Source organism: Mobula hypostoma, chromosome 2, assembly GCF_963921235.1.
Source record: "Mobula hypostoma chromosome 2, sMobHyp1.1, whole genome shotgun sequence".
Classification (NCBI taxonomy): Eukaryota; Metazoa; Chordata; class Chondrichthyes; order Myliobatiformes; family Myliobatidae; genus Mobula; species Mobula hypostoma.
The window spans coordinates 79,468,528-79,701,566 of record NC_086098.1 but is presented as its reverse complement, the minus strand read 5'-3'; the positions used below and the strand labels follow the sequence as shown (position 1 = coordinate 79,701,566).

Here is a 233,039-nt window from a genome sequence, read left to right as displayed (position 1 = left end):
CATCTCCCCCATTTCACGCACATCCCCATCCTTCCGCCACCCCACTAAGAATAGGGTCCCCCTTGTTCTCACCTACCACCCCACCAGCCTCCGGGTCCAACATATAATTCTCCGTAACTTCCACCACCTCCAACGGGATCCCACCACTAAGCACATCTTTCCCTCCCCCCCCCCCCGCTTTCCGCAGGGAACACTCCCTACGCAACTCCCTTGTCCATTCGTCCCCCCCATTCCTCCCCACCGATCTCCCTCCTGGCACTTATCTTTGTAAGTGAAACACAAGTGCTACACATGCCCTTACACTTCCTCCCTCACTACCATTCAGGGCCCCAGACAGTCCTTCCAGGTGAGGCGACACTTCACCTGTGAGTTGGCTGGGGTGATATACTGCGTCTGGTGCTCCCGATGCGGCCTTCTATATATTGGCGAGACCTGACAGAGACTGGGAGATTGTTTCACTGAACACCTACACTCTGTCCGCCAGAGAAAGCAGGATCTCCCAGTGGCCACACATGTTAATTCCACGTCCCATTCCCATTCTGTTATGTCTATCCACAGCCTCCTCTACTGTAAAGATGAAGCCACACTCAGGTTGGAGGAACAACACTTTATATTCCGTCTGGGTAGCCTCCAACCTGATGGCATGAACATTGACTTCTCAAACTTCCGCTAATGCCCCACCTCCCCCTTGTACCCCATCCATTATTTATTTATTTATATACACATTCTTTGTCTCTCTCTCTCCTTTTTCTCCCCCTGTCCCTCTCACTATACCCCTTGCCCATCCTCTGGGTTTTCCCCCCCTCCCCCTTTTCTTTCTCCCTTGGCCTCCTGTCCCATGATCCTTTCATATCCCTTTTGCCAATCACCTGTCCAGCTCTTGGCTCCATCCCTCCCCCTCCTGTCTTCTCCTATCATTTTGGATCTCCCCCTCCCCCTCACTTTCAAATCTCTTACTAGCTCTTCCTTCAGTTAGTCCTGACGAAGGGTCTCGGCCCCAAATGTTGACTGTATCTCTTCCTAGAGATGCTGCCTGGCTGGCTGCATTCACCAGCAAACTTTTTGTGTGTTGCTACAAATTCCTGGTTTATTTTTAGTGCTTTTCTTGAACAGCAGAATAACATTGGCTATCCTCCAATCCTCTGGTACCTCACCTGTTGCTAAGGATGATTGAAATATCTTTGCTCGGGCCCCTGCACTACACTTGCCTCCCACATGGTCAGAGGGAACATCTTGTCAAGCCCTGGGGATTTAGCCACTCTAGTTTGGCTCAAGACTGCAAACACCATCTCCTCTGTAATCTGTATAAGGCCACAAAGTCAGTACTGCTTTGCCTCATTTCTATAGACTCTGTGTCCATCTCCTGAGTAAATACAGATGCAAAAAATTCACAAGCTTTTCCCATATCCTTTGAAAGTGAGTCGATAGATTATGCAATGAGTTTAATGCTGGAGTGAGTGAAGTTAACCATATCGGTTCAGAAACCTGACAGTTGAAAAGTCCTGAAAAAGGTGGTGTGGGACCTCAGATACCTGCACCTCCTTCCCAATGGCAGCAATGAGAAGGGAGCATGGCCCTCTCAGACAAGATTCAACTTTGTAGGTAATGATATTTCCTGTATTGGGTGAGTCCAGGACCAGAGGACACAAACTTAGAATAAAAGGACATCTCTTTTGAGCAGAGATGAGGAGAAATTTCTTTCACTAGAGGTGGTAAATTTGTTGATTTCATTGCCACAGACAGCTGTGGAGGCCAAACCTCTGGGTATATTTAAAGCAGAGGTTCATCATCAAAGACCCTCACCACCCAGGCCATGCTCTTTTCTCACTGTTGCCATCTGGTAGAGGTACAGGTGCCTCAGGACTCACACTACCAGGTTCAAGAACAGTTACTACCACTCAACCATCGGGCTCTTGAACAAAAAGGAATAACTACACTCATTTAAGGTCTCTTTTATCTTGTTATTCCATGCTCATTATTTATTGCTATTTCTTTATTATCTGCATTTGCACAGTTTGTGTACAGTTTACAGTTCCTAGTGGTAACAGTTTATAGATCCTGTTTACAGTTACTGTTCTGTAGATTTGCTAAGTATGTGGTGACATGTATGTAATCTGATAATAAATTTTACTTTGAAACTTGAACTAATAAGGGCATCAAAGTTTATGGGGAGAAGGCAGGAGAATGGGATTGAGAGGGAAAATAAATCAGCCATGATTGATTGGTGGAGCAAACTCAATGGCCCAATTCTGCTCCTGCACCTTATGGTCTAACTTATCCATGGAGCTCTTAAAGTCATTACCTTAGTCCAAGTTCCTTTTAATCCAGTGGATATATAAAGTGTTGCCCAGCCTCCATTTGGACACTTATTCTCTTCCCAAGTACCATTGGATGAGTACAAGACCTCCTGCCTGCTGTTGCCTAAAGTACACATCAGCTTGCCTTGCTTCCGATTATGAGGTTGGGAGGATCTTGAATGATTGCTCTGATGAATATCTTCTTCTGTTTCAAATACGCTTGCAGGAAATTTAGGTACAGGTTCCTAAGATTTTAAAGAGTGAATTACAACTTTAAAAATAAATGTAAATGGTAACAATAAAACAAGTTTCAGAATGTACTTGCAGAAGGAGATAACTACACTCAAAAACCACTTTATGAGGTACACTGTTTTCTCAAAATTATTTATTATTATTTTATTTTTTTTATACTATTTGCAGTTTTTCTTCTTTAATATATCAGATGTTTATCCTTGTGTGTAAATTTTCATTGATTCTATTGTATTTCTTTTTGTATCTACTGTGAGTGCCTGCAAGAAAATGATTTTCAGGGGTAGTATATGGTGATTTATATGTACTTGGAAAATAAGTTTACTTTGAATTTTGAACTTTATACTTTTAGGCTTCACTGGGCATTGGTCAGACCACATCTGGTGTATTGTGAGCAATTTTGGGCCCCGTGTCTAAGAAAAGACATGTTGACATTGGAGAGGCACAAGAGGAGGTTTACGAGAATGATCCTGGGAATGAAACAGTTAACATATGAGGAGTGTCTGATACTCTGGGCCAGTAATCAATGGAGTTTAGAAGAATGATGGGTGTTCTCATAGAAACCTATTGTATATTGAAAGACCTAGATAGAGTGGACATGGAGAGGGTGTTTCCCATTGTGGGAGAATCTAGGACGAGAGGGCACAGCCTCAGAATACAAGGATGTCCCTTTAGAACAGAGATGAGGAGGAGTTTCTTTCGCCAGAGGGAGGTAAATCTGTGTCATTCATTGCCACAGGCAGCTGTGGAAGCAAAGTCATTGTGTATACTTAAAGTGGAGGCTGATATGCGCAATACCAGATAATGAAATTTGCACCATTATGTTGCACTTGTGGTTAGTTTATGAGTTATTTCCATACATCCAATTCCTGTGAATTCTCCCATTAAAAAGGGCCAGGCCAGCACAAGTCTTAATCCTCTGGGCAAATGCCCCCCCCCCCCTCTCTCTCTCTGTCTGTCTCTCTCTCTGTTTCTCTCTCTCTGTCTCTCTCTCTCTCTCTCTTTCTCTCTCTGGCTATCCATCCCATAGGATGATGATGGTTAGTGGGGTTTGATATGTGCATCCTGGAGTGGCTGTACAGGCCGATCCTTGACAGGCACTGCTTGCCACATACTTGGCAGGTGGGGTCTGGAGGGACAGCAGGGGCAGAAGCTCTGTTGTGGCGCTTCCTGTGCCTTTCCTCTGTTGCCTCGTTGAGCTTGTTCTCAGCAGCGTCCACACCTTTTCTGATGGCGTCCTTCCAGTGTGAGCAATCTTGAGCCAGATCCTCCCATGTTGTTGGGGCAATGTCAGCTTTCTTGACGCTCCTGTGCAGAACATCCTTTGTACCGTAGTCGCTGGCCTCCTCGTTTTCGGGTACCTCTGGACAGTTGGCCATTCAAGATGTCCTTGGGCAGTCTTCCGTCAGGCATTCTGACAACATGTCCTGCCCAGCGCAGTTGGGCTGACATCACCAAGGTCAAATGCCTCTGCTGACATCACAGGGTTATGTTTTTTGTTATTCTACTGATAATCACCCAGAATGAATCTGAAAATAGCTGTCTTTTTTCAGGGTGAACAGAAACTGAACTATTTATTGGCAGCCCAGAATTAAAGTGAGGATAAACTTCTTTCAGCAGACAATGCATTTTTAACTCTGACTTGATGACGTGCCGGTAAAGCAGTGAAATGGAACAGGCAGTGTCTGTAGCCTCTGCAGGTCGTCTGAAAAACTGTCTCATCAGACCTGTTCTTTTGCTCTTCCACAGACACCATGCAGACCTTTTATTGTTCGATATTCAGAATCAGAATCAGGTCTGATCAAGCTGCCTGGATTGGAGAGTATCTCTTGTGATGTAAGGTTGAGGGAGCTCAGGCTTTTCACTTTGGAGCAAAGAAGGATGACAGGTGCCTTGATAGAGCTGTACAAGATGACACATAGATAGAGTTGACAGCCAAAGGCTTTTCTCCCAGAGCGGAAGTGGCTAATACGAGAGTGCATAATTATAGGGTGATTGGACAAAAGTATAGAGGCAAAGTCAGAGGTAGTTTGCCAGGTAGTAGAGGCAGATACATTAGAGACGTTTAAAAAAACTCTTAGGTAGGCAGGTGGATGAGAGGAAATGGAGGGCTGTGTGGGAGGGAAGGATTAGATTGATCTTAGAGTAGATTGGCACAACATTAAGGGTTGAAGGGCCTGTACTATGCTTTATTGTTCTATGTTACAAACATTCTGCCTTCACAATGTCCATTTCCATCCATTTGTGTACATTCCTGTACAGTACCTGTCTACCAGCTTCTTAAACACCTCTATTGCATTTTCCTCCACCACCGTCCCTGCTCGGGCATTCCAGGCACCCAACACCCTCTGACTAAAAGAATTTGTTCTACCAATCCCCTTGAACTTACCCCTTCTCACATGCCCTCTGGTGTTAGACATTTCAGCACTCGGAAAAATACTGGCTGTCAATGTATCTTTGGCTCTTGTGATCTTATAAACTTCAATCAGTTCTCCCCTCAGCCTCCACCACTCCAGAGAAAATAATCCAAGTTTGTCGAACCTCTCATTATAGCACATCCCTCTAACTGCATCCTGACAAACCTCTTCCGCACCTTTCCAAAGCCTCAACATCCTTCCTATAATGCGGTAACCAGAAGTTGAAACTGGGTGCTGCTGTAAAGCATTGCGTTAACCGCTCTGCTACAGACCAGGTAAAGATGCTTCCTGATCTGCTGAATTCCTCCAGCAGTTTGCGTTTCTTTTTCTGCAGATTCCAGAGACTGCAGTCTCTTGTATCTGCAAAATTCTAATGAACTGGATCAGAACGGTAAACATCTACCACGTTCCACACTGAAAGAAAGTAGCTGAGGTGTGGCAAAACACAAGCTAAAGAGATGGGTGTGATAACAATCTTATTAGGGTCAAAGGTTATGTGTACCAGAGTTTTAAGTGTCATTTTCAGATGTGAACTAGCCTGGTTCACTGGTTCATTGTGGTGAGACCAACGGTGGGGAAGCAGCATGGCCTCGGTTGTTGTGTGGACCAGGCCTTCATGCAGTGGGGTCACCTGTTGCAGCTGCCCAGGGAAGGAGATGCCTGAGGCAGTGTGGGAGAGAGCTGGAGTCCATGCTGGATTGGGGGCTGGCCCCTCCCATCAGTGCTGCCCTCCAGTGTTCACATGGTGGAAGACAAGCTGGATTGCGCTCATCTGAGGCTGACCCGGCTCGAGATGAAGTACTGCTGCGTGCTTGTTCTTGCAGAAACATGGCTCCACAACATCCCATGCACCTTCAATCTACAGGCCTTAGCACTCAGAAACGTGTGCTAATATTATTTTTTGTGACTGTGCATTTTTCTGCGATAGTAGCTGTACATTCTACATGCATTGTGTGCTGTGTGTGACTGCTGGCATTCTGTTTTGCATCTTGGCCCCGAAGGAATGCTGTTTCAGTTGGCTCTATTCATGTGTATGATTGAATGACAATTAAACTTGAACTTGAACTTGAAATCAGGTGATGCCTGATTGTGGTTGCAGATTAGCTAATCATTAATGTACAGTGCAAAAGCAGTGACCTTGTGATTTCCCACACTGTACTGAATCGCTCAATAAATATTTCTAATTACTATGCAAACATTCCTTACTTCCTCATAGTGATTCTCCATTTCTTCTGCTTCCTTTTCAGGGCTGGCTCTGTGACTAATCGACCTATCATGATTAGGAGAAGGTTTGAACTCTTGGCTGCTGGAAGGCAGTTGCTGCTTGGACCGGGCCGCACAGAACATGCGATTTAAATCCCAATCTGGAGCGGCTGAGTTTGTCCGAGATTTAGAATGGCTTCGTAAGGAATCCTACAGGGGAAGAAACAAAGATTGGACTTGATGTGGAGAAAAATAAATTTACCTTAAAATAAAATTAAAATAAAAACAACCAGTCTGATGCATCACATCACATGGCTCATGTGTCTGTGCAGCCAGGGTTTCGGTTTACATGTTATTTGTTGGCAGGCTGTCCTCATTTTCACTTGTTACTCATCAATCTCAAAACCAGTCATACAAGAAAGCTTAAAAGAAAGCCAATTGTTCACAATACCATTCTGACATTAAACACTGTTTAGCTATTGGAAAATTCAAAATTGCTGTCAATTGCTGCAGAAATGAAAAAGGAATATTAACACCAACATGGCTTCAGCGAGGTCTGATTTCACAATCTTTTACGTGGGAAAGGAGATCCGTTTAATCTCACAGGAGACATTTATTATGGTGATAATGTAGAGGAATATACTGTTAATAATATTTCATCGATTGGATTCCTTTATAGAGGAGCATATAAACACTTCTGATCAATAATTACTTCAGAGAAATACATAGCACTTCTGGCCAATATTCACTTCAGAATATGAAGATGATAACAGGCATAGATCTAGTGAACAGCCGGAGTCTTTTTCCCAGGACAGAAATGGCTATTACAAAAGAGCACAACTTTAAGGTGATTGGAGGAAAGTATAGGGGGATGTTAGAGGTAGATTTTTACACAGAGTATGGTGGGTTTGTGGAACATACTGGGTGGGGGAGTGTTAGAGACGGATATATTAGGAGCATTTTAAGAGTCTCAGATAGTACATAGATGGTAGAAAAATGGAGGGCTCTGTGGGAGGGAAGCATTAGATTGATCTTACTGTAGGTTAAAGTGTCAGCAGAACATCGTGGATTGAAGGGCCTGTATTGTGCTGTAATGTTCTGTGTTCTATATTCTAACATTAATAGAGGGATATATAGACATTTCTAACCAATATTCACTTTAGAATGGTCACCTTTGTGAACACAAGGGTATGTTTTGATGTACATGTGATATATAAACCTGAATCTGAATTACTGCTCAGTGCAAGTTAGTGGAAAAAAAGTACAAACTTTGTACTTTGAATATGAGGGGAAACTGTGGGGTTAGGTGGGTACAGGGGTAACTGGAATGATGGGATTGCTTCTCTCGGATCTAGCATGGAGAAATGGCTCATGTTGTAATTAAGTAACATGGCCAATTACATTTTTTAAATGTTTTTTATTTTTTATTTAGTACAAACAAACAAACAAAAACAAAAAAAATATAGCACATTCACAAAAACCACAACCATAACAAAATCAAATTAAATATTGAGCAGCAAAAGGGAGAAAAATATAAAGGCAAAAGTAAACCTACACAGCAGAGGTGCTCCACACCAAAAATCCTCTGTCCTCACCCCGTAAGAAAGTCCAATACAGGGCCCCATATCCTTTCAAAGATGTCCCCTCTGTCCTCATTACATAGTCTCAGTCTCTCCAAATGTAAAGTCTTTGCCAGTTCTCTCAGCCACAGATCATACGTAGGCACAGAGTCCATTTTCCACATTTGCAAGATTAACTTCTTAGCAATCACCATGCCAGACAATACAGCCATTTTTTCATACATTTTGGCTGAAGATAGGGAGCTTGTTGCTCCAAGGATGGCTATGAGCTGGTCTGGTTCCCACCGCTTCCCAAAAGCCTCAGAGAAACAGTGAAAAATATTTTTCCAGTATGCATAAAGCTTACAACATGACCAGAATGAATGTGACAAATTACTGTTCACAGATTTACATCTATTACAAACTGGTGAAACATCAGGGTAGAAACTGTGCAACTTTTCTTGTTTCTTGTAACACAAGAGATTCTGCAGATACCATGGATAAAATGCTGGAGGAACTCAGCAGGTCAGGTAGCCCTTTACCACTTTCAACTGTCTCCTCCCTCCTTGAAGAAATAACAAGCAGAATTGACAAAGGAGAATCGGGTGATATTGTGTACATGGATTTTCAGAAGGCCTTTGACAAGATGCCACAGGAGGCAGCGTAACAAACTAAGAGCCAATGGTATTATAGGAAAGATTATTGCATGAATAAAGCAGTGGCTGATTGGCAGAGGGGAAAGAGTGGGAATAAAGGGAGCCTTTTCTAGCTGGCTGCCAGTGATTAGTTGTGTTCCACAGGGGTCTATGTTGGGACCAATTCTTCTACATTATATGTCAATAGCTTGGATGATGAAATCGAAGGCTTTGTTGCAAAGTTTGCAGATGATATGAAGCTAGGTGGAGGGTCAGGTAGTTTTGAGAAAGTAGAGAGGCTGCAGGGGGACTTAGATTAGGAGAATGGACAAAGAAGTGTCAGATGGAATATAGTGTTGGGAAGTGTATGGTAATGCACTTTGGGAGAATAAATGAAAGGGTTGACTACTGTATTTTCTAAATGGAGAGAAAATACAAAAAAAAACTAAGGTGCAAAGGGACTTGGGAGTACCTGGGCAGGATTCCCCGAAGTTAATTTGCATGTTGAGTCTGTGGTGAGGAAGGCAAATGCAATGTTAGCATTCATTTCAGGAGGACTAGAATATAAAGGCAAGGATGTAATGTTGAGACTTTATAAAGCACCGGTAAGGCCTCACTTGGAGTATTGTAAGCAGATTTTGGGTCCTTTATCTCAGAAAGGATGTGCTGAAACTGGAGAGGTTCACAAAAATAATTCCAGGATAGAATGGCTTGTCATATGGAGAGTGTTTGATGGCTCTGAGCCTGTGTTCACTAGAAATCAGACTGAGAGGTGAAAGACCTTGATAGAGCAGATGTGGAGAGGATGTTTCCTATGGTGGGAGCGTCTAGGACCAGAGGACACAGCCTCAGAATAGAGGGGCATCCTTTTAGAATGGAGATGAGGAGGAATTTCTTTAGCCAGAGAGTGGTGAATCTGTGGAATTCTTCTGCCACAGGCGGCTGTGGAGGCCAAGTCGTTATGTGTATTTAAAGCACAGGTTGATACTGTAGACTCTTGATCAGTCAGGTCATGAAGGAATATGAGGAGAAGACGGGATATTGGGGCTGAAAGGAAAATTGGATCAGTCATGATGAAATGGCAGAGCAGACTCGATGGGCCAAATAGCCTCATTCTGCTTTTATACCTCATTGTCTTATGGTCTTAATACACAAGGTGCAATTGATGCCTCTAGTTGGAGTTCAGAAGGATGAGCATAGGATTGCCTTACAATGTTTGCATTACACAGTAGATATCAGACAGTGATGCAATCTAATGGTATAATAGATGTGGAAATCATAAAACTTAACTTAATGTGTATAAGATGATGAGAGGCATTGATCGTGTGGATAGTTGGAGGCTCTTTCCCAGGGCTGAAATGGCTAGCACGAGAGGGCACAGTTTTAAGGTGCTTGGAAGTAGGTACAGAGGAGGTGTCAGGGGTAAGTTTTTTTATGCAGAGAAAAGTGAGTGCGTGGAATGGGCTGCCGGTGACGGTGATGGAGGCAGATATGGTAGGGTTATTTAAGAGACTCCTGGACAGGTATATGGAGCTCAGAAAAATAGAGGGCTATGGGTAATCCTAAGTAATTTCCTCAGGTAAGGAAATATTTGGCACAACTTTGTGGGCCGAAGGGCCTGTATTGTGCTGTAAGGTTTTCTATGTTTCTATGTTAACTGCAGATACTGGAAATCTGAAATATGTTTGTAAAAACAGAATAGGCTCGAAATACTCAGCAGGTCAGGCAGCACTTGTGGGGAAAGAAATTGAGGTCAAGGCACTTCTTCAGTTCTAACAAAGAGTCTTCAACCTGAAACATTAACATAGAAACATAGAAAACCTACAGCACAATACAAGCCCTTCACCCCACAAAGTTGTGCCGAACATGTACTTACCTTAGAAATTACTAGGGTTACCCAAAGCCCTCTATTTTTCTGAACTCAATGTACCTATCCAAAAGTCTCTTAAAAGACTCTATCTAATCTGAGGAAAGACATCCTTGCCATAGAGGGAGTACAAAGAAGGTTCACCAGATTGATTCCTGGGATGGCAGGTCTTTCATATGAAGAAAGACTGGATGAACTGGGCTTGTACTCGTTGGAATTTAGAAGATTGAGGGGGGATCTGATTGAAACGTATAAGATCCTAAAGGGATTGGACAGGCTAGATGCGGGAAGATTGTTCCCGATGTTGGGGAGGTCCAGAACGAGGGGTCACAGTTTGAGGATAGAGGGGAAGCCTTTTAGGACCGAGGTTAGGAAAAACTTCTTCACACAGAGAGTGGTGAATCTGTGGAATTCTCTGCCACAGCAAACTGTTGAGGCCAGTTCATTAGCTATGTTTAAAAGGAAGTTAGATATGGCCCTTGTGGCTACAGGGGTCACGGGGTATGGAGGGAAGGCTGGGTTCTGAGTTGGATGATCAGCCATGATCATAATAAATGGCGGTGCAGGCTCGAAGGGCCGAATGGCCTACTCCTGCACCTATTTTCTATGTTTCTATGTTTCTATGTATCCACCTCCACCACCGTCGCCGGCAGCCCATTCCACACACTCACCACTCTCTGCGTAAAAAAACTTACCCCTGACATCTCATCTGTACCTAACTGTTCCTCTGTCAACTGTTTCAGATTGCTAGAACTGAAACATTGAAAAGAAAAATGGAGGGCTGTGTGGGAGAAAAGGGCTAGGCTGATCATAGAGTAGCTCAAAAGGTTGTCACACTTTTTGAGCTGAAGGACCTGTACTATGGTGTAGTGTTTCATAGTCTGTGCATGTTTACAGTGTCTTTCATCTGGTATAGGGTGAAGACAATTTGTTAGAACTGATGAAGGGTCTCGATGTCAAAGGTAACTGGCTTTCACTCTTCACAGATACTGAACGGCCTGCTGAGTGTTTCCAGCATTTTCTGTTCTCATTCATAAAGGGATTGGGCCTACATGTTGAAGGGCCTGACCTGGAGAACATTACTCCCAGAATCGTTGCATTGTTCCACAGAGCAGGTTAGGTACAAAATATGTCAAAATCCCACAAACGATGAGATAATTGACTGACTAATGTGTCCTGGTCACTTTGGCATGTAGGAAGGTAAATTGAATGTTGTAAGAAGACTTGAATAGACAAGTAAACATGATTTACCAGAATTGTACATGGCCCTGGTGAAAATGTATCTGAAATATTGTTCATGGGTCTGTTTTCTCGACCACTTGAGGAGGTGGGTTGAAGGGTCTTAATACATCAGCCTTGGCTCTAAGCCAACTTGTGATCAAAGTACCAAATGGCACTGTGGAAGTGTGCCAGTGCAATGCTATTACAGTTTGGGGTCCTCCAGAGTTCAGATTCCAGTTCTGTTACCCTCTGTAAGGAGAATGTACAATCTCCCCATGACCGCGTGGGTGTCCTCCGGGTTCTCCAGTTTCCTCCCAAAGTCCAAAGGTGTACCGATTAGTAGGTTAATTGGTCTTTGTAAATTGCCCTGTGATTATGCTACTGTTAAGTTGGTGAGTTGCTGCGCGGTACGACTCATTGGGCCGGACAGGACTGTTCCCCGCTGTATCTCTAAATAAAATAAATAAATTCCACCTTGTGATTAATTTTCTTTTAGGGATTTACAGGAAAAAAAAGAAAGACAATAGAATTTATGAAAGACAATAGACAAATAGGCACATGGATGTAAGAAAATGGTAGACTATGTGGGAAGCAAAGTGTTAGGTTGATCTTGGAAAAGTATCTGCTTTTATTTGTCACACGTACAGTAAAACGTAGTGAAATGTGTCATTTATGTTGTATCAAATCAACGAGGATTGTGATGAGCAGCGTGCAAGTGTCACCATGCTTCTGGCATCAACATGGCATGTCTGCCACCCTCAGCCTGCTGCCCCAGCACACAACAGCAAACATGATAGCACTGGCCACCACAGACTCGTAGAACATCCTCAGCTTCGTCCGACAGATGTTAAAGGACCTCAGTCTCCTCAGGAAATAGAGACAGCTCTGACCCTTCTTGTAGACAGCCTCAGTGTTCTTTGACCAGTCCAGTTTGTTGTCAATTCGTATCCCCAGGTATTTGTAATCCTCCACCATGTCCAGACTGACCCCCTGGATGGAAACAGGGGTCACCGGTACCTTAGCTCTCCTCAGGTCTACCACCAGCTCCTTAGTCTTTTTCACATTAAGCTGCAGATAATTCTGCTCACACCATGTGGCAAAGTTTCCTACCGTAGCTCTGTACTCAGCCTCATCTACCTTGCTGATGCATCCAACTATGGCAGAGTCATCCAAAAACTTCTGAAGATGACAAGACTCTGTGCAGTAGTTGAAGTCCGAGGTGTAAATGGTGAAGAGAAAGGGAGACAAAACAGTCCCCTGTGGAGCCCCAGTGCTGCTGATCACTCTGTCGGACACACAGTGTTGCAAGCACACGTACTGTGGTCTGCCAGTCAGGTAATCGATAATCCATGATACCAGGGAAGCATCCACCTGCATCGCTGTCAGCTTCTCCCCCAGCACAGCAGGGCGGATGGCATTGAACGCACTGGAGAAGTCAAAAAACATGACCCTCACAGTGCTCGCTGACTTGTCCAGGTGGGCGTAGACATGGTTCAGCAGGTAGACGATGGCATCAACTCCTAGTCGGGGCTGGTAGGCAAACTGGAGGGGATCTAAGTGTGGCCTGACCATAGGCTGGAGCAGCTCCAGAACAAGTCTCTCCAGGGTCTTCATGACGTGGAAGGTCAATGCCACTGGTCTGTAGTCATTGAGGCCGCTGGGGCGCGGCGTCTTCGGCACAGGGACGAGACAGGACGTCTTCCACAGTACAGGAACCCTCTGGAGACTCAGGTCAGCAAAACATTATGGGCTGAAAGGCCTGCAGTATGCTGTACTGTCCTATGTTCTATATGCCAGCTCATAGCCTATGGCCTACCAGACAGCAGTGATTCCTGCCAACGCTAATGCTTCTAAGGTCTGGACTACCTACAACACAGGAAGAAAACATCAATTCTACCTCTGCAAAATCCTCCAGACCTACTAGCAAGATCACTGTCCTCTCTGGGTTCAACATCCTCTGCATTGAGGCCTTAATTACAGCTTCATTGATCCTGTGTTGTATTCTGTAAAGTCAAATCAAGGTGGGACTTGCACTGAAGAATATTATAGAACAAAGAAGCCTAGTTGAAGCCCCTCCGTTGATTGGAGTTGACCACGGATGTTGTGTCTCAGCTGTCTACATGATACACAAGCCAGGGCAGTATGATATGAAGAGCAAGCTGTTGCTCATGCAACAGGCTGCCCCTCTCCACGCAGCTAACAAATCCAAAGGAACAGCATAGACTGATACAGTTTGGCACCAGCAGCATCGCAGGAGTTGCCAGTCAGCGTTGAACTAAACATAGGACTGCCTTAGAGAGTCCAGCTCCAGATATTTCCTCAGAGTTTACTCCTAAAGCCTTTTCTATGAGTGGGCATTCAGGGCAGTGGAGGTTTGCAATCAGAGTTTTCCTTCTCCTAGATGAGCTGCCACCTACGGCTGACAAGCCCCATCTGCCTGAAGCAACTGGTTTTAAGGTGCCAGTAACCTGTATTTGCCCCTTTTCCTGTCAGTAGAAAAGGTTCCGCTGGGCTTAGTGGCCACACATGGAGGCCAGGAGCTGGACTGGGTCATCAGAGGCTATTTGAGAGGCACACCATCAGGAGTTTTTAACAAGTAGTGAGAACTTAACCCCATTACCTCAATCCCCAGCTATGACAACCTGATGGAACCGGGGCCTAGTACATGTCACAAATAAAGCTAATCTATTACAATGGAAATCAGTGTGGATGCATCTGATTCTATATTAAGGAAGCATGTTTTTAAAGTTATCCACCTGCGGCACTGTCTGTGTGGAGTCTGCATGTTCACCCCGTGTTTCCCCCGAGTGCTTTGTCTTCCTCCAACATCCCAAAAGTGTGCAGGTTGGTAGGTTAATCGGCCACGGTAATTTGTGAGTGAGTTGTAGAATCTTGGAGGTGGTGATGAGAATGTGTGGAAGATAAAATGGAAACAGTATAGAACTAGCATAGATGGTCAATGGTCAGCATGCCCTCAATGGGCCAAATGGCCCTTTTCTGCACTGCATCTGCAGCAAGGATAAAGTGATATTGATTGAATTCTCTTGCAATTTATCTATCGTCACACCATTGAGGCTTGTTTGCTTTACACTGTAAAAACTTATTTCTGCTTCATTCATTGTTCTGCGTATGTATACACTATCCAAATGCTCTCAATGCCCTCTCACTATGCTCCCCCTCCTGTCTTCACCCACCTCCCCTTCTGCTCTCTTCTTCCCTCCACCTCCCTCCGCACTCTCTGACCCTTTCCTGTTCCCACCTTCCTCCCCACCCCCACCAATCCATCCCCTCTTCACCTTCACTCCCACCTCCATCCTCCCCTGGTAGGGAGGGCTGTGCCCGTGATATAGCTGGCTCAGTCTACAACCCTCTGCAGTCTCTTCTGATCACATCCTTGCTATAGCATGGCGATAGGAACTGCCATGGCTCAAAGGCAGCTCCTTCACCACTGTTGGAGCAAAGCGCCAGACTACACAGTGTTTTCTCATAGCACAAGCTCTCCAGCCGTGATAATATCTCTGTGTTATCATGTTTCAGACTAGACTTCGGGGAGTGGTCATGAATCATGTTAGATTTCTATTGAAACCTCAACTCTTCATTAAACTTGTCCTAACAACTCATGTTCTAAATATTATTTTTATTTTATGTTATTTGCATAACTTTCTTTATTTGTAAGTAAACTAACTGATAATTTAATAGTTAAACATTCTCTGAGGATCTGGATGCAATTTAGAAAACATTTTGATTTATTGAGATTTTCCCTTTCTAGTCCCTTTTATTCTAATTTTTTTAACCCTCCATGACTGATTTCGTTTTTAAAGAATGGGACAGGTTGGGTATTAAATGTTTTGGGGATCTGTTTGTTGGAGGAAATCTTTTTTCATTTGAGCAATTGTCAGCTAAATATAGTCTACCCAAAACTCAGTTTTTTAGATATCTACAAATTACAGACTTTCTAAAATCTCAATTATGTACATTTCCTATAAGCTCAGATAAGAACTTAGTAGATGTAATTTTTAATTTGACACCCTTTTATAATGGTTCAATATCTAATATTTATGGTATGTTACTGGAGACAAGGAATGCTCCTTTAGACAAAATTAAGAATCTCTGGTAACAAGACTTACAGACATCAATATCTGAGGAAGCTTGGAATGAAATTTTTTAACTGGATAACACATCATCACTATGTGCTCGCCTTTCCTTCGTACAGTTTAAGGTGGTACATAGAATCCATATGACTGAAGATAAGCTATCTCATTTTTATTCGGATATATCTCCCTACTCTGACAGATGCAATAATGGAGAAGCTTCATTAATTCATATGTTTTGGACTTGTCCATGTCTTGAAAAATATTGGAAGGAAGCTTTTCAAACTTTTTCTTTACTTTTCAAAGTCAATTTTAAGTCTAATCCTCTGATGGCCCTATTTGGTATTGTTGCTGAACAAGGTATCAAGTTGAAGACATCAGATTTACATAATTTGTCTTCTTTTGCACGTTAGTTGTTTGTCAGTCTTTGTTTATGACTACACTCAGTGGCCACTTTATTTGGTACTTCCTGTATCTAATAAGATGACCCTCAGTGTACAGTATGTTCATGGTCTTCTGCTGCTATAGCCCATCTACTTCATGGTTTGACATGATGTGCATTCAGAGATGCTCTCTGCACACCACTGTTGTAATGCATGTTTTTTTTTAAACTTACTGTTGGCTTCCTGTCAACTTCAATCAATCTGGCCTTTCTCCTCTGACCTCCTCATTAACAAAGCTTTCTTGCCCACAGAACTGGTGCTCAATGGATGTTTTTTTGTTTGGTTTTTTGCACCATTCTCTTTAAACTCTAGAGACAGCTGTGCATGTAAACCTCAGGTCAGCAGTTTATGAGATACTCAAGCACCCCAGCTGGCACCAATGGTCAAAGTCACTTAGATAACATATTGCCTATTCTGATTTTTGAGCTGCTTGACGATGTCTGAAAGCTTTTATGCATTGAGTTGCTGCCATGTGATTAGCTGCTTAGATATTTGCATTAACAAGCAATTTTACAAATGTACCCTAGTAAAGTGGTAGTGTCATTCTTCACAAATTCTATTGTATTTCTTTACTTTCCTGTAAATGCCTGCAAGAAAATGAATCTCAAGGTAGTAAATAGTGATGTATACGTACTTTTATAATAAATTTAGCTTGACTGACTTTGGCTGTGACTGACTGTTGGAGGTAAATAATTCGAAGGATCTGCCTACCACCTACAATCAGCTCACTATGTGAATACCATTGTACCTGCCTCAACCACTTGCTCCTTCTGTAAATCTTATCCCTGTGGAATTACAGATGAAGGACATATTAAATCATTCAGTTCATAGTAATCAATGTTCATAAAAGCCAGAAGAATCACAAGTAACCATACATCAAGGGAGAGGTTGACCAGTCTGGATCTTCATTCCTTAGAGGGTAGGAGAGTGAGGGGTAACATCACACAGGGAGTTTTACAAAATCATGAGTGGCATTGAAAAGGTGGAGGAGGTTAAGTCTTTTCCCCAAGGTAGAGAGATCCAAAATAGGGGTCATCAGGTTAGGGTGAGAGAGAAAGATTCAAAAGGGCATGAGGGGCTACTTTTTCACACAGAGGTTAGTGAGTTCAAGGAATGAGGAAGTGATTGAGGTAGGTACAATAGTATTTTTTAAGAGGGACTTGGACAGGTACATATTCATGTGGGGTTAGAGGGATATGGGCCAAATGCAGGAAATTGGGACTAGCTGGGTGGGCACAGTGGTTGGCATGGACTTGATGGACTGAAGGGCCTGTATCTGTGGTATATTGCTCTATAGCTCTACATAGAGTGGGCTGGCTGGTGGCGTAGTGGCATCAGTGCCGAACTTCGGAGCAAAGGCTCCTGAGTTCGAATCCAGCCGGCTCCCTTGCATGCTTTCCATCTGTGCTGGGTTGAGTGTTGAGCTAGCAACTTGCCCTCATAAAAACAAGAAAGCCCGCTAAAAAATACGCCATCATGACGGTGTCCCGATTACTCCACTCAGAGTTAAGGGCTTTCTTCTTTCTTCTTCTCTACAACTAAACAGTTTTCTACTGATTGGAATGTGTGGATGAGTGTGTGTCTACAAAAATTTACTGTACATTCCCAAACCAAAAGCTGTGGATGAACCAGGAGGTCTGTAGTCTGCTAAGGGCTAGCTCTGTGGCATTTAAGTCTGGCAATCCAGGGCTGTATAAGATAGCCAGATATGACTTGCAGAGGGCTATCTCAGGAGCCAAGAAATAATTCTGTGAGAGGTTAGAGGTGACATCAGATGCATATCAATTCTGGCAGTGATGCTTCACACCCAGACAAGCTCAATGCATTTTATGCTCACTTTGAAAGGGAGAATACAACTACAGCTATGAGGATCCCTGCAGCATCCAATGATCTGTGTGATCCCTGTCTTGGAGGCCAACATCAGGTTGCCTTTCAAGAAGGTGATCCTTGCAAGGAAGCAGGGCCCAACGGACTACCTTGGTAAGGCTCTGAAAACCTGTGCCAACCAAATGACAGGAGTATTCCAAGACATTTTCAATCTTTCACTGCTACAGTTCAAAATTCCCACCAGTTTCAAAAGGGCAACAATTGTACCAGCGGCCAAGAAGAGCGGTGTGAGTTGCCTCAACACGCAGCCTTTGATCACCTGGACAATGCAAATACCTATGTCAGGATGCTGTTTATTGACTGTTTAACACCATCATTCCTATGGTCCTGATCGAAAAGCTACAGAACCTGGGCTTCTGTACCTTTTTCAGTGACTGGATCCTCAACTTCCTAACTAGAAGACCACATTGGAAATTACATCTCCACCTCGATGACAATTAACACTGGTGCTCCACAGGGATGTGTGCTTAGCCAGCTGCTCTACTCTCTCTACATTCATGACTGTGTGGCTAGGCATAGCTCAAACAGCACCTATAAATTTGCTGATGATACAAGCATTGTTGGCAGAATTTCAGATGGTGACAAAAGGGCATACAGGAGCGAGATATACCAGTTAGTTGAGTGGTGCTACAGCAACAAGCTTGCACTCAGTGTCAGCAAGACCAAAGAGCTGATTGTGGTCTTCAGAAAAGGTAAGATGAGGAAACACACACCAATCCTCATAGAGGGATCAGGAGTGGAGAGAGTGAGCAATTTTAGGTTCCTGGGTGTCAAAATCTCTGAGGACCTAACTTGGACCCAACATATCGATGCAGCGAAAGAAGGCAAGACAGCGGCTACATTTCATTAGAAGTTTGAGGAGATTTGGTTTGTCAACTAAAACACTCAAAAACTTCTACAAATGTACCATGGAGAGCATTCTGACTGGCCATATCACTATCTTCTATGAGGAACTACTGCACAAGCTTGAAATAAGTTGCAGAAACTTATAAAATTAGTCAGCTCTATCACGGGTACCAGCCTCTGTAGTATCCAAGGCATCTTCAAGGAGGAAGGCCGTGTTCATCATTAGGGATCTCCTCCACCCAAGACATCCCCTCTTCATACTGTTACCACCAGGATAGGGGTATAGGAGCCTGAAGGCACAAACTTGGCAATTCAGGAACAGCTTCTTCCCTTCTGTCATATAATTTCTAAATGGACATTGAACCCATGAACACTACCTCACAACGTTTTTTATTTCTGTTATTTTGCACTACTTATTTTAACAGAACTATTATATATATATATATTTAATGTAACTCAGTTTCTGCTGGTGATATTGAATCTGATTCTAATTAATGTTAACGCTTCAGCTCCATAGAACTCTGGTTAAACCACACTTGGAGTATTGTGTTGAGTTCTGGTCACCTCGTTATGGGAAGAATGTGGAATTCTTAGAGATTTAGCAAGATGCTGTCCAGAGCATGTCTTACGAGGAAGGTTTGACTGAGTTGGCGCTTTTCTCTTAGAAGTGAAGTAAGATGAGACTTGATGATAGGAGGCACAGATAGAGTGGACAGGCAGTGTTTTTTTCCTAGGGCAGAAATGGTTAATACAAGAGGGATTATTTTAAGCTGTTTGGAGGAAGGAATAGGCAAGTGTAGGTTTTCAAAGGTAGGATTTTTTTACATAGAGATGGTGGTAGAAGTGGATGCAGAATCAGATTTAATATCATTGCCATACTTCATGGCATTTGTTTTGTGGCAGCAGTGTTTTGCAGTACATAATAATAAACTATAAATTACAATAAGTATATATATGTAAAAAAAAATTGAGTGAGTAATACAAAAAGAGAGGTAGTGTTCATGGGGTCATAGTTCATTCAGAAATCTGACAGCGAAGGGGAAGAAGCCATTCCTGAAATGTTGAGAGTCTGTCTTCAAGCTCCTATAACACCTTGATGGTAGCAATGAGCAGAGGGTATGTCCTGGATGATGGGAGCCCTTAATGATGGATGCCGCATTCTTAAAGCATTGCCTTTTGAAGGTGTCCTCGATGTTGGAGAGGCTGGTGGAGTTGGCTGAGTTTACAATTTTTTGCAGTGGCCCCTCCAACCGCAGCGATGCCACCAGTAGAATGCTCTCCATCTTACATCTGTAGAAATTTGGAGAGTCTTTGGTGACATATCAAGTCTCTTGGTACTCCTAATGAAATATAGCTGCTGTCGTTGTGCCTTCTTTGTAATTGCATCAAATTGTTGGGCCCAGGATAGATCTTCAGAAATATTGACACACAGGAACTTGAAACTGCTCACCTTTTCCTCTGCTGATCCCTTGAAGAGGACTGATGTATGGTCCCTTGACTCCCCCTTCCTGAAATCCCCAATCAATTCCTTTGACTTACAGATGATGTCTGCATTAGGGATATTTAAGAGGCTCTTAGGTAGGCACATGGATAATAGAAAAATGGAGGGCAATGTGGGAGGGAAGGGTTAGATTGATCTTCGAGTAGGTTAAAAGGTGGGCACAACATTGTGAGCTGAAGGGCCTGTAGCATGCGGTGCTGTGTGTTCTATGTTGTAATGTCATCCTGTTGTAGTTTTTGTGAGAGCCAGAAGTTGAGAACTTTAACAGCAGCACATGCTGCGTGTGCTGTGAAGCTTGGCTTTGATCCCTGTTCGAACTAGTCATACCAGTTACGGGCTGCCCTTCAGCTGAATTACAATCTTTGCATAATTCTCTGATTTAAAGGCAAACAATCCTCTATCGAAACTGTTGGAGGGCCTCTCCTTTCTGTTTTGACTGTTTGCTGCTGTTGATGTTTGGTGCAGCAAGAAGTATATAACTTCAACTACGTTGTATTTTAGAAAACTTCTTTTCAAATCTTTATGATCACTACAAAAGCAAAGACACTGGTGGGCACATTAGTGAGATTTAAACACCATCTGGTGTAAATGGATAAGAAAGATTCAGAGGGCTATGGACCAAACACAGACAGATAGGACTAACTTGCTGGGCAACGCAGTTAGCATGGGTGAGGGGTTGTTTCTGTGCTGTGGGATTCTGTGCTAAAGCTAAACATCTGGACTCATCGAGGAAAAGGCGGCGATGGTCAAAATCCTGCTAAATGGGATAGTATAGATAGCGGATGGTCAGGATGGACATAGTGGGCCAAATAGCCTCTTTCCAGGTCATATGATTCCATGATCATGCCCTTGCGACAAAACAGCACCTGAGCTGTGCCTAATATCTGAATAAATAAGAACTTGCATTATACCTCAGAACAGTTTTCAGTGTAGTTAGTGGTGTAACGTGGGAAACACCCTGTGGAATGTTCTCACAGATACCAGTCTGAAAATGATCACATTAACAATGGCCGAGACACTGAAGATAATATCCTTGATCTCCTTCAAAATAGCGCCACAGGATCCTTCACGCAGGTGGGGCCCCAGCACTTCTGCCCTGAGCTGGAAGTTCAAAATACAAAAGTATGTATACCATATACAACTTCAAGATTCATCTTCTTGCAGTCAACCACAAACAAAGAAACACAACAGTCCAGTCTTTTGGAATCTGTTCTCTTAAAGCTACAGGATCTAGTCCCACTCTGGATGCAGAAGTGAGAGTGGTACTAGTCAGGGCCACATAGTCAACTTCACTCACCATAACGGAATCTACCACCTACAGGCTCACTTTCCAGGACTCTCTACGAATAATATTCTCAGTATTATTTCAATTTGAGCAGTTTGGCTTCTTCAGCACATTGGTTGTTTATAAGTCTTCATTTAGGTGCAGTTTTTTTCAGGAAGTAGCATCCATTATCTAGAACCACCACCATCCAGCCATGCTCTCTTCTTGCTGCTACCACTGGGCAGGAGGTACAGGAGCCTTTTATCCCACAACAGCAGGTTCAGTAACAGTTATTACACTACAGCCATCTGGCTCCTGAACTGTTGTGGATAACTTCACTCACCTCAACTCGGAAATGATTCCACAGCCTATTGACTCACCTTCAAGTGCTCTATATGACTCGTTCTCAATATTATTTTTGTTTGCATAGTCTGTCTTCTTTTGCACATTTGTTTTCAGTCTTTGTCTGTTCATGTAGCTAAAGGTGTTAGGTGTCTCTTCTATCGATGCCTTTTATCATCTTTACACCTCTATCACGTCATTTTCCATCCTCCTTTGCTCAAAGGAAAAAGACTTGCTCAAACTTTTCTCATCAGACCTGCTCTCTAAGCCAGGCAGCATCCTGGGAAATCGGCACTGCACCTTCTCCAAAGCTTCCACTTCCTTCCTATAATGATGTTTTGAGGACAAGGATCTTATCTGCCATTTGGGAAGGTGCACTGGGGCCCTGAAGACAATAATGAACTTCACCTTCAACATCTGCCTTCACTGCAAGGCAACTCCTGAGCCAGTTGGAAGAATTTGATGTCCTCCTAGAAATCATAATGAACTCTGATCTTCAGAGGGCAGTGTGACCTTACAGAAGACCTCTGTTGTATGGACATTGAACGCAAGGCCACCATCCCATGTGATTCAGGAAATGACTCATGGATGGGTTAGAGGTGAATGCAAGTCTCACTGATTGCAAGTGCCACCTGCACAATGCAGCTCAGATACTGAGGTCAGAGAGGTTCCATAATTCTGCAGTAAAGCCAGCATGTTTTGTTTGTTTGTTTATTTAAAGATATAGCACAGTAGTAGACCCTTCCAGCCCAATGAGCCCACCCATATGACAAATTAACCTATTAACTGTACATTTTTGGAATGTGGGAGGAAACCCACACGGTCACGGGGAGAACATAAAAAATCCATACAGACTATTGAACCCAGGTTACTGGCGCTACACTATCGTGTAGACCCATAAAATGCGATTGACCTCATAATCTACCTCATCATGGCTTTGCACCTTATTGTCTGCACTGCACTTTCTCTGTAACATTTTAATCTGGTTCAGTACATGGACAAGAGGGGTATGAAGGGCTACCATCCAGGTGCTTGTCAATGGCCCAAAGCAGAATTGAACCTGGGTCCAGAGCACTGCAATAGTGTCACGCCAACTGCTAGCCTAATAAATTACTTCAGTGGTTTCAGTATTTCTTACCGCAAACCTGCACCTTATGTCTAACAAGATGCCCAATGCCCCACTTGGAGGAGATAGAGATTACAGAGTAACCATCAAGATACCAACAGAGGTTACGAATCTGGACATGAACCACCCTGGAAGCATTCAATTAGGACCAACTCACTGGCGCTTCTGAGTCCATCTTTAGCTGTTGTGCAGCCGCACATCCACAGGCTGAAGAGAAGTGTGCTTAGTGAGGCTGGACTAAAGTTACCTTGGGAATTCAGAAGCAATTGAAAGACTTTTAATTAGATATTCCCTTCCCTCTATGAAAAGAGCTGAAATTTGAATGCCCTTCCACACCTGGCCAATGAGAGGAAGGATGTAATGCTGAGGCTTTATAAGGCATTGGTCAGACAAACTTGTATTGTGAGCAGTTTTGGGCCCCTTATCTGAGGAAGGATGTGCTGGCAATGGAGCAGGTTGAGAGGAGATTCACAAGAATGAAAGACTTAACGTATGAAGAGCATTTGATGGCTCTGGGCCTGTACTGCGGGAGTTTAGAAGAGTGAGATGGGGGGGATCTTACTAAAACCTGTTGAATATTAGAAGACCTAGAGATAGAGTGGCCGTGGAGAGGATGTTTCCTATAGTGGGAGAATCTAGGACCAGATGACACAGACTCACCATGACTGCATGTGTTTCCTCTGGATATTCTGGCTTCCTTCCAAAGACAGACGGGTTAGTAGGTTAGCTGGTCACATGGTGTAATTGGTCAGTGTGGGCTCGTTGGGTCAGAAGGGCCTGTTACCATACTTACTTACAAATCTCAAAGTAAATAAATAAATGTTACAGTTGAATCTGCATACATACGCTGGGATTTAGCAAATTAATAAAAATTATTTCATGCTCATTGCATAAGCTCAGAACGAGAAGCTTACAAGACAGTTGCCGATTTGCAGACATCCCCAGCAGGCTAAGTGGCCACATGGTTGTAACTGGATGGTGTGGACCTGTTGGGCCAGAAAGGCCGGTTACCGTGCTGTCTCTCTAAAGAAGAACCCCTGCTTGCAACATACTTGCACCAAAATGTTTCATTAATTTTGCTCAAACAAGATGCATCCTGGCACTTAAAATACGTTTACAGTAAGTTCAAAGACATTTATTTGCAAGAAACTTTTCATTAGAATTGGGTGTGTTGTTCAAATACTTGAGACCTGGTAATCGTGGGTGGAGGTACTATTTATTTGCTATTTGTAAATTTTTATTATTATTTGTTAATTTATTTGTGGCAATATTACTTCGTGTGTTGTGTGTGAATTGTATGTACTGTGTTGTACATCATGATCTGGGGTAATGTTGCTTTGTTCGGTGGGTAGGTTGAATTGCAATAAACTTGAACTTGACAGCAAATTGTTCATGCATTGCCCTGAATGATATGCATCTTAGTTTGCAAGAACATGCTGTAAAGTTTGCAAAACTCCAGCAAGGGAATAACAGGACTTCTTAAATGGAGACATAAGAGACTGCAGATGCTAGGATCTGGAGCAACGAACAAGATACTGGAGGAACTCAGCAGTTCAGGTAGAATCTGAGGAGGGAAATGGAGATGACGTTTCAGGGCAAGAACTTTTCTCTGGATTGAATATCACAAATATTGGTTAGATTAACCAAAAGTCAACAATTATGTCATTGAGCTACGCACACATAAAATGCTGGAATAACTCAGCAGATCTGGCAGCATCTATGGCAGGAAAATGAACATCCAATGTTTCAGGCCGAGACCCTTCATCAGGACTGGAAAGGAGAGAGCAGAAGCCAGAGTAAGAAGGTTGAGGCAGGAGGAGGAGCACAAGCCGGCAGGTGATAGGGGAGGGGAAAGGTGGGCTGATGGGGGAGGGGGTGGGTGAAGTAAGAAGCTGAGAAGTTATAGGTGGAAGAGGTTAATGGTTGAAGAAGGAAACTGCTAGGAGAGTGGACCACGGAAGAAAGGGAAGGAGGTGATGGGCAGGTCGAAAAGGTGGGAGAGGGCAAGAAAAGGGCTGAGGGGGCTACAGGAATGAAGGAAGACAAAGGAGGGGGAAGGAAGGGAAACAGAGGGCAATGATTACTGGAAGTTAAAGAAATCAACGTTGATGCCAACAGGTTGAAGACTATGAAGACACAATAAGTGGTGCTGCTCATCCAACCTGCATCTGACCTCATCATGAATGTGTTACACAACATTTCCAACATCTGCAGAATCTCATGACTCAACTATGTAACTGAAATGCATAAACACGATTGACAATAATCATTTGTTTTTCAGTAGTCAATTAAGTATTAAGCAACCATCAAAACTACCAAAAGAATAAGTTCTTCAAAAATCAAACTGCAGAACCCATCAACATCGGCCACTAAATTAATAGTTCTACTATTAATTTACTGATCAGATGCCAAGATCCCAGAACATCTAAGGTAATTTTTTTTCCAAATTACAGCATGTGACATTGGGTGAGACTAGAACGTGAGGTCATGGGATAAGGATGAAAGGTGAAAGGTTTAGGGGGACCATGAGAGGGAACTTCATCGCTCAGAAAGTGGTGAGAGTGTGGATTGTGCTGCCAACAGAAGTAGTAGATGTGAATTCTCAACATTTAAGAAAAATTTGGATAAGTACATAGATGAGAGCGGTATGGAGGGCCTGGGTGCAGGTCGATGGGACAAGACAGAATAATAATTCAACATGGACCAAAGGGCCTGTTTCTGTGCAGTAGTGTCTACGACTCTATGGAAACAGTGACTTAGAAAAATTATTTTCAAAACATTTGCTTCCTTCACAGATATTTACAAAGTTGATGTTTATTAGCCAAAAATATTATTGACTGTTTTAACACCTAACGAATGCATTAAACCAGGTACCTCCACATTTTCCAAACTAAAGACCACAGTTAACAAAACAACAGAGTAGGAAATTTAATTAGTTAAATTCAGCACTGAGTGGCTGAGGTCCATAACAATCACTGTTTGGCAATGCCCATAAACCACTGAAGATTTATGTCCACAATCTACCTCAACAGAGGCCACAGCTACCTGTCACCATGACAGCAGAGATTTCTTAGTACCTGCAGAAAATAAATTAATTTGGAAAATAGCCTTCTTTCTTGAAAGACTAATGCCAAATTTTATACATCAGCGGTTAGGAATGGTCGGCAAAAAGCCTTAATTTATTGTAAAGACAAATTTTAAACTTTCCTGTGCAATATTTGATTAAAAATTATAAAATCACGGCAGGTTTCACATATGACAAAACCATTCACAATTACTAACAAAGTCCAGTTGAAAGGAGATGCAGTGTGTGTAGAGAGGGACATATGGAAGGGGTTACACTGATGAGAAGTAACCATATTGTGTGCAGCTCTGGTCACCAACCTCCAGGAAATATATCAGTAAGATAGGGTCATAAAACAGCTTTCGGCAATTGGCCTTCATAAATCAGGGTTCTAAGTACAGGAATTGGGATACAATGTTGACGTTGGTGAAGCCCAATTTGGAGTATTGTGTGCAGTTCTGGTCACCTACTTACCAGAAAGATATCATTAAGATTGAAAGAGTGCAGAGAAAGAGCATGTGAGGTTAGGACTTCATTCCCTGGAGCTTAGGAACATAAGGGGAGATTTGTAGGGGTATACAAAACTATGAGGGGTATAGATAGGATATTGTAAGTAGGTTTTTTTCCCGAGGTTGGGTGAGACTACAACCAGACTGTAGCGGGGTACCCTGGAGAGAAAATAGAAAGTAAGAAAGAGGTGACATCAGAGGTCGACAGGTGTTGGAAGGGGCTTTCAGCACACTGGCCTTCATCAGTGACGGCACTGAGGTCATGGGTTAAGGGTGAAACATGAAAGACCTCAGAACTTCTTCAGTCAGAGGGATATGAGAGTGTGGAACGTGTCGCTAGTGGATGTGGTAGATGCAGATTCGATTGTAACATTTAAGAGAAATTCCAATTAGTGCACGAATGGGACAGGTATGGAAGAATATGGCCCAGGTGCAGGTCAATGGGAACATGCAGAATTATGGTTTGGCACAGACCAGATGGGCCAAGGGACTGTTTCTGTGCTGTAGTGTTCTATGGCTCAATATATAGAGTGTTAATCGCACCATAATTGTTTGGCGAAGATACCATTTATTCAGCAGGATATGGCTTAGAAGTTACACAAGCCCCAGTACGTTTTTCTCTATCATCCCCTTATGAAAAGAAAACACTCTACCTGTCAGTTACAAGGCCAGCATGTGAGTTTGGTGTCCTTGCCATAATGATCAAATCAACTCAGAACAAAGGTAGGGGAGGGCAGTGGTAAGGAGACACAGGTAAGTCACTGAAGACGGTCTGTGGATGATTCAGGAAAGTTAGGACTGATTTTTACAACTAATAAAAACGTGTACCATAGCAGAACAATGTTCATAAACCTGCATTACCATTATTAAACTCGCTATACACAAAATGTAAAATTTACACAATCCAAGCTGCCAAACTGTATAAAAAGTATCAAATTTCACATAAAACTGTACAATTATTTTTCAGCAGGTCCAAGCACCCCCAAAAATATACCTTTTCTTAAAAAAAAGAGTTCACCCTGTGTTTAACAAAATTATGAGCAAGGATTTCTAAATTCTATACAGTAGTGCATCTACCTATATATATATATATATTTATATTTATATATACACATATATAAAAAAGATTTTTTTGGGGAAAAACATGATTACATTGTGCAGAATGCCTTTGGATCAATTGGTGCAATCACTGTGGGGAAGCAAGGCACTTTCTTCCAGGCTGTAGTTGGTGACATGAGACAAAAATCACATGGGGTTGGCTTGTGCAAACGGAAGGGAACAATTCCAAGGAAGGGTTTGTCACGACGGCTGAGAGAGTCAGGGAGACACACAAGGTGAGAGCTTGAGGTAAAACTCTATACAGAAGTGGTTAATCTTTGAGTGGCGTTATTGACCTCATTTTTGTTGGAGTCCAGTGCTTTAGCAGCATTCATCTCATTTCTCAAGTTCTCTGCCGTCTTTTTCAAGGTCTTCAATTCCCCAGGATGTGGAGTGGCTCTCCGTAGCAGGGTACCCTGGAAAGAAAGTAGAAAATAAGTAAGTAGTGGCATCACAGAACATTTGGCACACTGGCCTTCATCAGTGAGGGTACTGAACAGAGGTGTCGGGACATTACGCTGCAGTTGTGTAAGTCACTAGTGAGGCTACAAAGGTGGTCCTAAACCTGGCGGTGTGGCATCTGAGACTCCTGTACCCCCTTCCCAGTGACAGCAGCGAGAAGACAGCACTGCCTGGATGGTGGAGGGACCTCAATGATGGATGCTGCTTTCCTGCGAAAGCACTCCTTGTTGATGAGCTCAATGATGGGGAGGGCTTTTCCTGTGATGGACTGGGCTGTATCCACCGCCTTTTGTGGGCTTTTCCATTCTTGGGTATGGAAACATCTCCAAGTTAATTTTATGAGTTTGCCATGTTGGACAGGACTGTAGTCACATAGACTAGATTGGATAAGGATGACAAATTCCCTCCACTGGAGTACACCTTTAAACAATTTGGCTTTTACCATAGGAAGGCAGTTTATATGATCACATTACTAAAGCTATCCGTTTATCCAAATCACACGTGCTTAACCAAGTTCAAAATAGACAGCTGCCGAGGAAGGATCTGAATTCGGGTCTCTAAGAACCTGGTCTCTGGATTACTGACTCAGTAACATATTTGCCTCTCCACAACTGATCGCACAACGTAAGTGGGACAGCAATGTTGTCCATGCTGCTGACCAGTTGGTGTTAAAGAGGGGAGCTGGAATCGGAACCTTCCCTCATTGAGAGCATCCGTACTCAGAAGTCACATGTACCAAGATACAGTGAAAAGCTTGTCTTGTATACTGTTCATACAGATCAGATCATTACACGGTGCATTCATGTAGAACAAGGTAAAACATTAGCAGAATGTAGAATAAAGTGTAACAGCTACAGAGAAAGTACAGTGCAGGTAAACAATAAAGTGCAAGGTCATATCAAGGTAGATTGTGATGCCAAGAGTCCATCTCATTGTACTAGTGAAATATTTAATAGTCTTATATCAATGGGTTAGAGGCTGTCCGTGAGTGTGATGGTACATGTTTTCAGTTTTTGTATCTTATTGCCAAAGGGGGAAGGGAAAAGCAAGACTGTCCAAGCTGAGTGGGGTCTTTGTTTATGATTAACACACACAAAATGCTGGAGGAACTCAGCAGGTCAGGCAACATTTAGGGAAAGGAATAAACAGTCAACATTTCAAGACCCTTCATCAGGACTGGAAATGAAGGGAGAGAAAGCCAGAATAAGAAAGTGGTTATGACGGCTGCTTTACCCAGTCAGCAAGAAGTGTAGACAGAGACCATGGAGGGGAGGCTGCTTTCCATGATGTGCTGAGCTGTGTCCACAACTCTCTGCAGTTTCTTTCAGTCACAGGCAGAGCAATTGCCATACAAGCCATTATGCATGCAGATAGGATGCTTTCTGTGGTCCATCAATAAGAAGTCGACAGGAACATGCAAAATTTCTTTAGCCTCCTGAGGAAGTAGATGTGTTTGTGAGCTTTCTTAGCAATGGTGTCTTTGTGGTTGGACCAGGACAGACCACTGTTGATGTTCACTCCTCGCATCTTGAAATTTTCTTTCTTAACACAGTTGACGTAGACAGCAGCATGTGTACTGCCCCCCACCCCCCAAAGCCAATAACCAGCTCTTCTGTTTCCCACTTCCAACATCTCTGCAGATGCCAAAAAACTGGAAACAAAACAGAAAATGTTTGAAGTGCTCAGGGGATCAGGCAGCATCTGCGAAGAAAGAAATTACCTTTTCTTCATCTTCATCGTCATCCTGATCGTCTAGGAAGCGTATTGCACTGATTCGGTTCATGGCACGTTCATTCCACATTTCATCAGAAACGTCAGTTACCAGGCTCTCCAGAGCAGTACAGCGTGGCAAATTATCTGCAAATAAAAGTTTGCCACTGATGAACAGCTCAACAAATTAACATACAAAGGCTTACAAAGTATTCTCTCTGCACATATTAAAATTAATAGCTGTACTTTCAAAACAGGCAATTCTACATTCAAACATTTCAGACCGTGCTCTTACACAGTAGGAGGATGGTAGGGATCCTTAATGCTGCCTTCTTGAGGCATTGCCATTTGAAAGTATCCTTGAAGGCGGAGTGGGATGTGCCCACGATGCTGCTGGCTGAGTTTACAACCCTCTGTAGCTTTTACCGTTCCTGCGCAGTGGCCCCTCCGTAGCTGAAAGTGACGCAACAGTTTGAGTGCTCTCCATGGTACATCTGTAGAAATTTGCCAGTCTTTGGAAGTCATGTCGCACCTTTCCAAAGTCAGGTTTCCTCCAACTCCTAACTAAATACCCTCATCATAACTGCATCAATATTTAATTTAACTTAGAGAAACAGCACAGTAACAGGCCCTTCCAACCCAATTATACCTGTATGACCAATTATCCTACCAACCTGTACGTCTTCAAAGTGTGGGGAAAAACCAGAGCTCCCGGAGTAAACCTCTATGGTTATAGGGAGAATGTACAAACTCCATACGGTCGGTGGTGGGTATTGAACCCGGGTCACTGGTGTTGTAATAGCATTATGGTAACTGCTAGGTTATCATGTCACCCCACAATATGTTGGGCCCAGGACAGACCTTTAGGAATTTGAAGCTGCATCTATTATAATAATTGTACTTATTTAAATTTCCCTTGTATTACCTCAACACACTGAACTGAGGAAGAGATCTGTATGGATGGCATGCAAAACAAAGTTTTTCACTGCACAATAACAAACCAAGTTAATTTTATGTGGTACCTTTCACTACCCTTCAGGCTACGCTGAATAGCATTACTCCTGATGCATAGTTTACTAGTTTAACGTGGTCAAAGCAGCAGCAAGTTGTATGATCCCTTTAATGACCATTTGGTAATAACAAGTCAAACTATTTCAAACTCAATGTCAAAGTAAATTTAATATCCAAGTACTTATATGTTACCATATACTCACTTGAGCTTCACTTACAGGCAGTTACAGGAATATAAGGGAATACAATAGAATTTACAAAAAAAACCTATACATAAACAAAGATGGACAAGTAACAATGTGCAAAGAAGACACATAAAACAATATTGAGAACACGAGTTGTAGAGACCTTGAAAGTGAGTTTGTAGGTTGTTGCACACACAAGATGTGAGAGGAACTCAGCAGGCCAGTCAGCATCTATGGAAAAAATACAATCAATGTTTTGGTCCAAAACCCTTCAGCAGGGTTTCAGCCCGAAACGTCAACTGTACTTTGTTCCCCACAGATGCTGCCTGGCCTGCTGAGTTCCTCCAGCATTTTGTGTGTGTTGCTCAGATTTCCAGCATCTGCAGATTTTCTCCTGTAGGTTGTAGAATCGGTTCAGAGTTGTGGTGATTGGAGTTGGTTCAGGAGCCTGATGGTTGTAGAGTTATAACTGTTCCTGAACCTGGTGACGTGGGACTGAAGGCTTTTGTACCTCTTGTCTGATGGTAGTAGTGAGAAGTGAGCATCTGGAAGGTGGGGATCCTAGATGATGGATGCTGTTTTCTTGTGGCAGCACTCCTTGTAGACGTACTCAATGGTGGGGGTAGCTTTTCCTGTGATGAATTGGGATGTATCCACCATTTCATGGAGCAGTTTCTGTTTTTGGGCATTGTTGTTTCCATACCGGGCCATGATGCAACCCGTTAGGATACTCCTACTGTGCAAATATAGAAGCTTATCAAGTTTTAGGCGACATGCCAAATCTATGCAAACTTCTAAGCAAGTAGAGGTATTGTTGTGCTTTCTTTGTAATGGCACCGTCTGTACATGATGATCCCGGAACAGATCGCTGATATGATCGTGCCAATTAATTTTAATTTCTTGGCATTCTCCATCTCCCATCCCTTAATGAGGATTGGCTCATGGACTTCCAGCTTCTTCCTCCTGGAGTCAATTGTCAGCCTTTGATTCTACTGATGTTGAGTGAGAGGTTGTAGTTGTAGCATGATTCAACCAGATTTTCAATCTCCCTCCTATATGCTGATTCTTCATCACGTGGTCAAAGCAGCAGCAAATTGTGAGATCCCTCTAACAACGACGTGGTAATAACAAGTCAAATGATTTGAATGATGCCAGCTGGCTGATGGAGATTGTTGGGGACACTGGGGTTAATTCAGCTGCTCAAAATGGTACCATTTTACACCACAGAGTGCAGCAAGGACATTACAATCTCATTCAAAATGTGCCATCTCAACAGAGAAATAGGTGATTTTGTCCTCTTCCATGTCCATTTGTGGGAGCTTGCTGCAGTTTTCCTGTATCAACTATTGGCACTGCAGACTCAGGCTCCCAATTTGCCCACTATCACTCTAAATTTCCACGTCCTATTGTACCATAAGACTGTAAAATATAGGAGCAGAATTAGGCCATTTGGCCCATCAAGTCTGCTCTGCCATTTCATCATGGCTGGTCCATTTTCACTGCAGGGATTACTCTCGAAAAGTTCACATTGACCTGTAAAACTTTTTGTAATGACCTGACTCTGGAAAGGTGCGACATAACTTCCATTTTTTTCTTCTATGTAATACTCAAAGTTTATTATTTCATTTATTTTTTTTTCTCAATGGACAGGCAGATTTAAAAGCAAACATTAAAGAAAAAAACCTATCTGATAAACTTTTGATTTTTAAACAACAGGATCAGTTTCTGTTGAGAACTGACTATTCAGTATATCAAACTTGCACACACCAGCAATTCAACAAACATTGCGGATAGCTAGGAAGAGATTTAATCGCAATGTATAAAAATGCGGGTCTAGATGGAGTAAGTGAGAAGGAACTATTACCCTTAGCTGAAGAGGAATAGGCTTAAATAGTTTCCAGGACCTTTTTTTAAAATAAAATAAACTTTATTCATAATTTAAAATCCAGAAGAACAAACCATGCCTTTTTATTATTTACATTTATAGTAAATGCTTTCAGTACTGTTCTATTACATTCTTATATCCTAACAACACTGCTGCTACTCATGGGGTGATATCCCCTCCGTTGGTCAGGGTCAACCATGAATGCTGCATCCTAGCTGTCATACGCAAGCCAGGGCAGTATGATATGGAGAGCAAGCTGTTGCCTGTGTCATACTCCCACTTTGCACACAGCTGGTGAATCCAAAGGAACAGCAGAGACTGATACAGTTTGGCACCAGCAGCATCACAGGAGATCCCAGTCAGCACTGAACTCAACGCAAGACTGCCTTATGCACTCCAGCTCCGGAGATTCCCCTCAGGGTTTACTCCCAAAGCCTACCCCATGAGTGGATGTAGCTGCAAGGCAGCGGAGTTTACCTTCTCCTAGTGAACGGTCAACCACAGCTGACAAGCCCCATCTGCCTGAAGCAACTGGTTTTAAGGCGCCAGTAACTTGCCTTTGCCCCTTCTCCTGTCTGTAGAAATGGTTCCACCAGGCTAAGTAGCTGAGCCACACGTAAGGGCCAGGAGCCTGGTTGAAGTCTATTTGAGGCTCATGCTATTTGGAGCGTTCTTAGGCGGCGGGAGCTTATCCCCACTACCACCACTGGCTATGAAAAGCCTTAAGGAACCACTTCCTCGGCAGCTCTAACCCTGGTTAGGCAACATTTAAAATGCTGTGTCCAGTTCTGGTCGCCTCATTACAGCAAGGACGTGGAAGCTTCAGAAAGGGTACAGAGGAAATTTACCAGGATGCTGCCCGGGTTAGAAAGCATGTCTTATGAGGATAGACTGAGCAAGCTAGGAGCTTTCTCTTGAGAGCGAAGGGGGATGAGAGGTGACTTGAGAGAGGTGTAAAGATGATAAGAGGTATAGATAGAGTGGATAGCCAAATCTCTTTTCCCCCAGGGTGGAAATGGCTAAGACAAGGGGACATAATTCTAACATGATGGGAGATGTCAGAGGCAAGTTCTTTACGAGTGCAGTGGGTGGGTGGAACGTGCTGCCAGGCATGGTAATAGAGGCAGGTACATTAAGGACATTGAAGAAATTCTTAGATAGGCACATAAGTGTTAGAAAAATGGAAGGCTCTGTAGGAGGGAAGGGTTAGATCGATCTTAAGAGTAGGTTAAAAGGTCGGCACGACATCATGGGCCAGAGACAATAAGACATAAGAGCAGACTGGTCATTCAGCCCATCCTGGCTGATGGAATAGGAAAATTCCATTCTCCTGCCTTCTCCATGTAATCTATGACACCCTGACTAATCAAGAACCTATCAATCTTCAGATTAAATACACCCAATGACTTGGCCTCCACAACGATCTGTGGCAATGAATTCCACAGATTCACCACCCTCCAGATAAATTCCTCCTCATCTCTATCCTAAAGGATTGCCCCTTTATACTCTGAGGCTGTGCCCTTTGGTCCTAGACTCCCCCACAATGGGAAACATCCTCACCACGTCCACTCTATTTGAGTCCATCAATATTCGATAGGTTTCAATGAGATCGCCCTTCATTCTTCTAAACTCCAGTGAGTAAATGCCAAGAGCCATCAAACACTCCTCATATGTTAACCATATCATTCCCTGGACCATTCTTGTGAACCTCCTCAGGACTCTCTCCAATGCCAGCACATCTTTTTAGATTAACGGCCCAAAGCTGCTCACAATATTCCAAGTGTGGTCTGACCAATGCCTTATAAAGCCTCAGCGTTACATCCTTGCTTTTATACTGTATAATCGTCCCTCGAAATGAATGCTAACATTCTATTATCTCAGTAACGTTCATTGGAAGGGCCTGTGCTGTGCTGTAATGTTGAAACAAGTGAAAGGATGATGTTCCACACAGGAAACATGCCAGATTTAAAGAAAAAACAAATCAATCCGGAAAATTTCTGAGATTGTCACCAAAAACCCCTGTGACCTTCCACCCTTCCCTTACTGGTTACAGGTTCTTAACTTGGTAAAACTGATACAGTACCGTGGTTGTTATGTTCAGGAGGCAGCTGAGGAAGCAAAACGCAGGTCAAAACCTTCTCTCTTGTTCCTGCATCAATCTCCGTCTGGAAAGTTAGCAGCGGCTGGGACTGGTTCTCTGATAACCAAAGGGCCTTCAGTTTCAAAGTGATCAATGATAAAGGCAAGAACGTCAACCTGCAAAGGTCAAAAAGAAAACTCTTGTTACTCTTGCTACCTTCGGGCTGAAAGTACAGACGTCTTAGCTCCCATACTACCACAACATAGAACATAGACCAGTACAGCACAGGAACAGACCCTTCGGCCAATAATGTTGTGCCAAACCAATTAAATTTGTAAACAAAAGGACAACTAAACAAATCCCTTCTGCCTACACAATGTCCCTATTCTACAATTTTCCATACATTCATGTGCCTAGAGAAACACCTCTTAAAATTCCCTAATATACTTGCCTCTACCTCCATGCCAGGCGGTACATTCCAGGCAAAGACCACTCTCTATGTTAAAAAAAAAGACCTGCCCCTCACATCTGCTTTGAAATTACCCCCTCTCACCTTAAATGCACACCAGTTTCAGGAAAAGTTATTATTACTATTCAACCGTCAGGGTCCTGAACTGGCATGGGGAACTTCACTCAGCTCAACACTGAACTCATTCCACAACCTACAGACAAGAACTCTGCAACTCTTGTTCTCAATATTATTTAATTTTTGTTTGCACAAATTGTCCAATTTTCAACATTGGTCATTAGTCAGCATAAATTCTATTAATTTTCTTTGTTTTCCTGTAAGCAAGAAAATTAATCTCAAGGTAGTCCATGTAATGTAATAATAAATTTACTTTGAGGAAGAGAATGCTGCAGGGGATCCAGTTAAGCATCCATGCATAGGTAATTGTAGGGGAAAGAAAAGTGAAGGCTAATCACTCGTAAATATGGATGTGGATTGTCCTAATGTAGTTGCAGGGAAATGTAGACAAAGCCTAGCAGTCAAGACATGGAATACATCAGGGACAACACCCAAGGTTTCAGGAACTACATTTACTGTATTATTGTGTGCACCCATTGTTGTAATAGAAAATGGAATTAAATTTTATATATCAATAAGATTGAAAGGGTACAGAGCAAATTTACAAGGATATTGCTGAGACTGAGGCTTTATTCCCTGAACCATTGGAGAATGAGGGGATATTTATAGAAGTCGACAAAATTATGAGGGTAATAAAGTACTATGATAATATATACGGACTGTGATAATACATTTTTCTTTGACTTTGACTCAGAAGCAGATTTGACTTTGTAAATATTGACATGCTACTCAATAATTCTACTTTACTTAAAAAGGTTATCAAATTCAATGAAGCATGCAAGATTTTTTAATCATCTGTGGGTAATGAAGTTTATCCTTGAAAGGGTACAGTGACCAATTATTAGGTACACCTGCTTGCTATTGTACATATCTAATTGCCAATCATTTAACAGTAACTCAATGCATAAAAGCATACAGACATGGACAAGAGGTTCAGAATGGGGGAGAAAAGTGATCTTTGTCACTTTGACTGTGAAATGATTGTTGGTGGCAGACATGGTGGTCTGAGTATCACAGAAACTGCTGATCTCCTGGGATTCTTATGCACAACTCTGAAGTTTACAGAGAATGGTGCAAAAAAAAACCTCAAAAAAACATTCAGTGAGCAGCAGTTCTGTGGGGGGGGGGGAGAATGCCTTGTTAATGAGAGAGGTCAAAGAAGAATGGACAAACTGTTTCAAGCTGACATGAAGGCAATCGTAACTCAAATAACTACACATTACAATAGCGGTGTGCATAAGAACATCTCTGAACGCACAACACATCAAACCATGTAACGAATGGGCACCAGCAGCAGAAAACCACATCAGGTTCTACTCCTGTTCCTAATAAAGTGGCCACAAGGTGTATATTTGTAATAAATTATTCTGTGCTCATGCAAGGCAGGAGGGACTGCTGTCACACCACACAACTCTGATGGACAGTGGAGAGCAATCCAACTGATTGCATCACACACAAAACCCTGAAGAAGGGTCTTGGCCCGAAACGTCAACCATACTCTTTTCCATAGATGCTGCCGGGTCTGCTGAGTTCCTCCAGCATTTTGTGTGTGTTGCTTGGATTTCCAGCATCTGCGGATTTTCTTTTGCTTGTGATTGCAAAAGAGGCACCAATCTGCAGGATCAGGAGAGGCTGCAGAGGGCTGTGGACTCAGCTATCTCCCTCACAGGCACATCCCTCCCCACAATCAAGAGCATCTTCAAGAGGCAATTCCTCAAGAAATGGCATCCATCACTTAGGAACCTCAAACACGAGGAAATCTGCAGATGCTGGAAATTCAAGCAACACACATAAAAGTTGCTGGTGAACGCAGCAGGCCAGGCAGCATCTCTAGGAAGAGGTACAGTCGACGATTCAGGCCGAGACCCTTCGTCAGGACTAACTGAAAGAAGAGCTAATAAGAGATTTGAAAGTGGGAGGGAGAGTGGAGATCCAAAATGATAGGAGAAGACAGGAGGGGGAGGGATGGAGCCAAGAGCTGGACAGGTGATAGGCAAAAGGGATATGAGAGGATCATGGGACAGGAGGCCTAGGGAGAAAGAAAAGGGGGAGGGGGGAAGCCCAGAGGGTGGGCAAGGGGTATAGTGAGAGGGACAGAGGGAGGGAAAGGAGAGAGAGAAAAAGAATATGTGTATATAAATAGAACCATAGAACATTACAGCACAGAAACAGGCCTTTTAGCCCTTCTTGGCTGTGCCGAACCATTTTTCTGCCTCGTCCCACTGACCTGCACCTGGACCATATCCCTCCATACACCTCTCATCCATGTACCTGTCCAAGTTTTTCTTAAATGTTAAAAGTGAGCCCGCATTTACCACTTCATCTGGTAGCTCATTCCACACTCCCACCAGTCTCTGTGTGAAGAAGCCCCCCCTAATGTTCCCTTTATAAATAAATAACAGATGGGGTACAAGGGGAAGGTGGGCTGTTAGCGGAAGTTTGAGAAGTCAATGTTCATGCCATCAGGTTGGAGGCTACCCAGACGGAATATAAGGTATTGTTCCTCCAACCTGAGTGTGGCTTCATCTTTACAATAGGGAGGACATGGATAGACATATCAGAATGGGAATGGGACGTGGAATTAAAATGTGTGGCCACTGGGAGATCCTTCTTTCTCTGGTGGACAGAGCGTAGGTGTTCAGCAAAGCGGTCTCCCAGTCTGCGTCGGGTCTCGCCAATACATAGAAAGCCACATCGGGAGCACCGGACGCAGCATATCACCCCAGCCGACTCACAGGTGAAGTGTCGCCTCACCGGTGAAGTGTCGCCTCACCTGGAAGGACTGTCTGGGGCCCTGAATGGTAGTGAGGGAGGAAGTGTAAGGGCATGTGTAGCACTTGTTCCGCTTACAAGGATAAGTGCCGGGAGGGAGATCAGTGGGGAGGGATGGGGGGGTACGAATGGACAAGGGAGTCGCGTTGGAAGCGATCCCTGCGGAAAGCGGGGGTGGGGGGGAGGGAAAGGTGTGCTTAGTGGTGGGATCCCGTTGGAGGTGGCGGAAGTTACAGAGAATTATATGTTGGACCCGGAGGCTGGTGGGGTGGTAGGTGAGGACCAGGGGAACCCTATTCCTAGTGGGGTGGCGGAAGGACTGGGTGAGAGCAGATGTGCGTGAAATGGGGGAGATGCGTTTGAGAGCAGAGTTGATAGTGGAGGAAGGGAAGCCCCTTTCTTTAAAAAAGGAGGACATCTCCTTCGTCCTGGAATGAAAAGCCTCATCCTGAGAGCAGATGTGGTGGAGATGGAGAAAGTGTGAGAAGGGGTTGGCATTTTTGCAAGAGACAGGGTGAGAAGAGGAATGGTCCAGATAGCTGTGAGAGTCAGTAGGCTTATAGTAGACATCAGTAGATAAGCTGTCTCCAGAGATAGAGACAGAAAGATCTAGAAAGGGGAGGGAGGTGTCAGAAATGAACCAAGTAAACAGGACAGGGTGAAAGTTGGAGGCAAAGTTAATGAAGTCAACGAGCTCAGTATGCGTGTAGGAAGCAGCGCCAATGCAGTCGTCGATGTAGCGAAGGAAAAATGGGGGACAGATACCAGAATAGGTTTGGAACATAGCTTGTTCCACAAAGTCAACAAAAAGGCAGGTATAGCTGGGACCCATAGGGGTGCCCATGGCTACACCTTTAGTTTGGAGGAAGTGGGAGCAGCCAAAGGAGAAATTATTAAGAGTAAGGACTAATTCCTCCCCACCTGAGACATGCCCTCTTCTTGTTACTACCATCAAAGGGGAGGAGGTACAAGAGCTTGAAGAATGATTCAGAAATAGCTTCACCCCCCTGCAATCAGATTTCAGAATGGCCCATGAGTCTATGAACACTACCTCACTTGTCCTTTTTGTTTTGCAATTTAGAGTAATTTTATGCCTTTGCAGTATACTGCTGATGCAAAACAACAAATTCCATGTCATCTGTCAATGGTAATAAACCTGATTCTGATTCTCATCTGTGTTAACAGGCAAATTAGAAAAATGTCCCACGCTGTCCACACTGACTGGAGGTAGATGTCAAGCTGTGGCAAATTATAAACACGGGAGATTTTCAAGATGCTGACAATCCAGAGTAACACATAAAAATTGCTGGAGGAGCTCAGCAGATCAGGCAGCATCTAAGAATGCTGTCTGACTTGCTGAATTCATCCAGCATTTTGTACATGTTTAGTCATGGCATTTCTTGTTTCTGAATCTGAGAAGATTTGGAATGTCACCAAACACTAGCAAATTTCTACAGAAGCATTATGGGGAGCATTCTAATTGCTGCATCACTGTCTGGTACGGAGACACCAAAGCACAGCATTGGAAAAAGCTGTAGAAAGTTGTAAACTCAGCCAGCTCTAACATGGGCATTAGCTCCTCCACCACTGAGGACGTCTTCAATAGGCAATGCCCATCATGAAAGACCTTCACTGCCCAGTACAGGCACTGTTCGCATTACTACCATCTAGGAGGAGGTTCAGGAGACTGAAGACACACACTCAACATTTAGGAACATTTTCTAGCCCTCTGCCAACAGGTTTCTGAATGGACCATAAACTCATGAACACTCTCTTTGCACATCCTATTTTCGTTAGTTATTTTTAATTCATAGTTTTTTAGTGTATTGCACTGCACTTCTGCTTCAAAACAACCAATTTCGTGACATTTGCCAGTGATAGTAAACCAGATTCTGATTCTTCAATTCTTTGTGCGACTTTCCTCACTCTAACATTTATCAAAAGTACGTCACATTTGAGTCACTGAAAATCGCAATCTGCATTTCATTTGATCATCTTGCTAGGACATTTGTTTTTTACAGTATTTATTTATTTTTATTTAGAGATGCAACACAGTAACAGGCCCTTCCAGCCAAATGAGCTCGCACCACCCAGTTACACCCACATGACCAATTAACCTACTAACCCCTACATCTTTGGAATGTGGGAGGAAACCAGATCACCCAGAGGAAAACCATGTGGTCACGGAGAGAACGTACAAACTCCTTGCAGACAGCGCAATTGGGTCACTGATGCTGTTACACTTACCACTAAGCTCCTGTGCCATCTCACCACTGAATAACATCTCAGCCCGAAAACACTACTTTCATTTGCATGGACTGTCATTCTACAAAAACTGTTTCAAATTGTACAAATTTAAAAAGTCAGTAGAGTAATGGAGTAAGATGCAAACTGCTAGAGGACCTCAGAGTTCAATCATCATCCATGGAGGATAATGGACATTCAACATCTTGGGACCCAGAACATCAACTGTCCCATTTCCTCCACAGTCCTCTTATTCCCCAAATCCCAGCATCTGCGCTCTCTTGCATCTTCAGTCAGAAACATATTGTCTGTTCTTGAAGGATCGTTATTATATGCAGATAATGTCAAAGCCAAAATGTATACATCCCATTTTGTTTCCTGTAAAATTTAAACAGTATCCGAGGTTTTACTGAGGGATCTGGTCATTTTGATTGTTCAGCCTCAACGATAACTTCAGGAAATAAATGAAAATACATTAGGACAGATAAGTCCCTGGGGCCTGACAGAATATTCCCCAGGCTGCTCCACGAGGCGAGGGAAGAGATTGCTGAGCCTCTGGCTAGGATCTTTATGTTCCCATTGTCCACGGGAATGGTACCGGAGGATTGGAGGGAGGCGAATATTGTCCCCTTGTTCAAAAAAGGTCGTAGGGATAGTCTGGGTAATTATAGACCAGTGAGCCTTACGTCTGTGGTGGGAAAGCTGTTGGAAAATATTCTTAGAGATAGGATCTCTGGGCATTTAGAGAATCATGGTCTGATCAGGGACAGTTAGCATGGTTTTGTGAAGGACAGATCGTGTCTAACAACCCTGATAGAGTTCTTTGAGGTGGTGACCAGGCATATAGATGAGGGTAGTGCAGTGGACGTGATCTATATGGATTTTAGTAAGGCATTTGACAAGGTTCCACACGGTAGGCTTATTCAGAAAGTCAGAAGGCAAGGGATCCAGGGAAGTTTGGCCAGGTGGATTCAGAATTGGCTTGCCTGCGGAAGGCAGAGGGACATGGTAGAGGGAGTACATTCAGACTGGAGGATTGTGACTAGTGGTGTCCCACAAGGATCTGTTCTGGGACCTCTACTTTTCGTGATTTTTATTAACGACCTGGATGTTGGGGTAGAAGGGTGGGTTGGCAAGTTTGCAGACAACACAAAAGTTGGTGGTGTTGTAGATAGTGTAGAGGATTGTCAAAGATTGCAGAGAGACATTGATAGGATGCAGAAGTGGTCTGAGAAGTGGCAGATGGAGTTCAACCCGGAGAAGTGTGAGGTGGTACACTTTGGAAGGACAAACTCCAAGTCAGAGTACAAAGTAAATGACAGGATACTTGGTGGTGTGGAGGAGCAGAGGGATCTCGGGGTACATGTCCACAGATCCCTGAAAGTTGCCTCACAGGTAGATAGGGTAGTTAAGAAAGCTTATGGGGTGTTAGCTTTCATAAGTCGAGGGACAGCGTTTAAGAGTCGCGATGTAATGATGCAGCTCTATAAAACTCTGGTTAGGCCACAATTGGAGTACTGTGTCCAGTTCTGGTCGCCTCACTATAGGACAGATGTGGAAGCATTGGAAAGGGTACAGAGGAGATTTACCAGGATGCTGCCTGGTTTAGAGAGTATGCATTATGATCAGAGATTAAGGGAGCTAGGGCTTTACTCTTTGGAGAGAAGGAGGATGAGAGGAGACATGATAGAGGTGTACAAGATAACAAGAGGAATAGATAGAGTGGATAGCCAGTGCCTCTTCCCCAGGGCACCACTGCTCAATACAAGAGGACATGGCTTTAAGGTAAGGGGTGGGAAGTTCAAGGGAGATATTAGAGGAAGGTTTTTTACTCAGAGAGTGGTTGGTGCGTGGAATGCACTGCCTGAGTCAGTGGTGGAGGCAGATACACTAGTGAAGTTTAAGAGACTACTAGACAGGTATATGGAGGAATTTAAGGTGGGGGCTTATATGGGAGGCAGGGTGTGAGGGTCGGCACAACATTGTGGGCCGAAGGGCCTGTACTGTGCTGTACTATTCTATGTTCTATGTGCACTAAAAACTACAGTGGAAGCCAAAAACATATCAGGGAAGGGGGAAACGCGCATCACAATAAAAGCTTTAGGCAGGTTCTTTAATATCAGCAACAGACTTCACTCCTAATCAAGAATCTTGGCCACAAGTCTATATAGGCCCTGGTCAGACCCCACTTGGAGTACTGTGCTCAGTTCTGGTCACCTCACTACAGGAAGGACGTGGAAACCATAGAAAGGGTGCTGAGGAGATTTACAAGGATGTTGCCCAGATTGGGGAGCATGCCTTATAAAAACAGGTTGAGTGAAGTTGGCCTTTCCTCCTTGGAGCAACGGAGGATCAGAGGTGACCTGAGAAAGGTGTATAAGATGATGAGAGGCATTGATCGTGTGGATAGTCAGAGGCATTTTCCAGAGCTGAAATGGTTGTCACAAGAGGACACAGGTTTAAGGTGCTGGGGGAGTAAGAACAGAGGAGATGTCAGGGTTAAGTTTTTTTTACGCAGAGAGTGGTGAGTGCGTGGAATCGGCTGCCGGTAACGGTGGTGGAGGCGGATACGATAGGGTCTTTTAAGAGACTTTTGGATAGGTACATGGAGCTTAGACAAATAGAGGGCTATGGGTAAGCCCAGTAATTTCTAAGGTAGGGACATATTCGGCACAACTTTGTGGGTCGAAGGGACTGTATTGAGCTATAGGTTTTCTATGTTTCTATGTAAATCCCTTACATTAACATGCCCATCCTGATTTGTCACCAATTTTCAACTCTACTTTAGATTCAGGTCAGGTTTCAGATTCATTTATCACATATATAGAAACATACAGTGAAACATTTTGCTTGTGTTTACAACCAACACGACCTAGGGATGTGCTGGAGGCAGTCTGCAAGTGTTGCCACACATTCCAGCACCATCATACCTTGCCCACCGTGTTCTGCAGAACAAAGCAAGCAGCACCTACAAAAGCAAAAAATAAATCCCTTCTTCCCACCCTCCCACCCACCTGCTCACACATACACACAAACAGGTTTCCAAACCCAGGGCAGACCACCTCTGGGCCTTGACTTCCGAAATTCCATATTTTAAATATGATACACAAAAAATAACTACATCAAAACTGAGCAATGTCCCCCGGAAAGATATTTTACCTGTTCCCAGCTATGTCCAGCACATGAAGTTCAGTCGCTTGTGAGATCTCTGGAGGGATCCTTGTTAATCTGTTATCGCGGACACTGAAGACAGTGAGGCTGCAGCAGCCACCAATCTGTGATTGAAACCAGAGTGGTTAGAAAAGCCCCCACCACTTTTCTTGCCCCAAAGCATGAAATTCTACCTTCTTAACGTGATCCTTAATTCAGAAATGTTAACCCTCCATTTCTCATAAATAGGGACAAATTCTTGGACTGCATTCGGCAGCATGACAGCATAGAAGTTAGCATATCACTTTATAGCTGCCGCCTATAAGACTGGGGTTAAATTCCCACTGTCGTCTGTCAGGAGCTCTTCCTGTGGCTGCATGGGTCTCCCCCCAGTGCTCCTGTTTCCTCCCAAATTCAAGAGACATAGAATTAGGGTTAGTTGGCGGTAGGCACGCTATGTTGGCACCAGAAGCATGGCGACTTTTGCAGCCTGCCCAGCACAATCCCAGCTGATTTGATTTGATGCAAGCAACGCATTTCACTGTATGCTTAGATATACATGTGACAAACAAACCTAATCTTTAAAATCTTTTATCTTTAAATCAGATATCATATTACTGGAGATTCATAGAGTCATAGAACACTACAGCACAGAAACAGGCCCTTCGATCCAATAAGTCCACGCCAAGCTATTAATTTGCCCAGTCCCATTGACCTGCACCGGGCCCATAGGCTCCCATCCCCCTCACATCCAACAGTGGAGCACCTGGACACAGGCAGACATGCAAACTCCACACCATCAGCACCTGGTTCACTGGATCATCCAGCGAGCCCTGGGATTTAAAAGGCAACACAGGACCCTGTGTTTACTGGTCAATTTACACTCAGTAGTCAGTTTATTAGGTACACCTGCTCGTTAATGCGAATATCTCCCTGATCAGCCAATTATGTGTCAGCAGTTAGATATATAAAAGCATGTAGTGATGGTAAAGAGGTTCAGTTTTTGTTCAGACCAAACATCAGAATGGGGAAGAAGTGTATCCAAGTGACCATGACCATGGAATGATTGTTGGTGCCAGACAGGGTGGTTTGAGTACCTCAGAAAGTACTGATCTCTTGGGATTTTCATGCACAACAGTCTCTTGAAGTTACAGAGAATGAAGCAAAAAACAAAAAAACATTCAGTGAGCGGCTGTTCTGTGGCCAAAAACTCCTTGTGAATGAGAGAGGCGAGAGGAAAATGATCAGACTGGTTCGGGCTGACAGGTATGTGACAGTAACTCAAATAACTGTTACTGGTGTACTGAAGAGCATCTTCAACACGTCAAACCTTGAAGTGACTGGGATAGAGCAGCACAAGACCACAAGCATACACTCAGTGGCCACCAAGTTTACGTTACTCTGTTTCAGGGAACACACAATTAGGATCTCTAATCTTTTAAGAATTTTATAGATAAATTACCCATGAGCAGCCACAGAAATTTGTAATGGGATTTAATTACACATGTAGCCACTTAATGTTGTGACAAATGAAGATGCAATGTCATGCTGTGGCCTCTTTATTCATCTTTTGCACTATTTACCTAATTTAGTAATTTTTATGTCTTGCAAGACAATAAATTTCATGATATATGTAATAACAAACCTGATTCTGATAGTAAGGAACCATCATAGCTTTTGGCTTAATGTACGAGGGCATTCTCAAAAGGTGGCACCTCTAGAAGGCAGCATCTGTCGCTATGGGCCTTCACCATACAAGACATGCACGCTTCTCAAGTTTCAAGATTGTTTATTGTCTTTATTCAGTACACGAGTGTAAATGAAAACAAACTAGTTGTTACTCTGGATTCGATACAGCATAAAAGAACAAAATAAGCGAAATGAGCACAATAAAAAACAACATATAAATATAAAAACAATTCCATATAACTCGATGTATAGGTAAGTGCTACATGGACTGATTATACAGTATGTTACTCACCCCTATCATCAGGGAGAAGGTAGGGGAGCCTGTCAACCCACATTCAATGTTTTTGGAGCTGATTCTAACCCCCCCCCCACCATCAGATTTCCGAACGGTCCACGGACCCATGAACACGACCTCGCCATTCCTCGTTTGCACTATTTAATTACTTTTTTATTGTAATGGTAATTTTGCAATGTACAGCTTCCATAAAACGACAAATTTCATGACATATGTCAGTGATAATAATCCTGATTCTGATAACTGACATTTAAAAACTGATGACAATAATAAACTGCACTGCCTTGTCTGTTTGTTTTCAATCACGCCTGCGCTTTGATTACCATAGCATAGGATGGGACTGCGCTGGAGAGAGTGCGGAAGAGATTCATCAGCCTGCTGCCTACACTGGAGGGCTTTAGTTAAGGGGAGAGATTTGACAGATTGAGCTTGTGAACCCTGAAGTGAAGGAGGTAGAGGGGTGACCTGGTGGAGTTACAAAAGAGTATGAGAGGCATGAATAGAGTAGGTATTTTTCCCAAGGGCAAGGGTATCAAAAACGAGAGGGCACAGTTTTAAGATGAACAATAGATTTAAAGGGGATCTGAGGAGAAAGTTTTATCTAAAAACGTAAGAGTAGTGGAGGTAACCCAATACCTCAAGGGCACATCCCTCTCTGCCAGCAGTAGCATCGACAGGAGGCAACATTCATCATCTCCATCCTCCATCTGGGCCGTGCCATTTTCTCACAGCTACCATTGGGCAGGAGGTGCAGGTGCCTGAAGTTTCACACCATCAGGTTAAATAAAAGCTACTTTCCTCGAACCCTTCAGTTCTTGTCATTCGTTCATTAGCATAGCTAACGTTATTTAAACGAGCTGGCAGTCATCCCACCTCTCCCGGAAGTCTCCCGCAAATTGATGGTGCTACCTCCCTGAAATGAGTTTTTGCAGGGTGGGATGTCTGACACTGGTAAAATACTGCAAGTCCAGATCATTGGTTCATTGGCGAGATCGACAATGAGGAAGCTGCATGACCTCGGTAGGTGTTTGACCAGGTCCTCATGGCAGGGCATTGCCTGTTACAGCCAGCCAGGGGAGGAGATGGTGGAGACGGTGTGGAAGAGGAACAAAGGTGCAGCGGGCACGCTGGCTGCAGTCTGTGCTGGCCTCTGCTGACCAGCCCTTCTGTCGGTGCCGCTCTCCAGTGTTCACTCTCTGGCAGATAAACTGGATTGCTTTCAACTGTGGCAGACCGAGTGCAAAACAGGCTAGATTGCTTTCATCTGCGATGGACCCTGCATGAGGTGAGGAGCTACTGCATCCTTTCTCTTACGGAAACATAGCTCAAGGACAACATCCCATGCACAATCGATCTTCAGGCCTTGCCACTCAGGGACTTGTGCCAATATTATTTTGTGACTGTAGATGGTACAACAATTACTTGTGCTTGAGCGAATGCATGCACTGTGTTTTGCACCTTGCTCCCACAGGAACATTGTTTCATTTAGCTGTATACATGTGTATGGCTGAATGAAAATTAAACTTGAACAAATACTATATTTATGAGGCATTTAAACAGACGTAAAAAATAGGAAAGGCATTGAAGAATATGGACAATGTGGGCAAATGGGTACAATGTGACTGGGTAAAAGGTTGGCATGGACGTGGGGTTTGAAGGATCTGTCTCTGAGCTGTGCTCGAAACCACCTTCATCTTCATTACTTCTCTTCCACTGCTCCATCTGATTCACACGTGGATGATAGGAAAATGGAGGCTATGTGGGACGGAAGGGATAGATTGATCTTGGGGTAGGTTAAGTGGTCGGAGCAACATTGTAGGACAAAGGGCACGCTCGACATTTTAGGAGCAGCTTCTTCTACATTGCCATCAGACTTATGAATGGACAATGAACCCATGTATACTACCTATATTTTTCTTTCTTTCCCCTCTTTTTGCACTATAATTTTATATATACACACATATTATATACAGATTATATAGTGTGTGTGTGTGTGTGTGTGTGTGTGTGTGTATAATTCTATATATACACAGTGCAATACATAAAATTATTACAGTATTGTGCAAATGTTTGAAGCATATACTGTGTGTGTATATACAGAGCTAGGATGTCAAAGACTTTTGTACAGTACTTGGTAATTTGATGCATTGCACTCTTCTGCTGCTGCAAAAAAAAAACAAATTTCATGATATATGTGAGTGATAATAAACCTGATTCTGATAAGGGTTTAGAAGGGGCAGGGAGAGGGGATCATGGTTGTGAAAAGGGGAAGGGAGAGTGGAGGGAGCGGGAAGCACCGGAGAGATATTCTGTAGTGATCAATTGTTTGGAATTAAATGATCTTGCTTGGTGTCTCAAGGTTGGGTGTGTCTGCACCTGTGCCACCCCCTGCCCTTGGCACTCTCTTTCCCACCTGTCCCACACCCCTTCCGCGATGCTCCACCCTCGCCATTCCCAATATCCTTTGCTCCCACCAGATTCACAAAGTCACCCTGCACCACACGTTGGCAAATACAGTGCTGTGCAAAAGTCTGAGACACAACAGTAAGCACCTCTGCCTAACCCAGAAAGCTCACAGCTTTTGACCAACCACAGCCTGAACCCAGAACACCGACAGGCTTGCTTAACACCAAGTCTGACGAGCAACTGAAAGTCGATCATGACAAGCAATTGAAGTTTCCTGACTTCATCATACCATCATCCCTGAGGCCTGACATGAAGTCTTATATTGTACTGTACTGATGCTGCAGAACAACACAATACATGCCAGTGATATTAAACCTGATTTGATTCTGCACTGTGCTATACTGTTCTACTTTCTATGATTCCAGTTGGCTTTATTTCCTTGACAGCTCATTCTTCATTTTCCTTCCCTGAACTGAAAATCTCAGCAGTTAAGGATGGTCTTACTTCTTAGAAAAGTCTGAGACGTCACACCATCCTCTTGGCATCAACATCACCTTTCATTCCTAGTGACTCAATGCATAAGATCTTGTGAAGAAACTGGAATAAATTATAACTCATGCCTGCCAAGATCTGGCTCATTCATCAGAATTCGTTGCTAGTTCTGCTAATACAGTCCCAATGTTTATGCTTTATCCAAGAAATCAACCTTGCTCTCAGGGATTCTGGAAGAATTTGATGTTAAAGAGAGGTCACAGGAGAATGGCCAGACTGGTTCAAGCTGACAAGAAGGTGACAGTAACTCAAGTAACCACCACATTACAACAGTGCATGCAGACGAACATCTCTGAGCGCACAATATGTTGAACCTTGAAGTGGATGAGCGACAGAGGCAGAAGACCACAAACATACACTCAGTGGCCGCATTGTTGGGTACAGGAGGTACCTAATAAAGTGTCCACTGAGTGTAAAGTTCCTTGAAGTTAAGAATCCCTCAGAGGTACAAATTATTTGCATCTTAAGTTGCACCACAATTGTCAGAAACCACAGAATCTGTTTTGCATGCTCATGCCGTATCAAGCATTCACTTTTGTTAATGCATCAATGCTGCAAACAGTTCTTGGAAACCAATAAATGCGTTGCACAAAGCCAAAAACAAAACCTCAAAGCAAATAAAGATCTCAAGTTACAATTCAGCATTTCACGATGATGTGCAATCACGGATAGGCTTCTCATACTCACTGGTTTACTTTACAACTTCACTCATTTCCAAGCAGCAAAAAGAGTTTACAGGAAGTAAAAACGTGAAAAGATTAAGCTTTCATGTACTCAGACAGAACTTTCCTAACTCAGAACATTCTTCCTCTCCACCATCAGATTTCTGAATGGACAATGAACCAACCCATGAACTCCAGCTCACCATTACCTTTTGCTCTCTTTTTGTACTACTTATGCAATTTATATTTTATATATATTATTGTAATTTATACTTTTATAATATGTATTGTAATGTACTGCTGCTTCAAACCAACAAATTTCACAACATATGCCAGTGATATTAAATGCAGTTCTGAAAGTTCAGTTCTCCTCCATTCTAGATGCTGAGATACATCCTAGGAAGTATCATTAGTGATGTAGCCTGGGGTCATTGTGTGTTTCAGCTCTTTCAACAACAGACAATCTGGCCCAGGCGAGCCAGCCAGGGTTGATCAGGCCCTGGCTTTTGTCCCATGGGTCACACCTCTGGATCCACAGCCATCTGGAGGCTCGCTCAGCAGCCTCTACAACAGTTTTGATTGCTCTTTTCTTTGCAGCGCCCGTAACGCCAATGAGAGAGTAGGTTCTGCACAGCCAGCAAAACTTCTACACCCCACCTCTACAGGTTCACATCGTGCTCTCCACCCGTCTCTGGTATGGTTCTACCAGCTCCTGGTATCTGGTCTTCTTACACTCAAATGCCTCCTCAATCCAACTTCCTGAGGAACTGTTCCAACCCATCATGACCACCTGCTTCAAGGTTTGACAGAATAACCATGTCAGGCCTCGGGGATGATGATGCGATGAAGTCATGGAACTTCAATTACTTGTCAAGATTGAATTTCAGTTGCCAGTCAGATGCCGTGGCAAGCAAGCCTGTTGGTGATCTGTGCTAAGGTTGTGGCTGGTCTCCAGCTGACAAAGGCTATGGGCTTTCTGGGTTGGTGATCTGTGCTAAGGTTGTGGCTGGTCTCCAGCTGACAAAGGCTATGGGCTTTCTGGGTTGGTGGAGGTGCTAAGGTTGTGGTTGGTCTCCAGCTGACAAAGGCTATGGGCTTTCTGGGTTGGTGATCTGTGCTAAGGTTGTGGCTGGTCCCCAGCTGACAAAGGCTATGGGCTTTCTGGGTTGGTGATCTGTGCTAAGGTTGTGGCTGGTCTCCAGCTGACAAAGGCTATGGGCTTTCTGGGTTGGTGATCTGTGCTAAAGTTGTGGCTGGTCTCCAGCTGACAAAGGCTATGGGCTTTCTGGGTTGGTGATCTGTGCTAAGGTTGTGGCTGGTCTCCAGCTGACAAAGGCTATGGGCTTTCTGGGTTGGTGATCTGTGCTAAGGTTGTGGCTGGTCTCCAGCTGACAAAGGCTATGGGCTTTCTGGGTTGGTGGAGGTGCCTGCTGCTCCATTCCTGCCACCCTGGTGGTACACAATGCCTCGACAGTTGCTCGCACCTCTTCCTGAACAGGTTTGTGGCTGTCTGTGCCCTGAGCCCCATCGAAGCTGATTGAAGGGAAGCTGCCCAGCCCTGCCTAACCAGACAGCTGGTCCCTACCAGATCCCTGTGCCTCAGGTATGACTCAGGCATCTCCACTCCATCATTGGCCTTCCATTTCCTCTCTGTCCGGACCTCAATGCCTGCTGATGAGACTTTGGGGTCGCTGGAATCTCTGTACAGCAGCAATTCTCTTCTACGGGAAACCATGTACTCCTCATTCAGGCTGCTGAAAGAAAGCTGTAGTTTAATCCTCTTTCCATATAGAGGAACGCTGTTTAGGCTACAAGGGGGAACCATCTTCGAAGGTAGCCATTGATCTTTCTTTCAAGAGCCTCAACTGTTGACATGGGTACCTCTATTGCCACTGAGGGCCAGAGGATCTGGGGGAGGATGACATGCTGGTAGGTCCAGGCCATGAACTTGCAAGGCAGGCCTGACTTGTCCACACTGGTGAGCCAGACTTCTAACTTCTTGGTGGCTTTCTGGATGGCAGCCACATCTCTTAAGCTGCATTCAAAGTCCTTCCCAGGCTCTTGACTGGTTTCTCAGAGATGGCTGGGATAACAATACAGTCCAAGCAGAAATGGAAATTGTCCGTGTCTGCCTTTCTTTAACATCAGAGACCTGGATTTCTCTGGCTTAAAGCCATCTTTGCCCATGCAACGAGCCTCTCTAACCCCTGGAGGATCCATCTACTGCCCGGGGCTGGTACAGTTGTTGCTGTGAGGTCATCTATGAAGGCTCTGACTGGGGGTTGCTGCATGCCTGTCCTAGTCTACACTCCACTTCAGCTGCCTTAACCAGCATGTAAGAAGGTTACCGAGAATGTGAACTTGACCTACTTGAAATCAATACTCATCTCCTCAGCGAGAATATTACCAATCTCTGTCTTCATTGTGGGGAATCAAACAGTTGCATCAATTGTGATTTAATAATTTTCTGCACTTAAAGAACTTGGGCTTACACTTAAAGAAAAATGCACCATCCACAAATTCAGAAAGCACTAATTGAAATAATCTGTTTTAAGAATCAGCTTCATCGAGTTAAGACAATGAGCGTGCATAAGCCTACCTCTTTGGGAATGGAAATCAGTCTGTTTCTGTCCACATTAAAATTGGTCAGCTTTCGCAGCTTTCCAATGCTCCTGGGTAAACCCTGAAATAAATAAAAAGTAATTACATAACACATCTGTAGAGGACAAATGGCAGTATGGTGGTTACTGCATTCACTTTACAGCACCAGCAATCACCGATTAGGGATTGATTTCTGCCACTGCATGTAAGGAGGCTGTACATTCTCCCCGTAACGATGGGTGCTCTGGTTTCCTCCCACATGCCAAAGACATACGGGTTAGGGGTAGTGAGTTGTGGGCATGCTACGTTGGCACCAGAAATGTGGCAACACTTGCAGGCTGCCCCCAGCATGCCCTCAAACTGTTTTGGCCATTAATGCAAACATTGCACCTCACTGTACTGCATGTTTCGATGTACATATGTCAAGTAATTTCTTCTCATCTTACTTGGGTTAACTTGCAGGTGGAGTCGGTGGTGAGGAAGGCCAATGCGATATTAGCATTAATTTCAGGAGGTCTGGAATACAAGAGCAGTGATGTGATGCTGAGGCTTTATAAGGCACTGGTGAGGCCTCAGTTTGAGTATTGTGAACGGTTCTGGGCTCCTGATCCAAGAAAAGATGCACTGGCATTGGAGAGGGTTCAGAAGAGGTTCACAAGGATGATTCCGGAAATGAAAGGGTTATCATAAGAGGAACGTTTGATAGTTCTGAGTCTGTACTTGGTGAAATTTAGAAGGATGAGGGGGAATCCAATTGAAACCATTTGAATATTGAAAGGCCGAGACACAGAGTAGATGTGGAAGGGATGTTTCCCATGGTGGGGTGGGGGGGTGGTTCTGGGACAAGAGGGCACAGCCTCAGGATAGAGGGCGTCCATTTAAAACAGAGATGCAGAGAAATTTCTTTAGCCAGAGGATAGTGAATTTGTGGATTTTATTACCACAGGCAGCTGTGGAGACCAGGTCGATGAATATATTTAAGGCAGAGATTGATCAGTTCTTGATCGGGCATGGCATCAAAGGTTACGGGCAGAAAGCTAGGGAGTGGGGCTCAGGTGATAGAAAAAATTGATCAGCCATGATTGAATGGCAGAGCAGACTCAATGGGCCACATGGATTAATTTTGCTCCTATGTCTTATGATCTTAAGGGTTGTTTTCCCTGGAGTGATGGAGGTTGAGGGGAGATCTTATAAGATTATGAGAGACATAATCAAAGGGGTGTATGGGGTGTCAGGGAGGGGTACCACCTCTGGTGGGGTAACATGTCGCATCCTTTTCGAGGCGGTTAGTCCACCTTTGGTCCCCACCTGGCACTCAGCTCTCACCTATGGCTCCCCGTAGCTGTTTGCATGCGACAGCGGCCACACCCCGGGCAACGGCTTCGACAAGCCGGCTAAACCAGGTGAGTGTAGCCGATGGGTCTCAAACCCTCTGTGAGATAGGGAGTTGTTTATCCCAGCATGTGAAGACAGACTCCGGCGGATTGAGCGGACGAGACCGATGGAAGGTCCAACGGTCAAGAAGGTGGTCTCTGCAAGCATCGTGGAACGTGTAGAGCAGGACAAGACACAGCAGACGTCCTGGTCATTCACTGTGCCTAGTCCCATCTCCAATCGTCTCGACTCTGTCTTGCCACTGGATCCAGATGGGAATTGGGAAGAGAGAGTGAGGCTAACGCTGCGCAGCTCTCCCTCACTTAAATCCAAGTCACATGCTAGTCTCGACACCATCATTATGGTGTCGAGGTCCTCATCGATGTCAACGATGGACGAACAACAACAACATGAGAGACATCGATAGGGTAGACAGACAGGATCTTTTCCCCAAGGTTGTAATGCCCAATACCAGAGGACATGTATTTAAGGTGAGAGGGGGTAAAGTTCAAAGGAGATGTGAGGGGCAAGTTTCTTTTTATACAGAGAGTGGTGGGAGCCTGGAATGGACTGGCTGGGATGATGGTAGAGGCAGATACATTAGACCTTTAAGAGACGATTAGATAGGCAGACGAATGTGAGGGAAATGGAGGGTATGGACATCCTGTAGGCAAATTAGTTTAATTGTGCATTTGATTACTCATTTAATTGGTTCAGCACATCATTGTGGGCCAAAGGGCCTGTTCCTGTGCAATCCTGTTCTATATTCCATGTGATACCTGTCACTGAAACCAAGTTAACTTGGATAAATGAGTCTTGTCCATGGCTTTCTTCAAATGTTTTTTTAAAAATTTCCCAAATCCTAACTTCTGCATCTACACTAGTACTTTATTTACAATAAATTAAAAGCTTTTAAATCAAATGATTTTCATTATGCTTTCAACCACATTTTTTTTATATTATGAGGACACTCAGTCCTTATTTATTGTTATTTAGAAATGCATGCATTAAAAAATGATACAATGTTCCTCCAGAAAGCTCTCACAGAAACACAGGACAAATCAAGACTAAAGCTGACAAAACCACATAATTATAACATAAAGTGCAGACCATGGGCATGGTTAAAAAAAAGTTTTATGTCCCGATAGTCCCATCATCTCACGCAGACGGTAGAAGGGAGAAACTCTGCCTGCCATGAACCTCAAAGCGCCGCAAACTTGCCGATGCATTGGAAGCTCCCGACCGCAGCCAACTCTGAGTCCGTCCGAAAACTTCGAGCCTCCGACCAGCCCTCCGACACCGAGTACCATCCTCTGCCGAGCGCTTCGACCCCGCCCCGGCCGCCGAGCAACAAGCAAAACTGAGAACTCAGGGCCTTCTCCTCCGGAGACTCTGGATCACACAGTAGCAGTGGCAGCGAAACAGGCATTTCAGAAGCTTCACCAGATGTTCCTCCGTGCTCTCATGTCTGTCTCCATCAAATCAGGATTGTGCACGGCACCCTACTTGACAGATAACAGATATCGCCACCGGAGTGGCCGCTGCGCGCTGTGCCGCATCACCATCTTCTCCTCCCGTTAGATATAAAAACTAATTTTCACTGCTGGTATTTTGATGCTGTCACCAGTTTGTGAACAATTACTCTGTTCTCAATCCAATCTTAAACAAACATCAAGAGCTCAAACCAACATTAAACCAAATATTTGTTCTGTGAGAATTGTGGATCATGAGGTTAATTAATTTCAAAAAATCCTCCAGCATCCAAGCTGAAGTTATTGAAAGTTAGCTGAGCAGAACCCTTACACAGTTTCGAAAATTAAAGAGTCAAAATGTTGTTGAAGAGAGAAGGCTGCATACTGGAGGGTCAATGAACATACTGTAAGTGCTGGGAGATCAAATGGAAAACTGGAATCCAAATTACTGGTGCAGTTCTGGGAGAGATGAGGTGTGAGAGACACAACTGTTGGACAAACGACTGAAAGAGACTACAAGCATACCGGGTACTTCACCAGTGTGAAATGTTCTGTCTTCGCTGTTCCTGATTACAATATACTCCCCAATAGGAAAAATCTTCATCAGCGCTCAATGCTGCAAGTCCCTCAGTAGAAGGACATACTTACACACACACACACACACACACACACACACACACACGTAGGGGCAGGCATATGCATGCGCACACATACATAGACATGGGCACATGCATGCACTCACATGCAACGCGTACACACACAGGCACAGGCACGCATGTGTCTACAGCCAGGATTGTTTATGTGACATGTGAAACCTATGATAATGGCTATATAATAATGGTATACTCGACAGCTTGTTGTGTATCCTATGTGATCAAGGGTCAATTTTATTCAATATATATGTAGTAGGAATTTGCTGTGGTGTGGAATATAAAAATGTTAGAAGTCCAGATATTGAATAAAATATGCATAAATATACAAGTACCAGCATGAATTTACAATGTAAACAGCATTACAAAAAGTGGTTAAAGTTGTTTACAGTTTAGTGACAGAGGTAATAAATAGAGTGGGGTGGGGTGGCTATCTAGAAAGGTTTATCAGATTAACTGTCTGGGGAAAGAAACTTCTAAGATGGCATGAAGTTTGTGTTTAATAGCCCTAAAGCACTTTTCAGAAGGGGGCTTTTGGAGAAGGTAGTTTGCTGGATTTGACCATCTTCTGAAAGTCAAAGACGGGACATCTTTTAAAACTTAAAAGGAGAAATTGTTATGTTTAAAGGGTGCAGAAATAGTTTCAGGCTCTGAAAGACCAGTCACCAATCAGAATTTCCTTTTGTTTATCTCCTTGACTTCATAACACACATGGTCTTTTGTGTTGGTTTATTCTTAATATCATTAGCAAAGCAAATTAAAATACTGAACTAAAACCAATTTACATAGTCTCAATGAAGCCTTCAGAGAAGAGAAAATAGACATGTTCAAACTTCAAAGTAACTTTATTATCAAAGTAGATATATGACAACATATACTACCATGAAGTTCATGTTCTTGCAGGAATTCACAGTAGATAGAAAGAAACACAATACAATCAATGAAAAACGACACACAAACAAATACAAACGTTGTATATACTGTAAGACAAATGGTGCAATTACTTTGTACAATAAAGTATTACAATAATAATAATTAATATTGAGAACATGAGTTGTAAAGTCCCTGAAAGCAAGTCCATAGGTTGTGGAATCAGTTCAGTGCTGAGGTGAGTGAAGTCATCCATACTGGTTCAGCAGCCTGACGGTTAAAGGGTAATAACCTGAATCTGATGGTGTGGGACCTCCTTCCCGATGGTAGCAGTGGGAAGACAGCATGACTGGATGGTGGGAATCCCTGATGATGGATGCTGTTTTCTTGTAGCACTCCTTGTAGATGTGGGGAAGGCTTTTTCTGAGATGGACTGGTTAATAGTTTGTATCCACTAGTTTTTGTAGGCTTTTCTGTTCAAGAGCATTGGTGTTTTCATACCAGGCCCTGATGCAACCAGTCAGGATGATCTCCACTATGCATCTATAGAAGCTTTTCAAAGTTTAAGATGACATGCCAAATCTGCACAAACTTCTAAGAAAGTAGATATGCTGCTGTGATTCCTTTGCACATTCTTCAGTGGCTCTACATACTTTTGGATGATTCATCTGTGGGAAGTGCTCGAACTTAGCCACGTCCTCACCCTACTTATCTCACTGCCATTCCTACTGCTGGCGATGGGCAGATTCGGAGGTTGAAGACTTATATTCAAAATTACCCATGGGTAGCTCTGAAAACTTCAAGATTCTCTCGTCAGCAGCTGTTAAAGTCTACAGCATGGAGAAAGGCCCTTCAGCCCAACGGGTCCATGCTGACCGAGATACCCAATCAAGCTTTTGCTCGAGTTGAAACAGGCTGTTAAATGCACCACTTACAGGCTCCTTACTTGTTTGTTAAGTGAGTTGTTTACCTCAGGTTTTCTTGCAATCATGGCCTGCAGGCTTCCCTCTCCTTACAGTACCTCACCTACCCCTCTGCCTTCCCAAATATTCTCAAATTACTTTCCCCATTTTCATGGTTTTTACTTGTATTCCAAGCAGCAAAGGTGTCTTGTGCCAAGTCAAAAGAGTTGGTGGTGGACTTCAGGAAGGTAAAAACACCCTGCACGGACAACAAACACCTGGGAACTCACCTGGACAATAAAGTGGACTGGACTAAAAATGCAGGGGCTCTGTACCAGAAGGGACAGAGCCAACTGTACTTCCTGAGGAGGCTCCGGTCATTCAATGTCTACAGTACTGTACCGTGTGGCCAGCAGTCTTTTCTATGCTGCAGTCTGCTGGGGCAGCAGGGTGAGAGCAGCTGACGCCAAGAAGTTCGATAAGGAAGGCTGGTTCTGTTCTGGAGGTAAAACAGGAATCCCTGGTGGCTGTGTCTGAGAGCAGGATGCTGCAGAAATTATGGAGCATTATGGACAATCCCTCTCACCCCCTCCATGACATGCTGGTCAGACAGAGGAGTGCCTTTAGTAACAGACTGATTCCACCGAGGTACACCACTGAACGCCACAGGAGATCTTCTCCCTGGGGCTTTAAGACTCAACAACTCCTCCTCCTCCTATGGTTTCTTTGCACATTTGTATTTTGCACCATTACTTTTTAATGTACACTTGCGTTCTTTTTCATACCTCAATGCTTACATTTTGTATTTTAAAGTATATATTTCTGACTAGGCAACCTTGCAAAAATAATTTCATTTAGGATAAACAAAGTTTTATCTTTTCTTGCTTCTGTGAATACTAGAGAATTTATGAACTATGCATAAGCAAAGACTGACAAACAGCCAATGTGCAAAAGAAGACAAGTTGTGCAAATAAAAAATAATGCTCAGAACATGAGCTGTAGAGAGTCTTTGAAAGTGATTCTGTTGGTTTTGGAATCAGTTCAGTGTTAAAATGAATGAAGTTGTCAATGCCAATTCAAGAGCCTGACGGTTGATGTGTAATAACTGTTCCTGAACCTGGTGATGGGGGACTGAAGGCTTCTGTAACTCTTTCCCAATGGTAGTTTGAAGAAGGAAACATAGCCTGGATGGTAGGGGTCCTTGATGATGGATGCTGCTTTCTTGTGGACGTGATGCTTGTAAATGCACTCAGTAGTAGGGAGGGCTTTGCCTGTGATGAACTAGGCTGTATCCACCAATTTTATTTAATTTATTTATTATTATTTATTAGAGATACAGCACAGAACAGGCCTTTCCAGCCCAATGAACCAAACCATCCAGAAACGCACCACTTAACAGCACCCTAACCACAGGACTACTTACAATGACCAATAATCTACCTATCAGTATGTCTTACGTTCTTGATTAGTCTGGTCATGAAAGGTTACAGGAGAAGGCAGGAGAATAGAATTGAGAGGGAAATGGATCAGCCATGATGAAACAGTGGAGTAGAATTTTTAGACTGAGTGGCCTAATTCAGCTATGCCTTATGCCCTTTGGAATGTGGGAGGAAACCCACACAATCACAGGGTGTACATATAAACTCCTTGTAGTCGGTACTGGAATTGAACTTCAAACTCTGAATGCCCCGAGCCTTCATAGCATACTGCAAACTGCTACACTACCGTGGTGCATGGCAATGCCACTGCTTAGGAGTTCGTAAAGATTCATCATGACATCTAAAACTTTGACAAACTTCTATAGATGTCTGGTGGAGAGTATATTGACTGACTGCATCACAACCTGGTATGGAAACATCAATGCCTTTGAATGGAAAATCCTACAAAAAATAGTGGATTGGACCCAGTCCTTCATGGCTAAAGCCCTCCCCACCATTGCGTACATCTACAAGAAGTATTGTCGCAGGAAAACTGCATCCGTCACCAGGGATTCCCACCACCAAAGCCTCAGGGCTCAGGACTCTCACCACCAATTTCAGGAACAGTTATTACACATCAACAATCAGGCTCTTGAACCAAAAGGGATAACTTCACTCAACTTCACCTGCCCATCACTGGAATGTTCCCACAATCTATGGATGCACTATCATTTCATGTCCTCAATATTTATTGCTTATTTATTAGTAGTATTTCTTCCTTTTTGTACTTGCACAATTTGTTGTCTTTCGCACACTGGTCGAATGCCCAAGCTGGTGCAGCTTTTTGTTGATTCTATTATGGATTTATTGAGTAGCCCGCCAGAAAATGAATCTCAGGGTTGTACTGTAGACGATGACGTATGTACTTTGATATTAAATTTACTTTGAACTTCTTTTCTGTTGACTTTTTTGTTCCTGGGCCTTGTTGTTTCTGTACCAGGTAGGACACTCTTCACTGTGCATCAATAGAATTGTGCACACGCACTCCCACACACATTTACTTGCACTCCCAAGCACACACACACTCACTTGTATGTCCCTCACACACATAGTGTTATTCCAAACTTATTAACAGTGAGAATATCTAAATTGAAGTACTGACCTCCAGCTTATTTTCTGTGAGCACGAGCTCTGTAAGGTTTCCACATTCTCCAATAGCATCAGTCAAGTGAACTAAACGATTTTGATCAAGTTTTAGGATTGAAAGATGCTTTAATTTTCCTATAGGAAGGCGAAAAGAAGTGGTTGAGGGGAAATAGTTAAAAGTACTTCGTCACTTAAAATATGAGTGGTTTTTAAATCACACTGCAGAGAAGTTGGCCATTTCACACGAGTCACCTGCATGACCACCCACCCACCTCAAAAAATCGAGATACTCACCTTTTTGGAATAATGATTTTAAAAGAAAAGGAGGAAGGGGAAGAGAAAAGGAAGTTCTCAAATACTGGGGATGCTGAAAACTTTAATGACTCAGCCAATTATCTTTTATCAGCAGCTTTCTTCAATAATAACAAGAGATTCTTCAGATGCTGGAAAACTTGAGTAGCACACACAAAATGCTGGAGGAACTCAGCATGTCAGATGGAGGGGCATAAACTGTCAACATTTTGGGCTGAGTCACTTCATCAGGACTGGAAAGGAAAGGAAAGGGAAGATGTCAGAATAAAAAGGTGGTAGGAGGGGAAGGAGGACAAGCTGGAAGGTGATAGGTGAAGCCTGGTGGGTGGGGATGAAGTAAAAAGCCGGTAGGTGATAGGTGAAAAAGGTAAGGGGCTGGAGAAGAAAAATCCTGATAGGAGAGGAGGGTGGACCATGGGAGAAAGGGAAGGAGGAGGGACAGCAGGGAGAAGTGATAGGCAGGTGAGAAGAAGAGGTAAGAGGCCAGAGTAGGGAATTGAAGAAGATGGAAAGGGGAGGAGGAAAACAATTGTGAGGGAGAAATTGATGTTCATGTCATCAGGTTGGAGGCTACCTAGACAGAATATGAGGCATTATCCTCCAACCTGAAAGTGGCCTCATCATGGCAGAAGAGGAGGCCATGGACTGACATGTCAGAACCGGAATGGGGAGAGGAGTTAAAATGGCTGGCCACCAGTAAATCCTGCTTTTTGCACATGGATAATGGTTTCTGAGCTCTGATGAAAAGTTCTGACCTAAAACATTAACCGTTTCTTTCTCCTCAGCTGCTGACTGTTCAGCTGAATACTTCAGACATTTTCCAGACACAAAAGATTCTGCCGCTTCTTATGGCTTGTACACTTCTCCCAACTGTCTTACTCTGGCTTCTGCCCGCTTCCTTTCCAGTCCTGATGATGGGCCTCAGTCCAAAACATAGACTGTTTATTTCCCTCTATAGACACCACCTGATGTGCTGAGTTCCTCTTGCATTTTGTGTATGCTGCTTGAGATTTCCAGCACCTGCAGAACTTCCTGTGTTTCTAGTATCCCAGTAAGATGCAAATAGTTTGAAGTCACAGCCTTGTGGCATTTAGATAGAGCTGAACCACTAACATGCTAGTGAAACACTAACATGGACATTCATTGGAAAAAGCAGACTGTTGGTATTTCAGGTTAAAATAATTTGCAGCCTATTTTTCATTTGCTTCCATGAGGGAAAGCTAATTTAGGCAAAGCAAACTCTTTCCAAACATACCACGGCAGCAGGACAAGGTGAACATACCGATGCCATCTGGCAAGAATTCCAACTGGTTCTGTGAAACCAGCAGATCCGAGAGCAAATGGAGTCCACTAATCTCTTCGGGGAGTTTCTCCAGTTTATTTTCTGACACATCTAAACACACCAAGTTCTTCAGGTTTCCAATTTCCTGTTTCAATGAAAATGAAAACAAAACACAAACATGTGTGAAAGATTAAGCAAACTGCTGTGAAGGACAACATCTCTCCTATTGATTTCAATAACAAAATAACAACTGCTTGTTTATCCATCAGTAAAACATAGAACACTACAGCACAGTTCAGGCCCTTCAGCCCACAATAAAAGTTAGCTATTCCACAGTTATAAATTGAGTACTTACGGGTTTTTTTAAAAAAATAAAATCTTATTTATTGATTAATTGGCACAGCACAGAGTAGACCCTTCACACGCCATGCAAGCAACCCCCAATTAATCCTAATCTAATCGTGGGACAATTTACAATGGCCAATTAACCTACTTAGTACATCTTTGGACTGTGGGAGGAAACCAGAGCACCTGAGGAAAACCCACACATTCCATGGGAGGACGTACCAACTCCTTACAGACGGTGGCCAGAATTGAACTCCAAACGCTGGAACACCCTGAGCTGTAATAGCGTCACACTAACCACTATGCTACCATGGCGCCCAAAAACAGCAAGAAATAATAAGTATTTGTTGAAAGCGGCATCACAGGTAGATAAAAGCTTTTGGCACTCTGGCCACAAAAGTCAGGGCATTGGGTACAGGAGTCGGGATGTTATGTGGTATGATACTTCGGTGAGGCCAGATTTGGAACATCGTGTGCAGTTCTGGTCACCTTCCTTCAGGTCAGATATCAATAACCTTGAAAGAGTATGGAGAAAAATTTACACGGATGTTGCCAGGACTTGAGGACCTGAGTTAAAGGGAAAAATTGAATAGATTTGGGCTTTATTTCCTGGAGCACAGGAGAATGAGGGGAGATCTTATGAGGGGTAAAGATAAGGTGAATGCAAGCAGGTTTTTTTTTCTCCTCAGTTTGGGTGAGAAGAGAACTAGAGGTCATAGGTTAAAGGTGAAAGGTGAAATATTTAAGAGGAACCTGAGGGCAATCGCTTCACTCAGAGGGTGATGTGAGTGTGGAGAAGCTGCCAGCAGAAGTGGTGGATGTGATTCAGTTGCAACATTTAACAGAGGTTTGGATAAGAACACAGACGGGAGGGATACGGTCCAGGTACAGGTAGATAGGACCGGGGCAGAATACTAATCAAGCATGGACTAGATGGGCCAAAGGGCCTGTTTCTGTGCTATCGTACTCTATGAATCCATCACTGGTACAAAGGTGAAATTACAAATCGAGGGTGTGGGTAAACTGCACTTAAGAACAGAAGGGCTGTGATGAAAAATAATTAGCTGAGACACAGCTGAGGAATGATCTCCAGGGCAGAAAAACAAAACACCGACAACAGGATGGCTCCAATGGACAAACATCATCATGCCTCAGAGAGAGAGAGAGAGAGAGAATAATTACAGACCATGCTTACCAGAGGCAGTTCAACCAGCTGGTTCCCATCCAACCACAGATCCCTCAGGTTTGAAAGTGATCCAATACTCTCTGGCTACAAATAAAAGTACATTGAAAAACATCAATGCTCATTGCAAACGGCATATGAGAAAAAAAGCTATTTATTAATACGCTTCACCTGTCAGGTTTTAGTGAACAGTCGGTAGCAGGTAATACTAGTATAATAGTCATGGATAATTGTGTTGTAAGGGAGGAAATAGTCGATTCCACCCTTCGCCACAATTGAGCACATTTACAAGGAGTGCTGTCACAGGAAAGCAACCTCCATCATCAAGGACCAACACCATCCAGGCCATGCTCTCTTCTCGCTAATACCAACAGTCAGGAAGGTGTAGGAGCCTTAGTTCCCACGCCACCAGGTTCAGGAATACTTATCACCCATCAACTATCAGGCTCAAGAACCAGTGTGGACAACTTCCCCTCATCCCAACACTATTTCTCAAGGACGTACATCTTATGTTCTCAATATTACTTATTTTTAAAATTTTTTCTCAGCTCGAGCTGGTAAAACCTGAAGTACGGCCAAGCAAACTCATTTCTGAATTGTTAGGATATTTCAGACTATTCTAGTGCTGTATAGTGTTGTGGCTTTCTTTTTTTTTCTCATTTCAAGCTGGTAAAACCTGAGGTACAGGTATAGCCAAGCAAACTCACTTCTCAATTGCTAGGAACTTCTGGGACTATACTAAGTGCTGTGGCTTTCTGAAGATTTACATAGATATTGCTGTGTAACCCTAATTGTTTAATGCTATTGTGTAGTTACTTTGGGATGACACCAGTTGTAGATATTACTATTAGGACAATGTATACCCTGTTCATGTTCCATAGTCTTTCAATTTCCTCTTTTAGGTCAGCATATTTCTGATGTTTTTCACTTATTAATTTCAGTATATTATGTGCGTTTGGAATGGCTGTATCTATTAAGTAAGTTGGTCTTGCTTGTTTATCTTGTATTATTATATCTGAAAGTTTATAATGTGTCCTATATTCAATAATGGATCGGTTATAGTATAATTTGTATGACTATGACTCTAAAACTGGGTCAGGCTTGTATTTATGGTAAGGTATGTTGTCTTTAATGAGTTTGTATCTTAAAGCAAGATTTTTGTGAATGATGTTTGCCATTTGATTGTGCCTGTGGAAGTAATCAGATTGAGTTAAACTGCTACAGGATCCTGTAATGTTCTAGATTGTTTTTGGTTTCTCTTGGCATTTTCTGTATTTATTTGTCTTTAATTTGTTGGCCTTTTATTATGTATCTTTCATAATTATTTTACGTTAACCACTTGGTCTTGTAATGCCACAAGGAACCCCTCTGTTTCTGGGAAGAGGTCTTCAAGTATTACTATTATTAGTAGTAGTAGTAATAGTGTCTGCACAGATTGTCATTTGTACATTGTCAGTCTCTGTGTCGATTTTTGATTGATTCTATTGTATTTCCTTGTTCTACTGTGAATACCCACAAGAAATTAAATCTCAGGGCAGTACATGGTGACACACACATACGCTGCATCTGCAAAGCAAACAGCATTATGAAGGACCCCACGCACCCCTCATATAAACTCTTCTCCCTCCTGCCATCTGGAAAAAGGCACCAAAGCATTCGGGCTCTCACAACCAGACTATGTGACAGTTTCTTCCCCCAGGCCATCAGACTCCTCAATATGCAGAACCTGGCTTGACACCAACCTACTATACCCTCTACTGTGCCTACTGTCTTGTTTATTATTTATTGTAGTGCCTGCACTGTTTTGTGCACTTTATGCAGTCCTGGATAGGTCTGTAGTCTAGTGTAGTTTTTGTGTTTTTTTCTTACGTAGTTCAGTGTAGTTTTTGTATTGTTTCATGTAGCACCATGGTCCTGAAAAACGTCTCATTTTTACTATGTTCTGTACCAGCAGTTATGGTTGAAATGAAAGTGAAAAGTGCCTTGACTTGCCTTGATGTTGATAACAAATTTACTTTGAATTTTTAGTTATGGACATATCACTGTCACTCAATAGAACATTGGTGATGGATATTTGCCTTACAGAGATGAGGACTGGGGAGGGTGAAACAGCCTTGAAGAAACTGTAAACAATGCAAAACCAAAACTGTGACAAACATCTGAACATCACCAGTGTGACAGGGAAGTGGATAAGACTTCAAATGGATTGGAGTAGGTTGGTAGGTTGGCACAACACAGTGGCCCAAAGGCCACTGTGATATAATTTCCCTTGAATTCCAAGCCCAAGTCTTTAGGAAATCCAATAACCTTTTACACATATAAGAATACAGCAGGTACATTGGGCTCTGTCTGGGAGGAGGAAGGCTTTAGACAACTGTAGCAATTTCTCAACCATTCTGATGCAAATAGAGAGGTGGAACCACACATTTGCTTATCAGCTACTTAAAACCTCTATTTTCTGAGTCATTTAAACAGAATAGCTGCAGCCCTTTGAGTTTTTTTCTCTCTTCGAAGTAAGTTTATTATCAAAATACAATAGAGATTAGCTGTCACGGAATTCAGAAAATGTTTAAGTCAGTTATAAACTGTTTTGGAATTAATCCGTTTGAATATAGGACGTTTCACGAATATACAGGTGTCCCCCGTTTTACGAACGTTCGCTTTACGAAACCTCACTGTTACGAAAGACCTACATTAGTACCCTGTTTTCACTTTCAGAAGGTGTGTTCACTGTTACGAAAAAAAACTCAGCGCGCGATAAAAAATTCAGAACGGCATTCTCGCCAGCATTGCTTTAACAGGAGCCTGTGAGCAGTCATTTGCAAGATGAGTTCTATGGTGTCGGAAAAGCCTGAAAGAGCTCGTAAGGGTGTCACACTTAGCGTAAAACTAGACATAATTAAGTGTTTCGATCGTGGTGAACAAAGCAAGGACAAAGTGAGTTTGGCTTGTGGAAGCTGACGAAGATGATGTTGAAGAGGTTTTGGCATCCCATGACCAAGAACTGACAGATGAAGAGCTGATGCAATTGGAAGAGGAAAGGACAACAATCAAAACCGAATGAGTAATGATAAAGTACGACTTTAATTTTGAAAGGGTACATAGGTTTAGGGGATATTTGCAAGATTCTTTGAGTCCTTACAGAGAACTGTATGATAGAAAAATGCGCGAGGCTCAGCAGTCAAGCAAGCCTTCCACATCAGCCACAGCAGACGACGAACCTCGACCTTCAACATCGAGGCGAGCAGTCATAGGAGAAGATGAACTGCCTGCTCTAATGGAAATACATGACGAGATGACACCCCAGTGTCCCACCACCCCAACGTCCAGACCACGGACAGATACTGTACCGATTCGCGGAGAATGCAGCAGTAGCCAGGAGACACACAGCACATCTTTAGGAAAAAAGCCGAAATAAACATGCTAATTAATTAGGTACCGCCCCAAACGTAATTGTCGGCCCAGATCAGAGGCGATGCAATCGGCAATCGGCACTGATCTGGGCTGAAAATTACATGTCGGGCAGCACATAATTAATTAGCATGTTCATTTCGGCTTTTTACTTAAAGATGTGCTGGGTGCATCCCAGCTACCGCTGGACCCCTGCGTGCTTCGCAGCAATGTATCGGTTGGTGGCCCAGAGGGTGGGGGCCACTGCACCACCCAGCTTGTGACAACTCAGTCTAACACACCATCATCAGTGTGCTCGGCGCTGTTTTCCCAATTCCGGTAAGTGATACTACACTGTACATACATTATTTCTGCTTTATATCGGCTGTGTATTTTTACATGTTATTTGGTATGATTTGGCAGCTTCATAGTTTAAAGATTACTGGAGAGCACTTGCTCCGTGATTTTCACAACAGCACTTGCGTGAGATTTTCGCCACGGAGATCTGTGCCGGCAATGATTGTGGAAGAGTATTTCTATTTTATATAAACTGTGTATTTATCATATCATTCCTGCTTTTACTATATGTTACTGTTATTTTAGGTTTTATGTGTTATTTGGCATGATTTGGTAGGTTATTTTTGGGTCTGCGAACGCTCACAAAATTTTCCCATATAAATAAATGGTAATTGCTTCTTCGCTTTACGACATTTCGGCTTACAAACCATTTCATAGGAACGCTGTACCTTCGGATGGCGGGGGAAACCTGTACAAGAGCTTCTGCAGATGCGGCAAGTCCCAGAGCAACACACAAAAGATGTTGCAGATGCTCAGCATCTATGGAAATGAATAAACAGGCAACATTCCGGGCTGAGACCCTTCATCAGGACTGGAGCCTGGAAGTGAAGGGGGAAGTGCCAGAATAAGAAGGTTGGGGAGGAGAAGGAGTACGAGCTGGAAGGTGATAGGTGGTCAGGTGGGTGGGCGAAGGGGTATGAAGTAAGAAGCCAGGAGCTGATAGGTGGAAGAGTTAAAGGGAAGGAGAAGAAGGAATCTGATAGGAGTGGAGAGAGCAGACGATGGGGGAAAGGAAAGGAGGAAGAGCACCGGGGGCAGTTATAAGCAGGTGAGGAGAAGAAGAAAGAGGAGGGCCAGAGTGGGGAATTGAAGAAGAGGGATGGGAAGAGGGAAAATATTACCAGTAGTTAGACAAATCGATGTTTGTGCCATCAGATTGGAGGCTACACAGACCAAATACGAGGTGTTGCTTCTCAAACCTGAGAATGGGCTCATCATGGGCAGTCTTCATTTCCACAGGTGCTGCCTGACCTGCTGAGTTCCTCCAGCATTTTATGTGTCTTGTTTCACTAATGTTCTTAGAGAGATCTCAGGCATTTGGACTTTTCAAAGGCAAGTTATCCTTGTGATCTCAACAGAAAACCCTATCCTACACTAAGCCAGATGGCCATGCTTTCAGCCATTAAGAACTTTAACACACAAACTCTCAAGATGCATTATTGAACAGTATGAACCTTGTGATGCTAACATCAATGTTGCTCTCCCCTTGCTCTTTTGTTTATATATTCTTATTGTTAATTTTAACAATTTTTATGAATTGCACTGTACTGTTGCCACAAAACCTCAAATTTCACAACAAATGCCAGTGATAATAAACCTGATTTTGAATCAAAGCTTTACCCCACCATTAAGGCCACCTCACTATGCCATGAGACTGGAAACTGAAGTCATGAAGTACATCTGCAAGAACAGGTGCCTCAGGAAGGTGGTATCTTTCATTAGAGACCCTCACTGTCTGGGAAAGGCCCTCTTCTCGTTACTACCAAGAGGGCAAAGGCACAGGAGACACACACTCAATGTTTCCGGAACAACTTCCTCCCTCTACGACTAGATCTCTGAACGGTCAATAACTCATGTACACTAACTCATATTCATCTTTATTTTCCTTTTCTACATCATGTTGTGAAATTATGGAATTTCTAGTGAAATTCTAGTAATTTTTATGTCTTAGAGTCTTAGAGTCAACAGCACAGAAATAAACCCTTCAGCCTATCAAGTCCATGCCAAACTATTACACTGCCTAGTCTCATAAATCTACACCTGGGTCATAGCCCTCCATTCCATGTAACTATATAAATTTCTGTTAAGTGTTGAAATCAAATCCATATCCATCAATTATACTGGTAGCTTGTTCCTCAATTTCACCACTGTCTGAGTGAAGAAGTTCTCCTTCATGTTTCCCTTAAACGTTTCACCTTTCACCTTTAACCTATGATCTCCAGTTCAAGTCTAACCCAACCTCAATGGGAAAAGCCTGCCTGCATTTACCCTATTTATACCCTTCAAAATTTTGTATACCTCTGTCAAATCTCCCCTCATGGAGGATGGTGCTCAGAGAGGCTGTATCGGAGGGGCTAGTCAGAAGCTCGAAGTTTGCGGATGGACTCAGAGTCGGCTGCGGTCAGGTGCTTCCAATGCATCAGCAAGTTGTCGGCGCTTGGAGGTTCATGGCAGGGAGAGTTTCTCCCTTCTGCCACCTGCCTTAGATGATGAGTCGATCGGGACTTTAAGACTTTTTTTTACCGTGCCCATAGTCTGCTCTTTATCAAATTATGGTATTGCTTTGCATTGTTGTAACTATATGCTATAATTATGTGGCTTTGTCAGTTTTAGTCTTGGTTTGTCCTTTTTTTTGTGATATCATTCTGGAGGAACATTGTATCATTTTTTAATGCATGCATTTCTAAATGACAATAAACGAGGACTGAGTGTCCTCATAATCTAATAGTCTAATCTAATCGTCTAATCTAATCATTCTCCTGTGTTCCAGGGAATAAAGTCCTAACCTGGTCAACCTTTCCCCATAACTCAATCTTACTATACAGTCTTACGCTGTACTGTTGATGCAAAACAACAAATTTCACCACATAATAAGCTTGATTCTGGTTGTCATATTGTTGCCCATGTGTCAAACAGACACACCCAGTAGTTAGCCTGCTGGTTATGGTGATTCATTGCATTACTTCCCGGATTCTGGATAGTGGGGTAACTTGATCAGTTCAAAGTTTGACCAGGCTTGTGAAAAATTTGAGCGCACTGGCAACAAGTTTCACAACAGCAACTCACCAACAGCATCACAACTCAATACAAAATCCAATCGTTCACCATAATCAGAATCAGGTTTAATATCACTGGCAAATGTCAGGAAATACATTCTTTTCCGGCATCAGTACAGTGCAAAAGACAGCAAAAAAATAGTGAAGCAACATACATGAGTTCATTGTCCATTCAGAAGGGAGGACGCTATTCCTAAAACATTCACTGTGTCTCTTCAGATTCCTGTACCTCCTCCTTGATGGTAGCAGTAAGAAGAGGACAGGACCTGGGTGATGGGGGTCCTTAATGATGGATGCTGCCTTCTTGAGGCATTGGCTTTTGAAGGTGTCCTTGATGCTGGGGAGACTAGAGCCTGTGATGGAGCTGGCTGAGTTTGCAACCTTCTACAGCTTTTTCTGATCCTGGACATTGCCCCCCGCCCCAATACCAGACAGTACAAAGTTCTCCTCAAACTCCTAATGAAATATAGCTCTGAGGCAGCTTACCTCCTGATGTCTGTTATAAACCCACGGACTCTCACAGCTACCTCGACTATACCTCTTCCCATCCTCCTACTCGTCAAAACACCATCCTCTTCTCTCAATTCTTCTGTCTCTGCTGCATCTGCTCCCTTCCTCCACCAACGCTGCTCTCAACCACATCTCTTCCATTTCACATATGTCTGCTCTTACCCCATCCTCCCGCCACACCAGGGATAGGGTTCCTCTTGTCCTCACCTACCTCCACATCCAGCACGTAATTCTCCGCAACTTCCGCCATCTCCAGCGAGATCCCACCACCAAGCACATCTTCACCTGCACCCCTCTCCACTTTCTGTTTTCTGCAGGGATCACTCCCTACACAACTGCCTTGCCCATTCGTCCCTCCCCACTGATCTCCCCCAGCACCTATCCTTTCAAGTGGAATAAGTGCTGCACCTACCCCTACACCTCCTGCCTCACTACCATTCAGTGCCCCAAATAGTCCTTCTAGGTGAGGCGACACTTCACCTGTGAGTCTGTTGGGGTCAGGTACTGTATCTGGTGCTCCCGGTGTGGTCTCCTGTATATTGGTGAGACCCAACAAAGATTGGGAGTCCACTTCGCCAAGCACCTGTGCTCCGTCTGTCAGAAAAAACGCGATCTCCTAGTGGCCAACCATTTTAATTCCACTTTCCAGTTCCATTCCGATATGTCAATCCATGACCTCCACTAATATTGCGATGAGGCCACACTTAAGTTAGAGGAGCAACACCTTATATTCCGTCTGTGTAGCCTCCACCCTGATGACATGAACATCAATTCCTCAAACTTCTAATAATGCCCCCACCCCCGTCCTTCACCATTCCCCATCTCCTTTTCCCTTTCTCACCTTATGTCCATGCCTGCCCATCATTTCCCTCTGTTGCTCCTCCCCCCTTTTCTTTCTTCCATGGCCTTCAGTCTTCTATCAGGCTCATCCTTCTCCAGCCTTGTATCTCTTTCACCAATCAACCTCCCAGCTCTTTACTTCATTCCTCCTCCTCCCAGTTTCAGCTACCACCTTGTGTTTCTCTCTCCCCCCGCCACAGCTACTCATCTTTTTTCTCCAGTCCTGCAAAGGGTCTCGGCCCGAAACGTCGACAGTACTTTTTTCCATAGATGCTGCCTGACCTGCTGAGTTCCTCCAGCATTTGGTGTGTGTGTTGCTTGGATTGCCAGCATCTGCAAATTGTCTCTTGTTTGTCACAGTCATGCCTTCCTTGTATTTGCATCAATATTTTGGGCCCAGGATACATCTTCAGAGATGCTAACGCCCAGGAAGGACCCCATTCCACCTCCGTCCACAGATTCTGCCTGACCTGCTGAGTGTTTCCAGCATTTTGTTTTTATTTACAATATACATGAGTAACATGGTAGCACAGCAGTTAGTGTAGTGCGTTCAATTCCTGCTATTGTTTGTAAGGAGTTTGTACATTCTTTCTGTGACCATGTGGGTTTCCTCCTGGTGCTCCAGTTTCCTCTCACATTCCAAAACCGTGCAGGTTAGGATTAATAAGAGTGGACAGGTTGTATTGGCGCTGGAAGCATGGTGATACTTGCAGAATGTCGCAGCACACCTTCAGACTGTGCTGGTTGTTAAGGCAAACCACACATTTCACTGTATGTTTCAATGTACATGTGACAAACAAAGCTAATCTTTAATCTTTAACGTAAGGGAATATCTCTGATAGGGTGCGACCAGGTAGCTTAATGTGGCAGTTGAGATCAGACGGAGCTTCCTTGTCTATATGCAGCATTGTTAATGACATGGGGCATGCCCAGCAAACCAAACTGACTGAACAGGGATTAGTAAAACTGAAGAATGGCTGGAATGGGCCGTTCTGGTACAGACAGGAAGAAGGAGTGAGCTGCCTGAAGTTGAAGAAGTTGTTGTTGAGGTCTGCAGGTTGTGGCACGCCTGGATGGCAGACGAGCTGTTCTCATCGAGCTTGCACTGGGGCTGGTTGCACAGCACAGGAGACCACAGACAAAAATATCAGACCAGGAGTGTGGCAGGAAATCAGGGTGACCTTAAAGCTTTTGTGTGTTACAAATCTCTGGAATCCCATTTAATTTTGTCAGTCTCATGCACTATAGTTGCAATCTGTAGCCAGTAAGTGGTGCTGTGGAGTGGACTTTCCTGAGCATCCTCCAACTCCATGTTGGGTATATATATATATCACCAACCCCACCCCCCCCCATGGATTTCCCTCACTCTTTCTCTCTTCCCCCTCCCTTGCTCTTGTATTTCTTTCTTCTGTTTCTCTCTCTCCCCCCCCACCACGCCATTTCTCTTTCAGATTTTTTTCTCTCAGCCTTCCCCACCCTCTCTCTCTCTCCCTCTGTCAGATTTTCTCTCTTTCTCTGTCTCTCTCACTCCCCTGAACCCACTATATTTATATAGTTTACATATCCCTAGCACCAACGCCACCAAACAGACACGGACTGCAATGGTGCAGAACTTGCTTATCTCCAGCACATTCTCCAAAAGTCTCTCAACCTTAAAGCTGCCCTCTAAATTTACCCCAAATAGATAGTAAATTTCACAACACTGCAGATGCAGGAACGCTTACTAATGCAAGTAAAACTGGATTTTAAATAAATTTCAAACCAGCCAAAAGAACGCTGTTCAGCAAATTAATCAGTGTCTTCTAAAATACCTTCGGAACAAGTACTGTTGGCTGCTTACAAATAAAATAAACCAGTATGGATTCAGACACACAAGGGTCTGCAGATGTTGGAAATCTTGAACAACACATACAAAACACAGCAGGTCAGGCAGCATCCATGGAGGGGAATAAACAGTCAACGTTTCGGGCTGTGATCCTTCATCAGGACTGAAGTATCCTCTGCAAACCTACTCCGAGACCCTTCATCACCTCAGTCCAAAATGTCGACAGTTTATTCCCCTCCATAGATGCTGACTGACCTGCTGAGTTCCTCCAGTATTTGATGTAAGTTACTCAACATGAATTGTATTTGAATATGGACACGTTTTGGATTCCCTTCACTCTCCCCGTCCCCCACCCCTCTGAGAAATGGATGCTGTAATGGTCGCTGAATTGACCTACACTCAGTAGCCACTTTATTAAGTGTACAGGAGTGGAACCCGACACGTGGACTTCGGCTGCTGTAATTACTCCACTTCAAGGTTCAATGTGTTGTGTGTTCAGAGTTGCTGTTCTGTACACCGCTGCAACGCGTGGTTATTTGAGTTACCATCGCCTTCCTGTCAGCTTGAACCAGTCCAGGCATCTCCTCTGACCTCTCTCATTAACAAGGTATTTTCACCCACAGAACTGCCACTCACCGGTTGTTTTTCATAGAGACTATTTTGCATGAAAATCCTAGGAGATCAGCAGTTTCTGAGATACTCAAACCATCCCATCTGGCACCAACAATCGTTCCAAGGTCAAAGTCATTTAGATATGATCACATTTCTTCGCCATTCTGATGTTTGGCCTGAACAACAAATTAGCCTCTTTAATGCACTGAATTGTTGCCACATGACTGGCTGATTAGATAGTTGCAAGAACGAGGTGTGTAGGAGGACCTCATAAAATGGCCACTGAGTCTGTACCGAGTCATCATGTTACATTCCGAGAGGCACATCACAGCCGGTGTTCCGATGGAGCTGGAATCTCAGCATTCTCATCCAGACACCAGGGATGGAACAGACATATGAAGTAGTCTTGTGTCAGTAGTACTGCTCTATGGCTTTCATTATAACCCACCTCCTGCTATTCCTTTGTTATTCATCAGTAAAAACATCGAACATTACAGCACAGTACAGGCCCTTCAGCCTATGATGTTGTACCGACCTTTTAACTTCTTCTCAAGTCAATCTAACTCTTCCCTCCTTCTTGGCCTTTCACTTTTCTATTCATCCATGTGCCTTTCCAAGAGTCTCTTAAATGTCACTGAGCGTTTCTGTCTCTACCACCACATCTAGCAGGGTGTTCCATGCACTCACTTCTCTCTGTAAAAAAAAACCTTACCTTTAACATCCTCTCTATACTTTCCTCCAATCACCTTAAAAATTGCCCTCTGGTATTAACCATTGCCACCCTGAGATCTGGCTGTCCACCCAATCTATGCCTCTTATCATCTTTACTCCTTTATCAAGTCACCTCTCAACCTCCCTTGCTCCAAAGAGAACTGCCACAACTTGCTCAATGTATCCTCATACTCACGCCCTCTAATCCAGGCAGCATCCTGGTAAATCTCCAAATTTTCAACATCCTTCCTATAATGAGGACACTAAAACAATATTCCAAGTGTGGTCTAACCAGAGAGTTTTACTGAGCTACAACATTACCTTCTTGCCCTTGAAGTAAAGCAATGCAGTGATATTTTGCTGAGAATCTCCCAAAAATAACCACCATGGTGCAAGCATGTGGATCACTTTGGAAATATCAAATGAAAAGGCTACCTCTGCTATCTATTTAAAAATGCAAAGATCAAACATAAAAACCCAAGTTTAAAAACAAAACCGATGGGTTGTCAGCCAACTCTAGCAAGTTCTTTGAGAACTCAAGCATTACTTAGGTTAAGAATGTAGATGCTGAATTTATAGGTCTAGACTTAACTATGGGAGATGGAGCTGGAAAAGTGCAAGGCAGTCAGTGTGTTGCCCCATTTCCCAACTGTGTGGGAATCTAGAAAATTCACTAAAGAAGATGCTGTTGCTATGTTTGTGTAACCAGGCCCATTGGTAAGTAACACATACAAAATGCCGGAGGAACTCAGCAAATCATAAATGCAAGGGATTCTACAGATGCTGGAAATCCAGAGCAACACAAAATGCTGGAGGAACTCTATGGAAATGAATATACAGTCGATGTTTAGGGCTGAGACCCTTCATCAGGACATCAGGAGTGCTTCTTACTTCATTCCCCTTCCTTTCCAGTGACTCGACCCATAGCCCTCTATTTCTAAGGTAAGGACATGTTCGGCACAGCCAAAGGGCCTGTATTGCGCTGTAGGTTTTCTATGTTTCTATGTTTATTCATTTCCATAGATGTTGTCTGGCCTGCTGAGTTCTTCCAGTATTTTGTGTATGCTGCAGAGACTCTTGGCAGGTCAGGCAGTTTCTCTGGAAGTAAATAAACAGTCAACATTTCAGGACATGGCTTTTCATCAGGACTAGAAAAGAGGGGGGAAGAAGCCAGAATAAGAAGGTGGGGGCGGAGAAGGAGTACAAGCTGGAAGGTGATCAGTGGAGCCAGGTGAGGGGGAAGGTGGGTGGGTGGGGGAAGGGGTGAACTGAGAAGCTAGGTGGTGATGGGTAAAAAAGCTAAAGGGTTGAAGGGATGAACTTACCATTTGGTAAGTTGAATTGACTTTATTGTTTACATCCTTCACATACATGAGGAGTAAAAATCTTTACGTTACATCTCCATCTAAATGTACCATGTGCAATCATAGTAATTTATAATAAATAGAACAGTCAATGTAATATAGAGTACACTCAAATCAGCACAAGTTCATCAGTCTGATGGCCTGGTGGAAGAAGCTGTCCCGGAGCCTGTTGGTCCTGGCTTTTATGCTGCAGTACCGCTTCCCAGATGGGAGCAGCTGGAATAGATTGGGGTTGGGATGACTTGGGTCCCCAATAATCCTACAGGCCCTTTTTTCACAACTACAGATGTGCTGGGCTATCTGCACCACTCTCTGCAGAGTCCTGTGACTACGGGAGGTACAGTTCCCATACCAGGCAGTGATGCAACCAGTCAGGATGCTCTCAATTGTGCCCCTGTAGAAAGTTCTTAGGACTTGGGGGCCCAGACCAAGCCTCCTCAACCGTCTAGAGGTGAAAGAGGCGCTGCTGTGCCTTTTTCACCACACAGCTGCTGTGTACAGACCACGTGAGGTCCTCAGTGATGTGGATGCTGAGAACTTGAAACTGTTTACCCTCTCAACCCCAGATCCCTTGACTTCAATGGGGGTTAGCCCACCTCCATTCCTCCTGTAATCCACAACCAGCTCCTTTGTTTTTGCGACACTGAGGGAGAGGTTGTTTTAGAAACATAGAAAACCTACAGCACAATACAGGTCCTTCAGCCCACAGAGTTGTGCCGAACATGTCCCTACATTAGAAATTACTAGGCTTACCTATAGCCCTCTATTTTACTAAGCTCCATGTACCTATCTAAAAGTCTCTCAAAAGACCCCATCGTATCCGCCTCCATCACTGTTGCTGGCAGCCCATTCCACGCACTACCACTCTCTGAGTAAAAATCTTACCCCTGACATCTCCTCTGTACCTATTCCCCAGCACCTTAAACCTGTGTCCTCTTGTGGCAACCATTTCAGCCCTGGGAAAAAGCCTCTGACTATCCACACGATCAATGCCTCTCATTATCTTATACACCTCTTTCTTAACACCGCAGTGTCAGGGAGATGACTTTTTCCCTGTAGGCCACCTCGTTGAGTTATATGAATGGACAAAAGATCCAGCAGATGGAGTACGTGGGACTGTGATATTTAGTGCATTCTCATCAGTAAAACAGGAAGAGTATTACCCGAACAGTGAGACTCTGCACACTGAGTGAACAAATGCACCACTTCCAAAAAGCTAGCTTTCAGGTCAGCCAACTGATTAGCACAGCTAACAGAAAGTTAGATAGAACACGACAGCACAGTACAGGCCCTTCAGCCCACAATGTTGTATCAATCTTTCAATCTAACATTAATCTAACCCTTCCCTCCCACATAGCCCCCATCTTTCCATCATCTGTCTGCCTATCAAAGAGTTTCTTAAATGCCCCTAATGTATTGCCTCTATCACCACCCCTGCAGCACATTCCACACACCCACCACTCTCTGTGTAAAGAACTTACCTACGACAACCGCCCTCCCCTACTTTCCTCCAATCACCTTAAAATGATGATCCCTCATATCAGACAACCATCTTATAATTATGGCCCCTTGTATTAGCTATTTCCACCCTGGGAAAAGTCTCTGGCCATCCACTCGATCTGTGTCTCTTAGGATCTTGTACACCTCTATCAAGTCGCCTCTCATCCTCCATCGCTCGAAAGAGAAAAACCCAAGCTCGCTCAACCTACTCAGTGACAACTTTGTTAGGTATAGCACTGTACTAAGAAAGTGGTCGATGAGTGGGTGGTTGTGGTCTTCTGCTGCTGTAGCCCACCCACCTTTCTGCATTGAGTTGCTGCCAGAAGATTGGCCGTTTAACGAGTAGGTGTACCGAGTAAGAGGGGCACCCATGTGTAGATTTAATAATATTACGGCTGATCATTTTGCAGGCTCAGCTCTGCATTTCCTTTCACTCCCTTGCATACATTGCAAAAAGACAGCATCTCATCAGAACTCGAAAGACTGCTTATCTGAAATTGGTGAATTGGTGGTCCTAGAAATGTGGAAAATTAGAGCAGGAATCGGCCATTTGGCTCTTGGATTATGCCGTAAGATGTGATCAGGGACTCATTATCTACCATAATATTTTGCTCCCACTTTTACTCCAGAACCTCTGATTCCCGTGTCCTTTTTAATCATGGCATAGGAGCATAGTGGTTTGTGTGACGCTATTACAGAACCATTGGCCGATGTTCAGTTCCCGCCTCGGTCTACAACAAGTTTGTACGTTCTCTCCATGATTGTGTGGGTTTCCTCCAGGTGCTCCGGTTTCCTCCCACATTCCAAAGAAGCAAGGGTTAGTAGTTTAATTGGTCACTTGGGTGTAATTGGGCGGTGTGGGCTCTCTGGGCAGAAAAGGCCTGATACTGTGCTGTATATTTAAATAAACCTTTTTTAAAAAATTAATACATTCAGCTTCCTGGCCTCTGCAGCCTCCTGTGGAGAACTACAAAGGTTCACCAACCCCTGACTGAAGAAAACTCTCCTCATCTCTGTCCTAAATGCCGTACGCCTTATCCTGAGACTGAGACCTACTCTCTTAGACCACCCCAGCCAAGTTCAGGAACAGTCATTACCCTTCAACCATCAGGCTCCTGAACCAGCATGGATAAGTTCACTCAGCTCAACAACGAACAGACTCCACAAACTATGAAGGACTCTGCAACTCTTGTTCTCAGTACTATTTATTATTATTATTTTTATTATTTGTATTTGCACAGTTTGCCTTTTGCACATTGGTTGTCAATCTTTGTGTGATCATTAATTCTATTGTATTTCTTTGCTTTACTGTGAATGCCCGAGAGAAAATGTATTCGTACTTTGATAATAAATTTACTCTGATCTTTGAACTTTGAGGAGAAACAATCTATCAAGCCTGTTTTACGACTTAAAAAAACCTTCCACTTCCTTGTTTCCATTTCAGGCCACAGGCATTTAACTATAAATCCAATGACTCCCACAGCTATTTTGCCGACACCTCTTCCCACACTTTCCCTTTTTCCATTCCATATGTCCAAATCCCCCCGTTCTCTGCACATTCATGTGCCAATCTAAGAGCCTCTTAAATGTCTCTGTGGTATTTGACTCCACCACCAATTCTGGCAGTGCATTCCAGGCACCCACCACTCTGTGTGAAAATAAAACTCACCCAGCACTTCTCTTTTGACCTCAGCTATAACACATGCTCTCTAGTATTACACACAAAACGCTGGAGGAACTCAGCAGGTCAGGCAACATCTACATAAAGGAATAAAGAGCCCACTTTTTGGGCCGAGAAGCTTCAACGTACTGGGAAGGAAGAGGAATGAAGCCAGAATAAGAGGTGGGGGATGGGAAGCACATGCTAGAAGCTGATGGGTGAGGGGGAAGGTATCTACTGTTAGACATTTCAACTCTGGAAAGAGATACTTGCTGTCTACTCTCTTTATGCCTCTCATAATCCTGTAAACTGCTATCAGGTGGCACTGCTAGAGTGGAAGGTGACAACCATCACTAAGGACTCTCACCACCCAAGACATGCCTTCTTCTCATTTATAACATCAGGGAGGAGGTACAGGAACCTGAAGACACAATCAATGTTTCAGGAACAGTTTCTTCCCCTCCGCCATCAGATTTCTGAACAATCCTCGAGCCCATCAACACTGCCTTGGTATTTGGCTCTCATATTGCGCTAATTATTTATTTTTATATTTCTTATTGTAAGTTAATAGTCACTTATTATTACACTGTAACAAATTTCATGGCATATGTCATTAATTTTGATTCTGATCAATCTTCTCTCAGCCTCTGCCACTCCAGAGAAAACAACCTAAACTTGCCCAATAACCAACCCTTCCACACCCCCAAACACAACTACTTTATTAATTCCTGTCAGTCACTATGTAGACACTCCTGTTCATACATACACTTCATTCTCCTTTCTCACTTGTGTACTGGAAATGACAGTAAACAATCTTGAACCTTATGTCTCCTTATAGCAGAAAATGATTGGACACACTTAAAGAGGTAGATACATTTTTGAAAGATAGAGAAACTGGAGAGTATGGGGCAATGGCAACAGGAGGGGAGTTGAGGGCATGAACATATTGCAAGGTGGGGTTAGACTGAGGGGCCAAGTGGTCTAGTCCTGTTTCCTTGTGTTCCCATGACTGAACAAATTAAGACTTCTTTTTTGTCCACTTTGTGTTGCTAGACCTATTGCTTGGGCAGTGTTAAACCTTAATGCTTTTGCAATCCAAAAATTCTTCTGAAGTTGAGAGTCAGTCATAAAACTTGTTGCTTACAAACATGTTATTAAATGTTACAAGAGCAAAATGGTTGTTGTGACGTGTCTAGTGTGGTAATGTAGTGGGTAGTGCTTGTCACGCTCACTTTCAGCTTCTACTGCTGACTAGCAGTCTTGTGAAAAGGACAGCCAAGTGTGCAAGTCTCATCCTGCCAGTACATAGCCTCTCCAACAGTAATCCTCAAGTAGTACCTCCTCACTGGCGACACATGGAAACTGAACTCCTTTTGGACTCAGGCTGAACTACAGAGGATGGGGAGGAGGTCTGGCCCCTGAACACATAGGCTGCAGGCCCACTGGCATGTCCTGGTGCTTGTGAAGCAGATCGCCAGCTGTGGGTAAACAACCGCACTGCCTTGTGGGCAGCCTCAGGAGAGATGAAGGCTGCAGGAGTAAACCCCGACAGCAGATCCGGAGTGGAGCTCCTGAGGTGGCTGGACATCTTTGAACATCCTTCCAGCAGCTCCTGCAGCCAAGCCGGTGCCAAACGCATTGCTTCATAAGCTTTCCTTTGCACTACACTGGTGAGGCCGAGAGGGGGATCTTGACAACCGCACATCTCAGGACCCCCATACCTGTCCAGGCTTGTGATGATCATCATCACCCATTGTCCGTTGAGACAGACAGATGCCAACCAACCAACAAGAGCGAAGAGTAGAAAGGAAACAAAAATGGAGAGAGCAGATAAAGGGAAAAATGCAAGGAAAGAGAGAAGAGCATAAGGAAAAGAGAAAGACTCAAAGTAGTGTGAACTTCTTATACCAGACTACTGATAACTGTTGGTCATATTAACCGAACATATAGCCAGATTCAAGTAATAGGATACTCGCCATTGAAACTAAGAAGTTTCCGGAAATATACAGAGGCAACTGTGACTACTGAACAATCACATGTATATAGATGATGATATAAAAATACAAACAAGCATAAGAAAAAGTTCATCAGGCATGGGACTAGTAAACCCAGAGCTACAGAAACACCAACAGAAGCTCCAAGGACCTCATCCCTGGGAGAGGAAGGTTCTTCAAAGAGCTGGGGGCAACTTGAAATACTGGCCCAGGGCAGAGGACTCTGGAACACAAGAAAATCTGCCAATGCTGGAAATCCAAAGCAGCACACACAAAATGCTGAAGGAACTCAGCGGGCCAGGCAGCATCTATGGAAAAGAGTAAACATTCGAAGTTTCGGGCCGAGACCCTTTGTCAGGACATTGATGTAGGGTCTTGGCCCAAACTGTCGACAATTCATCCAGCATTTTGTGTGTGTTGTTAGAGGACTCTGGCAAGCTGCTGTCGGCGGCCTAAGTCCAGTAGAGATGATAAGCTTCATTAACAAGAAAGTCAAACTACATGAAAATAACAATTCTACAGGCTATTCCAACAGCAGTGCTTGCTAACAAAGCGTACCATGCAAGGCAGCCTAAATGTGCATCAACCAGCTAACGGCAAAATAATCCAGAGGAAGGCAAACTGAGCCTGATGACAAGCGTACACTAAAGATAGGTCACCCAAATGTCATTAACCTTTTGACTCAGCAGTGATTGGAAAATCCAGGCTGCAAGATGAATATTAACAACTATTTTAGCATGTTGCTAAATTAGCATAATTAGAAAAGATAAGCTGGAAAACAAGACCTGGCAAAGCTCAGAAAAACAGTTTATTCAACACCAACATTTGTATAAGAGGGGGAAAAATACAGCTTTTCAAAAGTTCAAAATAAACTTATTATCCAAGCATATACAGTACATTTTACCATATACTACTCTGAAATGTTTTTCTTGCGGACATTTATATTAAATACAAAGAAGTACAATGGAATCAAACAAAAACTACATGACAGAGACAGACAAACAACCAATATGCAAAAGGCAACAAAGTGGAAATATAAAAAGAAAGAGAGAAAGAAAGAAAGAAAAAACTGAGAACATGATTTGTGGAGTCCTTGAAAGTGAGTCCATAAGTCATGGGAACAATTTAATGATGGGGCAAGTGAAGTTGAATGAAGTTATCCCCTCAGGCTCAAGAGCCTGAACATTGAGTGGTAATAACTGCTCCTGAACCTGGCAGTGTGGAACCTGAGGCTCCTGTACCTCCTTCCTTATGGCAGCAGTGAGTAGAGTGTTTCTGCTGAATTGTGACGGTCCTTGATGATGGATGATCTTTTGGAAGATCAGCCATATGAAAAAGACACAAGAATTAAAAATAAGAAAAAATCCAACTCTGTGCCCTGAGAAGCACACACAAAACTCTGGAAGAACTTGACAGGTCAGGCAGCATCTATGGATGGAAGTGAACACTGAACATTTCAAAGGGTCTCAGCCCAAAACATCAACTGTCATTTCCCTCCTCAGATGTGGCCTGACCTGCTGAGCTCCTCCAGCATTTTGTATGTTGGTCTAGATTTCCAGCATCTGCAGAATCTCTTGAGTCTCCACATCTTTCCTGGCCCTTTTGTTCTATGTCAGATTTCCAGATCCACATTTTTTTTTTGCTTTTCATACGAGCACTGATATAGCTGACTCTGGCAAGTACTCATCTAGAGTTTAATCAATCCACGATGTAAACACGTATCACAGCTATGAGAATACTTTAGCTCAGTTGTAGTTCAGCAATCTAATAATCTCAGTTCCAGCTTCTGCAATTGATGTCTTCAAAGTTTGTATTTAGCAACTGGGTAATTTTCCTAAACAGAGACAAATTATACTCCATTAACTATAATTTCAAAATGAGTAGTTTAAGCCCCACCAAAAGTCAAAAACTATCTAGCAATCTATGATACTACCATTCTCAATGCAAGCAGTTTACAAAGATTCTGTTCCTCTTTATAGATGCGGCCTGACCTGCTGAGTTCCTCCAGCATTTTGTGTGTGTTACTCTGGATTTCCAGCACCTGCAGAATCTTGAGGAAATGGTTTTGCTGACTGCATTTTTTGCAGTAGATTTTACACTTTATTTTACATTGTTATTATTTTACCTGATTCTAGCTCAATGCACTGGGTAATGATTTGATTTCTATGACAGTCGAGTGCTGTTGCAGGAAAGCAATGTCCATCGTCAAGGACCTCCACCATCCAGGCCATTCCCTCGTCTCACTGCTGCCATCAGGAAGGAGGTACAGGATGTCAGCTCCCACTCCACCAGGTTATGACCCCTCAATCATCAACCTCTTGAACTAGAGCAGAACAATTTTCTCAATTTCACCCAACACTGATCCCACAACCTATGGATTAGCATTCAATGACTTTTCAACTTTATGTTCTTGATATTTACTGGGTTTTTTTGTATTTGCAGTTTGCCTTATTTTGCACATTGCTTGTCTGTCCATCTTTGTTGTATGTAGTTTTTCATTGATTCTATTGTGTTTCTTTGTATTTACTGTGAATGCCCACAAGAAAATAAATATACAGTATGTACTTAGATAATAATTTTACTTTGAACTTTGAACAGTATGCAAGAAAGGCTTTTCACTGCACCTCAGTACATGTGACAATAATAAACCATGTCTAATACCAGTAAAAAAAACTAAGCTGGAAATGGAATCCTATAAATCATTCACTTCACTGTTCACCTGACTGCACTCTTTCTGTAGTTTCTACACTTTACTCTGCATTGTTATTGTTTTACCTTATTCTAGTTCAATGCACTGTGTAATGATTTGATCTACATAGTCTGCAAGCAAGCTTTTCACTGTCAAATGTAAAAATAAAATTCATTATCAAAGTCCATATGTTTCCCAAACCTGTCTTGAGATTCATTTTCTTGCAGGTGTTTACAGAAAAATTAAGAAATACAACAGAATTTACAAAAACTCTACACAAAGAATGACTGACAAACAACCAATTTGCAAAAGACAAGTCATGCAAATGAAATACAATACCAGGAATATGAGTTGTAAAGAGTTCTTGAAAGTGAGTCTGTAGGTCATAGAATCACTGTATATTGTACATACAACAATAACAAACCAGAACACCAGAACCAAATGGTAAGGCCCTGGGGAATGTCATGGAACAGAGAAACCTAGGCTGCAGGTACATGGCGGCACAGGTGGACAAGGGAGTGAAGGTGGTACTTGGCACATGTTCCTTCATCTGTCAGGATACTGTGTACAACAGTCAGGATGCAAGTACAATTTGAACCGGAATTGGCATTGGTTTGTTATTGTCACATATATCAAGGCACAGTGAAAATCTTGACTTGCATACTGTTCATGCAGATCAAACCATTACCCAACGCCCTGGGGATAAAGACGCCCTTGGGGTACCGCGACTGCATCTTTCCAGTGATAGGAAGAATGTCATTAGACTGGAAAGGGTGCAGAATGAAGATTTAGAAGGATATTATCAGGACTGGAGGACTTAATTAAAAGGAGAGAGATAGGCTTATTTATTATGTTTACATCAAAACATACAGTTCAGTAAAATGCACACTTTGTGCTAATGATGTGCTGGATGTCCAAGAAAATGCTGCCGTCAGCCTGCTGGTGCCAACAGGACATGCCCCCAACTCACTAGTCCTACACGTTTGGAATGTGTGTGGAAACCAGCGCACCCAGAAAAAAACCACGTGATCACGGGGGAGAACGTACAAACTCCCAGCAGACACCTTCCCTACCGCTGGTGCTGTAAAAAGCATTATGCCATGCTGCGTAACTACCAAGAGGCTGGATAAGCTGGGTCTGTCTTTCCTTGCAATGGAGGAAACTGAGGGGTGACCTTACAGAGGTCTTTAAAATCATGAGGGCCAAAAAATAAAGTGACTAACCACAGATGTTTCCAAGGGTAGGGAGTTCAAAACTAGAGGACAAAGGTTTAAAGTGAGAGGCAAAAGGTATAAAAGGAACCAGAAGGGCAACTGTTTTTTTTAAATCGAAATAATAAAAAAAGTATTTACAAGAATAAGCTAAGCAATGCCTTTTCATTCTTTACATTCAAAGTTGATGCATTCGAGTACTGATCTATTACATTCCTACATATCAACCAATAGCACCACTGCCACTCGCATGGGCCCCTGGAGTGGTATCCTATTACAATAGTTGAAGGGCTACCTGCCCCAACCTAGGCCCTCCCTCTTCAGTAGCAGAAGAACCTTACGCTGTCATCCTTTCCCACCGAGCCCTTGTGGTGGCGGTACCAAGTTTCAGTGCGTCCCTCAGCACATACTCCTGCAGTCTGGAATGTACCAGTCAGCAGCGTTCCTCCATGGACATCTCAACGTACAGGCAGACCAACAACTTCCAGGCTACCCAAAGTGTGTGCCCATTCCCTCCTCCACCCCACTCCCACCCCTGGAACCTTTGATGCCCTTACTGATCAAGAACCTATCAACCTCTGCTTTAAACACACCCAATGAATTGGCCTCCACAGCCGTCTGCAGGTCAATCTGATGTCAGTGGGTCAGGTAAATAAAGGATGTTCCCCCCTTGCTTTCCAGTCATGATGAAGGGTCTCGGCCTAAAATGTCAGCTGTTTATTCCTCTCCACAGATGCTGCCTGACCTGCTAAGTTCCTCCAGCATTTGTGTGTTGCTCTGGATTTTCAGCATCTGCAGAATCTCTCGTGTTTATGCTCTCCACAGAAGATTTGAACACAAGCAAACAAAGCTAAGGCTCAATTCTCTTCACCATTCGGACTGAAGAGGCGAGCTCTGCGTTCCCGCCAACGCTTGCCAAATTTTTATTGATGCACCATGTGAATGAAAAATGGCTTGGTACGGGAACTGCTCTGCATGTGACCACAAGAAACTGCCGAGAGCTGTGGACACAGCTCAGTGCATCACTGAAAACAGCCTCCCCCTATACAGATTCTGTCGATGCTTCTCCAGGCAGCATAGTCAAAGAACCCATCGACCTCAGATATTCTCTCTTCTCCCCCCTCCCATCAGGCAAAAGATTAAAAAGAAAGCCTGAAAGCAAATACCACTGGCCTCAAGGACTGCTGTTATACGGCTACTAAATGGTCACTTAGCATGATTTATTTAGAGATACAGCACAGTAATAATTGACTTTTCTGACCCAACAAGTCTGAACCTCCCAGTTATACTCATGTGACCAATTAACCTACTAGCCCATACATCTTTGGAATGTGGGACAAAACCGAAGCACCCAGCAGAAACCCACAAGGTCACAGGGCAAACGTACAGACTGTTAACAGACAGCAGCAGGAACTGAACCTAGGTGGCTGGTGCTGTAACAGTGTTAGGCTACTGTGCCTGCACTGCACCTTCTCTGTAATTTAGTTTGCTGTGGTGCTCAAAATCTTCATTCTGTATTCTGTTATTGCTTTTCCCTTTTACTACTCAGTGTACTGATGAGATTAAATGATTTGTATGGACAATATGCAAGATAAGTTTTTCCACTGAAATGCAGTAGATGTGACAATGAACTATTTTACTATGAAGTCACATCTAATCAGCATAGTGGAGAAGAGGAAATAGAGAGGATTGAAACTTCTGACAGACTAACACAGAAAGAGACTTTTAAGCGAAATTTAATAGGTACATGGATGGGAGGGGTATGGAACACTATAGTCCAGATAAAAGCAGACTAATAGTTCAACGTGGACAAGAAGGGCTGAAGAGCCTGTTTCTGTGCTGTAGTTGCATTACTCTAGAACTATGAAGAATTAAATCTACAACTATTAAAACCCGAGTGAATGATAGTCCATGTTTGTTCAGTAGGTGACAAATGATTGGACAGAGATTAAGGGAACGGATAGCAGAGAATTTGGGTTGAAGGGATTTGATTTTTTGTGGTGAATTTGGCCAGCACCATAGATGCCACTACAGGAACTTCGCGTTGTTCAGTTCTTGAATGGAAAAGTGGACAGCTAACTGCTTTAAGAAGCACCAGCTTCTAAAGGCTCACGTATCACAGGTGTAATGACAGCAGAATGAATAGTTACCCTCATGGCAAGTCCTAGACCCGGAGAGGGGGTTGTGTACTGATGTCAAAACCAGAAGGTAAACCACAAGGCCATAAAACATAGGAGTAGAATTAGACCATCTAGACCATCATCTGCTCCATCATTCCATCATGGCTGATTTATTATCCCTCTCAACCCCATTCATTTGCCTCCTCCCCATAGCCTTTGACACCCTGTGAAATCTTGCTTTAAATAGACAGTGACTTGGCCTCCACAGCCATCAGTGCAATGAATTCCACAGATTCACCACCCTTTGGCTAAAGAAATTACTCCCTATCTCTATTCTAAATTCTGAGGCTGTGCCCTATAGTCCTAAGCTCCTCACTAATGGAAGCATCTTCTCTACATCTAGTTTATCTAGGCCTTTCAATATTTGATAGATTTCAATGAGAACCCCCCTTCATTCTTCTAAATTTCAGCGAGTACAGGCCCAGACCCATCAAATCCTTCTCAGGTTAACCCTTTCATTCCTAGGATAATTCTCAAAATCATTCCTAGGATTATTGGGGAAGAAAATGATACATTAGCAAGGCAAATGTGAATCAGTGAAGAACTGAAACAGTAAAATAATCTATGGTATATTCAAAGCTATCATTTTCTAATCTTTCTTCTCACAAGAAACTATAGAGAATAGTGTATTCAGCCCAATATCTCACAGGTATATCACTCCCCACCATCAATACAGTGTCAAAGGATACAAGGAGAAAATAGAATGGGGTTGTGGGGGATAATAAATGATTGCTTGGCAGAATTGACGCAATGGGCCTAATGGCCCAATTCTACTCCAATGTCTTAGCCACAGGAGATACTGCCTCAAGATGGTGACAGCTTGTTGACAAGATTGACACTTGCCCTCACAATCTGTCTCATTATGATCTTACACTTTATTATTTACCTGCACTGCACTTTTTCAGCAGCTTTTCCATGTTATTCTGCATTGATATTGTTTTACCTTGTTCTAGCTCAATGCACTGTGCAATGATTTGATATATATGAACAATATGTAAGACAAGCCTTTCACTGTATCTTGGTACACGTGATAATAATAAGCCAATACCAATTTAACGAAGAACCGCAACATCTGGGCCATACCATCCTTAACACTGGGCAGGAGGTACAGAAACCTGAAGTCGCAAATATTACGAGGAACACTGACAAATTAGGCCAACATAATGAAATCAGTTGTGGTGCCCGAGGGGAAGGCCAATGTAGAGCTTTTCTTTGTATGTCCATTCACAGAGCTGTTCTAGAGCTTCAGAGTATCACAATCATGCAAACATTGCCTTGGATTCCAGGGGAGTGATCACTTCCCAAATGCACCTCTTTGCTCCGTGGATGAAGTCAGTGATGAGATCACAGAGTCAGAGAGAATTACAGCGAGGAAAAAAGAATGGTCAATACCAACCAAGATGGCCATCTAAGCAGGTTCCATTTCAGAATCAAAATCAAGCTTATTATCAGACGGATGCTGTGAAATTTGTTGTCTTATGGCAGCAGTATAATGCTATACATAAAATCAGTTATGAATCATAAACATAAACCCAAATTGGACCATTGTGACCAGGTGAGTGTTGAGTGAATTCCATTCAATAGTCCTGTCAATGGCACCTTACATCATATTGCTGATGAAGGGGACTGAGTAGGAGTTATCAGCCAGGTTGAATTTGTCCTGCCTTTGTGAATAGGACATACCTGAGCAACTTTGCATGTCGTTGGACATTAGCTACATTGTTAACACAGCTGGAATCAGATTCAGATTCATTTTTCACATATACCTTGAAACATACAGTGAAATGCGTCGCTTGTGTTAACAGCCAGCACAACTTGGGGGCAGCCCACATGTTTTGGTGCCAATATAACATGGCCACAGTCTACTAACCTTAACCCATACATCATTGGAACGTGGGAGGAAACCAGAGCACCTGGAGGAAAACCATGCAGTCACAGCAAACTCCTTACAGACGGCAGTGAAAATGGAACCCCAATCGCTGGTGCTGTAAACCACTATGCTAACCACTACGCTATGTGCCGCATCAGGATAACAAGATAATGAAGGAGATGAGATTCACAGGAGATCAGGGAGCAATTTTCCACCATGCTTTGAAACTTAAATGGAAGCCTTTGTCTGCTTTGCTGTTTTTATTTAATGTGTGGTGGAAAACTTGTGTTAAAGATAAACTCTGACAAAGCATTCTTCAAAGTGCTCCACCCAGCAAGCACTTGCCCTGATGTGTTAATGGTCCACTAGGCTATAGAGATCCCCGCCTTCCGGAAGCTTCAGAGAACTGAAAGACTACAGAAGGCACCACCTAACATTGCAGGCCTACCACAAACAGTGTCTCTGCAAAGTTCTCCAAAATCATGAACAGGTTAGGGTAAACAGTGCCAGCATCTACGTCCAAACCATGCCACAATGTTCAGCAGAACAACACAAGCAACAATATCAATACCAACACAACAAAACAAGCTGCTTTCCAGTCCTCCTGAATCCTGAGTTCCAGGTTCAAGAACAGCTACTTCCCAGTTCTTCAACCAACCAGCATAAACCTGCCATTTAGCAACACTGTGACCAGTTTGATCAGTCTGCACTTTTGTTCCAATTGTGTTCTTTCTTGTAAAAATTTTCATTAATTTATGTTTCAGTCAAAGCAAGTAGCTGAGAAGGAGTGAAGAAATCGGGTAGAAAAAGTCGTTTTTTTTTAAAAACTGCTCGGGGAGAAGGGTCTGCACTGCGCAGGCGCATGACATAGCGCGCCAAGGTTTAAAAAGCAGACCACCATATACAGCAGCCATCATTGGAGTGGACTGAGTCAGAGTGGGACGGCTTTGGCTCAAACAGGCTTCGGCGAGAACAGGCAGAGGTAGGGTAGGTTCCAGTAAGTTTTTTGTTAAGTTTGTCTAGCGTAGAGAGAATGCCAGGCAGGATGTTGGAATGCACCTCCTGCAGGATGTGGGAAGTCAGGGAGCCCTCCGGTGTCAATGACAACAACACCTGCAGGAAGTGCATCCAGCTGCAGCTCCTGACAAACCGCGTTAGGGAACTGGAGCAGGAGCTGGATGACCTGCGGATCATTCGGGAGAATGAGGAGATTATAGATAGTAGCTACAGGGAGGTAGTTACGCCAAAGGAGCAGAGGACAGGAAATTGGGTCACTGTCAGGCAAGGGAAGAGGAAAGGGCAGGCAGAGCAGGGTTCCTCTGTGGCCATTCCCCTCAACAACAAGGATACCGCATTGGATACTGTTGGGGGGGGATGACTTACCTGGGACTAGCTGCAGTAGCCGGATCTCTGGCAGAGTCTGGCTCTGCAGTACAGAAGGGAAGGGGGAAAAAGAGGAGAGCTGTAGTGATAGGGGACTCCATAGTTAGAGGTGCAGATAGGAGGTTCTGTGGTCGTGACAGAGAATCCAGGATGGTTTGTTGCCTCCCAGGTGCCAGGGTCAAGGATGTCTCTGATCGATTGCATGACATTCTGAAGTGGGAGGGTGATCAGCCAGATGTCGTGGTGCACATCGGTACCAATGACATAGCAAGGAAGAGTGAAGAGGTCCTGGACAGTGAGTATAGACAGCTTGGTAGGAAGTTGAAAAGCAGGACCTCAAGGGTGGTAATCTCAGGATTGCTACCTGTGCTAGGTGCCAGTGAGGGGAGGAATAGGATGCTCTGGAGGATGAACAAGTGGCTGAGGAACTGGTGTAGGGGGCAGGGTTTCAGATTTCAGGATCATTGGGACCTCTTCTGGGGCAAGTGGGACCTGTACAAGAGAGACGGGTTACACTTGAACCACAGGGGGACCAATATCCTTTCAGGGAGGTTTGTTAGTGCTATTAGGGAGGCTTTAAACTAGATTTGCAGGGGGATGGGAACCAGAGTGCCAGAGCTGACAGTGTGGCTGGGGTGAAAATAAATGATGTTGAAAGTTTAAGCAAATCCGCTGATAGAAAGGTTGTGAGTGGTGGTAAAAATCTTCTGAGGTGTATATATTTCAATGCTAGGAGTATTGCAGGGAAGGCGGATGAGTTGAGGGCGTGGATTGACACGTGGAATTATGATGTTGTAGCAACTAGTGAAACTTGGCTACAGGAGGGGCAGGACTGGCAGCTTAATATTCCAGGGTTCCGATGTTTCGGATGTGATCGAGGCAGAGGAATGAAAGGTGGGGGAGTAGCATTGCTTGTTAGGGAAAATATTACAGCAGTGCTCAGGCAGGACAGATTAGAGGGCTTGTCTACTGAGTCCTTATGGGTGGAGCTGAGAAACAGGAAAGGTATGGCCACATTAGTGGGATTGTATTACAGACCACCCAATAGTCAACGAGACTTGGAAGAGCAAATCTGCAGAGAGATAGCAGGCAACTGCAGGAAACATAAAGTTGTGGTGGTAGGGGATTTTAATTTTCCATACATTGATTGGGACTCCCATACTGTTAGGGGTCTAGATGGTTTAGAGTTTGTAAAATGTGTTCAGGAAAATTTTCTAAATCAATATATAGAGGGACCAACTAGAGGGGATACAATATTGGATCTCCTGTTAGGAAACGAATTAGGGCAAGTGACAGAAGTCTGTGTAGGGGAGCACTTTGGTTCCAGTGATCATAACACCATTAGTTTCAATTTGATCATGGACAAGGATAGATCTGGTCCTAGGGTTGAGGTTCTGAACTGGAAGAAGGCCAAATTTGAAGAAATGAGAAAGGATCTAAAGAGCGTGGATTGGGACAGGTTGTTCTCTGGCAAAGATGTGATTGGTAGGTGGGAAGTCTTCAAAGGGGAAATTTTGAGAGTGCAGAGTTTGTATGTTCCTGTCAGGATTAAAGGCAAATTGAATAGGAATAAGGAACCTTGGTTCTCAAGGGATATTGCAACTCTGATAAAGAAGAAGAGGGAGTTGTATGAAATGTATAGGAAACAGGGGGTAAATCAGGTGCTTGAGGAGTACAAGAAGTGCAAGAAAATACTTAAGAAAGAAATCAGGAGGGCGAAAAGACGACATGAGGTTGCCTTGGCAGTCAAAGTGAAGGATAATCCAAAGAGCTTTTACAAGTATATTAAGAGCAAAAGGATTGTAAGGGATAAAATTGGTCCTCTTGAAGATCAGAGTGGTCGGCTTTGTGTGGAACCAAAGGAAATGGGGGAGATCTAAAATAGGTTTTTTGCGTCTGTATTTACTAAGGAAGCTGGCATGAAATCTATGGAATTGAGGGAATCAAGTAGTGAGACCATGGAAACTGTACAGATTGAAAAGGAGGAGGTGCTTGCTATCTTGAGGAAAACTAAAGTGGATAAATCCCCGGGACCTGACAGAGTGTTCCCTCAGACCTTGAAGGAGACTCGTGTTGAAATTGCGGGGGCCCTGGCAGAAATATTTAAAATGTCGCTGTCTACGGGTGAAGTGCCGGAGGATTAGAGAGTGGCTCAAGTTGTTCCGTTGTTTAAAAAAGGATCGAAAAGTAATCCGGGAAATTATAGGCCGTTGAGTTTAACGTCAGTAGTAGGTAAGTTATTGGAGGGAGTACTAAGAGACAGAATCTACAAGCATTTGGATAGACAGGGGCTTATTAGGGAGAGTCAACATGGCTTTGTGCGTGGTAGGTCATGTTTGACCAATCTGTTGGAGTTTTTCGAGGAGGTTACCAGGAAAGTGGATGAAGGGAAGGCAGTGGATATTGTCTACATGGACTTCAGTAAGGCCTTTGACAAGGTCCTGCATGGGAGGTTAGTTAGGAAAATTCAGTCGCTAGGTATACATGGAGAGGTGGTAAATTGGATTGGACATTGGCTCGATGGAAGAAGCCAGAGAGTGGTGGTAGAAAATTGCTTCTCTGAGTGGAGGCCTGTGACTAGTGGTGTGCCACAGGGATCAGTGCTGGGTCCATTGTTATTTGTCATCTATATCATTGATCTGGATGATAATGTGGTAAATTGGATCAGCAAGTTTGCTGATGATACAAAGATTGGAGGTGTAGTAGACAGTGAGGAAGGTTTTCAGAGCCTTCAGAGGGACTTGGACCAGCTGGAAAAATGGGCTGCAAAATGGCAGATGGAGTTTAATACTGACAAGTGTGAGGTATTGCACATTGGAAGGACAAACCAACGTAGAACATACAGGGTTAATGGTAAGGCACTGAGGAGTGCAGTGGAACAGAGGGATCTGGGAATACAGATACAAAATTCCCTAAAAGTGGCGTCACAGGTAGATAGGGTCGTAAAGAGAGCTTTTGGTACTTGGGCCTTTATTAATCGAAGTATTGAGTATAAGAGCTGGAATGTTATGATGAGGTTGTATAAGGCATTGGTGAGGCCGAATCTGGAGTATTGTGTTCAGTTTTGGTCACCAAATTACAGGAAGGATATAAATAAGGTTGAAAGAGTGCAAAGAAGGTTTACAAGGATGTTGCCGGGACTTGAGAAACTCAGTTACAGAGAAAGGTTGAATAGGTTAGGACTTTATTCCCTGGAGCGTAGAAGAATGAGGGGAGATTTGATAGAGGTATATAAAATTATGATGGGTATAGATAGAGTGAATGCAAACAGGCTTTTTCCACTGAGGCAAGGGGAGAAAAAAACCAGAGGACATGGGTTAAGGGTGAGGGGGGAAAAGTTTAAAGGGAACATTAGGGGGGCTTCTTCACACAGAGAGTGGTGGGAGTATGGAATGAGCTGCCATACGAGGTGGTAAATGTGGGTTCTTTTTTAACATTTAAGAATAAATTGGACAGATACATGGATGGGAGGTGTATGGAGGGATATGGTCCGTGTACAGGTCAGTGGGACTAGGCAGAAAATGGTTCGGCACAGCCAAGAAGGGCCAGAGGGCCTGTTTCTGTGCTGTAGTTTCTATAGTTTCTAATTTACACTTTTCTTATGAATTGTGCTTATCTGATGCTCTGTGTCTATGATGCTCCTGCAATTAAGTTTTTCATTGCACCTGTGCAGACATATACTTGTGCAGATGACAATGAACCCGACTTTAATTTTGAGTTGTGTATCATCAACGAATGCATTATTTTAATATACTAAGTAAATAAAAAAGTTACCAGATGATATAGTTCATTGTTACCAAGGTCCAATTCTTCCAGTTTGCAGAGAAGAGAAAGTGATCTGAAAATTAACAGGCAAATATTTATTATTAATTCATTTGCAATCCAGATCATTGCACCAGTAAATACAAGCATGGGCTGAACAAGAAATAATCTACCACAGAATGTTATATTTACTGAAAAACAAACAGCCTTGATTAACTTTTATTCTCCAGGGGGAAAAAAGCTCTTAAGTTTAGATAGCATCTTCTAATTTATCAAACATTTCACACCGGGAATGATCACTTGGGAGATGGAAAGACATTCCTCCATCGCAGGGTGAAAATGAAATTACACGTTAAGTGTAAAATTCTAAAATCACTGATAAATGTTGTGACATTTGTTGTTCTGCAGCATCAGTACATTGCAATACATAAAAGAATTCCTGTAAGTTGCAATAAGAAATATTTTTAAAAAATAGCAGTGCAAAAACAGAGCAAACTAGTGAGGAAATGTTCATGGACCATTCAGAAATCTGATGGCAGAGAAGAAGCTGTTCCTAAAACGCTGTGTGTGAGATGTTCCTAAAGCATTGAGTGTGTAGGGTAAACAGCTCCTTGCAATAAACAGATAATTTAATCCTAGACATAAACATATTGCCCAGCCTGAGTGCAGAAGCAGAGATGGAATGTAATGGTTTGCATCTTCAATAAAATCTTCCTGGCCTTCTTGCAAAGTTCATTGGTATCATTTGCTGATCCCTACGGCTCTATGAACTGTCAGCTGGTAAGTGTGTGTTCCAGAGGGGTGGACCAGGGCCAGGGTGTGTATCTCCCAAACATTAAGTATTTAAAGATACTTGCATGGGCATGTCAATACAGTATTTGTGTTAAGTTGGTCCTCTTAGTGCAGGGAGATTTAAACTCCAGCACACTGCTTGTACACAGATCTTCTCAGGCCTCCTGTTCCCTGGAGAGAAGGGCCTGAACACATTTAATATCACCCCTAAACAGCAATGAGCTGGTTCATCTGAAATGGCTCCAAACAATTAGCAACCCTTCCCCACACACTATTCACAGATAAAGGACCAATTTTTAACAAAGTAAATTTTATTTTGCAAGAATAAATCATTCAATGATTTTTCATTCTTTACATTCATAGTCATTGCTTTCCGTACCATTCTATTACATTCCTACACATCAGTAGCACAGCTGCTACTCATGTGGACCCCTAGGGTGGTACACCACTACATTAATTGATGGGCTTCATCATCTCACCCAACCCCTCCTTCTCCAGTATCAGAAGGACCTACACCCTGGTCCTTCCTCACCAAGCCCTTGCGGTGGCTGCACCAAGCTTCAGTGCGTCCCTCTGCATGTAGTCCTGCAACCTGGAATGTGTCAGTCCACGGACATCTCAACATGCTGGTAGATTAACAAGTTTTGGGCAGACCAAAGAGTGCTTTTCACTGAATTGACGATTCACCAGCAGCACTTGATGTTTGCCTCCATGTGTGTCCCTGGGAACAGCCCATATATTAGAGTCCTCTGTCGCACAACTGCTCAGGATGAAGCTCGACACAGGCCCCTGCATTTCTCTCCACACCTTCTTCGCAAACCCACAGTCTGCAAACAGGTGAGCTCCTGGCAGTGAGGAGGGTCAGCGAGATCTTGGGGTCCATGCTCAAAGGACACCCAAAGCTGCTGCGTAGGTTGACAGTGTTGTTAAGGAGGCAAATGCTGTGTTGGCCTTCATCAACCGTGGGAATAAGTTCAAGACCGTGAGGTAATGTTATAGCTATACAAGACCTTGGTCAGACCCCACTTGGAGTACTGTGTTCAGTTCTGGTCACCTCAATACAGGGAGGATGTGGACACTATGGAGAGAGTGCAGAGGAGGTTTATAAGGATGTTGCCTGGATCAGAGAGCATGTCTTATGAAAACAGGTTGAGTGAACTTGGCCTTTTCTCATTGGAGCATCAGAGGATGAGAGGTGACCTGATAGAGGTGTATAAGATGATGAAGAGACATTGATCATGTGGATAGCGAAAGGCTTTTTCCCAGGGCTGAAGAGGCTGACACTAAGCGCATAGTTTTAAGGTGCTTGGAAGTAGATACAAGGTGGGTGTCAGGGGTGAGACTTTCACACAGAGAGTGGTGGGTGTGTGGAATGTATTGCCAGCAATGGTGGTAGAGGCAGATACAATAGGGTATTTTAAGAGACTCTTAGATAGGTATATGGAGCTTAGAAAAATAGAGAGCTCTATGGTAGAAACTCTACACAGTTTCTAGAGTAGGTTACATAGTTGGCACAACATTGTGGGCCGAAGGGCCTGCAATGTGCTGTAGATTTCTATGTTCTATGTACGGTCTCTTCCCCACTACAGTCATCCTGTGGGCAACAAGATCAATTGATTAAGTGTCTACTGGCTCACTGGCCAGTGTCAAATATCTACACCAACACTTGTTCCCTTCCCCTCTTGATGAGGATTAGCAAACTAAAAGAGGTCAATTCTTTGCTTAGCAGAGATCTGAACAGCAAATTGGTCAAGCCTCGGACATCAAGCGCATAAATCATCATCAGAGCAGAGCTAAGTCAAAGAACTGATTAGCAAAATGGAAAAAAACATTCCAGGATAGTGGCCCAGGGAACACATACAGAAAGGAGTTTCACTCCCCTTCCTTTCCAGTTCTGAACAAGAGTCTAAAGGGAAAAGCCCAAGCATGCTCAACCTATCCTCATAAGACATGCTCTCTAATCCAGGCAGCATCTGGTAATTCTCCTCTTCACTCTCTCTAAATCTTCCATGTCCTTCCTATAATGAAGCAACCAGAACTGAATGCAATAAATTGTTGGGAATTCACTGCTATACTGGAAAGAGTGCAAAGAAGGTGAGGATGTTGCCAGGACTCGAGGATCTTGAGTTATAGGGAGAGATTATGTACAAAACATCAATTTTTTATTCCTCTCTGTAGATGCTGCCTGACATGTTGAATTGCTTTTGGTGTGTTGCTCCGAATTTCCAGCAAATACATAACATAAAATACTCCTTTTTTGCTCCCTTTCTATATTTCAAATTAAACATCTGAAACACTTGGTTTAATTTTGAAGCGAAGGCAATCTCTCCCCATAAATGCAGGAATCAAGGAGCCAAGTCCACATCACCCTGAAAGTGGCTGTACAAATCAATAGGGTGGTATGGAAGGCAAATGGCACACTTAGTCAAGGCACTCAGTTCAAAAGTCAGGAAGTTATACTGCAGCTTTATAAAACTGTGGTTACACTGCACCTGGACTGTCGCATTAAGCACACCTTATTCCACTAAGCACACCTTTCCCTCCCCCCCTCTCTGCTTTCCGCAGGGATCACTCCCTACGCTACTCCCTTGTCCATTCGTCCCCCCCATCCCTCCCCACTGATCTCCCTCCTGGCACTTATCCGTGTAAGCGGAACAAGTGCTACACATGCCCTTACACTTCCTCCCTCACTACCACTCAGGGCCCCAGACAGTCCTTCCAGGTGAGGCAACACTTCACCAGTGAGTTGTCTGGGGTGATATACTGCATCCGGTGCTCCCGATGTGGCCTTTTATATATTGGTGAGACCCGACGTAGGCTGGGAGATAGTTTTGCTGAACACCTACGCTCTGCCCACCAGAGAAAGCAGGATCTCCCAGTGCCCACACATTTTAATTCCATATCCCATTCCCATTCTGATATGTCTATCCACGGCCTCCTCTACTGTAAAGATGAAGCCACACTCAGGTTGGAGGAACAACACCTTATATTCCGTCTGGGTAGTCTCCAACCTGATGGCATGAACATTGACTTCTCTAACTTGCGCTAATGCTCCACCTCCCCCTCGTACCCCATCCGTTATTTAGTCATATACACACTTTCTTTCTCTCTCTCTCCTTTTTCTCCCTCTGTCCCTCTGACTATACCTCTTGCCCATCCTTTGGGTTTCCCCCCCTCCCCATTTTCCTTCTCCCTGGGCCTCCTGTTCCATGATCCTCTCATATCCCTTTTGCCAATCACCTGTCCAGCTCTTGGTTCCATCCCTCCCCCTCCTGTCTTCTCCTATCATTTTGGATCTCCCCCTCCCCCTACAACTTTCAAATCTCTTACTAACTCTTCCTTCAGTTAGTCCTGACGAAGGGTCTCGGCCTGAAACGTCGACTGTACCTCTTCCTAGAGATGCTGCCTGGCCTACTGCGTTCACCAGCAACTTTGATGTGTGTTGCTTGAATTTCCAGCATCTGCAGAATTCCTCGTGTTTACGTATTGCATTCACCCTGTTATTTGCAGGATGTGAAGGCTATGGAGAGGGTGCAGAAGTGGTTTGTCTGGATTACATGGCAGGTGCTAAGAGGAGAGGTTGGACAGACTAGGGTTGCTTTCTCTGGAGCAGAAGAGGCTGAGGAAAACCTTATGAAAAATTACACAATTTTGAGAGGCATGGATAGAATAAATAATTGGTATCTTTCTCTCACAATCAAAATATCTAACACCAGAGGGCATCTAAGGTGAGAGTGAGGAAGTTCAAATATGTGCTGGGTAATTTTTATATTATACATAGAGAGTGATAGGTACCTGGAATTTGCTACCAGGTGATATGACAGAGGCATTTAAGAGGCTCAAAAATAGGCATATGTATATACAGAGAATAGAGGCATATAGACCATGGACAGACAGAATACATTTGAGGTCATTAGGTTGAGCAACACACACAAAATCCCGGAGGAACTCAGCAGGCCAGGTAGCATCTGCGGAGGGAAATAAACTTTTGGCTTTTCAGGACAAGGCCCCTCATCAGGACCTGGCCTGAAACTTTGACTATTTACTCCCCTCCTTAGATGTTGCCCGATTTGCTAAGTTCCTCCAGCATTTTGTGTGTGTTACTCAAGATTTCCAGTACCTGCAGAAACACCTGCTACTGCAGAGAGTGCAGTCCAGGTTTTCTCTGTGTTTTGGATGTCGACTTGGAGTATGAAATCTTTTTTTCCCAGTCTTATAGCTTTTATATTCTGCGTTTTCTCACCTGATCTTCTCGGCTTTTTTTTTATGCGGTGAGGGGGATTTGGGGGTCAATGAGCCTGATCCATTCGTGTTTTTTTGTGCAGGAGGAGGGATGGGGGGGGTGTGGTTGATGTGCTTGTTCCGTTTCTGTTTGTTTCTTTTGCGGGGAGATGGGATCGGGGGTGGGGGGAGGGAGGTTGATGTTCGTGCTGCCTTTCTTTCCTTTCCTTGCTATCTTGGTTTCATGGCTACCCGGAGAATTGAAGAATTTCAGAGTTGTATTCTTTGATAATAAATACAACTTTGAACCATTACCTTAGGACAAAGCTCAATGAGAAGAATGCTGGAATCAATAATTAAACTTTGACGAGAAGAAGCATGGCCTCTCCAGCACCAAAGACACCTTCGAAAGGCGTTATCATTTGGACATGCCCCTTCACCATTGCAACTATCAAGGAGGTGGTACATGAGCCTGAAGATACACATTCCATGTTTCAGGAACAACTCCTTCTCCTCTGGCATCAGATTTCTGAATGAGCAATAAACCCATGTACACTGCCTCACTACTTTTTCTTCTCTCTCTTCTTGCACTACTTATCTAACTATCTATATATATATATAACATTATGTATTGCAATGTACACAAAACAACAAACTTCAAGACAAATACCAGTGATATTAAACCTGATTCTGATTCAAATGTATCCATGCAGTGAAAGTGTGAAATTTCAGAGACCTTTATTTTTTAAGGACAATTACCTGAGCTATTTTCCCCATGCAAAATTTTGTCATTATTCTTCACCAAGGGCTGGAATTGGAAGCTGGTTGCAGCCTGTCCTGGGGTTGCTGACCTGGGCCTGGGCCTGGGGGTGGGGCTGTGTGTGTGTGTGTGTGTGTGTGTGTGTGTGTGTGTGTGTGTGTGTGTGAGTGTGAGTGAGAGAGGGAAAGAGAGAGAGAGAGAGAGAGAGAGAGAAAGGAGGGAGGGAGGGAGACAGACAGGAGAAATGGGGCTTGCTCTTGATGAAGGGTCTTGTCCCAAAAAGGCGACTGTTTATCCTTTTCCATAGATGCTACCTGACCAGTTGAGTTCCTCCAGCAGTTTGTGTGTTACTTTCGTTTTGCTGGGTTTTTTTGTTGTTGTTGTATGATGCTGCTAGTGTTGTTCTGCCGGAATGTGTGGACTTCCCACAGCACATCCTTAGACTGTGTTTGCCATCAATGCAAATGATGCATTTCACTGCATATACAAAGACCATAAAACAAAGGTACTGAATTACACCAACTGGCTCATCGAATTTGCTCCACCATTCTATCATGGATGATTTATTATCCCTCTTGACCTCATACTTACCATAACCTTTAACACACTGCCTAATAAAGAACCTATCAAACTCTGCTTCAAATATTCTGCAAATATACTGAATGACTTAGCCTCCACAGCTGTCGGTGGCAATGAATTCCACAGATTCACCACTCTCTAGCTAAAGAAATTCCTCCTCGTCTCTGTTCTAAAGGGATGTCCCTCTATTCTGAGGCTGTACTCTCTGGTCTGAGCCTCCCCCACTATCGGAAATATCCTCTCCACATCCACTTCAAATAAATTAATCTGATCGATAAAATAAAATAAATAAACAAACAAACATGATCTGAACCAGCATAACAGAGGTCCATTATATGATAAAGTACAAGTCAAAAAGTTTAATTTCATCGTCATCAATCAGAATTTTTCATTTGCAAAATTGATGCTGGTGTATAGCTATACAAATCAATAAAAACTCATTGAACTTACTCTGGTAGCAACGTCAGCAAGTTTTCCCGTAGTTCAAGAGATGCCAGGTTCAAAAGACTGAAACAAACAGCAAAGAGAAACACAAGAGGTTAATTCAGACGATGATGTTCTATGGTTGGTATGCGTAATTCCTTTAAAAATGCTACTTTGCAGAACTGGTTTGACAATGACTGAGAAATGAATGGAAATTCAGTCATCCCCAGTGGGTATCGTGAGGTGGCGGGTGTAGAGGAATGACATAAATACAGTGGTGAACAAGAAGAGGCAGCCTTGATCCTGACCTCTGTTGCTGCCTAGGTGGAGATTATAAGTTCTTCCTGTGAATGCATAGGTTATCTCCCACATTACTGGTTTGCAGGTTATTTGGCCACAGATGGACAACAAGAACTCATTGGGCTGAAGGGCCTGTTTTCCTGCATTTTGATGCCAAGGACAATTTCATTGCAAACAATCAACAAAGACCATGTACAAAACCCAAAAGAAAACCACAGAATACAAGGTACAGAACAAAAAGTGAAAAGCCAAGAAAATGTATCCTGTGTAAGTGTAGATGATTAAACTTCTGACCACCCATAGATAAATAAAAGTTACATCAACTACCATATCACTTGATAAACTTACCCAACACAAATCCAATTGATTTGACTCATGCTTCTTTAGTTGCTATGAAGACATGTGGTGTGTTGGCCTTTTATTTGGGACATTTAAGAGATTCTTAGATATGCACATGGATGAAAGAAAAATATAAGACCTTAAGACCATTAGATATAGGAACTGAATTAGGCTATTTGGCTTATTAAGTTTGCTCTACAATTTCATTATGGCTGATCCATTTTCCTCTCAGCTCCAGTCTCCTGCATTCTCCCTGAATCCCTTAATGCCCTGACCATTCAAGAATCTATCAACCTCTGCCTTAAATATATGTAAAGCCTTGGCCTGCACAGCTGTCTGTGGCAACAAATTCCACAGATTCACCAATCTCTGGCTAAAGAAATTCCTCTCCATCTCTGTTCTAAAAGGACATACCTCTATTCTCAGGGTGTGCCCTCTGGTCTTAGTCTCTCCCACCATAGGAAACATTCTCTCCACATCTACTCTATCAAGACCTTTCACCATTCAATAGGCTTCAATCAGGTCACCCCTCGTTCTTCTACATTCTGGTGAATACAGGGCCAGAGCCATCAAACACTCTTCATATGACAAGCCATTCAATCCTGGAATCATTTTTGTAACCTCTTTGAACACTCTCCAATGTCAACACATCCTTTCTACGATAAGGGGCCCAAAACTGCTCACGATACTCCAGGTGAGGCCTCTCCAGTGCTTTATAAAGCCTCAGCATTACATCTTTGTTTTTATATTCTAATCCTCTTGAAATGAATGCTAACATCGCACTTGCCCTCTTTACTCCTGACTCAACTTGCAAATTAGCCTTACAAAGTCCTGCACAAGGACTCCCAAGTTCGAATCCAGTTAGAGTAGCCCACAATCTTCTGAATTCATAGAACATTGAACAGTTCAGCTGAATACAGGCACTTCGGCCCACAATGTTCAAGATCAATCTCACCCTACCCTCCCACAGAGCCCTCCATTCCTCTATTATCCACCTGCCTATCTAAGAGTCTCTTAAATGTCTCTGATGTGTCTGCCTCCATCACCATCCCTGGCAGCACATTCCATGAACCACCAATCTTAGTGTAAAAAAAACCTTATCTCTAACATACCCACTATACTTTCCTCCGATCATCTTAAAATTATGCCCCCTCATATTAGTCATTTCTGCCCTGGGGAAAGAAAGTCTCTTGTGGCTCTCCACTCTATCTATGCCTCTTATTATCTTGCACACTCCTATCAAGTCAATTCTCACCTTCTTTCGCTCCAAAGGGTAATACAGTGGCTTGCTCAACATGTCCTCATAAGACATGCTCTTTAATCCTAGGAAATCGCTTCTTTCTAAAGCTTCCACACCCTCCCTATAATGAGGTGACCAGAACAGAACACAATACTCTAAGTAACTCCAACTCTGCAATATAAGCCAGGTTTAAGCAGCCTAACAAATTAACCCTTTAAGACCTGGTACCATTCTGGTCAACTCTTCCCACCTTCCTAAGACGCAGAGTGCAAATTATCCCACACCAGATCCAGGTTTAATTTAAACTAAGCTTCCTAACCTTTCTGTTTTAACTTCTTTGAGATTAAAAGGTTAATGTTCTGCAGCCTTTTGGATGACATTTTATGATTTTGCTCTACGTTTTTAACCCCAGCATTCAGAGAATGCCCCGATACTGCCAGTTTCAGATTTATTTATCACGTGCACATCCAGACGTGCAGTGAAATGCACTGTATGCACTAACAACCAATACAACCTACGGATAGGTTGGAGGCAGCCCTCAAGTGTCACCACACCTTCCAGCACCAAAATAGCATGCCAACAAGCTCGGCAGAACAACACAGAACACAACAAAATAGAACATACCAAGACACAAAGTAACAGCAGCAAATCAAGCCCCTTTCCTCTCTCCCAACCACCCATTCCTCAAACTCCAGAAAAGGTCATCTTCAGCCTCCAACAGACTCTTGGATTTGCAGATATTGGGTTTTTGACTCTCCCGGCAGACCCACAGAGATCTGTGGACTCGGGGCTCAGGCCATCTGGTCTGGGCTTCTGGACCTTTGATCGACCTTTAGACCTCGATCTAGACTTCCAAACAAATCCCATCATTTACAGTAAAGTCACTGAGTTATATAGCATGAAAAGAGGCACTTTGGCCCAACTCATCCACGCTGAACAAGATGCCCATTTAAACCTGTACCAACATTATGCTCATTTTGACTCAGTAAAAAAGCAAACGCTCCACTCAGCCTGAACGTTCTCTCTTCTCCCCTTCCTATGGGGCAGAAGATACAAAAGCCTGAAAGCATGTACCACCAGGCTCAAGAAGAGCTCCTACTCCACTGTTGTAAGAATATTGGATGTATATCTAGGACGATAAGATGGACTCTTGACCTCACAATCTACATCATTATGATCTTGCATCTTACTGTTTCCCAGCACTGCCCTTTCTCTGCAACTGTAATACTTCATTCTGCATTGCTTTTCCCTTGTTCTACCTCAGTGAGGAAATGGTCTATGAAGAGCATGCAAAAAGAATGTTTTTCACCATACATCAGTGCGTGTGACAACATACCTGCTTAATTTAATTTAAGCACATTATTTGAGGAATCTCTGAGATTAAAATAAAAACAAATCTAGGTTTCCAAACCTTCAGATGCTCAAAATTGGCTCAATCACAAGTATTATACTTTATACTTCATACTTTATTGTCCCCAAACAATCGATACTAGAACGTACAATCATCACAGCGATATTTGATTCTGCGCTTCCCGCTCCCAGGAGTACAAATCGATAGTAAATATTAAAAATTTAAATTATAAATCATAAATAGAAAATAGAAAATGGTAAGTAAGGTAGTGCAAAAAAACCAAGAGGCAGGTCCGGATATTTGGAGGGTACGGCCCAGATTGCATTTGATACACTGAACTTAGACTGGTTAGTGTTACCCGGGTGTGGAGGGGATGTTTCCAATCGTGGGGGAGTCTAGAACCAGAGGGCACAGCTTCAGAAAAGAAGGGCATCCCTTTGGAACGGAGATGAGGAGGAATTTCTTCAGCCAGAGTGTGGTGGATCTGTGGAATTCTTTGCCACAGACAGCTGTGGAGGCTGAGCCATTGGGTACATTTAAAGCAGAGGTTGATAGGTTCTCGATTAGAAAGGGTGTCAAAGGATACAGGGAGAAGGCAGGAGAATGGGGTTGTTAAGATAATAAATCAGCCATGATCGAATGGCAGAGCAGACTCCATGGGTCAAATGATCTAATTCTGCTGCTATGTCTTTCGGTCTTATGGTCTAAAAAGGAACCAAAAGCAATTAACTAGTTCTGCTACAGCAGGTAACCACTTGCAACAAAACAAATCAAGGCCTGCTCTTCCAGCCACAAACTTCCTTTCTTCTCTCTCCACCCCCATGGCCTAATAAGTTCTCTTTCCACAGGTTTACAACCAGATTACTGCTTAAACATCTTCCAACCGGGAATAATGTGAGCCAGATGTGGCAGGACAAAATCATGCAGTGAACAAAAAGGTTGTTTTATTCCCATAAAAGCCATTAAGTTAAAAGCATGAAATGAAACACTCTGACAGCTCTTAAAGATTTGCACTTACTTTTCACCAAAGACTATAAGACCATAAGACACAGGAGCAGAATCAGGCCATCGAGTCTATTTACTATCCATTTCATCCCCATTCTTTTGCCTTCTCCCTACAACCTTTGACATCCTTACTAATCAAGATTCTATCAACCTCAAGTTTAAATATAGCCGATAACTCAGCCTCCACAGCCGTCTGTGGCAATCGGTACCACAGACTCACCACACTCTGGATAGAGAAAATCCTCCTCGCCTGTGTTCTGAAGGGAATTCAATCTAAGGAATTATTCTCAGACTGTGCCCGCTGGTCCTAGACTCCCTCACTACAGGAAACATCCTCTCCACATCCACTCTATCTTGGCCTTTCAATATTCAATAAGTTTCAATGAGATCTCCCCCCCCCCACCCCCCAGTCTTCTAAATTCCAGCAGTACAGCTCCAGAGCCATCAAACACTACTCATACGTTAACCCTTTCACTCCAGGGATTATTTTTTATGAATCTTGTCAGGACCCTTTCAAATGCCAGCACATTCTTTCTTCGATAAGGGGCCCAAAACAGCTCACAATACTCCAAAGTCTAATCAATGCTTTATAAAGCCTCAGAGGAGAGTGATATTCAAAAGGAAAACCAGAACAACGAATCCCCAAAGCTCTCCGCCTACCCTGGTTTTGCAAGGGGTTAGCAGTTTGCAACATGCCAGAGAATGGCAAATGTGCAAAATGGGCACTTGGGATCACTTTGCTACATTTGAACGAGGGGGGGGGGGAAATGAATGGACAGCCTGGCCCAGCATTCCTAGTGGCCAGCACCATTTATTATTTTTGTTTTAAAATGCTTTTGTGGGACTATGGTGGGATGTTCAAGTTCATATATTGTTAGATTTTACCTTGGGTTATACAGTTATTTGCATGTGTGTTTGTGGATCACCCTGACTGTAAGCGGGGTGTGTAATAATCACCTCCCCCTGTCTGTATGTGACTGAGTGGGTTCTTTCACTCACTCAGGTCAGAGCACCTGGTCTGTTTTGTGCTTGTCACAATAAAAATGGTTGTTGAGTTAAAGGAGCTTTTCTTGTCTGAAATCATGAACCAAATACTCACCACATTGGTGTCGGGAGTGGGATTAGAAATTGACAGCAAGATTGAAGAGCTACAACATCGGATGGAGTGCCTTATGACCCAGGGGATAAGTCAAGGGAGCAAGCAGCATGCCTCCCCTGCACCGGGCTCCTCAAGAAGGAACACCAGCCTGGAGGGAGGATCCAGGAACCAAGCATTGTATCTTCCCAGGGAACTCCAGTGGGGTGAGGCTCCCCAGCACAGGGAACACAGCAGAGCACATCCCCCACATCCCTTGTAGCCCACACCGGGGAACCCAAGATACCACAGCCACAGGAGAACGGGCAACATAGCAGCCCACCTGCAAGAGAAAGACCAACAGGTCTCAACAATTCACGCCTGAACCTCCCCAGATACAATGGTGCCAAATCACCTGGAGCCTTACCGGGCCCAAGTCGAACTTGTCACATGGCACTACGGGTGGAATCCTACCAAGAAGGTGGTGCACCTTGCCCTGACGTTGGAGGAGGATGTCCCTGACCTAACGCCGGCTGAGCAGCGTGACTACAGGGATGCTGGAGCAGCATTTCGAGCAAAGGCCATTGGAGGAAGCAATGAGGACTGAGCAGCAAATGGCGCTATGTGGGAGAAAGCTTGAGGGTATTTGCAGCCGATCTCTGCAACTGTGCTCAGCACTCTACCCCCAGTTCTCTCCTACAGCCCAGGAAGAGCTTGCCCTCCGTGCCTTTGGCAGCATGTTTGCCTGATGTCACCATCATCACTGGCCAAGGCACCAGCAGACAAGGCAGAAGCAATTTTAGGCCCCCTAGGCATTCCAGCGTTGCCCCACACGCGACAAACCCAGGCTTGTGTCATCGAAGCAGAGGAGGAAACTGACGAAGAGGAGCCCGTGACTGCTAGCGGTGTGGTGAGGCAGGCCATGTGGCCTGGCACTGCCCCGTACCACTGCCACGCCACACACCAGTACAGCTATTAGGAAACGCTAAATGTGCAGTGGCGCCCCAGCCCTCCAGCCAAACCCCTCCATTGTCATCCCTCCAAGTGGGCCATTTGGTGAAGAGATAGGCTTATACGTTGGTTGCATGGTGGAGGGCAACAGATGTGTGTGTTGGAGGACACGGGGTCAAGCATCACTATCATCCATCCTGGTGTCCTGCCCAACATGGACCAGCCATCCCCGCTTGGTGGACAACAAATGCAGTCCAGATAGCTACAGTCACCAGCGACTGTGCGGCGATGAGAGGCGCATTGCAGTGGGGAAAAACACAGTGGAGCACAAGGTGACGCTCACCAACATCCGAGAGTCCTGCATCATTGGCCTGGACCTGCTGTCCCACTGGAGGGCCCTTGTGGATGTGTCAGGGGCAACACTCTACTCCGGTGCTGAAGCTGTGGCTCTCCAGCAGAGCAGCTCCAGGAACCGACCCAGCAGGGGCAGCAACCACCACTGGTTTCACAGCGGAACCAGGGGCAAGCGGTGGTGGCAGCCAGCGGCAAGGTAGCCCTTCCCACCATTGAGCAGCAGCTGCATAGCGAACAGGTGAGCGATCCTGTGCTGGCCCAGGTGAGGGCATGGCTGAGCGTGGGACAGCGGCCAGAGAGGGCAGACCACGGCCAATACTCTCAGTGGGGCGCGCTGGAGATGAACGACAGGTTGCTGTTCCAGTGGTGGCCATTTTCCGATGATGATGGACAGCACCTGCAGCTGATGGTCCCCTAGGGGCTCTGCACCAAGGTACTGCGGTCTTTGGGGGGCGGCCATTTTGGGGGTCACAAAGACACTGGGCAAGCTGTGCAAACACTTCTGTTGGCCAAGGTACAGGCAGGACATGGAGCTGCTCATGCACTGCTGCAACCAAAGCCCCAGAAAGGACTGGGCCCCCGGTCTAGGGTGCCAATGCAGCAGTACATAGTGGGGGCCCCAGTATGGGTCTACTGCACCACCCAGAAGGAGGGACTATCCTCCAAGTTCAGAAGCTGTCGGAAGGGGCCGGGAGGGGTGCTCGGCCGCATTCTTGATGTGGTACACAGGGTGTGGTTGCCTGAGCGGCGGAAGACGGTCTTGCTGCATTGGGATCAGATGGTACCTTGGCCACCAGCGAGGCTGAAGGAAGGAAGTGACACTCCAGGTGCCCTACTTCTTGCCTCACCAAAGAGTGCCTCCCACCAAGGGGTGATAGACACTGCGCAGCGCCCCAGGTGGCAGCATCAACCACCACTGGGACTTTTGGACTTGGTTGTGGACTCTGGGGTTGCTGGGGGCAGTGTAGCGCTCCAAGGGAGGTGGGGTGTGGTTGACAACCTGCCCCAGCATTCCGAGTGGTCAGCGCTATTTACTGTTCTTGCTTTAAAATGCTTTTGTGGGATTATGGCAGGATGTTCAAGTTCATTTATTGTCACATTTTAGCTTGGGTTATGCAGTTATTCACTTGTGTGTCTGTGGGTCACCCTGACTGTAACCGGGGTGTGTAATAATCACCTCCCCCGTCTGTATATGACGGAATGAGCTCTCTCCCCGGGTCACTGTGCCCGGTCTGTTTTCGTGCTTGTCACAATAAAAACAGTTGTTGAGGTAACAAGCTTTTCTTGTCTGTCATCTGGACCGAGTGTTTGCCACAGTACTTCCAGGAGGAAGTGCATGAAATTCCACATCAGTTGGGAACAACAAGTAGTCTGGGATATCGCAGGTACAAAGACCTTCTCTGTCAGCACAAAAAATGACCAACAAGTTGCGGAGTAACACAGTACTTTATAACTGCTGCTCTGGCACTAAGCTGCCCAAGTGCCTACGAGTGAGGCTTTAGTGACCACTGCCATCACCATGGTTACACTTGGTTTCGTACGAATGAGCATTGGACGCTATGACAAATTTATAATCTGTTTAAATTCCACATAAATCCTTGGTCATATTGGTAGTAAATATAGCAACTCCATCTGTGCTCAAGGTAGATTATTTAAGAGGTTTTGCTGATTTTACCGAAAAAGAAACCCGTTCCCCACCCTGAATGACGCCAGGAAATGGAAACCCAGTGTAATAGGCAAAATCATCCCAAGGTGTTCCTGAAAGCTCACTCTATGAAAGCAGCAAAATGGTGTGAATGGAGTCCCAAGAGAGCACGGTGACCTTGAGTTAAACCAAAAGAACATAAGACATATTAGTAGAATTAGGCCATTTGGCTCATCAAGCCTCTTCCCTCATTCAATCATGGCTGATTTATTATCCCTCTCAACCCTATTCTTCTGCCTTCTCCCTGTAACCTTTGATAACCTGACTAATAATCAAGAACCTTATCAACCTTTGTTTTAAATATACCCAATGACTTGGCATCCACAGCTGTCTTTTGCATGAGTTCCGCAGATTCACCACACTCTGGCTGAAGTAATCCCTCCTCATCTTTATTCTAAAGGGAATTCCTTCTATGCTGAGTCCAAGCCCTCTGGTCCTAGATTCCCCCACTTTAAGATGCATCCTCTCCACTCTATCTAGGCCTTTCAAAACTCAAAAGGTTTCAGTGAAATCCTTCCTCATTCTTACACGCATAATAATTTTTTATTTGCATAATTGGGCTACTTTTGTACATTGGTTGTTTGCCATTCTTTATATAATATATGAGAGGGAGAGGGAGGGGGAGGGGGAGGGGGAGAGAGGGGGAGAGGGAGAGAGGGGGAGAGGGGGAGAGGGGGAGAGGGGGAGAGGGGGAGAGGGGGAGAGGGGGAGAGGGGGAGAGGGGGAGAGGGGGAGAGGGGGAGAGGGGGAGAGGGGAGAGGGGGAGAGGGGGAGAGGGGAGAGGGGGAGAGGGGAGAGGGGGAGAGGGGGAGAGGGGGAGAGGGGGAGGGGGGGAGGGGGGGAGGGGTGGAGGGGTGGAGAGGGGGAGAGGGGGAGAGGGAGGGAGAGAGAGGGAGAGGGAGAGAGAGGGAGAGAGAGGGAGAGGGAGGGAGAGAGAGGGAGAGAGAGGGAGATATTTTCATAAATTCTATTGCACTTTTTTGTTTTCCTGTAAATGCCTGCAAACAAATGAAACTAAAGACAGTACGTATATAGTGACATATATGTACTTTGATACTACATTTATTTTGACTTTGAGCATCACATGCAAATCCACAAGCAGGAACCACAAATTGATTTGTATTAATTTCTTTGTCAAACCCACATGCCAAATGGCCATTTAGACAACTTTTAATTGCCTGGGGTGCTTTACCCCCAGAATTGAAGACCAGGAAGAGAGGAAATTGGTGGTAAAAGCAATGGCTTTTAGCAGACGTGGATCAGACTTTAAGCAGATTAAAGGATTGTCATTATGCTGAGCGCTCACATCATCCAACATTAGTCAAGGAAACATCACAGATGTTTTCCACAGATGGATCTGGTGCTTTGATGTCTGGATCCCCCACAGCATGAATCAGCGATCTATTAATTATGTTCTACATCATATTTAGATGAGAGATGAAATATTTTCAACAGGTTTTAACATTTTTAATAAGTACAGGTTATTGCTTTAAGACACAGCAGCTTGAAGAAAGAAACTGGAAATGTTAGCTTTAGCAGGGGAGCCCTTGGAGAATACTGATCATCTTATGGAGAAGGACAAAGAATAACCATCTTAAATGAAGGTGGTATAACTTCAAAAAGGTAAAAGGATTCTGATTAGCTTTATTATATATTGCCAGCTACAACTGCAGGTGGATTTGTTCCAGGTACAGATTAGGGGCATTTCTAAAAATAGGAGAATCTAAGTTGGGGATAGAGAAGATCTCAACTCCGAACTGATACCACAACCTAAAAACTCACTTTTCAAGGACTCTACAACTCGTGTTCTCAGCATTATTTATTTATTTATGTATTTCTTTGTTAGCACAATTTGTCTTCTTTTGCACAATGGTTGCTTGTCAGCCTTTGTTTATGCACAATTTTTCATAAATTCTAGTGTATTGTTTTATTTTCCTGTAAATATCTGCAAGAAAATAAATCTCAAGCTAGTACATGATGAACTTTGAAATTTGATAGGTCAGGCAGATGAATAGCTCATGTAACATCAGGTTGAGAGGAAATGCAAAAGAAATGTAAGTCAAGTGGAAAGAGAATTCAAGATTCAAGATAGTTTAATGTCATTTCCAGTGCACAAGTGTAAAGGAGAATTAAATAATTGTTACTCTGGATCTTTTGTAGCACAAAAATAAAACACAATGAGATAAAGAACACAATAACAGAAGAAAAAAAAAACAATAAATATAAATACATGAGATAGCTTATATACATTGATTGTATATCCATAAAGTAACACTAGGCACTGGAGTGCCTGCAGATAAGGTGACTGATAGGAAATAATCAAGAAGTGGAGGGGTGAGTAAGTGGGTGGAGGGGTTGATTGGCCTTACTACTTGGGGAAAGTAACTGTCATTGAGCCTGGTGGTCCTGGTGTAGATGCTACGTAATGTCCTCCCTGATGGGAGTGGGACAAACAGTCCATGAGCAGGGTGAGTGGAATCCTTCATGACGCTACTGGCTCTTTTCTGTAACATTTCTGTATACAGGTCCTCGATGGCAGGTAAGCTGGTGCTGGTGATGCACTGGGCAGTTTTTGACTCCCCATTGTAGAGCCTTCCTGTCCTTCGCAGTGCAGTTTCCGTATCATTCAATGATGTGGCATGTTAGGATGCTGTCTACCGCACGTCGGTAGAATGACCCGAGTATAGATGTGCATACTCATGAGAAAAGTACAGCAATCACTGTTGAAGGAAAACTACAAATACAATGGGAAGTCAAACATCTTCCCTAGCAAGTGGATATTCAAGACTGGTAAAAGGAGTGGTGAGGATGATCAAGGGCCAGAACGTTGAGCGTATTGCTTGTATTTATTTTATTTAGAGATACAGCATGGTAAAAGGCCCATCCAGCACAATGAGCCCGTGCCACCCAATATATCCATGAGGCCAACTAACCCACTCACACATACATCTTTGGAATGTGGGAGGAAACTAGGGCACCTGGAAGAAACCTATGCAGTCACAGGACAATATACAAACTTCTTACAGACACCAGTGAAACTAAACGAAAGGTCGCTGGTGCTGTACTAGCTTTATGCAAGCCGTCATGCTACGCTACCGTGTGACTCAATCAGATGAGTACCTTTGAATTGGCTTCTAGTTTCAAGTGGTCAAGTTTATTCTTGTCATGGACACACATACACTGTCCAGTACAAGATAAGGACATGCAGAAGTTAACAGAAATTTAAATTAACATAAGTTATGCTCCTTCATCATCTAATACAGCAATTCAAATGTGCAGGAATGTAGGAAGCTGCAGAGAGTACTGGATTCAGCTCAATACATCCCTCCCTAACATCGGTAATACTTACAAAAGATCGTCATTAGATCTCCACCATTCGGGCCATGTCACCTTCTCACAGCTACCATCAGGCAGGAAGTACAGAAGCCTGAAGTCCCATACCACCAGGTTGACGGTCAGCTACATCCCTTCAACCATTCGTTTCCTGAACCAGCCTCCACAACTCTAATCACTATCTCAGTATAGCAGCACAATCACCACTTCACATTCAAATGGAGATTTTTTTTGTTCTAATTACACTCCTTCTTGTAACAATTGTGTTTTTTCTTGTGAATGCTGTTTGCCTGATTCCAAGTGCCTGTGATTTTGCTGCAAGTAGGTTTTTCATGAAGCTGTGCAAACGTGCACTTGTGCATACGATAATAAACTTGACTTTGACGAATGTATGGAAGCAAGTACTGGGATGTATACCTTGCTACACATACATAAGCTCAAGTTTATTGTCATCTGACTGTACATATATAAAACCAAATAAAACAACGTTCCTCCAGACCATTGTGCACCCAAAAAACATGTATCATACACAGCACATAACAAAATATTACCACAAATAGTTAATTAAATATATTTCAAAAATGCAGAGCACAGGTATACAGTGAACAGCTCGCTATCATAGTGAGGGGCCTCGGTGGTGGTAGTAGGGTATTCATTATGCTCACAGCCTGAGGGAAGAAGCTGTTACCCAGTCAGGCAGTCCTAATCCTGATGCTCTTGTGCCTCCTTCCTGACAGTAGATAGTCAAAGAGATTGTGGGATGGGTGGTAGGGATCCTCAACAATGCTTTGGGCCCTTCGTCTACAACGCTCCCAGTAAATGTCACAAATAGAAGGGAGGGAGACCATGGTGGTAAATAGCCAAAGTCACGCACTTGGATTAGTCTCAGTAACAATAGAAAGAAGAGATTGTTAAAAGTTTGTGTATAATATAGATATATGAAAATAGTGCAGAAAAGACAAAAGGCAGGAAAATTATTAACTTTAAAGATAAAATTACACTATGAATAAACAAAACATGGTACTACTAATTTCTTCAAAGCGTGGTGAGCAGTACTGATGAATCCTTGGGTAAGTCCATGTAAGTGAAAATTTCATAACCACTTTCAAAAAAAAGGGGATGTTATTATGCTAATGGAGAACTGAAAAGGAGAAGAGGATAGAAACTTCCTCCAACTGGAAACACCAAAGCCTAGGAACAGAAATGTCTAGCGAAGGAGGTAGATAGAACCCAGTCCATCATAGGAAAAGCCCTCCCCACCATTGAGCACTGCTACAAGAAAGCAGCATCCATCATTAAGGACCCCCACCATCCAAGCCATACTCTCTCCTCGCTACTACCAGCAGGCAGCAGATATAGCAGCCTTAGGTCCCACACTGACAGCCTCCTGAACAGCTGTGGGTAATTTCACTTGCCTCAACTCTGAACTGATTCCACAACCTATGGACTCATTTGCAAGGACTCTACAGCTCGTGGTCTTAGTATATTTTTTATTTACTCAATTTGTCTTTTTTTGCATATTAGTTGTTTGTCAGTCTTTATGTATACTTTGGTAATGAATTATACTTTGATTATCGATTGAGTAAAATTCAAAAACATTTTTATTCTAATCTTATGATGATCTATCATACCAAAAAGGACTCTCTAAGTCACCATCAGGTCTACAAATTCCAACATATTCTATCCACGTTCATCCCATTGGAAAGTTCTCTACCGTTAGATTGCCAATGTGATAATCACACATCACGTTGTTCAGTCATTAGTCTGATTCGATACCCGGCTAAACAAGTTCTTTTTTAAACAGACAAAGGATTCTGTTTATTTGTTACATGTACTTTGAAACATCAAAACATATATCGAAATGCACCCTTTGTGTCAACAAACAGTACAGTCCGAGGAGGGGCTGGGAGCAGCCTGCAAGTGTCTCCACACTTCCAAAGCCAACGTAGCATGGTCACAACCTACTAACCTTAACCCCCATGTCCTTGGAATGCGAGAGAAAACCGAAGCACCTGGAGGGAATCCATGTGGTCACGGGGAAAACTTACAAACTCCTTAGAGACCGCAGTGGGAATTGAACCCTGATCACTGGCACTGTAAAACGTTATGCTAACTGCCATGCTGCCCAAATACTGATTCTCAATCTCCCTTTAGCTCCAGTTGCCATGATTCACTCAACTCACGAGTGGTGCTCTTTCCCTTGTTCCGGGTCAGAGGTAGGTTTTATACACATATGTGTGTGGAATGGATTGGCAGCAGCTGTGGCAGACGAAAATACACTGGGGACATTTCAGAGTCTCTTAAACTGGCACATGGATGAAAGAAAATGGAAGGTTATGTCCTGTGTAGGAGGGAAGGGTTAGATTCATCACAGAGTAGCAGTGTATAGGTTGGCACAACAATGCAGGCCATAGGGCCTATGGAAGAGTCTAGGAACAGTAGGCACAGATTCAAAATAGAACAGTGTCTCTTTAGAACGGAAATGAGGGAGAATTTCTTTAGCCAGAAGGTAGTGAACCTGTGGAATTCATTGCCACACATGAAGCTGAGTCATTGGGTACAGTTAAAGCAGAGGTTGATAGGTTCTTGATTAGTAAGGGCATCAAAGGTTATGGGGAGAAGGCTGGAGAATAGGGTTGAAAGGGCTAATAATGAGCCATGATGGAATGGCGGAGCAGGCTCAATGGGCCAAATGACCTACTTCTGCTCATATCTCTGATGGTCCTACTATGCTCTACTGTTCAATGTTCTATGCTTCCTCTAAGCAGACCATGGCCCCAGTATCCAAGCTACCAAGAGACAGAAGGGGAACGCAGAGAGGCTGGGAGACTTGTTATAGAATAGAATGTGTAGTTATGATCATCAGAGCAAAGGGGACTCATGAGAGCAGTTCAGAGGGAACCGAGTTCCAAGCAGGATTCTCCAAAATCCCACTTGGATGCTGAAGTCCAAGACTTTGGTGAAGTTAGTAAATGCACTGTGTTAGGGGTCATTCTGGAGTGTTGACATTTTGGATAGCATAATTATAGATGAACTAAATGAGAACCAGTCTTCAGGAAATAAAACCTGTACACAATTTCACTTGAACTGATACTTTGTGGCTAGTGAAACCAGTCACTGGGTGTGGGACATTCTGATTCTGTTCCATTGCAACTACAAAGGGGAAGACAATAATGAATGCTCCTGCTATTAGCACACAGTTAAAGGTGTATCCCTGCCCCTTAATGCAGAGTACAGGGCAGACACATCTGTTTCAGGTTTGTTGTATATTAATCAGCTATCCCTCAACACAGTAACAAAAGGGGCACATTTTGGGGGGCTGCATTTTGTACTCAGAGGCTTTTAGAAAAGACATCAGTCGTGAATATTTAAAGAGATTCGGCCAGTTGGGATGTGCTGCTATTGAAAATATGTAATACTGTAAATCTACCTGACGATATTCTAAATGTTAAAGTTAAGCAAGTGTTGTAGTAATTGAAAATGTAGTTCATTACTTATTGTTATCTTTGTATTGAACAAGACTAAAACATTGTTTCAGGAAAGTGGGATTCTCATGGATTTGTCTGGATTTTCTTTCTCTCCCCCTGCAGCCCATAATGTTGTGCTGACCCTTTAACCTACACTAAGATCAATCTAATCCTTCCCCCTACATAGTCCGCTATTTTTCTATCATCCATTTGCCCCAAGAAGTTAATCCTCAGACTGCGTTAGTCATTGATGCAAAGTACTGCATTTCAAAGTTCTAAGTAAATTTATTATCGAAATACATGTTTATCACCATATATAACCCTGAGATTCATTTTCTCGTGGACATTTACAGTAAGTACAAGAAAAACAATAGAATCAATGAAAGACCGCACATAACAAGATGGACAAACAACTAATGCACAAAAAACAATAAACTGCAAATGCAGAAATAAAGTAATAACAATAAACAAGCAATAATTATCAAAAACATGAGATAGAGTGATTTTGACAGTGAGTCCATAGATTGTAAGAACATTTCAATGTTGGGGCAAGTGAAGTTGAGTGAAATTATCCCCTGTGGTTCTAGAGCCTGATAGTTGAGGGATAATAACTGTTCCTTCCTGTACCTCATCCCGATGACAGCAGCTAAAAGAGAGCATGGCCTGGATGGTGGGTTTTGGTCCTTGATGGACACTACTTTCCTGTGTCAGCACTCCGTGTAGATATGCTCAAGGGTGGGGAGGGCTTTGCCCATGCATTCTGACAGTCAAAGCGAGCATAAAAGGCACTGAGCTCATCTGGGAGCGAAACCTTGCATCTGTGTCGCTTGATTTCACTTTGTAGGAAGTGATTGCATTCAAGTCTTGCCACAATGTCGAGCATCCCTCAATAACGCAAGTTTTGTCCGGAATTGCCACTTTGCATGTGAGATGGCTTTCCAGAGGCCGTACCTAGAGCTTTTCTATCTCACTTGGTCACCAGACCTGAACTCCACTAATGTGGCCCTCAGCACAATGTGAATCTCTTGGTTCATCTGGGGCTTCTAGCTGGAATGATTTTGTGAGGATACATTCGCAGATAACTGTTTTTATTTCACTGTATATTTCAATGTACATGCGATAAATAAGCAAATCTTTACCTTTAACACCTGTTGACTACCTCTATCATTGTCCATTCTTAGAATAGGTTTATACCAGTTACCTGGGATCATTTACTAAAGCAGACAAATTCTTTCAAGATTAATTTAATATTCCTCCTGAAAAATGCATTAAAATGATGCAAAGTGTCAAATGTCACAGCATGCACGCCCATGCAAGCAATCAGATGATAAAATAACAAACAAGAGAAAATCTGCAGATGCTGGAAATCTGAGCAACACACACAAAATTCTGAAGGAACTCAGCAGGCCAGGCAACACCTATAGAAAAGATTACAGTCGACGTTTCAGGCCGAAACCCTTTGGCGAGTGTCCTACATGCTACCTGGCCTGCTGAGTGTCTCCAGCATTTTGTGTTTGTGTTGAGTCCCGCCGAGGGATGATAAAATAAATGTGTTCAGAGACGGCTCTTTTCCCTGGAGGAACACAGCAGGTCAGGCAGCACCTATAGAAGGGATTAAACAGTCAACATTTCAGGCTGAGACTCTCCATCAAGACTTTCTGACATCTTACCTCTTCCTTTCCAGCCCTGATGAAGGTCTCGGCCCAGAATGTTGACAGTTTAATCCCCTCCGTAGATGTTGCCTGACTTGCTGAGTTCCTCCAGCAGTTTCTGTGTGTTGCTCTGGATTTCCAGTATCTGCAGAATCACTTTGTGCGTATGATTTGCAGCTCATTTCCTTACTGTTTTCAATCACACAAGGTACCCTCATCTGTAAGGAGTCAGTACATCCTCCCCATGAATGCAAGGGTTCCTCCAGGTGCTCCAGTTTCTTCCCACAGTCCAAGGACGTACCGGTCAGTAGATTAATTGGTCATTGTCAATTGTCCCATGATTAGGCTGGGGTTAAATCCGTAGGTTACTGGCAACATGGCTTAAAGGGCCTATTTTGCACCGTGTCTCTAAATATATACTCATTTGACTCCTCTCGTATACTCCATATAATGCTTCAAAATATTTTCCTACCTTGTAAATGTCGAACAATATCCATATCGAAAATTAGCAAAGGGTCATAGACAGTGCACAGAAACAAGATGTGCTGTCCACTGTCCACTTCAAACATCAAGCTCCCATTTACAATAATGTCATTATTTTCCCATCAGCTCACCCCCAGCACTTCACACACCCTGGCTCTGCATTCTACCACTCACCTACAAACTAGCGGCCATCTACAGTGGGTAATTAAGCTACCAAACCATACACCCATCCACAAGGACTCCCACCACATAGGACATGCTCTCCTCTTGTTGCTACGATCAGAGAGGAGGTACAGGAGCCTGAAAACACACACTCAACATTTTAGGTACAGCTTCTTCCCCTCTGCCATCATATTTCTGAGAATATACCCATAGACACTACCTCACTGCTTCTGCATTACTTAAAGTCGATAGGCTGAATGGCCTAATTCTGCTCCTATTCTTTAACTTTGCTGACAAAGCAATTAAACTTACTTTCCAATATTCTCTGGCAGCGCCTGCAGTGAGATGTCATTCAGTGAGAGACATGTCAAATTTCGCAGTTCAGGAAAGCTTTCAGGTAACCTGGAATCAAATCAAAAGTCACAATAATGTACAATGCACATAAGTTATTAACGGTGTTGGATACTAATGCCTTTGCAATCCAAAGGTTCTTTGGAATTTAAGAACGTCATAAAATTTGTTGCTTATAATCACTTCTAAGTGTCACAAGAGCAAAAATAGAAGAGAAGATGAATATCAAGAGGCAGAGAAAAGAGGGGCAGACAAAGAGAAGAGCAGGAAAGAGTGGTGGGGGGGGGGGGGAAAGAGAGTGGTGAAAGCAAACAAAGTTGGCCTGGTCTTTTTACAGTGCTTATAAAAAGTATTCACCTGCCTTCATGTTTTCTTGTTTTATTGTTTTACAACATTGAACCACAGTGGATTTAGTTTCGATTTATTTGACACTGATGAACAGAAAAAGACTCTTTCATGTCAAGGTGAAAACAGATCTCTACAATGTGCTCTAAATTAATTACAAACATAAAACACAAAATAATTGATTGCATAATTACTTGCCCCCTTCAAGTCAGTGTTTAGCAGATGCACCTTTGGCAGCAATTACAGCTTTGTGTCTGTGTGGATAGGTCTCTGTCAGCTTTGTACATCTGGACACTGCAATTTTTTCCCATTCTTCTTTACAAAAGTGCTCAAGCTCTGCAGATTGCACGGGGATTGTGAGTGAACAGCCCTTTTCAAGTTCAGCCACAAATTCTCAATGGGATTGGCCACTCCAGAACATTAACTTTGTTGTTTTTAAGTCATTCCTGTGTAGCTTTGGCTTTATGCTTGCGGTCATTGTCTTGCGGGAAAGCAAAGCCTCTCCCAAGTCACAGTTCTCTTGCAGAGAGCATCAAGTTTTCCTCCTGGATTTCCCTGTATTTTGCTGCATTCATTATACCCTTTACCTGCATAAGCCTTCCAGGGCCTGCTGCAGTGAAGCATTGCCAACAGCCTACACCATGCTTCATAGTCGAGATGGTATGTTTTTGATGACGTGCAGTTTTTGGCTTACGACAAACGTGGTGTTTAGTCTAATGGCCAAAAAGCTCAATTTTGGTTTTATCAGAACATAGAAACTTCTTCCAGCTGACTCCAGAGACTCCCACATGCCTTCTGACAAACTCTAGCTGAAAATTTTATCAATAGTGGCTTTTTCTTTTTCCCATAACGCTGCGACTGGTGAAGTACCCGGGCCACAATTGTATGCACTGTCTCTCCCACCTCAGCCACTGAAGCTTGTACCTCCTCCAGAATTGTCATAGGTCTCTTGGTGGGCTTCCTCACTCGTCCCCTTCTTGTACAGTCACTCAGTTTCTGAGGATGGCCAGCTCTAGGCAGATTTAGTTGTGCCATATTCTTTCCATTTATTGATGATTGTCTTAACTGTATTCCAAGGGACATTCAGTGACTTAAAATTTTTCTTGTACTCATCACCTGACTTGTGCTTTTCAATAAACTTTTTGTGGAGTTGCTTGAAGTATTATTTTGTCTTCATGGTCTTGTTTTTGCCAGGATACCGACTCACCAGCAGTTGGACCTTCCAGATACAGGTGTATTTTTACTACAATCAATTGAAACACCTTGACTGCACACAGGTCTCCAAAAACAGATCTCCATTTAATTATGTGACTTCTAAAACCAATTGACTGCACCAATGATGATTTGGTGTGTCATTTTAAAAGGGGTGAACACTTATACAATCAATTATTTTGTGTTTTATATTTGTAATTAATTTACATCACTTTGTAAAGATCTGTTTTCACTTTGACATGAATGTCTTTTACTGTTGATCAGGGTCAAAAAAGCCAATCAAATCCACTGTGATTCAAAGTTGCAAACAATAAAACATGAAAGCTTAAAAGGGGGGTAAATACTTCTTATAGGCACCGTATATCAGACCAATAATAGAGGTAAATTCCAACTGATAACCATTAACCAATTAAGTAGTTAGATTTAAGTAATGTGACATGTGTCAATGAAACCTGGAAATTTACAGCCAACTACAACCACTGAGTAACTCACTGAACAATCACATTATCAAACAGTGATTATACAGTATAAAAATATAAACAAGAAATTTTAACTACAGTGCTATGCAAATGTCTAAAGCACATATATGTAGCCAGAGTCCCTAGGACTTTTGCACAGTAATGTATATTGGTTAAAGTAAGAAGGATGGTTGGGAACCCAAAATAAGAGTACTTAGCTTTGTATTAGCTCAGTAGTACTAAGTGTTATTTGGTTACTGGAAAGGCATAATATAGAGCACTGTGCAAAATGTCTTAGGCCCCAGTTATACAGTATATATGTGCCTAAGACTTTTGTACTGTCCTATAGATTCAAGATTGTTTAAGGTCATTTCCAGTATGCAAGTGCAAAGGAGAACAAAATAATTGCTACTCCAGATCCAATGCAGCACACAAATGAATTCAATAATAATAATAATAATAATAAAAATCACAATAAATATGAAAGATAGCTTATATACATTGAATATGTGTCCATAAAGTGACACTAGACACAGGAGGGTCTATACACATGGTGACTGACAGGAAATGATAAAGTAGTGGTGGTAGGATATATGGAGGGGTGGTTTAATGGGTGGAGGAGTCGATCAGTTCTATTGCTTAGGGAAAGCAATTGTTTATGAATCTGATGGTTCTGGAGTGGGTGCTGGTTTGAAGGGAGTGGGACAAACACTCCATGAGCAGGGTGGGTGCGATCCTTCATGATATCACTAGACCTCTTCCAGCACCTTTCTGTGTACATGCTCTTGATGGCAACTAGGCTACAAGAATAACAATTCTACAGCCCAATCCAATAACAGGCACGAGATCACAGCCCTCACACAAATCTTCAACAGGACACACGAGGATATATACTCCTGAGAGGGTCTCAGTAGAGTTAAACTGCTCAGAACATGAAACAAAATCGATCATTAGAGTCATTAATGTAAATTTGTTTTGGTACTTAATGACTGTAAACACTACACATACCATTGATTAGTATGATAGTTATCGAATGAAATCAAAGAATTCTAGCAAACCAGACCATTAGACATTGGAGCAGAATTGGGCCATTTCACCCATCGAGTCTGTTCTGGCTAGTTTATTATTCCTCTCAACCCCATTCTCCTGCCTTCTCCCCATAACCATGAGGCCCTTACTAATCAAAAATATATCAGCCACCACTTTAAATATACCCAATGTCTTGGCCTCCACAGCTGTCTGTGGCAATGAATTCCACAGATTCAGCACACTCTGGCTAAAGAAATTTCTCCTCATCTCTGTTCTAAGTGCACATCCCTCTATTCTGAGGCTGTATTCTCTGGTCCTAGACTCTCTCATTATAGAAAATGCCCTTTCTGTATCCACTCTATCTAGGCCTTTCAATATTCAATAGGTTTCAGTGAGATCCCCCCTTCATTCTTCTAAACTATAGCAAATACAAGCTCTGAGTCAAACACTTCTCATACATTAACCCTTTCATTCCCAGGGTCATTCTCGTGAACCTCTTCTGAACCCTCTCCAATGCCAGCACATCCTTTCTTAGATAAAAGCCTAAAACTGCTCACAATATTCAAAGTGCAGTCTGACCAATCCCTTATAAAGCCTCAGAATTACATCCTTGCTTTTATATTCTAGTCCCTTCAAAATGAATGCTAATATTGCATTTACCTTCCTTACCACCAACTCAACCTGCAGGTTAACGTTTAGGGAATCTTGCACATGGACTCCCAGATGTATGTAGAGCAATATAATATGGGTTATTGTAGAGTCATAGAATACGTTCAGCACAGAAACAGGACATTCGGCCTAAATTGGGATAGATTGAGTGAGCTAGGACTTTTCTCTTTGGACGAGAAGAAAATTGATAGAGGTGTACAAGATGATGAGAGGCACAGAAAGAATGGACTGTGATTTTCAAGGGTGAATGACAAAATGGTATTCAACTCACGAATGCACGAGGTTTACCAGCTCAGCACTGAACTAACTGCAGCTGTGGCCTGCAGCCATTGGCTTTACTCGTCTCAGTGCTGAACTGGTGCCATGGCTATGAACTCACTTTTGGGGACTCTACAGTTCATATTCTGTGTGTTATTTGTTTTTTTTAATTGTTTGCACAATTTGTTCTTTTTCGCAGATTGGGTACTTGACAGACTTTACTGTGTTGCATTTTGTAATGTGTTCTACTATGTTTCTTGTTTCATGGTTGCTTGCTAAAGTATACATACTGGGATAATAAATGTACTTTAAACCTTGAACTTTAACACCATAGACTTTTCCCAAGGTGGAAATGGTCAAGACTAGGGGCATAATTTTAATCTGATTGGAGGAAAGCATAAGGGAGATATCATAGGAAGGTTTTTTTTATTATACAGGGAGTAGTGAGTGTGTGGAATACTCTGCTCAGGGTGATGGAAGAGGCAGATACATTAGGGACATCTAAAAACCTCTTAGGTAAGCATATGGATGATAGAAAATTGGAGGGCTATGTAGGAGGGAAGGGTTAGATTGACCTTAGAGTAGTCAGCACAACATTGTGAGCCGACAGGGCCTGTATTGTGTCTTAGTGTTCTATGTTCTAACGCATATTTTTTAAAGAATCACCACTTGTCAATTGAGTTATTTCATAATAACTTGCAAATATTGTCCTTAATCCCCAAAATGCTGATACTTCAATAAGACAGTAAGTTATAGCAGCAGAATTAGGCCATTCAGCCCGTCGAGTCTGCTCCAACATTCCATCATCACTACATTATCCCTCTCAACCCCATTCTCCTGCCTTCTCCAACTATGACATCCTGACTAATCAAGAACCTATCAACCTCTGCTTTAAATATAACTTGGCCTCCACAGCCATCTGTGGCAATGAATCCCATAGATTCACTACCCTCTGGCTAAAGTAATTCTAATGTATGATTTATTCAGTCTGACAACAATATTGCACTTAAGACTTTAATAATGATTTTTCAGGAAGTATTTCAGACTAAACACACAACAAACATGAATGATTCATTCTACAGTGCAGTTCTTTTTACCTGGTTAAGGGATTGCCACTGAAGTCTGCTATTTGCAACGATTTGCAAAATGAGATGCTTTCAGGAATTTCCATTATATCTGCAAAAAGAAAAATATATTCAATTAGTCATATATGGATAATAGTGCTTTGTAAAACTATGGTTAAGAGGCATTTAGATAAACTGGAAAAGGAAAGAGAGAGAAGGATATGATCCTAATGTGGGCAAATGGGATTAGTGTGGATGGGAAGAGGGCAGTATGGATGTGACGAGCTGAAGGACCCATTTCTGTGGTTGCATAACTCTATAAATCTAGTTATTCTTCCAAACAACTTCACTCACCCCAACACTGAACTGTTCCCAAAACCTGTGGACTCACTTTCAAGACTCTTCATTTCATATTCTTAATATTTACTGTTTATTTAATATTATTATTTTGTTTTTCTTTTCCTTTTCTGTTTGCAGTCTGTCATCTTTTGATCATTGGCTGCTTTGCTTGTCCATCCTGTGTGTGGCCTTTCATTGATTCTATAGTGTTATTTTTGTATTAACTGTGAATGCCCGCAAGAAAATGAACCTCAGGGTAGTGGTTAGTGCAACACCAGAACAGCACCAGCAACCAGAGTTCAATTCGGGCCACTGTCTGTACATTCTCCCTGTGACCATATGGGTTTGGCCAGATGGTGCAATTTCTTCCCACCTTCCAAAAATGTACAGGGCAGTAGGTTCATTGGTGATATTGGTGTAATTGGGTGGCACAGGCTCAGACCTAAAGAACCTGCAACCGTGCTATATCTCTAAATAAGTAAGCATCATGACTACTTTGATAAGTTTTCAATAAAATACTTGGCTCCAATTATTCTTTCTCATACAAATTGTGTATAATTTCTTTATGATTTTCTTGAGAATGTTACTTATCTGATGCTACTGCAAGATGTGCATTTGTCAATATTCACTTTGACAGTTACAATTTACCGCTTAAGTGAAAGAAATCCAAGGAACATACCCTTCCTTTCTAACTGCTCCCCCTTTCTACCCAAGAAACAACCCAAATTCACAATTCAGAATTCAGAGGTGCGAAGGGACTTAGGTCCTTGTGCATGACCCCCTCAAGGTTCACTTGGAGGTTGAGTTGGTGTAAAGGAAGGTAACTGCAATGTTAGCATTCATTTTGAGAGGACTAGAATATTAAAGTAGGGATGTAAGGCTGGGGCTTTGTAAGGCATTGGTCAGACTGCATTTGAAGTACAGTCAGCAGTTTTAAGCCCAAATCTAAGAAACATGTGCTGACATTGGAGAAAGTCTAGAGAAGGTTCACAAGAATGATCCTGGAATGAAAGAGTTAACATATGACCAGCATTTGATGGCTCTGGGCCTATACTCGCTGGAATTTAGAAGAATGAGGAATTAAACCTACTGACTACTGAAAGGCCTAGATAGAGTGGAAGTGGAAGTCTAAAAACCAGGGAGGACAGCCTCAGAATAGAAGGATGTACCTTTAGAACAGATATGAGGAGGAAATTCTTTAGACAAAGGATGGTGAATCTGTGGAATTCATTGCCACAGATGGCTGTGGAGGCCAAGTCATTGGATATATTTAAAATGAAGGTTGGTGATTCTTGATTAGTAAGGACGTCAAAGGTTACAGGGTGAAAGCAGGAGAATGGGGTTGAGAAAATTACTTAATCAGCCATGATCAAATGGCACAGCAGATTCGATGGGCCGAATGGCCTAATTCTGCTTCTGTGTCTTATGGTCAAATTCAATCCTTGTCTAGACTCAGGTCACTGATGTCGGCCAACATAGCTGTCTACGTTGCTGCAAGATAGGAAGATGGAACTAAGTAAGCACTCCTGCTCCCAATCAGTCAAGCATTTCTTTTTAGAAGCTGGCCTGTCCTTTGCGGAAGGAGAATCTGCCTGGGCTATGATCCACCCAACAGGGTCCCGCTGGTTAACACTGTGAACACTGGAAGGGGAGCAGCCAAGGTGACAAAGGAGAGATAAATTAGTTAAAAATGTGAGAGTGTAAATTTCTACATGCAGTTATCCAGCTTCCATTCTAAAGATCTGATATGCAGGCTTAAGTAGTTGTCTCGGGAAATATTCCACTTGAGACATAAAAAGGATGCATAATGGTTATTGGGGATAATCGCTCAGCTGAACTAGCCAGACAACCCAAACATGGCAAAGTGCCCAGTCCCAATGCCTCACTGCACACACTGCAAAGAGAAACATTCATTCATATGATGAGTTTTTGATGACTCTGGGTCTGTACTCACTAGAATTCAGAAGAATGAGGGGTGGATCACATTGAAACCTATTGAATATTGAAAGACAAAGATAGAGTGGACGTGGAGAGGGTGTTTCCCATAGTGGAAGAGTCTAGGGCCCTCTGAGGGCACAGTTTCATAACAGAGAGATGTCACTTTAGAACAAAGATAAGGAGGAATTTCTTTAGCCAGAGGATGGTGAAACTGCGGAATTCATTGCTACAGACGGCTGTGGAGGCCAAGTTATTGAGTATACTTAAAGCGGAGGTTGATGGGTTCTAAATTAGAAAAAGCGTCAAGTGTTACAGGGAGAAGCAGGAGGACGGAATGGAGGGAGAATAACTCAGCTTTGACTGAATGGCAGAGCAGACTCAACAGGCCGAATGGCCTAATTCTGCACCTGTGTCTTATGGTTTATTTTGTTGTCAATGCCTGCAAGAAAAAGAATTTCCAAGTAGTATATGGTAATTTTGATAATAAATTCACTTTGATGAACAGAAATTTGCATGAGAGCAAGGAGGAAATGGAAATCAAATCCCAGTGAAAAGTGTACATTAACTGAACAAGAAAGCTAGCTACAAGCATGGGAAGACAAAGGAAACAATTGTTTTTAAATAAAAGGTTATTAATTATACATAACCGTGAACAAAGAAGAGGACACGACCTGCCACTTCTTTTCTGGCAGCTTGCTATAGATGTTCAACTGTGCTACTATTTCACCCACTTTTTCCTGCTGAACTTCTACTCTTCAAGTTAGATTAGAGTCTAAATTGTTATTTTTCTTGTAGTTTATGGTTGCTTGTACAGTTGTATAATAAAGATCCCCATCTTCTGGGCCCTGCCAGCTTCTAGCATCTCCCATTAGGCAGGCAGGGCAGAGCCTGAAAACCTGCTCCACCTGGTTCAGGGACAGCTATGTCCCTTCAACCATTCAGTCCTTGAACCAACCTGCACAACCTTAATCACTGCTGTTTAGCAACAATATGACCACTTTACGCTACAATGGACTTATGTTTTATTGTTTCAATTGCATTCTTTCTTGTAAAAAAAAAGGTTATAATTTCTGTTTTATGAATGCTACTTATCTGATGCTATGTTCCCATCATGCTGTTGTAGTAAGTTGTTCATTGCACCTAGGCATACATGGACTTGTGCATATGACTATAAACTCAACCTTGACCACATCTATTGGTATATCTTTTCCTGCATATTCCCTCCAATGCCTTCAAAAACACTAATGGATTTGTTAAACCCCATTTCTTTCATGAGTCCATGTTCTCTCAAGTCCAATCTCATACCACTGTGTGGCGGAGTGAGATCGAGCAGCTGGTTGGGTGGCATCGTAACAACAAGCTTGTACTTAGTGTTAGCAATACCAAGGGATTGATTGCGAACTTCAGGAAGGGGAAGTCGAAGGATCACACACCAGTTCTCGGCAGAGCATCAGCAGTGGAAAGGGTGAAAAGTTTCAATTTCCTGGTTGTCAATATCTCTGAGGATCTGTCCTGGGCCCAACATACTGATACAATTACAAAGAAGGCACCAGCAGCTGTATTTCATCAGGAGCTTGAGGAGATTTGGAATGTCATCAAAGACTCTCGCAAGTATCTACAGATACCATGGAGTACATTCTAACTGGTCGCATCACCATCTGGTATAGGAAGGCCACTACACAGGATCAGAAAAAAACCTGCAGAGGGTTGTAAACTCAGCCAGCTCGATCGTGGCACTGGCCTCCCCAGCAGCAAGGGCACCTTCAACAGGCGATGCCTCAAATTGCAGCATCCATCATTAAGAATTATTACTACCATCAGGGAGGAGATACAGGACCCTGACAACGCACACTCAACATTTCAGCAACAGCTTCTTCCCCTCCACTATCAGATTTCTGAACAGTCCGTGAACACATGCACACTACCTGACCATTTTTGGTCTCTTTTTGTGCTACTTAAATAAGGTTTATATATATTTCTTACTATGATTTATAAATATTTTATATATTGTACTGTACTGCTGCCACAAAACAACAAAATTTGACACTAAACCTGATTCTGATAGCTGCTGGGTGATTTTATCAGCTTGCGGTGCCATCAATTTCCCCAAAGCTTTGCTTTTTAAATTAATATTCATTTCCTTTGGTTTTTCCTACACTGTCAACCTGTTGTTCACTATGAGTATCCTAACCTTGCTTCCAACCATCAAACTTCAACAAAATGCTGAGAACACATACCCACGCCAGAATTCAAAATGACATAGGTCATACTGGATGTTAATGTCAGGAGAAATGATACCCTGACATTCTAGACAAGCAGTTATCCAGCTGTTCTGTACTAAAATAGAGTCATTCCAGATTAACATATGCAAATCCCACAAACAACAACATGAATCATCTACTTAGTGACCACAGTCAGTGGCCACTTCATTAGGTACACTTGTACAGGTTTGTTCACTTCTACTGAGCCAATCTATAGCAACAACTCAATGCATAAAGAAGTGCAGACATTCATGATCAGGAGGTTCAGCTGTTGTCAGATCAAACTTTAGATTGGGGAAGAAATGTGTTCAAAGTGACTTTGACTGTGGAATGATTGATGGTACCAGACGGGGTACTGCCTTGCATATCAACATAGACAGCTATGATACAGCATCCATCATCGACCCCAACCGACAGAGGCCTCCAATACATTCTCCTCATTATGTGGAGGAACTGGAATCTTGGGAGAGGGTGCAGAGGAGATTTATCAAGATGCTGCCTGGATTAGAGAGCATGTCCTCTGAAGATAGGTTCAGCGAGCTAAGGCTTTCTCTCTGGACTTGATGGAGATGTTCAAGATGGTAACAGGCACAAATTCAGTGGATAACCAGGGAAGAAAGGGCTACTATGAGGGAGCATAAATTTTAAGGTGATTGAAGAAAAGTAGCGGTGGGATGTCAGAGGTTAAGTGTGTTTTTTTTTACACAAAGAGGGGCGGGTGTGTGGAACGCCCTGTCAGGGATAATGTAGAGGCAGATATATTAGCAGCATTTATGAAACTCTTAGATAGACACATTGATGACAGAAAAACAGAGAGCTATGAGGCAGGGAAGGATTAGATTGATCTAAGAGTACGTTAAAAGGTCGGCTCAACGTTGTGGGCCTAAGGGCCTGTAATGTGCTGTAGTGCTATACGTTCTGTGTTCTATCACTGCACGTCAATAATTCAGCTGCCTGTTTAGTTGGTTTAAAAAAAACACATTAAATAAGAAAATAAATATGTCAGTGACATTAATAAAAACTAACTGGAATTGCTTAATTAGAATGAAAATGACAACAAATGAAAAAGAGAAATACAGTGGAGTCCAGTCGGGACAGAACATTTTGGTTCAATTAAGTGGCTGCCCCAATGAGCTGAAATTTCATGGAAATAGTTAAAAAGGTTTTAAAAAAGACAAACTACCATTCAACTGAGTAACAGATTATATACTTAAATGAAATACAGTACAAATTAGAACACTACCAATATGACTACAATGTCATAAAAATCTGTATTAGTTCCAAATCGTTATCGATGGAAGAATTTATTCAGTGTACGCTGCCATTTTCTTTTGATTGATTGCAAATGAACAAAATCAACGCAGATACCCAGTGCAGATATGGACTCCCTTCATACAATGCTTTCAATGACTGTATCCTCCAAATCTTCATTTTCAATCTAACATTCAAGATGATTGACAATAACTTTAAATTCTCCAAAGTTCCCAACTTGAAGTAGTGAAATTGTTCCATTTCACACCCAGCTGTTTCTCGCATCTCCATGATTGAATGCTTGAAACCACACTGAGCAAAGCAGTTCTGAATTGTCTTACTACCTATTTCTCACCAACTATCAGTGACAAAAATCACTACTTTTTGAACACAAACACAAGCACCTGCCATTACTTAAAAACTGTTCACCCCCAAGCGTGGTGCCTAACAGTCACACAATTGCACAGGACTAACGCTAGTTAGAAACTGCTCAGCAATGGTCTCCTGTTCCAATTAAGCAGCATCCCAAATAAATGAAGAGAATACCAGTTCTTCTCTTGATTAGCTTTTGTTCTTTAAGAATTGGCCCAAATAAGTAGCTGCCCTGACTAACTGAAATCCACTGTACTACAAAAAAAAACAACTAATGAATGCACACACAGGAGAAAATAGAAAAAGTACAGAAATTGACCATGTAGACAATGCAACAAAATTTTAAAGAAGATTTAAGTGTTTACTCCAATAATTTACCGTTTCGAGAAAGATCCAGCTCTACTAGCAGCATGAAGTTTGCTATCTCAGGGGGAAGGCGTTGGATTTCGTTGTCGCTTAGTCCAAGTTTTCGTAACTTCACCAGCTGGAAGAACGGCTGAAAGAGGTGAAAGAAGATGGTTACAAACAATTCTGACGTGGAAAACAAAAATAACAACATTCCTCACTCCTCTATCAACCTTCCAAACCCTGAAAAACCTCACAAAATATATGAACTATGTGTATTACAGTACAATGCAATGCATAAAATATACAAATTACAGTAAGAATGTAATATTTAGATTTTAAATAAATTGTGCAGAAAGAGAGCAAAAGTAGTGAGGTACTGATCGTGGGTTGGTTCATTGTCTGTTCAGAAATCTGATGGTGGAGGGGAAGAAGCAGATCCTTAAATATTAAGTGCGTGTCTTCAGGCTCCTATAGCTCCTCTTTGATGCAAGTAAAAGGCATGTTCTGGGTGGTGGGGGCACTTCGTGATGGATACTGCCTTTTAAGGCATAACCTTTTGAAGATATCCTCAAAGCTATGGAGGCTAGAGCCCATGATGGAGCTTGCCGAGTCCACAACCCTCTGCAGATTTTTCAGCCCTCTGCAGCATTTTGTGGTGAGGAAGAGAGAGACTTCTAAGGGACCTGAGGGGCAATTTTTCCACACAGTGGATGATCAGTATGTGGAATGAGGTGCCAGAGGAAGTGGTTGAGGCAGGTACGTTAACAACATTTAAAAGACACTTGGACAGGTACATGAATGCGAAAGGTTGAGCAGGATGTGGGCCGAAGGGCCTGTTTCTGTGTTGTGTGACTCCATAACTCTAAAATCCACTGCATGAACGTCCCAGTCTTTATCCCCACACTGACAACAAAGGAAGTTAATTACAAGCAATTAATGCTGTCAAAACACACACCAGAAGTCACAATTCCCTGCTTCCCTGCATTTTAAATAAGGAAAATATTATTGGCTCATTGTCATTTGGCAGCAGCAGAAAGAGAAACCAGACTCTCATTAAATTCTAGGATTAGCATCTTCACACATGGGACTAAAATTATTAGCAACTGTATGTGGTTAAAATAAAACACGTGTCACGCTAGTGACCCTCTGAAGCAATAAAGGTTCTATTCCCCTGACCTAATATAAACACACACACACACACGCTTGTCAAATATGATATTGCTCCAAATAAGCATAGCTTTTCAGCGCATTCTATAATTATAATGCATGCTGCAAGGGTTTGCCAGGCATTTTCTGCATCATCTGGATGACAGTTGTCACTGGTTAGCCGAAAATGACAAATACTTTTGCCGAGAGGGTCACCAGAGTTTCCCTCCCCCCACTATTTGTGACAATTACTGGGTGCATTGTATACAAAGGGACCCACTGTTGAGGATCCCAGCCACCCATCCCACAATCACTTCCACCCAGTACTGTCAGGAAGGAGGTACAAGAGCATCAGCACTGCCAGACTGGGTAATGACTCCTTCCCCCAGGCTGCAAGACTAATGAATACCCTGCCACCACCAAGCTCTTGTCACCAGGACAGTGAGCTGTTTATTGTATTGTTACCTATGCTGCTCAAATCACACCAATTTTGAAATATATCTCATTAACTTAATTGTGTTACTAGTTTGTTTTATGTGCTGCGTGTAACACATATATTATGGATGCACTGTGGTCCAGAGGAACATTGTTCTATTTGGTTGTATACATGCACAGTCAGATGACAATAACCTTGAACTTGAAATTATTTTCATTCATTCCACAGCAAAGGAACAAGCAGGAGCTAGTCACCTACTCGAGCCATTCATTATAAGACTTTAAAAGGCATTGGACCATCAGACCACACTTGGAGTACTGTGAGCAATTTTGGGCCCTGTATCCAAGAGAGGATGTGCTGTTAATGGAGAGAAACCAGGTGAGGTTCACGAGAATGATTTTGGGAATGAAAGGGCTAACATACAAGGACTGATGGCTCTGGGCCTGTACTTGCTGGAGTTAGAACAACGAGTGGGAGTCTCATTGAAACTGATTTAATATTGAAAAGCCTAGAGAGGGTAGATGTGGAGAGGATGTTTCCTACAGTGGGGGAGTCTAGGATTAGAGAGCACAGCCTCAAAATAGAGAGAAGTCCCTTTAGATCAGAGATGAGGAGGAAGTTCTTTAGCCAGAAGGTGGCGAATCTGTGGAATTCACTGCTGCAGATGGTTGTGGATGTTGTCATTGGGTACATTTAAAGTGAAGGTCGATGGGCTCTTGATTAGTTAGGGTTGCAAAGGTTACAACAGGGAGAAGGCTCAAGAATAGGGTTCAGAGGCATAATAAATCAACCACGATGGAAAGTGGAGCAGACTCCATGGGTCGAAAGGCCTCATTGTGCTCCGACGTCTTTAAACCTCAACAAAAAACATTTCTCATGACATGTTCCTGCCCAGTTTCAGGATCTTAAATGCTTCCCACCTCAACTAATATTTTGGGAGAGGGATAGAGAGTTTCAGTTTCCTATCTCTCGCAATCTGAAAATTTGCACAAACATTGACCTGTCAAGGGCTCAGCCCCAGTTCTAAGGATCAACGATCAGCTTTATTCATCACTTTATTCAAATGGGAGGTGAGGACCTTGATAAAATCACTGTCACTAAAGAGACAGTGATGAGCAAAGTAGAGGGCCTGAAGGTAGATAAGTCCCCTGGTCCTGATGGGATGCATCCCAGGGTGTTGAAGGAATTGGCGGTGGTTACAGTAGACGTGTTGGTAATCATTTATCAAAACTCTCTAGATTTTGGGCAGGGCCCGGCAGATTGGAAGACAGCAAATGTCATGCCACTTTTTAAAAAAGGATGTAGGCAAAAGACGAGCAACGGCAGGCCAGTTAGCTTAACATCTGTAGTCGGAAAAATTCTTGAAGCTGTCATTAAGGAAGAAATAGCGAAACATTTAGAAAGGAGTGGTTCCATTAGACAGACGCAGCATGGATTCAGAAAGGAGAGGTCCTGTTTGACAAACTTACTGGAGTTCTTTGAGGACATAACAAGTGCAGTAGATAGAGTGGAACAGGTGGATGTCATATACTTGGATTTCCAGAAGGCGTTCGATGAGGTGCCGCACAAGAGACTTATAAATAAGATACGGATGCATGGAGTCAGAGGAAGTGCATTGGCATGGATAGTGGATTGGTTAACCAATAGAAGGCAGAGAGTTGGTATAAATGGGGTGTTTCTCCAGTTGGCAGACTGTGGTGAGTGGGGTGCCACAGGGGTTGGTGCTGGGCCCACAGCTGTTTACAATTTGCACTGATGATTTGGAAGAAGGGACTGAGTGTAGCGTAGCAAAATTTGCTGATGACACTAAACTGAGTGAAAAAGAAAATTGCACAGAGGATGTGGAGAGTCTGCAGAGGGATATAGATAGGATAAGTGAGTGGGCCAGGGTCGGGCAGATGGAATACAACTTTGGTAAATGCGAGATCATCTACTTTGGAAGGAATAATAGAAGAGCAGATTATTATTTAAATGGTGAAAGTTCGCAGCATGCTGTTGTGCAGAGGGACTTGGGAGTGCTTGTGCATGAATCGCAAAAAGTTGGCTTGCAGGTACAACAGGTTATTAAGAAGGCAAACGGAGTGTTGGCCCTCATTACTAGAGGGATTGAATTCAAGAGCAGGGAGGTCATGCTGCAACTATACAGGGTACTGGTGAGGCCGCACCTGGAGTACTGTGTACAGCTCTGGGCTCCATACTTGAGGAAGGACATACTGGCTTTGGAGGCAGTGCAGAGGAGGTTCACCAGGTTGATTCCAGGGAGGAAGGGTTGAGTCGCCTGGGACTATATTCTCTCTAGTTCAGAAGAATGAGGGGATCTCATAGAAACATACACAATTTTGAAAGGAATAGATAAGATAGAAGGAGGAAAGTTGTTTCCATTTGTATGTGAGACTAGAACTAGGGGACATTGCTTCAAGATTCAGGGGAGAAGATTTAGGACAGAGATGAGGAGAAACTGCTTTTCCCAGAGAGTGGTGAATCTGTGGAATTCTCTGCCCAGGGAAGCAGTTGAGGCTTCTTCACTAAATATATTTAAGAAAGTTAGATAGGTTTTTAAATAGTAAGGGAATTAAGGGTTATGGAGAAAAGGCAGGTAGATGGAGCTGAGTTTATGGACAGATCAGCCATGATCTTATTGAATGGTGGGGAAGGCTCAATGAGTCAGATGGCCTACTCCTGCTCTTATTTCTTATGTTCTTATGTTCATCACATACATTACATTTGTTAGGAATTTACTGTGGTGTGTTGGTCAAGGTGCTATATGCAACAATTATGAAGAATAAAGGATTATATGTGCTATGTGTGATTATATTTTCTGTGTTTTGTACCTTAAGCCCCAGAGGAACAATGATTCATTTAGCTGTATACATGTGTATGGTAGAATAACAATAAATTAGAACTTGAACTTGAAAATAAAGTTAGAGGATAAAGTACAGATATGGAATAAAATGTGCATAAATACATTTATTCCAAGGTTGTGCCCTCTAACCTACATGAGAAAATCATTTATTTCTAAGCTATCCCACGACAGTCTTTAATAACCAACTCAATATCCTCATTCATCGCCAAGAAGCAGTTCCTCAAGATGGTGGCATCTATCACTTACCATGCTGGACATGCCCACTTCTCATTACTACCAGAGCACAGGGACTCACAAGCCCCTTCGCACTTGGGATTTTTAAATTTTCTCCCCATTCAGAAAATAGTCTACAATTTTATTCCTTCTACTAAAGTGCACGATGTTACAGTTCCCAACGCTATATTCCATCTGTCCATTCTCCCAATCTGTCCAAGTCCATCTACACCTACATCCTCAACACTACCTGCCAGTCCACCTATCTTTGTATTATTTGCAAACTTGGCCTCAAAGCCATCAAAGTCATTGACATACAATGTAAAAAGAAGCAGTCGTAACACCAACCCCTGTGAAACACCACGAATTACTGGAAGTCTTTATTCCCACTCTTTGCCTCCTGCCAATCAGCCACTGCTTTATCCATGTTAATTTCTTTCCTGTAATACCATGGGCTCTTATCTTGATAGGCAGTCTCAAGTATGGCATCTTGTCAAAGGCGTTCTTAAAATCCAAACACACAACGTCCACCATTTCCCCTCTGTCTATCCTGCTTGTTATTTCCTCAAAGATCTGCAACAGATTTGTCAAGCAAGGTTTTCCCTCAAGGAAACAATGCTGCCTTTGGCCTATTTTACCATGTGCAAGTGAGGTCACGCTAACTGGCCTACAATTTCCTTTCTTCTACCTCCTTCCCTTCTTGAAGAGTCGAGTGACATTTACAATTTTCCAATCCTCTAAAACCATTCCAGAATCTACTGATTCTTGAAAGATCATTACTAATGCCTCCACAAACTCTTCAGCCACCTCTTTCAGAACACTGGGTTGTAGTCCATCTGATCCAGGTGACCTATCTACCTTCAGCTCCAACTCAAATTGCAGAGTGAATTCTATCATATTATGATCACTGGCTCCTAAGGGTTCCTTTATCTTAAGCTCCCTAATTAAATCTGGTTTATTATACAACACCCAATCCAGAATAGCTGACCCCTAGTGGGTTAATAACAAGCTACACTAAAAAGCCATTTCATAGGCATTCTATAAATTCTCTCTCTTGGGATGCAAAATTAGCACCAACCTGCTTTTTCAAATCTAACTGCATATTGAAATCCTTCATGATTATTCTAACAATGCTCTTTTGACATACCTTTTTTACCTCCCGCTGTAATTTGTAGCCCACATCCTGGCTACTGTTTGGAGGCCTGTATACAACTCCCATCAGGGTCTTTTTACCCTTGCAGTCTCTTAACAATACCCACAACGATTCAACATCTTCCAATCCTATGTCACACCTTCCTCAGGTTTTGATTTCATTTTTTACCAACAAAGCCACCTCACCCTCTCTGCCTTCTGGTTTGTTTTTTCAATACAATGTGTATTTTTGCATGTTAAACTTCCTATATTAATCTTCTTTCAGCCACAACTCAGTGATGCCCACAAAACATGATATCTCTGCCCATCTCCAACTGTGCTACTAGATCATCTACCACATTCTACACACTACATGCTTTCAAATAGCAAGGACCTTCAGTCCAGTATTCGTCACCCTTAATTGTTATCTCCTGTTACACTGCAAATCATCCCAATGACTGCAATTATGCTCTATCATCTGCCTGTTTTTACTGATAGTCTCCTACACACCGCTTCTACTTGTATACAAACTACCCCATCTCAGCCCGATCAATGTTTCCTATCCCCCCCCCGCCAAATTAGTTTAAACCCTCCCCAACAGTTCTATGCCCACAAGGATATTGGTCCCCATTGGGTTCAGATGTAGCTCATCCCTTCTGTACAGGTTATACCTTCACCAGAAGAAACCCTAATGATACAGAAATCTGAAGCCTTGGCCACTACACCAGTTCCTCAGCCACACATTCATCTGCCAAACAGTCATAGTCATACTTTATGGATCCCGGGGGAAACTGGTTTTCGTTACAGTTGCACCATAAATAATTAAATAGTAATATGTAAATTATGCCAGGAAATAAGTCCAGGACCAGCCTATTGGCTCAGGGTGTCTGACCCTCCAAGGGAGGAGTTGTAAAGTTTGATGGCCACAGGCAGGAATGACTTCCTATGACGCTCTGTGTTGCATCTCGGTGGAATGAGTCTCTGGCTGAATGTACTCCTGTGCCCATCCAGTACATTATGTAGTGGATGGAAGATATTGTCCAAGATGGCATGCAACTTGGACAGCATCCTCTTTTCAGACACCACCGTCAGAGAGTCCAGTTCCATCCCCACAACATCACTGGCCTTACGAATGAGTTTGTTGATTCTGTTATCTAATCATCCTACTCTTACTGTCTCTAGTATGTGGCACAGGCAGCAAACCAGAGATTGCTAGCCTAGAGATCTTGCTTTTCAGCTTTCTACCTAATTCCCTAAATTATCTCCTCCGGACCTCTTCGCTTTTCCTACTTATGTCATTGGAGCCAACATATAACACAACTTCTGGCTGCTCAAACTTCCCCTTTTGAATGTTATGATTTGTAACTCCAAAACATAAAATTAATAGAAAGAGAAACACGGGAACCCGGGATAAACGTGCTGTGATTTTTTTAAACTTGAACATCTCTCTCTTCTTGCAATGAAAAAAAAATGCTTTGTTTTTCACTCAGCCGTTTCTCTCCTCATGAAGAAAACATGCTGCATTTCTTTTAAACTCAAACGTCTCACTGCGCTCCAACAGGTAGGTAGTCAACTCGGGTTCATTTTAAACTCACTTGTCGCCACTGTTACGTTTTGTAACTCCAAAACAAAAATGAATCGAAAGAGAAACACAGGAGTCCAGGATAAATGTGTACTTTGTTTCACTTTGGTGAGGTGTGGCACATATGAGAAGGTGGCGGAATGATGTTTACCATTCACATACAGTACTTTGTCAAAATCTAGGCACATATATATAGCTAGGGTGCCTAAGACTTTTGCAACAGTAATTTTATGTATTTCACTGTACAGGTACTGCTGCCACAAATAAACAATACATTTCATGACATATGTGAGTAATAAACCCAAATCTGATATGGGTCTCTATCATGGACAGAGAGTGAGAAGCAGACAGGGAGAGGGGAATCATGGATGGGAAAAAGGGAAGGGAGTAAGAAGGGAAGCACCAGAGAGACATTCTATAATGATCAATAACCTCTTGTTGGAAATCAAATGATCTTGCCTGATTCTCAGGGCTGGATGTATCTACACCAGCACCTCCCCCTGCCCCGTCTCTCCTTCTCTTTCATCTGTACTAGACCTCTCCCGCACGCTCCAGCCTCGCCATTCCCAACATCCTTGGCCCTTGCCAGATTTACAAACTTGCTCTCCACTCCACGTTGACAAATAAATTACTGTGCAAAAGTCTTGGACATCCTAGCTATTTATATATGTGCCTTAGACTTTTGTACAGTGCTGTACTTTGTAAACAACAAATTATGTAAACAAAGAATGCTTAATCAAACAATATATTTACAATATTACTCAAATATTAAATGCACAGGGAACAGCTCGTTCCTCTCTGCCATCAAATTTCTCAACAGTCCATGAACAGTACCTTGTTATTCTGTTTGTATTTGCACTACTTGTTTTTTCTACCTGGTAGATTTTTGTATTTGCACTGTACTGCTGCTGCCAAACAAATTTCATGTTACACTTTAATGGCCACTTTATTGGGTACACCTGCTCATTAATGCAATTATCTAATTAGCCAAACATGTGGCGGCAACTCAATACATAAAAACACACAAACGTGGTCAAGAGGTTCAGTTGTTGTCAGACGAAACAGAATGGGAAAGAAGTGTGATTTAAGTTACTTTGACTGTGGCATGATTATTGCTGTCAGACAGGCTGGTTTGAGTATCTGAGAAACTGCTGATCTCCTGGGATTTTTACACTCAACAGTCTCTAGAGTTTACAGAAAATGGTGCAAAAAAAAACCCAAAAAAAATTCCAGTGAGCAGCAGTTCTGTCGACAAAAAAGCATTGTTAATGGAGAGGTCAGAGGGAAATGGAAAGACCGGTTCAAACTGATAGGAAGGTAACAGTAACTCAAATAACCACATGTTGCAACAGTGGTGTGCAGAAGACATCGCTGAACGCACAACACGTTGAACCTATAAGTGGATGGGCTACAGCAGCAGAAGACCATGACCATACTTTCAGTGACCACTTTAGTACCTAATAAAGTGGCCTTTGAGTGCATCTGGCGAATAAAGTTGACGCTTAAAATCAGATCGCAAACCCAACAAATAGTTAAATATGCCGCAGTCCCAACCATCATTTTCTCTTCACACTTGCTGCATTGTTGATTGAATTAGCAGAAAAATCAATCCAAATGCTCTCATCCCTCTTCTCCACCCAAAAACAAAAATCGTTTGGCTCAGTTCGCTGGCTGCATTCTGTATTAGCTTTGTAGTGAAAGCTCCTTTTACATAAATACATGTGTTTTTAATATCAAAACCTGGTTCAAACTAGAATTGTGGCCAGAATTTAAAAGCAGCCTTAAGACTTACACCTTTTGCAAGTTCCTTTGAAGGTTATTTAGTTATTTATTTCCAAAGCTATGAAGGAGACAATGGCTTCTTTATGTCAACAGACTGTGTGTTAACAAATGTGCCAAATTAAGAGAACAGGAATGTCCATTCATTGTCCAAATATTTATGTCTGATTTACTGCATGAGAACCAATTACCCGCCCATTCAATCTCGTGGTTCCGTTTGTTCAAACTGGGTACTAGATGACCTACATGGTTTCTTTTCTACTGTCCTTTGGCTAATTAACATATTTTGCAGATTAAAACAGAGGCAAGCTCACCCAGCACGTTCCACACCACACTAAACAAGATAACAATACCAACCCAGATAATGAGCAGACATTAACTGCGACTCTATGCAAGTGACATACTGAAACCAGAGGCGACATCAGTTAAGTTGCTAATCAAAAAGGGGACAGATTTTATGACGATTGGAGGGAAGTATAAATAGCATGTCAGAAATACATATTTTTATATAGAGAGTGGTGGGTGCATGCCACCCTGCCAGGCATGGTGATGGTTGAGGCAAATACATTAGGCGCACTTAAAAAACTCTTAAATGGTTACATTGGTTGTTTGTCAATCTTTGTTTATGTATAATGGTTCATATACTCTATTGTATGTCTTTATTTTCATGTAAATGCCTGCAAGAAATTGAATCTCAAGATAGAATATGGTGACATATATGTATTTTGCTAATAAATTTACTTTGACGTTGATGGATGACAGAAAAATGGATTGCTACATGGAGAGCAACACATACAAAATACTGGAGCAACTCAGCATTTTGTGTGTGTTGCTCGGATTTCCAGCATCTGCAGATCTTCTCTTGTTTGCAGCTACATGGAGAGGGAAGGGTTAGATTGATCTTAGAATAGGTCAGAAGGCCAGGACATCAGGGGACAAAAGGCCTGTACTGTACTGTACGATTTTATGTTCTAATTCAGAATGTTGTGTAGCCGTTAGCAGAACCCTATTACAATGCCGGCAACACACTGACTGTAAGTTGCTTGTATGTTCTCCCTATGTCCGCACAGGTTTCCTCCAGGTGTGCCAATTTCCTCCCACATTCCAAATACATACGCATTAGTAGGTTAATTGGTCACATGCATGTAAAAGGCCAATGGGGGTTTGTTGGGTCGGAGAGCCTGTTACTGCACTGTTTCTCTGAATAAAATACAGAAAAACAGGAAGAATATTATGGGTAAGAGAGTAAACTATGTTGCACTCCTTCATTGAGAAGATCCTCAGGAAGTATGTTTTCTCAAAGGTATGAGCACACATTATCAGATTAGCCCTGCTTTGAATTAAGGCAATTTAAAAGACTAAAACATTGAAATTCAATGCTGCAGTTCTTGCTTACTGGACGGAGCATAGAACAGTACAGCACAGGAACAGGCCCTCTGGCCCACATAAAGGTGCAAATCCATTAAATTAGTAATCAAATGGTTAACTAAACTAATCCTTTCTGCCACGTCACAATGTCTATATGCATCCATTTTCCTCACGTTCATATGCCTATCTAAACATCTCTTAAAAGCCTCTAAAGTTTGTCTCGAACACCTCCAGGCAGTGTACCCACCACTCTCTGTGTAAAAAACTTACACTTATCTGCCTTTTAAAACCCCCCTCTCCACCAGAATCAAAAGCAAGTTTAACAACACTGACATATGTCATGAAATGGATTGCTTTGTGGGAGCAGTGCAGTACAATACATAAAATATACTATAAATTACAATAAGAAATATATCTACTAAGTAGTAAGTAATACAAAAAAAAGAACAAGAATAGCGAGGTAGTGTTCATGGACTATTCAGAAATCTGATGACGGAGGGAAAGAAGCTGTTCCTGAAACACTGAGTGTCTCTCTTCAGGCTCCTGTACCTCCCGCTTGATTGTAGCAATGAGAAGAGGGCAGGTCCTGGGTGATGGGGATCCTTAATGATGGATGCTGCCTTTTTGAGGCATCGCCTTTTGAAGATGTCCTTGATGGTGGGGAGTCTAGTGCCCACGATGGAGCCGGCAAAGTATACAACTCTCTACAGCCTTTTCCAATTCTGTGCACTGGCGCCTCCGTTACAAACGGTGATACAGCCAGTTAGAATGCTCTCCACAGTAATTCCTGGTCAAAGTACTTGCTGGTTTAAAATACACCGTTCTAGTTCTTTTGCTTGGTCTGAAGTTAACAGGTTCACAAGAAGCAAAAACACAGGATGTGGATAGAGCTAAGGAAATGCAAGGGTAAAAAGATCCTGATGGGTGTTGTATACAGACCCCTAAACAGCAGCAAGGATGTGGTCTACAAATTACAATGGGAAATAGAAAGTGCATGCCAAAAGGGCAATGTTACAATAGTCATGGGGGATTTCACTACGCAGGTAGATTGGGAAAATCGCGTTGGTGCTAGATTCCAGGAGAGGGAATTTCTAGAGTCCCTACAAGACAGCTTTTTAGAGCAGCCTGTGGTTAAGCCCACTACAGGATCAGCTATTCTGGATCGGGTCTTATGCAATGAACCAGAATTGATTAGACAGCTTAAGGTAAAAGAACCCTTAGGCGAAAGTAATCATAATATGATCAAATTCACCCTGAAATTTGAAAAGGAGAAGCTACAGTGGAGTAAGGGAAATTACAGAAGCATGAGAGAAGAGCTGGCCAAAACTGATTGGACAAGAACACTGGCAGGGATGATGGCAGAGCAGCAATGGCTGGAATTTCTGGAAGCAGTTCAGAAGGCACAGGATATGTACATCCCAAAGAGGAAGAAGTAACCTGAAGGCAAGGTGACACAGCCGTGGCTTAACAAGAGAAGTCAAAGCCAACATAAAAGCTAAAGAGAGGATGTATCATAGAGCAAAAATTATTCAGAAGTTAGAGGATTGGAAAGCTTTTAAAAAACAACAGAAGACAACTAAAAAGTCATCAAGGAAAAGATGGAATATGAAACTAAGCTAGCCAATAATACTTAGAAAGGATGCCAGAAGTTTATTCAGGTAAGTGTAAAAGAGAGGCAAGAGTGGATATTGGACTGTTGGAAAACGATGCTGGAGAGGAGGTAATGGAGGACAATGAGACGGCGGGCGAACTCAATCGTACTTTGCATCAATCTTCCTAGTAGAAGACACTGGCAGTATGGTAGAGGTTCTAGAGAACAGGGGTCAGTGTATATAAAGTTACCATTACCAGGGAGAAGGTTCTTGAGAAACTGAAAGGTCTGAAGGTAGTTAAGTCACCTGGACCAGATGGTGTACACCCCAGGGTTCTGAAAGAGGTGGCTGAAGAGATTGTGGAAGCATTCATAATGATCTTTCAAGAATCACTAGATTCTGGAATGGTTCCAGAAAACTGAAAAATTGAAAATGTCACTCTACTCTTCAAGAATAGAGAGGCATAAGAAAAGAAAATAAAGGCCAGTTAGTCTGATCTCAGTTGGGAAGATGTTGGAGGTAATTATTAAGGATGAGATCTCAGGATACTTGGAAGCACATGATAAAATAGACCGTAGTCAAGGGAAAATCTTACCTGACAAATCTGTTGGAATTCTTTGAAGATATAACAAGCAGGATAGACAATGGAGAATCAGTGGATGTAGTGTACTTGAATTTTCAGAAGGCCTTTGACAAGGTGTCACACATGAGGCTGCTTAACAAACTATGGTATTACAGGAAAGATTCTAGCATGGATAAAGCAACGGCTGATTGGCAGGAGGCAAAGAATGGGATAAAGGGAGCCTTTTCTGGTTTGCTGCTAGTGTAAGTGGTGTTCTACAGGGGTCTGTATTGGGACCATTTCTTTTTACATTATTTGTCAATGATTTGGATGACAGATTTGATGGCTCTGCTGCAAAGTTTGCAGAAGATATGAGGATAAGTGGAAGAACAGGTAGTTTGAGGAGGTAGAGAGGCTACAGATGTACTTAAGACAGATTAGGAGAATGGGCAAAGAAGTAGCAGATGGAATACTGTGTCAGGAAGTTTATGGTCATGCTCTTTGGTCAAAGAAATGAAAGGGTAGACTATTTTATAAATGAAAAGAAAATTTAAAAATCTGAGGCACAAAGGGACTTAGCAGCCTTTTTGCAGGATCCCCTAACGGTCAATTTTCAGGTTGAAGCTGTGGCGAGGAAGACAAATATGATGTTGTCATTCATTTCAAGAGGATTAGAATATAAAAGCAAGGATGTAATGCTGAGACTTTATAAAGCACCGGTGAGGCCTCACTTGGAGTACTGTGATCAGTTTTGGGCCCTAAAGTATTTACAAAAATATATCATGCAACGTCTCTTTATTCTTAGAAAAGATGTGCCGAAACTGCAGAGAGTTCAAAGGAGGTTCACAAAAATGATTCCAGGATTGAATGGCTTGTCATATGAAGAGCGCTTGATGGCTCTGGCCCTGTGTACACTAGAATTCAAAAGAATGGTAGGTGACCTCATGAAACCTATTGACTGGTGAAAGGCCTTGATAGAGTGGATGTGGAGAGGAATGTTGCTCATGGATGGAGAGTCTAAGACCAGAGGACACAGCCTCAGAATAGAGGGGCATCCTTCTAGAACGGAGATAAGGAAGAATTTTTTTTATAAGGAAGATTGTGGTGAATCTGTAGAATTTGTTGCTACAAGCAGGTGTGGAGGCCTAGTCTTTACGTATATTTAAGGCAGAGTTTGATAGATTCTTGATTGGTCAGGGCATGAAGGGATATGGAGAGAAGACAGGAGATTGGGGCTGAGGAGGGGAAAATATGATCAGCCATAATGAAATGGCAGAGCAGACTTGATGGACCAAATGGCCGAATTCTTATGGTCTTATGGTCTATGATTCAGGGACAGTTATCCCATACAACCATCAGATTCCTGAACCTGTGTGGTTAACTTCACTCACCTTAACTCTGAACTGATTCTACAACCACAGACTCACTTTCAAGGACTCTTTACAACTCATGTTCTCAGTATTTTTTTTTATTGGCATAATTTGACTTCTGATTCAATTCTATTGTGGAAAGCGTTGGTGGCAGTTGGTGGAAGTCAGTACTTCATCAACAAGAGGATAAAACTGTTGATAGGGATCATACACTGGATTTGGCAAAGTCTTTACAACACACAGGATTAAAAGCCAAAAGTCCAGTTGCTAAGACAATGCCAACATAAATCACTCACTAGCTATTACTTAGCAATCAGTTATATATTATCTATAGATTATTAAGAAGGCAAATGGAATATTGGCCTTCATTTCTAGAAGTATTGAATTTAACAGCAACCGCACAGGGTGAGGCCACACCTGCAGTACTGCCTGTAGTTCTGGTCTCCTTACTTGAGGAAAGACGTACTACAGAGAAGGTTCACCAGGTTGATTCCAGAGATGAAGGGGTTAGCCTATGAGGAGAGGTTCAGTCAGCGGGGACTATACTTGCTGGAATTCAGAAGAATGAGTGAAATCTTATAGGACCTATAAAATTATGAAAATTAGATAAGATAAATGGAGGAAAGTTGTTTCCACTAGTAAATGAGACTAGAACTACAGGACTGTTTGACAATAGACAATAGGTGCAGAAGTAGACCATTCGGCCCTTCGAGCCTGCACCGCCATTCTGAGATCATGGCTGATCATCTACTATCAATACCCAGTTCCTTTCTTGTCCCCATAACCCTTGATTCCCCCATCCATAAGATACTTATCTAGCTCCTTCTTGAAAGCATCCAGAGAATTGGCCTCCACTGCCTTCTGAGGCAGCGTGTTCCACACCTCCACAACTCTCTGGGAGAAGAAGTTCCTCCTCAACTCTGTCCTAAATGACCTACCCCTTATTCTTAAACCATGCCCTCTGGTACTGGACTCTCCCAGCATCTGGAACATATTTCCTGCCTCTATCTTGTCCAATCCCTTAATAATCTTATATGTCTCAATCAGATCCCCCCTCAATCTCCTTAATTCCAGCGTGTACAAGCCCAGTCTCTCTAACCTCTCTGCGTAAGACAGTCCGGACATCCCAGGAATTAACCTAGTGAACCTACGCTGCACCTCCTCCACAGCCAGGATGTCCTTCCTTAACCCTGGAGACCAAAACTGCACACAGTACTCCAGGTGGGGTCTCACCAGGGCCCTGTACAAATGCAAAAGGATTTCCTTGCTCTTGTACTCAATTCCCTTTGTAATAAAGGCCAACATTCCATTAGCCTTCTTCACTGCCTGCTGCACTTGCTCATTCACCTTCAGAGACTGATGAACAAGTACTTCTAGATCTCTTTGTATGTCTCCCTTACCTAACTCCACACCGTTCAGATAATAATCTGCCTTCCTGTTCTTGCTCCCAAAGTGAATAACCTCACACTTATTCACATTAAATGCCATCTGCCAAGTTTCTGCCCACTCACCTAGCCTATCCAAGTCACCTTGAATTCTCCTAACATCCTCATCACATGTCACACTGCCACCCAGCTTAGTATCATCAGCAAACTTGGTGATGTTATTCACAATGCCTTCCTCTAAATCATTGGCGTAAATCATAAACAGCTGTGGTCCCAATACCGAGCCCTGTGGCACCCCACTAGTCACCACCTGCCATTCCGAGAAACACCCATTCACTGCCACCCTTTGCTTTCTATCTGCCAACCAGTTTTCTATCCATGCCAATATCCTCCCCCCAATGCCATGAGCTCTGATTTTACCCACCAATCTCCTATGTGGTACCTTACCAAATGCCTTCTGAAAGTCAAGGTACACAACATCCACTGGATCTCCTGCGTCTATCTTCCTGGTTACATCCTCGAAAAACTCCAAAAGATTAGTCAAGCATGATTTGCCCTTGGCAAATCCATGCTGGCTCAGCCCAATCCTATCACTGCTATCAAGATATGCCGCTATTTCATCTTTAATAATGGACTCTAGCATCTTCCCCACTACTGATGTTAGGCTAACAGGGCGATAGTTCTCTGTTTTCTCCCTCCCTCCTTTCTTAAAAAGTGGGATAACTTTAGCCATTCACCAATCCTCAGGAACTGATCCTGAATCTAAGGAACATTGGAAAATGATCACCAATGCATCTGCAATTTCCAGAGCCACCTCCTTTAGTACCCTAGGATGCAGACCATCTGGACCTGGGGATTTGTTAGCCTTCAGTCCCATCAGCCTACTCATCACCATTTCCTTCCTAATGTCAATCTGTTTCAGTTCCTCTGTTACCCTATGTCCTTGGCCCATCCATACATCTGGGAGATTGCTTGTGTCTTCCTTAGTGAAGACAGATCCAAAGTACTTATTAAATTCGTCTGCCATTTCTCTGTTTCCCATAACAATTTCTCCCAATTCATTCTTCAAGGGCCCAACATTGTTCTTAACTATCTTCCTTCTCTTCACATACCTAAAAAAACTTTTGCTATCCTCCTTTATATTCCTAGCTAGCTTGCGCTCATACTTCATTTTTTCTCCCCGTATTGCCTTTTTAGTTAAGTTCTGTTGCTCCTCAAAAATTTCCCAATCATCCCTCTTCCCACTCACCTTAGCTCTGTTATACTACTTCTTTTTTAAAGCAATGCAATCTCTGACTTCCTTTGTCAACCACTGTGGCCACTTTCCCCCCTTTGAATCCTTCCTTCTCCGGGGGATGAACTGATTTTGCACCTTGTGCATTATTCCCAAGAATACCTGGGGGCATAGATTTACATGTGTGTAATACTGCAAAATGACAGCAAAAATAATGAGGTAGTGCTCATGGGCTGGTTCATTTACCATTCAGAAATCTGATGGGGGAAGGAAAGAAGCTGTTCCTAAAGCATTGAGTGTGTGCCTTCAGGCTCCTGCACCTTCTCTCTGATGGTCACAATGAGAAGAGGAAATGTTCTGGGTGATGGATGTCACCTATTTGAGACGTCACCTTTTCTCGATGCTGGGGAGACCAATGCCCATGATAGAGCTTATGGTGTTATAGAAGGTTCTATATATAACTTGGTCTTACAGAACAAGATTTTTTAGAACAGGGAACACAATACACAACAGTGAAAATCTCCCCAATTTTACAGATGGTGGAGATTTAGACACCAATCACTGGATAGGATTCGATACAGTGCTGCTACCAAACCAATACCAAGTTTGACTGACTCAATTCCGATTTTAAGCTGAAGAAACAACTGGCAAAAACACTCAAAGGCGGCAACTTGCAAGGTGTTTTAATTGGGAGTGCTAATGTAATGCTATTCCTATATCAAAATAAACTTTATCCATTATACAAGATTATTTACAAAAATAAATCATGTAATGTACATAGAACATAGAAAACCTACAGCACAATACAGGCCTTTCAGCCCACAATGCTGTGCTAAACATGCACTTACTTTAGAAATTACCTAGAGTTACCCATAGCCCTCTATTTTTCTAACCTCCATGTATCTATCCAGGAGTCTCTTAAGAGACCCTATCGTATCTGCCTCCACCACCGTCAATGGCAGTGGTGTCTTCTATGTCTTTTTATTCTTACATTCATAGACAATGTGTTAAGTAGGATCCTATTACATTCCTTAAAACATATAGGACTGTTGCCACCCATGCATCCCCACTTCTAACTCCTCAGCCTACCTGGCCCTTCCCTGTCCAGTACAGGAAGAACCCTATACTGTGGGCCTTCCCTACCGAGCCCTATTTTTTTAGAAATCACAGAAATATTCACTGGTGAGATAACGAGTTTTGAGTGTTGGGTAAGTAGGCCTCAGAAAGGGGATAGGGCTAAACATTTTTAAGATGGCATTAATTGGATCAAAGGTCTTTGTCCTTTTACCCTATCAATTTTTATTAGCAAAATTTTAATTAGATCTAGCATACAGCCCTTGAGAGGTGATCATGCTTCTGTAAGGCCAGATATGGATAAATCAGTCTGTGAATCTATCACAAGAAAGCAGCATCCATCATCAAGGACTCCCCACTATCCAGGCCACGCTCTCTACTTGCCGCTGCCATTGAGCGGGAGGTACAGGAGCCTTAGTTCCCACACCACCAAGTTTAAGAACAGTTATTACCTACAATTATCAAGCTCCTGAATTAGCTTGGACAACTCCACTCACCTCAACTCTGAACTGATTCAACAACCTATAGACTCACGCTCAAGGACTTTACAACTCATTCTCTGGACTAATCATTCATTTATCTATCCATATATTGGGACAATTTTTCTTCTTTTGCACATTGATTGTTTATCAGTCTTTAGTTTACATATAGCTTTTCATAAATACTTATTGTATTTTTTATTTTCCTGTAAATACCTGCAAGATAAATACTTTGATACTAAATTTACTTTGACTTTGACTCTAATTACTCAGTACTTGAAGTTCATGGGGTTATCAGACAGGAACAAGCCTGAAACATTTGTTGCCAGGACGTGAGAAACAGGTCAGGGCAGTATCTCAAAACTGGGAAAGCAGCAATTGACAGCCACAAGACAAAAGTCCTGCTGTCGCATTTCTTTGGCTTTTATCCCCCGAACTGATTACTTCCAAGTTGTTCACCAAGTTAACAGAATCATTAAAAGAAAGGGGGAACTTGCAAGAATATCTGATACCATGGAGTCATAAAGAACAGAAACAGGCCCTTCAGCCCAACTCATCCATGCCCACTATGTTGCTCAACAAACTAGTCCCATCTCAGAACCAGAACATGTTTACAATCAAAGATATCGAAACATATAATGAATGAAGGATTTTTTTAGCTAGAGGGTGATGAATCTGTGGAATTCATTGCCATGGGCAGCTGTGGAGGCCAAGTCATTGAGTATATTTAAAGTGGAGGACAATAGATTTGATTAGTCACAGCGTCAAAAGTTATAGGGGCAAGGCAGGAGAATAGGACTGAGAGGGAAAATAAATCAGCCATGACGGAATGGCACAGAAGACTCAATGAACCAAATGACCTAATCCTCTTCCGATAACTTACGGTGTAAATGCATTGTATGCATCACAGTCAGAGGATGTGCTGGGGGCAGCCCACAGGTGTCACCACACTTCCAGCACCAACACGGTATGCCCACAACACACTAACCCTAACCTGCAAGCCTTTGGAAGGAGGGAGGAAACTGCAGCGCCTGGAGGAAGCGAAGGTCACAGGGAGATTGTACAAATTCCTTGCAGGCAGCGATGCAAACAGAACCTCAGTCAGTGAGCACTGGTACTGTAAAGGATAATGCTACCAGCTACACTACCTTTCTGCCCCTATCACTGACATTTGCTGAATTTTGTTGTTTTGCAGCAGCAGCAGCACAGTGCAAGCCATAAAATTTTGGCCCACAGCCCTCTAAACCGCTCTTATCGACGTACCTATCTAAATGGTTTTTAAACACTGCTAATGTGCCCATCTCAGCCACTATTTCTAGCAGCTCATTCCAAACACGCACCATCTTTTGTGTGCAAAAAAATTCTCTTATAAATCTTTCACTTCTGATCTTACACCGATGTTCTTTTAGCTCTCCCTCCTTTGTAAAAAAAAACTAGTAAAAGTGCTAAAAACTAGTTTGCTACAAGAGTAGATTTACAAGTAATGTGAGTGTTGGAAATTTAAAATTAAAACTCACATTGCTGGAAGTACCGGGGGTAGAGGAAAAAAAACACTAATGTTACAGTCCAAAAGTTCCAATGAATGGGCAATGGCCTGAAATATTAACTAGTCTCTCTTTCTTTATCTCTCTCTCTCTCTCTCACTTTCCCTCACACTTTTGCTCCTGCCCCCTGATATTTATTACCTCTCCCTCTCCCATACATACACACATTCACTCCCTCTCTTTAACTCCCTCCTCCCACACTCGTTCTCCACTCTCCCTCACACTCTCTCCCTCTCTTTCTCTCTCTTGCCCTGTCACTCTTTACAATGCTAATACAAATCATGTTAGACCGTAAGACATTGGAGTAAAATTAGGCCATTCAGCCCATCGAGTCTGCTCCACCCATTCCATCATGGCTGATCCTGGATTTCATTCAACCCCATACACCTGCCTTCTCGCCATATCCCTTGATGCCCTAACCAATCAGGATGCAATCAACTTCTGCCTTAAATATAACCACGGACTTGGCCTCCACCGCAGTCTGTGACAGAGCATTCCACAGATTCACTACTCTCTGGCCAAAAAAAAATCCTCCTTACCCCTGTTCTAAAAGGTCACCCCTCAATTTTGGGGCTGTGCCCTCTAGTTCTGGATACCCCCAGTAATATGCTCAGTATTACTCATTTTATTTACACAATTTGTCTTCTTTTGCACATTGGTTGCTTGTCATTGCAAAATATAACATAAATACAATTATAATGTAAATACAGTTCTATTGGATTTCTTTATTTTTCCTATGAATGCTGCAAGACAATGAATCGCAAGGTAGTAAACAGTGCCATATACAGACTTTGATAATAAATTTACTTTGACCTTAATTAGGACTCAATTATGTAAAAGTTACACTGAAGTTTTATATTTAGATCCAGGTTATGGATTATTACCCAAAATTTCCACTTAATGGACATTTGTTTCTAGTCATTGGTCACCGGACCAGATGTTTTAGTTAAGTCATCATCTTGCGCTTGACATTAATTAAAAACAGTAGATGTTTTCTTAACAACATCTAAAACAGAGCAGGAGTAAGCACTGATGAGAAATTTAGCCCTGTGGCGATAATAAAATCGACTAAAGGTAATTAAACACAAGAGGGTCTGCAAATCCTGGAAATGCAGAGCACTGCACATAAAATGCTGGAGGAACTCAGCAAGTTAGGCAGCATCTATGGAGGGAAATGAGCAGTTGATGTGCCAGGACCCTTCACGAGGACTGGAAAGGAAGCGGGTGCCCGGGGCGGGGGTGGTGGAAGAAGCTAGAATAAGAAGGTGGGGGGGGGAAGGAGGACAATTTAGGAAGTGATAGGTGAAGCAAGGTGGGTGAGGGAGAGGGAATGAAGTGAGAAGCTGGGAAGTGATAGATGGAAAAGGTAAAGGGCTGAAGAAGAAGGAATCTGAAAGGGTAGTTGAATGAGCCATCAACAGGAGAAGGAAAGTTCAAATAAGTAGCAGAAAAAGAAGTCCTCATTCAGTTCTTATTACTGATTGGAAATTTAGCGCAGTTGAGTTAGTAAAGAGATCTCTGGAATGTGGAGGAAGCCAGAGCACCCAGAGCAAAACCACACCGTCAACAGGACAACGCACTTACAGAGAGCAGCAGAATTGAACCTGTGTCTCTGGTACTGGAATAGTGTTATGCTAATCGCTGCACTACCGTGATAAGTAGTTAATTATTTATAATTAACTAAATAAAATTTTAATTTATAAATAATCTTATATTGACTATTAACTTTACAAATAACTTACAATTATTTACAGATAAAATGTGGACACATGGTACAAAACCAAAATACCCTTTTAAACCAGAATCACACTGAGCCAAAACCTTTTCTTTTGTCCTGCCTGCTTCTGTTATTCGTTGAACTACTCAAATCACAGATGCAGGAGACAGCATTTTTTTTTTATCTTTACACAAACAAATAATACTTGCTTCAAGTTTAACTAAGTTGCAGCAATAGGTTTCAAAATCAAGTGAAAGTAAGAATCTTGAACACATGACTTAGACATTGATGTGCCATTGTCAGGTCAGTGCTGCATCTAGAAGCTTATGAACATCATGTTCAAAGTAAATTTATTATCAAAGCACATATACTGTATGTCACCATATACAACCCTGAGATTCATTGCCTTGCAGGCATACTCAATAAATCCATAGAATAATAACTATAACAGAATCAATGAAAGACCACACCAATTTAGGCATTAAACCAGTGTACAAAAGACAACAGACTGTGCAAATACAAAAATAAAGTACTGTAATAATAATAATAAATAAGCAATAAATATCGAGAACGTGAGATGAAGAGACTTGAAGGTGAGCCAGTTGGTTGTGGGAACATTTCAATGATGGAGCAAGTGACCCTCTGGTTCAAATGCCTGATGGTTGAGGGGTAGTAGCTGTTCCTGAACCTGGTGGCACGAGTCCTGAGGCTCTTATACTTCCTGATGGCAGCAGTAAGACAGCATGTCCTGGGTGGTCGGGGTTCCTGATGATGGATGCTGCTTTCCTGCAACAGCATTTCATGTAGATGGTGGGGAAGGTTTTACCCATGATGGACTGGGCTGTATCAAATACTTTTTGTAGGATTTTCCATTCAAGGGCATTGGTGTTTCCATACCAAGCTGTGATGCAGCCAAAGGTTTATCTCCCTAAACAATGAATAAAATCCTCCTGCAGCTCCCATTGGGCAGGAGATACAGAAGCCTTAAGTCCCACAACACCAGGTTGAAGATCAGCTGCATTCCTTCAGCCACTGGGCTTTTGAACTAACCAGCACAACCCCAATCATTACAGTTCAGCAATATACCATGACCACTTTGATCACTTTGCACTAAAATGGAATATCAATACAAGGGCAAGGTAAGTTCAAAGGAGTAGCAAAAATTCCAGTAAAGAAATCCCCTCACAGTTATCAGGATATGAAACAGTGCACTTGAAGTTACCAACCAATAAAGCGTTAGAAAAAAAGACAAACGGTAGGCACTTAAGATTTGTTTTTTTTTTAATCTATTCATTTACGGGATGTGGGTATTGTCAGCTAAGCCAGCATTTAATGCCCATCCCTAGTTGCCCTTGAGAAGGTCGTGATGAGCTGCCTTCTTGAACCACTGCTGTCCCTGAGGTGTAGGTACACCCACAGTGCTGTTAGGGAGGGAATTCCATGATTTTGACCCAGCGACAATGAAGGAACGGCAATCTTTCAAAGTCAGTAAGGTGGGTTGCTTGGAGGGGGATTTCCAAGTGGTGGTGTTCCCAGGTATCTGCTGTTCTGTCCTTCTAGATGGTAGTGGTCTGCCTTAGGAACTTTGGTGTGTTGTTGCACTGCACTTGTAGGATCAGGGGTGGCCAACCTTTTACATTCCATGCGTCAATTTTTCACTCACAAGTTCAGATGCGCCATACAACTCTTGTAACCCCATTCAATTCTTGTAAAAATATGTTAATATAGAACTCGTGTGTGAAAAAATTGACACATGAAATGTAAAAGGTTGGCCACCCCTGTTGTAGACAGTACACATTGCTGCAAAAGATCGTCGATGGTGGAGGGATTGGATGCTTGTGGAAGGGGTGTCAATCAAGTGGGCTGCCTTGTACTGGATGGTGTCAAGCTTCTTGGGTGTTGATGGAGTTGCACTCATCCAGGCGAGTTACACTCCTGACCTGAGCCTTGTAAATGGTGGACAGGCTTTGGGGAGTCAGGGGGAGAGTTACACGCTGCAGGATGCCTAGCCTTTGACCTGCTCTGGTAGCCACAGTGTTTATATGGCCCGACTAATTCAGTTTCCTGTCAATGGTAACCCCAGGGTGTTGATAGCAGGGGATTCAGTGATGGTGATGCTACCGAATGGCAAGGGACGAGACATTTATTATTATAATAGTCTTTCTTGTAAAAAAAAGTGTATATTTTATGTTTAATTTAATGTTTATTTTTCATGTGAATGCTGCTTATCTGATGCTTATGTGCCTGTGATCTCAAGCTGACTTCTCACAGACCTTTTAACAAAATAAACTTCATAATAAAAAATACTTACAAGAATAAACTGTGCAATGCCTTTTCATTCCTTACTCATGCTTTCCATACAGTTCTATTACATTCCTACATATTAATTAATAGCACTGCTGCCACTCATGTAGGATCTTCTCACAGATATCATCAGGCAGAAAGCATAAAAGCTACGTTCACCACGTTCGAGGGCAGCTACTTCCCTAATTGTCTTCTTCTATGTATAATATTTAGTATAATTTACGCTTAATTTATGCTTTTCTTGCTGCTTATCTGATGTTACGTGCCGGTGATGCTTCTGCAAGTACATTTCTCATTGCACGTGTACATACATGCTCTTGCGCATATGACAACGAACTGGCCTGTGAAAAAGGAACAGAACAAGCAAAAGAGAAAAGGAGAATGCATTAGGATGGAGGGAAATGTACAAATGGAAATAAAGAAAGCCAAACGAAATCGTGCTGTAAGAAAGAAATACAAAGAAACTATGAAATTTAAAAGAAGCCAAGAGTACACTCAGAAGTCACATTATTAGGCACCTCCTGTACCTAACACAGTGACCACTGAGCATATTCTTGTGATCTTCTGCCCATCCACTTCAAGGTTCAACCTGTTGTGCATTCAGAGATGCTCTTCTGCACACCACTATTACAAATGTGGTTATTTGAGTTCCTGATGTCTTCCTGTCAGCTTGAACCAGTCTGACCATTCTCCTCTGACCTCTTTCATTAACAAGGTATTTTTGCCCACAGAAATGCTGTTCACTGGATGTTTTTGCTTTTCACACCATTCTCTGAAAATTAGAGACTGTTATGCATGAAAATCCCAGGAAATCAGCAGTTTCTGATATACTCAAACCACCCCGTCTGGCATCAACAATCATTCCACGGTCAGTCACTTGTACATTCAGAGACACTCTTCTGCACACCACTGTTGTAACACGTGGTTATCTCAGTTACTGTTGCCTTCCAGTCAGCTTGAACCAGTCTGACCATTCTCCTCTGACCTCTCTCATTAATAAGGCACCTTCACCCACAGAGCTGCCGCACACTGGATGGTTTTTGTTTTTCACACCATTCTCTGTACGTCGATCAGAATCACTTAGATCACATTTCTTCTCCATTACATTGTTTGGCCTGAACCTCTTGACCATGTCTGCATGCTTTTATGCATTGAGTTGCTGCCACATAATTGGCTGGTTAGATATTAGCATTAATGAGCAGGTGTACAGGTGAACCTAATAAAGTTGCCACTGCTTGTACATTACAACCTATTTTCTTTGTGGAAGGGGATGGATTTTTTTTTAAATGGGCAATTATGTAACACACAAACATTCTACATCTGTAACAAGAGATTCTGCAGATGCTGGGAATCCAAAGCAACACAGAAAACGCTGGAGGAACTCAGCAAGCAGGTAGTATCTATGGACAGTAGACGTTTCAGGGGCAAGGACCTTCACCAGGACTGGTAAAGAAGGGGAAGTCACTAGAATATGGGGCGGGGGGGGGGAAGGAGAGGAGTACAAGCTGGCAGGTGATATGTGAGGAGGACTCCATGGGTAGGTGTGGGGGGGGGGTTGAAGTTACACTTTACCCTGCTTTTTCCCCCTGTACTGCCTCAATTCACTGATGTGATGAAAAGATTTGTAAGGATGGCATGCAAAACAAAGATTTTTCACCACACCTCGGTACCTGTGACAGGCAGAAAACAATTACCAATTATATAATTACAATGGGCTTACTTTTGAGGACTCTGTGGTTCATGTTCTGTGTATTATTTATTTACTTTTTTAATATGTGTTCTTTTTTCATGGGATGTTTGTCATGCCTTTTTGTTGTGTGAGGTTTTTCGTGATTCTACTGTGTTTCTGCTGTCAGAAAGAAGGTGAATCTCAAGGTTGTATACAGTTTACATACTTCGATAATCAATGTACTTTGAATTTCAGGAATGTTCTGGAACAACCTACCAGTACCAAACACTATCTAAAAGCACGTGCCATCCATCCAGGTAAATAAGATTCCATATATCCTTTCATCATTAAGCATTTTGTAAGACATAATTTTCTCATTTAAAATACCAGAAGCTTTTGCTGGGTACAAGCTGTTCTCATTTGTATGACCAATTAGTAGACTACAGAATTACCGTCACCATGAATACCACATTAAAACAGAAGTAATCCAATTCAAACAAACCATTGAGCTCAAGTCGTCAGCTAAGAGAGCCAACAACTACAAAGGCTCAGCATCTGAATGCAGTGAAGCAGCCACAGTCACTGAAGTGGGCTATTTACTGTCACAGAGCATACAGTATGGAAACAGGCCCTTCAGCTCAAAATACACATCCAATCATGTTCAAGTTTATTATCATCTGACTGTACATACATAGAACCAAATGAAACAATATTCCTTCAGACAACGATGCACCCACAAAACATTCATTGCCTATAAAAAGTATTCACCCCATCCTCCCCTTGGAAGATTTCATGTTTTATTGTTTTACAACATTGAAGCACAGTGGATTTAATTTGGCTTTTTTAACACAGATCAACAGAAAGAGACTCTTTCGTATCAAAGCGAGAACTGATCTTTACAAAGTGATCTAAATTAATAAAAAATATAAAACACAAAATAATAGTTTGAATAAGTATTCACCCCCTTTAATATGAGACACCAAATCATCTTTGGAGCAGCCAACTGGTTTTAGATGTCATATAATTAGTTAAGGTGTCCTGGCTGTCTATAAACCAGTGTGCAGTCAAGGTGTTTCAATTGATTGTAGTGAAAATACACCTGTATCTAGAAGGGCCAACTGCTGGTGAGTCAGTAACCTAGCAAACACTACACCATGAAGACAAAAGAACACTCCAAGCAATTCCACAAAAAAAGTTACTGAAAAGCACAAGTCAGGAGATGGATACAAGAAAATTTCCAAGCCACTGAATATCCCTTGAAGTACGGTTAAGTCAATCATCAAGAAATGGAAAGAATATGGCACAGATGTAAATATGCCAAGAGCTGGCCGTCCACTACGGGCAACTAGTTATGCAATCAATTATTTTGTGTTTTATATTTGTAATTCATTTAGATCACTTTGTAGAGATCTGGTTCCACTTTGACACAAAAGAGCCCTTTTCAGTTGATCAGTGTCAAAAAAATCTGAATTAAATGCACTGTGATTCAATGCTGTAAAACAATAAAAAGTGAAATCTTCCAGGCTGGGGGGGAATACTTTTTATAGGCACTATATATCACACACAGCACATAAAACAAAATATTACCTTAAATAAGTTTCTTAAAAATTCAAAATGAATGTACTGCACATCATACAGTAAACACCTCACTATTTTAGTTGACAAGACCTTAGTGTTAGCAGGGTACTCATTTTCCTCACAGCCTGAGGGATGAAGCTGTTACCCATTCTGGCTATCCTAGTCCTGATGCTTCTGTACCTCCTTCCTGATGGTAGTGGGTTAAAGAGATTGTGGGATGAGTGGTAGGGATCCTCAACAATGCATTGGGCCCTTCGTCTGCAATGCTCTCAGTAAATGTCAGGGGGTGGGAGGAATAGGGAGACCCCAGTGATCCTCTTGTACAATCATCAGTAGGGTTTTGCAGTCTGATGCCTTACAGCTTCCATAGCACACAATGTTGCAGCCAGACAGGACATCCCCAGAGGTGCTTCTGAGGAAAGTTATTAGAATGGGGGCAGGGAGTCTTGCAAATATCAATCTCCTCAGAAAGTGTAAACACTGCTGCGCCTTCTTGACTAGAGAGGAGGCGTAGTTGGTCCAGGCTATATCCACTCCCATTTGCCTGCATTTGGCCAGGTATGGAAACACCAACGCCCAAGAACAGAAAAGCCTACAAAAAGTGGTGGATACCTTTAGCTTGAGGGGAATGAATCTGTGGAATTCATTGCCACGGATGTTTGTGGAGGCCAAGCCATCGAGTGTATTTAAAATGGAGGTTGACAGATTCTTGATTATTAAGGGTGTCAAAGGTAGGAGAATGGGGTTGAGAAAGATAACAAATCAGCCATGATTGAATGGCGGAAGAGACTCAATGGGCCAAATGGCCTAATTCTGCTCCTAAATCTTATCCTAGTCTCATAGTCTCATCCAGGCCATCTCCTCTTCTCGCTGCTGCCATCAGGAAGGAAGTACAGGAGCCTTAGGTCCCATACAGCCAGGTTCAGGAACAATTATTACCCCTCAACCACCAGGCTCCTGAACCAGTGTGATAACTTCACTGACCTCAACTCTGAACTTATTCCACAACCTATGGATTCATTTTCAAGTGTTCTACAACTCATGTTCTCAGTATTATTTATTTATTGATTGTATTTGCATAGTTTGTCTTCTTTTGCACACTGGTTGTTTGTCAGTCCTTGTGTGTAGTTTTTAATTGATTCTATTGTATTTCTTTGTTCTATGAATCCCTGTAGGGAAAATGAATCTCACATATACATACTTTGATAATATACTTATTATCAAACATTATTCAAACAATTGTTACTGCACCTGCCCCAACCACTCCTTCTGGCAGTTCATTCACATACTTATAACCCTTTGTGGAAAGGGGAAAAGTTGCCCCTCAGTTTCCTATTAAATCCTACCCCTCTTTTCCTAAACCTGTGCCGTCTAGTTCTTGATTCCCCAACCCTGGGGAAAAGGCTACACGCATTCACTATATAAATGCCCCTCATGATTTCATACTCCCTCTACAAGATCACCACTCTTATCCTCCAATGAATACAATTCCAACCTGCAAAACTTCTCTCTATGACTCAGTCCCTCGAGTCCCAGCAGCATCCTTGTAAACCTCTTCTCCCTTCTGCACCCTTTCCCATTGCAGCCTGACCAAAACTAAACATGCTATTCCAAATGCAGCTTCACCAGCGCCTTCTTACATCTGTCCCAGTTTCCAATAATGCCCAGATGGTGGCTGAGTAATCTCAAATAGGTCATCCATTTTCAACATAGAACATTAAAGCACAGTACAGGCCCTTTCCGGCCCACAATGTTATACCAACCTTTTAACCTACTCTAGGATCAATCTAACCCTTCCCTCCTTCAAAGCCCTCCATTTTCTATCATCAATGTGCCATTTAAGAGTTTCTTAAATGTCCCTAATATATCTCAGAAACAGACTCAGGTTTGATATCACCAGCATATGTCACGAAATTTGTTATCTGCCTCCACCACCACCCCTGGCAGTACACTCACCATTCTCTATGTAAAAAAAATCTACCTCTGACATCCTTCTGTATACTTTCCTCCAATCACTTTAAAATTATGACCCCTGGTATTAGCCATTTCCATCCTGGGAAAAAGTCTCTGGCTATCCACTTGATCAATGCCTTTTATCATCTTGTACTCATCTATCAAGTCACCTCTCATCTTCCTTCACTCCAAAAACAGTCCTTGCTCGCTCAACTTATCCTCATATGATATGCTCCCTAATCCAGGCAGCATCCTAACAAAACTACACCCTTTCTAAAGCTTCCACCTCCTTCCTATAATGAGGTGACCAGAATTGAACACAATATTCTAAGAGTGATCTAACCAGAGTTTCAGAGAACTGCAATGTTACCTCATGACTCTTGAACTCAATCCTTCAAGTAATGAAGACCAATACATCTTTTGACAGTGTCATTTTGGCTTGGTAGCAGGAGAGAACCTGATGGCTGTAGGACAATAACTGCTCCTGAACGCGGAGGTGTCAGACCCAAGACTCCTATACCTCCTTCCTGACTGTAGAAGTGAAAAGAGAACATGGCCTGGATGGTGGGGAGCCCTGATGATGGATGATGCTTTCTTGTAACTGCGCTCCTTGCAAATGTGTTCAATGCAGGGGAGGGCTTTGCCTGTGATGGACTCTTAAGCATACTTAAAGGTTCTCTGTTCAAAGTCAGAGGCTTACCAACCAGGCAATTCTTCCTCACCAATACACCAAAGATAGCAGAGTTCCATGAGCCTTCAGATTAGATGGATTTATTGTCACACACACCAAGATGTAATGAAGCTCATAAACAGTATGCAGGGTAATAATCAATATGGCCAGAGCACAAAGGAACAGAATGTTCCATCAGGTGTCAAGGTCAAAGTCACTTTATTATCAAAGTACACATACTGTATGTCACCATATACTACCTTGAAATTTTTTTTTCTTGAAGGCATTTACAGGAAAATAAAGAAAAACAATAGTTTATGAAAACTATACATAAAGACTGAAAGTCAATGTGCTAAAGAAGACAAATCATGCAAGTAAAAAATAATAAATTATACAGAGAACAAGAGTCGTAGAGTTCTTGAAAGTGAGTCCATGGGTTGTGGCATCCCTCAGCATTGAGGTGAATGAAGTTCTCCACACTGATTCAGGTGTTTACTGGGTACAGGGTGACATGAGTAAAGGCACATATTTTCCTGGATATAGAGAAGTCATTTGAAAAGGTTGAGAACTGATCTATGAACCTTAGTTATGCAAACCAAGGTCTAGCTCCAAACTGAAATACACACAATGGCCTTTAACAGAATGGAGCCTCAACTTCAGAGAACAGCAAATAGGGTTCTACACAACCTAGTATAAAGACCATCCAGCATCCACAACCTACACTTTTTATCCACGTCAGGTTATCCTGCAGGAAAATCTCTCAGTACCTTCAGTAGTGTCACAGGGTCAGGGAGCAAAGGAAGTCATTGAGGATATACTGTATATACAGAAAGGTGCCAGGAAAAGGCCAGCAATATCATGAAGGATCCCACCCACCATACTCATGAACTGTTTGTCCCACTCCCACTGGGGGAGGGGGGGAGGCTACACAGCATCCACACCAGGAGCAATCTCAAAAGCAGTTCCTTTCCCTGAGCCGTCAAGCTGATCACCACCTCCATCCACTAACCCACCTCAGCACCCAGCATCACTTTGTACACAGTACATGCAATCAGCCTGTGTACATAAGCTGAACTTATGTGTATACGGCAACACTCAGTTACTTGTACCCTGTGTTTTATAGGATTGCTTTTATATTTTATTGTGCTTTTATGCATATTGTGCCTTCCTATGCTACATTGGATCCAGAGTATCAATCATAAGACCATAACACATAGGAGCAGAATTAGGAAATTTGGCCCATCGAGTCTGCTCCTCTGTTCCATCATGGCTGATTTACTGTCCCTCTCAATCCCGTTCTCCTGCCTTCTCCCTGTAACACTTGATGCTCTCACCAATCAAGAACCTATTGACCTCCTCTTTAAATATACCCAATCACTTGGCCTCCACAGCCGTCCATGGAGGTGAATTCCATAGATTCACCACCCTCTTGCTAAAGATATTCCCCTCTTATCTCTGTTCAAAATGGACAACGTTCTGTTCTGTGCCCTCTGGTCCTAGATATTAAAAAAAATCCTCTCTCATCCACTCTATCTAGGCCTTTCAATATTTATTAGCATTCAAAGAGATTTCCACACCCCCCCCCAATTCTTCTAAACTCCAGTGAGAACAGGCCCAGAGCCATCAAATTCCACTCCTACATTAACCCCTCATTTTTTTCTCCTTTACCCTGATGTACTGAAAAATTACAATAAACAATCTTGAAGTGAAAAAAATAGAACGGTGCAAAGGCACCCAGATCTCTGTTTTTGTGACCTCATTAGTAATATATAAATAATGATGAACAGGCCACAGAAAGTGATGGACACAGCCAAGTCCATCACAAGCAACGCCCTTCCCATCACTGAGCACACTTACACAGAGCGCTGCCACAGGAAAACAGGACCCCCACCATCCAAATCCTCTCCCTACTACCATCAAGCAGGAGGTTCAGGAGCATTAGGACCCACACCATCAAGTTCAGGAACAATTATTCCCTTCAGCCAACAGGCTCCTGAACCAGTGTGGATAACTGCACTCACCTCAACACCAATCTGATTCCAAAACCTAACGACTCATTTTCAAAGATTCTACAACTCATTTTCTCAGTATTATTTACATACTTATTATTATTATTTGTGTTTCTTTTGCATTTGCAGTTTGTCTTCTTTTGCACATTGGTTGCTTGTCAGTCTTTATTCGTGTATAGTTTTTCAATGATTTTATTATATTTCTTTGCTCTACAGTGAATGCCTGCAAGAAAATTAATCTCATGGTAGTATTTGGTGACATATACATACTTATTCTTTCTCTCACTCTCCTTTTTCTCCCTCTGTCCCTCTGAATATACCTCTTGCCCATCCTCTGGGTCACCCCCCCCCCGTCTTTCTTCCCGGACCTCCTGTCCCATGATCCTCTCGTATCCCCTTTTGCCTATCACCTGTCCAGCTCTCGGCTCCATCCCTCCCCCTCCTGTCTTCTCCTATCATTTTGCATCTCCCCCTCCCCCTCCAGCTTTCAAATCCCTTACTCACTCTTCCTTCAGTTAGTCCTGACGAAGGGTCTCGGCCTGAAACGTCGACTGCGCCTCTTCCTATAGATGCTGCCTGGCCTGCTGCGTTCACCAGCAACTTTGATGTATGTTGCTTGAATTTCCAGCATCTGCAGAATTCCTGTTGTTTATATTCCGTCTTGATAGCCTAAACCTGATGGCATGAACATTGACTTCTCTAACTTCTGCTAATGCCCCACCTCCCCCTCGTACCCCATCCGTTATTTATTTATATACACACATTCTTTCTCTCTCTCTCCTTTTTCTCCCTCTGTCCCTCTGACTCTACCCCTTGCCCATCCTCTGGGTTTTTTTCCCCCTCCCCCTTTTCCTTCTCCCTGGGCCTCCTGTCCCATGATCCTCTCATATCCCTTTTGCCAATCATCTATCCAGCTCTTGGCTCCATCCTGTCTTATCCTATCATTTTGGATCCCCCCCTCCCCCTCCCACTTTCAAATCTCTTACTAGCTCTTCCTTCAGTTAGTCCTGATGAAGGGTCTCGGCCTGAAACGTCGACTGCGCCTCTTCCTATAGATGCTGCCTGGCCTGCTGCGTTCACCAGCAACTTTGATGTATGTTGCTTGAATTTCCAGCATCTGCAGAATTCCTGTTGTTTTTCATAAATTCTGTTGTGTTTCTTTATTTTTCTAAAAATATCTGTAAAATGAATCTCAAGGTAGTCTATTGTGACATATATGCACTTTATTAATAATTTTACTTTGACTTGATATTGCTTGATTGTGTGGATCAGCCATTTCCTTCAGGAAGATAGCAGGCACAGTAATCCAATGGAAATCCAGGCAAGTCAACAGCAAACAAAAAGAAAACCGTGACAGATAGGCAGCTGTACTCACAACATTAAATTTGAAAAGTAAAAGCTGCAATGTAAAACACCACACAGAAATGAAATTTGATGACTTTGGTTCAATTAGACAAAATTAGAGTTCGAGGCCTAGTATTCAGGGTCCCATCATCAGCAAGTCTAGAGCTCGAGGCCTGGAGTTCGGGTCCCCATTCATCATCAGCAGCAAGTCCTGGGTCAATACTGATGGCTGAAGCCCAAAACTCGATCAATAACCAACGCCCTGGGTCTGTGAATCTCTGGGGAAGTTGAAGGCCCAATGTCTGTGAATACACAAGTCTGCTGGAGGCTGGGGGCTGAAGATGGTCTGTTCTGGGGTTAGAGGACTGTGTACGTGTGTGAGTGGGTGGGAAAGGGTCTTGCTTTGCTGTTGTTGCATGGTGTGCTCTGTTCTGTTGTGTCCTATGTTGTTCTGCCAAACATGGTGGGCATGCTATTTGGGCACCAGAATGTGTGGCAGCACTTACACAACCTTATGAGATCTGTGCCAACTACATTTTCAAGCCAAATATCTAATTCATCGCAGGTCATCTGCACCCTAGCTGGGAGAGGCTGTGGGTGCAAAAATACCAGCAAAATTTTGTTTTTATGATAACCTTGTTTGACAATCCCAACACTTTTCCCATTATAGAGGAATTTGTCCAAAGTGACATTCAAGTCTTAACAAACTAGTCAGTTTAGTGTGAAGATGGAGTCAATCTGAAAGCACAAACATCATTAAAATGCTAGAGGGAAAATTTCAGACGAACCTCCTTGCAAATTCACATCAGAACCTAGAACAGTTTAAATGTAGTCAAGTACAAAGTCACACTAGTACTTCAGTAGAGTTAATCAGTTCATTTAACATACCACTTCCCTCACGGCCCTACCTTGTGACAACAGCACAAGATCAAAACAAAAATGACAAACACATTTGAACTCTGACTTCAGGAGTGGGAACTGGGTTGGGTCACCATAAAACACACTTGAGAGCAAGAGCAGTAATCACCTTGTGATCAGAACTTTGACCCACTGCCATCAGAATGGAGGTACAGAAGGCAGAATCGCCAGACTGGGTACCAGCTTCTTCCTCAGACTATGAGACTAATGAATACCCTGCCATCACCGTGGTCTCATCCCTTGGACAGTGAGCTGTTTACTGCTTGCCTATGCTGTGCAATGCATGCATTTTGAATTATATTTTACTAACGTATTCGTGGTAATACTTTGTTTCATGTGCTGTGAGCCATATATATTTTGTGGGTCACCGTCGTCTGGAGGAACACCGTTTCATTTGGTTGTGTATATGTACAGTCGGATGACGATAAACTTGATCTTGAACTTGAAGAGATTCTGCAGATGCTGGAAATCTTGAACAAAGTGCTAGAGAAACTCAGCAGGTCAGGCAGAAGCTACATGGCCAATCAACAATCAGCCCAGGACAGAGAACTAGTGAGCTGCTGTCAGCAGCCAAAGCCCCAGTAGGGATGATTGGTTTGAGAAGGAGGAGAACAGGATGCTGCCTGACTTGCTGAGCTCTTCCAACAAGTGGAAACATGAACCATTTCGCAACCACAAGAGATTCTGCCGATGCTGGAAATCCAGAGTAACACACACAAAATGCTAGAGGAACTCACAGGGTCAGGTAGGAAAGGAATTATCAGTCAATGTTTCGAATCGAGACCCTTCATCCGGACTAACCATTTCTCTCTCCACGGATGCTGCCTGACCTGCTGAGTAGTTCGTGTTCACCGTTTTTCTTTTAAATTTGAGATTTTCAGCATCTGTAGTTGTTTTATACTGATTTTCAATGCCCAATCTCTTTTAGATGTCTGCTCACCAAACTGATAACCTTAAACACACGAGATTCTGCAGATGCTGTAAATCCAGATCAGCACACACAAAATGCTGGAGGAACTCAGCAGGTCAGGCAGCAGCTCTGGAGAGGAATAAACAGTCGACATTTTGGGCTGAGACCTTCAGATTTTGTGTGTGTTGCTAACCTTAAAACTTGCCACTGTTCCATCTCCAAACAAGTTCAAGTGTATTGTCATCTGACAGTACACACATACAAACGAAACAAAATTCCTCCGGACCACAATGCACCGACAAAACATATGTCACACACAGCACGCAACACAAAATATTACCATAAATAGGTTCATAAAATATAATTCAAAATGCACAGCACAGGTAAACAGTAAACAGCTTGCTGTCGTAGAGATGAGACCTCAGTGATGGGCAGGGTATTCATTCGTCTCACAGCCTGAGGGAAGAAACTGTTCCCAGTCTGGCAGTCCTAGTCCTGATGCTTCCATACTTCCTTCCTGACGGCAGTGGGTGAGAGATTGGGGGATGAGTGGTAGGGTTTCTCAACAATGCCCTGGGCCCCTCGTATACAAAGCTCCCGGCAAATGTCACAAAAAGAAGAGAGGGAGACCCCAGTGATCCTCTCGGCGGTTTCTACGCTCTATTATTTTCCCATCCCCATTAAAACTTATTTCGCCTGAGTAAACTTTCGACCGTAGTGTGGTGTGTAGTGTAGTGTAGTGTAGCCTTGTACTGAGGTAAATGCTTTTGTTTTTTCTCCGGCAAATGACTGTGAACGTGTGCGCGGAATCACGGTGAAATATTAAACCACCCCACATTCTCTCCACCACACCGCAACCCCCCCCCCCCGCCCACAGCAGAGTCAGTTCAAAAGGAAAAAAAGGTTGGAAATAAGAGGAGGGAGAAACTGAGGCAAGTTGAGGCCGCTTACTTTGGGCAGTTCCCGCAGCTGGTTGGCGTCGAGTAGTAACTCCTCCAGGCTCCGGCTATAGCGGTAGATCTCGTCGGGCACGGCGAGGAGCGAACAGTGTCGCTTGTCCACCGCCTCGACATGCCGGTTGCATCGCCAGAGAGGAATGCAGTTGAACATGGTCTTCGGGATCGCAGGGCTGGGGAGAGGGGAGAGCTGGGGGACAGTTCGGCTGCAGCACTCCGGCTCCCGAGCCGAGCTTCAGGCACCGCACTCCAACCGCCTCCCGCAACACAGGACGCAAAGAAGGCGCAAAGCAAAGCACAGTAACCTCAACATAAATAGTCTATTTAAATCCCGCCTTGCTCCTCTCCCGCCTGTTGCTCCCAGTGAGATGAATTTTGCACTGCTCTTTACGTTTCTCACTCTCTTTCTGCTTCACATATCGCCTCTGCTCTCCTCTCTTTCTTTCTACCGTCCCCCTCCTCTGTTTCCTCTCACTCGGTTCCTGAACCGGAACATACACTCCCTCTTTCTAACTGACGTCAACATTCCCAGGGGCCAGTCTGTGTGGGGAAGTTTGGAAAGAGACGGGGTTGGAGAACTGAGTCCGTCCCAACGCCGGTGGGTCACCTACCGACCGTGTCCCTGAACTGATAGCACTTTGGCCCCACTAATAGTACAATTGGTTTTAGTTCATTATTGTTACATGTATCGAGATACAGTGAAACACTTGTCTTCATACATATCAATTCACGCGCGATAAATAAATCTGAATCTGAATTACACAGTGCATTTCGGTAGAACGAGAGTAAACACAAGAGATTCTGCAGATACTGGAAATCCAGAGTAACACATACCGACATTAATTCTCAAACTCTTCTTCCACGCTCCTTTACAGCGCTAATGAAGAGTTTCAGCCCGGAACGTCGACTGTTTATTCCCCTCCATAGATACTGCCTGGCTTCAACATTCCCGATTGTTTCATGTCTTTTCCAGTATACACATGTAAAAGAGAACAAAATAATTGTTACTCTGGGTCCGATGCAGCACAAAAAGACACAAAAGATAAAGAACACAATAATAATAAAAACACATACACAATAATTATAAATACGTAAGATGGCTTAAATATAAAAATGATTGATTGATTGATTGATTGATTGATTGGCTGTGCATAAGGAAATAAAGTAGTGGTGAAGTTTGGGTGGAGGTGTTGATCAGCCTTACTGCCTGGGAAAAGGAACCATTTTAGAAACTTGTGGTCCTACAGTGGATACTACTTAACCTCTTCCCTGATGGGAATGGGACAAACAGTCCATGAGCAGGTTCTGTGGCCTCCTTAATGACGGCCCCTTTCTGGCACATTTCTGTATATCTAGACTTTATGGCGGGTAGGCTGGTACCAATAATGTCTTGTCAATGATGCGTTGTAGAGCCTTCCAGTCTGCTGCATGTAGTTTCTGTACCATGCAGCGATGCTCCTTGTTAGGATGCTCTCTACTGAGCATCTGCAGAATGACATGAGTATCATGTGCAAAGCCCATGGATGTTCAGTCTCCTCAGAGCAGCTGCAGTGCCAAACCGCGATGCATCCGGATAGGTGCATTGATTAAAGTCAACGGGGACATGCCAAATTCCTTTAGCCTCTCGGGGAAGGGGAGGCATTTATGAGCTTTCTTGTCTGTGGTTAGACCAGGATAGGGTATTGGTGAAGTTCACAACTAGGAACACAGAACACTATACTGTACCTCCGGGACAGGACCTCTGATTTACGAGTGTTGTGTCAAATTAATTAAACCAGTAATTTGATGCTTAACTAGACTAATCCCTTCTGCTTACATGATGTCCATATATCTCCATTCTCTTCATATTCATGTGCCTACCGAGAATCAAAGTCAACATCAAGGTCAAGTTTACTGTCATGTACACAAGTACTTATATGCACAGGCGCAGTGAAAAGCTTAATTGTTTACTCAGCACACTCTGTGTAAAAAACTTGTCCCTCTCATCTCCTTTCGGAGCTTAAATGCACATTGTCTGGCAATATACGTTTTGACCCTGGGAAAAAGATACTGGCTATCTACTCTGTCTATGCCTCTCATAAACCTCTATCAGATCTCCCCGCAGCCTCTGGCGCTCCAGAGAAAACAACCTAGGTTTGTCCAACCTCTCTTTATAGTACATGCCCTCTAATCCAGGCATCATCCTGGTAAACCTCTTCTGCACCCTCTCCAACGCCTCCGTCACCTTCTGGCAATAGGACGACCAATGCAGGTACAGCAGGTTCAGGAGGTGAGTGGTGTGTTTGGCATTCCATTGCCCTGGCATAGCAGAAAGGAAGTGATGAGATGTTGTTGAGACCATGTTTTGAGGGTGATCTAAGGAGTTTCAATTGTCACCCCCATGGCAGTGTACCCCTGTCCCAGAGGGAAATGCAGATTGATTCTGAGAAGAGGGAGGTCTTTCAGGGACACAAGAGATGCTGTAAATGTGCAGAGTAGCACACACAAAATGCTGGAAGAACATCTATGGTGGGGAATAAAGAGCTGAAGTTTCAGGCTGAAGCCAGAATCAGAAGGTGGGCAGAGAGGTGAAGATTAGCCTAAAAATTGATAAATTGTTTTATTTTTGTCATATGTACCAAGGTGAACTGAAAAGGTTGTCTTCCTTCAAATCAATTTATTACATTGTGTTAGTACAAGGGAAAACAAGCATTGCACCTTATTGTCTACTGGCACTGTATTTCTTCTGTAACTGTAACACTTTATTCAGAATTGAAAGTTCGAAGTTCAAAAATTAAAAGTAGATATATTATCAAAGTATATATATGTCAACCCTGAGGTTCATTTTCTTGCGAGCATTCACAGAAAATACAAAGAAACACCATAGAAACAATGAAAAACTGCACACAAGATAGACAAATAACCAATATGCAACAGACACCTAACTGCAAATACGAAAACTAATAATAATAAACAAATAAACAATAAATATTGAGAACATTAGATGAAGAGTCTTTGAAGTGAGCCCATAGATTGTGGGAACAGTTCAGTGTTCAGGTGAGTGAAGTTGAATGAAGTTATCACCTCTGGTTCAAGAGCCTGGTGGTTGAGGGGGAATAACTGTTTCTGAACCTGGTGATATGTGTCCAAAGGTTCCTTTACCTTCTTCCTGATGGCAGCCTCACAGTCATAAGTATAAAGCGAGTAGAGCAGAGGACTAAGCACACAGCCTTGTGGTGCACCTGTGCTGATTGTGACTGTGAAGGAGATGTTGATGCCAATTCAAACAGATTGGGGTCTGCAAATGAGGAAATTGACGATCCAGTTGCACGAGGAGGTTTTGAGGCCTAGGTTTTGGATCCTATTGATTAGTTTTGAGGAAGTAATATTAAATGCAGTGCTGTAGTCAATGAAGAGCATCCTGATGTATGCAACTTCACTGTCTAGATGAGTGAAGAGCTAAAGAAATAGAATCTGCTGTTGATCTGTTGTGATGGTAGGCATACTGGAATGGATCCAAGTCAGTCCACAGGCAGAAATTGATATGTTTCATCATCAACCTCTCAAAGCACTTCATCACAGTTGATGCAAGTGTTACTGGACGATTGTCGTTGAGGCAGATTACCATGTTCTTCTTGGGCACCGGTATATCTAAAGCTTGTTTAAAACAGGTTGGTATCTGGCGAGGCTACAGTTATCAGTGAACCCTCCTGTCAGTTGATCAGCAGAGGTTTTAGCGACACTATTACATCTTGGGCTGTCAGAGTTCGGAGTTCAAACTGCACTGTCGGCAAGTTTGTACGTTCCTTCCCATGAGCATGTGGGTATCAGTTTGAAGGGCCAGAATGGCCTGTTTCATGCAGTATTTCCAAATTTAAAAAATTAAAAATTAATATAAATAAAATGCATTCTCCGAATATTTGGTTTATTAATGTCACAGATACTGAGGGGCAGTGTAAAACTTGTCTTGCATACTGTTCACACAGATCAAATTATTACACAGTGTGTTGAGGGAGAGCAAGGGAAAGCAGTAACAGAGTGCAGAATAAAGTGTAGCAGGCTCGAGCAAAAGCACAGCGCAGGCATACAATAAGGTGCAAGGCCATAATGAGGTAATCCGAGCAGTGGCATCCGCACCAGACTTCAAGGTGAGTGGTCCTGGGTTCATATCCGGCCGGCTCCTTGTATGCTTTCCATCTGCTGAGCTAGCAATTCAGCCTCGTAAAAACACAGAGAAAATGCTGAAGAAACGGCAAGGTTGCTGCCTGATGCGGAAAGGAACGTCAGCCATAATGAAGTAGAACGTATGAAGGTGAGAGTCCATCTTACCAGACTAGATAGCCATTCTTATTTTATTAATATGTATTGTAATGTACTACTGCCACAAAACAACAAATTTCACAAGATATGCCAGAGATATTAAACCTGATTCTGGTTCATGTTGAGCCCATCATTGTGATATGGATTTCCTATATTAATGTGGACTACTCAGGCTCTTGGAGTAGAAATAGAGACACAAGAGAGGTAGATGCTGGAATCTGGCGAGGGAGTGGCATGTCTGGGTGAGGAAGCCCCTCAATTACTGAATCAGGTTTATTATCATTGGCATTTGCCATGAAGTACGTTGTTTTGAAGCAGCAGTACATTGTAATACATAATAATAATAACTATAAATTGCAATAAAAATAGATATATGAAAAAAATTAAATTAAATAAGTAGTGCAAAAAGAGAGCAAAAAATAGTGAGGTTTATTGTCCATTCAGAAATCTGACTGCAGTTGGGATTTTAGCTGTTCCTAAAATGCTGAGTGTGTGTTTTCAGCATTGACTGTGAACATAAGAATGAAAAGGCATTGCATGGTTAATTATTGTAAATAGTTCTGATTATAAATAAAATTTATTATGTTGGTAAAATTGATGCTGGAGAAACTCACAGTTGGCCTGGGGTTTATTCCTCTCCAGAGCTGCTGCCTGACCTGCTGAGTTCCTCCAGCATTTTGAATGTGCTGGAGGAACACAGTGGGTAACTCATCGTTCGCCAAGTGCATTTTTTATTAACTTTTAACAACTTTCATATCTTGCATTGTACTGCTGCCATAAAGCAACAGATTTCATGACACATTTCAGCAATAATAAACCTGATTCTGATTTGGATTGAGAGATGGAGCGGAGAGACAGCCAGTGTGGAGAGGTGAGGTGGTGGGGACGGAGCAAGAGCTGATATACCCTCCTCAGATGCTCCCCGACCCGCTGAGTTCCTACAGCTGTTTGTTCTTTTTCAATTTCCTGGATAAGAAATTCCAGAATTATGCCAGCTTCCTTCCAATTTATAGACCCCTATGTATCTCCATGTGCAGTTGCCGTTGTCCCTTCTCCACGCAGATGTTGAGATTGCAAATCTGATCACAAAAGATTCAACAGATGCTGGAAATCCAGAGCAACACACACAAAGTGCTGAAGGAACTCAGCAGGTCAGGCAGCACCTATGGAGGGGAATAAACAGTCAACTTCTTGATATGAGACCCTTCATCAGCTCTGCAAAGGAAGGGGCCAGAAGCTAGAACCAAAACGTCAAATATCCTGGTCAGGCTTGCATAGTCAGTTCGGCCGGAAACATTCAGATCATCCTGGGCTGTCAGAGTCTGACATTTGAGGTGGTGGTGGGGGGGGGGAATCCTATCAGGCCTGCTATTCAGACTCCTCCCAGTCTCCATCAAGCTAACAGGAGTTGAGTCACCTGCCCCTTGTTCTAACTCATTACCTGCAGCCCGTATAAACCAAGCTTTGTTCACCAATTGAACCAGACAGCCTCAACCAGTTGCTCCCAGCCCACAGTTACCTTGTTGTGTTGCGTATCTCTTCTCTCTTGCTTTGTTCCCTTTGTGGCTTGTGTTTTGAAGGTTGTTATTAAAGTTATCGCACACTACTAAATCATCTCCACGCTTTGCGTTTGGGTCAAGGCTCCTCTAACTTCCTGACATCCCCTTCATAGATGCTGCCTGGCCTCCTGAGTTCCTCCTGCATTTTGTGTGTGTTGCTTGCATGCACGAGTGTGGGGGCTGCAGGGGGTCTTTCAACTACATTAGAAGTTTGCTGTGCTCTGTGGTGGTGCATTGTCTGCACTGATGGGAGATGTCTGAGGACATGCAGGACATCCTTCCCCAGTGAACGAAGCTTGTTGTCTGACATTTTGCCAACTTTGGCGGGGTGCTCCTGACTAACTCACTGCTAACCTTTGCCCACAGTAACCACACTCTTAACCTTGAGTGCAAGAACAATAACTTCTATGTCCATTTCTCCAAAGAACTAGATAAGTTTAAACTGCCTGTTGACACTTGTATAACATTCAAGAAGTTTAAAGTAAATTTATTATCAAAGTATGTATATGTCACCATATATCACCTTGGGATTCATTTTCTTGCAGGAATTTACAGGAAAATAAAGAATATTTTCTATAGAATTTATGAAATACCATACATATCAAAGTTTGACAAACATCCAATGTGTAAAAGGACAAATTGTGATTATAATAAATAAATAAATACTGCTGAGAAATTGAGTTGCAGAGTTCCTGAAAGTATGTCTATCAGTTGTGGAGTCAGATCAGTAACGTGGTGAGTGAAGTTATCCGTGTTGTTTAGTTAGATTTAAAGCCAATTTAACACCCTGAAGCCAAGAGGAGATGCTAATTCTGGCTGCATAACATTTTTAAAAATAAGACCGTCAAACACATAATGTGCAAAAAATAAAACAAATCGTACAAGCAATAAACATAAGCAAATAACATTCAGAACTGAAGTTCATGAAAGTCATGAAGCTAGGCACAGCCAAGAGCCCGTTAGGTCACAACCACAGCTCAGTGAAAAGATGAGGAAACCTCACAAGCAGTGAGTTGAACAGTGTCCTGACCTTCTCCTCCGGCCCCAACACCCTGACCTTTTCAATCTGGCCCAGCACTTAAATCGGCCAAGCAGTGGATCATTCCTTGCGCTCAGACCTGTGTCCTGCCACTTCAATACACCGTCAAGCCTCGGCCCCGCGACAATCTGCCTGGCTCTTAAATCATTCAAACATCGGCTTGTTCCTCACTCTACCACCTCAACCCTACCCCGCCTCAGATCAGCCGCTTCAAATCAGCTCTAAGTCCACTCCAGCAACAGCTAAAGATGGGCTCATTTCCATTGCCTCGATTTGTCCCACACACGCCATGCCGCAACTGTTCTGCATCTTTGAGTCTTCACTTTATACCACAAAAACAGCAGGTTGTACATGTGATTCAAAAGCTTGATTCCGAAAGGGAATTCCAGGCTATTGACTGCAGTGATCATTTTCCAGAAAAAGTGGTATTCATAAAATAATCAGTAGTTTAGTTTGCTGACAGCAAGTTGCAGCTGTGTTTCACCAGCCCCATCATAAACCACCACTCCCCAAGTCCTTCTGTTCTCCCTCTCTCCTCCAGAGGCACAAGTAATAAATGACTACATTGCCAGAGCATTACAGTGTGGCTTTGTTTGACCATCCTAGTCCCCAGTCGTGTAAGGTTCTTTTTTGTCAAAAAAAATTGGGGATGTTCATCTCTGCATTGGCTACCATGGCCTCAACAAAATCATTATTTAGAACCACTCCCCTCTTCCCTCAGTGACTAGCACATTCACAACACTCTGCAGGGCCAAGATCTTCATCAAGGTGGATCCATGAAGCAGGTACAACCTGAGCCACATCCACCAGGGCATGAGTGAAAGATGGCATTCATAAAACCCACTGGTCACTATGAGTACTTGGTGATGCCTTTTGGAATTTCCAGCAGTCCAGCCATTTTCCACGCCTTCAATAATGAGATCTTCCAAGACATGCCATACTACACAGATTGTGTTTGTCTACCTCGATGACATCTTCATCTTCTCCAAGGATCCTCAAGACCATGCCTGTCACATCTGTTCAGTCCTTCAGCTTCTCCTCAAAATCCAACTCTACTGCAAATTAGAGAAAAGCCAGTTCCACACCCCAGTCATTTCCTTCCGGGGTTATGTCCTTTCACCCCAGGACCCAGAGTAAGTGTGTACCATTGTTGAACAGCTCTGACCGCTCTCCCTCAAACAGCTACAGCATTTATTGAGCTCCTCTGACATCTATCGCCATTTCTTAAGAAACTACAGCTAAATCACAGCTCCCCTCATCTCCCTCACCATGTCACCTACCTATAGTTGCCTACAGATGGGTATTTGGAGAACCCATTCCAACACCTGGCACCTGCAGATCTTTGGCCAGAGATAGAACATAGACCAGTACAGACCCTTCAGCCCACAATGTTGTGCCAACCTTTTAACCTACTCCTAGATCAATCTAAACTTGCCCTCCCACACAGCCATCCTTTATAGAAAGGCTATGGAAGCTGTAGAGAGGATTCAGAGGAGATTTACCTGGATGCTTCCTAGATTAGAGAGCATATCGTATGAGGACAGGTTGAGTGAGCTAGGGCTTTTCTCTTTCCGCTTTGGAGGGATGTTTGATAGAGGTGTAGAAGATGACAAGAGGATAGATTTTGTAATACAAGGGGGCATAATTTTAAAGTGTTTGGTGTCTTCTTTTTTTTCAAACATTGGGGTTTTCCCTCCATTATTGACACAGCCATCAACCATATCTCCTCCATTCCTCACACCAACATGATAGGCATAGGGTTAACCTTGGCCTCACCTATCACCCCATGAGTTTCCACATTCAATTCATCATTCTCCAACAGGATTCCAACACTTGCCCTCTCCTCCACTCCCCATTTTCTGCAGGAATCACTCTCTCTCTAACTCCCTCATCTCTCCCCACAGATTTTCCACACACTCTCCAGGCCAGGGTTTCTCAAGCGGGGTTTCACGGAACCGTAGGGTTTCACGAGAGATCATGATAAAAAATAATAAACATAGCTTTTTAAATTTTGCACAATGCATGATGCTAGCAATGCTAGTGACGGGCAGTGACCAAGCAGCCCCGTTAGCAATCTGGTTAGCGGTCTCTCAGCCCAGTATGGCAGTGTGCAGTAGGACCATGTTTATTTGATTGAGTCCACTCTCAGTTTTTGATGCAAGGTAGGGGAGGCTTTTGATAATTGGTGAGCGTTGTATTGCATGGAAAGGAAAATGATGAGGAGCGTGAAGTGCATTTTCCGAGCATTGAATGGACTTGCCCAAATTGGGCTGTGACATCAGCCTCTTCCTGTGTAAAATACACAGGGGTATTTTATTAACCCCTGTATTTTACAGACATGCCTGATGGTTCGATGTGGTGATTTTTGAAGAGGAGGTGTGAGATGGAAGAGGAGGATTCTAGGCCCAGGCCTACGGACAATTCTGATAAGGTTACTGATGAAGAATCACACTAGTGCAACAACGGACACAAAAAGTCCATCTTTACAATGAAACCTACTTATCAATGAGTTTTACATGGACTTGTGATCCAAGTTGTCCTATTCCATTGTGCCTAGTCTGTGGCAAACAGTTTACAAATGCAGCAATGGCTCCAGCAGAATTAAAAAGACACTTAATCTCAAATCACAACAGATAACAAGTAAAAGTGCTTATTATTTTAAATGGCTATCAGAATCTCAAAACAAACAGAGCAAGGATTTTGTTAATAAAGTCATAGTCATTAAAAAGATTCAGAAAGCAAGTTATTTAGTAGCAGAACTTATTACCCAGAAAAGCAAAAGTCACACAGTTGGTGGGAACCTAATATTGCCAGCATGTCAAATTATAGTGGGTAAAATACTTGGACAAGATGCAGTATGAGAAATTGAAAGGGTTTCACTCTCAAGCCGTATGATAAGTCGACATACTGGTGACATGTCACATGATGCTGAAGAGATTTTGTGTGATAAACTGGAAAAAAACAGCTTCTCAAGCAACTTTGATGAGTTAACATATTTCACAAATAAATGTCATGTTGTAGCATTTGTAAGATTCGTAAATGATTGTGAAATTCAAGAATTTTATTTCTGTTGCAAAGAGCTACCTGAAACAAACAAATGCCAAGATATATTTAATGTTTTGTCTTCATATCTAGAAACAAAAGGCCTGTCTTGGAAGAACTGTGTTGGCATCTGTACTGATGGTGCCCCATCAATGGAGCAATTGAGATGAGATTTACTGACCTTCCCCTGGACAAGTTCTGGATTTCTGTGAAAGAAGAGTATCCGGCCATTCATAGGAAAGCATTGAACATTTTGCTGCAGTTTTCAACTTCTTACATGTGAGACCAAGCTTTTTCTTGTTTAACAAGGATACAGCTCACCTTATTTCAATTGAAGGTGAAACCTGTGTGTGCTTAACTCAAGTTCGACCCAGAAATGAGTACTTCTGCAGCAAAAAACAAACACAGGTTTCACATGCTGGGCCTATATTTAAGCCTAATCACAAACAACAGGAATTCTGCAGATGCTGGAAATTCAAGCAACATACATCAAAGTTGCTGGTGAACGCAGCAGGCCAAGCAGCATCTATAGGAAGAGGCGCAGTCAACGTTTCAGGCTGAGACCCTTTGTCAGGACTAACGAAGGGTTAGTCCTGACGAAGGGTCTCGGCCTGAAACGTCGACTGCGCCTCTTCCTATAGATGCTGCTTGGCCTGCTGCGTTCACCAGCAACTTTGATGTATGTTGTTTAAGCCTAATCATGTCACTTAATAAGAAAATGTTATTTTCAAAGATTTAGGCTAAATTTTTATTCATATTGCTTTGATTTATGGTTTTTAGTTACTTTATTATTCAACATTGTCAATAAATTTTCATGTTGTAAATAGCATTCATTGAAATCAATTTACAAATTTTATTTAAATCAAATCTACCAAGCCTTCCTTTAGAAAAATTAAATCCCATTTTGGCTTAAGCCAGTTATTTAACAGAAATTATTATGTTTGAACATAGAACATAGAATAGTACAGCACAGTACAGGCCCATCGGCCCACATTGTTGTGCCGACCCTCAAACCCTGCCTCTCATATAACCCCCCACCTTAAATTCCTCCATATACCTGTCTAGTAGTCAATTTCACTAGTGTATCTGCCTCCACCACTGACTCAGGCAGTGTATTCCACATGCCAACCACTCTCTGAGTAAAAAACCTTCCTCTAATATCCCCCTTGAACTTCCCACCGCTTACCTTAAAACCATGTCCCCTTGTATTGAGCAGTGGTGCCCTGGGGAAGAGGCACTGGCTCTCCACTCTATCTATTCCTCTTAATATCTTGTATACCTCTATCATGTCTCCTCTCATCCTCCTTCTCTCCAAAGAGTAAAGCCCTAGCTCCCTTAATCTCTGATCATAATCCACACTCTCTAAACCAGGAAGCATCCTGGTAAATCTCCTCTGTACACTTCCCAATGCTTCCACATACTTCATATGGCAACCAGAACTGGACACAGTACTCCAAGTCTGGCCAAACCAGAGTTTTAGAGAGCTGCATCATTACATCGCGACTCTTAAACTCTGTCCCTCAACTTATGAAAGCTAACACCCCATAAGCTTTCTTAACTACCCTATCTACCTGTGAGACAGCTTTCAGGGATCTGTGGACATGTACCCCTAGATCCCTCTGCTCCTCCGCACTACCAAGAATCCTGCCATTTACTTTGTACTCTACCGTGGAGTTTGTCCTTCCAAAGTGTACCACCTCACACTTCTTTGGGTTGAACTCCATCTGCCACTTCTCAGCCCACTTCTGCAACCTATCAATGTCTCTCTGCAATCTTTTACAATCCTCTACACTATCCACAACACCACCAACCTTCGTGTCATCTGCAAACTTGCCAACCCACCCTTCTACCCCTACATCCAGGTCGTTAATAAAAATCACGAAAAGTAGAGGCCCCAGAACAGATCCTTGTGGGACACCACTAGTCACAATCCTCCAATCCGAATGTACTCTCTCCACCACAACCCTCTGCCTTCTGCAGGCAAGCCAATTCTGAATCCACCTGGCCAAACTTCCCTGGATCCCATGCCTTCTAACTTTCTCAATAAGCCTACCATGTGGAACCTTGTCAAATGCCTTACTAAAATCCATATAGATCACATCCACTGCACTACCCTCATCTATATGCCTGGTCACCTCCTCAAAGAACTCTATCAGGCTTGTTAGACACGATCTGCCCTTCACAAAGCCATGCTGACTGTCCCTGATCAGACCATGATTCTCTAAATGCCCAGAGATCCTATCTCTAAGAATCTTTTCTAACAGCCTTCCCACCACAGACGTAAGGCTCACTGATCTATAATTACCCAGACTATCCCTACTACCTTTTTTGAACAAGGGAACAACATTCACCTTCCTCCAAACATTTGCCATATGAGTTTTTAAAATTTATGAAAGGGAAAGAAATAAATTAATTTCAAGAAAGGTAAGCTAAGCTTATTTCCCTTTTTTTTCAAGAAAATTTGGCTAAAAATTCATTCGTTACTCAAAAGAGCATTGACAATAATTTTTGGGTTATTATATCTACAATCTACTGATCATGAACATACTGTGAGCTGTAGATATAATAGTTTTTACACAGAGGTTCCCTAAGACTTGAAAATCGCTTCAAGGGTTTCTCCAGGACAAAGCGGTTGAGAAAGGCCGCTCCAGGCACTTATCCTGCAACTCTACAAGTGCTACACTTGCTCCTACACCTCCTCCCTCACCACCTTTCAGGCCCTTCCAGGTGAGGCAGCACTTCACAAGTGAATCCATCGCTGTCATTTATTGTATCTGGTGCTGCCAGTGCTCCATTGATCAGAGTCAGAATCAGGGTTTAATATCACTGACATATGTCGTGAAATATGTGGTTTTGCAGCAGTACAGTTCAATTGAAGATGGGGAGTCTAGTGCCCATGATGGACCTGGCTGAGTTTACAACTTTCTACAGCTTTTTCCAATCCTGTGCAGTGGCCCCTCCATTCCAGACAGTGATGTAACCAGTTAGAATACTCTCCACAGTACATCTGCAGAAATTTGCAAGCGTCTTTGCTGACCTACCAAGTCTCCACAACCTCTTAATGAAATATAACTGCTGTCGATAGAATATACTATCTGACCTGCTGGGCCGAAAATCAAAACCAGAATCATGAAATAAACCTGAAACAAAATCTTTTAAAGTCAGGTTTTGAAATCAGGTCTAAACGTTTTGAATTAAGTTCTAAGAAGCGCAATCTTGAAAGAAAGACACATTTGAAAATAATGATAATTTTCATATTTTCATGCATTGTATTTTTTAACATACATGTCATCATTACCATGGGCTTCACCACTATTAAACACATCTATGTGAGGGCAAATCAGAAGCCATGGTTGGCAGCAGAGGTCTGGTCTTGTCTCAACGTGCAAAAGACTAAAGAGATGATTGTGGATTTCAGAAGGTGCAGACTGATCACTCCTCACTTGACATAAATGACTGCTCCATGGAGAGAGTTAAGAGCACAAAGTTGTTGGAAATGCACAAAATGAGATGCTCTCACTTCATCCCTTAACACTATCTTTTTAGCCAATAAAGCACAGCTGCATCTCCACTTCCAGAGGAGATTGACGCCATTCTAACTAATTTTTACAGGAGCACCACTGAGGTTGACCAACTGCATCACCATCTGCTATGGGAATTGAAAAGCACCTGATCAGAAGACCCTACAAAAAATTGCGAGGAATGCTGAGAAGATCATCAGGGTCTATTTTCCACCCATCCAAGATATTTATCAGGAGTGCTGCATAGCAGGAACCTTAGCATTGTCTGTTATCCCTCTCAACCAACCTACGATCTTTTTGACCCCTACCATCAGGCAGAATATACTGTGGACAAGGATTGTTAGGATGGGAAACAGCTTCTTTTCCCAGGTCATAAGACAACTGAACTCCCTGCCACCACCCAGGCCTCGGTACGTATGAAGCATCAGTAGCATTTAATTTATCTGTGGTATTATTACTTTATGCGGTGTGTGTGAGATACATGTTCTAGGTTGTACATCTTAGTCCGGAGGAATGTTGTTTTGTTTGGCAGTATACATGTGTACAGCTGATTGACAATAAACTTGAACTTCAATTTAAATGTCTGCTCTGCAAAATTTAAATCATTGCTACTTCTGTTTTTTTGCCAGTAGAGGTCAGATCTGCTTCGTTTTAGACATTTCAGTGTCAATGTTGAAAACTGCTGGAAGTCTGAGATTTAAGCAGAGCATGCTGGGAGCACTCAGCAAATCGGGCCGTTTCAGAGAAGAGAAAAAAAAGAAGAAAAAGCAGTCAACATTTAGAGTCCAGGATACATAATCAGAACTTAAGTAGGGACACCATAGTAGCAAAGTGGTTAGTGTAATGTTATTACAATGCCAGTGGTCCAATCACAAACAAAAGAACATCTGCAGATGCTGGAAGTCTGAGCAACACACACCAAATACTGGAGGAACAGCAGGCCAGGCAGCACCTAGGAAACGAGTACAGTCGATGCTTCCGGCCAAAACCCTTCAGCAGTGACCCAGATTCAATTCCACTGCTACCTCTCAGAAGTTTATATATTCTCCTCTTGATCGCGTGGGTTTCCTCCGGGTGCCCCAGTTTCTTCCCACATTCCAAAGACAAACAGGGGAGTAGGTTAATTGGTTGACATGGGCTCGTTAGACTGGAAAGCCCTGTTACTGTGCCATGTTTCCAAACAAATAAATAAATACATTTTCAGTGCTGTTGGAACTCAAAACTCCCTTTTGCAACCTGATCTGTGACTTCCCGACCAACAGACCGCATTCGGCAAGGGCATGCAAAAGCACCTCTGCCACAATTACTCTCAACACGGGCTCTCCATTATGTTATTTTCTCAGCCCCTTACTCCACTTCCTGTAACAGCACGTCCAGGTTCTGCTCGAATTCTATCTACAAGTTTACAGATGATGCCATCATAGTTGGCTGCATCTCAAATAACAATGAATCAGAATATGAAAAGGAGACAGAGAGCCTAGTGAAATGGTGTCATGACAACAACCTTCCCTCAGTGTTAATAAAACAAAAGAGCTGGTCATTGACTTCAGTTGGGAGGGGAAGGTGCACATGATCCTGTCTGTATCAGTGGTAATGGGGATGAGAATGCTGAGATCTTCATGTTCCTAGGAATGAAAATCACCAATAGCCTGCCTTGGTCCAAACACAACCAAGAAAGATCACTTACTCAGGATGGTAAAGAAATTCAGCATGTCCCCACTGACCCTCACCAGTTTTAATCACTGCACCACAGAAAGCATCCGATCTAGATGCATCAGTGAGAGATGAGAGCGAGAGTAAGAATTCGGCACGGACTAGAAGGGCCAAGATGGCCTGTTTCCGTGCTGTAATTGTTATATGCTTATATGGTTATATCACTGCTTGATATGACAACTGATCTGCCTGTGACTGCAAGAAGCTGCAGAGAGTTATGGTCACAGATCAGCACGTCGCAGAAACTAGCCTCCCCTCCATGGACTCTGTCTACACATCTCACTGCCTTGGTGAAGCAGCCAGCATAATCAAAGGCCCCAACTTTTCTCCCTTCTACCCCATCCCATCAGGCTGAAGACAAAAACACGTGAAACATCTCATACCAGCAGTCTCAAGGACAGCTTCTACCTGCTGTTAAAAGATTAGTGAACAGTGCCCCAGTACATTAAGATAGACTCTGGACCTCAGAATCTATTTCACTATGGCCTTGTATCTTATTGTCTGCCTACAATGCACTTTCTCTACAACTACAACACTTTATTCTGCATTCTGTTACTGCTTTTGCCTTGTGGAATTTCACCAAACTGATGTGACGAAACGATCTGCACAGATGAAAAACAAAACAAATTAATTTACTTTAAACACAAGAAATTCTGCAGATGCAGGAATTCCAGAGTACCACACACAAGATGCTGGAGGAACTCAGCAAGTCAGACTACTTGTTACGTCGGGTTTCACCGATGTAGTGGAGGCCACACTGTGCAAATGTGATACAGTAGCTGACACCAGCAGACTCACGGCGGAAGGGTTGCCTCATATGGAGGACTGTTTGGGACCCTGAATGGAAATGAGGGGGAGGTGTATGGGCAGGTGAAGCACTTCTTCGGCTTGCAGGGATAAGTGCTGGAAGAGGGATGAATGGACAAGGGAGTCACAAAAAGAGTGATCCCTGCAGAAAGCAGAGAACGGGGGAGTGGAAGGTAAAGATATGAGATTGGTGGTGGGATCCTGTTGAAGATGGCAGGAGCTGTAGAGAATGATATGGAGGATGCAGAGGCTCCACTTACTGTACCTCAGTACACTTGACGATAATAAACTAATTTACCAATTTTGCCTGAATTTACAAAGCTAAGCACAAGAGCAAACTTTAAGAACAAGTTAATTTATATATGTAACTATCTTATCCCGATTAATAAAGATTTCATACACTAAAAGTTGACAAATTGTTTTTCACATTAAACTGCTTTTCAAGGTGGTGCTGGTGAACCACGGTGTTGTGCTACAAGCTGCTTACAAAACTTCTAATATACGTCTTCTTAATTACTCTCACTGCAATCTACAGCCTGCTATTTCTTTTTAAGCAACGAACTTTTTAGTGAACTAGCAATTTCACAATCTTCCAAAGGACTCGACGGACTTAACTCTCAAGCATGCAGGTATAGAACCTTTATGTAGATGAAGGTACATTGCGACAGCCGAAAGAGAGTGAGGAGGAAGGATCACAAAGCCAGACTGAAAGACCGGGAAACAAAACTTCCTCTACCCAGCATGTTGTTTGCAAATGTACAGTCACTGGAGAACAAGACTGAGGACCCAAGGGCAAGATTGCTGTATCAGAAGGAAATGAAGAATTGCTGTATTCTGTGTTTCATGGAGACATGGCTCACTCTGGACATGCCTGATACATTGTTAAGACTCAGGGATTTCTTGATAAACCAGATGAAGCAGACTGCTGATTCGGAGAAGGGAAAAGGTAGTGTTTGTGTTTCGTGATCAATTCTTTTCAGTGCTCGGATGCTGCTGTTTGTCACACCCTCGTTCTCCTGATCTGGAACATCTGATGACAAAGTGTCAACCATTCTGCTTACCAAGAGAGTTCTCTTATTTGATTCTGACCACAGTTTACACATTGCCAAAGGCAGGTGTTAAGTAAGCACAGGATGTATTGAATGCCATGATTAGCAAACAATAAACAGCTGAACTTGACGCCTTTCAAATCATTGTTGGAGTCTTCAATCAGGCTTGTTTGAAGAATCATCATCATATCACCTGCAGCACTGGGGGCCCAACACACTTGACCACTGTTACACTATGATTAGGCAAACACGAGGAAATTTGCAGACGTTGGAATATCAAGTAACACACATAAAAGTTGCTGGTGAACGCAGCAGGCCAGGCAGCATCTCTAGGAAGAGGTCCAGTTGAAACCCTTCATCAGGACTAACTGAAAGAAGAGCTAGTAAGAGATTTGAAAGTGGGAGGGGGAAGGGGAGGTCCGAAATGATAGGAGAAGATAGGAGGGGGAGGGACGGAGCCAAGAGCTGGACAGGTGATTGGCAAAAGGGATATGAGAGGATCATGAGACAGGAGGCCTAGGGAGAAAGAAAAGGGGGAGGGGGAAAAAACCAGAGGATTGGCAAGGGGTATAGTGAGGAGGACAGAGGGAGAAAAAGGAGAGAGAGAGAAAGAATGTGTGTATATAAATATGGGGTACGAGGGGGAGGTGGGGCATTAGCCCAAGTTTGAGAAGTCAATGTTCACGCCATCAGGTTGGAGGCAACCCAGACGGAATATAAGGTGTTGTTCCTTCAACCTGAGTGTGGCTTCATCTTTACAGTAGAGGAGGCCGTGGACAGATATATCAGAATGGGAATGGGACGTGGAATTAAAATGTGTGGCCCATGTCCCATGATCTTCTCATATCCCTTTTGCCAATCACCTGTCCAGCTCTTGGCTCCATCCCTCCCCCTCCTGTCTTCCCCTATCATTTTGGATCTCCCCCTCCCCCTCACACTTTCAAATCTCTTACTAGCTCTTCTTTCAGTTGGTCCTGACGAAGGGTCTCGGCCTGAAACGTCGACTGTACCTCTTCCTAGAGATGCTGCCTGGCCTGCTGCGTTCACCAGCAACTTTGCTGTGTGACACTATGATTAGGAATGCTTACCGTTCCATGCCTAGACTGCATTTTGGGAAATCTAATCACTTAGCTGTCATCCTCCAACCTACATACAGGCAGAGAATACAGAGCAAGGCTGCAGAGATAAGGACAACAAAGAGATGGTCGTGGGAGGCTGAGGAGCAGCTACAGGTTGTTTCAAGTAGACAAGGCCGTGTTCAAGGACTCATCGGAGGATCGTAATGAATACATAGTCATAGGTGAGTGTGTCCCACAGAGTTATTCAGTGTCTTCCCTAACCAGAAGTCCTGGATGAACAATGAGATCTTCAATCTACTGAGGGCCAGATCAGTGGCATTCAGGTCTGACAAACAAGTTAAATACAGGAGGTCCAGGTGCAATCTCTGAAAAGCCATCTTATGGAATGATAATTCCAGACCAAATTTAAATCACTGAAGGATGCTTGACAGCTCTGTCAGGGCAGGAATGCTATCACCTTCTACAAAATGAAACCAGGTAGTACAGGTGACAACAAGATTTTTCTCCCAGTGAAGATAATGCCTTTTATGCTCGCTTTCACCATCAATACATGGAGGAACCTTCACTAACTCCCACAGCACCCAATTATACTGTGATTTCAGTCTCCAAGTCCAACGTAAAAGCATCTTTTATAAGGGTGAACCCACGGAGAGCATCCAGCACAGACAGGTTATCTGGTCGAGTACTAAGGACCTGTGCTGATCAGCTGGCTAGAGTGTTCTTTAATCCCTTGGTTCAGCAGACTGAGGTACCCACCTGCTTCAAACAGGCTTCAACTATACCAGTGCCAGAAGAATGTGGTAACCTGCCCCAATGACTATCATCCAGTAGCACTTATATTGACTGTGATGAAGTGCTTTCAGAGGCTGGTGATAAAACACATCAACTTATAGTGGAGAGGTTACAGAGACAGACCTTGTTAACATCTTAGACAAAGTCAGGAATCGAAAGGTTGAGAATGGTGCGACTACAGTGCTGAACTGCATAAATTTCAAAGCAAGAAGTATCATAGGAAAGGTGGATGAGCTCAGGGTATGGATCAACACCTGGAATTGTGATATTGTAGCCATTAGTGAGACTTGGTTGCAGGAGGCACAGGACTGGCAGCTCAGTATTTAGATGCAACAGAGTGGGAGGGATTAGAGGAGGAGGGGTGATGTTACTAGTCATGGAAAACGTCATGGCAGTGCTCAGTCAGGGCAGATTGGAGAACTCATCTAGTGAGGCATTAAGGGTGGAACTGAGAAATAAGAAAGGTATGACCACATTAATGGAGCTATATTACAGACCACCCAACAGTCTGGGGGATTTAGTATAGGGACTCAAGTGACCCGAAGGTGGCTAGAGCAGGGATCCAAGTAAGTACTGGCAGGAAGTGGAGGGCAGAGGAAGCTGTTCAGGAGGCAGAGGCGAGGCTGCGTCACAGGAGGCTGGTGGGAGTGGTCACACGAGGCCGAGCTGGGCTAGGATTCTTTCCAACTCCCCAAATGGACACCAGAGGGAGGGAAAGGTGTCGTCTAGTTCAGGAGGAGATGAGAGCCTGCAAGGCGGTGGGAATGAAGCAACAGGGAGCTTGGACAAGATGAGAGAATGCAGTTGAGAGGAAAGTGACCTGGGCTGATCTTTGGAAAGCCGAACCACACCACATCCAATTTCTCATCCAGGCAGTGTACGATGTGCTTCCAAGCCCAACAAACCTGCACACATGGGGCAAGGCAGAGTCATCTGCGTGCCCACTGTGCTCCAAGCGAGGAACCCTGGAGCACATCCTCAGTGGTTGTGCAAGGGCACTTGGTGAGGGACGGTACAGGTGGAGGCATGATCAGGTCCTGAAGACCATCGCTGAAGCTGTCAGCACAGGAGTTGAGTGGGCGAAGCGGTCCCGACCCTCCAAGCAGACCATTGCCTTTGTCAGAGCTGGGGAGCAGCCAATACCTACCAAAAGAACATTTGCAGGCATCCTGACCTCTGCAAGGGACTGGCAGCTGTTGGTGGACCTTGAAGGGCAGCTGAAGTTCCCCAACCATATTGCAGCCAGCACCCTGCGACCAGACATTGTCCTAGTGTCTGAGTCTACTAAGCAAGTGGTGCTGCTGGAGCTGACAGTCCCATGGGAAGATAGCTTGGAAGAGGCTTTTGAAAGGAAGCTCTCCAAGTACGCAGGACTGGTCAGCAACTGTCAGCAGGCTGGATGGAGAGCGAGGTGTCTCCCAGTGGAGGTTGGTTGTAGGGGATTCGTAGCCCACTCTTTAGTTAGAGCCTTCAGCAATTTGGGCATCGAGGGAGAGAGGAAGAGAGCCATCCGCAGTACCACTGATGCGGCAGAGAGGGCCTCAAGATGGCTGTGGCTCAAAAGAGGGGAGCCATGGAGTCATAAGTAGCTAGCCATCTGGACACAAGCTGGGGACTGATCAGCCCCGGCTGGGTCACCTGGAGGAGGTTGTATGATGTTGAAAGACCCGAAACACCCGATGATTCCAGGACCATCACTGAAGATGTGTCCAGAAGTATCAGTAGATGTATGTACACAGAGGAACAAATTTGTAGAGAGATCGCAAACTATTGCAAAAAACATGAGGTTGATATAGTAAGTTATTTTAACTTTCTGCATATTGACTGGGATTCCCATACTGTAAAAGAACTAGCAACACACACCAAAGTTGCTGGTGAATGCAGCAGGCCAGGCAGCATCTCTAGGAAGAGGTACAGTCAACTTTGATGTGTGTTGCTTGTCACCAGCAACTTTGATATGTGCTGCTTGAATTTCCAGCATCTGCAGAATTCCTGTTGTTTGCGCCGTAAAAAAACTAGACTGAGTTTGTCAAATGTATTCAGTTAAATTTATTTAATCAGTACGTAGAAGTGTGTGATTCTTCATCTACTTTCAGGGAACAAGATAGGGCAAGTGACAGAAGTTTGTGTAGGGGGACACTTTGCATCTAGTGATCATAATGACATGAGCTTCAAAGTAAATATGGAAAAAAGATAGGTCTGGTCCACAGGTAGAGATTCTAAATTGGAGAAAGGCCAATGTTGACGGTATTCAGAAAGGATCTGGCAAATGTGGATTGGGCCAGGCTGTTTTCTGGCAAAGGTGTACTTGGTAAGTGAGAGGCCTTCAAAAGTGAAATTTTGAGAGTAACACAAACAACAGGAATTCTGCAGATGCTGGAAATTCAAGCAACACACATCAAAGTTGCTGGTGAACGCAGCAGGCCAGGCAGCATCTCTAGGAAGAGGTACAGTCGACGTTTCAGGCCGAGACCCTTCGTCAGGACTCACGAAGGGTCTCGGCCTGAAACGTCGACTGTACCTCTTCCTAGAGATGCTGCTTGGCCTGCTGCGTTCACCAGCAACTTTGATATGTTTTGAGAGTAACAAACTGGTATGAGCCTGTCAGAACAAAACAATAAAGGTAACAGCTGTAAGGAACCTTGGTTTTCAAGAGATACTGAGGCCTTGGTTAAGAAAAAAAGGAGGTGCATCGCTGGTCTAGTCAGGTTGGAACAAATATATTGATAGATGGATACTTCATGATCTCAAAGGAGATTACAGTGTCACAGTAGCATCACAAGTGCACAGGTATACAAATATTAGAAGAGAAATAAGAAATAATAAAAAAGTGACCTTAAAAATAATATGTACAGGATTTACAAATCAAGGATTACAAGATTCCAAGTTCACATTGATAAGATGGTAGTGCAGGAATTACCCTAATATTATTACAGTAATGGGTGCTATTCACACCGTCCAGATAAGATGTGATGGTAGTATTGCACAGTATTACACAGGGTGTCTGCTATAGCAGAGTTTAGTAAACAGAGCTAAACAGAGCTAAACAGAGTTTAAACTGTCTGGTAAACAGAAGTTAGTAACAGTCTAACAGGAAGGGGTCATCACTCCTGCAGCGAGAGGTTGACTCATTATTGACCCTAGTTCACCTCTGATCTGGGCCGACATTTACATGCTGTGCGAAACCTAATTAATTAGCTTGTTTATTTCGGCTTTTTTCTTAAAGATGTGCTGGGTGCATCCCGGTTACCGCTGCATCACTGCGCTCTTCGCGGCAATGTATCGGTCCGCGGCCCGGAGGTTGGGACCACTGGGGTGGTGGGACACTGAGGTGTCATCTCATCATCGTCTGTTTCCATCAGGGCAGGCAGGTCATCTTCTTCTATCTCTGCCTGCCCCGATGTCGAAGGTTGAGGTTCGTCATCTGCTGTGGAAGGCTTGAAAAACGACAGTATGCTTGACTGCTTAGCCTCGTGCATTTTTCTATCATACAGTTCTTTGTAAGCACTCAAACCATTCTGCAAATATGCCCTAAACCTACGTACACTTTCAAAACTAAAGTCGTACTTTTCTGCAATCATTGCAGTGAAAATCTCCCGCAGTTGCTTCACGTTTAGTTCCTGGACGACTTCACTTTCGGTCCGTTCGCTACTGCATTCGGTTTCGATTGTTATCCTCTCCTCTTCCAATTGCATCAGCTCTTCATCTATCAGTTCTTGGACATGGGATGCCAAAACCTCTTCAACATCATCTTTGTCAACTTCCACAAGCCAAACTCACTTTGTCCTTACTTCGTTCACCACGATCGAAATGCTTATTTACGTCCAGTTTTATGCTAAGTTTAACACCCTTACGAGCTCTTTTAGGCTTTTCCGATACCTTAGAACTCACCTTGCAAAAGGATGCTCAAAATAAATTGACATAAAGCACAGATGCTCACAGGCACATGTTTATATAGAAAACAAGTGCAGGAGTAGGCCATTCGGCCCTTCAAACCTGCACCGCCATTCAGTATGATCGTGGCTGATCATCCAACTCACAATCCTGTACCTGCCTTCTCTCCATACCCCCTGATCCCTTTAGCCACAAGGGCCATATCTAACTCCCTCTTAAATATAGCCAATGAACTGGCCTCAACTGTTTCCTGTGGCAGAGAATTCCACAGATTCACACTCTCTGTGTGAAGAAGTTTTTCCTCATCTCGGTCCTAAAAGGCTTCCCCTTTATTCTTAAACTGTGACCCCTCGTTCTGGACTTGCCCAACATCGGGAACAATCTTCCTGCATCGAGTCTGTCCAATCCCTTTAGGATTTTATACGTTTCAATAAGATCCCCCTTCAATCTTCTAAATTCCAACTAATATAAGCCTAGTCGATCCAGTCTTTCTTCATATGAAAGTCCTGCCATCCCAGGAATCAATCTGGTGAACCTTCTTTGTACTCCCTCTATGGCAAGGATGCCTTTCCTCAGATTAGGGGACCAAAACTGCACACAATACTCCAGGTGTGGTCTCACCAAGGCCTTGTACAACTGCAGTAGTACCTCCCTGCTCCTGTACTCGAATCCTCTTCCCATGAATGCCAGCATACCATTCGCCTTTTTCACCACCTGCTGTACCTGCATGCCCACTTTCAATGACTGGTGTATAATGACACCCAGGTCTCGTTGCACCTCCCCTTTTCCTAATCGGCCACCATTCAGATAATAATCTGTTTTCCTGTTTTTGCCACCAAAGTGGATAACCTCACATTTATCCACATTAAATTGCATCTGCCATGAATTTGCCCACTCACCTAACCTATCCAAGTCACCCTGCATCCTCTTAGCATCCTTCTCACAGCTAACACTGACGCCCAGCTTCGTGTCATCCGCAAACTTGGAGATGCTGCATTTAAATCCCTTGTCTAAGCCATTAATATATATTGTAAACAACTGGGGTCCCAGCACTGAGCCTTGCGGTACCCCACTAGTCACTGCCTGCCATTCTGAAAAGGTCCCGTTTATTCCCACTCTTTGCTTCCTGTCTCCCAACCAATTCTCTTTCCACATCATTACCATACCCCCAATACCATGTGCTTTAAGTTTGCACACTAATCTCCTGCGTGGGACCTTGTCAAAAGCCTTTTGAAAATCCAAATATACCACATCCACTGGTTCTCCCCTATCCACTCTACTAGTTACATCCTCAAAAAATTCTATGAGATTTGTCAGACATGATTTTCCTTTCACAAATCCATGCTGACTTTGTCCAATGATTTCACGGCTTTCCAAATGTGCTGTTATCACATCTTTGATAACTGACTAGCATTTTCCCCACCACTGATATTAGGCTAACCGGTCTATAATTCCCCGGTTTCTCTCTCCCTCCTTTTTTAAAAAGCGGGGTAACATTAGCCACCCTCCAATCCTCAGGAACTAGTCCAGAATCTAAAGAGTTTTGAAAAATTATCACTAATGCATCCACTATTTCTTGGGCTACTTCCTTAAGCACTCTGGGATGCAGACCATCTGGCCTGGGGGATTTATCTGCCTTTAATCCCTTCAATTTACCTAACACCACTTCCCTACTAACATGTATTTTCCTCAGTTCCTCCATCTCACTAGATCCTCGGTCCCCTACTATTTCCAGAAGATTATTTATGTCCTCCTTAATGAAGACAGAGCCAAAGTAGTTATTCAATTGGTCTGCCATGTCCTTGTTCCCCATGATCAATTCATCTGTTTCTGACTGTAAAGGACCTACATTTGTCTTAACCAATCTTTTTATTTTCACATATCTATAAAAGCTTTTACAGTCAGTTTTTATGTTCCCTGCCAGTTTTCTCTCATAATCTTTTTTCCATTTCCTAATTAAGCCCTTTGTCCTCCTCTGCTGGACTCTGAATTTCTCCCAGTCCTCAGGTGAGCCGCTTTTTCTGGCTAACTTGTATGTTTCTTCTTTGGAATTGATACCATCCCTAATTTCCTTTGTCAGCCACGGGTGCACTACCTTCCCTGGTTAATTCTTTTGCCAAACTGGGATGAACAATTGTTGTAGTTCATCCATGCGATCTTTAAATGCTTGCCATTGCATATCCGCCGTCAACCCTTTAAGTGTCATTTGCCAGTCTATCTTAGCTAATTCACGTCTCATACCTTCAAAGTTACCCTTCTTTAAGTTCAGAACCTTTGTTTTTGAATTAACTATGTCACTCTCCATCTTAATGAAAAATTCCACCATATTATGGTCACTCCTACCCAAGGGGCCTCTCACGACAGAATTGCTGATTAACCCTTCCTCATTGCTCAATACCCAGTCTAGAATGGCCTGCTCTCTAGTTGGTTCCTCGACATGTTGGTTCAGAAAACCATCCCGCATACATTCCAAGAAATCCTTTTCCTCAGCACCCTTACCAATTTGGTTCACCCAATCTATATGTAGATTGAAGTCACCCATTATAACTGCAGTTCCTTTATTGCATGCATTTCTAATTTCCTGTTTAATGCCATCCCCAACCTTACTACTACTGTTAGGTGGCCTGTACACAACTCCCACCAGCATTTTCTGCCCCTTAGTGTTATGCAGCTCTACCCATATCGATTCTACATCCTCTCGGCTAATGTCCTTCCTTTCTATTGTGTTAATCTCCTCTCTAATCAGCAATGCTACCCCACCTCCTTTTCTTTCATGTCTATCCCTCCTGAAGCAATAGCCGGCTAGAATGCAGTTCTGGGGGAGGAGCTTGGCTACTCGGGCACGCGCTGCCTTTTATCGCACACCGCCTTTTTTCGTAACAGTGAAAACACCTTCTGTTAGTGAAAACAAGTAACTAATGTAGGTCTTTTGTAACAGTGTGGTGTCATAAAGCGAACGTTCGAAAAGCGGCGGACACCTGTACCTGGTTGTTGCACTGAATAAAGATTTCTATATCATCAGCTTCGGTGTCTCTCAGATAACTTCACAATCAAGTCCATGAATTAAGTTCAAGAGCCTCAAAGTAACGTTGCAGCATTATAAAACTCTAGTTACAGCTTATTTGGAGTATTGTTTGGGCTACCTCATTTTAAGAAGAATTGGAAGCTTTAGAAAGCATGCAGAAGAGGCTTACCAGGATGTCTCTTGGATTAGAGAGCATTAGAGTAAAGGCTGTGTGAGCTGCAGCTTTTTTCTTCAGAGTGATGAAGGATGAGAGGAGACCTGAGGTGTATAAGATTATGAGAGGGGTAGATAGAGTGGACAACCAGTGCCTCTTTTACCACCCCACTTTTACCCCCTCCTCCTCCCACTTTCAAATCTCTTACTATCTCTTCTTTCAGTTAGTCCTGACGAAGGGTCTCGGCCCGAAATGTCGACTGTACTTCTTCCTATAGATGATGCCTGGCCTGTTGCATTCCACCAGCATTTTATGTGTGTTGCTTGGATTTCCAGCATCTGCAGATTCCTCATGTTTACCAGGGAGGTAATGGCCAATACTAGAGGATATTTGTTTAATGTGAGTGGAGGAAAGTTCAGAGGAAGGTTTTTTGCACATAGAGTGGTGCATGCCAAGATGGTGGCGGAGGGATGATTAAAAGACTCTAAGCTAGGTGCATGGATGTAAGGAAAATATGGAGGATTATGGGCTGCACAAGGAAGGAGGGGTTAGATTGATCATGGAGTAGGTTTATACAAGCTGGTACAGCATTGTTGGCTGAAGGGCCCATGTTGTGTTGTATTATTCTATGTTCTATTTATTTCCGAGTTGGTAAGTCCTGCTTTAGCACCGTCCTACATTAACTCTGCGAGGCTAACTACCTATTCTTGATTATGTTGAAGTCAAGTTGAATCATTGACCCAATTTACTGTATGGTGCCACTGTAGTGTAGCAGTTACACAGTTTGGGGCACTCCGGAATTCAGCATTCATCTCCAGTCCCATCCACAAAGAGTTCATGTGTTCCCCCAATGAACTGCATGGGTTTCATCCAGGTTTATAGCTTCCTCCCACATTCCAAAGACATATGGGTTAGCAGGTTAATTGGTCATCATAAATTTTCCTCTGACTAGATTGGTTAAATAGGTGAGTGGGACTATTATGAGGTGAGCAGAGTGGTTCATTGGGCCATGAAGGGCCTATTTTGCACTGTGTCTCTGAATAAAGAAAGAAAATTGAAGTCTGACATTTGTGCCCCAGCAGTATCTCGCTGTTGAATTACATTTATCAACTTTAACGGCTTGGAAGGATTATAAGTTCTGGCTGTCAGGGACACAACCATCCTTACCAGGTGTGTGCACTGGCACAGCTGCACTGGGTGTCCTGGGTTTCAGAGCCACCGCCAGAGTTACTGCTTTAGACCATGGGTCCCACCATCACCATCTCGAGCTCCAATGACTCCATATGCCTTCAGGCTGTGGATTATGCAGCCTCCAGCTCTGGCTCCAGCCCCGACCCGACCTCAGCTGCCTCCACCTCCAGATCTTTTTCACTGCAACTGAGCCCCTGCGTTCCCCTCACACCACCACTCCTCTATCCAAGGTCTCTCAGGTTCCCTCATCACCTCTTCATTCCTCAGAGCCTCCATTATCCTCACACCCAACCTTCCCTGAACATCCTAACCTTCTCCTCTCCTCTGATTCCCCTAATTCTCTTCCCCGCTCTGAACCAAGCTTTATTCCCTGCCGTGTCTTCACCATTCCCTCTGAACTTCCCTCTCGGAGGTGGAATGTTCTGTTCTCAGCAAGGGCCTTAACTTCGATCCCATTTGCCCACACCCCAGTGAGTTTCACGCCCACACCGATGCCAATCTCTTTTTCCATCGCCTCTGTCTTCGTGCCTACTTCTTTGGCAAGGACTCCCCACCCTGCACCGATGACCCCTTCTCCAAACCGCCTCCTCTTCTCAGACACCCTGCTCTGGATCTCTAACTGCTGATGACATATCAACCAGCTTGAAGTCAGCACTCCTCTCTCCTCCTTGACCCTTACTCTCTCTGAACACACGGCCCTCCACTCTGTCTGCACCAATCCCAACCTCACCATCAAACCCACAGACAAAGGAAGTGCTTTTATTGTGTGGTGGCTGACTTCTACCTTGCTGAGGCCAGGTGGTGACTCTCAGACACCTCCTCTTATTTACCCCTTGAAGAGGACTGCATTCAGGATCATCTGACCGTTTTCTCCTGTACCATCACCAATCTCATCAACTCTGGAGAACTCTCACCCACTGCCACCAACCTCATAATTCCTTACCTGCACTGCTCATTTCTACCTCCGACCAAAGATCCACAAACCTGACTATCCAGGGAGGCCCATTGGCTCTGCCTGCTCCTGCACCACTGAACATGTCTACATACCTCATCTCCATTTAATCTCCCTTGGTTCAGTCCCTTTCCACCTACATCCCTGACACTTCACAAGCTCTCCATCTTTTCAACAGCTTCCAATTCTCTCGTCCTGGTCAACTCATTTTCACCATGGATGTCCAATCACTATACTATTTGCTCCCTCATCAAGAAGGTCTTAAAGTTCTCCACTTCTTTCTGGACAATAGACCCGACCAGTTCCCCTCCACCACCACCCTCCTCTGTCTGGCAGAACCGGTCCTCACCCTCAACAATTTCTCCTTCGGCTCACTTACTTTCTTCAAACTCAAGTTGTAGCCACATGGGCCCCAGCTTTGCCTGCCTTTTCCTTGGTTGCATGGAACAGTCCATGTTCTGAACCTTCCCTGGTAATGCTTCCCAACTCTTTCTGGACTACACTGATGACTGCATTGGTGCTGCTTTATGCACCCATGCTGAGCTCATTAATTCCATCAACTATGCCTCCAGCTTCCACCCTGCCCTTAAATTCACATCGTCCATTTCTGAGACCTCTCTCTCTTTTCTCAATCTCTCTGTTTCCATCTCTGGGAACAAATTGTCCACCAATATTTTTTTTATCAATGTACAGATTCTTATAGATATCTTCACTATACCTCTTCCCTCCCTTTTCTCAGTTCCTTTGTCTCTGTCACATCTGTTTCCAGGATGAGTCTTTCTTTTCCAGAACATCAGAGATGTTCTCCTTCTTCAAAGAACAGGATTTCCCGTCCTCCACCATGGATGCTGCCCTCACCCACATCACTTCCATTTCCCAGACATCTGCCCTCACCCATCGTCCTGCCACCTTAACAGGGATAGTGTTCCTCGTGTCCACACCTATCACCCATGAGCCTCTGCACCCAGCACACACAAAAAAAGGAAAGATCAGGTGAAAAACACAAGATATAAAAAACTGTAAGACTGAAAAAAAGTCTATAGTTCAAATCCATATCCAAAATGCAGAAATCCTGAGTAACATTCTCTGGGCACAGCAGCAGGTCTTTCCCTCTCCGACAGCAGAGCAAGCTCATTAGCAATAAAAAGGCAGTCTACCCTCTCTGGTAGCAGAGTAAGCCCCCACTGATCAAAAGGCAGTCTCCCCTCTCCTCCAGCAGAACATGAAGCAGGCAGCTGGCGCTCACCTTCGGCATTCGCCTCGATGTTTCAATCTCCTCCATCACTTTAATCAGTAAACAATGTAAGCTTTAATTGGCAAAATGGAGTCGAACATCAGCTAGCGCCTTTTTGCCACGAGTTTTGTGTACACTGCCTCTGCCTCTCAAAATCCTCTCAGAGACGGAGTGCTGAAACGCCCAAACAATCTGCAAACTACAAATCACAGTCTCTGACATTCAAGACGATAAAACAAATGTAAAAAACATAAAAGAAGTGAAGTAAAGAGACTTCCCCTCTTACTTCTTCTTGTCTCCTCACCCGCCTATCTCCTACCCCAATATCCCTCCTCCTGCCCTTTCCCCTATGGTGCTGCATTGGGAGCATCAGATACAGTAGATGACCCCAAATGCTTGGTGGCCTGAATCGAGATAAGTGAGCAAATGGAGCTCTTCTTCCACCTGCAGGGATAAGTGCCAGGAGGAAGTTTAGTGGGGAAGGATGAATGGACAAGGGAATCACGGATGTAGAGATCTCTGTGGAAAGAGGAGAGTGTGGAGGGTGGGTAAAAATGTGTTGGTGGTAGGATCCCATTGAAACATAATAGAAAACCTACAGCACAATACAGGCCCTTCGGCCCACAAAGCTGTGCCGAACATGTCCTTACCTTAGAAATACCTAGGCTTACCCATAGCCCTCTATTTTTCTAAGCTCCATGTACCTATCCAGGAGTCTCTTAAAAGACTCTATCATATCCGTCTCCACCACTGCCGCCAGCAGCCCATTCCATGCACTCACCACTCTCTGCATAAAAAACTTATCCCTGACATCTCCTCTGTACCTACTTGCAAGCACCTTAAAACTGTGCCCTCTTGTGTTAGCCATTTCAGCCCTGGGGAAAAGCCTCTGACTATCCACACGATCAATGCCTCTCATTATCTTGTACACATCTATCAGGTCACCTCTCATCCTCCGTCGCTCCACGAAGAAAAGGCCAAGTTCACTCAACCTATTCTCATAAGGCATGCTCCCCAATCCAGGCAACATCCTTGTAAATCTCCTCTGCACCTTTTCTATGTTTTCCATGTCCTTCCTGTAGTGAGGTGACCAGAACTGAGCACAGTACTCCAAGTGAGGTCTGACCAGGGTCCTATATAGCTGCAACATTACCTCTCGGCTCTTAAACTCAAGCCCATGATTGATGAAGACCAATGCTCCTTATGCCTCCTTAATCACAGAGTCAACCTGCGCAGCAGCTTTGAGTGTCCTATGGACTCGGACCTCAAGATCCCTTTGATCCTCCACATGTCCAAGAGTCTTGCCATTAATGCTATATTCTGCCATCATATTTGACCTACCAAAATGAACTACCTCACACTTATCTGGGTTGAACTCCATCTGCCACTTCTCAGCCCAGTTTTGCATCCTATCAACATCCCGCCCTCCACACTATCCAGAACACCTCCAACTTTTGTGTCATCAGCAAACTTACTGACCCATCCCCCCACTTCCTCATCCAGGTCATTGAAGATGGCAGAAGCTGTGGAGAATGATGTGCCAGATGCAGAGGCTCAGAGGCGAAGAGGAGAGTCTCGTGTGTGTTGTACGTGTTGATCTGTCTGTCTGTATCTTGTTTTACGGCGGTTGGCATCCAGCTTAATGTTGCATTACCGCCACACGTGTTGATCTGCAAACTCTCTTGTGTTTTTGAGTTACCGGGGCTGGGGAGCTGGACTGGGATTGGTGGCTGAGACATGAACAGCTGGGCCTGATTGGTGGATGAGGCCCGTGAAACCAGGTTGGAACTAAGGAACTGAGCAGCCGGTTTGTGATACAGTGTCTGTCTGTCTGTATCTTGTTTTACGGCAGTTGGCATCCAGCTTAATGGTGCATTACCACCACCCTCTGCTCCAGAATGTACACTAGACATACATTCTAAATCCCTTCACCCAAACACACACACACCTACACTTCACCTTCCCATCTTTGACCATCCTAGTATCCTATTCCTGTTTATTCGTCATATTCTATAAAAAAAAACCCTGTACCCCTTAAAAACGCTAAAAATACCCGGACTTGTGCTCTCTCACCCATGCCCAGCAACCCTTTTAATGTGAATTCCTGCATCCCCAACTCCCTTAATCGATACAGTGTCTGCCAAAGAAACCAGCAATTTAGCCGCTCTTGCTTTTCCAACTGACGGGGATTGGTTAGTGGGACTTGTAAACTAGTCTGTGATTGGTGGCTGTGAGGCGGAAACCTGCTGAGGATTGGTTAGCTATCTTTCAACTAGAAGTACGATTGGTGACTGAGCCAGGAAACGTGACTGGTTCGCGTGGCTCGGGGACGAGGCTACGATTGGCGGCTGAGGCCAGTTCCCGGCAGCCCGTTCGTCCTTTCGGTGGCTGAGTTCCTGCAGCAATGGCGGTGTGTATTATAGTGGCGGCGGGGATCCTACTGTAATCTGGTGCCATCCGCTGCTATGGCGGCTGGGAACTGGTGCGGGAAGCTGCGCCGAGGGTTAGGAGTGCGGCTGGTTGTGTTGTTGGCGGCTTATCTGTGGATTTTGCGGTCTGAAGTCCAGTTCTCGTCCCGAGAAGGGACGGATGGACAGGACTAGGAGGCCGGAGGGTGGAGATGGGGCACTCAGTGTTTCGGCGTTCTCTGGAGCAGGAAAGGTGACAACGAGGAGCAAGCAAAAACCTTCTACGTAGTTTAGCACTTTCAATCTCAGGCCCTTATACCTTAATCTCCCCTAAAAGTGGGTGGCAATCCGTTTCAGTGCTGTTAAACTGAGGAGATGGTCCATTAAAGGGGCTAGTGAGGCTGGCCAGACTAAGAGATGCCTCTGGAGAGCAGGAGGCTGAGGGGTGAGATTATAAAAGGTTTGTAAAATTCTTATGCGTGTAGATACAGTGAATGCTCAGTCTGTATCCCTGGGGGATTTCTAACTCCATCCTTTCCGAAGGATGGATGGGGGGCTGGGACTGAAATCTACCAGATATTGACAGGCTAAAATAGACTGAAGTTGCAGAAAATATTCCTGTTAGTAGGAGAGTCTAATATCCAAGAGCACAATCTCAGAATAAAGAGGCATGCTTTAAAACTGAGATTAGAAGGGATTTCTTTGGCCTGCGATGGTGAATCTGTGGAATGCATTGGCACAGACGGTTGTGAAGGCCAAGTCACTTGTATTTAAGGCAGAGATTAATTGGATAAAATGATAGAGCAACTCAGTGGATTAGGCAGCATTAGTGGAGGGAAATGATTGTGTGTATCACTAGATTTCCAGCATCTGCAGTCTTGTTTTGATTGGTAAAGGGATTAAGTTACAGGGAGAAGACAGGAGTTAATAAAACTTAGTCATGATTGACTGTTGAAACAAACGTGATGAGCCAAGTGGCCTAATTCTGCTCCTGTCTTATGGTCTTAGAAGTTGTTGTTTTAAGATTAGAGCAAAGTTGGCTTGAGGGACAGCACAGTGCATGGTGGGGGTGTGGAATAAGCTGCCAGAGGAAGTGGTAAAGGTGGGCGCATTTAAAATATTTTAAAAGACATTTGGCTGGGTCCATGGCTAGAAAATGTAGAGGCACGGGGCTGGGGGGCCAATTTTCGCACTGTATCAATAATGTGACTGGAGGGTTTAGTTCAGTCCACACAACAGCATTTCTGGTCCCAATTACTGGCAGTGTTCCTTGTGGGAACATGGGAAGTGCAAGTGTTAGGTGAGGACAATGTGGTCACTTCTGGCCAATGACCATGTGGGATTTCATCCTCCCATCTCCTGTGGTTTACTTGGTAGTTGTAATCTGGTGGATTTCAGGCTGATTTGTTTCAAGGAGTATAAAATCAGGTAATCTGTTTTACTCATTTTCCACTCCTTGTGCTGAAATTTGCTACCTTTACATGGGTAAACCTCCAATGTAGCACTAAGGAAATGTACTTTAAGACAACTTTTCTGTTCCCATGAGTTATGTGAATTTAGGTGGTCCCATCACAGTTCAAGTAAGGATGGTGGTTATGTCCTGTTCAACTTCAATCACCAGGTGGAAATAATCTCTGGGTAATGAAGAGGTTCCAGTTCAGACACACTAAGTCTTAAATTATATCAAAATCACAATACCATACCTCCACAGTGTTGCAAAAGCACATAGGAATGAAAAGGAGAGGGAAAAGAACCTAGCTCTGCCATTCATAGGAATGAACATGAACATACTTTTGAATGTAATAATGGGGAGCTTGTCTCCATGTAGAGATGTCCATTAGTAAGGTACTCTTTCCCCAGGGTCAGTGTGTACTTATTTGTTTTTTTAATGTCATTTTCAGACACGAATGAAATTACAGTTCATCTTGGTTTCATTTGTAAATCACAGGTTTTTTTTACATGCCCATATTATGAACCTAGGGTAGTCCTGGAAAACTCCTTCACTATACAGTTTTGCATACAACTCATTTTTGGAACATCTAGATCAAGAATGGTCTACTAGGTATGCTTGTTGTAAGAGACATTGATGTCTATTTCTTTAATACTGGTTTGTATGTCGTTACTCTGTGAGGAACCTGAAATAAAAAGAACTTCATGTTATGTACTATATGTGTGAAATTTTTAATTTTGTTTTTTTAGATGGAAAAGAAGGAAAACCCTATGCGTGAACTCCGCATTAGGAAACTCTGTCTGAACATCTGCGTGGGTGAAAGTGGTGACAGGCTGACCAGAGCTGCTAAAGTGCTGGAGCAACTCACTGGCCAGACCCCAGTGTTTTCAAAAGGTCAGTGTTTCTGGCTGCATACCTCCTCCCATCGGGATTGGATGCCCTTGAACAAAATAAGGCAGTGGGTTTTAATAAGGCCAACAACAGGAATTCTGCAGATGCTGGAAATTCAAGCAACACACATCAAAGTTGCTGGTGAACACAGCAGACCAAGCAGCATCTATAGGAAGAGGCGCAGTCGACGTTTCAGGCCGAGACCCTTCGTCAGGACTAACTGAAGGAAGAGTGAGTAAGGGATTTGAAAGTTGGCCCCACTTCCCCCTCGTACCCCATCTATTACTCATTTTTATGCACACATTCTTTCTCTCACTCTCCTTTTTCTCCCTCTGTCCCTCTGAATATACCTCTTGCCCATCCTCTGGGTCCCCCCCCCCCGTCTTTTTTCCCGGACCTCCTGTTCCATGATCCTCTCGTATCCCCTTTTGCCTATCACCTGTCCAGCTCTCGGCTCTATCCCTCCCCCTCCTGTCTTCTATCATTTTGGATCTCCCCCTCCGCCTCCAGCTTTCAAATCCCTTACTCACTCTTCCTTCAGTTAGTCCTGACGAAGGGTCTCAGCCTGAAACGTCGACTGCACCTCTTCCTATAGATGCTGTTTGGCCTGCTGCGTTCACCAGCAACTTTGATGTGTGTTGCTTTAATAAGGCCATCAGGTTTAATGCCGCCAGAGTGCTCTGCTGGGCCAGAGGTGTTTTGGTTCTGTTAGCAAGGGTCCTTTGTCTCCCAGGAGTGAGGCTTTTGGAGCTTCTGGTGGTGTTTCTGTTGCTCTGGTTTTTTATGGGATAGGCTTGCTAGCCCAGTGTCCAATCCTCTTCCTTTTGCGGCCCGGCTTGGGCTGTCCGTGGCAAAGTTAACCGCATTCAGGTTCAAGTTGCAGAGATATCTTCTGGAAGTATAGAAGATGTGACAAGTGAAGTACAATCATATTATTTCATTTCACAAAAACTGAACTAATTTGGCAAACTGAAGTACGGTCAGGGCTCTTCTTATAAAATATGTTTGTACAATAGTTGAATAATACTTCTGCAGGCAGGATTTGTCAAGTCTTTCTGTTCAACTCTGAACTGATATGGAATCCTCAACATTGTTTCCTGTCCAGAGTTAAAATGATGTTTTTACTCACGATGGTCTTCATAACAAATGTGATGAAACTGCTTAATAGCAATAACTGATTACTCTGGACTGGGATTGTTCGCTAGGTTGGTTTAATACAAGGAGTGAGATTGCTTCCACTACCTACAGATTCGCTTTAAATGAATCTACAACGCATGTTCTCAGTATTTCTTTGTTATTTGCAGTTTGCCTTTTACACATTTGGTTGTTAGTATAACTTTCATGAATTCCATTATTTCTTTATTTTCCTGAAAATGAATTTCAAGGTAGTATATGCTGGCATATGTACTGTGATAATTGACTTAGTGTCACAGTCGGTGCATGATTTTTAACTCAATGAAATATGGGACAATTTTATATAATGAAATATTTGGATTTAAAGTAGTGTGGATGAATGTGACCAGCAGACTGATGGATTATTTTGTCTGGATTGAAGATTCCATCTAAGTTGCAGAAAGATGGTAATAAATAAAGACAGGTCGGGCAGCATCTGTGGAAACGATCAGTCAACGTTCCGGGCCGGAACCCTTCGTCAGGACTGAGGGGGAAGGGGCAGAGGCCCTATAAAGAAGGTGGGGGGGAGGGTGGGAAGGAGAAGGCTGGTAGGTTCCAGGTGAAAAACCAGTAAGGGGAAAGATAAAGGGGTGGGGAAGGGAGGCAGGGAGATGACAGGCAGGAAAGGTGAAGAAGGAATAGGGGAAAACACAATGGGTAGTAGAAGGAGGCAGAACCATGAGGGAGGTGATAGGCAGCTGGGGGAGGGGGCAGAGTGACAGGGATAGAGGAAGGGAGCAGGAGGGAATTACCGGAAGTTGGAGAATTCTATGTTCATAGCAAGGGGCTGGAGACTACCTAGACGGTATATGAGGTGTTGCTCCTCCAACCTGAGTTTAGCCTCATCATGGCAGTAGAGGAGGCCATGTATGGACATATCCGAATGGGAGTGGGAGCAGAGTTGCAGTGGGTGGCTACTGGGAGAAGCATCGTTTCCACAGATGCTGCCTGACCTGCTGGGTTCCTCCAGCATGTTGTGAGTGTTGCTTTGACCCCAGCATCTGCAGATTATTTTGTGTTGGCAATAAATAAATAAATACAGAAGCAACATAGAACACTGTTGTACAATACAGGCGCTTCAGCTTATCCCTCATAGTGCAGGAACAGATTCTTTGGCCCACAATGTTGTGCCGAACCAATTAAATTAATAATCTAAAGGCTGACTAATCTCTTCTGCCTCCACAAGTCCATATCCTCACATTCATATGTCTATCTTAACGTCTCTTAAAAGTCTTTAATGTTTCTGCCTTTACCACCACCATCCCGGCACCCACCATTCTGTTTAAAAAAAAACTTCCTCACACCGTTTTTGAAATTACCCCTCTCACCTAAATGCATACCCTCAGGTATTAGAGATTATGCCCCTTGTAAAAAAGATGGCCTGTCTGTCTGTCTATGCCTCTCATCATATAATAAACTGCTATCAGATCTCTCTCCAGCCAGTACTGCTTCAGAGAAAACCACATGCGCTCTAATCCAGGCAGCGTCCTGGTAAACCTACAAATTTCCTGATTAAGTCAGGTGCATTTGCATCATAGTCATTTACATAAATAACAAGGGCCCCAACGCTGATCCCTGCGGCACACCCATAGTCAGGAAACAGCCTTCAGCCACCACATTCGGCTTCCTACATCCAAGCCAATTTTGAATCCAACCTAGGTAGTTCCCCCTTGATGCCATGAGGTCTAACCTTCCAGACCAACCAGTCACGGGAGAATTTGTCAAAAGCCTTCCTAAAGTCTAAAGTAAACAGCACCTACTGCTCTGCCCTCATGGCCTTTTTGGTTACTTCTTCATAAGAAAACTAAAAAGGTTGGTCATGACTTCCCACGTACAAAAACATGCCAAATCCTTCCAGCCTCTGAGGAGTTTATAAGTTCTCCCTTTGACCGTGTAGGTTTCCTCCCACATCCCAAAGACATGCATGTTAGTAGGTTAAGCAACGCATGCAAAATGCTGGAGGAACTCAGCAGGCCAGGCAGCATCTATGGAAAAGAGTACAGTCGACATTTTGGGCTGAGGTCTTTGAGGACTGGAGAAAAAAAGCTGAGTCAAGAGTGAAGTGGGGCACCGACTGTCCAAATGGTTGGGATTTATATTTTGGGCCAAAATTAATTTGGGTAAAGAATAAAGGAGAAAAGTGAAGGAGTTTCCTAGTATTTGAGGTTTTGCAAATCATGGCCTGAAAGGGCACTTATCCTGGGAATGATAGGGTTAACATTGATGTCTGTGCCTGTACTCACTGGAGTTTAGAAGACTTAAGAGAAAATTGCATTGAAATCTATTGAGTTTTGAAAGGCCTAGATAGTATGGATGTGGAGATGTTTCCTTTCATGGGTGACTAGGACCAGAGGGCACTGCCTCACAATGCAAGGAAGTCCCTTTAGAACGGAGATGAAAAGCAATTTCTTTAACCAGATGGGGGGAAATCTGAAATTCATTGCCACAAGCGACTGCAGGCAGGTCAAGACGATGGGTATTTTTAAAGTGGAGATTGGTAGGTTATTGATTAGTCAGGGCATCAGAGGTAATGGGGGGAGAAGGCAGGAGAATGGGGTTGAGAGGGATAATAAATCAGCCATGATGGAATGGTGGGGAAGACACGATGGGCAAAATGAACTAATTCTGCTCCTATGTCTTAATGGTCAAATAACTGCAGAACCCCTCACTACAGTGACAGGCAAGGCTGTGGATGGAAAGCTGAGTAGTTTATTTGTGGGCTGTGAATAATCCTGGAAATGCAGTGTTGGAACTCCCTGCTTTAATAAATGTATCAAAGTTAAAATGAAGCGATTCTCACTGGACACTCAGTTATTTTCCATGAGGGAATTTTTTGTTTTTCATGCTTTGTGAAGTTTTCTGACTTATTTCTAGTGCTCAAATCTAATGTTTTAATTATCGAAATTGATTTGTGTTGAAAGCAGCAACAAATAACCAACCTTACCTTCTCCAACAGCTCGCTACACAGTGCGGTCCTTCGGCATTCGGAGAAACGAGAAGATTGCTGTTCACTGCACAATTCGCGGGGCCAAAGCTGAAGAAATTTTAGAGAAGGGTCTGAAGGTGAGACATATCTGTACTCAGAACCCAGTTTGAGTTAAAATTGACCAGAGTAGTGATCAGGTTTACACTCAACTTGCTGTTCATTCAGTCATGTGGCACCCAGTTCTGTCTTATTTTAATACAGTCCTTTCTATCCTACCACCATGGTGTGAGACACCAAGCTCTGCAGGTCTGTGACAAGATGAGTTTCCTCTGTTAACTGCAATGTACAACACACAAAAACACTGGAGAAACTAAGCAGATCAGTCAGCATCTTTGGAGAGGAATAACCTGTCGACATTTCGGCCCATAAACATTCATCGGGGTTGACCATGGGCCCAAAACTTTGATTTTTTTTTTGCTCTCCATAGATGCTGAACTGCTGAGTTCCTCCAGCATTTTGTGTGCTGCTCTGGATTTCCAGCATCTGCATATTATCTTGTGCTGTGAAATAAACAAGTTTTGTTTAATAAACTAAGTCTACTGCTGTGTGCCCGAAGACAGGTACAGAGCTTGAGAAAAGTGATGTAATGGACTTTTAACATCGTAAACCAGCAAGTTTGTTATGTCTCCCTGCTCGATGGGGAAATGGAGGCGCCTCCCTCTCCCTTATTAGGGAGAGAGACACCCTGTGGTATGCCGAATGCCAGATGAAACGCAAAGTCTTTGGGTAACTGCTAGTCTGTGTCTTTGCTATTGCTTTGCTCACGCTTCAGTGCTCAGTGGCAGTGCCAATGGTTGCTTTTTTTTGCCGGTGGGGGGGAGGGGGATTGTTGCTGCTTGCGTGTGGGAAGGGGGAGCTGGGGGGGGACTTTGGGGTTCTCACATTTAACTGTTGTTCATTCTTTGGGGCACTTCTGTTTTTGTGGTTGTTTGCGAAGAAAAACCATTTCAGGATATGTATTATGCATTTCTCTGACATTAAATTGAACCTTTGAATGTGCCTTTTATATTGTGACCTACTGTGATTGTTCAGCTATCAAAGTGAAAAAAATGATTAAATAATGTATTGCCAAATTGTATTAAAAGCCTAATATTTATGGAATATGGCCCCTTAATTTTGGACTCTCCTGCTCTGAAGAAATTACTGCTACCATCCATTTTATCTATTTGTCTCAGAATTTTAAATATTTCTATGAGTACTGGTAACCAAGGTTCAACTCTGCCACTGTCTTGTTCTTGTGACCGCGTGAGTTTGCTACAGGTGCTCCTGTTTACGCTCAAGTTCCAAAGACATGCAGCTTAGTTGGTAGTTGGTGGAGTGGTCGTTGGACCAAAAGAGTCTGATACCATGCTGTATCTCCAAATAAAAATAAATGAGAGGCATATGTTTAGCGTGAGAGGGAACAGATTTGAAAGGAATCTGTGGTGCTACTATGTCCTGCAGAGGTTGGTTTGAACTCGGGGAATTGGAACTAGTTGGGTGGGCACCATGATCAGCATTGGTCTGAAGGGCCTGTATTTGTATTGCAGTACTCACAGCACGCTGGAGGAACTCAGCAGGTCAGGCAGCATCCGTGGAAACGATCAGTCAACGTTTCGGGCTGGAACCCTTCATTGGGACTGAAGAGGGAAGGGGCAGAGGTGGGGGGGGAGGGTGGGAAGGAGAAGGCTGGTAGGTTCCAGGTGAAAAACCAGTAAGGGGAAAGATAAAGGGGTGGGGGAGGGGAAGCAGGGAGGTGACGGGCAGGAAAGGTGAAAAAGGAATAGGGGAAAATGGGTAGTAGAAGGAGGCGGAACCATGAGGGAGGTGCTAGGCAGCTGGGGGAGAGTGAAATAGGGATGGGGGGAGGGAAATACCGGAAGCTGGAGAATTCAGTGTTCATACCAAGGGGCTGGAGATTACTTAGATGGTAGATGAGGTGTTGCTTCTCCGACCTGAGTTTAACCTCATCGTGGCAGTAGAGGCCGCCACGTATGGACATATCCGAATGGGAATGTGAAGCAGAGTTGAAGTGGGTGGCAACCAGGAGATCCTGTCTGTTGTGGCGGATGGAGTGGAGGTGCTCGATGAAGCGGTTCCCCCAATTTGAGTTTCACCGATATAGAGGAGGCCGCACCGGGAGCTCCTCTGCAGATTGGGGGACTGCTTTGTCCAGCACTTCCGCTCCATCCGCCACAACAGACAGGATCTCCTGGTTGCCACCCACTTCAACTCTGCTTCACAATAGATGACCCCAACAGACTCCCAAGTGAAGTGTTGCCTCACCTGGAAGGACTGTTTGGGGCCCTGAATGGTGGCAAGAGAGGAGGTGTAGGGACAGGTGTAGCCCTTGTGCTTACAGGGATAAGTGCCAGGTGGGAGATCCGTGGGGAGGGATGTGTGGACCAGGGAGTCGCGGAGGGACTGATCCCTGCGGAGAGGGGTGGAGAGGGAAAGATGTGCTTAGTGGTGGGGTCCTGTTGAAGGTGGCGGAAGTTGCGGAGGATATCGTGTTGGATCCGGAGGCTGGTGGGGTGGTAGGTGAGGACAAGGGGAACTCTGTCCCTGTTGTGGTGGCGGGAGGATGGGGTGAGGGCCGAAGTGCGGGAAATGGAGGAGATGTGGGTGAGGGCATCATTGATGACGGCAAAAGGAAAACCACGATCCTTAAAGAAAGAGGACATTTGAGATGTCCTGGAGCGGGAAGCCTCATCCTGGGAGCAGATGCGGCAGAGACGGAGGAACTGGGAATAGGGAATGGCATTTTTGCATGTGGCGGGGTGGGAAGAGGTATAGTCAGGGTAGTTATGAGAGTCAGTGGGCTTGTAGAAGATGTCAGTGGACAGTCTGTCTCCAGAGATGGAGACCGAGAGATCGAGAAAGGGGAGAGAAGTGTCCGAGATAGACCAAGTGAATTTGAGGGCTGGGTGGAAGTTTGAAGTAAAGTCGATGAAATTGACGAGCTCAGCATGGGTGCAGGAAGCAGCACCAATGTAGCGAAGGAAAAGTTGGGGAGCAGTACCCGAATAGGTTTGGAGCACAGACTGTTCCACATAACCAACGAAGAGGCAGGTATAGCTGGGGCCCATGCGAGTGCCTGTAGCTACACCTTTGGTCTGAAGAAAGTGGTAAGAGCCAAAAGAGAAGTTCCACGGATGCTGCCCGACCTGCTGAGTTTCTCCAGCGTGTTGTGAGTGTTACTTTGACCCCAGCATCTGCAGAGTATTTTGTGTTTCGTATTGCAGTGCTCTCTCTGAATTAAGCCAGGTAGTCCTAATCTGGGTCAGCCCTGAAAAGACAAAAGTTGATTTTATTGTCAAATGCACAGGTCCATGTATGCACAGGTCAGTGAAAATCTTGCTTGCAGCAGTATCACAGGCACAAGCATCAGATAGGCAGCATTTACAAGAAAAATACTTTGTAAACAATTTTCACAAGAAAGGACACAAAGGCAGCACGGTAGCATTAGGGTTAGTGTGATATTTTTACAGTTCATTTCCAGCACCATCCATAAGGAGTTTGTACATCCTCCGTGTGACCAAATCTGTTTCCTCCAGCTGCTCCAGTTTCCTCGCTTGCTGCAACGATGTAGGTTAATTGGGCATTGTAAATTGTCCTGTGGAACTAAATGGATGAGTTGCTAGGTGACCATGCTGTATCTTTACATCAATAACATGACATAAAGACCATAAATTAAGTCCATTTACTGCAAAGTGATCAAAGTGTTGCTACACTATGATTAGGGTTTTGCTAGTTGGTTCAAGAATGAAATGGTAGAAGTGATGTAACTGTTTGTGAACCTGGTGGTATACATTTAGTACATAATTATTCTTTCACTTCTTAATTTTACTGTTGTGAGTACATTAGAGATAGGTAATTTTAATTGCTTTGAGATGGTGAGCTAGTGTTTTGCCCCAAAGGGTGGTAATCTATGGAATTCGCTGCTGAATAAATACAGTCGCCAAGTGTATTCAAGACTGGTTTATGTTTTTGATCTTGGGGAAAGAAAAGTGGGATATTGGAATAGCACAGTGATAGTTCATTGATCTGTTAGCATAGGCTGGTGAACCACAGCGTAGGAGTAGGACTTTCGGCTTAGGCAGTCCATCCTTATCTGGTCTGCTCAGCCCCATCTAACAGCACCCAGAACATAGCCCTTCAAACCCCTCCGTCCATGTGCCTTCTCTTAAATGTTACAGTTGAACCCACTGGCTGCTCATTCCACACTCTAAAGTCGAAGTAAATTTATTACCAAAGTACACATGTGTTACCATATAACATTTTCTTGCTGGCATTTAGAGGAAAATAAAAAGTATACAACGGAATTTATGAAAAACTATACATGAAGCCTGACAAAAAAGCAATGTGTGACAGAAGCCAAATCATGAAAAAGATGCAATATTGAGAGCACCACCCTCTTCGGTGAAGAAGCTCCCCTTAGAATTTCCTTAAATGTTTCACCTTTCAGCCTAAAACTATGAACTTTAGTTTTACTCTCGCCTAACCTTGATTTTGTGGGGGGGGGGGGGGGAGAATGTGGAGCCTGCACAAGTTCATCCTATCTATAATTTTGTGCCAAAAGTGCTCACAGGCCTGGCTTTTGAGCTTAAGTGTATACTGATTATATGCGTGCCATGATCAGTGACAATTCAATGCAAACACATGGATCTACATTGTTTGTTTTGTAGGTGCGGGAGTATGAATTGAGGAAGAGTAACTTCTGCAACACAGGGAACTTTGGCTTTGGGATCCAGGAACACATTGATCTGGGCATCAAATACGATCCCAGCATCGGAATTTATGGTTTGGACTTCTATGTGGTAAGTGAATGCTGTGTCCTGGTCACTGTCTTACAATGTGCTGAGGAGATGCAGTATGAGGGAGCACTTAATAATTTGTAGCCCCACCGAAGACTAATGGTGCGAATAGTGTCTAACATTCTAGGACATGTCCTGTTTTTTATTACTACAATCAGGGAAAAGATACTGGACCCTGAAGACACATTCAGCATTTTAGGAACAGCTTCTTCACTTTGGCCATTAGAATTCTGAACGGCCCATGAACATTACCCCATGATTTTGCTCTGTTTCTGCATTATCATGAAGGGCCCTTGCAATCCAGAGTATGGCTTCTTATTGCTACTGTCTGAGAAGGGGGTACAGGAGCCTAAAGCCCTACACTCAGTGTTCTAGCAGCTGCTTCTTTCCCTTCATCAGAATTCTGCCTGGTCCATGAACACTATCTCACTATTTTGCTCTTTACACTATCATTAAGGACCCTCACTATCCAGGACATGCCATCTTCTTCTTACCATCAGGGAGGGGGTACAGGAGTTTGAAGACACCTGCTGGAATGTTTTGGGAACAGCTTCTTCCCCTCTGCCATCAGATTTCTGAATGGCCATGAACACTACCTCACTATTTTGCTCTCTTGCACTATCGTTAAGTACCCTCGCCATCCAGGACATGCTCTTACTTCCATCAGAGGGGAGTTACAGGATCCTGAAGGTAGACACTCAGTGTTTGAGGAACAGCTTCCTCCCCTCTGCCATCAGATTTCTGAATGGTACTGGCTTACCTTGTTCTCTTTTTGTACTTTTTTTTATATTTAAGCTTGCAATGTTTTTTTATGTATCACACTATACTGCTACTACTGCGAAACCACACATTTCACATTGGTTATAAATCTGATTCTGATCCTGTTCCTGAATGGAAGATTTACAACAACTTTGTACTTTAATCTTGCAGCAAAGAATCAAGATGACCTTTGATCAGTCTAGTTCCATAAAGATAACACATTTTGGTTCTTAATGCCAAATGTGATGTTAATTTCTTACTTTTTAAAAAAATTAAAGTAATAGAGGCTTCACAGACTGAGTCGGTATTTATTGCCTGTCCCTAGTTGCTGTCAAGGTGGTGGTGAGCTGCCTTCTTGAACTACAGATCTTTTGGTGTGGGTGTATTCTCAACGCTGTTTGGGGGTGGGGGTCTGGAGTTTGGCCCAGTGACAGTAAAGGAATGGCGGTAGGTTTCCAAGTCAGGGTGGTGTGCGGCCTGGAAGGGAGCTTCCACATGCTGGTGTTCTCCCTGCTTTTGCGACCTTCATCCTTCCAGCTGGTAGAGGCCGTAGGTTTGAATGCTGTTCTATAAGGAGCTGCCTTGTTGATTTGCTGCAGTACATCCTGCAGACAGTGTAAACTGCTGCTACTGTATAGCAGTGATGGTATGGGTGGAGTCAACATTCTTGAAGTGTTGTTGAAGCTGAACTCAACCAAACGAGTGAATAGGATTCAACAACACTCAAACCATAGAGCACCACAACAGAGAAACGGGTCCTTCAGCACATCTAGACCATGCCAAACTATTATTCTGCCTAGTCCTATCCTGTACCTGGACTGTAGCCTTTCATACCTCTCCCATTTATGTACATATCCAAATTCCTTCTACGTGTTAAACCAAACCTGCATCCACCTTCGCTGGCAGTTTGAAAGTTAACCCCACTCTCAAACCTTGATGAAGAGTCTTGACCTGAAATATCAGTTCATTCCTTTCCATAGACTTGCTGAGTCCCCCCCAGCGTTTTTGTGTGTTGCTCACACCATTACCTTAAATCATGATGGGGGAGTTGAGATGACAAGTAAATGTAACACACTGATCATCTCTGAATATTACGGGGAAATGTTTGGGCCAAAGTGTCACGGTTCCTGACAACTACTAATGTAACTGGCCTCAGGCTGACAGGTCTTATTTGCGTTATTTTTTCCACATTTTAGGTCATGGGACGACCTGGCTACAGTATTTCAGATAAAAAGATCAAAAGAGGACGCATTGGTTCAAAGCACAAAATTACCAAAGAAGAATCAATGAGGTGGTTTCAGCAGAAGGTAAGCAGCTCTTTGAATGGGGCTGCCTTGTTCCCTTTTCCTTGTGCTAGTTTGTAAGTTAATTCACAATCCTTTAAGGATAAGTTTATTCATGATGTCTATCAGCATGGCATTTCCTCGTACCTCTTTCTTACCAAATCTGTAACTTTTTCTGTTTGGGATGGGGGGCGGGTGTTGATAAGAAACAGTGCATTTGCTCTATAAACGGGCTTAGATTCATTGGATATCTACTGTGACTGAGAATTGTCAGTGTTAGTTATCATGTAAGTACATCAAAGCGTACGGTGAAGTGTATCATCTCCGTCAACAACCAGCACAATATCCAAGCTCCTGCGAATGCCCAACACCTTTCAAACATTGTACTCTACTTTCTTTTTCTATCCACTTGGATGACCTCAGCTTTTCCTTGCCCGTTCCAAGTTACTTGCATTTCCCCTGAAGCCTCTCTACATCCTTCTTTTAAAAAAAACACATTAGGCAAGCTCCTAAAGATTCTGGTTTCTGACCCCTCTGCCGATGTGGATGTTGGTCCTCAAACAAAATTCAGAGTTTGATGCATGGAAGGTTTTATAACTTGTAGGCATTTGATAAAGGTATAGATGGGTAAACACAAGTGGAAGAAGATAGAAAAGTACAGCACAGGAACAGGACCTGAGGCCCACAATGTTGTGCTGAACCAACTAAATTGGTCACTTTTTCCTACAAAAAAATCCATATCCTTTCATTTCCCTCCCATTCATGTGCCTATCTAAACATCTCTCAAAAGTCCCTAATGTATCTGCCTCTACCACTACCCCAGGTAGTGCATTCCTGACACCCACCACTCTGTTTAATAAAAACTCGTCCTTCTCAACTCTTGAAATTACTCTCTCTCATCTTAAATGCATGCCTTTGATATTAGACGTTTCAACCTGGGGAAAAGATACTATCCTGCTCTATCTATGCCTCATATTCATATCATCTATCAGATCTCTCCTCAGCCTCCACCACTCCAGAGAAAACAATCCCTACGCAATGGGCTAAGGGTGAAATATTTAAGGGGAAGCTGGGGGAGCTTCTCAGAGGGATGTGAGAGTGTGGAACGATGTGCCAGTTGGTTTAATTGCAGTATTAAAGAGAAGTTTGGGGAGGTACATGGATGAGAGGAGTGTGGTCCAGATGTGGCATGATGGGACTAGGCAGAATAATGTCATTGGATAGATGGGTTGAGGGGTCTGTTTCTTTGCTGTAGTGCCCTATTACTAAATTAGTTAAAAGGGACCGCTGTTAATATTCAGAGATTTGAGGAGGTTGTGAGAGTGGAGTGTCAATTCTAAATGAACAGGCTTTGCCCCCTATCAGTTCAACAAGTGGCGACTTTCTTTTTAAATAGGTTGCTTGTGAATCAGGCTTTGCTGGTCAGCTATAAAATATTAATATATCTTTGTAACTACTCAGCCTTATTGTCTCTTTTATCCTAACATGTTGTTCGGCGGTTACCACTACAACTCTTACGCGATTTGCTTTAGACGTTCAAAGAGTGAGGTTTGTTGAGGGATAGAAAGATATGACATTCTGTATTTTGCATCAAGTATATTGAATTTGTGTTTCCAAAGTTGTCATTTGTACTTCATTTGGAGCTTCTAAAGTATCACGGGAGAACATCTGTCCTGAGTAATCTTTGAAGCCTCTATATGTTGGGGGGGGGGGATGGTCCCAACCCGGGGTCCATTAAAAAGGTGGGAATTCATTGCTCTACATTAAGGTTGGTGCGTTGATTTTTAGAGTAGGTTGCTTTTAGGCAAGGGTGGGTATGTTGACAAAGCATTGTGAGCAAACTGAAATGAAAACAAAGCTGCTGGAAATGTTTAGCAGGTTAGGCAGAATCTTTGGAAAGAATCTCAGACCTGAAATACTTGTTGACAAATGCTGCCGGACCTGCTAAATTTTCCACTGTATGTTGAGGATGCATGCATACCAATTCGTTTTCAGATACTTGGTTCAACTGCCTTGTCCTCTATTTGACTAATACCTGGTTTCTTTTGTCTTCCAGTATGATGGTATCCTCCTGCCTGGAAAATAATTTGAAGAGTGTGTGAATCATGCAATAAAGACAAACTATCTGTATTATTGATGTCTATTTCTTTTTCAAATTGGTATAGTGTACATTACAGGGTATAATTATTGAAGCCATAAGATAATAGGAAAAAATAGGCCATTCAAGCCTACGCCACCATTCAATCACAGCTGCTTTTTTCTTCAACTCTACTTTCCGGCCTTCTCCCTGTGACCTTTAACCCCTTACCCATCAAGAACATATCGAACTCCACCTTAAATATGCCCAATGACTTGGCCTCCACAGCCATCTGTGTTGACAAATGGCATAGATTCATACCCCCTGACTAAGGAAATTCCTCCTCTACTTGTTATACTGCAGAAATAATTTTGGTTATTTAAACTGCTCAGTGTGATTTATTTTTTAAATGGTTAGTGTTCAGTTCATTCCTGGTTTTAGCTAGACATACCTAGTTTGCTAGTCAAAAGCATTGAGCAAACATACGAGATGATAAAAAACTGGACACATGGTTTTCTAACTGAAGGAAGTTTTTTTTCCAGAAGTGTTGTTAGCATCTTTTGCCTGCGCAAACAAGATCAGTGCCGGCCAGAAGATTTGACCAACGTGTTCCTCCATACATATGCAATTTCTCTTGCACCTGTAGAGTGCAGGAACTGAGCTTGAGCCACACTTGGGAACAGAATAATACAGTATAAGATTCAGATTAATTTATCACATGTACATCAAAAATTTAGTTTCAGTGAAATGTGTTGTTTTGAGTTTGTAACCAGCAAATATCAACATAGCATACCCACACTGCTCAGCGGAACACAACAAATAGCTACAGAGAAGCAAAATGAGACCCTTTTCTCCTCTCCCACCCACACCAAGTCCAGATCAGGTCTCCAACTTCCCCAGTGGACTTCTGATTTGTAGACCTGGGCTTTGACTTCCATTTGACCTTTGGGCTTCAATTTTCAGTATTGACCCCAAGACTTGCTGATGACGATTTCATAAATTCTGGATTTGCCAACTCATGTACTTAGGGGGTCACCAGCTGTCATGCCCAAAGTGAATTATCAAAGTACATGTATGTCACTATACAACCACTTTCTTGTGGGTATTATAATAAATTCAAAGAAACAAAAAAAGATTGAGAACAGTCCTTGAAAGTGAGTCCAAAGGGGAACATTTCAGTGAAGAGTGAAGATAAGCATTCTGGTTGAAGAGCCTGATGGCTGAGGGATAATCACTTCCTGAATCTTGGTGAGATCCTGAGGCTCATATGCATTTTTTTTTAATCAGTTCATTCTTTTGAGTTTCAGTAGTTTAGCAGAGAGCATAGCCTGGATGGTGGGGGTCCTTGCTGAATGGTGCTTTCTTATGAAATGGTGTGTTCAATGGTGGACAAACCCATAGACCTGGTGGGCTACCAGTCTTCATTATTGCTGGTCCTTTGACCACAGCACTTGCCAGCCTGACATACAGGTCTTTTAACCAAATTGTGTCAAATTAATTAACCCAATGACTTGTGATGAATCCAACCCATCTTCCCTGGACATTGACCATGCACTTCTCTCCACACTCATGTTCCTAAGAGTCTCTTGAATGTCTCTATCCTATCTTCTTTACCATCAACCCTGGCAATGTGTTACACACTTTTTAAAAAAAACTTGGCCCACCCATCTCTTTTGTACTTTACCTTAGTCTTCAGTGGCCTGTGAAGGAAAACCAAAGCAAACAACAGGAATTCTGCAGATGCTGGAAATTCAAGCAACATACATCAAAGTTGCTGGTGAACGCAGCAGGCCAAGCAGTATCTGTAGGAAGAGGTGCAGTCGATGTTTCAGGCCGAGACCCTTCGTCAGGACTAACGGAATCCAAACGGACTAACGAAAACCAAAGCAATCTGCTCCCTTCCTCTTTTAGCTATCAAGTCCATTTCCCACTCTTAGTCCAGAATAGATACCCTTAAAGACAAAAATCTTTACAAAAGTCATGAGAAGGGTTTTAGCCCGAAATGTCGACTACTTTTTTTCCATAGATGGCTCCAGCATTTTGTGTGTTGCTTGGATTTCCAGACTTTCTCATTTGTGAGAATCTTTACCTCTTTTTCACTCCTCTTGTAGAAAAGAACAAATTGAAAAAAATGATTCCTGAGGTAAATGTAAAAGTGAAGATTCAAGATTGCTTAACATTTCCAGTACACTGTTAAGAACATAAGAAATAGGAGCAGGAGTAAGACATCTGGCCTGTCAAGCCTACAATGTCATTCAAATAGATCATGGGTAACCTGGCCATGGACTCAACTTCACCTACCACCTGCACGTGAGCCACACCTGGTCCCTGGTACTCTTGTCCCACAATGCTCCACTCTTGCCATTCCCAATGTCCTTTCCACATGCTAGATTTACAAACTCGTCCTCTGCTACATGTTGATAAGGCAGTACCGTGCAAAAATCTTAGATACCCTAGCTATACGTGTGCCCAAGACTTTAGACTTGTATACATAGAACTATTGAGTGCCCATAAAATGATGCATCTACATAATGTGACTGACTGGAAATTATATAGTGGTGGTGAGTGGATGGAGGTGTTGATTAATCTTACTGCTTGGGAAAGTTTGGTGGTCCTTGTGTGGATGCTACATAGTCCCCCTAATGGGAGTAGGACCAACAGTAAATGAGCAGGGTAGGATTCTTCATAATGTTAACTTGACTTTTTTCAGCACCTAAACCAGAACAGATGGTTGTAAAAATCAATTCAAGATACCTTAGTATTTAAAATATTAGACATAATGCATTTTCCTAATCCCATCAGTCTCATCACTATCAAATTGGGATGTCCTAAAAGCTTGTCTTGCATACTGTTCCTACAGATCAGATCATGACTGCAGAGGTTGAAAAGGGCAAAACAATAACCATGCATAATAAGGTATAACAGCTACAGAGAAACTGCAATGCAGATAAACAATAAGGTGCAAGGTCATAACGAGGTCTACTGAGGTTAAGAGCCAAATTACTTTACTAGGGCACCATTTAGTAGTCTTACAACAGCGGGGTGGAAGCTGTCCTTGAAGTTGGAAGGATATGCTTTCAGGCTTTTCTTTTTCCTGCAATGCTGCGCTGAGCCAGCAGAGGGAGCATAATTCTTTAATGGCTTCACCCCGTCCGACCATATCCCTCTGAAGGCCTGGGACGTCTACGCTCATGCCTCCATTTCAAGGGGTCTGATATCTGTCCAGATATTAATTTGATCCTACTCCATCCCATTTTATCTTTTAAAACCTCTCATGAACACAATCAGGAAAGCTCACCAATGCCTCTACTTTCTGAGGAGACCAAGGGAGTTGGATTATGCATATCCATATTCATTCTACAGATGTGCAGTAGAGAGCATCCTAACAAGCTGCATCACTGCATTGTAAAGAAAGTGGACTGGAAAGCTCTACAACAAGTAGTCAAAACTTCCCAATGCATCACCAGCCTCAGCCTACCTGCCATCAAGGACATTTATACAGAAAAGGGCCAGTAACATCATGAAGGATCCCACCCAACCCGCTCAAGGACTGTTTGATCCACTCCCATTAGGGAGGAGGCTATGTGGCATCCTGAGTCAGGTCTGGTTGAGAATAGATAGATGCAAATCTTATGAAAATATACCCAGTGAATCATGTTAAAACAAGGAAGCATGAAGAAACATTGGTTTGAAGTACAGTTTCTTGTGATATGCACAGGTGCTATGAAAAACCTACTTGCAGAGGCATCACAGGCATATTAGCATCAGATAAGCAGGATTCAAAAGAAAAACAATTATAGGCAGGATCATTCTCATGGCTAAACACATTTCTGGGAGATTGCAAAATGACTTGTGTCTATGGGTGTGCAGTGATGAATACTAACACCAGCAACAATAACTAGTTCCACTCTTTAACACAGTGAGGTCAAGTTGACTGTGAAGTGCACAGGTCCATGTATGCACAGGCTGCAAAAGCAACCTGGCTCTCATCTTCAGCAACACTGAGGAACCGATCGTGGACTCCAGGACAGGAAGTCGTGGGAACACACACCAGGCCTCACTGAGGCTGCAGCAGTGGAAAAGGGTGAGCAACTTCAAGCTCCTGGGTGGGGATCTATCCTGAACCAATATATTGATGTAATCCGTGATACAGGTACGCCAGCAGCCATATTTGGTATGTCACCAAAGGCTCTTCCAAATTTCCATACCTATATGGTGGAGAGCATTCTGGTGGATTGTATCACCATCTTGTTTAGAAACTCCAATGTATAAGATCACACAAGACAGCTGAGGGTTGTTGACTCAGCTAACCCCAAAGTTCAAAGTAAATTTATTATTCGATAAATTTATATGTCACCACACACTACTTGCATTTTCCTGCAGATATTCACAGTCGTACAAAACAAGAGCCATAGCAGCAGAATCTCCTTTAAGAAGAGAGCAGCAGCCAGTTCTGTGGCACAACAATTGGCTTTTCACAGTAGAAGTGGGAACAAGGAGAGCTGTACTCAGACAATACTCAGGGGGACAGTCAGAATATTCTGTGGCCACAAGATGATTGGATGGCTTCAGGATGATTGAGTCTACCCTGCCATTCCATCATGGCTGATTTACTTTCCCTCTCAAAACCATTCTCCTGCCTTCATGCACAATCTTTGACACCCTCACTAATCAAGAATCTATCAACCTCTGCTTTAAATATACCCAATGACTTGGCCTCCATAGTTGTTTGTGGAGAAATACAAAAACAATAGAACAATAACTACAACAGAATCAATGAAAAACTCACACCAAACACAGTGACAATCGATGTGCAAATTCAAACCAATAATACTGAGACGATGAGTTACAGCATCCTTAAAACTGAACGCATTGGTTGGGGAATCAGTTCAGAGATGACATGACTGAAGTTATCCTCTTGGTTCAGGAGGCTGATGGTTCCTGAGCCTGGTGGTGTGGGACACAAGGATCCTGCACCTTGTTTTTGATGGCAGCAGTGAGAAGCCAGCATGGTCTGTATGGTGGGTTGCCCCTAGTGATGGACGCTGTTTTGTTGTGGCAGCACTCCTTGTAGATCTGCTAAATGGTGGGACGGGCTTTACCCTGTGATGGACTCGGCAGAATCCACCACTTTCTGTAAGCCTTCCTGTTCCTGGGCATTGGTATTTTCATGCCAGGCCATGATACAACCAGTCAGGATACTCTCCACTGTGCACCTGTAGAAGCTTGTCAAAGTCTCATGAAGCTGTTGTTGTGGCACAATTTGACCAAATTTTCAGTCTCCCTTCTGTATGCCAATTCATGGGCACATCCTTCCCAATCGTTGAGGACATTTCAAGAGCAGCCTCAAGAAGGCTGCATTAATCATTAAGGACCCTCACCTTCAGGGACTTGACCTCTTTTCCTTACTGCCATCAGAGAGGGGTACAGGGGCCTGAACACCCAAACTCAATTCAGAGACAGCTTTTCCTCTCTGTAATTAGATTTCTGAATGGTCCACGAACCTTACCTCATGATTCCTCTTTGCACTAATTATTTATATATTTTAAATTGTAACTTCATAGTAATTCTTTAATATCTCGCACTGTACTGCTGCCACAAACCAAAAAAAAACTTCATGACATTCAGTCGTTAGAAACCTGAATCTGACTCTGAAGAGATTTTTAAATGGGGTTGCATCCATCATTAAGGACCCTCATTTTCTAGGACATGACCTCTTCTCATTACTATCTTTAGGGACAAGATACAGGAGCCAGAATACCCACATTCAATAATTCAGGAACAGCTTCTACCCCACCGATTTCTGAAGACTACATCATTATTCCTTTTTTTGCATTATTTATTTTGTTATTTATAATAATTGTATGTCTTTGTACAGCATTGCTGCTACAAATCAAGGAATTTTACATTCATATAAGATAGGATCTACGCCAGCATCTACAGGATCAAAAAGTTACTTTTCCCAACCAGTAAGGCTGATTAACACCTCCAGCTGTCAGTCATCTTATGTAGACCCTCATGTGCCTAGCTTTATTTTATGGACGTACAAGCAGAGTATGCAAGCTAACTTATGTATTTATATTCATTATGTTTATTTTAAATTATTCTTCTGTTCCCTATCTTATTGTGTTTCTTGTGCTGCATTGGATCTGCAGTAACAATTATTTTATTCTCCTTTATCTTTGCATACAGGAAACGACATTAAACAATCTTGAGTAGTGATAATAAACCTGATTCTGAAGTATGAGCTAATGTTAAGAAGCTTTCTCCTAAACCTAATATAAATCACAATGGGTTAATCAGAAACCACGGGGCAGATTGATCAAAGTACATGTAAAAAGCATGGTTAATGACCTGACAAATGCTGAAAATATGTTAAGGAAAGAAATCACAAACAAGAGAAAATCAGTAGATGCTGGAAATTCAAGCAATCCACACAAAGTGTTGTAGGAACTCAGCAGGCCTGGCAGCATCTATGGAAAAAGAGTACAGTCGATGTTTCAGGCCAAGACGCTTCATCAGAACTGGAGAAAAAAGGCAAGGAGTCAGTTAGGTGGTCGGGGGTGGGGGTGGGGGGTTGCAGGGGAGGAAAATACACAAGGTGATAGGTGAAACCAGGAGGTGTGGGGGAGGGGTGAAGTAAAGACCTAGGAAGTTGTTTGAAAAAGATACAGGGCTGGAGAAGGGGGAATCTAATAGCACATCTATAGAAGTTTGTCGAAGTTTTTTATGTCATGCCGAATCTCCTCAAACTCCTAAGAAAGTTGGTACTGGAACCTATGAGATGGCTTTTTAGAGCAGCTTGTGGTTTAGCCTACTGGGGATAAGCTGTTCTGTACTGGGTGTTGTACAATGAATTGGATTTGATTACGGTGTTTAAGGTAAAGAACATTGAGGAAACAATGATGATATTATGATAAAATTGACCTTGCAGTTTGAGAGGGGAGAAGATAGAGACAGATGTATTCATATCAGAGAGAAGTAAATGGAATTACAAAAGCATGAGGGGGGAACTGGCCAAAATTTATTGGAAGGGGACACTAGCAGGGATGATGGCAGAGCAGTAATGGCTGGAGTTTCTGGGAGCAAATCAGAAGGCGCAGGATTGTAATATTCTAAAGAGAGGATGATGCAATCAGGCTGACAAAGGAAGTCAAAGCTAATGTAAAAGCTAAAGAGACAGCATATAATAGAGCAAAAATTAGTGGGAAGTTAGAGGATTGGGAAGCCTTTAAAAACCAACAGAAGGCAACTAAAAAAACCATAAGGAGGGAAAAGATAAAATGTGAAAGTAAGCTAGCCAATAATATTAAAAAGGATACCAAAAACTTTTTCATATATGAAGAGTAAGAGGCTCAAATAAGACTCACTCCCGATAAGACTTGCAAGCTGTCACTCTCTCACTCACTTCTTGACTCTCTTAGACAACCCTCACTTTCACCACACGTCAATTTTATTGTCATCCACAAATGCACTAATTGCTCGACCTACAAATTGTTAACACATATGACAAACAACAGATTGCTACGTCGACAATATGACCCTTCACACTTCTAGATCCAGATGGGGGTGGAGTTGGGGGAAACACTGCCTGACTATGGTACTGTGGTGTTCAGCACGACACTATTACAGCTTGGGGTGGCAGAGTTTGGAATTTAGTTCAGGCTAAATGCATGGGTTTTCTGTGAGTCCTTCAGTTTCCTCCCACAGTCCAAAGACATACTGGTCAGTAGATTAATCGGTGATCGTAAATTATCCTGCAATTAGGCTAGGGTTCAATCAGGGGTCACTGAGCATTGCTGGAAGGGCCTATTCTGCACTGTATCTCTAAATAAATAAAGATGGCAGTTTTCCCATGCTGTCTTCATACAGGCCTGAGGAGAGAGCCTGACATCATTGAAGAGCCTTTGTTGACATCACCCTAGCTGGATGAATTGGAAGGAACTCCTTAGCAACAGCCCAAGAAAGGATCAACAGATACAGTGAGCCCCAAGCAGTAATTACTCATATTTACCCAGAGCTGACCTCCAAATCCCAACAACTAATTTGTCAAAGACAATCCTTCTAAACATTGCTTCCTGAAGGAATGAATGCAAGGTTTCACTGTTCCTGAAGTTCAATCTCTTGCAGAGTCTCTCCATCTTGTGCATGTTTCTCCCTTCCCCTTCAGTCATCTTCACTTATTCTCCTATATCTGTCTCTCTTCTCCCTCAATGTGGAAGAATTCATCCAGGACAGTCAGTCAAGTCTAGGATGAAGTCCCACCAAGGAATCTCCTTTTGTCCCATCGTGGTGCTGCTACAATGAAAGCTCCACAGATCCTCTATTTCATTCTCTGTTGTCCTCCCCTCTCAGGGATTTCATCCACTCGACAGAATGTATTCTCTTCCACAGTCTACTGGCTGCATCTGTTCCACTTCACATATGGAAGATACAGTTCAGGAGAAGTATTTGAATCCACAATTAAATCCCACTGAGGGAAAGAATTTTGGAGTCTAAGATGAGACCTTTCAGCCCACTGTGGTGCTGCTAGGCTGTAGCTTCAAATCCACCAGGCCCTCACCTGATCAGTACGGAAATGCCAGTGAGCAGGAAGATCCAAGGATCAGATTTGTCACTGGGGAACTGCGCAAACCTCCATGTCATAAATGTGGATCAGTGAAACCTGCAGTCCATGATGAGGCATTTTAACACATTGTGTCTACAGCAGCCTGCAGATCAGCAAACCATCCTCCAGCCACGCTGGAGGTCTTCTTCTTCTTCTTCATCACCTTCTTCTTCTGTTTTATGGCGGTTGGCAAACCAGCTTTAGGGTGCATTACCGCCACCTGTTATACTGGAGTGTGGATCGTTGGATAAACAGGAGAAGGAAAAAGAATTGCATTCCCTAAATTCTATATAATAAACCTGAGTCTTTCAGATACTTCATGATACAGATCTGTATTTCTCTTGAACTCCCACTTAAATTGTCTTCTATACCCACATCAGTTTTTTTTTTGTTTACCTTAAGCACTCCTATCATCTTCACTTTTTCTTTTTGATACTTCTTACATTTTATCAATACATGTTCAACTGTTTCTGGTTGATTACAGTATTCACACAACACAGTTGGATGTTTCCCTATTTTGTGTAATGTGTATTTAAGACTAGTGTGTCCAATTCCCAAACGACTGATGATCACTTCTGTCTTTCTATATCCACTTGACAATCTTTTGTATCTGACTTGCTTCTGTATTTTGTACAGTTGTCTCCCTGTTTCACTCTCATCCCAAAGCTTCTGCCATGTCTCCTCAATACATGTTTTAATAATGCTCTTGACTTCTGCTTTGCTGAGAGGGATCTGGGCCTCTATTATAGATGATTTGAGTGATCGTTTAGCTATACGATCCATCTTTTCATTACCCTCCACTCCACAATGAGCAGGAACCCAAAGGAAGCTTACTTCTACCCCATTTTTGGTCAGTGTATATAATTTGCATAGAATTTTCAATAAAATATCTTGTCTACTTTCTGATTTTCTTGATTTGATCGAGATTAATGCAAGTAAACTGTCTGAACAGATCACAGCCTTTTTGATATTATTTTCTTCTATCCAAGATAATGCACTCAATATTTATAGAAACATAGAAACATAGAAAATAGGTGCAGGAGTAGGCCATTCGGCCCTTCAAGCCTGCACCGCCATTTATTATGATCATGGCTGATCATCCAACTCAGAACCCAGCCTTCCCTCCATACCCCCTGACCCCTGTAGCCACAAGGGCCATATCTAACTCCCTCTTAAACATAGCCAATGAACTGGCCTCAACAGTTTGCTGTGGCAGAGAATTCCACAGATTCACCACTCTCTGTGTGAAGAAGTTTTTCCTAATCTCGGTCCTAAAAGGCTTCCCCTCTATCCTCAAACTGTGACCCCTCGTTCTGGACCTCCCCAACATCGGGAACAATCTTCCCGCATCTAGCCTGTCCAATCCCTTTAGGATCTTATACGTTTCAATCAGATCCCCCCTCAATCTTCTAAATTCCAACGAGTACAAGCCCAGTTCATCCAGTCTTTCTTCATATGAAAGACCTGCCATCCCAGGAATCAATCTGGTGAACCTTCTTTGTACTCCCTCTATGGCAAAGATGTCTTTCCTCAGATTAGGGGACCAAAACTGCACACAATACTCCAGGTGTGGTCTCACCAAGGCCTTGTACAACTGCAGTAGTACCTCCCTGCTCCTGTACTCAAATCCTCTCGCTATAAATGCCAGCATACCGTTCGCCTTTTTCACCGCCTGCTGTACCTGCATGCCCACTTTCAATGACTGGTGTATAATGACACCCAGGTCTCGTTGCACCTCCCCTTTTCCTAATCGGCCACCATTCAGATAATAATCTGTTTTCCTATTTTTGCCACCAAAGTGGATAACTTCACATTTATCCACATTAAATTGCATCTGCCATGAGTTTGCCCACTCACCCAACCTATCCAAGTCACCCTGCATCCTCTTAGCATCCTCCTCACTGCTAACACTGCCACCCAGCTTCGTGTCATCCGCAAACTTGGAGATGCTGCATTTAATTCCCTCATCCAAGTCATTAATATATATTGTAAACAACTGGGGTCCCAGCACTGAGCCTTGCGGTACCCCACTAGTCACCGCCTGCCATTCTGAAAAGGTCCCGTTTATTCCCACTCTTTGCTTCCTGTCTGCTAACCAATTCTCCACCCACACCAATACCTTACCCCCAATACCGTGTGCTTTAAGTTTGCACACTAATCTTCTGTGTGGGACCTTGTCAAAAGCCTTTTGAAAATCCAAATATACCACATCCACTGGTTCTCCCCTATCCACTCTACTAGTTACATCCTCAAAAAATTCTATGAGATTCGTCAGACATGATTTTCCTTTCACAAATCCATGCTGACTTTGTCCGATCATTTCACCGCTTTCCAAATGTGCTGTTATCACATCCTTGATAACTGACTCCAGCAGTTTCCCCACCACCGACATTAGGCTAACCGGCCTATAATTCCCCGGTTTCTCTCTCCCTCCTTTTTTAAAAAGTGGGGTTACATTAGCCACCCTCCAATCCTCAGGAACTAGTCCAGAATCTAACGAGTTTTGAAAAATTATCACTAATGCATCCACTATTTCTTGGGCTACTTCCTTAAGCACTCTGGGATGCAGACCATCTGGCCCTGGAGATTTATCTGCCTTCAATCCCTTCAATTTACCTAACACTACTTCCCTACTAACATGTATTTCACTCAGTTCCTCCATCTCACTGGACCCTCTGTCCCTTACTATTTCTGGAAGATTATTTATGTCCTCCTTAGTGAAGACAGAACCAAAGTAATTATTCAATTGGTCTGCCATGTCCTTGCTCCCCATAATCAATTCACCTGTTTCTGTCTGCAGGGGACCTACATTTGTCTTTATCAGTCTTTTCCTTTTTACATATCTATAAAAGCTTTTACAGTCCGTTTTTATGTTCTCTGCCAGTTTTCTCTCATAATCTTTTTTCCCCTTCCTAATTAAGCCCTTTGTCGTCCTCTGCTGAACTCTGAATTTCTCCCAGTCCTCAGGTGAGCCACTTTCTCTGGCTAATTTGTATGCTACTTCTTTGGAATTGATACTATCCCTAATTTCTCTTGTCAGCCACGGGTGCACTACCTTCCTTGATTTATTCTTTTGCCAAACTGGGATGAACAATTGTTGTAGTTCATCCATGCAACCTTTAAATGCTTGCCATTGCATATCCACCGTCAATCCTTTAAGTGTCATTTGCCAGTCTATCTTAGCTAATTCACGTCTCATACCTTCAAAGTTACCCCTCTTTAAGTTCAGAACCTTTGTTTCTGAATTAACTATGTCACTCTCCATGTTAATGAAGAATTCCACCATATTAATTTCCATTAATTCTGTTGTATATACTGATAAATGGTGTGATGTTCTTTTCCTGATACCAGTTTTGCACTGAGGAATGTAGACTGCAATACCTGTGTGGCCAGATCTAGGGTCTTGTGATGTCAAGGCTTGACCTCTCTCTGAGTGGTCAAAACTCAACATCTCCATATTTAGCAATAGCCTTGGTCATTGGCTAGTTTACATTGATGTGATGATGGTGAAAGGAGCAATTGATTTTCAAGGTGACCCAGGGAATGGTAGAGGTAGAATTGCTTATTTTCCCTGCCCCTTGTCTGGGTTAAGGGAGATTTAGTACTGAAGTTCAAATTTAATTGTCATTCACCCATACATATGAATACAGGCAAATAAAACTCTGTTCCACCGGTACCAAAGTGCAAAACACAGTACACAACGCACACACACAATTATGATAGCAGAAAAACACATAATTACAAACAATAATAATAACATAAAAAATAATGTAGCCCAAAGCCCCTGAGAGTCAGGGCCTGTAGATGGATGTTGTCCTGGAGCATGGTTTCTGCACAAAAAGGCCCACAGCAATTCCTCATTTCATGTAAGTGCAGCTGCAGATGAACGCAATCCGGCTTGCGTTCCACTGAACCAACACTGGAGGGCAACTCTGATGGAAGGGGCCAGCACAGATTTCAGCAGCACACAGCCAGCTCTGGCATCTGCAACAGGCAGCCGCAAGGCACGACAGCCTGGTCCATGAAACAACTGAGGCTACATAGCTCCCCACCGTCGGTCTCGCCAACGAACCAGTGCATCGGACCCGCAGTATTCCACATTACCAGTGTCCAACGGGGTTTTGTGATCATAATAAAAGTGTTTAAGACCATCACTTGTCGGACTGCACAGCGCATTGATGCCTTCTTTCCTGGGTGGCTGAAGAAGGCTGCAACATGATGCGCAGCAAGTCTAGCTCCACCGCTATCTCACAACTCGCTAGAGAGGTCGACCTGCAGTACTTGGTCTTCTTAATATCAAGCAGTGTCTTGCGTTCACAAAAAAAAACCTGTAAAGGATAACAATTACACCTTTGTTTGGTCCCAGAGAGGCCACAGCTTCTGAGTGCACCCTCTTACCGGAAAGCTTGAAACAAGGAAATGGCTGAGACACTGCACAAGATATTTTTTAATTATTCTTCTCAGTTTCATTTAACCTTAACCGGTAGGATGGTTGCACAATTAGCCACAGTAGACTCTCCAAGTCTAACAAAAGATATAAATGTTTATGTTTTTGTGATTGCAAGACCCTGACGGACATTGGTAATACAAAACTCTGCAAGAAAGGTTTCCCTGGAAGACAAGCTAGATTGCTGCCTTCTGTGGCTGCGGCAGATGAGAAACTGCTGCGTGCTTGTTCTTGCAGGAACGTGGCTCCAGGACAATATCCCATATGCCATCGATCTACAGGCCATGCCATTCAGGGAACTTGATAAATAATATTTAGTGACTGAATGTGACACCATAACAACATGTGCTCCGTGCTTTATGTGACTATGTTTTGCACCTTGGCTCCAGAGGAACACTCTCTTGCTTAACTGTATACACTTGTACGGTTGAATGACAATTAATCTTGAGCTTGAGGATTTGTAAGTAAAATGGAATATTGAAGAGAGAAACATAAATGAATCATGAAAATGGCAATTGCAAAGTCTTCTTCTGTGCGCTGTCCCATTCCCTGCCAACGGGAGAGAATGGTGGAGAGAGAAAGTGGTAGAAAGGAGGTGAGAGTCATGGGAAAATATTGATTGGTTGGATATTCAGGACAGCAGGCAGCCAAAGCAGGAGATGGAAGAGAAAGATGACAAAACTAAATTAAAACCAGATGTACTATCTATTCACTGATGAATAGGACCTGACAACTATGTTACCTATACAATTTCTGGAAAATAAACCAAACATTGATATAAGTAAATTAGTTTCTACTTTGTGTAAGATGTAATCCCCAAACAGGTTTCACAAGGATCAATCTATTTAATTTGTTGCCAAATAGGATAGAAAATTATCTGTCTTGTTGCTGCACGAAGTAAATAGAACTCCACCCACGAATGAATCCACAGGTCACTTACATGGATGATAGAAAAATGAAGGACTATGTAAAGAGGGAAGGACCAGAGTAATTTTAGAGCAGGTTAAAATATCGGCACCATATTGTACTTTATTCCCCCTGGGATCAACAAAGTATGACTATGACTACGCTGAAGGGTCTGTACTGTGCTATATTGTTCAAGAGTATATTCTATGTTCTAATCAGTGTCAAGGGTACAGCAAGATACTGAAAGTGTTACAGTCAAATTCAAAATTCAAAGTAAATTTATTATCAAAGTACATATACATCACCACATACTGCCATGGGATTTATTTTCTTGCAGGCATTCACAGAAGAGCAAAGAAACACAATAGAATCAATGAAACCACACACAAATTGAGAGTGACAAACAACAAGCAAACAAATGATCAGCGACTGGGCTTGTATACACTGGAATTTAGAAGGATGAGAGGGGATCTGATTGAAACATATAAGATTATGAATGGATTGGACACGCTGGAGGCAGGAAACATGTTCCCGATGTTGGGGGAGTCCAGGACCAGAGGTCACAGTTTAAGAAGAAGGGGTAGACAATTTAGAACTGAGTTGAGGAAAAACTCTTTCACACACAGGATTCTGTGGAATGCTCTGTCTCAGAAGGCAGTGGTGGCCAATTCTCTGGATCCTTTCAAAAAAGAGTTAGATAGAGCTCTTAAAGATAGTGGAGTCAAGGCATCTGGGGAGAAGGCAGGAACGGGGTACTGATTGTGGATGATCAGCCATGATCACAGTGAATGGTGGTGCTGGCTTGAAGGGCTGAATGGCCTACTCCTGCACCTATTGTCTATTGTCAATGTGCAAATACAAAATAAATAATACTGAGAACACAAGTTGTAGAGTCCTCGAAAATGATTCCATAAGTTATGGAATCAGTTCAGTGTTGAGGTGACTGAAGTTATCCATGCTTGTTCAGGAGACTGATAGTTACTGTTAATAACTGGATAATAACTGTTACTGAACCTGCTGGAGAGGGACCTATGGCTCCTGTACCTCCTTCCCAATGGCAGCAGTGAGAAGGGAGCATGGACTGGATGGTGGGGGTCGTTAATGCTGCTTTCTTGTGACAGTGCTCCTTGTGGATGTGCTCACTGGTGGTGAGGCCTTTTCCTGTGATGGTCTGTGTGGTATCCACCACTTTTTATTGGTTTTTCAATTCTTAGGCATTGGTGTTTCCATTGGGCATTGGCCATGATGCAACCAGCCAGGATACTCTCCACTGTGCACCTGTGGAAGTTTGTCAAAGTTTTAGATGACATGGTGAACCTGCACAAACTTCTAAAAAAGTAGAGGTGGTGTCGTGCCTTCTTTGAAATGGCACTTACATGCTATTGTAAAAAGATTTGAAAGCAAATTGTACACCCAAATGAGTATAAAAGAATAATCTATTGCTTTTGAATTAGGTACACAATTGATTAAAAAAACAACTGATAAAACAGCCTGGGCGTTAGCTCAGCTGTGGATTTGGTAAATTGGTTTATTATTTTCGTATGCATTGAGAGTAAAAACATGTCTTACATGCCATTCATAGAGATCAAATCATTATGACAGTGCAAGTGAACTTTAAACATAGAAACATAGAAAATAGGTGCAGGAGTAGGCCATTCGGCCCTTCGAGCCTGCACCGCCACTTATTATGATCATGGCTGATCATCCAACTCAGAACCCAGCCTTCCCTCCATACCCCCTGACCCCTGTAGCCACAAGGGCCATATCTAACTCCCTCTTAAACATAGCCAATGAACTGGCCTCAACAGTTTGCTGTGGCAGAGAATTCCACAGATTCACCACTCTCTGTGTGAAGAAGTTTTTCCTAATCTCGGTCCTAAAAGGCTTCCCCTCTATCCTCAAACTGTGACCCCTCGTTCTGGACCTCCCCAACATCGGGAACAATCTTCCCGCATCTAGTCTGTCCAATCCCTTTAGGATCTTATACGTTTCAATCAGATCCCCCCTCAATCTTCTAAATTCCAACGAGTACAAGCCCAGTTCATCCAGTCTTTCTTCATATGAAAGACCTGCCATCCCAGGAATCAATCTGGTGAACCTTCTTTGTACTCCCTCTATGGCAAAGATGTCTTTCCTCAGATTAGGGGACCAAAACTGCACACAATACTCCAGGTGTGGTCTCACCAAGGCCTTGTACAACTGCAGTAGTACCTCCCTGCTCCTGTACTCGAATCCTCTCGCTATAAATGCCAGCATACCGTTCGCCTTTTTCACCGCCTGCTGTACCTGCATGCCCAGTTTCAATGACTGGTGTATAATGACACCCAGGTCTCGTTGCACCTCCCCTTTTCCTAATCGGCCACCATTCAGATAATAATCTGTTTTCCTATTTTTGCCACCAAAGTGGATAACTTCACATTTATCCACATTAAATTGCATCTGCCATGAATTTGCCCACTCACCCAACCTATCCAAGTCACCCTGCATCCTCTTAGCATCCTCCTCACTGCTAACACTGCCACCCAGCTTCGTGTCATCCGCAAACTTGGAGATGCTGCATTTAATTCCCTCATCCAAGTCATTAATATATATTGTAAACAACTGGGGTCCCAGCACTGAGCCTTGCGGTACCCCACTAGTCACCGCCTGCCATTCTGAAAAGGTCCCGTTTATTCCCACTCTTTGCTTCCTGTCTGCTAACCAATTCTCCACCCACACCAATACCTTACCCCCAATACCGTGTGCTTTAAGTTTGCACACTAATCTCCTGTGTGGGACCTTGTCAAAAGCCTTTTGAAAATCCAAATATACCACATCCACTGGTTCTCCCCTATCCACTCTAATAGTTACATCCTCAAAAAATTCTATGAGATTCGTCAGACATGATTTTCCTTTCACAAATCCATGCTGACTTTGTCCGATCATTTCACCGCTTTCCAAATGTGCTGTTATCACATCCCTGATAACTGACTCCAGCAGTTTCCCCACCACCGACGTTAGGCTAACCGGCCTATAATTCCCCGGTTTCTCTCTCCCTCCTTTTTTAAAAAGTGGGGTTACATTAGCCACCCTCCAATCCTCAGGAACTAGTCCAGAATCTAACGAGTTTTGAAAAATTATCACTAATGCATCCACTATTTCTTGGGCTACTTCCTTAAGCACTCTGGGATGCAGACCATCTGGCCCTGCGGATTTATCTGCCTTCAATCCCTTCAATTTACCTAACACCACTTCCCTACTAACATGTATTTCACTCAGTTCCTCCATCTCACTGGACCCTCTGTCCCTTACTATTTCTGGAAGATTATTTATGTCCTCCTTAGTGAAGACAGAACCAAAGTAATTATTCAATTGGTCTGCCATGTCCTTGCTCCCCATAATCAATTCACCTGTTTCTGTTTGCAGGGGACCTACATTTGTCTTTATCAGTCTTTTCCTTTTTACATATCTATAAAAGCTTTTACAGTCCGTTTTTATGTTCTCTGCCAGTTTTCTCTCATAATCTTTTTTCCCCTTCCTAATTAAGCCCTTTGTCCTCCTCTGCTGAACTCTGAATTTCTCCCAGTCCTCAGGTGAGCCACTTTCTCTGGCTAATTTGTATGCTACTTCTTTGGAATTGATACTATCCCTAATTTCTCTTGTCAGCCACGGGTGCACTACCTTCCTTGATTTATTCAAACTTTGTGTCAATTCAGTACACTGGTGGCTTCAAAAGCACCAGTTCACCTAAAAATTCTGAAACTCTCTTTTAAAGAAAAGTATGAAGGAAGATTATGCATTGATCATCCATGCAAATAATGGGAAGTCAAAATGTATATAAAAATAATTAACACACCCAGATTTTAATCACTATATGATTTACATGGTCTTTTGGTTACACCAGTAACTGATCAGCGCAGGAGGAATAAATGGGCCTCATTGTAATTGGGGTATAAATTTCTTTTATAAGAAAGATTGAGACAAGTACCGATGCCCAGGAATGAAAAGTCTACAGAACATGGTGGACACAGCCCAGTCCATCACAGGCAATTCTCTCCCCACCATTGAGCATTGCCATTAGAAAGCAACATCAAGGACACCCATCATCCAGGCTATGCTCAATTCTTGCTACTACTGTCAGGCAGGAGGTACAGGAACCTTGGATCCCACACCACTAGGTTCAGGAACAGTTATTACCCTATAACTGGCTCCTGAACCAGATTGGATAACCTCACTCACCTCAACACGGAACTGACTCCACTACCCATAGAGCCACAACTCCCGTTCTCAGTATTAGTAACTTACTCATTTTTTTATTTGCATAATTTACCTTCATCTGCACATAGGTTATGTTTCAGTCTGTTTATATATTGTGTTTCACAAATTGTTTGTATTTCTTTATTTTCTTGTAAGTGCCTGTAAGAAAATGGATCTCAGGGTAGTACATGGTGACATACATGTACTTTGGTAAATAAATTTACTTTGACTTTGAGGTATAGAGTGCCACAGGGACTCCAGTGAGCATCCCTGCATAGGTAATTGTGGGGGAAAGAAAAGTGAAGGTTAATCAGTAACAAATATAGACACAGATTGAGCTAATGTACTTACAGGGAAATGCAGACAGATACATGCAATGCAGCAGTGACACTGCCCAAGTTTCAGAAACTTCACTAATTATGTTATATCATGCTCCCGTTGTTGTAATAGAAACTGGATTAAGTAGAGACCTGGATTACACCAGGGACAGCCACTAAATTTCAGGTATTTCGCTAACTATGGTATAGTGTGTATCCATTATTGTAATAGAAAATTGGATCTGTGGATAATCAATTAATTCTGTAATCAGGACCGAGTCTGTTACTTAACTCTTCCAGAAGCCACCATTCTATTATCAAAATGTAGTTTTATTGATGATCTTGTCAACTGTAAAAGATGTACCCGATTTTGGCTTAGGTAGATCCCTTCTGGAATCTCTTCAAAAGCTCCCTTCTGAAAAGTGCCACAAAATATTCTTAAAAGTTTCTTCCCCTAGGCTGTTCACCTGATAAACCGTTCTCGTTAGCCACCCTTACCCCCTCTACTACCCATCACTGAACTACACTACACTATAAACCACTTTTTACAATGCTGTTAACACTGTAAATACATGCTGGCATTTAAGTATCTATGTACATTTTATTCCGTAGCCTCCAAGTTAATTATGACTTATTTTTTTCAAGTCTTGTCAACACCCAACAAATTCCTAATAGATGTATATGGTGAATCTAGCTGACCCTTGATCAGCTTTGACTGGTCTCCCGGTACGCATCAATTTTTAATAAACCACCTGTATCTTGCCCATGAATTCAGAATCAGAATCAGGTTTAATATCACTGGCACATGTTGTGCAATGGGTTGTGTGGCCTTTCCATTTGCTCCCACGGTAATAAACCCAAAATGTATAGCTTACTTTCATACTGAATGGTGGCCATTGATGTAACCACTGAACAAGATGTCCCAGCAACAGCTGACTAACAACTAACCAAGTCCACATCTTAATCACTGAAAATAAGGTGTAGACTAAGATGCTACGAACCGTTAAAAGAAACCCACTCAGCAATTTCAATGAGTTTAATGCCTGCAAGATTTTAGCAGTGATCACGCAGAGACTGCACATATTGGAACATGTCAGCATGGTTATCAATGTGATGTTATTGTGTGTTTCTATAACTCTTGGTCTTGGAGTCTGTGCTTTGTCCCAGGGCGGTTAGTGGCCAATACCAGAGGACAGCCATTTAAGGTGAGTGGAAGAAAGTTTTGGGGAGATGTCAGAGGTAGGATATGGAAGCTTTAGAGAGGGTGCAGAGGAGATTTACCAGGATCATGCCTGGATTAGAGAACGTGTCTTATGGAGATAGTCTGAGCGTGCTATGGCTTTTCTTTTTGGATCGAAGGAGGATGAAAGGTGATTTGATAGTGTTAAGTAAGTTGATAAGCAGTATAGATTGAGTGGCTAGCCAGAGACATTTTCCCAGTGTAGAAATAGCTAATATAAGGCGGCATAATTTTATGGTGATTGGAGGAGAGAATGGGGCGGGGGGGAGAGAATGTCAGATGTTTATTACACAGGGAGTAGTGGGTGCATGGAATGCCATGCCAGGGTGCTGGTAGAGGCAGTTACATTAGGGACATTTAAGGGTCTTGCATACAAGTACATGAATGAAAGAAAATGGAGGGTTATGTGGGAGGGAAGGGTTAGGTTGAAGGTGGAACAGGTTTATATACATCAGCATTTTATTTATGCACATTTTATTCCATATTGGACTTTAATTTCTCAATTTATTTTTATATAATTCTTTATAATTGTTGAATGTTGTTTTTTGTTGCTTCTAGCACCCTGACCAACACATGGCAACAAATTCCTATAAATGTGCACGGTGAATAAAGTTGATCCTAGATAAAATCATGGACCAAATGGCCTGTGCTGTGTTGTGCTGTTTTATGTTCTAAAGGTGTTGCATTTCCATTGCCTGTACCAGTACCTTCCAGTTAACCATCTCTTCTAAAACAAACTAC

General features: G+C 43.1%; 2 protein-coding genes, 1 long non-coding RNA gene and 1 other non-coding gene across 5 annotated transcripts; 3 read left to right on the top strand and 1 right to left on the bottom strand.

The window, feature by feature from the left end:
* Positions 1–25,391: 25,391 nt before the first annotated feature.
* lrrc1 (leucine rich repeat containing 1) lies at positions 25,392–165,859 on the bottom strand. Its single transcript, XM_063039174.1, has 14 exons — positions 165,367–165,859; positions 129,616–129,733; positions 123,110–123,188; positions 118,003–118,092; positions 100,301–100,357; positions 93,511–93,574; positions 62,876–62,950; positions 61,336–61,480; positions 59,758–59,876; positions 51,908–51,991; positions 43,714–43,829; positions 34,956–35,128; positions 29,802–29,938; positions 25,392–28,035 (listed from the first exon to the last, which is right to left on the bottom strand). Exons 1-14 carry the CDS (start codon positions 165,523–165,525, stop codon positions 27,877–27,879), a joined length of 1,575 nt encoding a protein of 524 aa, XP_062895244.1. The 5' UTR covers positions 165,526–165,859; the 3' UTR covers positions 25,392–27,876.
* Positions 163,505–179,538, top strand: LOC134341303 (uncharacterized). 2 transcript variants are annotated; one of them, XR_010016755.1, is made up of 4 exons: positions 163,505–164,250; positions 175,404–175,589; positions 178,923–179,241; positions 179,464–179,538. It is a non-coding gene; the product is annotated as an uncharacterized LOC134341303 (long non-coding RNA). The 2 variants fall into 2 exon arrangements; XR_010016754.1 differs by lacking the exon at positions 179,464–179,538 and having other exon boundaries at positions 163,507–164,250; positions 178,923–179,357.
* A 17,482-nt stretch (positions 179,539–197,020) lies between these two features.
* Positions 197,021–212,597, top strand: LOC134341287 (large ribosomal subunit protein uL5-like). The gene is made up of 6 exons (XM_063039161.1): positions 197,021–197,131; positions 199,329–199,473; positions 203,600–203,706; positions 208,297–208,428; positions 210,381–210,491; positions 212,524–212,597. Exons 1-6 carry the CDS (start codon positions 197,126–197,128, stop codon positions 212,551–212,553), a joined length of 531 nt encoding a protein of 176 aa, XP_062895231.1. The 5' UTR covers positions 197,021–197,125; the 3' UTR covers positions 212,554–212,597.
* Positions 200,578–200,657, top strand: LOC134343167 (small nucleolar RNA SNORD35). Its single transcript, XR_010017207.1, has one exon. It is a non-coding gene; the product is annotated as a small nucleolar RNA SNORD35 (small nucleolar RNA).
* Positions 212,598–233,039: the final 20,442 nt, after the last annotated feature.

Coding starts and splice junctions, on each gene's coding strand:
- LOC134341287 (XM_063039161.1), top strand. Junction 203,707..208,296: donor TTTTAGAGAAGGGTCTGAAG/GTGAGACATATC, acceptor TTTGTTTTGTAG/GTGCGGGAGTATGAATTGAG. Junction 210,492..212,523: donor TGAGGTGGTTTCAGCAGAAG/GTAAGCAGCTCT, acceptor TTTGTCTTCCAG/TATGATGGTATCCTCCTGCC.
- lrrc1 (XM_063039174.1), bottom strand. CDS start 165,525: ATGTTCAACTGCATTCCTCTCTGGCGATGCAACCGGCATGTCGAGGCG. Junction 123,189..129,615: donor GCTGGATCTTTCTCGAAACG/GTAAATTATTGG, acceptor TTCTTTTTGCAG/ATATAATGGAAATTCCTGAA. Junction 62,951..93,510: donor ACAATGAACTATATCATCTG/GTAACTTTTTTA, acceptor TTTTATTTGTAG/CCAGAGAGTATTGGATCACT.